The sequence below is a fragment of the Myotis yumanensis genome, unplaced genomic scaffold (assembly GCF_028538775.1).
Source record: "Myotis yumanensis isolate MYYU_CA2020_CCGP unplaced genomic scaffold, mMyoYum1.0.hap1 SCAF_13, whole genome shotgun sequence".
In the NCBI taxonomy this organism is placed as follows: domain Eukaryota; kingdom Metazoa; phylum Chordata; class Mammalia; order Chiroptera; family Vespertilionidae; genus Myotis; species Myotis yumanensis.
Genome location: NW_027223764.1, coordinates 42,999,417 through 43,240,253, shown reverse-complemented (window position 1 = coordinate 43,240,253; position 240,837 = coordinate 42,999,417). Strand labels below are relative to the sequence as shown.

At 48.2% G+C, this 240,837-nt stretch overlaps 5 protein-coding genes, 1 long non-coding RNA gene and 2 pseudogenes across 17 annotated transcripts; 5 read left to right on the top strand and 3 right to left on the bottom strand.

The window, feature by feature from the left end:
- The first annotated feature begins 578 nt into the window (after positions 1–578).
- DNAJB12 (DnaJ heat shock protein family (Hsp40) member B12) lies at positions 579–17,575 on the top strand. Of its 3 annotated transcripts, none has more exons than XM_070432944.1 (9): positions 579–795; positions 7,907–8,090; positions 9,545–9,690; positions 10,924–11,109; positions 11,226–11,305; positions 12,298–12,407; positions 13,790–13,962; positions 14,482–14,579; positions 15,769–17,575. In XM_070432944.1, exons 1-9 carry the CDS (start codon positions 663–665, stop codon positions 15,796–15,798), a joined length of 1,140 nt encoding a protein of 379 aa, XP_070289045.1. In that variant the 5' UTR covers positions 579–662; the 3' UTR covers positions 15,799–17,575. The 3 variants fall into 3 exon arrangements, with proteins under 3 accessions (XP_070289045.1, XP_070289046.1, XP_070289044.1); XM_070432945.1 differs by having other exon boundaries at positions 580–795; positions 14,482–14,633; XM_070432943.1 differs by having other exon boundaries at positions 582–795; positions 14,482–14,627.
- Positions 17,576–54,713: 37,138 nt separating this feature from the next.
- Positions 54,714–60,570, bottom strand: LOC139022199 (large ribosomal subunit protein uL13 pseudogene; annotated as a pseudogene).
- Positions 60,571–60,709: 139 nt separating this feature from the next.
- DDIT4 (DNA damage inducible transcript 4) lies at positions 60,710–62,856 on the bottom strand. The gene is made up of 3 exons (XM_070432942.1): positions 62,697–62,856; positions 62,311–62,572; positions 60,710–62,059 (listed from the first exon to the last, which is right to left on the bottom strand). Exons 2-3 carry the CDS (start codon positions 62,510–62,512, stop codon positions 61,566–61,568), a joined length of 696 nt encoding a protein of 231 aa, XP_070289043.1. The 5' UTR covers positions 62,513–62,572; positions 62,697–62,856; the 3' UTR covers positions 60,710–61,565.
- A 4,936-nt stretch (positions 62,857–67,792) lies between these two features.
- On the top strand, positions 67,793–67,887 carry LOC139022286 (U6 spliceosomal RNA; annotated as a pseudogene).
- A 3,449-nt stretch (positions 67,888–71,336) lies between these two features.
- On the top strand, positions 71,337–100,075 carry LOC139022004 (uncharacterized). 4 transcript variants are annotated; one of them, XR_011473590.1, is made up of 6 exons: positions 71,337–71,393; positions 71,547–71,600; positions 80,309–80,397; positions 83,758–83,850; positions 88,378–88,504; positions 98,695–100,075. It is a non-coding gene; the product is annotated as an uncharacterized lncRNA (long non-coding RNA). The 4 variants fall into 4 exon arrangements; XR_011473592.1 differs by lacking the exon at positions 83,758–83,850; XR_011473591.1 differs by lacking the exon at positions 88,378–88,504.
- ANAPC16 (anaphase promoting complex subunit 16) lies at positions 91,148–103,573 on the bottom strand. Its single transcript, XM_070432940.1, has 4 exons — positions 103,490–103,573; positions 98,735–98,903; positions 92,694–92,768; positions 91,148–91,975 (listed from the first exon to the last, which is right to left on the bottom strand). Exons 2-4 carry the CDS (start codon positions 98,874–98,876, stop codon positions 91,860–91,862), a joined length of 333 nt encoding a protein of 110 aa, XP_070289041.1. The 5' UTR covers positions 98,877–98,903; positions 103,490–103,573; the 3' UTR covers positions 91,148–91,859.
- On the top strand, positions 103,351–206,585 carry ASCC1 (activating signal cointegrator 1 complex subunit 1). 7 transcript variants are annotated; one of them, XM_070432937.1, is made up of 11 exons: positions 103,351–103,421; positions 105,522–105,665; positions 107,139–107,238; positions 114,588–114,685; positions 117,098–117,276; positions 130,949–131,085; positions 141,554–141,673; positions 157,428–157,552; positions 160,348–160,433; positions 197,232–197,349; positions 206,181–206,268. In XM_070432937.1, exons 2-10 carry the CDS (start codon positions 105,554–105,556, stop codon positions 197,346–197,348), a joined length of 1,074 nt encoding a protein of 357 aa, XP_070289038.1. In that variant the 5' UTR covers positions 103,351–103,421; positions 105,522–105,553; the 3' UTR covers position 197,349; positions 206,181–206,268. The 7 variants fall into 7 exon arrangements, with proteins under 7 accessions (XP_070289038.1, XP_070289040.1, XP_070289034.1 ...); XM_070432939.1 differs by having other exon boundaries at positions 206,186–206,255; XM_070432933.1 differs by lacking the exon at positions 197,232–197,349 and having other exon boundaries at positions 206,181–206,585.
- Positions 206,586–212,323: 5,738 nt separating this feature from the next.
- On the top strand, positions 212,324–238,528 carry SPOCK2 (SPARC (osteonectin), cwcv and kazal like domains proteoglycan 2). Its single transcript, XM_070432932.1, has 11 exons — positions 212,324–212,801; positions 225,497–225,505; positions 225,901–225,946; positions 226,166–226,280; positions 228,122–228,236; positions 230,184–230,298; positions 230,661–230,780; positions 231,690–231,908; positions 233,242–233,304; positions 234,656–234,793; positions 234,937–238,528. Exons 1-11 carry the CDS (start codon positions 212,613–212,615, stop codon positions 235,086–235,088), a joined length of 1,281 nt encoding a protein of 426 aa, XP_070289033.1. The 5' UTR covers positions 212,324–212,612; the 3' UTR covers positions 235,089–238,528.
- The last annotated feature ends 2,309 nt before the right edge of the window (positions 238,529–240,837 follow it).

The window sequence follows — 240,837 nt, the reverse complement described above, 5'->3', positions numbered from 1 at the left end:
TGGGGCAGCCATTAGCCTCAAGGTGACGTGAGTGGCACCCCCAGAGATAACGTTATGCCACCAGGAAGTGTAAGCTGCCACCAAATAGATAAATAATAAATAAATAAATAAATCAAAGCTTCTGGGAGAAACAATGTCTCTTATCAGGCCATTTAAAATAGCACCTTCTACTCTCTATCCCTTTATTTTCCTTCACAGCGTTCGTCTCTACCTGAATGTATGTATTTACGGGACGGCTCCCCGCCCCTACACACACTGGAACGTACGCTCCCTGAGGGCAGGGCCTTGGTTTTGTTCACCACGGCACGCCCGCCATGGCCAGCAGCGGGTTCTCAATGAACACCTGCCGAATGAGTAACTAAATCACCTTCGTCTCAAACGCACAGCTACTACCGAGAACGCACCAGCACACTCAGCAGTGAGACCCTGGCTCTCACCCTCCGGCCCCGGAAACGCGGGCGTGCACCCGGAACCCGCTCCTCAAGGCCGCCCTCTCCGAGCGCGCACCGCCGCGCTTCCGCCCTCGCTCGCCTCTCGGAAAAGGAGGGGCGGCGGGCCTATGTCATCACCCTGCGCCCGCCTGTCCAGCGACGCGCCGGCGGCTGGCGCAGCCCTTCGCTCGCCCGGCCTCCCCCTCCCCGGTTCCGCGCTCTGGTTCCGCCATGGAATCCAACAAGGATGAAGCCGAGCGCTGTATTAGCATCGCCCTCAAGGCCATCCAGAGCAACCAGCCCGACCGGGCGCTCCGCTTCCTGGAGAAGGCACAGCGGCTGTACCCGACGCCGCGCGTTCGCGGTGAGTGTGGTGCCGGCGAGACGGAGGGGACATTAGAACTAATGGGGGGAATACGGGAACGGACCGACGGGAGCAGTTGGAGGAGGGGGAGGGGTGGCGAGGCGCGGCTACGCCTGCGCACTGGGGCGCGCGGTGGCTGCTGGGAGGTGTAGTCTTTGACCCCACGTCTCTCCGGGATGCTGCACACCTGCTGACGGGGGCGACCTGCGACCTGAGCTTTCCGGGTGCTCGCCGCACCCTCTGAAATGTAGAGTTCCCAAGAATGAGAGGCGCTGACAGACGGGGCGAAGGGGACTTGCCTGAGGTCGAAATGGAACTACTTTTCCCAAGGGGCCATTCGGTGGCCCAGGGCCAGGTGCCGGCCTGGGAAACATTATAGTTTAATAAACATAACTACTCCGACAGAGAGACAGGGTTCTAGAGAGGGAAAGAGGACTTCCGACCTTCGTGTGCCCGTGAAGGCGTCTTCATATCCTCGCTCTCTCGCACGTTTCCGGTGGGATGTCGGGGACCACCTTCCCAGAACTAGAGCCTCCCCCTCCGCCCCTGCCCCTCCGCCCAGCCCGGGCGCCTGGACGGTCTGTCCCGAGACCGGCTTCTCACTCGCTCCGGGAGCCTCTTCGCTCGCTTGTGACATCCGGGGCGGACTGTCTGGTCGCAGACGCTGGCCCCTGCCACCCCCACCCTCACACCCTCGCCCCCTCGCCTCCAAGAGTCCATCGGTGGCTGGCCGCACGGGCGGCCGGGCGGCAGCAGGCTGTCCTGCTGTAGAGCCCTGGACTGAATGACGCCTTCCAAACCAGGGCGGGAAGGAATTGTCTCAACTACTCAGCATGTCGCGGTGCCCGGGAACCCTCTGTTTTCTCTGACCTACGTCTTCTAAGCAGTTTTTCCTAATGCAAGGTGGAAGAGAGAAAGGGGTGGTCTGTTAGAGATCAGCGCCTGCAGTTACCACTTAGCCAACCGTCTGGCATGTAACAGGTGCTCGGTCTCATCCTGACGGCGACCATGTGGTTTTTCTGAGCTTGGGTTTACTTAACCTTGAAAAATAAAGGGTGGGCACAGATAATAAGAATAACAGTAATACCCGTGGAGCTTTTCCGTTGAGAAAGCTCTTTGGAATGCATTTTCTCACTTGAGCTTGACCTGTCGGGGAGGCAGAGCAAAGATGATCTTCGTTCTATAGAGGAAGGCATATCAGAAGTAAGGGGCTTCTCCAGTATTACACAGCTAGGAATTGGGGAGTTCTGGGACCCTATAAATATTTGCTAAAGAAATAAAATGAACCTGGCGAGCAGCAGCCAGCCTCCTAATCGTCTTGCCCACGTTATGAAATTGAGAAGGGAGCACTAGCAGAGAGGCGGCCTGGGATGCCTGCATTTTCCTGCCTCCTGACTCTGCATGTTGATCTTTTGCCCTCTTTGCCAGGACTCCTGAGATAACCCGCTGGAGGAGCCCCAGGAAGTAAATCACACTGCGTGAGAGGAGAGCAGGGTGGGGTAGGGCCCCCCAGCTCTCAGAACTCTGTCTGACTCGGATGCCTCTGGGGGCTCAGGAGCAGGCAGCCAAGAATGGAGGGTAACATAGCTTGTGGAGAGCTTCCTGCCAGCAGGCCTCCTGGGCTAGTTCGGGGCTTTGATGGCTGTCCTTCCTGGGGCTCTGGCACTGGAATTTGCTCAGGCAGAAGAGTCACCAGCTGCATATTTGTAATATTTCTGACATTCCGGAAAGAGTGTATGCCTCGTGCTTCTCTGTAAACATCATCTTGTGCCCTCTCTGGCCCTGCACACTGAGCTGACAAGAACCTGAGGTTAATTTTGGCCCGGGATGGGGAAATCTTGGTTAGAAAAATACAATAGGTAGTATTGTCCGTACTCGCTATGTGAGGTTTGAACTTATTCCAGATGCTCATTCAGTGCAGCTGACATTTTTGTTTTGTTTGCAAAGTCCTCTGCTTGGTACTAAGTGCTCTAGCAGGGTTGGTAAGAAATGATCCTTTGCCTCAAGGAGCTTACGATCTATCTAGTGAGGGAGACAGGTTACAGAAAAGATAATATGGTGAGCCATAAAACAATAATTGTGACTAAACAAAAATTCAGTGGTGTCAGATGCTGAGGGCTTAAGTGTTTGAACTGTACTTTGGAGGAGGGGAGGAGACTTGGAGAAGGGCATACTGGGAGACTGGGCTGGAAGTTGTGAGGGTTGGAGGGACAGATTGAGTGTAGCAAGATTTGGAGGCTGTGGGGGTAGTAATTTGATTAGAGAGAGAATTAAGTTTGGAACATAGAATGGGACCAGATTGTGTAGATCCTGTCCTGCGCTGCCTGGGATATTCACTCCGTAGTTAGTGAAAAAACCATTGACGTTTAGATGGCAGGAAGACGATAAAGGTATTTTTCTTAAGAGAGAACAGGGTGAAGTGTCAGTAAGAGGAAGGAGAGACTCCAGGAGAGACTCCAGGTTGGGAGAGAATTGTACTGAGTAGGTGAGGAGCTCAGAGGGCCTGAGATAAATGCAGTCTGGAGGAGGAGGAGGTCACTGGGGGAAGCCACCAAGCCTGGTGTGAGAAAGGGTTGCTAAGGAGAAACGGGCGCTCAGAATCCAAGCCTGTGTGCCTGGACAGACAGTACGGCCAAGGAACACGGTGGGAAGAGATGGGCAGAGTCTGAGGTGCCGGTGGATTGTTGCTGGTGGGCTGTTCAAAGGAGCTTATAGCTTGGAGCTCAGGAGAGAGAGCCTGAGGTTCTAGCTGAAAGTCTGGTCTCAGTGTGACCGAGCTTATGGGAGTTGTGCTGGCTGAAGTCACTGTGGGAAAGTGTGGAACATGTAGAGGAGGTTGCTGCTGGCACACCTGTAGCCATAGAGTGAGATGGAGCAACCACAGGAAGAGGCGGTCCCAGGAGAGAGCCGCTGCCAGGTAGCCATGGAGCAGTGTGCCGAGGAGGCGGTGAGCCGCCCTGTCAGTTGCTGCACAGGCCACATGGGAAAAGGACAAGTTGAAAAATGAAAGGGAAGGATCGAGAGCATGGAAGGGAAGTGGAAGGACAGAAAAAGGAAAGGGTTGGGGTGAGGAGGCTCAGAGCAACCTGGAAGGGTCAAAGAACCTCACAGTGAAAAGACATGAGGGGCCCTGGCCGGCGTGGCTCAGTTAGTTGGAGCATTGCCCCATGCATCGAAGGTTTGATTCCCGGTCAGGGCATGGACCCAGGTTGTAGGTTTGATTCTCAGTTGGGGCATATGCAGAATGCAACCCATTGATGTTTCTCTCTCTCCCTCTCCCTTCCTTACTCTCTAAAATCAGTAAAAACATATCCTCAGGTAATGATTTAGAAGAAAAAAAGAAAAGATATGAGGGGACTTGGAACCCGTGCTGCAGGAAGTGGGATGGTGAGGCACCAAGGGCTGGACACGTACTGAGGAGCAGTAGCCAGGCCCTAAGCTGGGATGCCACAGGGCAGGGCTAGTGGAGCTCGTCAGTCCCTTTCTGGGACTCTCTGTTCGGTGCCTGGCACCCTCGCAGACATTGGCTTTGCCTGAGGCTTAGGAATCATGGTAGAAGGTCCCAGGGAGCTGATGAGAACATCTGTAGGCCTCAGTTTCCCCAGCATACAAAGAAAGCATTGGCCTGAATGATCTTGCAGCTCAGGCCGCGTGAACTCGTATGAGATGGCTGGCTCTGGGTCCGGGCTACGTCAGGAGGGCCAAGGTGGGAAGGCCACGCAGGGACAGGGGAGGGCTTGTTGTCGAGAGATACTGGCCCTCAGGGTCTAGGACAGAGATGTGCTAATACTGGTGAGGTCCAGGGTGGGGCTGTCCATTCAAGTCGGTCAGCCATCATGAACCTCACTGTGTGCTCAGCGCTTCCACTCACCTGATTTCACTGAGTCTTTTTACCCCTCAGAGCAGCCCTGTGAAGGTGGAGATCCTATCTTCACTGCGGAGTTAGATAACCTGACAAGGCTACATGGTAATTAGCAAAAGAACCTGCCTGCCTAGCTCCACTCCCAGGCTCTCCCTACGCTGGCCTCCCTTTCCCAGCGCAGTCTGAGCACTGCAGGTCCATAGAGCCTGGAAAGAAAAGGAACAGGTAACACTTACTATTTGCTGGAAATTGGGTAAAGTTCTTTAAATGCGTTTACTCATTTACTCTATTAACTCGAGGGAGATGCAGCTTTACGCGGGGAAGCTGAGTTAACTTGTCCAAGACGACCTTGCTAGCCAGTGGCAGAGCCGGGTTTGAACCCAGGCAGCCTGACTCTCCAGCCTGGGGTTGAGGTGGGGCCACTGCTGGTGGCTTTGGCTGTAGAAATGCTTTCACCTCTACCTCAGCTGCCCCCTCTCCCCCCAGCTTTGTTTCTCCTCCCAACTCCCTTCTTCTTAAATGTCTGCTGGCTTCACTGGGAAGGGGCAGAATCGGGATTTGAACCCAGCCATGTCGGTCTAACTCTAGATTCACATCCAGCTGTTCTAGCTCTGCTCTTCTGTGACCTTCTCCTGTCAGCACTGTGCCAGTGAGGGGTGTAGCAGTGAGTCAGGAGGAGCCAGTCACGTCCCACGGGCCTGAGAGGGGGTGTCCGGGCCACCAGAGAGGCCTGCTTGTCAGCCACCAGGAATCTTCCATTCCCAACTCAAGCAGGAACCTTCTGTCTGACCCAGAGCACATCTACTTCCCTATGGGCTCTCTTTCTGCAGCATAGAGAATAGAGTGGCTGACTCCATGTAACTGCCCCGAAAAGCTTCCAGAATCTTCCCTGCGAAGTACTAGAGAGAGTCCCATCTCCTAGCTCACTGGTCGGCAAACTGCGGCTCGCGAGCCACATGCGGCTCTTTGGCCCCTTGAGTGTGGCTTTTCCACAAAATACCGACTTCTGCGCATGGGCCATGAAGTTTCAATCGTACTGTATGTGTGTGCCCACACGTTGTATTTTGTGGTATTTGGTGGAAGAGCCACACTCAAGGGGCCAAAGAGCCGCATGTGGCTCATGAGCCGCAGTTTGCCGACCACGGTCCTAGCTGATGAGCCTGGACCACGGGGGCTTCCAGAGAAATTGAAATAAGCAACTTCTTTAAAAGCTCTAAAAAAAATCCCTAGCAAACCAAGCTCCCTCCCTCCGTCCATCATTTTTTTAAAAATATATTTTATTGATTTTTTACAGAGAGGACGGGAGAGGGATAGAGAGTTAGAAACATCGATGAGAGAGAAACATCAACCAGATGCCTCCTGCACACCCCCCACTGGGGATGTGCCCGCAACCAAGGTACATGCTCTTGGCCGGAATCGAACCTGGGACCCTTCAGTCCGCAGGCTGACGCTCCATCCACTGAGCCAAACCGGTCAGGGCCCTCCGTCTGTCTTGATCAGCATCCCTTCATCTGTCGGTTCTCTGCGCTGCCATCCCCCGGTGCCTGGCGTGGACCTGGCAACTGGGACAACCTGAAACGTCAAGGTCACGTCTGGTCCAAAGCCTGCTGAGTGCTGAGGCTGCCTTCCTACGCCTTGGGGCCCCCAGTCCCCACCACCGCGGGCCCCCTCATCTTCCTGGCCAACTAGCTCATCAGCCCAGGTCATAATATTAGTGGCTACTCATTTTGAACTTTACTCCGTCTCCCTGCTGCATGCTTGCACACGTGATCTCATTTCATCTCATACCCCATTGTGAGGAAACAGAAAGGTCTCGCAGATGGACCAGGGTCACACTGTTAGGATTTAGCTGAGCTGAGGTTTGAAACCTGGGTCTTTCTTTTTTTTTTTTTTTTTTAATTTATTGATTTGAGAGAGAGAGAGAGAGAGAGATTTGTTATTCCACTTATTTGCATTCATAGGTTGATTCTTGTGTGTGCCCTGACTGGGGATTGAACCCACAATGTTGGCATATGGGGACGATACTCTAACCAACTGAGCTACCAGCCAGGGCAGAACCTGGATTTCACTTCTCTTCTGCAGATTTGTGGTCTGGGATAGCAGCATGGTGAAGAGCAAGGTCCCATGAGCCTGACATCCTGGGGTTCAGGTGCTGCCTACCAGCTTGTGCAGCCAGGGGCAAGCTGATCAGATACAGCCCCTCCTTATAGCGGGGGTGGTGGTAATAAGACCTCCCTTTAAGGCCGTTGTGAAGACTAAATGAGCTAATACATGCAGAGCACTGTGACCGGTCCTGCCTGACATAGCACCCATCACCGTTGCTCCTCTCAGAGTGCGCGCCCAGGGTTTGCTACGGGAACCCCTGCACCTCCCTCCTGTGGGCAAGCTCGGTTGTCAGCTCCTGTGTATGGATTTCACAGCTGCTGACTCGGTGAGCTCGTGAATTTGCTGCAACTAAGACAGCGGTGTCTCACTTGAGTCCTGGTGTCCTGCTCAGGCCCCTGGGTGAGACCCAGGTGCTGATACCCAGCACAGTGCCCTGAGCCCAGCAAGGTCTGGGGAGCAGCGGGCTGTGCTGCTGTCCCTCGTCAGCACAGAGGTGCCCTGGGTCCCTGCGGTGGTCGATGCCTGGTTTCCCAGGACACTGTACCCTGGGCCTGACAGGGGGTTCAGAACTGGTTTTGTGCCTGAAATAAGTGGGCGCAGGGGACTTCCGACTTGCGTGTGAATAACCTTGACCCTGTCTGAGGGAGACAGTTGTGCCCTCTATAGGCTCTGACATGGCCACCCATTTGAAAAACGTAAAAACGGCAGATGTTTATCCTGGCCCCTGGGCATGCTCACTGCCCCCACTCCTGCTCAGGGCCAAGCGCAGGCCTCCAGGAGGGTCCCCATTGCAAAGCACTTCGCCATCTCGGCTCTAAACAGAAGATGGCTGTTTACTACTTTGGGATTTAAAAAATCTGAAGTATTAATAGTTTATTTTTGGGAACATTAAAAATAAAAAAGTTCGTTTTTATGCTGAATTTAAAGTGACCTATATATACCCTGCTGGCTCCTGAGGACTGGATCCTAAGAGAGCAGTGGCCCCCACAGGGTGAAGTCAGGCAAGAAGCCAGTGGCTCTGCTGGGAGAATAAGCAGGCGGGTGTGTGGGGCCCTGGCCTCCCCTGGGGTCAGGTGGCCCCGCAGCTGTGACCTGCGGCCTTGCCGGAGCAGGAGCCCTGATTGGTGGCCTTGCCTTGCACAGCCCTGATCGAGTCCCTCAACCAGAAACCACAGTCTGCCGGTGACCAGCCCCAACCCACAGACACGACCCACGCGACCCACAGGAAAGCGAGTGGGTCCGACGCCCCGGCGGCCAACGGTGAAGCTGGAGGAGGCGGCGAGCCCACCAAAGGCTACACTGCGGACCAAGTGGCAGCTGTGAAGAGGTAGAAGGCTGGCCTGGCGGGCAGGGCGGGCTGGAGGGGGTGGGAAGTTTCAGATCTAGAGCAGGCCTCGCGCCCTGTGCGTCCTCCACCTCGCCTCTGCCTGTGGCCTGGGTGGGCCCTGGGACGGGCTTGAGGGTGGAGCGGGTCCGAGCGGCCAGGCTCACCGGCCCACTCCCTATCCCACAAGGCCCCGGAGGACAGTGTGGGAACCCGAGCTCCACTGTCCCCTCCCCCCAGACGGCCCACAGCAGGGGCTGAAATGCTGACACCGCGGGCTTCCTCTGCTGCTGGCCAGGCTGGCCTGGCCTCCTCACACAGCTCTGTTTGTCAGACAGAGATGGGGCATGGTCTCCCCCCAGGATTCTCCCCCAACCCACAGCCCCACCCCCAACAAAGACCCTTTCAGACCAGAGCCTGTGTGGGGTGGACTGGAGACAGGAGGCAGTGGTCCCTCCAAGGCTTGGGCAGGCCCTCGGAGCAGCTCACGTCCAGGCCGAGCGGCCCAGCCAAGCTCTCTTTTCTCCGGCCTCCCCTCTCGCTGGCCTTGGGACCTCCGAGGCCGTTCCCACGGTCCTGGCTGCTAGTGAAGACATCAGCAAGCTTCAGCGCTGGGTTCAGCCTGCGGTGCCGTAGCATGATTGTAGTTTGCCGTAAAAACACGCCAAATTTACATTATTCTGACCAAATAGGGTTTTGACCGGACAAGCCTATCGGTTGGAGCAATAGAAACTGACTGTGGGGAGTTAGGAGTGCCTGGAAAAGTTCAAGAATCAGGGTCTCTTCAGGGCCCTGAGATGGGGTGAGCAGACCTGCCATGGCCTTTATTTTTATTTTTATTTTTTTAAATATATTTATTGATTTTTTACAGAGAGGAAGGGAGAGGGATAGAGAGTTAGAAACATCAATGAGAGAGAAGCATCGATCAGCTGCCTCCTGCACACCCCTTACTGGGGATGAGCCTGCAACCAAGGCACATGCCCTTGACCGGAATCGAACCTGAGACCTTCAGTCCCCAGGCCGACACGCTATACAGTGAGCCAAACCAGCTAGGGCTGCCATGACCTTTATGTTGCTCATTCAAGACTCAAATTGCGAGAAGAAGAGATAGCTGGCCACGCTTGGGGCACACTTGCCCTGGGGCGGAGGCCGACGATTGGCAGTCCTTAAGAGGTCGCCTGCAGGGAGGGTGCTCTTAGCAAAGGGAAGTGGTTCCTGGTCTGGCAGACACAGCAGCGGCCCCTCTTAAGCCCTAAATGTATTCTTGGTGTTTCTCTGGGCCCCGCCCAGATCCCCATCCCAGTCGGAGCTTCCTGGGGCTCCCTAACCCCACAGCCTGACAGCGTGTGCCCCGAGCCTGCTCAGAGCTGTGTGCTCGGGGTGCTGCTCTGCGCCCACCTCCCCTCATGGCCCCAGGCCCGTGGGGAGCCCCCACCACACCCGTGTCCCTCCCCCAGGGTCAAGCAGTGTAAAGACTACTATGAGATCCTGGGCGTGAGCAGAGGGGCCTCGGAGGAGGACCTGAAGAAGGCCTACCGCAAACTGGCCCTCAAGTTCCACCCAGACAAGAACCACGCGCCCGGCGCCACCGAAGCTTTCAAAGGTAAGCCAGCCTGGCGTCCTGGCACTTCGGTGTTTGTGTCTCGCCCTCGGAAGAGATAAGGGACTTTCCCAGGAGGCCGCCTTGGGCCCAAGTCCTACGGCTCAGGGGCTGCCTCCTGGGAGAAGGTCCTCGTAGCCACCTCCAGCCACAGGGCCTGTCGGAGCTCCGATCGCACCCTCCTGCCTCCCCTGCCTCCTCATTCCCTGGGGTTAGAGGAGGGGGCGGAGGTGAAAGAGGGCCAGTGGCTCCTTGGGGCCAGTCCTGCATGGAACAGTCTGCAGGCGTCACCCCCTGCTGCCTGTCCGTCAACCCAGAGGAGGAAGGCGAATGGGAGTAGGGAAGCAAGGCGGCTGTGGTTCGTTTCTCCAGCCTGACCTCTGCCTGCAGCCTACCCCGACCCGGCCTTGGGAGGAGGCGGGCGTTCTCCTTATTCCCAGGGGTTCAGCTGAAGCAGGTGCAGCTCTGGCCCACTCCTGGGAGAGAGTGGCCGCTTGAGAGGGAGCAAGAGACTCAGGAGGCCCGAACTGGGGTTCTCTGGAGCCCAGGCTCCCCACCTGGGGAGCTCTGCTGGGAGGCCCCAGTGCCAGGCAGAGGAACGGCAGCTGGGACCTGGGCCCCAGGGAAGAGAGAGCTCCTTGCCCGGCCACACCGCCCGCAGTGGAGGAGCCTCGCCTGGAGCCTCTCCCTGCCGTCCCCCTGGCTTCCTGTTTGCAAGTGGGCATCATGTATCTGCTTGGCCCTGAGGTCGCACTGTGACCTCCACAAAGAAAGGCCCCACCCGTCCACGGGCACCTCAGGAGAGGAATGGGGAAGGGGACAGAGGGGGTGGTTTCCATAAAAGCAGAGAGCGGACTTGAAGCGAGACCCCTGGGCTTGCTTCCTGCTCTGCGACATCAGAGCCTGTGGCTGACGCTCAGCCTTTCTGGCCTGTTTTGCCGCTGGTGAAATGGAGATGGGTTGCCGTTAGGAGCAGCTAGGATAATGCCCACAAAGGGCCTGCCGTGTAGAAAAGGCTGGACTCTCATCATGCGGTGGAGAGCGAGGAGCTGAGTGAGTCCCCAGGCTGCCCAGACGCACTGCGAGGTGTTCCTGCCGCCACCCCCCACGCTGGCCCAGGACGCCTGCCTCCTCAGCAGCCTCGAAGGCCTGCAGGAAGTGAGCTGTAGGCTGCGTGGGAGCCGTGTCACCCACACCCCCAGCATCCCCAGGCCTGACCCTCTGCCTCCTTTCCAGCCATTGGCACAGCATATGCAGTCCTTAGCAACCCAGAGAAAAGGAAGCAGTATGACCAGTTTGGTGATGACAGGAGCCAGGCGGCCCGGCATGGCCACGGGCACGGGGACTTCCACCGTGGCTTCGAGGCCGACATCTCCCCGGAAGACCTCTTCAACATGTTCTTTGGCGGTGGCTTCCCATCTAGTAAGTCCCCCACCTCCCTCCCCACAGCCCGGCCTCACCAGGTGGTGGTGGGAGACTGGCTGCCAGCCTCTGCCTTTCCCGGCAGCCCCCTCCTGACTCGGCCCCTCTGACCGCAGGTAACGTCCATGTCTACAGCAACGGCCGGATGCGCTATAACTACCAGCAGAGGCAGGACCGCAGGGAGAACCAGGGTGACGTGAGTGAGGAAGGGGCTGGGAGCGGAGGGGAGGGGGGCCTGGAGGGGCAGTGACAGGCTCAGCTGTCTATTCTGGATGGCAGCGGTCCCACAGCCTCAGCGGAGGAGCCATCTTGGGCCTCCGTTGCCATTCCGCTGAGCGACACCAGAGGGAGCCACACTCCACGTTGCCCAGAGGAGTGGGGCTTGGATGGCCTCATTTGGAGAATGTAATGCAGAATGTTTTCCACCTACAGGCAGTTCGGGTGTGAACAGCCTTTGTGCAGTTCATTTGTTCATAAGGCCAACATTTTCCAAGCAATGGAAAATTAAGCTTCATGGAAGAATTGTCAAGGATAACAATATTGGTGCTGACTCTTGTCTTTTCAGCACTGAAAAAAATGTATGTAAAAGCTATAGCAAGACAATGCTTCCAGCACACTTTGAATGCCACAGAACAGCCAGCCAACTGAAATTAAAGCTGTGGACAGCTGCGGAGCATTTAAGATTATGACAGTGTGGCCTTATGTTTTTGTGTATTTATCTTTAAACTTTAATTTTGTGTATATTTAACATACAGAAGAGTTTTTAAATTACAAATTGTCACACAGTGAACTTTACTTTTCCTTATAGTTTTTTAACTGGCAGTTTGTAAATTGGTAATAGATCCGTATGGTTTAACATTCAGAAAGGTCTGTGTCGTGAAAGCCTCCCTCCAGCTCTGGCCCCCATTTCTGGAGGCAGCCACTTTGCTCATGTTTTGGCGTTCTTTCCCCAATGTCTTTAATGCCAGTGGCTGTTTTGTTTTTATCTGGGGAAGGTGGCAGGTGGAGGGGCCTCTGTATTGGGGGGGTTTGTGGGGGGGGAGGGAGAGAGTGGTGTCATGGCCTGTTTGGTAGTAACTGCCTCCCGCCACCTGGGCTCCCCTGAGCTGGGGGAGCTGGTGGTGGTTGTGCCGGATGCCGGACCCCCACCCCGGGCTGGCTTGGGTGACCATTGGCTCTTCCCTCCAGGGCGGACTGGGGGTATTTGTCCAGCTGATGCCCATCCTCATCCTGATCCTCGTGTCAGCTCTCAGCCAGCTCATGGTCTCCAGTCCACCCTACAGTCTGAGCCCAAGGCCGTGAGTACCTGTGGCTGCGGGGGAGGCCCGGGTGGGGGGCGGATGGGGACTTTGTGGAGTTTCAGCCGCCATTGGGCCTTCCTTCCCATCCTGCAGGCTCTTGATCATAAAGCAGAAAGCTGGCTTAGATCAGGAAAATACATTTTCCCTGTTGAGCAGAAGTTCTTGATGTTTTTAGGATCAGGGTCCCCTAAGAAAATGCAGTGAAAACTGCAGATCTTACCCCTAGAGCCTTGCACAGACACAGTTCTGCATATCATTCCACAGGCTTCATGACTCCCCACTCCCTCCTCCCCCGCCCCCATCTTATCTGCTGACCTTGAGATCAGAATCTCTGTTCTGAGGTTCAGGGTGGGGGCTTTAGAGTCAGACAGAGCAAGGGTGGCTTTGAATTCCAGCTCCTCTACTAAGCAGTTGTGTGACCCTGGACAAGTTAAGTAACTTCTCTCAGCCTTATCTGTAAAATGGGAACAACATCTGCCCGCTTGTGAAAATAAAATGTGTAATACACATAAAATGCCAGGGCTCGTTGGAAATGCTCAACAGTATTTGTTGAATAAACTTATGGTCCCAACTGCCAGTAGTGAACTTAGGCAACTTATTTGACCATTTAAGGTGTCAGCACCCCTCGCTTATTTCTGGCACTTGACAGTATCTGATGCAGAGCGGGTACTTAGCTTCTATTCGTGGAAGCCCTCTGCTCCCACCTAGCGGCGTGGCCCTGGCTGGGAACCTGGCAGCATCCTCTCGGCCAGCAGGGGGCAGAGTCGGGCCACTGGGTCCACACCAGCCTGCACTGTCCTCTGGCCGATGGCAGGCTTTCCTCTGCGGCTGGAGCGATGGCAGGCGCAGTGGGCAGGCAGGGGCGTCCTCCCGGAGCACCGACTCCTGTCTGTATTGAGGCTCTCCCCACAGCCTGTGAGCCTGCAGTTGGACCAGGAAAGATACAGCTCTTTGGAATCCTTCCTGTCATTTTGTTTCCAAGCCTCTAGCCTGGGAGCTCCTGGCTAGGCAGGCAGGCAGGCCCTCAGCGAGGACTGGAGGCACAGGTTGCTCAAGTCACACAGCTCGTCAGAGAGGGAGCCCAGACTCACTCCAGGTTCCTGCTTCCCTGACTGGGGCCTCTCAGAAAGGGGCTCCTCCCCAGTGTCCCCCAAGTCCACGGGGGTAGTAAACAGGGAGCCTGGGGAGGGCTGGCCGTGGGCTGGGCCATTCGTGCCGGAGAGACACCCCACTTCGAGTGTGTGCAAGTTCCTGTGCTAGTGTGGGAGGGAGGTAACTACTCCTGTGGCCTGGGTGCCCCCATCAGGGGCCTCGCCATCCCCAGAGCTGCCCTGGGCCTGGGGCCCGTGCCCACTCTGTGCCCGGTGTACTCCTGGCAGGTCGGTGGGCCACATTCACAGGCGCGTCACTGACCACCTGAACGTCGTCTACTACGTGACGGACACCTTCTCTGAGGAGTACACAGGTTCCAGCCTGAAGACGGTTGAGCGGAACGTGGAGGATGATTACATCGCCAACCTCCGGAACAACTGCTGGAAGGAGAAGCAGCAAAGTGAGTGTGCGTGTGTCGGGGACAGGGAGCTTGAGAACAGGAGAAAGCCCGACTCGCCTAGTGATTTGTGGGCCCAGCACCTGGCACTGCCCTGTGCCTGCCGCCTCCCAGCCCAAAGCCAGGCTCCACCCCGTTCCCCTGGAGACTCCCTCCCGGTCCTGTAAGGCGCTGCAGACCGCCTGTCGTTCGGCTGCCAGAGGCACCTGTGTCGACAGAGATTGGAGCAGATCTGCGGGGCACCCGCTGATTGGACATCGGCTCTATCTGTGGACCTTGGAGAGGCCGGACCAGGAGGACAGGCTCTGACCTTGGCCGGCCTCACCCCCACTCTCTAGAAAGGGGCCGCTGTCCCTGCCCCAAGTTGGGACCAGTCTTTGCTCCTTCAGGATCCTCCCTAAAGGTCCTCTGTCCCAGCTCCTGGGCCTATAACAGCCTTCCCTCTGTCCCCAGACCAGACAGGGGCCCTAGCGGCTGCAGGAGGTCCTGGGTGTGCCCTTACCCTGCCCCATTGCTTTGCAGAGGAAGGCTTGTTGTACCGGGCCCGCTACTTCGGCGACACCGATATGTACCACAAAGCACAGAGGATGAGCACCCCAAGCTGTAACCGACTGTCAGAGGTGCAGGCCTCCCTGCATGGATAGTCCTGGGCCAGCCACACGACCGAGGTCCAAGTATGAGCCAGGGTCTCCTCTGCCCTGCAACTTCCAGCAGCTCTGGCCCTGGTCATGAGGCCGAGGAGGGTGGGGGGGAGAGGGGGAGCCTCTGTGATGGCACAGGCTCCTTGTCCCCAGCCTGACCTCCAGCTGCAGAGTTGGGGCAGCTCGGGGGTGTGCTTGGAGACTGAGGTCTGCTTCCGGCCTGAATCTTCACCCCCGTCCCCCTACTCCCTGGCTCTGGGGCTGGAGCTGTGGGGTCCCCAAGCAGAAGGGGAGCCCGAGGCTGCTGCTGAGCGCCACTTGTGCCTCCTTGGTCTGCTCCAGCCATCTGGTCGCCACGGCCCTTCCCCCAGTGCAGCAGACTATTGTCCGCACCCTGGTGTTTAAGCCACCAAGTACCCCTGGGCCCACGGGAGCCCCCCAGGGAGAGCCAGGTGGGAACGGGCGGGCAGTGGGACATGGAACAAAGGGCAGGAGGAGCCATCAGGCTGGGGCAGGAGAGGCCTGTGCACCTGACCGCTCCCTCTGGCAGGAGCAGAGGCTGGCTCTCTGTCTGTGTCGCTCTCGTCTGTCAGTCTCTCACTGTCTTTCTCTTGTCTGTCTGTCACTGTCTCTCATGCTACTGCGCCTGCCGCCTGGAAGCCACAGGGATCCGGCCGCCCAGGCTTCTCACCTGTGGCCTGAAAAAGGGAACAGGAGGCCATGAGTTCAGGGTCGAATGCTGAGCCCTCAGCACAGGGTGGGGGAATGAGAGGTGCTGGTTCAGACCACCTGCCTCCTGTGCCCGTGTGTGTGTGTGTGTGTGTGTGTGTGCCCGTGTGTGTGGGTAGCGGGCTCTGCTTCCAGCATTGCCAGAGGGGACAACTTGGACCAAGCCCCGAGGAGTGTGGGCGGGGCCGGGAAAGTTCTTTTTCGTGTTGGTGCCTTGTCCATCCCTTTGCCTGTGTCCCTCAGCAGAGATCCAGGTACAGACTCTCTGCTTTGAGGCTGTTTGCTTGTGCCTCTAGGAGAGTGGAACAGACGGCAGGAGGGCAATCGGGTGCAGCTCAGGTGGGAGAGACAGTGGCAAGGAGGGCTGCCTGTTCGTGTGGGCGAAGCTAGAGCCCCTGGACACGTGACTGCCAGCTAACTGTCCCGCTCTCCTCCCCAGACCATGAAATCCCTGGAGAATTTTTGGTGACATGCACTGAGCCAAGGTGATGAACTGTATATTTAAGGAAAGACATTAAAAAGGAAAAAAAAACATTAAAATGGATTGGAGGCCGGACGCCACACACTGTCCTCTCTCACCGTCACTGCAGAAAGCTCTAGGACAGCCAGGAAACCTGCACGGGCTGCTTCCCTTCCTCCCAGGCCGCCGAGCGCGGGCTCCACATCGCTCTCTCCTAGGATACAGAAACCATGGCAACAGAAGCAGAATGTAAAACTTAGCAAATGTCTCTGGGAAGGGCTGGGGGAGGGGACCCCGCTGCCTCTCTCCCCCTCCCAGGAGCCACCACCAGTCACCTCAGTGGAATCCAGTCAGAGGCGTAGGCCAAGGATAGAGAGGAGGAGGAGGAAAGAGAACTTTCCAGAAATGTAATTTATAGATGCACGTATATGTATATATATCTATTTATATGTAAATAGCATATATAAAGATATATATAGATATATAGTCTACTTTTTAAACTGCAGGGATTTGGTGAACTATTTAGCTGATTTCTTCCCTGAGTTAGAAAATGGACTGTTTGGGGGAGGCAGCCTGGTCCTCCACAGGCTAGACATTAGCCGTAGCTGACGGCGGAAGGAACGTCGGTCAGAGCTTCTAACATTCCCCTCAACCCCGGCCTGGCTTTGATGGCAGCAGCAATCATGGTCGTCTGAATCTTAGGACACTGTTGAAGATTGCCAGGTTTACGGTTCAGCTGGAGGGGAGAAAGTGCCCTTAGGGCCAGGGGCCAGGCCAGTGGTGGTCGTGGGAGAGGCCCCAGAGGGCCCTCTGGGGTGAGACCACCCACCTCAAGCTCTGGCCAGCTCGATGGGCTCTATCCTGGTGCCCAGGCCCCCCCCTGACCCCCTGCCACCCAGAAGAGCAAGGCGGGAAGAGGGACCAGGTTCCGCCTAGCCACCCCACCCCCCCACCCCATCCCTGAGTGAGTCTTGCCTTATAGGTGCCACAGGGCACAGCTCCGTGTTGCCACTGGTTTTTCCTGAGTCGTGCACCTAGGACTCCAGAAGGCTCTTCCTCCAAGAGCCAGCCAGCTGGTCCAGGCCCCCCAGGCAGCAGCTGACTCCTGAAAGCCAGCGCCTGTGGCCCCTCTGTCTCTGCCTCCGTGGACATGAAGCCACCCAGCCTTCTCCTGCACTTGAGACAAAGGACACATCTGAACAGAAGGGTTTCCTCATCCTCACTTTCAAGTGAGGATTTTTTTTTTTTCTCCAAACAGCAGTTGCTGCCAGGGAGCGGGGAGGGAGATTGTATTTATTCCCGCAGTGTCGACTGGGTCTTTTGGACTTGCCATTGTCCTCCCGAATTGTCCTCTGGCGCTGGGTGTACCATCCATCGAGCCTGCCACCTTCCAAAGCCTTACTCCCCCACACGGCCAGCGAGGAGGGGCTCACCCCCTCCCCGAGTTCCCCCTGGCTCTTTTTTTAAAGCCCCCACCAGACAGGATTCTTTCTGGGAAAGGACGCTTGGTGAAGGAACGCCAGGTCTGGTTTCTGAACAAGATTTTGCCCTGTGATGACGCGGCCGCCCAGCCCGGAGAGATGTTCAGAGCAGGACGTGGGCAAGGGTGCCCGCCACGCAGCCCTGGTGCTCTGCCCCTCCACCCGACGGCTGGTCTTGGTAGCTGTCCCTAGATGGGCTGAGCCATGTGCAATAAGAACAGAGATCCTAAAGGATCCCCCGAGAAGCTGTACTTCTTGAATTAGAATTCTGAAATTGTACATCTATAAATATGTTTATTATGTGATTGGCTGTGGTGGGTCTTCATTGAGCAAGGGGGCTAATGTTGGGGGGGGTCCACGAGCACCTGTTGCTACTGACATCCTACAAGGAGGTTTTGGGGACACGCCTGAATGTCCCCCTCACCCCTTGCCCCAGCTGACAGCCACTCGGGTCACCAGTGTGCCAGGGCTGACTCCATCCAGGCAAAGGGTAAGGGGCTCAAGCCAGGACCCTGGGGTCTCCCACGCCCCTGGGCGGGCAACTGGGACATGACCACAACCTCTGCTTCTCCCAGTTCTTGCTTCCTCCCGCCCTTCGAATCCTGCTGTGAGCAAACCGGTTCCGAATCTCCCTTCTCCTCAGCCCCGAGCTCTAGCTGCCCCCGTGCAGGGCCAGGGAACAGCTCTCCCAGTCTCTCTCCACCTCTGGCTGCAGTCCCCCAGCCATCCTTCCCACACCACCCCCACAGCCTGCCCTCCTCCCCCAGAAGGTTGGAAAAGTTAAAAATGAGGCAGCTCCAGCGGGGCTTCCCGCGAATGGAACCGAACGGCAGATCTGCCCGGGCCTCCCAGAAACAGGGCCCTGCAGCCCTGACTGGCGGCCTGAGGCCCCTCCCGCTGCTGCTGCAGCCAAAGACAGGCCGGCGGCCGGTGGTGCCACTGCAGCCGGGGAGCTCATTGGCTGTCCCGCCCGGGTCACTGCAGCCTGCCCTGCCGGGTCTGCGAGCTGCCACTTGTTAACTGCAGTTGGCAGGGGCGGTCCCCGCCCCCATTTACCCCACCCATCCCCCCCGCCCTCTGCGTGCAGCTCCGCCAGCCAGAGGGCGGGACAGACTCCAACTGTTCGCTGCAAAAAAGAGCCTTTGACAAGTGTCCCCACCCACTGTCAGGTGGCAAAGCCTCCAGTCCACCCAAGCTCCTGGGATCTGCCAGCTCATCTCGTCCCAGATGCCCCCAGGTCTCCAGGAGCACGCGTCCCGGCCCAACTGTCACCTCATTCCCACCCAGGTGCCTGGGCAAAGTCACCTGGCTGTCCAGGGGCGACAGGCACACAGCAGTCCAAGACTCACGCAAATAGACTGGGACACAGTGTCAGTTCTGGAGCAGCTCCGAATGCTGACGAGAGGTCACACCATGCGACCTGGGCGAGGCTGCTCCACAGCAGGAAACAGGTGTGGGGTGAGGGGGAGGCCATGACCGCGGCTCTCCATGAAGCTGTGCTGCTTGTCTTTGGGGGTGTGTTTAGCCAAGCAATCATTCTGCAAACATTCGCTGAACAACCCACTGTTCTCAAGCAGCTCAGCCCCATTTGTGCCAAGTAGAGTGGTGGGTGGGAGACCAGAGTTCAAAAGGGGCGAAAGGGCCAACTAAGGACAATGGGGCTTCACCGAGGCGCTTGGGCTGGGGGTGAGCTGCCCGTAGATGCAGGTGCACTCTCTCCTGGCGATGGCAAAGGTGCCCACCCAGGTGTGCAGGACAACTTCCCTGCGGTGGCATAACTTCCAACAGGCAGCCTAGGAGGTCCGCTGGGTGTCCTTGTGGGATCCACAGCCTCCCTGCCTGGGCGGGATCCCTGACTGGCTGGCCTTGGGCCTGTCACTTAACCTCCCTCTGCCTCAGTGTCCCCATCTTCAAAATGGGAGGAATAAAACACCTGTCTTGCCGAACCGGTTTGGCTCAGTGGATAGAGTGTCGGCCTGCGGACTCAGGGGTCCCGGGTTCGATTCCGGTCAAGGGCATGTACCTTGGTTGTGGGCACATCCCCACTGGGGGGCGTGCAGGAGGCAGCTGATCTATCTCTCTCATCGATGTTTCTGGCTCTCTATCCCTCTCCCTTCTTCTCTGTAGAAAATCAATAAAATATATTTATTAAAAAAAAAAAAACCTGCCTTACTGGGCTGTGAGGACAAGAAGGGTTACCACATAGATAGCACTCGGTGTCTGGTACATGGGAAGCTCTCCTGTCTTGAGTCAACCAAGGTGAACTGACCCACCAGCTAAGTGTCGAGTCCCATTCCGGCACTGAAACCACAAAGGTGACTGAGGCACGGCCTGGCCTGGGGGAGTTACGGGGAGGGGAAGAAGCCAGAGCTCAACAGACCCCAGAGCACAGAGGACTGACATGAACAAGCCGGTGCCAGCAGCTCTGGCTGGGGACTCTTTTTTTTTTTTTTTTTTTAATGTTTTTATTGATTTTAGAGAGGAAGAGAGAGAGAGCAACATTGATTGGCTGCCTCCTGCATGCCCCCTGCTGGGGATCTAGTCCGCAACCACATGGGTCTACTCTCAACCACTGAGCCACACGGGCCGGCTGGCTGGGGACTCTGGCCAGAGGGTACAGTGTGAGCGAGTCCTGGAGCTGGGAAAGTGGGGAAGTGCCCGCGTCGAGGGAACAATACATAGGCCAGGTCCCCAATCTATAGCTGTCACCTTGCCAGTCTCACCCAGTGGCCATGAGCAGAGAAAGAACTTCCTGGGACAAGAAACCCTGTGCTCAGAGAGGCTGACAGGACAAGCAATCCTGTGAGGCTAGGCCTGGGGACCTGGGGGTGGAGCGGAGGGGACCGGCAAAGCGGGGCCCCGGGTGCAGATTCACAGTCACCTCCCCCAGGTTCTCAGGGAGGGATGCTGCCCCAGGAACAGGGCCCAGGCCCCCTGTTGCTTCCATGACCCCACAGCCATCTGAGTAGGAAGTAAAGGTCCAGAGCCAGACGAGACAAGGGGTACGGGAGACGCGTTCTCTAGGACCCCCGTGGCCAAGCCGCCCTCCCAGAGCCCGAGGGTCAGAGTCGGGGGTTTGCTTGGGAGGAGAGTGTGAGGTCTGACTGCCACACCTTGTCCCCTTCCTCCCCTTCCCTTGGACAGTATGGTCTAACGGAGCCCCGGGGAGGTCAGGGCTGCCTTTACAGCTCTGTCTCGCTGCCCCCGCGGAGGGCAGGGTGCAGGTCCCTGTGGAGCTGGTGCTGGTCAGGCACGTGGTCAGGCTCAGGGCCTCTGCCCAGCAGCCCCACTTCCTTAACTGATTGTTGCCACCACCCCCCACCCGCTCCCACCCCACCACCACCACCACCACCACCCTCCCCCCACCCCCCCCACCCCCCACCCCCCGCCACCCCCCCACCCCCCGCCACCATGGACACAGTGAGGGGCCCAGGAGACAGAGTCCGAGCAGCACAGAAGATGCTGGCGACCTCTTTACCGACAGGGAACGCAGGGGCCAGAGGACACGGCAGGTCCTTTTCCTGGTTCCCAGTGGCTGGCAGGGCCTCCTGCTCTGACCCCGCTGCCTGCGGGAGCCTCCTCCACCCACCCTTTCCTGACAGTTGCCCCAGTACCTTCAGCCGGCAGCCTCCCTGCTGCTCCTCCACCCCCCACCTCCTCTGGGGAGCCTGCCCGGGTTCCCACAGCCTGGCCCCGCCCTCGAACAGTGTCATGCTGGAGATGTCCCCGCAGTTCTTAGAGGAAGGCTTCACGCCCTGGAGAGCAAGGCCTGTCGGGCGGCCTGTCTTTGTTCAGTGCTGCAGCCCAGGGCCCGGACACGGGAGACCGGGGGGGGGGGGGGGGGGGGGGGGGGGGGGGGGGGCGGGGGGGGAGCCTCCATGAGCACCGCTGAAGGAAGAAGGTGCCCACCCACTTGTGATGGCCCCTTGTGGCTGTCCCTCCGCGGCTTCCTCCACCTCACCCCCCCATCCCCCGCCCCCACCCAAGGTAGCCCTGGAGAGGGTTTTGCAGCCATAAACTCACACACAGGGCCAGGGACACTTCTCCCAGACCTGAGAGGGCTCCCGTGAGGTGTGCCCAACAGGGGCATCCGGCTGGACAGTGGGAGGAGGTACAGTCCTTGTGGGATAAGTGAGCACTGAGTGGGGCCTTGTCCCTGCCTCGCGGGGGAGGCAGAGTCCTGCTGAAAATGCCCGTCTCCTCTCCCTGCATGGGAATCATACACAGTGATCATCCGCCAGACGACCTCTGATCCCGGTCCCCGAAGCCCTCGCCGCCCTGATGAGTAGAGAGGATACTCTCTCCAGCACACAGGCCTCTGCCAGGTGGCACCGCCCACTCCTGGACGCAGCCAGCTCTGTCCCTTGGCTGCCCCACGCTGCCCTGTCCTCGGGCCTCAGGGTCACTGCTACCTCAGGGCGTTGCTAACTGTGGCCCTGGAAGCCGAGGATGGCATGCTGGGCCCCGGAGGTCGGACAGCCTCCCACGACCACCACTAGCCTGACAGCAGGGGCCACACGGCTGAGCCCCGGCTGGGAGAGGTCACAGGCAGTGCTCAGGGCCACTCTCCGGGCGGCTCGGGGCCTCACCTCCCTGTCCCTCCAGCACTGAAGCCCTGGGCACAAAGCCCTGAGATCAGGCTGCAAGCCTCAGCTGCAAAGGACATTATTTCACTTTTTTGTTATGATTTTAAAATCATACATAAAGAAGCAATTTTCATTTGTATCATTTAAAGTTTTTTTTTTATTATAATTGCCATCATCCTACTGAACTCAATTTAGTCTTTAATGTCACCCCTGTCAACCGTGGAGTCTATGGGCTCTTAGCCTGACTGGGGTGGGCTTCCAACAAACAGGTCCCTCCTGGACCCAGCCTCACCCCAGAACCCCAGCCCCGGATGGAGCCCACCCCGCTGCCGGCCTGGGTCACGGGGTCAGGCAGGATTCAGGCCAGGGGATGGAGTTGCGTGACCCACATCTGTTCGTATTATTAGCTCCGGAGCTGGCAGGCACGGCTGTAACACAATTCGAGGAACTGTTGACGCTGCTCAGCTTGTTTCCAGGCCAGTGACTGGGAGGGACACAGAGAGCGGGGAGCCCAGGCTCTGGCCCCTCCCCACCCCCTCGCCTGTTGTGGTGAGAGCCTGGGAAGCCTGTGTGAAGACAGCACGTCCCTGCAGGGCACTGATGATGTCAATGCTGACCCGGGTCAGCTGCCTGGCTGTGGCACCCTCCCCTACCTGTTCCTGGGGTCCCAGCTACTGATGGCCTGCCCTCCCTGCCCATCTCTGCCCCTCTCTGCCCCTCTCTACCCCTCCCTGGCCCTCTCTAACTGAAGCCAGGAAAGCGAGGGGATGGGGCGGTTAGCTGGGAAGAATTCTCTCTGGTTAGCTGGGAAGAATACAGCCCTAGAGCCCCAGGGTAAGGAAGGAAGTTTTCCCTCTGCCCTGCCTTCCTCCGAGACTCCCACCTCTTCTTTCTGTCGTTGGCGCCTGCAGGTGACAGCGCCCAGAGATAAGCTAGGGAAAACCTGGACTGTGGCCAGGGTTCCGGGCAAGGTGCCCAGCTCTGCACCCACAGGTGGGGGGATCTTGAGCCGGACGCCTAGGATCCCTTTTCCTCATCTGCGAACTGGGATTCTCAGACCTGCCCAGCAGGCTGTGGGGCGGCCGGGGCGGGTGGGGCACGAGGTGAGGTATGTGGAGTCCTTGCCAAGCCCAGAAGTGCCCCACAAGGTTAGCTGGGGCCCAGAATGTTCTGGTCCTGGAACTTCCCTGAGGAGGGACAAGAGTCTGTGGCCCCACTGAACTCTGTGACAAGGGCTGAGGCCGACATCAGGAGGTAAAGAATTGGAAGATTCCTATACCTGGTAGAAGGTGTTGGGCTTGGGGTCTAATTACTGGGCTTCCTGGGAAAGGCAACAAGGACATCCTTGCCCTTGAGCCACAAATAATAGCGTTAGAGATGGCAGGCACCCTGAAGAGGGGTTCTCAAACTGTGTCCCCTCCAGCCCTTGGGTACCCAGGGGTGTGAGTTCTCTCTTTTATGTGGTGTAATTAGAACTTTGACTGTAAAAGAGGTGCCATTACTGAAATAAACATTTTAAAACCAGAGACCTAATCTCACCCCACAATTTTACCAGTGAGGACACTGAGGCCCAGAAAAGACAATGGCTTGCCTAAGCCACCCCACTCAGTTGTGTCAGAGCTGCTTCCTGGCCACTAACCCCTGGTCCTTGGGAAAAGAGCCAACGCCCGAAGGATGAGTAGGACAATGGAAAAGAAAGGGGTGCCTCCATGGAGGTCTGGGCCTCAGCCACAGCTCCCCTCACAGGACCCCAGAGGTGAAGCCTGAGGGCCAGGAGCTATATTGTCCCAAGGAGGGCAGCCTCAGATGGTGATCCGGGCTGGATAGGAAGGCAAAGCCTCCCCTCCCACTGCCCTGACCAGCCAAGAGCACAGCCCCAGCACGGCCTCCCCGGCTAACCAACGCCCCCAGCCCCAGCGGGCCATGTGCCACCCACTGGCCCAGGCCTTCTCGCAGAGCTCTCACTGCAAGTATCTGAGCGGGCAGGCAGGTGCCTTCTTCCCACTTCACAGCCGGAGACACTGGCAGTAAGTGGGCCTGGAACCACGCTTCCCTGGTGCAAACCCGGTGCTCTCAGCATCATTTCCTGCGATTCCGGTGTTTGTCCCCCGCTCCCACCAAGGTGGGTGGCTGCCCTCTCTCCCCAGCATCAGCTCTGCCCTTGCACCCAACACTATGCTGACTGGGCCATCCTTCCCCTCACTGGCTTTAGCAAAGAGAGCTGCCCAGCCAAGGTGTTTCTCTGGTCTTTCAAGCAGCCCAGAGCTCTGGGCCTTTTGCACAGCCTGTGGAGGTGAACAGAACTGTCCCCTGACCACAGAGGCAGGACTAGGCCACACCTGCCCTTGCCCTAGGACACAGCCCACAACTCAACGCCAGGGTGACCAGCTGTTGTCGTTTGCCCAGGACCCTCTTGGTTAGCACTGGACGTCCCAGGTCCCAAGAAATTCCTCAGGCCTGGGCAAACTGAGACAAACGGTCACTCCACTCAGCACACATATACCCGGGGTCATCACCCCTTCCCTTCCCCCACCGAACAGGGTCATTCTCTCTATAACCCTGGTCTCCACTAATGAGGAGGACCACAGTCAGTCCTCTTGACCTGTCTGGCCCCTCAGACTGGATTGGGGCCCACCACAGGCCCATAGTAGTCGGAGGCCTGAGTCAGCTCGTAGGTGAGCAGAGGGCCTACGGCCCGTTGGAGGTCTGGTTGTACCCTAGGCACTGTGGTTGTACCCTGGGCACTGTGGTTGTACCCCGGGCACTGTGGTTGTACCCTAGGCACCGTGGTCGTACCCTAGGCACTGTGGTTGTACCCTGGGCACTGTGGTTGTACCCTAGGCACCGTGGTTGTACCCTGGGCACTGTGGTTGTACCCCAGGCACCGTGGTTGTACCCTAGGCACCGTGGTTGTACCCTGGGCACTGTGGTTGTACCCCGGGCACTGTGGTTGTACCCCAGGCACCGTGGTTGTACCCTAGGCACCGTGGTTGTACCCTGGGCACTGTGGTTGTACCCTAGGCACCGTGGTTGTACCCCGGGCACTGTGGTTGTACCCCAGGCACCGTGGTTGTACCCCAGGCACCGTGGTTGTACCCTAGGCACTGTGGTTGTACCCCAGGCACCGTGGTTGTACCCCAGGCACCGTGGTTGTACCCTAGGCACTGTGGTTGTACCCTGGGCACTGTGGTTGTACCCAGGCACCGTGGTTGTACCCCAGGCACTGTGGTTGTACCCCAGGCACCGTGGTTGTACCCTAGGCACCGTGGTTGTACCCCAGGCACCGTGGTTGTACCCTAGGCACCGTGGTTGTACCCCAGGCACCGTGGTTGTACCCCAGGCACTGTGGTTGTACCCTAGGCACCGTGGTTGTACCCCAGGCACTGTGGTTGTACCCAGGCACTGTGGTTGTACCCTAGGCCTGTGAGATAAATAGCAGATAAGAGAGAGTCCAAGAGAGAGGCCTAATGAGATCCTGGGCCTTGCTCCCAACCCAACTTGTTCCCCCCTCTTTGGAGTGACCCCAGGTGGAGTGACCCTCAGGCTGGAGCCAGGCAGGACCTGCCTGGGGCTCACTGAGGCTGCCTCTACCTGTCTGGGTTTGAGGTGAGTCATTTCCTTCCTCTGCTGGTATGAAGCTGGGAGGGGAAGGGAGGGGGGTGACATCTAAAAATAGCAGGGCCCAGACTTAGTGATACCCAAAGAGCTTCTCCTTGGGCGAGGGAGGAGCCAGCTTCTCAGCCAAGCTGACACCAGCTCTAGCCCCCAGACACACGCCCGCCCAGCCCAGGAGGAGCATGACCTGAGACCCCGAAAGTCAGACTCATGCCTCATGCCTGGGCCCCTCCCCGTCCCGGGCTCCGCATCGGGCACTGAGATGTGGAGGAAACACCTTGAAGGCTGAGACACAGGAGCGGTGTTGGGGTGGGTGGGGTGGAGTTTGAAGAGAAGAGAGGCCTCTAGCAGACAGGGCCTGGGAGGGGCAGGAGGGTATACAATTTTGTTTTGTTGTTGTTTGTTTGATTTTTTACAATTTGAAGGCTTGACCCTCACTGAGGTTAGCAGAGGGACAGGGGCTAGACCCCTCCCACATAATCTTCACAGAACCACGTTGACTCCCCACCCCACCCCCACACAGACACACTTGGGGACACACAGACACAGCCCTCACACTCAGCCTGCCTGTGTGAATCACTTCCTCCTAATAGGACTCATCTCCCTCCTCAGTGGGACTCAATTTCCCTACTCAGCAACATAGACTGAGGGCCTACTGTGTGCTGGAGCCACACCTTGGAAACCAAGGAAGCAATGCTCATGACTGCCCCTGGCCTGGGGGGACACCTTCGGAGGCCCATTCCGGAAAGGACAAGACCACACCCAGAAACTCTAGCAGCAGGAAGGCCTGTTGGGGGGGGGGGGGGGGGGGTGGAATCAGGCAGACCTGGGTTTAAATACCGGCACTGCCATTTCTGGCCACGTGACCTGAGACAAGTTATTTGGCCTCTCCCTGCCTCAGTTTCCACACATGTCAAAGACAATAATCTCCCACAGCAAACAGAGCTCTTTTACCTGAATGCTCATGGTATGAGGCTATCAACTTTTTAAAAAATATTTTTAATGTGTTTTTTATTGATTTCTGAGAGGGAGAGAGAGACAGAAACATCAGTGATGAGAGAGAATCATTGAAGGGCTGCCTCCTGCATGGCCCTCTACTGGGGATCAAGCCCACAACCCGGATCTGTGCCCTGACTGGGAATCGAGCTGTGACCTGGTTCATAGGCTGATGCTCAACCGCTGAGCCACACGGCCAGGCGAGGCCATCAGCTTTTAACAAACAAAAGGACCCTGAAGATTTCAGTACACATTCCTTTTTTCTTTCAGTACATTTCTGACCCCAAAGACCCAAGACAATAATATTCTCCTTGGTCCCCACCTGTGATAGGTAAAGGTGAGGGGCAGAGGGGACAGGAGCTGCATTTGACAACAGCAATGACCACTGTTATGAACATATTTACCTCGTTGTCTCTCATCTTCACAACGGCCTTACACAGAGGCATCACCCTCCCCCTTTCACACGTGGAAAAATGGAGGCCAACGACAATAAGGAACCTGCTCAACATCATATGGCGAGCATACGGTAGAGACCGCTCTGGGCCCAAGTCTGAGGGAAACGCGGTGCATTATGGGGTGTAGGCGGTGGTCCGTATGTCTGACGTTGGATGAGGGTACCCTGAGCTCTGACTCTTTCAGGAGGGGCCTCTGGAGACTCGTCTGGGTGACGAGAAGATGCCAAGACTTCAATTGAGGCTGCCTTCCTCTGCCTCCTCTCTCACCCTGAGCCCCTACCAGCCGTCACGGCCCCTCTGACTTGGAGTGGGGTGGGGGTACTTTACAACAGCCCAGCGAGGGAAATGGCATGACCCCCACTTGACAGGAAAGGCAGACAGATCCAGGGGATGGCAAACCTGCTGGTGGTCCCAACGCTGGGGGAGGCAGACCCTGGACCAGCCCCGGCCTCTTAGGCTCCTGGCTGAGGCTGTGTCCCGACACCCCAGCTGTCTGGTGTGTCCGTGGAGGGGAGGCGGTGGGGACAGGCAGTGCTCTCCCTGCTAAGCACATTCCCTACGCCATCCTGCTCCCACGGGCTGGATTACACGAAACAACCCAAACCTTGCATCAGCCAGGCAGGCCCTGGCTCCAGTAAGAGCCTCCTTCTGCTTCTCCGGGCTTTCCCCACCGTTATCTGACTCATGCCTCTGCCAGTCCCAGGAGATGAGAGGAGGCCTCTGATCCCCATACACAGATGGAGAGACTGAGGCAGGAAGTGACGTCCTCCAATGAGTCGGCGGCCAGAGCTGGCAGGGGCCCAGGCTGGCAGGGTGCAGGTAGAGCTGGCACCACCTGGGCAATGTCCCTGGGGTGCCCCATACTCAGCGAGAGTTTTTAATGCCACACAGTAGCCACTAAAATCAAGATTCGTGTTGAATGAATGCATGTTGCAGGCTCTGAGTGAAGAGAGAAGGGATGATAGTGCAGAAAAGAGGAATATGATATAGGGAAGGGAAAAAATACCAGAAGCCCAATCTTGCCCGAATCAGACTCTCCGAGCCCAGCTGGGGTGGGTAGCTCACTGTTCCCCCCACGGCTGTCATTCATTGGGTCAGTCCTAGGACCACTGGGGCTTCACACTTTATAGCCGCTATCTGGTGTCAACCAGTGAGGGACTATGTATTATCAGCATCCCCGTTGGACAGATGACCGACTGATCTGAGGCTCAGAGTTGAAGCAACTTCCTGCAAGGACACACAGCTCAGCCCTTGTTCCAACAGACACGGGACAACAAACCGCGGGGGCCTGCTGAGCCCAGCGCTGCAAACCCAGCGGGGCAGGTGGGCCGGGCCGCGTGCGGCACCACGTGGGCTGCCCAGGTGCGGCTGCGGGTTGGCACCGGGAGCTCCCGTGTCTGTCAGCGCCGCGCGGGGGTGGGGCCGGCGGAACAGAACACCGATCGCCCGGGGCAGTTGAACCCGGGAGCCCAGGTCGTCCGAGGTGTACGGGCAAGGGGAGCTCCTGGTATTCTGTGTGCACAGCCGCGGGCCGGCCTGTGCAAGCACGAGGGGCCGGGAGAGCGGGGGAGGGGCTCCCCACCCCGACCCCCACCCGCACCCCCACCCGCCCAGCGCCCGCAGACGGCCCCGCCCGCAGCACGTCGCCCACGATTGCCTCATCCAGCCGCAGCCGCTCGCGCTGTCCCGCACGTTGCACACACCGCACTCGGCGGGCGGGGCCCCCCTCCGCCTTGGCCCCCAGCCCGGCCCTCTCTCCCTCCCCGGGTCAGGCTGAGTCCCCCACGGCCCATTCACCCGGCGCTGGCCGGAGCCTCGTCCCAGACACCTTTGATGGTTGCCCTTTGCTCCCTCGGCTCAGAGCAGACAAATGAGGGAAATTGAGTAAGCCAGCTTAGCAAGAAGGCAGGAAACTCCTGGCCACCTCGTTACGATTTTTTCAGCAACTTGTGTGTTGGGGGCGGAGGGTGGGGGACAGGGGGGAGGACAGGGGGGAGGACAGGGGGGCTAAGGGGACTTGGGGAGGGGACTCCTGGGGGCGGGGTTTCTGGAGGTAAGGAGACTGGAGACTCATTCAGTCCTGGAGCTCTTACTGGCCCGCTGTTCCCCTTGAGCTAAGCCCCTGACTCTGGGCTGCATTTCTGTAGGGAATCAGTCATGAGGGACTCGGCTTTGGGGGCAGCCCTAAGCTCAGGACAGGCCTTGAACTTCTCGCAAGCAGAAGAAAACACCTTCCATTTCTTTCCTCCCGAACATTAATTTTCTCCTGCATCTTCCCAGGCCGGAGCCACCATGTCCCTTGTGGAGACGGAGTGTAATGAGTGGTTCTCTGTTGCCTATAGAATCACGCCCAAATCCCTTGGCTTGGCCGTCGAGGCTTTCTAGCATTGATTCTACCCTCCCTCTTTGGCCTCACCCCCAAACACACCCTCACACTGTGGCCTTAGGAGGAGCCTTCCCCAGAACACACGGCACAAAATTCACACTCCGTGTGCTTGCTCATGCCGTTCCCTCTTCCCAGAATGCTTTTCCCTACACCCCGAGAATGATAGGCTCCTTCTCATCCAGCTCTCCACTTACATGTAAGTGAAGAGGTCTTTTCAGGGCACCCCGTCAGGAGCCCTATTAGCCCTTGTTCCTTGCCTCTTCAGCTCTTCCTGCATCTTGGGAGAAGTTTGTCTCTCCCAGGATTGGAAGGCCTGAGGGAGAGACCATGTGCATTTCCTTCATCTCCATATACCCAGCTCAGGAAAAAGTGTTCTTTCTCAACAATAAAATAATAATAAAGTTCTTAGATCAAGTTCCTTTTAGGCCTTGCTAAAAAAAAAAAAAAAAAAGTGTTCCTGATGCCTTGAGAAGTGAAGGAAGAAAGTTGGCCCCTTTCTAATTAAACAAGCAGGGAAGTGGGCAGGGCATGTATGTAGATAAAGGCATAGATATGTGTGTCAACATAGGCAAAGCTCGAGAGGGTACACAGCAACCTGAATACCCCTGAGGAGGAGGATGCAGACGGTGTCTTGTTTATTACATAACTACACCTGGATTAGGCAGCATCTCCTCCGGAAGTCTTCTCGGACCCGCCCCTGTGTTGGAGGCGCTGCCTCTGAGCACGCCGCCGGGCGCCCTCCAGAGTCCAGTCCAAAGGCTGAGTGCGGGAGCTGAGGGCAGCCTGGACGAGGACAGCAGCTCTTCTGGGTGTGTGTCTGTCCACTCGGGCCGGTGAAAACAGCTGGCGAGGACACTGATGAACCATGATGAGTGTGGCACTGACACCAGGCAGCCCGGCTCCCCCTCCCAGGTGACATTACTGCAGGTGGCCCTGGGCTGTCAGCAGAGCCAAAATGTGACAGGAAGCCTGGCCTTGGTGCAAAGCTGGGCCCAGCTGGCTCACCTCCAGATTTGGGACACGCAGCCTCCGCCCGCTATGGGAGGCACACAAGGCAGCTTCTATGCCCTCGGGATGCCTTGGAGTTGAGAAGGGGCAGAGGCAGCTTGGAGTAAGCAAAAGGCCTCCTGCCCGCCTGCCCACTTGCTGTCTGTCCCACAGCTCCCACGAGACCCGGAACAACACAATTCCGACCAACTCGGCCAGGGGAGAGGAAGGAAGAGCGGCAGCGGGCTCAGGGTCAGATGTCTGAGCCTCCATTCCCACGGGTGCCTCTCATTATGCTCGTCGGGAAGGGGACAGAATGCAAACCTTCACCCTCGCTTTAGTCCCACCCCGGCTCCTCTTCCCCTGTGTCTCAGCACAGGTTCCCTGTCTGGAAAATCATGGGGAGGTGCCGGGGTGGACCTCCTTTCTGGAGTCACCCGGTTTCCAGTGGTTTCAGGTCCACACCTACCGGCCGTGCCCCTGGCCCTGGCCACTGCCTTTGTCCCCCTGTGCCTCAGTTTCCCTAGTAAGTTAGTTCATGCATGGCAAGTGTTTAGAAGCAGGCCTGACGCGTACGTACGTGTATTTGTTAGCTGTCTGTGTTAGCTATTATCTAGTTCATGGCCAGGAGAGGTAATAACAGTTCCTACCTCATTGAGCTGTTGTGAGGGTTAAATTAGATAATGCATGTCAAGTGCTTGGCTGTGTTGATTGTTTACTTGTCTGAGTAAAGATAATAGTATGGGAGCACAGATCTCGGTCCCTGAGCTGTGGGGAGATTAGCATGGTGGCTGCTGGTGGCTCCCTAGAAATGGAGCGCAGGGCCTTTCATGGCCATGAAGATGTTACTGTGCTGAATGTTACTGAGCTGTCTGGTTAGTCAACTGCCTGCTCCCTCAAACCCATTTAAACTAGCTCTGTCTGGCCTGGCTTTCTCAACACACCCTGGCAGCTGCCACAGGCCCAAAGCACTGGGCAAAGTGTCAGGACTGCTGCAAAATACATTGGAACTTTATCTGACCCCTGGCTCCCGTCCCAACCAGAAATACATTGGCTGGGACTTGCAGCCAAGCTCGAACAAGCCTGGGGGATGGAGGAGGAAGGCAGCCTTGCATCACAGCCCAGATAGTCTCCCCACACCCTCCATCCTTCTGGCCTCCTTTCTATTTGTACAATTCTACCAATTAATGCTGCTTCTAGTTATGAAGTGGTTTTTAAAATCTTGAGCTTAATCTTGAGCCTTGGATTTGCAGAGGAGGAAGAGAAAGAGGACTATGCCCCCAAAACTCAGTCAAGTTTACTGCATAGCTTTTCTTTTCTTTTTTTTTTTTCATCAGTGTTGATCTGTGGCCTTTTTAAAGGCCAAGACAATCCTCTGTGTGGTGGCGCCGTCTGGAACTCCCCAGAAAATGCCCATGACAATGGCAGCAGGCAGCCACGCCAGATTGGGATCTGGCCAGCTTGGGAGGGGGCATTGCTCCGTCTGGGCGTCTCTGCCCCCATCCAGGTGAGTCTCCCTCCCCGCCTTGCTCCCTTTGGTGACTCCCACAGGGAGGTCCTGGACCTAGCAGGTCCCAGGCCAAACAGGTCCCCCTCAAAAGGCCATTGTTTAGAATCAGAGGCATTCCAGGAGCACCCCACCCCAAGCACTCATGTGAGCATTCAGAAGAGCTGGTGAGAGGAAACAAGGAAACAGTTTCCTGTGGTGGCCCAGAGAGCTTTGTCATCGGGTCACATGTTTAAGAACTCCAGAATGTCCCTTTGCACAGGCAAGACTGTTGAGACCCTAAGCCTCACAGATTTGGAATTCCTTAGATTAAGAAGTTTTGAAAAGTCAGCCTAGTCAACTTTGAGTGTGGACTGGAATGAAATAATACTGTGGAACTATTGTTAGCTTTCTCAGATGTGAGAATCACAATGTGATTATGTAGCAGAACAGCCTGTTCCTAGGAAATTCACGTTGAAGTATTTGGGGATGAAACATCATAATGCCAACAACTTCTTGCAACTTTTCGGTATGTTTGAAGACTTTCTCAGTAAAACAGTAAAGGGGAAACATTTAAATAAAAATAAGCTGTTCACATGCAAAACAAGTCAGTGCAGAATGCAGCTTGCTCTAGCTCAAGCTCCCTCTTCTCTGAGGATAGAATAATGGAAACGAGATGGCCTCAGGGCTGCTGAGTTCAGCCAACCAAAGAACCAGTTTTATAGAGTTTATTAAATACATGTCTGGAAACAATACTAATCATTAATCTTTCTAGTTCATGGCCAGGGGAGGACTCATTGTGGAAACTGGGAGGCTCAAGCCCTTTTAGCTGCTTGGAACTAGATTTAACACAAGTCAAGAAACACATTTTTCAGACCTACTATGAGCAATGCCCTGAGACTTCACAGAAGGTGTTTTCCCCCTGCCTATAATCTGATACTGAGTACAAGGTAGCCACAATTTATTTTTACTGTGGTTGCTTTATGTTGAATTGTAACCCCCCTCCCCTCCCCCACACACACCAACTCATATGTTTAAGTCCTAACGCCCAGTACCTCAGACTGTGACCTTACTGGGGAATAGGGGCGTTGCAAATGTAATTAGTTAAGATGAGGTCAGTAGGGTGGACTGTAATTCAATCTGACTATTGTACTTCTAAAAAGGGGAAATTCGGGCACACAGAGAAACACGCACTTTGGACGAACACCAGGTGAAGATAAAGGCAGAGATTGAAAGATGCTCCTACAAGCAGAAATGCCAAAGATTGCCAGCAGACCAGCAAGCGGGGAGAGAGGCCAAACTAGATTCTCCCTCACAGCGCTCAGAAGGAACCGACCCTGCTGACACCTCGATTCTGGACTTCTAACCTCCAGAACTGAGACAATACATTTCTGTTGTTATGGCAGCCCTCAGCCAATAAACACAGCAGTAAAATATGCATACCATATGTGCACTGTTTCAATCATTTTTAAAGTGTATAGTTCATGGGTGTTCAGTGCATTCACATTGTGCCACTATTTTTTCTCTTTGGCTAGTGCCAAACCCAGGAAGACCATGGGCAGGTTGAAAGACCTGGCTCCATGTCTGCTCTGCTCAGCTGAGTGACCTGTGTCGTCATGTGTGCCGTGAAGAGACGGGGCACACAACTTCCTGCTCGGATGCTATCATCGCCCATGTGTGGAGAAATTATAATAGCATAATAGCTCACCATTTACTGAGCAATTATTATGTTCCAGGACCATGCAAAGAGCTTTACAAGGGTTATCTCTTTTAATAAGTAACTTTATCAGGGAGGTATCATTAGTCCCATTTGACAGATGTGGAAATGGAGCCTCAAAGAGATTAATGATATGGTGCAGTCTTGGCAGCCTCAGAAGATGCAGGGGTGGAGGTCTTCACCCCTGTGCAATACTCGCCTTCCATATCTTTTGGGCACACCTGCCTGGGAGAAAGTAAAAAACATAAGATACTGATCAGATTGAAAGGTGTTTTTGCCAAATCAGCCAACTGCCCTAGAGACCCCACTGCACACATAATCATACCACCAGAAGAGTTCAAAAATTCTAAATGCAAACTTGGCTTTCCAGGTCATTTCGAAGGTATATTTATGGAAGTAGGAAAATAACACATCTTATTTGACAGCATATTAGCTTGATTTATACATTTTGAATATTCAAGCATGTGGTGTATGGGTTTCCTTTGTGCGCCTGCCCAGTGCCCCAAAGGTTAGAGGCAGGCCATGCCCGGTTTCCCTGAGCCAACAGATTCCCAGTGGCCTCCCAGTGCGGCAAGAGCTGACAGCCTGGGAGTGAAAGGGGGCAGCCTCCATCTGTCAGCAGGGCCCAGGCCAGCTCTGCCCTCCAGCACTTTCACATGGTGCCATCAAAGCACAGGAAGTACGTTGTGACAGTGGGGGGAGAAGTCCCCTCCCCCAGGTGGTCTGACTCGAAGGTCCACCAGCTGCAGAACCTGCTCCTCTGTAACCCTAACCCACCGCTCAGCCCAGCTTGTCCTCAATCCTCCAATTACAGTTGTTTTCTTTCTCTTTCGCATACACCTGTCTCTCAGCATAGAACAGGCTACAGCAGGTTGGCTGCCCAAGGAGACGGGAAGACAGGGTTGAAGAGATAAGACAGAACGGGGACTGCTGGGCAGGGTCCTGGTGAAGAGGCCCCGTGGAGGGGAGCACGGGAGAGGGGTAGGGACTCAGCCTCTGGAGGGAGGAGTGGGAGCAGGAGCCTCTGTGGAAGCCAGAGGGCTGGGCACCGGCAGGGTGGTCCTGTAGGGAGAGTGGCTGTGTCTGATGGAAGGGGCGGTTGGCTGGGCGAGCCCCCCTTCCCTCCCCCGCCCCCATGCAGCTGAGAAGGGCAGTGCAGCCTCTTGGAGGAACTGCAGCCCCACCACAGGGCCCAACCAGAAACACTGACAACGGCTGAAGATCGACTGAGGAGATGAGGGAAGGTGGAAAGCGACTAAATGTGCCCAGGTGTCCATTGTTCCGTAAGGCCCTGCGGTTGGGGCCCAGACGGGGGTGGGGTGAGGGGTAGGGGGGAATTCCCTCTTACCCTTCTAGTTTCTTCTGGCTGCTAAGAATTAAATTGACATGAAACAGAAAATCAAATTTAATTCCACATTCATATGGGGAGAGAGCAGAGAGAGGGAGAGAGAATGGTGGCCTGGAACTCCTGGGTTTAAGAGGGGTTTTCTGCCCCAGCCGGTTTGGCTCAGTGAATAGAGCCTCGGCCTGCGAACTGAAGGGTCCCGGGTTCGATTCCGGTCAAGGGCACGTATGTACCTCGGTTGCAGGCTCCTGGCCCTCGTCCAGGGCATGCGGGAGGCAACCAGTGATGTGTCTCTCTCACATTGGTGTTTCTCTATCTCTCCCCCTCCCACTCTCTCTAAAAACCAACGGAAAAAAATCCTTGGGTGAGGATTAAAAGAGGGATTTTCTGAGTGGAGACTTTCATTTGCTTTCAGGGATGATTGACAGAAACTATATTTCTTCTGGGCATGCCCTTACCCATAATGCATACAGAAAAACCCATGGGGGCGGGGTCAAAACCAAAATGCAAATGTTATTATAATTAGTCCAGGACTCTGTAAGGTAGCATTGCGATCAGGTTGTTTTCCTCTGAGTTTGCACCGAGAACCCGCTGGCTCCGAACCTGCCCGTTGGAGGTCTGCTAGCTGCTGGGCCGCCTAGAGAGAGCCAGTAGGTTGGAAGATAATGTTGGTCTGACCCCTGTTCAGGACACCAGGGGAGGCCCCACCCCAGCCACTCCGGTCTAAGGTCCTACCCAACAGCTCCTTTCCTGCAAATGTAGATCCTTAAAGGGGAGATAGAGACCTTTTCCTGAATCTGCTGGGTTTGGGTTGCTTTTAGCTCACAATAACCTTCATGCTAAAGCAGCACATTCCAGGAGAACTTGTTCTGAACCCCTTCAATAGGCCTCCAAAGCACCATGGCCAGCTCTCCCCTTGGCCTTCACAGCAGGCCTGTGGGCTCAGTCACCAGTGAGGACAGGAGAAGCGAACAGGTGACTGCCTTGCTCAAGGTCACACAGCCAGGAAGGTGTGAATGTGAGGTTCGGACAACACCAGGCCTTGGGAAAGGAAAACCAAAGGCCAGGCTCTAGAGAGGATACGACAACACTCCTCATGACTACCACCAGAGTCCCTACTGGTGGAGCACTTCCTGGATGTTTGTTTGCTCTCTTGCCTAACCCCCTGAGCCTATGGGAGAGGCCCTCGGAGGTCATTATCATTCCCATTCTATAGATAAGGCATCTAATGACCAAAGGGGTCAATTGCCCAAGGTCACACAATTGCAAGATAGGAGATTGACAGCCCAGGTCCGAGAACAGAGCCTGTGCTGGCCTGGTCCCCAAATGTGAGCCTCTGCCACGAGTACACACGTACACGTAGGAAAACCTATAGAGAACACGTGGGAGAAGGAGGGCCGACTCCAAGCAGCGGGAACAGCTGTGTTGGCAGGAGCCAGGGAGTGTGATTGAGCACAGCTTTGACAGTGGCAAACAGCACGTGGGAGTGTGTTGACGGCAGGGTGTGGGGTGGCAGCGCCATCGCCATGTGTGTTTCTGCTGGCGGCAGAACGTTCTGGTCTGTGTTGGTAAACAACAGTTTGGGCAGGCGCGGGGCTGGAGCAGGGACAGAGGCGAAGCACTGGGTGCGGTGGGGGGGGGGGGGGGGCAGGCAGGAAGGAGGGGCATGCCCAGGGCTGATGGTGGCCACAGCCTGCAGCTCCCACCACGAGGGGCAGCAGGTGGCAACTGTTGTTTTCCTCGGCTGACCTCACTGGGTGCGCATGTCTGGGTGTGGATCGCTCTACAAACCACCTGATGCCTATAAACATGAAAAACAGGAGCTGGGACACACTGTGAGGAAGAGAGTGTTCTTCCTGGGGTGCTAGCTGCACGGATGGAGGTTTAATCAACAGCTGAAGCCAGTGCAAACAATCGTGATTCCCACGGCCAGGCGGATTCCTCAAAAGCCAGCTTCTTGGAAGAGCTGCACCCCTGAGACCTGCCCGGCTCATGACTGTAATCAGAGCCCTTGCATCTCACCCTCGCCTCTTGGCAGACACAGGTGCGAGCCTGCAAGGGCATCTCAACCTGGGAGTCACCCTGTGAGAGACTTCCTGGGGCTCAGTCCCCACCCCATGGCTCCCCCAGCAGGTCTGCCCACCAGAATGCCTCCTCCACCCACTCCCTCTCATTAGCTGAACTACACGCTAACTCCAAGACCCTATGTGTTTCTCGCCACCCCCCGGGAGCCTTCCAACCAGCCTGGGAGGGCCTTCGAACGGCTCCCTTCAGAACTTCAGCTCCTCTTGTTGCCAGAGCCCCTCACACAGTCCTCGCCATGAGCATTTGCTCTGTGCAGGGCAGTAAATGAAGCAAAATGGGGAGCTATAGAGACCCCTGAAGACTAGTAGCCGCCCTCAAGGATCTTATGTTGGGGTGCACTGAAGGCAAACACATGCATGAGTGGTGATGAAGGCTGAGAGGGGATTCATAATAAACTGGTGGGACATCGGTGAGGAGAGTGGTCAGTTGGGTTTAGAAAGGAGGGGACAGTTAACACAAGAGCAAGGGGGTGACCCTGCTCAGTCAGTTTCAGCTCCTCAAGTTCAGCGATCTTTTGAAGCCACACAGGGTGTCCGAAAATTTCCAACCACCCTCTGAAATCCTTGGTTGACATCTGGCAGCTCCCCCTTCCCTCCTGCCCTCCCTGGGGTTCGAGGAGAGCAGCACTGGCCTGGCTGGGCTGGTGGAGGGGCTGGCGCGGCTCCTCCCTGTGCTGCTGCTGTCGCCTTCCTGCCAGGAGCCTGGGGGTCCCCAGGGAGGGTGACCCCTTTCCCAACTTGCTTCTGTGTCCTCACCAGGGTTCTCAGCTCCTGCTCACCCCAAAGGCCAGGGCCGGAGAGGAAGAGCTCGGACTGAGACTCCCACTGGGATAAGCACAGACGCCTTCCCCAGGGAGGGCCGGCCTGCCGCCTTCCTGGGCTGAGACGTTCCGCACAGGATGCCTTCCCCATGCTTCCCCTCACGGGGCCCTGTCAGGGGACAGACCCTGCCCTTCGCGCACCCAAACGGAGTTATTCTTAGTTTAATATTTTAGCAGGACCAACCTGACACAGAGCTAGCTGGCTGCTCTGTTTCTATTTGAACATCACCTTCCCCACTGGCCCATTGGCATGTCTGTACTCGCACGTTAGCCCTGTCTTCAGGAGGCCTTAAAAATAGAATGCATGTGCATTTAAAGATGATTAAACAATACATTTTAGGTTGTGTGTATTTTACCATGAAAAAAAAATTGGGGGAGGACATGTTCCAAGATTTCAATAGCACTGTTTTCCTAGATATAAAAATTTGGGTAATTTTACTTTCTTTTTTTAAAATTTTTTTAAAAGATATATTTTATTGATTTTTTACAGAGAGGAAGGGAGAGAGATAGAGAGTTAGAAACATCGATGAGAGAGAAACATCGATCAGCTGCCTCCTGCACATCTCCTACTGGGGATGTGCCCGCAACCCAGGTACATGCCCTCGACCGGAATCGAACCCGGGACCTTTCAGTCCGCAGGCCGACGCGCTATCCACTGAGCCACACCGGCTTCGGCTTTAATTTTTATTGTTGAGAATTTTACAGATGTCCTATTTTTCTCCCATTGCCCGCCTCCACCCGGTTCCCACCCCACCCCAGGCCTTCACCACACTATTGTCTGTGTCCGTGGGTTATGCGTACTGGTATAGGCATATAAGTTCTGTCCTTAACCTCTGCCTGTGTGCCCTCCCCCCCCCCATTTTACTTTCATTCTTATACTTCTCTATATTATTTGATTTTTTAGAAAAGCACAACTGGACATGTATTATTTACATAATCAGAAAGGAAGGTGATGCTCTTTCTGCTTCGAGAAATAAACACTTTGACTTTTCAAAAGAAAAAATACAACTCATCCCCTGGAGAGGCAACACCTCAAGTCGGTACAAGTCTCACTTCTTAGCTCAGGGAGTTTTGAGAAGAATCCCCTGGAGAGGACTGCAGGCCCGCAGGGGCCCCAGCCCGGAGGCTGAGCAGCCCAGTGTCCCTGGGGGCAGCCAGGCCTTGGCATTCCAGCCTCGGAGAGCTGGGGTGGAGCTGCCAGGGCGGTGGGACGGGAGCGGGGTAAGGAGAGCTGCTGTCCCTGAGTGCTGCCTCCCAGGGGCAGGGGCCGAGACAAGGCTTTCCCAGTTCCTACGAAGTGGAGCCTTCACATGCCGTCCTGTGTCTGATAGATGCTTTGGGGGGTAATGGCGAGGAGGGCCCCCTTGATGGCAGGGTGCACCCAATCTTCAGGGCTGGACAGGACCGGGAGAGGTCACTCGGTCCACGCCTCCAGGCAGCACTGGAATTATCCCAGCCGGGCGGGCAAGCCTTTATCTTGTTTTGAGGACTAGGGGAGCCGGGCACTCCACACCCTTCCTTGGCCAGTCATTCTCCTGCCTAAACATTTCTAGCCAGGAAGTCCTTCCTTCTGTCTAATTCGGTTCTCTGTGCTGTGGCTCCTGTGGGTCTGGCTGGAGACAGACATGCCTCCTTCTTCCCTGCCTCCATCCTAAGTCAGAAGCCACCCAAGACTTAAATCAGGACCAAAGTCCCAACTTGCCGTCAGACCCTAGACGAATTGCTACTACTCTCTGAGCTTCCCTTGTCTTCAGCTTCATCCGTGAAATGAGGCCAGTGACATCCGCCGTGCAGGAACTGAGAATATCAAATGAGACTGTGACTGTGAATGTGCGGAGGAGACATAAAACTCACTGCTAACACGAGGCTGTCACTATTTTTAATAAGTAATAACCACCCATCCTGGCGGAACCATTGTATAAGATGGTTTCCGATGAGGCGGGACACAGGATAATTTTAGGTAATACAGGAATAAATATTCTAAATTAAAATTTAATGTGTGCCAGAAAAAATAAAACTGGCACAACAAATCCAGGGTTTCACAAGTATTATTGCTTAGAACAAAGGCATGTTAAAACAACAACAGAAACTTAGCATTGCTTGAAGGAAAAAATATTGAGTAAATGATGTTGTGGGTAGCACAGGCCAGGGTAGAAACCATAACGGTGGTTTAGAAGTGCTGGCTGAGTGGAGATGGCAAAGAACAAAAGGAGGAGGATTCTTACGAGAGGGCAAGGGTGGCAGAGTCAGGACGGATGAGAACTGAAGTCCCAAAGGACGGGAGGAGACAGCTGTTGAGCAGCTGTTGCCTGTCCTGCCCACAGATGCCCTCTGGGTAGTGGAACAGTCTGTCTCCTCCAGAGCTGAGCTATTAGCAGCTCCAGCAAGACCGGTGGGCAGACAGGACTGGGATTTCCTGTCCGTATTCATGGTCCCCAGGGCTCAGAGCCCCCTCTGCATCCAGCTCTCCCCTACCAGGGGGAACTGGACAACTCTAACCCCACCTTGAACCCCTCCTGCGATGTTGCCCATTTGTGGTTTGTGAACTTGTGCAGTGGAACTCAGTGAGGGGGAGCTTACAACTGCCCAAGCAGCCCCCTCCTCTACTCCCAACATGGGACTGGGCAAAGAGGCCCTGGCATAACGGTCCTCTGAGACCCTCTGTGTGCCAGACCCAGAGACACAGAGTGAGTGAGCAACCTCTGGCCTCCAGGAGCTCACAGCTGAGCCAGGGAGACCCCCTCTCAGCTATGACAGAGCTGGGCCTAAGCCTCCCCGGACCACGCATTCTACTGGAAGAGGCTCCAGGCCCCTCACTGACCTCCATGCCGAGCATTGTAATGCTTCCTCTTGGGTCAGGGTTCCCCAAACCCTGGGTCTGTACAGGGGTTCTCTGGAGCCTGAGAGATCTCAACAAGACGTTAAAATGTTTGTGTTGTCATTTTGGAATAATCTGAAAATATCAACATAAACATATTCTACATCATCTGGATGCTTGGCTTACAGCCTGTTACGTGATCCCCAAATTTTAGTGTCTATCTTTGCACTGATGTTATGAAAAGCAGCTAACTTGGCCGAGGCTGGTGTGGCTGGTGTGACTCAGTTGGTTGGAGCAACAGCCCATGCATGGAAGGATCTCAGGGTCAATTCCTGGTCAGGGCACATACCCAGGTTTCAGGTTTGATCTGTGTTGGGGCAAGGGCAGGAGGCAACCCATCGATCTCTCTCTCTCTCTTTCTCTCTCCTCCTTCCTCTCTCTCAAATAATAAAAACATATCCTTGGGTAAGGATTTTTTTAAAAAGGCAGTTAACTTGTTTTAATTTACTAAAGTAGAAGCTACATACAGAAAAATACACAAACCTTACATATACAGAATGATCAATTTGTGAAACACATCTGTGAAACCAACGTGCAGATCAAGAAACAAATATTATTAATGTCCCCCCCACCCCAGAGACCCTCCTCAAGATCTTCCATATCCCACAGGTAACCACTATCCTGACTTCCCACCATAGATGGGTTTTGCCTGTTTTTGAACTTGATATAACTGGGTCATATAGAATGACTCTTTAGTCCCTGTCCCCTTTATCTCAACATTATGCCCATGAGATTTATCCATGTTGTTGGCGTGTGGCTGAAGTTGATCCTCAGATATGGTTCTTGGGGCTCCATGAATCTGCTGGTTGGAGAAAAGTGCATGGGGGCGCCTGCCGGCTCAGAAGGGGGGTGAAAGCAGCCAGCTGCAGGGCACATAGTGCTGTCCTGGTGTCCACTCCACAGCGTAGCCCTGCCACAGTCCACTCCAGACTTGCAGTTTCCCCGGTGAGCCAGGCCTCTAGGTCTTTGCAGATGTTCCTTCCCTGGGTGCCCTGCCCTTGCTCATCTGCCTAGCAAAGGCCTATGTGTCTTGTGTTCTCTCAAAGGCTGCCTCCTCCGTGAAGTCTCCCCTGGTTTCCCGGGGTGGACTCAGGCACCTCTTCTCTTGTGCTCCCACTTATCACACTGTGTGGTCACTGTAGGTCTGTCTCCCCATTAGACTGTGGGCTTTTGTGGGAGGGTGAGGGGATACTGGACTCATTCTCAGAGCGACTGAGGAGGGAGTCTTGCTGCACCCCCACCCAGGGCCAGCAGAGGAAGGGGCAGGGTTCTCTGTCCTGGCTCACTTACCTGGTTAAACATGGGGTTCAGTTGGCCCAGCACCCTTGCACAATCAGCAGGTGTGGACAGCATCAGAACCGCGGCACAGTGCTTTTTCAGACAAGCCACCACACCAGGGAATTAAAAGAGAGCCCTGCTGAGCCAGGCCCCAGGGCCCATGGGTGGGATACTTTACCAGGCAGGCATCAGTTTCCTATTCTGTGAAATGGGGACAATGAACTTGGTCACCTTCCTCTTTCCTGACAAGAGTTCAAGGTTAATGAGTGTCCAAGACAGGATATAACTATACCTAACACTGCGTGCAAGCTGCCTTGAGGCAAGGGAATGGCCTTGGTTACCCCTGGCTGTCTCTTCCTGCAGGACTGAAGGACAATGTGAGGCCCACAATTCAGCTGCGGCTGCTCATCTGGGTCCCCCACCCTGCTCTGGGTGGACCTTGTCTTGGAAGCCCTAATCTGCTTACTAGGCACCCTAAGCACTTACCCTACTCATTCCTACCTAAATTTGCCCAGCCCTGTGCCTTGCCCTGCAAGTGCTATGTCCACTCCATTGTAGTAAGTTGGGTTTCTTGTCTCTATTCAGAATGTCCCCCCTCTAGGCAGCCTTTTCTAAACCTTGGGCTAGCCGGGCCTCATCCACATTGTTGACATTTGTGAAGGGTTTGGGTCCTGGTGGTCGCCCAACTTCCGATCCCCACTCTATCCAGAGGAAGAACTGAGGCAATGGAGTGTGATCCTCAGAAGAGCGGGCTCCGCCCAGCGGGGAAAGCGTGCTGCAGCGCCCTGTTGCCATGGTAACCAATAACTTCTTCATTGGCCACTGGGTTCGAGATCCCGCCTCCGCCATCAGAAGAGACCAATGATAGGCCAACTGGCTGAGAGCCGGTTGGGGGATCCGTGCGGTTGTTGCGTCTCGATTCCCGTCCTGCAGGGAGGCCCACGGGCACGTGATCCCATCTCAAGGCCGCGGTGGAGCTGTGTCCAGGCGTCCGCGGGTGCTGGGGGCTGGGGGCTGGGGGCTAGGTGGCGGGGAGATCATCACAGGACGGTTCCTCAGCGAAGCTGGTTGGATGGTGCGGGGAGGAAGCCGTTTAGGCCGCGAGGGCTGGTTGGGGGGGGCGGGGGGGCTTCGGCGGTTCCCGAGGGCCGCCAGGCGGAGGCGGACTTGGAGGCTCTGCTGGGCCGAGGAGGAAGCCGAGGAGTAAAAGTATTAGGAAGAGGGAGAGAAGGATCCCGCTGGCAAAAGAACGGAGCTCCTGGAGGTGGGGGTCGTGTGGTCTCAGTAAAGTAAGACCCCAGTTGGAACCCACGCTCTGCCCGCAGCAGCGGCGGCCCGGGCACACGTGGGCCTTCCTCTCTCTGTTGGTGGAAGGGGTCCAGCACCGTTACTTCGCGTCCGTCCCTGTGCTGAACACCTAGGGCAGCGGTTCTCAACCTGTGGGACGCGACCCCTTTGGGGGTCGAATGACCCTTTCACGGGGTCGCCTAAGGCCATCGGAAAACACATTGAATATATAATTACATATTGTTTTTGTGATTAATCACCATGCTTTAATTATGTTCAATTTGTAACAATGAAAATACATCCTGCATATCAGATATTTACATTACGATTCAAAACAGTAGCAAAATTACAGTTATGAAGTAGCAACGAAAATAATTTTATGGTTGGGGGTCACCACAACATGAGGAACTGTACTAAAAGGTCGCAGCATTAGGAAGGTTGAGAACCACTGACCTAGGGAGTCATTCTTGCTGTAATGCCCTCAGAACGACCCTGAGATGTGTGGGAGCCACTTTATTAGTATTATTTTTTTTAATTCTCACCAGAGGATATAGTTTTCATTGATTCGAAAGAGAGAGGGGGGTGGGGGGGAAGAAACATTGGTTTGTGAGAGAAACATCAATGGGTTGCCTCCCCAACCGGGGATCAAACCTGCAGCCTTGTTATGTGCCCTGACCGGGAATGGAACCCGTGACCCTTCGGTGCAGGGGACACGCTCTAACCCACTGAGACACGGGCCGGGGCTCTGGGAGCCACTTTACAGATGAGAAAACCGAGGCTCAAGGAGGCTACAGAGAAAAGCCCAAGGTGAGCTCAGTTCCTAGACGTGAGAACCGTCTGGCCGGGTTGGTGGTTCTCTGAAGGGAAGTGGGCGGTGCCGTTCCCACCCCACCCCCACCCCCAGGGGACCCTGTGCCCTGTGCGGAAGGAAGGGTCGTGCCAACCGTGAGACTTGCGTGGTTTCCTTAGCAGAACTGCGTCAGGCTCTCTGGGGGGTAAACCGCTGCTCACTGGTGACTGCGCCTGGACTACAGGAGGTCAGAACGGGGAACCGACTTCTCCGGAAGGAGGGAGGGTTTGTGACATCATCTTGCCCTTTCATTATTCATGGAAGCCCGCATTTTACAGTAACAGACCAATTTGACTTAGCCTGGCTGGGATTGAGACCTGGCAAGGAGTGGGGCACGGGAGGGGCTGAGCCAGCAGAGTGGGCGCTGGAGGTAGCCTTACCCTGGATCTCCTGTCTGGGTCCCACTTTCCTCATCTGTGAAATGGGCTTGATTAGACTGTGAGGATGAGGAAACATAATCATGACACCCACCAGAGTATTTCTTGGTGCCACCTGTCATCGGATGGGTCAGGCAGGCCTCACCCCCACCCCACACACATACCAGCGTTTCCTGGGACCCCCCCAGGTGGCCCTTGCAGTTCACCTCCAGGGGCCAGAGTCATTAGCCAACACTTCTGGAACACCTAAAAGCTGATGTTTTTTGAGGGTCTAACATGTGTCAGGCTCTGTGTTAAGCGTTGGACCCTGACCGATCCTTTTAATCATCCCAGAGCAACCCTTCCTTTCTCCTGAGAAATACCCCTTATTTTGCAGATGAGGAAGCTGAAGCTTACAGAGAGGTTAAGAAAGTTCACCACGTGAATCGCAGACTCTTTCTGATACAAATGACAAAAATCTGACTCAAGCTGGGTTATGCTAAGGAGGGAGTTTACTGGCTTTGGAAACAGAAATCCAGGCATGACTTGATCTGGAGATTCAAAAACGTCATAAAGATTGAATCTCTCTACTCTGCCTTCACCAACTTGGGCTCATATTTGAGCTCTGTGAGGGGTTCATATCATTCCAAGTTCTGGTTCAGTAGAAAAGGGAGTCTCTTCTTGGTAATTGGGGCACAAGTTCCAGGATTCACTCTAATTGTACAGTTGGGGGGGGGACGGGTCAAATGACCACTCAGATGACCACCTCGATAAAATCTGCCCAGGAAGATTCAGTGCTGATTGTCAGGTCTGGTGGTCTGGTCACAGGGCCCCACAGCTGCGGCCTCACCAATGGGCTGATAGGGAAGGAGGAAGGAATGTCTTTTCAAAGGAGAAACAGAAGAGATGGGGAGTGGGTGCCAGTTGCTAACTCTTCCTTGTTATCACAGGTCACACAATTGAGAAGAGATGAGGCCTGGATGGAGCCCTGGTCGCCTGACTCCAGAACCCACGTTCTGAAATCCTCTGCACTTTCTGCTGCAGGTGCAGCCTGGTAAGCACTTAGCAGAGAAAACCTAGATGTAGAAGGTGAGGCCCTGCTGTGGGAGAGCACCCTCCCCCTCCTCCCTGGCCTCAGGTCAGTCCTCATCACCTCTGGTGCCCATCCCACCTCCTGCCGAGGCTGCTGCTCCTGGAGGGTCCTGGAGCCTTCCTGGCCGCTGTGTCCGGGCTGTTGCCTGCCATGCTGCGGAAGGCCCTCCCCATGTAGCTGAGGTATGCTACTGTCCTGGGGCCTGGTAGCTTCCCGTTTCTCCAAGCAGAAGAGAGGCTCATTAGACACTGGGACTATGTTCTCCCTTTCCCTGTGGGTGGTCCCTCTCTGGACCAGGCAGGATTTGTGCATTAGGCAACAACTGTGGGTGTGGTTTTTTTAAGTATATTTTTATTGATTTCAGAGAGGAAGAAAGAGGGGAAGAGATAACAACATCAATGATGAGAGAGAATCATTGATCGGCTGCCTCCTGCAAGCCCCACACTGGGGATCGAGCCCACAACCTGGGCATTTGTTCTTGACCAGAATCAAACCTGGAATCTTTCAGTTCGAAGGCCGACGCTCTAACCCAGCGGTTCTCAACCTGTGGGTCGCGACCCCTTTGGCGGTCGAACGACCCTTTCACAGGGGTCGCCTAAGACCATCCTGCATATCAGATATTTACATGACGATTCATAACAGTAGCAACATTACAGTTATGAAGTAGCAACGAAAATAATTTTATGGTTGGGTCACAACATGAGGAACTATATTTAAAGTGCCAGAAGGTTGAGAACCACTGCTCTAACCACTGAGCAACTGGCCAGGGCACCAACTGTGGCTTTTTTTAAAAATATATTTTATTGATTTTTTACAGAGAGGAAGGGAGAGGGATAGAGAGAAACATCCATGAGAGAGAAACATTGATCAGCTGCCTCCTATCCGCTCCCTACTGGGGATGTGCCCCCAACCAAGGTACATGCCCTCGACCGGGATCGAACCTGGGACTCTTCAGTCCACAGGCCGACGCTCTAGCCCAGTGATGGTGAACCTATGACATGCGTGTCAGAGGTGACACACGAACTCATTTTTTTGGTTGATTTTTCTTTGTTAAATGGCATTTAAATATATAAAATAAATATCAAAAATATACGTTTTGTTTTACTATGGTTGCAAATATCAAAAAATTTCTATATGTGACACGGCACCAGAGTTAAGTTAGGGTTTTTCAAAATGCTGACACGCCGAGCTCAAAAGGTTTGCCATCACTGCTCTAGCCACTGAGCCAAACTGGCCAGGGCACAACTGTGGTTTTGAGGGCCCTAGGGAGCCCTTCTCTACTCCCTTTATACCTTCTTTTAAAATTCCGTCATCCGATAGGATTTCACTCATTTAACTTGCATTAATATTTAAACTCCCCTGAGAGAGGGAACATCTAGGTCTTATCACTCATTCACACTTTAGTGAGAAGTAGTTCACAGAATCCTTCCTGAGGATTATTATGGCCACCTTTTATTGAATGCTCTCCACTGATTCAAAAGCTTTTCATGCATTATCTCATTTAATCCTCACAACTCTGTCAGGTGGGAACTATTATCACCCCTGATTTACAGATGGGAAAACTGAGGCTCAGGGTCTGTAAGCAGTGGGTTTTGACGGCATGAAGGCTGTTTCCAGAGCCTACACTGCCTGTCACTCCACCGAAATGACCTCTCATACTCTTCAGTTTACAAATGTACTCAGTGTATTTATATACATCTTCCGGACCTCCCTACAACTCAGCAAGGTCGTTGGGATGATGACCCACATTTTATAGAGGAGATCGTTGAGGCTAAGTTTAGTCAACTGGTACGTGGCTCCAGGATTTAGTCTCCTTACTCCCATCTGAGATCAGTGCTCCTGGACCCCACGCAGCATGCAGTGAGAAGCCTTGAGTCAGCTCACCCTGGTGTCTTGGGGACAGAGGGATGAAGCTGGGAGCTCCCAGAACAAATCTCCTTTCTCTTCCTTCTTCCTCCCTTCTTCCCTTCCTCCTCTTCTTTCTCTCCTTCCTCCAATTGTTCTCTTAACCACCTGAGCACCTACTAAGAATGGTGCCTGTGGGTAAGCAGTGGCCAAACCAAGTGTCCCTTGTGTCCTCACAGGGCTGATAGTCTAACAAAATAACTAATAACAAAAATTCCTTACGTGCTTATGGTGAGCTGGGCGCTGTGCTGAGTGCTGAACGTGCACCATCCTCATAGCCTCTCTTTCAGGTGGGGACTGGGCCTCAGGAAGGGCTGCGTGCATCAGCTCCTTTAATATGATTCCAGTCTGACTCGAGTCCAAGCGTCTCACCACAAGGCTGGACTGCCTCCCTCTTGGGGTGTAGTGGGGAACCAGTGGATGCTTATGGAGTAAAGAATACCCCCTACACAGACACACACACACACACACACACTCACACTCACACACACACACACACACTCACACACACACACACACACACTCACACACACACACTCTCACACACACACACACACACTCACACTCACACTCACACACACACACACACACACACACACTCACACACACACACAGTGTTGGCTCACCCAGCACCAGAGGCAGCCATCACAGTGTCTCCAAGACCCTCCCTACCACCAGGAGCCAGGCCCCAACCCCAAAAGGAAGCTGAGTGGGGAAAGGCTATCTTCCAAGGCAGGAACAGGCTGGCACACTTCAAGACCTCTGGATGGAACTCCCAGCGACACTGAATTAGAGTGACCCAGGCAGAGGTCCTGTTCTGTCTCCCCAGGGGGTCTGTCAGCATGACTTCCTTGTGCCGCGGTTACCTCTTCTCTAGGTTCATCTGCGCATCAGCTGCGTCTGAAACATTATCCATCAGACACTTTGTAGAGCCAGCTGGGTGCTTCCTCCTCCCCGCTTTCTGACCTGGTCCTTTTCCAGGATCTTCATAGAGATTATGTTTCCCTCTTTGTAGATGTGGAAACAAGGCTCAGCAGGCTGACCCACATAATGATTGTGAGAAATGCAATGAGAACCCACTGAGGTCTTGAGTCTACTGTCTCAACAAGTACCTACTAAACATTCAATTATATGTCAGAGTCTGCGCCGTGCCCAGGAGATGTAACAGTGAGCAAGAGAGAGTCCTCCTACCTTAGGAGCACTAATTCCAGGAGGGGCGGACAGACAAGACAGGAAATGTTGGAAATGTGGGCAGAATGAGGTGACAAGAGCTAATTTGGCAGGGCAGAGGACAAAGGTCTGCTCTGGGCTGTCTCAGCCCTGGCACTTTGGGGGACCCAGCAGAGCAAAGGTTTGGGGGCCGGGGAGTTGAAGTTGGGAAGATTGAGGGAAGGCTAATTGGGGTGCTAACCGGGAGAGGGAGTTGCCCTACCCTCAAAAATACCCGGACCAGGCTGACTTTGGCCTTTGCCTGCTGCCTCTCAGTCTGAGCTCTGCCTGCCTGGATTTTCCACGCCGACAGTTTCCTTGTCTTGGGTGCTTTCCAGCCCCACCTGCTTTCCTGGAGCCCAGTTCGTCCCTCATTCCTGCCAGTCATATGCCAGTGTCACTCTGAGTAACTCTAGGGACCCAGGGTGACCTCACCTGCTCCTGATTCAGTTTGACTCACTCTCCACATTTCTAGAAGGCGTCTCTTGGCTATTTTAATATCATGTTCAGGCACCCAGGGCCTTTGGCACATCCCCCTCCAGACTCCTGATGGTTAACCAGGTCTGTGTCATGCAGGGAATGGTGGGGGGCGGGAGCCGGGTGGGGCTGAGGCAGGAGCCGTCAGCCACCTCTACAGCTCACGTTGGAAATCTTTCCAGTGATCATGAACAGTCTACAGTCTACATTTTTTGTTTGTTGGTTGGTTTGTTTTTCAGTCTACATTTTTGTCCTTAACAGAAAAGGATATTATCTAGGAAGAATAGCTTGTGTTAATTGATTGTTTACTACGAACTGGGCACTCTACAGACGTTATCAGAGTCTCACAACCTTTCGTTACTGGTTTTCATTTTCAAGATGAGGAAACTGAAGCTCAGAGAAGGACTTGACTTGTCTAAGATCTAAAATCACACAGCAAGGAATTGGCGGAGCTGGGATCAGAACCCAGGCACCCTTGACTCCAGAGTTGTTTAACCAGAACCACACACCTGACCCCGCCAGCTGCCCACAGGTAGGGAAGGGAAGAGGGAGAGCATTCCACCCCCCAAGCCTGAGCCTGCTCAGAGCCAGCCCCATGCACCCGCAGGATCCCTTGTGGTGTTGTGAGAGGAGTCACCCAGGGACCTGAGGGCCACCACCACTTCCTTGGTGAAAGGAAGCCCAGACCTACAGAACACCCATGGGGGGCACCCACTTGTGCGTGGGCCCAGCCTGTGCCGGCTGGTGGGAGTCATGGCTGGTCATCCCACCTCATTTTTATGTGGGCCCAGTCCTACCACCTCAGTTTTCCCCGCTTTCCCCTCCCTCACCTGGTCTCCAGTCTGCTCTGGATCCCTCCTGCTGGACCTCTCCCACCCATCCTGCCTTCTCAGCAGATGAACCTGTGCAGCCTGGAGCTGTGCTGTCCAATACAGTGGCCACTGACCACATGTGGCTGTTGAGCACTTGAAATGTAATGAATGCAGCGGAGGAACTAAATTTTAAATCTTATTTCACTTTAATCGATTTACATTTAAGTTTTAAAATTGACAGTGTTGTTATTGGAAAACATTTAAATATGTGTGGAACAACTTGGGTATGTAAATCATTTTTTCAACTGCAAATTTTATGAAATCTAAATACAGGTAATTCGCTAATGAAAACTTAGCAAGTGCTGTAAGTGTAAAAACTAGGCACCAGATTTTGAACACTTGGTAAAATAAAATGGAAAATTATCTTAATATTTTTATATTGATTTCATGTTGAAATGATCATATTTTTGATATATCAGTTTAAACAAACTATATTATTAAAATTAATTTCACCTGCTTTTTTAAAATAAATGTTTATTGATTTTGAAGAGGAAGGGAGAGGGAGAGATAGAAACATCAATGATGAGCCCTAGCTGGTTTGGCTCAGTGGATAGAGCGTCGACCTGTGGACTGAAGTGTCCCAGGTTCGATTCTGGTCAAGGGCACATGCCCAGGTGCGGGCTCTGTCCCCAATGGGGAGCAGGCAGGAGGCAGCCAGTTGGTGATTCTCTCTCATCAATAGGGTTTCTATCTCTCTCTCCCTCTTCCTTCCTCTCTGAAATTAATAAAAAATACATTTTTTAAAGAAAAGAAACATCATTGATGAGAGAGAATCATTGATTGGCTGCCTCTTGCACGTTCCACAGTGGGGATCGAGCCTGCAACCCAGGCATGTGCCTTTGACTGGAATCGAACCCGGGACCCTTCAGTCCTCAGGCCGACGCTCTATCCCCTGAGCTAAACTGGCTAGGGTCCATCTGCTTTTTTAAGAGAAAGTTTATTTAGCAAGTTACAGAGGTAGCCCTGGCTGGTGTTACACAGTGGTTAAAGCATCAGCCCACGCACTGACAAGTCACGGGTTTGATTCCTGGTCAAGGGCACGTTCCTGGGTTGCAGGTTCAATTCCCGGCCCCAGTCAGGGCTCCTTCAAGGGGCAACCAATCAATGTATCTTTTTCATCTCTCTCTCTCTTTCTCCCCCCCTTCCTCCCTTCTACTCTCTCTAAAAAATAAAAAATAAATAAATAAAAAATCAACAGAAAAAATATCCTTGGGTGAGGATTAACAACAAAAGAAAGAAAATTACAGAGGTAGTAGAAGTGAGCCAGCAGGGCTGCGTAGGCTCGGGGAAACAAGTTACAGAAGCAAAAGAAGGGCCCTTGGAGCTTCAGAGAGGGAAAGACAAAGGTAACACACCTGGGGGAAGAAGAGGGGAGGCAGGCCTGCTCTGGAGAGGAAGCGTGCACCTCACCTGGTTTGCTTTTAAGGTAGCTGCTAGAAAAATCTTCAGTTGCTTATGTGGTTCATATTATATTTCTATCAGACAGTGGTAGCCTAGAGGTTAAAAGTGTGAGTTCAAATCCTGGTTCTGTGTGTCCTTGAGCAACTTAACCAATCCCTCCGGACCTCTGTTTTCCCGCCTATTAGGGATAATAATTGCATCTCCCCCATAGGGGAATAAATGAGATAATGTTTGTAAAGCACTTACCACAGTACCTGGCATATAATAGTGCTCAGCGAAAAAACATCATCATCATGGGCTTTCTTTCATCATACACTCCAAGTGCAGTTCAATTAAACTCAGTATTTATTGAGGGCCTGCTGTGTGCTGGGCTCTGGGGATCGGATGGAGACAAGCCGTTCTGCTGTCATGGAACTCCTATCGCTAGGAGGGAGGCAGCCACTAAAAGAAACAGGATAAGTGCAGGTGGTGGCAAGTGTTGGGGAGGAAACGAACATGGATAATTGCTAGAGAGCGGCTCAAGGCTGCTTTAGCAGGAGCGGCCAGGGAAGGCTCCCCTGTGGAGCAGGGGACTTTTGAGCTACACCCGACCAACCAGGTGAGGCTGCGAGGGAGGCTGTTCCCAGCAGAGGGAACAGCTAGTGCAGAGGCCGGAGCGCAAGCCCCTGCCTTGGCTGTCTGTATTGCTTCACCAAATTTTCCACTTCTTGCATCCAGCTCTCTCCTGGCCACTACACTGTCCCGTGCTCATGGGAACCTTTGTAAAGCTGGTCCACATTATCTCCCTTCTCATCGGTTCTGCCTGCCCCTGTCCACCTTTGCAGGCCTCCTTCTCCACTGCCCCTCCAGCTCCCCTCTCCTGTTCTAGGAAGTTTCCCCTGATGGGCTCTCTCTCGGGTTCTTCTAGGCTGAATACTTTGTTCCTTTGTTCGATACCATCCTGGTCCCCCACTCCCCCCACCCCCACCCCCTGGCCCTTCATCTTCCTGGGGCAGTTGTGCCTTCCCAACACACTTGCCCCCTTTCCTAGGGCAGGAACCAGAACCAAAACCAGAACCAGGTCTTACGCTCACCCCAGCACAGAGCTGAGCCGTTCAATAACTCCTATGGATTGCCAGATCCCTTCTCTGAGAGACATGTCTGCCCAGACAGAATGGAAAATCCCTGGCTGAAGGAAGGGCCGTGGAAATTTCTTCTTAACGTTCCCTTTCCAGACTTGGACTCACCCCAGAAAGCAGTCAAGCATTTGCCCAGTGACCTGCGAGGCAGCGCTGTTCTTCCTCCTCCACCCCCACCCCAGGCGGGAGGGAACCCAGGGAGCAGTGATGAGTGGGCGCGGCTGGGGAAAAGCCATAGTGGCAGCGGATGACTGCTCTGCTCTGCCTCGGAGAACCACTCTTAATGTCCTTTAGTCCCACACCTTCAGTTTAAAGATGAAGAAACACGGCTCAGTGGCAAAATCAGACTAGACTGAAGGTGTTTCCACTCCCACTCCAACCCCCTTACATTGCTCCATGTACTGTGTCCTCATTGTAAAACGGGAATAATAGTAATAGTACCTACTTCATTGAATTGGTGGTATGTCAGATGAGTTAAAGATGTAGAGTATTTTGTAGATATGAGCTCTATATGCTCTCGAGTCCTGAGCTTGCCCTTCCTTGTAGCCCCATGGTGGAGCGTGCTGTTAGCATTCTGCTGATCTCTTGGGGGGAGGGGAGGGGGCTTGAATGAGGGCTTGGTCATCACCAGAGGCAGGCAAGTTCCAATGAGGCCTGTCTTGTCTGGAGATTGAATCCACAGCATGTCTGGCCCATATTAGTCCCACTGCTTTTTAAAATGTATGCAGATGCAATTACAGTGAATAAAATACAAATTCACTTACCATTGCTACTGGAGTCACAGGTTTGTCATATATTAAGTCAATCAATGATAGCTAATGGAGGTTCAGAATGGGTTGGGGGCCACTGGGACCGGTGCCTCAATCCTTAGCCCTTCTCCCCTGGGAGGCCCGGGCTCCTCTCCTGTCCTCCAACGTGTGCGGCTCAAATCAGCTCTACTACTCTCCCCAGCCTCGGCCTTCCTGCAGAGCAGCCGTGGGCAAACTATGGCCCGCGGGCCGGATCCGGCCGTTTGAAATGAATAAAACTAAAAAAAAAAAAAAGACTGTACCCTTTTATGTAATGATGTTTACTTTGAATTTATATTAGTTCACACAAACACTCCATCCATGCTTTTGTTCTGGCCCTCAGGTCCAGTTTAAGAACCCATTGTGGCCCTCGAGTCAAAAAGTTTGCCCACCCCTGCCCCAGAGGGTCTCTGACAGGGGATCAGAATGCCTTGGGGGAGGTCCATGTGAGAGAATGAGGAGAGCTGCCCTCACATCTTTGGGGCTGAAGTTTCATTCTTCCTCCTCTTGGAACCTGTCCTCACTCTGCCACCCTCTCTCCTCCAACTTCCTAGAGCATGTGGAGCACTGCAGATCCACAGGCCTCATCCAGCCCTTCACCCCGTACTTCTAGGGATGGGTGCAGTGGGACTTGATTGCTGGGCAAATTTGAACTTGGATGGGATGTGGAGCGGCACAAAAGTGCTTGGAATTTGTGCGTTGGTGGCGGGAATGTAAAATGGTGCAGCTGCTGTGGAAAACAGTTTGGTAGTTCCCCAAAAAATTAAAAGTAGGATTATTATATGATCCAGCAATTCACCTTCTGGGAATATACCCAAAAGAAGTAAAAGCAAGTCTCGAAGAGGTATTTGTACGCCCATATTTATAACAGAATTGTTCACAATAGCCCAAAGAAGGAAGCAGCTCACGTATCTATTGATGGATGAATGGGTGGTATATACATGCAACGGACTATTACTTGGCCTTGAAAAGAAAGGAAATTCTGACAGTTGCTACAACACGGATGAACCTTGAACACATTGTGCTAAGTCAAGTAAGCCAGGCACAATAAGGCAGATGCTATATGATTCCCTTTCCGTCAGGTACCTTGAGCAGTGAAATCCATAGAGGCACGAAGGGAGATGGCGGTTGCCAGGGGCTGAGGGGAGGGGAACGGGGAATTGTTTAATGAGTACAAAGTGTCAGTTTTACAAGATGAAAATTTTTCGAAAAAGGTTGCACAACAATGAGAATATATTCAACACTAGTGACTATCCTCTTGAAATGGTTAGTACGGTGGGTTTTTTGTTATATACTTTACCATAGTTTTTTAAAAAGTGTTTGGAAGTGGCCCCAATGGCGATGGAAGATTTGAGATGTCATGGTCCTTTAATCCCTCCTTTCTTCTGCACATGTTCATTAGCTTGTGGTTTTGTTGTTGTTGTTGTTTTAGGAATTTACAGTTTTGCTGGGCTCAGACCAGAAGAAGACCATTAAGTCTTGAGGACCTCGTGTATCTGTCAGTTTTCTTCGCCACCTTCTTTTTGGCCTGTTTCTGCAGCTTCGTGAGCTGCCATTTCTTCGGGTAATGGATTTTGGCTCTCCCCTTCCTCTTCCCCTCCAGCGTGGCTGTGACTGCCTGGAACTTCCGGCCAACCTCCTGAGCCAGGCGTCCAGGTAGGCCAACCTCCGTGTAGGCTTCCAACGCGCAACCTTGGGGGCTGCAGGAACCACTGCTCTTTCATGTCATAGGCCATCGGGATCCCATCAGACACCTTGAGATGGTCCCAGGGGTCCGGCCTGCTTGGCCTCACACTGTCCGCAAAAGATGCAGTTGGGGGGGGGGGGGGGGGTGGCTAGGAAGTGGTAAGAGCCGAGGGAGGGGTTGGTGTTCATCCACTTGCAGAGGAAGGCCAGGGACTTCATTTTGTTTCTGTAGAAATTGCCAGAAATGTTGATACCCTCACAGTGCACGTCCCCCGCCTTCCGGCCCAGCAGCACCTGCTTGGCCACAATGGTCTCCAGGCGGCCCAGGAGATGCCTTCGCCATTCAGTACCAGGACCTGGCCCTCCGCCGCCTGCAGCAACTGCCTGGGCTCATTAGTAGTTTCAATAGGCCGGGCTCTGTTCTAGACACAAAAAATGCGGGCTGACATTCTGTTGGCAGAGACAGACAATACATAAATTTGATCCAAAATACTCATGGCTTTTCTTTTGTTTTCCTTTTCTTAGTGAAAAATCTTCCATTTTTATTTACATGTGGTTTACAAATTACCATATTTAATTGTGGAGCTGTAATTTTTTTTTTTAAACTTCTGGAGCTCCCCCGGCCAGCGTGGCTCAGTGATTGAACGTAGACCTATGGACTAGTAGGTCTCAGTAGGTCCCAGCTGGATCCCCAGTAGGGAGAGTGCAGGAGGCCGCAGACCAATGATTCTCTCTCATCATTGATGTTTCTATCTCTCTTTCCCTCTCCCTTCATCTCTGAAGTCAATTTAAAAATATTTCTTTTAAGAGAGAGAGAGAAAAAAACTTCTGGAGCTCATTTTGTATATTTTGTGTATTAAAACATTTTAAATTTATTTACTTTTTTATGGAATTTATTTGAATGGCACTGGTTAATAAAATTATATAGGTTTCAGGTGCACCATTTTACAGCACATCATCTGTACACTGTTATATGTTCACCACCCCAAGTTAAATCTCCATTCATCACCTTTATCCCTCCTGTACCCTCCTCCACCTCCCTCCAACCCCTCCCCCCTGCAATCACCACACTGTTGTCCATGTCAATGAATTTTTCTTCTCTCTCTCTCTTTTTATATTATGAATAATGCTGCTATGAACATTCATATATAAGGTTTTATGTGGATATATGTTTTCATTTATCTCAGGTATATACCTAGAAGTGAAATTTCTGGGTCAGATGGTAACTCTATGTTTAACATTATGAGGAATTGTAAAATAGCTGCACCATTTTACAATTCTTCCAACAATGTATGAGGATTCCAGTTTCTCCATATCCTTGTCAATACTTGACATTATCTGTCTCCTTGATTATAGCCATTCTGGTGGTATGAAATGGTATCTCCTTGAAAATTGATTTACATTTTCCTAATGACGAATAATATTAAACATCTTTTCATGAATGGCTTATAGGTCATTTGTACATCTTTGGAGAAATGCCTATTCAGATTCTTTGCTCATTTTTTAATTGCTATAAGAGTTCTTTATACATTCTAGATGTAAATCACTTATCATTATATGATTTGCAACATATCTTCTCCAAGTCTGTGGGTTGTTTTTTTTTTTTTTTTTACTCTCTTGATTGTGTCCTTTGAAATACAAATGTTTTTAAATTTTATAAAGTCCAACTTGTTGATCATCTGTTTTATCACTTGTACTTTGGGTGTCATATCTAAGAAATCATCACCTAATCCAAGATCATGAAGATTTATTCCTATATTTTCTTCTAAGAGTTTTATAGTTTAGCTTTTCCATTTAGGTCTGTGACCCACTTTGAGTTAATTTTTGTGTACATATGCCTTTTGCAACAATTCATGGAAGCCCTGGCCAATGAGGCTCAGTTGGTTAGGCGTCATCCCCGTGCACCAAAGGGTTGCTGGTAGGACTCCAGGTCAGGATACAGGTCAGGGCACATCCCCAGGTTTGGGCTCTAAACCAGTAGTGGGTGTGTAGAAAGCAGCCAATCGATGTATTGCTCTCACATCAATATTTCTCTCTCTCTCACTCTCTTCCTCTCTAAAAATCAGTAAAAATTTCATATATTGAAGTGTAATTTACATTCAATAAAATTGATTAATTTTAGGTATACAGTTAAATTAGTTTTATCTTACATACTTTTAGTCATTCTATATTGTTGGATTTTTTTCCCTGAGAAGTTAGTGTGTGTGTGTAGCGGGGGAGAGGTAGAAAGAGAAAGAGAGAATCAGCTTCTTAGGGGTTCCCACTTACTTTGGCTTTCTCTTGCAGCCCCAGGGATCCATTTAATTATATATGGGTTGAATGAATGAATCAAGTGACAGTCCATCAGTGTCTGCTTTCAGAGCCACTAGTACCACATGACCACAGTTATTGCCACAGTTGGAATGGGGATGAAGACTCCTCACTGGGCTCCTGCGTGGGTATGTCTGGGTTTAATGGGCTGTTTTCTAATTTGTGATTCTTTCATAACGAGTCCCCTTTCAGGATAATGAGAGTCCTGTCGTACCCTATTAATGGGGCCTGGTTTCTGTGCCTCAGGTTCCCTCAGTCTTATGTTGGGCTGCCTCACCAGCACTTGGTCACCTCTACCAGCAACAGTAGGATGTGGCTGACCCAGACACCCTGAGCTGGGGAACCAGGAGGGCTCAGGGAGTTGAATGGAAGGACCAGGAAGTAGGAAGCCACACTTCCCATCTTAGGCCTGCAGCCCTGCTCACTGAGCCATGCTTGGCCTTTGCATTTTCTTCTGAACCATGAGGTAAAACTATAGGAACCCCCACCCCTCGTGCCCTGACCAGGGATCAAGCAACCTTGGCGTATTGGGACAACACTCCAACCAACTGAGTTACCTGGCCAGGGCTTATGAAAGGAATCTTTTACAGGGTGTAGCCAGGCTTAGAAGAATACAGCTTAGAAGAACAGCTGTCTGAGCACATTACTCCAAAATGATGTTTTCCCAAGAATGTATTAAGGTTATATGTTGACATGACTGTTGTTAAAATGATGGCTTTTGAAAAGATGTTAGAGAAAAGCAGGACCAGAGGGGAAGGAAGTCAGAGGTGGTCCCTATTGTGCAGGGTGCTTGCTTACAGCCAGCTCGGGCCTCTCATTTCTTGCCCAGCCACTAGCTTCCTCAGTATTACCCCCGTTTTACAGAGGAAACAGAAAGTGACTTGCTCAAGGTCATCAGCTTAGAAATGTCTGAGCCAGGATTCAAACCCACATTTCACTATATGTACTGCATGGTGGTCTTAGCCACAAGGACACTCCCTCTCTTCCAGGATCTCGGCCTTTAATATTCCTCTACAGTAGGCAACAGGCGTAATAAAACAACCAAGTGTTCTACCCTGCCCTCCTTTTTCCTTGGCCTGAGAGTCTGAGGCTGGTGGGGGAATCTTGTGTTGTCTGAGCCAAGGGAGAGGGGGTTGATCAAAAAAGAGGGTGTCCTACAGAACTGGACGGATACTAAATAAGTACCTACAATGAGGCCAGAAAACTGCTAAACTGCAGTCATGAAGGGCAAGGCAAGGGGATGCAGAGGGGACTCATAAAAGGACTAGAACTTGCTCTGGGCCTTAAAGGACAGGCTGTGCAGGCAAGACAGAGCCCACATCCCTGGTGGAGGGCACTGGAATGAGCAGAGCCTGGGGCCAGAGAAGGGGGCAGACCACACTGACCTGTCCCAAAAGAAGCAGAGTAGTAGGGAGTACCCCGGATAGACTGAAAAGGGCCCAATACCGAAGGTCTTGAGAGGCAGACAGTAGAATCTGATAATAGGGAGCTATTACAGGTTCTAGAGTAGTATCCCAATGAGATGGGAAATAGAAATAAGGGAGGGAATTAGAAACAAAGGGAATCAGTACAAAATTTGTAGGCCTAGTAGAACGATTTTTGAAAGCATTTTCCAAAGTTGGGACTTAGCCACAAGGACGCTACCTCTCTTCCAGGATCTCAGCCTTTAATATTCCTCTGCACGAGGCAACAGGCGTAATAAAACCACCAAGACATAGCCCCATCTTCCCTTCAAAAGCCCAGTGTCCGGGGCAAAGCTTCCTGCTGCATCTTAGGAGGCCCAAGAGCTCCCACCTAGGAGCCCTTCTGTCTTGCTTGTGGGATTTGCAAGCCTGTGAAGATGAAAAAAGCCCGTCTAGCTTCAGGAGAGGGTGTCTCAGCTGAGCTGTCTTGGGAACCGAAGCTTTCCTCTGGCCTGAGTCGAACCATTTAAGAAAAGCCAAGTGTGCTTGCTGCCTCCTAGTCCTGGAAAAGGGTTAATGCTCACTGTGCATCCAGCCTCCATACACCAAGGCTCTGCTCTGGAGCTGGACACAGTTGTTTTCCTCGCTCCTCTTTTGGGGCCAGGGAAGCACAGCCGTGAACATTGGCACGGATCTGACCTCATGGGAAAGTGACACCACACAGATGGTGAGCCTGCTTCACTCCCAGTTCCTACTCTGAGGGGCTCAGTGGACAGGTCAGCCATGGTCAAAAGAAGATGGCCTTTCAAGGGCTTGGGCCTCTGATTACTCATCTGTAAAACATTACAACCCCCCACCAGACCCACACCTCACAGGGTGGCTAGTAGGAGGCTGTGCTCAGAAAATAAATGAGAGGGCTCTCCTAAAACTGCTCTGGGCATCGTCTCATTTGCTAACACCATTTTCAAATCTAGTTCTAACACAGATTCATCCACTTTTGGGAATAAGTCACTCAGTTCTGCCAGAGATGCAAGTTTTCAAAACCATCCCAAAGTTCAGGACCCTGTGTCAGAATCCCTGATGAAAATTCCTGGGGCTCTGGGCCAGCATCTCCACCGGTGCCCAGGGATGTGTGTGTTAACTGGGGGTCCAAGGGATTTGACTACACACTCGAGTGGAAGAACTACCGTTTTACAGTTGGGCAAACAAGGCGTATCTGGGACCAGGAAGAGAAACAAGGGAGATAAGTCTCCAAAGGCCAGTGTGGGAGGACTGCCTGCCGGTCCCAGGGAGTGAGAAGTGGGAAAGGCCTTGGCCTTCATCTGGCCCAACCTCAATTTCACTGATAAGGAAATTGGGGCCCAGAGAGTACAAGGAGTCCAGGTCATCCAGGGCATTCTTGAAAACAGGTCGGCAATCCCCTTGCTCTCTAAGCCCTCACTTGTCCTTCCGTCACCCTCATGTGCATGGGTGTCTGTTTGTGTTCTACACCTGCCCGGGCCACACCTCCCATGAGGTCATGTCTCTTTCTGAGCCCTGCTTTCCTTGTCTAGTAAGAGCCTTGAAGGAAATAGTCTTTTTCAAAATCCATGTATTGATATCCCTGCCCTATAGCCTTTTTATATCCAAAGATAAAATTTGTAGTTTTCATGATTGCAGCACAAATAGAGCTTTTTAAACAGAAACAGTTTCTTGCAGTCCTTTTATTACCTGTAAGGAACTTGGGCTTAGGGGGCCCTTGTACCTGGGCCTCCTAACCCAGGGGGCGGCCAGGTGAGCTCTGCCTACTGACTGGCTCTGTGGGAGGTCTGACTCACTCACCTTCCAGTGATTTCCCCTGGTAGCCTCAGTCAGCAGAGCCAGGGACCCAGGGTTCTTGGCACAGATGGCACACAACCCACATACCTCCATTACCAGGCTGGCAGGCAGCCCCGGAAAGGGACAGAGAAATGCACAGGTGGACCTGAATTTGATTGAACCCACCTTTTAACAGTACCCATCCCATCCCACTCCCTTTCATTTCTTAGCACTAATAAGAGACTCAACCAACTTTTAACAAACACTTTTTTTTATTAGAAAAGTACAAAATATTGCATAGGTCTTAATACTTGAACATCAAGTGTATTCATGAACAGGGAGTATCTTCATGTAAACAGTTCTAGATGGAAGACCCAGATGGCACTCCTCTGGGGCAGGGGTGCCAGCCCCCACCCCAGGCAGCCCCACCACTCACAGATAAACTCTTCAGTACACTTCGGGGGATGGGACAAGCGCAGCTCCCAGGTGTATTTTTTTTCTCAAGTGTCAAAGATCCCCCAAGTGATCCCAACACCCACCCTTCTCTACTCTTACATTCATGCGTCTGTAAGATAGCTGCCTAGAACAGGTCAGTAGTGAAGCTCTGGTCAAAAAAACAAAAGATGCAAAAACAAAGAACACACACATTTGGCCGTTTCAGACCATGAGATACACAAAACACCTCCATGACCTCCCCCTCCCCCCGGGCCAGCTACCTTGAGCACACACGGATTGCAATTGCAGAGGCCAGTGCAGCCCAGCTGCTCTCCTGGCTGTCACACCACTGTCGTCTTAACTGTCAGTAACAATAAAAATAAGGTACATGCTACATACACATCCAGCCAGAAGCCTGGTTGGCCCCTAAACCTTTGTTTCATGCTACAGTACTGAGGGCAAGCCTGTGCCCACAACGAGAAGCCACCTCTACACACCTCCGTGAGCTTCCCAGAAAACACTTTCTCCCCCACCTCTCCTTCCACCCCTCAAGTGGCTGTTGTCAGTTCTCTAACTAACAGGCAGCAAGCAGCTCCTCAGCTCCTGCCTGCCAATGTCCACCCCAAAAGTTCAGTTGTCTGCTGTGGGGTCGGCGTCGGCCCCCGGCCCCAAGTTCAACATTCCTCGATGAGCAGCTGCTCGGAGCTGTACAGCTTCTTCTTGATAACTCGGAAGCCGGTGCTCAGCGTCAGGGACTGGCTGAAGCCAGGGACGAAGGGGCTGTTGGTGGAGCTGAACAGCCCCTGGATCTTGGGCCAGAGGCGTGAGTCCAGGCGCAGCACCAGGGTCAGCTGGAAGGTGGGCACCAGGCTGGGGTCGAGGGCCAGCTGGCCGATGCTGTGGCAGCTCTTGCCCTGTTCGACGCAGACGTCCAGCAGCGCCCCCCGCAGGCCGCAGGGCTCGCTGTAGGCCAGACGCAGCAGTTCCTTGCCCACCTGGCTCACCAGCTGGCCGGGCATCAGCAGGCGCGCGGGGCGCCGCGAGCCCAGTCGCGCCTGGGCCAGGCTCTCCTGCAACAGCTGCATCAGGTTGGCACACAGGTGCTCGTCCTCGGGGTCGCTGAGCAGCTCAAAGTCGGGCAGGGACACCCCGTCCAGGTATGCCGAGTCTGCAAGGGAGAGCACACAGGGGACGGTGTCAGAGCAACTCGCTCGCGGGGGGATGATGCTTCCCGAAGAAACCGGCACTCCGTGCCTCAGTTTCCACCCCACACTCGTGCCCTACACGCCAATCCCCTCCTCCACTCCTCCATCCCTCCGCCATCTGGGTGCTGGTGGGTTTGACTCCTTCCAGCGCGGCGCTCCTCTCACCGCCCCGGCCCCGGAGTCGCGGCCGCCCCCGCCTCCGCCCGTGGCTCACCTTCCTCCGGCCCGAAGCCGCTGTTGCTGCTGTCCAGGGACTCGCAGTCCGAGCTCTCCAGGCTCGCGCAGCGGCCGAGCCCCTCCTCTCGGGCCGCCGACCCCCAGGCCGAGCGCGGCGGCTGATCGGGGGTGGGCGTTCGGGACAAGGACGCAGACGAAGAGGGGGAGGACGACGAGAAGCGATCCCAAAGGCTAGGCATGGTGCGGACCGACTCCACCACGTTGGCAGATGAGCTCAGGGTACGGGAGCGCCGAAGACGCTGCAAGACAAGAGGGGCACGGACCTGGCGTCAGTGTGGGGGCTGGACCAGACGGGGAAGGCAGGGACCCGCACGGCGGAGGCCTCCCCGCGCAGGGGTCGGCACCTCGAGAAGGGACACTCACCAGCTAAGCGCGGTCAGCGAGAACTGCTGGGACGAGAGCCGCTTGAATGAGTGCGCGAACCGGTGCCAGTCCCCGAGCGCTGCCCAGACTTGTCCGCTCCAACCACTCTCACCACCCTTCGGCCAGCCGCGGTCCCCAGCACCAGCGCGGAGAGGCCTATAAGGACTGGCTCGGAGAAGCCACGCCCCGTGGCAGCAGCAGCCCAATCCAGACGCGGGAGTGTGGCCGGCCTCCGCCAATGGGCGCCGGGCGCACGTTCGCAACGTTCTCTCCTGCCCGGTGACAGCGGCCTGGCCCCGCCCCTGCTGAGCCCCAGCACTTTCGGCAGCCGAACCCCGAGCGGTGGCCACGCCCCCTTTCGAGAAAGGCTCCTCGGCCGCTGCAGCTGCCAAGGTCCCCGAGGGCGCTCGCGGCAGGGGTGGATCAAGGAAAGACTTGTTTATTATGGGGTCGTGTTGCGGGGGGATGGGGGAGCCGGCCCCGCGCGGGGGGAGAGGCAGGAGAGCTGGAAGGGGCGGTGGGCCGGGAAAACGGTTGCCCGAGTCTGGGAACTTGGAGCCAAGCGTACCGCTGGGCGCACGGATGGATGCCCGCGGGACGGCAGCGCGGGGAGCTGACTTGAACGTGGCCGGCCCTCCCTCACGTACCCCACGTTAACCCTGCCCTGCGAGTGATCCAGATATGGGGATGGGGTCCCCAAACTGGGCAGCTCGGGGCTCCGAGCTCCCCCTTCCCCGCAGCCCACCTGCCCACCCGCCAGTTACTCCACAGTCCCAGGGGATGGGTTAATGGGGGGATCGGTGTCCCCCCTCCCACTATGCGCCTAGACCCCAAACCGTGTCCGCCACCATCTCCCAACTGCTCCCAAGGAAAGGGTTGGGGGAGGGGGTTAAAGGAGAGTTGATGGGCTGGGGCTCCCAGCGCCTGGTCCTGGGGCTGAGAACTGGGACCCAAATCACATGGATGCACTGAGCCACCCTGGTCCCTACTGACGTCCGCGGTGCAAAAGTGACTCTCGGGCCCGCTGCGGCCGAGGGCCCCCCGGCGTCCGTCGGGTCCTAGCGCCCCTGCGTCCAAGGAGCTTTGTGTAAAAGACACCAAGAGTTGCATCAGGACCAAGGATGTGTATCTCGGAAAGCCCGGGAGCGCAATGGCCATCCCCTGTTTCATCATTCAGGTGGGGCCACAGGAAATCTGGCCTGGCCAGGCAGCGGTGCTGGGAGACAGAGTGATTGCTGAGGGTGGGGATAGATTGAGACTTCCTGGACCTTAATTTCTTTAAAGCTTTATCGGTCTGAAACAAGAGGATCCTGATTAAAGAGGGAACCAAACTTACATCAGATGCTTCCGCCCCCCGGGGCAGACTGGAGCCTAACCGGACAGGTGGGCCTTGCCTCCAGGCGGGGTTGTTCTGACTGCTGTCTCCCGCTGGAGAGGTAAGGCCACTGCCATTCCCACCCCCACCCCCACCCCCATTAACAAATAATAATAAAAAGGCTGATCCGTGGTCCATCCGCACACATCAAGACTGAGAACTGGAAAGGACCAGAATTCAATCCCTGTACCCTCACTCCCATTTTCCAGGTGGGAAGCCACCCTTGGAAGCAAATTTATGGATAAAAAATAAATAAAGGAGGGTACTCAGATGAGGAGATACCTTCAAGACCAGCAGAACAGAGTACTCCCTTAGCCTCTGGGGCTTGCAAGGCCTGAACTCTGCCCTTGGTCTCCTATCCTCCCAACTGCTGTCACTTGCTGGGAACATTAAAGATATCAGGTCAGGGTAGTTATGTGAAGTGCTTGGAGGGCTGAGGGTAGATGACATCCTCTTGAAGTGAGAAGAAGAGAGTTGGGGGGTTACCCGTATGGTTGTGTCTTTCTGTTGCCCAGGAGAGAAGGTCAGGAAATTAATTCATCAGAGGACCATTCCCTCCTCTCACCAGACTGAGAGCAGGAGATAGACTTAGGGTATTTTTCTTCTCTCTCTCTCTCAGGAAATAAGTGGGGGGTTGGGGGGCGGGGAGGGTGTATTTCAGAAAACTGGAACACTAAGAAAAATGGGAATGTTTAAAAAGTGGGTCTTCATAAGCGAACTGACCATCCAGAGCCAGTTTGGTAAGGTCAGTTTACTAGGAATCATTCATTCACGCAACAAATACCATCATGGAAGCAGTGGGCTAAGCACCTTTTTTCATTCACTGTCTCATTCTGTTAATGAAACACCCTTTCTCAAGTGGGAAGGACTATGTTAATGGACACTAAGTAATTTTGTTTCTTTTCCAAAGAAATACATTTGTTGCTGTCTCATTGTGTTTCCACAAAGTGATGAGAAAAGGACAGGCAGTCCTTTACCCCTGGAGCATTCCCCAGAGTATAAGCAACTAGGGTACAGAGTGAAAAACCACCTGGAAGGAGGCCTGGCTGAGGCCTGGAAGGAGGGAGGGGAAAGGACTCTGCATGGCTTCCCCTCTGATACCCTTCACTCTTGTGAAGGAGGGGGCCTTGTCTGCCAGGAGAGCCATTGGAGCTGGAAGGGGAATGTCCTGTTAGGCCCTCTGAGAAGCCAGGGTGAAGGGTCTTGGTTCATCCCTGTGAAATGAAGGGTAGGATCCCTTCCACCTGCCTGGAGATGAAAAAACTCTTACTCCCTTGTACACCTTTCCCTGCATCAAAGCAGATGGGATGGGGGGGAAACCCAAAAATGTGTCACTCCTGGGAGGAGGCATCTCCATCCTCTGGCCTTTTGGTTAGGTCTCTTCAGAGCCCTCAAAGATCCTATAAAGCCTGCATTTGGTGTGCTTCTCTCCACCCCACCCCCACCCCCATTCCCCTGGGGCCTAGGCTGGCTGCAGGTCAAGGTTGCCTTGGAGACCGAGTTCTGGGATCCTTTCCTCCAGGAAGTCTTCCCCAGTGCCCCCACTGCAAACCTCCATCCCTTAGGTCCCCCCACCCCCCTTAGGTCATCCTTACACATCCGGCTTATCTCTGTTAATAATTGTTTCCACTTTCATCTTCCCACTGGACTATGAGCTTGTTGAGGGTGGTAGTCTACTTACCTTCCAGAGGCTAGCACTTGAAGAGGCTCAGTGAATGTTCCTTGGGTGAAAAAAATGAATGAGTGAATGAATAAACGGATGGCTAGATTAAGCAAGGTGGTGGATTTCCCCAGAATTGCAGACCATCTGGATTCCCAGCATCAAGGTGGGCCCTTCAGCAGTCTTTGATGCTACTACCTTTCTTTTATTTTTTCTTTTAATATATTTTTACTGATTTCAGAGAGGAAGGGAGAGGGAGAGAGATGTAGAAACATCAATGATGAGAGAGAATCATTGATTGGCTGCCTCCTGCACGCCCCCTACTGGGGATCGAGCCCACAACCCAGGCACATGGACCAGAATCAAACCTGGAACCCTTTAGCCCATCGTCACCAACCGGTGGTCCGTGAGGTCCGAAAGGTTGGCGACTGCTGGCTTAAGGGAACCTTTGGAACAGCGGTCGCCAACCAGATGCTCTATCCACTGAGCCAAACCGGCTAGGGTGCTACTACCTTTCTGTCCCCTTTCTGGCAAGTGCTGCCCAGAGTCTTGGATGTATCTGAACATTTCCTTCCTCTTCAGCTCAGGTCTGGAAGTGGGGCTTTTAGGGTAACCCAGTTCTTCCCGTTGGAATATTGTCAGCAACCCCTGGCAGCTGGGGAGAGAGGTGACATTGTACAGATGGCTGCCTTGTTGTGGAGAATCTTTAAAAGCAGTTAGTACTTTACCTTCAAGCGCCTCAAAATACTTTTAAAAATTGAGATGAAATTTACATATAGTAAAACTAACTATTTAAAAGTGAACAATTCAATGGCATTTAGTGTATTCACAATGTTGGGCAACCACACCTCTATTTAATTATAAAACATCTTTATCATTTCAAAGGAGACCAAACCCATCAAGCAGTTATTCTCCTCAAGATACTTTTGAAGTCTATATTCCCTTGTTGTCGGTGTAAGGCTTCCATTTGCATAACTCCCAGAGGGCACCATTCCCATTAGTCTCTGCATTTACATATGTCTTCTTGGGAGTTGTGCTCCAGGGAGCATTGGTCACATAGACACCATGGGCAGTGAGAATCTGCATCAAGACAACCCGGATGGGGAGACTGGCCCGGGCTAGTGTAACGTCCCCAGTGACTCAGGCCCACGGAGTTAACCAGGCCCCATGTCCCAGTCTCTGTGGCCAGAGCCCTGACCATACAGACATTGTCTCTTCCTGAACTCTGCTCCATTCCCGTGGGACCCGCTGCAGCCTGCAATTTAAAGTCAATGAGCACTCAAGCCTGGCCACCTGCCCCTCCCTGTTCAGGCGGTTTCTGTCCTCCGCATGGTTCCCAGGGCCTCAGTCTGGCAAGTTGCCCCAATCGGGTTTGGGGAGTTAAACCAGATCTTGGGGTGGGAGTGTGATCCTGGGAACCCCAGAATTCAGGATGGGAACCCCTGAAGGGCAGCCAGCTTGCCTGTACCTCTCTGGCCTACAACCCTTTGGAAACTTCTTAGTAAGGGAGTAGGTGGTAGGAGGAGCCAGTGGGTCAGGGGTCAGTGGGTGGGGGGAGGGTAGTATGGCGGTAGGAGGTGGGACAGTGAAGCCAGCAAAAGTGTTCCCAGGACTTCTGTAATTTTTTTTCTTGAAAAACAACAAACAAGTAAGTCAAAATAGCAGGATTATAAGTGCACCTGGTTTACTTGGAGGGCTGTTAAGCTGTTGACAGCCCAGGGCTTCATGGTTGGATTTTCACAGTGCTATTGGAGGGAGAATTAAAAACTTAGTGGGGAGTCCTTTTGCAAACAGAGCCGCTTTTTGAAATGGAAATACTAACAATGCATTGATTGTGCAGCCCTTCAGAGAAGCTTTTAAAATGTATTATATTGCCCTACCTGGTTTGGCTCAGTGGATAGAGCATCACCCTGTGGACTGAAGGGTCCCAGGTTTGATTCCGACTCAACTCCTAGTAGGAGGTGTGCAGGAGGCAGCCATCAATGATTCTCTCTCATCATTGATGTTTTTGTCTCACTCCCTCTCCCTTCCTCTCTGAAATCAATAAAAATATATTTTTAAAAATGCATTATGGTGCTCGCTTCAGGATGATGCAGAGATTAGCTTGGCCCCTGCGCACGGATGACACGCAAATTCGTGAAGCGTTCCATATTTTTTTAAAAAATGTATTATGTATTTACACCCTGAGGAATGAATACAGTGCCATTCTACAGATGAGGAAACTGAGGCCCCGAGTGATCCTTCATTAACCAGTGCCTTTCAAGCCTGATTGGTACAATCAGAAACATCTGAGGAGCTGGGAAACCATAGATTTCCATCTCCCTAACCCCATTCTCATTTGTACAAAAGCTCTCCAGGCCGTCCTGATGCTCTACTTCAGTGGGGTTGTCTGCTGACCTCCCAGAGAGATGGGTCCTGGGAGGAACACTGGGTTGGCTCCCCAGTCTATCAAAGGGCCTCTCTGTGGGTTGGGGATGGGTTAGGGCAGTGGTTCTCAACCTTGGCTGCACATTAGAATCACCTGGGAATCTTTTAAAATCCTGATTTCTGGGCCTCATCCTCCGGAAATTCTGTTTCTTTGTTACTAATGTTGTGGCCCCACCCCATAACAAAGAAATCGACTTTCCGGAGGACGAGGCCCAGAAATCAGGATTTTAAAAAGATTCCCGGGTGATTCTAATATGCAGCCAAGGTTGAGAACCATTGGGTTAGGGCTAGTGTGATGGCATGCACCTGTCGGGACTAGGCCCACAGGTGACAATGATGAGCTCACAGCCAGACAATTCTGCTGGGCTCCTAGGTTTCACAATGAGACAGGATAGTAAGAAGTTAGGAAAATTCCCTGGGAAGTGGACAGAGGGAAACTGAGACAAGATAGGTAAACAAGGCTGAGCAATTAACAGCCTGCTAGTAAATCACAAGATCTTACCTTCCCCAACGAAGGACACTTAGGAGAGGATGGTGTATACCTCTCCTTCCCAACCAGGGAGTAAGCAGCTTAAATCACCCTGGTCTGGGAGAGAGACAACAGAGACCCAGTTGGTGCCAGTTAGTGCCAGCCAAACTCCAGAGAATGAAGTCAGGGGAATAAATAACAAAAAAGCCCAAGGAGAGCCAGACAAATCCAAGGTACAAAGAAAGCAGTAAAACTAACTAGGGAATGATCCCAAACTCCCCTATAGGCTCATTTTGAGGTATCAGCATATTAAAGAACACACCTGGAAAACTGTTGAATATTCTGTTGAGACCCTCCCCTGAGACCTCCCCTAAAACTCCCACCTTTAGAAAACAGATAAAGACCCTCAAGACGGGTGGTGTGGCGTGCCCCTCTGCACGTCTGGACAGAGGTCCGAGGTCTGGTATGGAGAGCCCATCATCCCTGAAAGGGGGCTGGCCCCTTGCCTGTCATGCAATGCACGTTTGTGGGGAACCTGATGCTAAATCATTGTTTAACTAACTTTCAAAGTTTTTTTTATTTTATTTACAAACCCTTGTGTTGAAGGCTGACTTTTTTAATTTATTTTTTTTATTTTTTTACAGAGAGGAAGGGAGAGGGATAGAGAATCAGAAACATCGATGAGAGAGAAACATCGATCAGCTGCCTCCAGCACACTCCCTACTGGGGATGTGCCCACAACCAAGGTACATGCCCTTGACCAGAATCGAACCTGGGACCCTTGAGTCCGCAGGCTGACGCTCTATCCACTGAGCCAAACCCGTTAGGGCCACACTCTCTCTCTTGAGCACTCTTGTGTGCCCCCTCCCCCTCACTTTTCCTCAGGAGTGCACTTTGCTTTCTTTCTCCTAAACTCTAAAGGTCCCCACGAGACTCTCAACCAGGGGAGCGGCAGCAGAAGCAGCTTGTCCTGGGCTAACCCGCTGAACTTGTCTTTAAGGACTCCTTCGCCTCTGTAACTTCCTGTTCTGCATCCACACAGCCCGGCATGGCTCAATTCTGTTCCTGTGACTTCCTTCCCTGAATCTGAGCCCGGTCTCGGCTCACTCCTGTTGCTGTGATCTTGCCCCTTCTATCTTAAGCTCCTCCTTTGTTTCACTGTCCCCAGCTTTAATAAACGTACTCTTAAAAAATCACCTGGACTTGTGTCGTGAAATTTTTCCTACACAAAGTCAAGAACCCACACATTCCAGATTGTGCTGGGACAGACCTAACTTGGTCCTGGTCCCTCTGTGGTGACAAGAAATTATTTCCTCTGGGGACAATGCAAGGGCAGTGGGAACCCCACAAAGGGTTGGCTTGATCAGCCACCATGAAAAGGGATGGGGATTTTGAGAACTAGGAGGGTAGTCTTAGGACACTGACAGAACACCATTAACACTAGGCACGGAGGTGAAAGGCACACAGGGCTACCAGCCGTCCCCTGCTTTCCACCTTGTCTCCCACACACCCAGAGTGGTCAAGTGAGCTGTCAAAGGGACTCAGCCACACTCCAGGGCACCATCTCTTTTCTCACTAATGTACCCCTCGGCCTCGCAGAAAGGAATCCCATCTGCTCCAGGGCCAGCTTTCAGCCAGGATCCCCCTGTCTTCCTTGGCTTCTGAACCCTTTTGAGAAAAGAAAGCGGAAGTAGAGGGCGTCTGAGGCAACATCCCTCTTCAGTTTGTACCAGAAGCCTGAGCACAATGGCTGAGTTGCCTGTGAGGGCCAGGAGTCAGCTGATCTGAGGTCAGGCTATTTGGCCACTAAGGATGATTAGGGTTCTAAGCTGTGACCTGAAACAGCCTGTAGGAAATATAATACGTCTTTGAAGTTCTGTACTTTTATTACAAATAATGCAACTTTGCATTCTAGTTTTACATCCTGTCTGTGTTAAATTTTAGTGGCAACTTTTAAAATTATTTACTAGTTAAATTACTTAGTTTCACTTAGTAAAAGTTAAGTTTTACTTAACTTTAAACATTTTTTACTTAAAATTTTTTAGCCCTGCCCAGCTGGCGTGGCTCAGTGGTTGAGTGTTGACCTATGAACTAGGAGGTCACAGTTCAATTCCCACTCAGGGCACATGCCTGGGTTGCAGGCTCAATCCCCAGTGTGGAGTGTGCGGGAGGCAGCTGATCAATGATTTTCTCTTATCATTGATGTTTCTATCTCTCTCTACCTCTCCCTTCCTCTCTGAAATCAATAAAAATATATTAAAAAAAAAACTTTTTTAGCCCTGCCAGCTCAGTGGATTGTCAACCTGTACACCAAAAAAAGGTTGTGGGTTCGATCCCCAGTCAGGATGTGTAGGAGAGGCAGCCAATTGATGTTTCTCTTGCACATTGATGTTTCTCTCTCTCTCTCTCTCTCTCTCTCAAAAAATCACTAAAAATATATATCCTCAGGTGAAGATTTAAAAAAATTTTTAATAGAAAGAAAATATACTGCAATTATCCTGTGTTGGGATTTTCATACTCCAGTTTTGAAAACCCAGACCTAAATAATCTCAAAGGCCTCTTCAACTTCCATAGGGATCATACTGCAGGAAAGGAAAATCATGAGTTTCATGGAGCTACTTTGCTAAAAATCCCAGGCCAGGCCCGAAAGGGTGTGGACCATCCGGAGGAGGCCTGCCAGAGAAGGTAGCAGCAGACATTCCAGTTCCAGCCTTTCAGTGGTCTTGCCCTTTGAGGGTTTCCAATTGCCACGTATCAAAGGGGAAGGTGGGGTCGGGTGGCTTTGCTCCTCACGCTGGGGGCAGTGGGAGAGGGGGAGACAAGATGATCAGGAGCTGCTACAGTGGGGACAGCCTGAATCCAGGCTCACTGCCCGCCTGGACAGCAAAATGAGGTCTATTTTTTTGTTTGTTCTTCCAGAGCAGAAAGACCAGAAGGGCTTTGTCCAGCCTCTGGATACCCCCAGGAGCCGAGGTGAGTGAGGCCGGATTAGAGTGTTAGCAGAGAGGAATCAGCCCTCTCACTTGTCAGAATTCTTCATTCGGTGTAATAAACCTTACAATCTTTGAATGTTAGAGCCTGTGGGTCCTGGGAGAGCGCCCCCCCCCCCTCCGCCCCCTCCCCCGCCCCTACTTTATGGACAGGAAACTTGCTGGAGGGCCAGGAGCCTTTGGAGGTGAGGTGCCAGTGATCTCTCACTCTCCTGGCAGTTAGGTCTCACTCAATCCCCAGGAACTTTCTTTTCCCAGACGTACAACTGTTTGTTTCCTTGCCCCTCTGCCAAGTCTCTAGCCTCACTCAGAAGAGTGTTGTTGTTTTTTAAATCTTCAGTGCCCGTAGTAGCCAAAGGCTTGGGAAACTCAGGTTTATGCAAAAAGCAGCCACCCAGGGTCTGCAAGCTAGGCCTTCTGCTGGAATTCCTTGCTGCAGGTGATGGAAGCTGCCAGTCCCACCTGGCAACTGTGCAGCCTCTCACAAAGATCTTTCATCTTCCTGGAGCTCTTTATGGTTTTAAAAACACTTCCATATCCTTTAGTATTTTCGTACTAACGTTTGTGTAGTGTAGACCGGTCAGGCCCCATCAGTGTCATTTTGCAAGTAAGGAAACCGAGGCGCAGCCCTGGCTGGGTGGCTCAGTTGGTTGGAGTGTCATCGGCTACACCAAAAGGTTTCAGGCTGGATCTTGGGTGGGGCAAGTACCAGCGGCAACCAATCGATGCCTCTCTCTCTCTCTCTCTCACCCCACATATCCTGGGATGAGGATTAAAAAAGAAAAGAAAACTGAGGCTCAGATAGGAGCAGGGGCTCGCCGGTCAGCAGGCTGGAGCCATGACTCTGGCTATAGGCTCATTTCCTTGATCCCAAGTTACTAACACTCCCAGTTGTGAGCCTGTGTGGGGGATGGAGGGGCCAGTACATGGCGGGGAGTGGTGGGTAGAAGAGGTAGAGTGAACATCTGGAGCTGTTGACAAAAAACTTTCTCTTCTGGGTTGGCCCCTGTTTTATCTGATCAGGTTCTTCAACTCCCTGCCGAATTAAGCAGCCCCCTTCTCTCTCTCTCTCTCTCTCTCTCTCTCTCTCTCTCTCTCTCTCTCCCCCACCCTCCCAAGGGGTTTGCCTTTAGCTAGACACCCACGGGCCCAAAGTGACAGTGGTTCTGCCACCACATCCCTGCAGGCACCTCCCTGAGCTCTCCCCTGTAGGAAGGCGAACTTGGGGAGCTCCAGAGGGACTCTCCTCGTCCCCGTGTCCACAAGGCAGACTCGGCGTAGGAATCTAGGAGCCACTGCTGGAGTTTTGTACAGACTTAAAAACAAACGCAGGGAGAAACAAAAATTCTAAGTTCCTGGAGTCTGCTTCGGGGAGAGGTGCACACAAGAGCTTCCCCGACTTCCCCGAGGTCTGCAGTCGGGCCAGCCGGGTGGGGGGAGGGGAGGCCCCCCGCCCGCTCCCCCTGCCGCTCCCCCCCCCCCCCCCCCCCCCCCCGCTGTGAGCTGCGCCCGTGGGGAGCCGGCCTCGGAGGTGACAGATGCTGAGCAGCTGACTTGGGGGTGGGTCTCCGCGGACCCCCTACGGGGGGTGGGCGGGAGTGGGGAGCTGGGACGTGACTTGGAGAACGTACCTCTGGGGGGATGGGAGGATGGAGGGACCGTGGAACTGGGGAGCAGGGCGGGGCTTCTCCGGCCCCGCCCCCACGGGAGGACGGAGACTCCGCCCACTGTCCGGGAGGGCGGCGCCGGCGCCGCGGTGCTGAGCTCAGCGCTTTGGACCCGGGGCCGCGGGGTGGGGGCAGGGCGGAGGGGCCCGCGCCTTTCGGGTGAGCTCGGAGGAAGGGGGAGAGGTGGAGGGAGGGAGAGGCTGGGGAGCTCCCCCAGCCCTGAGGCTCTAACTGCCCTGGACCTGGTCTCTGGCCTCCTAACAAAGCGGCCCCTGTCGGGGTGGGGGAGGCCTCTTGGGTGCGCGGAAAACCTGATAGGGGTGGGCTGGGGAGTGCCCATGAGTCACCACCCTAAAGCCCCGATTTAGCCCCAAGACCTCACGTCAGAGAGGCCAAGCCGTTGTGCCCTCTGACCCCAGGGTTGGTTTGGTGGAGGGAGTGCAGGGAGTACTGCCCAGCCCTGCCTGGCCGCCTGCCAGAACTGCCCCGGCCACCTCCAGCGAGGGCAGGCAGGGCCTTCTCTCTGAGGCAACCTTAAAAAGATGCAGGGAAGATCAGCTTAGAGGAGACGGAAGAAAACCCTCTGTACCCACCTGGCACAAATGGTTACTCAGGACGAATGGGTGGTGGCTATTTTTGAGTTGGCCTACATACCTATTTGCCTCTTTATCTTTTTAATATCACACATGGTTATTATGGGAGCTTTTCTGTAGCACTTGGTGCAGCTGCTGCATTTGCTGAGGGCTGCACAATGAGGCGTGTTGCCTCACTCTCCCAGGAAGTTTTAAGAGTCTCTGGCCCTGGAAAGCAGGACATCAATAGGCCAGAGGAAGCTTCACCAAGCTCTTTTCCCAAAGAACAGGATCCTAGCCCTGATGCACCAGCTCCAGAGCTGGCCAGCCCTGGGGGCAAGGACTGCCATCCAGACCTGATAACACTGTCACTGGGTTTTGCTGGCCCGGACCTGAAGCCCCCAGGGCCTCTGGGCCTCCTTGCTTGGTCCTGCAGCCCCACACTGGCAGGCTTTCTTTCACAGATGGGGAAAGTGAGGCAGAGATGAGTTATGGACAGAACTGGTTTGGGATTTACTGCTCTGATTAAGTAGAAACAAGGAGAGTCTGGAACTTTCTATGTATTGTACCTAGTGTAGCCTCTCTAGGACTTCTGTGAACCTTTGCATAGCTCCCTATTGTCTTTAATACAGATCTGGCTCCTTATTTTGGCCCACCAAGCCTCCAGGACAGACCCTTGCCTGTCTCTAGAGTCATTTCCCTTCCACAGCACAGGAGGGGGAAAATCACATATGGTTCTAATTACCTCTGAAACGCTCTTAAATTTTCCATAAAGTACAGTGTACATAGCTTTGTGTATACAACTTTGCAGAGTAATATGCATGTAGATGTGCAAAATATATACAGCCATGTACAGTGGATCATAAAGAGGACATCAACAAAGTATAAGCATATAATTTACAGTATTTTTGAGCACATAAAAGAGAAACAGACACATAGACCCAGAAGTGAGACTGTAGAGGTAACAGCAGATTTCTGTCTTCTCCCATCTGGTGCCCTCTCCGGGGCATGGAATTCTTGGCCCAGGGGAAGAGAATGGGGGACGCTTGTGCTGCTTAAACTGCTCTTTTTTGCTTGGATGTTTTTTCAACACTGGTATGACTGACTTTACCCAGGTCCCCGTGACCTGTGGGATGCCTTTCCTCTATAGTCTTAAGAACCTTCTCTTTCCACTTGCTCCCATCTTCACAGCGATTACTTTCCTCAGGTGCCCTTCTAGCTCTGACTCATACTGCATGCTTGTCTGAAGCTCAGAGCCCTCCAGGAGCCCTCTTTCAACACACTTGGGAAGCTCCATGTTCCCCTGCCAGGTAGTCCAGGGCAGGGAGTCCAGCCCAGACCTGCTTGGCTTTGAAGCGAGTGCTCAGTTCACATAACCATGATGAGTTGCTCTCTTCCCACTGGACATTGTGTATTGAAATGATCCTATTCTGGGTCTGATGCCTCCTCAGACTGTAAACTCCTTCAGGAATCACATGTTTTAAATCGTTTAAGTACCTACCACTACCACCACCCCAACTCCCCCCAATACCCACACATACGCTCACACACACCTTCTATATGTTCATACATATGGTGTGTGCTCAACAAATATTTGGCCCAGAATTGAATGGAATTAGAGCCCACGTGTGAATCAGGTGTGAATCAAGGTTAGTGTAAAATCAGCAAGAAGTCTCCCTGACCTTCCCAGGCAATGGGGAACTCTGCTTCCCTTGAACTCTAGTAGCATTTATTATTGTCACAGAAAGTTAAAACTGGGAAGGAGATTTCCCTTCTTGTCAGATGAGAAGACTACAGGGCAAGTGTCCAGAGTGGACTGGAATGGGAACCAGATCCCCTGGTCTGCTGGCTTGCACTGGCCTTCTCCATTGCACCTCCTCACCTCCTCATAGAGGCCTTCCCTGGTGGGCCCAGCCCTCCTCTATCGTTTCCTTTCAAAGCACGTATCCCATATGTAATTATACTTGTGCTTCTCGGTGTGGGTGTCCAATGTCTGCCTTTCCCACTGACTGTAAGATCCAGGAGGCCAAGGTCTGTATCTGTTTCATCCTGGAGCTCCAGTACCCTGCACAAAGTCAGGATCACAGAGTTCCCAATAAATGTATGTGAAAACCAAGAATGAGTATTCATGTGGCCCGAGAACCTCCTTACGTTTCCCTAGGGCGGCACTGAGGTTGGCTCACAAGTTGCAGAGTTGACAGGACTAGAGTGCTCCTTGCCAGTAGCTCCTAGGCAAACACCCTGTCTCGAGGAGCTTAAGATGTAGGAGGGGAGATAAAACACCTAGTGAATAATCCTAACACAAGGAAGGTGGCTGAGCTGGGTGCTAGCATTGAGCAGTGGTGTGGAGGGCAGACTGGAGGTTTGAGACCTGAGGCTGAGAACCAAGTAAATAGTGATTGCAAAAACTGAAAACCACCTAGGTGTCTATGCCAGGAGAATAGTGAAATAAACTCCAAATCCTGGAATATTATGTGGGCGTTAAAAAGAGTGAGGTAGATTTTGGAAAGCTGTCCAAGATACATTGTCAGGTGAAAACAACAAGTTGCAGAATAATGTGTATGCTATAATCTCATCCTGAAGAAAAAGCAGAGGACACGCCCCTGCAGACACATACTTCAGTGTGCAAAGAAAACATCTCGGATACTGGAAACTGTTTACAGAGGTTATCTCTGAGGGAGGGAGGGGAGCTTTTACTTTTCATTTTCACCTTCTGCACTGTTGGGTTTTCACCGTGAGCTCATACTGCTTTCACAAGAGTTTGTGTTTTTGTTATTGCAGGATTGGGGGATGGGTAAAGAGGTGGGTGGGGCCGGAGAGGTGGAGACCCAATGAGAAATGCTGCAGGATGAGGGGCACTGACAGGGCCTGGAAAGATGGAAGGAGGGTCTTAGAAGGCCCTGTGGTTCCAAATGTGGAAAAGTAGAGACTGTTGTGGAGACAGGGGCATCGAGTGGAGATGGGATGTGGGCGCATAGTGCAGTGTAGGACGACTCATTCAAGGTGACTGGCCACAGTGCTGGTGACCCTGGGCAAGAGACTAGAAACCCAAGACCAGGGACCCTGGCTCATAGGAACAAGGGCAAAGAAAGGAATAAGGTGGATGTTTAGGACCCTACGGATGCCTTGGCCGGTTCACCATCCTTTGAGTACAGACCGTTCTGGCTGCAGCTTGGAAACAAACGAAGCAAGGAGGGGCCAAAGCCTAAGCCAACAGAGGAGGTCTGCCTTCCCCTGGCTGGGGTGTGCCTGCCTGGGCCTCTGGGCTCCTCCTGCTTGCTCTTCTGGGCTCTCAGCCAGGCCTGGGGTGAAAGACCAGGGCTTTTGGCCCCTTCTGGAGGCGAAGCCCCTTCCCAGGACCAGGAGCAAAAGAAGTCAGAACAATGCTGTTCATGGAGAGATTGGGGGAGAGAGAGGGAGCTGAGTAGGGGCAGGAGAAGTTTCTTGGCTCAGATAAGCCAGTAAAAGACTGGAGAAGGTCAAAGATGAGGAATGTTCTGTGATTTCTAGACAGCAGCTCATTTATCTCATAAACACTTGCTCTGAGCCCGAGTCCAGTGGTAATACTGCCCCCATGCAAGCTGGATAAAGAACCCACTTTGAGGGGACTGTGCTTGAAGTCTTGTCTCCAAGTGTCTTCACAAAAGCCCCGCTGAAAGGAAGGAGGAGAGCATCTGCCATGTGCTAGGGCACCTTCACAGGTGTCTGTTTAGTCTGCACTACAACCTTCTCAAAGGAGGGATTCTTTTACAAGGCAGGAAGCTGAGGCTGGGGAGGATGGTGCCTTGCCCACGACCACATGGTTAGGAAGTGTTAAAGCTGGGATTCGAACCTGGGTGTGCCCGTGTCCCACTTATAATTTGGTTGCTTGGAGCTCAGAACACATTTTCCCATCAAAATAATGCTGTAAGTGGTGGTTTGGTTGCCATAATGGCCTCGCTCACCCAGGGTATAGCCAGAATTAATTCCATGTTTCAGTGTGGCTGTGGATGAATCAGGCTTTTGCGGGCTAGCCTAGAAACCCACAGGAGAGGGAAAATGCGTTTGAGGGTGTGTCCACGCTGGGAACTGTGGCCCTTACTATAGTACCTGATTCAGGGCAAGCAGGGAATATGGTGGCTCAGGGAGCATTTGTCCTTTCCCAGCCCTGGAGAGGCCTAGTTGTTCACAGGAGCGAGGAAGAGCACCAGCAGGTTTGGGGTTTATAAGGCAGGGAGTGCTGCATGCGAATGTGCACTAATTTCCAGACTCTGCACATGTTAGTCCTTTCTTTTTCTTCCTTACACGGCTCCTCAGCTCTTCTACTTCTCCCTCTAGGATGGAGCACTCCAGGCAAGATCTAGGTTCATTTTCCCCACTAACTGATGTCTGTGTATGAAGTGGCTGGTGATATCACTGCATAGGAATAGGAGTGACTATAGGAGCTCAAAGCAAAGATCTGGAAAGCTTTTAGAGTGACTTCAGGGAGAGCATTCATTCGTTCATTCCCTCATTTATTCACCAGACACTTGTGGGTGTGCTGGGCACTATGCTCCTTCCTTATTCTTTTGCCAGAAGAATCCTGGGCAGGACTGACTGTGGGTCTTAGACCCAGAATCTTAGCATTGGAAGGAACAGATGGGAACTGCTGTCATTCACCAGTTCAGGAAGGGCTGAGTGTCAGGCTAAACACTGAGAATATATAAGTATGAAGCATGAAGTCTAGAGAGAGGAGGAAAGTGCTTTGCACAGTTTGTTAGTCCAGGGTCCCCGTGACTGGACCAGTACCGGCTCTTTCTGGCCGTACCGGTGGCCTTCCTCCTTCCTGCCTCAACATGGGTCCCAGTTATCTTTTAGGATTGAGTCTGGGGCTGGGGGGAGGCCACAGAGTAGTAGGATTCCTTTCTCACTGATAGTAACAATGGCTGGGCTCTCCCCTGGAGTGAGAACTGGATTTCCTGTAGGTGGGGTTCAGGAAGACTTAGAAGACTTTTCTCATTCTTTCAATGAGCCACCTGCTTGCTAAATTCCAGGTCTTCATGAGCACCATTCACTCTGCATGTACCTCTGTTTCCCAACCTCCTAATTCCCATTGGGCCACGGCTTAAAGGGCTCTTCCTCAATAACTTTGCTCACCTGTAGCACTCCATGCTCATTCATAGCACCTTGGACTTCCCATAGGATGACCATGGACCTTGGGATTGCTCTTGCTTATTTTTTTTGAAATAAATTTTTATTGATTTCAGAGAGGGAAGGAGAGGGAGAGAGAGATAGAAACATCAGTGATGAATCATTGATCAGCTGCCTCCTGCACGCCCCCTACTGGGGATCGAGCCCGCAACCCAGGCATGTGCCCTTGGCCAGAATCGAACCTGGGACCTTTCAGTCCGCAGGCTGATGCTCTATCCACTGAGCCAAACTGGCTAGGGTGCTCTTGCTTATTGAATGCCTTTCTACTGGACCATGATCTCTAAGAGGGGCAATCACTAAGACTGTCTTTCCTTCGTGTACTTGTTTTTAGCAATTGTGTGCCCATTATCTCAGGCAATACTTAGTATACAGAAGATGTTCAATGTGCAGTTGTTGAATAACCTGTGATCTATAGCTAAAGGCAAGGCCTTTAATTGAGTGACTTTGATTCAGGTCATCCAACAACTGTGTATCAAGGACCAGCACACACACAGGATATAAAGATAACTTGGAAAAAGAGGTTTACAATCTAGTAGAGGAAACTTAAAAACTTTAAAAACTGCAAAAATCTCTTCTAATCAGAGAGCCTCCATTACCTACTAGTCCTCTCTCCCTCACTGGTAGCTCATTGATTCTTGGCTACTTGAGCTGGGGCCTAGCATATACTTCTGAGTCCCGGGACCCTCTACAGCAGTGGTTCTCAACCTTCTGTTCTTTTAAATACAGTTCCTCATGTTGTGATGACCCCCAACCATAAAATTATTTTCGTTGCTACTTCATAACTGTAATGTTGCTACTGTTATGAATCATAATGTAAATATCTGATATGCAGGATGGTCTTAGGCGACCCCTGTGAAAGGGTCGTTCGACTGCCAAAGGGGTCTCGACCCACAGGTTGAGAACCGCTGCTCTACAGGCACAGAACAACCTGGGGCCTGGTGTGCTGCACGAAGGCTCCTGGGGGCAGTTCCAGGGAGCTTATGCACAGGACAGACATGATTGCTAGGACTTGCCAGATTCTAGACAGGGCCGAGTTCGGGCTTCTCTGGATAGTTCTGTACCACATGCCTGAGCTTTGAGCTGTTTTGGAGAAGTCATTAAGAATTCTCAAATTCATCTGCAGAGAAACTTTGAAGGCAAAGGCTTACATTCATTTCAGGGACTTGAAATGATATCTCAAAATCAGTTATCCCTAGAGTGTCAGGAGACCTGGGTCCCAAAACCTTGATACTGACCTTGGTTGTTCCTCCCAATAACCAGAGCTTCTGCTTTGTCATCTGCAGGATGTTTTGTCAGGGGGGGACATGAGATGCTACTGTGTGACAGTGCCAAGCACAATGAGGATGCTTCAGAAAGGAGGATGAATCAGAAGGTAAGTGCTCATAGTCTGGTCACTGGGGACCTCACTCAGTAGGGAGGACACAATGGAAATGGCCTCCCGGGGCCCTACAGTGCACTTCATGCAGGTGCAGGCAGCTAAGGCTGAGGGTGTGAGAGAGGCAGCACTAGGACCCAGAGGCAGTGTCTGGAGCCGGCTCAGCTGGGTAAGTTCCCAGCCAGAACACAATGTTCTCAGTGTACCCACAGGAAACCCTAAAGAGGAGAACTGCACATGGCCCTCTGTTGGGTGTGTTCTGGCCCCAGCCTTTTATTCTTCTTCCTAACCTCAGTCCCCACTTTCACATCCTGTAACCTGCAGAGCTGCCCGTCCCACCCCGCTGGGCTGGTCCCAGGCCCTGGGAGAGCAATCAATGCAGGAAGCCCAAGGCCTCACTGACCTTAACCATTTTCAAATAAGACCATTTGCCTCTAACCTTGGCTTCCTGAATCGACCCTTTGTGATGGAAAGTTTTCACAGTACAGAAGGCAGACTCAGGGGACAAAGCTGAGTTGCTGGCTGAGGCCAGGGTCTTGGCTCAGAGAAGGGAAACAGCTGATGCCGCTGAACCATCTCCTCCCTTCCTCTCTGAAGGCCAGACCCCACCTGGGACCGGGCGAGGGCCTGCACTGCTGCTGCATAAATCAGGAGGAACTGGGAGCTGCCTGGGGAACCAGGGCCAAGTTTGGAGCAGAACATCCTATGATGTGGTTCCGAGTTTTTATTTCCACGAATGCTAGAATACGTTGTCCCACCAAGCTATTTTTATTGAATGAAAAAAATTTTTTTTTAAAAAAAGCAAACCTCTGCAAAACCAACAGCCCTCTATTACAGGGAAGGACAAGGTGAACTTTTCACTTCCTTCCCCCCCAGCCTATCAATTCATCTGTGGTTTGGTGTCACCCACACTTCTGTGCTATATTCAATCTCAATTTTTGCCTCCTTGTTTTTGAAGCAGCAAGAACCAGGCTCTTAAACCCGTGTTGCTCTACAAGTTGCATGAGGCTTTCAAAACAACCTTTAGTGAGTTCTCAAAACAGATTGCAAAATGGAGACCCACCAGCCTTCTGGGCAGGTATGGAGGCCAGATGCCAGCCTCTATGCAGAGGCGGGCGGACGAGAGTGAGCCATGGGAGAGAGCATGCGAGAAGCCAGCACCACCCAGCCATAGTCTGGCTAACTGCTCTCTGTTGGAGGGCTGCAAGGAAGGAGCCAAGTTCTGGGTGACACGCTACGTATCTGCCTCCTCAATGAGCAGCCTGACCATGGAAAAGAAACCTCAGTGCTTCTATTAAGCTCCATTAATAGGGCTCCTTCCACTCTGACATTTTAGAGTTTTTCCAGATACTGTTTTGTAAGAGTTTTATGGTGTCCTCACCCAGGCCAGTGAAAAGATTCTATGGGTGCCTCCCAGCCTTGTCCAGGCTCAGGGATTCCCTTCTTGGAGAAGGGCCTATAAGAGCAGGCAATGCTGCTACTCCTGGGGAAGTCTGCTCAAGGCTCGGGGTCCCAAAGGACCTGGATTCTAATCTTAGTTTTTTCAACTTGCTGCATGACCATGTGCAAGCCACTTTCTCACTCGAGGCTCTGATATCCTCATTAATCAAAGGAGAAAGTTTGGTAGACATCACTGTTGTAAGTGGAGTTGTGTCTCTTCCCAAAGTTCATATGTTGAAGTACCAACTAAACCCGCTACCTTAGAATGTGACCTTATTTGGAGATAGATCTTGACAGAGGTAATCACATTATAATGAGCTCAGTAGAGTGAGCACTAATCAAATATGATGGTGTCCTTATTGAAAGGGGAAATTTGGACACAGAGACATATATAGAGAAGAAATGATGTCAAGAGACATTGGGAGAAGATGGTCGTCTACAGGCCAGGGAGAGAGGCCTGGAATGGATCCCTTTCCTTGGCTTCCAGAAGGAACCAACCATGTCAACAACTTGATCTTGAACTTCCAGCTTCTAGAACTGTGAGACAATTACGTTTCTGTTGTTAAGCCACTTAGGCTGTGGTACTTTGTTATGGCGGCTCCAGTAGGCTGTTACAGCAGCCTGAGCCCAAACTGGTACAGTTGCTAAGGCCCCTCAGCTCTTGGGCTACAGGATTCTTTCCTGCCATCTTGGTGGCTTCCTCTGTCCCACATGCTCTTTCCCTCACCCTCTCCCATTGAGTAAATGACATCATGTGTGAAAAGTGCTTAGCTCAATGCCCCATATATGGCAACTCTTCACTATCCATTAACCATTACAAACATTATTAGGGCTCTCAGTGTCTAGAGCCAACCTCGACCTACCCTGAGGCTCTCTGTGCCAAATTGAGAGGTGTGGGTTCTAAGCCCAGGCCCTTTCGATCTGTCAGGCCTTCATTATTGAAGCCTTACTTCCCCCCACTCCACCTCCCAGCTTTTAAATCTAAGAGTATTAACTTGGCACCTTCCAGGAGCATTAACTCTTTTTAATGGAAAGCTTAATGGCCACAGAGCCAGTAGCACTCAAAGGCTGCAAAGGCTCAGAATGGGAGATTATTTCTCTGTCCTTGGACTCCATGATCCCCAGGGTCATGCAGAGCTGCAGAACTCTAAGGCTAAGTCTCTCCTTTCCTGTTTGCCTAATGAGGACACCCTTGGCTGGCAGCATACTGGATAAGGCTTTAACTACAGGTGGGGTCAGGGTTTGTGCTTCTGGACAGCGAAATGCTGCCTTCCTCCTAGGTCCTCCATTCCCCTTCTGCTTCTTTTGAATGAATACTCCTCTGTACTGAGAGATGGCATGGGGACCATGTCCTGCTTTCTTCCTGACTCCCTGAGTCCATAGGTCTCTGAAGGTCAGAGCGCCTGGTACTCCAGCTGCAGTCTCGGGCTGGTCAGGAGAGTCTGTTTCCTTGGCATTATCAGGAGTGCTTTCAAAAACACTCTGGCCTTGAGTTTGTTGAAGCGGGATCACAGAATGAACCTTGAGTCTTCTCTGGGCGATGACACTGGTCCAGGACAGCAAAGTGCTAGGTTGTCCTCCAGGCAGGGCGTGTTTGTTTGAGAGCTGCATTGCCCTGACTTCACAGGATACACCAGATTGACTATATTTTGGAGACTCTGCAGAAGGGTAAGTGGGTAGAGTCTGACTTGAACAGCCTCAAAACATGACCTTTGGGTTTGCTAAACAAATGAAGTGCCCGTGCTTGTGTGGTTTATCCTGAAATATATGCCTGAAGATTTCTGAGAATAAGGAGGGGAGAGAGGGCGTGGGAGTCTCCTTCAGGCTTTCAGGGCCAGGGAAAGGGGGAGGAGAAACCGTGTAGGGGGGAAAACATCTTCCCACCATGTCCATATACTTTACATTTGATCATTCTAGGCTTCCTCTTATTCTGGTTTTTGGCTCAGAGCCCAGAAGGGAGGCTCCTTCAATAATCCTGTCTGAACTTAGGACATCTGCCTTTCCCTCAAAGTAAGTAAATACATATGAATCTGTAAACACTTAGTTTCTAGTCAGAGCAAAAATACTGTTCACCACCTAGTGGCCTGCAAAGATCACATCTGCTGCATTACACCAGCCTGTGGGTCTAACCCTTCCAGGCCTGAGGAGCCTGCTTTCGAAGTTATTTACTGTGAAAGTCAGGATTCTTGGCCTCTCTCTTAGGTGCCCCTTGGCTGTGCCAGACAAATGCTCTTTTGATGGAAAGTGGAGCACGGTGAATGAGGCTCAGAACAATCTGGTTCTTGCTTCCTTCTCCTGAGAGAGATCACCACTCCCCTGTTTACACACTTTGCTGCAGCCACACCAAATGACTTGGAGTTCCACAAATGCCGCCCTGCCTTTGCACATGCTGTTCCCTGTACTTGGAGTGCTTATTTGGCTTCTTCCCCTCTGCTCAGCTAACTGATTCACCAGTCACACTCAGGCACAGGCTTCCCTTGTCTAGGAAAATTTCCTTGTCATCCCCTCTATATTCCTACCTCCAAGCCCTCTTGGCTTCCACAGCACCTTGTACAGACCAGAATCATGGGGTTGTGGCACTGTATATATCCCTCATGTCTGTTTACTTGTCTCCTTTTTCCTTATGTGCCCCCCAACCTGAGACCCATTGAACCCTAGGAATGAGGCCCGGGAGCCTGTATTTTTATTAAGCTTGATTCTGAGGCACAGCCAGGTTTGGGAAGCATTGCCCTAGCTTTGTTCTTCTGTTTCCCTACAGATTACTAGACATATACTAGACCCTGAGTAAATGTCTGGCCCTTCTAGTTTCTCTCCTAGGCTCTTCTTGTTTCACTTCTGTCCCTTGCTAGCCCTAGACCAATAATTTGCTTATCCTCTTGCCCTTGCAAAACTGTCACCACCAACTGCTCATTTTTTTCCATTCCTACTGCCATGCTGCTAGGAGCTGTTGGTATACTTCCCCAGAGATTGGTGCCCTTGCAAGTTCAGGGACTCTGACCTCAACTGGCCCCTGAATGTGGTTGGCAATCGTCTGACCCTGGTCAGCTCTATCCCATTCTTCTCAGAGACTATTCCCAACCTCAGTGTTCACCTCCTCTGGCCCCACAGACAATACACCAACTTGCTTTCTCCTTCACAGAGAAAATAGAAGCCACCAATGGGAACTCCTTCAACTTCCTGCCACCTCACCTCCACATTTACCCACACCGGCACTATCCTTTTCGCTCTCCCTCCCTCTAAGACAGTGGTTCTCAACCTCCTGGCCCTTTATTTTTATTTTTTTAAAATTATTTATTGCTTAAAGTATTACAAAGAGTATTACATATGTCTCCTTTTTCCCCCCGACCTTGACAATCCCCTGGCCTCCCCTACCCCCCAGTGTCTTATGTCCATTGGTTATGCTTATATGCATGCATACAAGTCCTTCGGTTGATCTCTTACCCCTCCCCTCCCTGTCCTGCCCCCCAACCCTCCCGATAGTAGTTTGACGGTCTGTTCGAGGCAGCTCTGCCTCTGTATCTATTTTTGTTCATAAGTTTATAATGGTCTTTATTATCCATAAATGAGTGAGATCATGTGGTATTTTTCCTTCATTGACTGGCTTATTTCACTTAGCATAATGATCTCCAGTTCCATCCATGCTGTTGCAAATGGTAAGAATTCCTTCTTTTTTACAGCAGCATAGTATTCCATCGTGTAGATGTACCACAGTTTTCTAATCCATTCATCTACTGATGGATTCTGGCCCTTTAAATATAGTTCCTCATGTTGTGACCCAACCATAAAATTATTTTCGTTGCTACTTCATAACTGCAGTGTTGCTACTTCATAACTGCAGTGTTGCTACTGTTATGAATCGTAATGTAAATATCTGATATGCAGGATGGTCTTAGGCGACCCCTGTGAAAGGGTCGTTCGACCGCCAAAGGGATCGCGACTCCACAGTTGAGAACCGCTGCTCTAAGAGTAATCAGTCCTACTGGGCTCTGGATCCCATTCCCTCCCACTTCTTTAGGGCCCTTATATCCTCAGTTGTCCTCTTTTTCTCTTTGACCTTTCCCATCATAAAGAAAAACAAATGTCTTGACTGGGTGTCCTCCTTTAACTGCCATCCTCTCTCATAATTCCCTCTCCTTCCCATTGAACTTTGTTAAAATGTTGCCTAGATTTGGTCTCACATTTCACCTTCCACTGAGCTTCCCACCCTCGGCAGTCTGGCTTTGCCGCCACCACACCTCCTACAATGGCTACTCTTGAGACAAGGTCACTGACAATTTCCTTGGTAAAATCCAAAGACCTTCTCCATCCCTTATCTCATTTACTTGCTTGGCTACCCCAGGTACTGCTGTTTGCAGCCTCCTTCTCATTATCTCTTTCTTCTTGGTTTCCCTGATGCCAAACTCCTCCTCCTTTTCCAGCTCTTTCCTGCCAGTTGCTTTCCTAGGCTCCTCCTCCTCTGCCTGTCTCTTGCATGTTAGGATTCCTCAGGGATTCGATCCTGCTTGGTCCAGTTATCTTCTCACTCTATGGGCTCTCTCCCTGGACAATCCCATTCATGCTACCTTTGATTCAACAAACATCTCTAGGCTGGTGAGTCCCAAACTTAACTGTAGCTCAGCTCACTCTCCTGGGCTATAGACATAGTCACTTGCTTACTGGACATCTCCTTGAGTCCACTCCTCTTCCTGTACCTCCGTCTCAGTGAACAGTACCTGGTTTCCTCCCTGAGTTCTCCAAATGTGACCAGTCATCAGGTCCTGTATATGATACTTCTTGAGTAACTTTCAAATCCAATCCATCCTCTGCCACCACATCTTTGATGCGGGCTGCAGTTATCTTTCACCTGGACTTCCACAACAGCTTCCTAAGGATCTGGATCTTACTGCCACTCATTCGTCATCATCGCCGCCGCGTCCCCCCCCCCCCCCGCCACTAAAATTTCTGAAGTGAAACTGGATGTTGTCATTCCCTTACTTCACAACCATGTAATGGTTTCCCACTGTTCTCTGGTTGAAGTTCAAATTCCTTAGCAAATCCATGAGGTCTGATCCTGTCTCATCTTTGCCCTTATAGTCTATGAACTAGCCAGGACGAAGCTCCTGCAGCTCCCCGAAAGCACGATGCCCTTTCTCACCCTTGGACCTTTGCATATTTTTTTCCTTCCACCTAGGAAGTCCTTCCTTCTCACCTCACTTGTTCTTCGGGTCTCGGCCTAAACATCATCCAGCTAAGGAAGCCTCTTTTGGCTCAGCGGAATTAACGGTCTCTGACTTTGTAGGATCTCATGCTTTCTCCTATTGGACAGTTTTTACACATAAAATTATCCTTTTTCTCCCTTACTATCTTTATAAACTCGAGGTTGGTGACTGTGTCTTGTTTGATAGTGTATCCTCAGTATCTAGCAGATGCTAGACGCATAGTAAGTGCTCAATAGTTGTCGGTTGAATGAATAAAAGACATTTGGAAAGGATCATCCTATATGTTGTTTCATTACCTGCCCTAAAGAGCTTATATTATAAAAATGAAATAAGCTGCCAGGAAAACTTGACTGAATGGAGTAATGAATGGATCTTGAAAGGTGGAAAAGAGCTTGTGGAAGCAGACACGTGGCGTTACTACCGGGCATGTGCGCAGGACCAGGAGGAGGGCAGGAACCCACCAACTCAACTGGCCTTGGATCCTCATGAGGATGGGATCGTGTGAGACATGGCTGCTTTGGCACAGTTTTCATTTATTCCACAGCTTCCACCTGTCAGTGTAGCACTATAGAGAGGTCTGGGTTATAGTTTTGGCCCTGCCCACTACTTATCTCAATGACCTTAGGCATTACTCCACTATGGATGTTGCTCTGCAGATAACACGGCTTCTAAAACAGGGAAAACACACATCAAATTCATTCACTCAGTAAATACCTATAACACACTTACTATGTGCCAGGTAATGTTCAGGGTGCTGAGTGTATGAAGGTGAATGAGACAAATTCTTGACATTGTATTTGTAAACCGGGGGTGAACTATATATGATCTCTAAGGTCTCTTCCTGCTCTAAAATTCTGTCTCCCAGTTTGACCAGTTGCAAATAAACAAGGCAGACTAGTGGCAAAGCACCGTGCTCCATCCTCCTTTACGTCCTCCTCTCTTGGTGCCATCTCCACTCCAAACTCAGCTCTGGGAAGCAAGAAAAGGTCGGGTATCTTTGTACTCTGCCTGCAACTTGAGATTTAACTCTCCAAAGGATCTGCTAGTTAAGCTTTTCCCTTTTTGTGGAAAGACTTTGTCTTGGTTGGACCAAGGAGACCTGGCAAGATGTGTTAGGTAAAGTTAGGTGCTTTGGCAAAAGTACAGGGAGAGGCAGAGCGGCCTTACCCTCCAAGCGCAGTATCTTTTAAGTTTGCCTGAAAGGGCACCAGGTTATTGGACAGGTTCCCCCCTTTTCTCTGGATGTTCGGCACCCCCTGGTCCTGTCTCCTTTATTCCACCTCTGCCTTGGCCTTAGGTCCACAGTTTCTACCACTTCAATATCTGGTGTTTCAATCAGGAAGAAGGGATTCAAGGACTCTCGACCATGTGGGGGAAGGAAAGCCATCGGCTGCAAGTAACTGGACAAAGCAGAGAGGTCCTTGGGTCAGGAACATGACTTAGAGTTCAGACCACAGTCATTCCAGGTGAGTTGTCAGGCATGGGATGGCACTATTAAGTAACACACTTATGTGTATCAGTGAAAAAGAAGGACTTTAATACTGATCCTGGATAACTAATTATGAAGTCAAAAAGTAAAATTTTTGTCTATGTAAAAAGTCTACTATTTGTCTCATTGCTATGAGATAAATTACATGTCATTGTATATCAGATTGACATGACTAATTCTTTTTTTTATATATATATTTTATTAATTTTTTACAGAGAGGAAGGGAGAGAGATAGAGAGTTAGAAACATCGATGAGAGAGAAACATCGATCAGCCGCCTCCTGCACATCTCCTACTGGGAATGTGCCCGCAACCCAGGTACATGCCCTTGACCGGAATCGAACCTGGGACCTTTCAGTCCGCAGGCCGACGCTCTATCCACTGAGCCAAACCGGTTTCGGCACTAATTCTTTATTAACAGCAAATATTGCCTTCAAATTTCCTAGTATGTGATGAACTAGAAGGTATGGAGAAAAAGATTTGAAAGACCCCCCTTGCTTAACTATAATCTTGGTGCCTTACCGTCTCTGTGCCTGTTTCCTCAACTGTAAAATGATGACTGTCGCTTCTCTCACAGGGTTGATGTGAATCCACACTACATATGTGAAAATGCTTTGGGAACTGCAACGTGCCTTATGCACAAAGGTACCCTGTTACCATCTGCGTTCTTAGGACGCTGTCTGTGCAGTCCTGGCCATAGCTGCCATCTGTCCTCTTGCCTTCCCCCTTGCTCACTTGCTGGTAGGTGTCCCTCAAGGACATAACTACATTTTCACCCACTAAATCTTAGAAGGTTATGCAGGCACAAACATAAGCTAATTCCTATCAGTTTTTAAGGAAGAGGCTGTTCCTTCATTGTGCTTGAGACCCCTTATCACCAAGTACTGGGACAAAGGCTTCTTTCCTCCTGGTAGCTAGTTCATTTGGCCATAAAAAAAGTATCAGGCTTTTTCTTTGTATAAGGCAGTGGGATGGGCTCAGTGGGATGCAGCACCGTGCACCAAAAATAATCTCAGCTTCGGAGTCTGGCAGACTCTGAGTTCAAATCCGGCCTTGGCCATTTACTTAGCTATGCAGCCTTGGCAACTAATGCTCCCTCTGAGCTTCAAGTTCCTCTTCTGTATCAGGGGATATTTCATATCTTGCAGTGTCACTGAAAGGATTATAATTAATGCCTGTGAGTGACTGGCACATAATGAGTGCAGAGATGACAGATGAGCAGCAAGGTCTGTCTCTAGGGCCAAAGCATGGTAATTGGAGTTGTGGATGATGAAACATAATAACCAGCTGAAAGGTGCAGAGAGGGAGGGGCCACTTAAAAACAGCGAGGGTCTCTTTCCTGGCAGCACTCAAGTAGAAGCTGAATGATCACCGTGAAAGGTGCTTCAGAAAGCATCTCTCTCTGTTCAACCCTAGAATCTCTTTAATTTCCAAGGTCAGAAAAAGAAATGTCCCAGTTTTTTTTTTAATCCTCACCATAGGATATTTTTCTCACTGAGTTTTAGAGAGTGGAAGGGAGAGGGAGAGAAAGAGAGAGAAACATTGATGTGAAAGAGAAACCAAACACTCCATGACTGGGGCCAGGGTACAAGGTACATGCCCTTGACTGGAATTGAACCCAGGACCTTTCAGTCTGCAGGGCAACACTCTATCCACTGAGCCAACACGGCCAGGGTGGAAATGTTCAATTTAAAGAGAAAAATTTTGTAAGTTCAAATACCAAAGGGTAAAGATGAGCTAATAAATTATCTGTGTTGTACAATTATACAAATGAAACCAATGAGAGAAAATTAATGATTGCTTCTAAACTGTCACTGAAACCATGATTTAAAGGTTTACTGTAGTCTATGTATTTTTATTTTTTTCCTTTGGTAATAATTCACATGATTGATGCTAAAAAGTACATTAGGAAACTCAGTGGTTTTCCAATATGGAGTTTGTTTGGGTTGAGAAATTAATATGGAAACAGATGAGCTTTCGAGGCTAGTAATTTTTGTGCTCTGATGTGCTTTAGAGACAAGAATAGTGGGCTGAATTATCAATCAACTGGAATCTATTCCAGTTCCAAGATTTTCTTCTGCCTGGGCTCTGGATCACGAGCAGGTCTTTACCTTCTCTGTGCTCAGATTCCTTCGTGACTCAATGAGGTCACCACCTCCCTGTCAGGTAGTACATGTTAAACATTTTGAGATTAGGGCCAATTGCTACTGGGATTATATTTATTCATAATTAAGCCACTCTAAGCAGGTCAGGTACAAGTTATTAATGAGGAGAAAGGCAAATGTTTCTGAGGCAAAATTTGCATAAAGTCTAATAAAACTATTCTCTCTTTTTTCTTTTAATGGTGGTGGTGGTGGTGAAAACTATTCTCTTAATTGTGCAGTGTCGACCTAGGCTCTGTGAGGGAGAACAAAGGGTACCGTTTAGCTTTCCAGGTTTTTCCCTATCATAATATAAAAACCTACTTAGATACTGATAAGATAAATTCACATATTTTTGTAAAGACAAATATTCCCATTTGCTTAGGATAAATGGTTTTCAGATTCCTGTCTTATGAAAAATAATCTGACCTCTGCCCCCTGCCCCCAATCTCTGAGACTTTGAAAGGATAAAGAAACCAATTTGGAGCTCGTTCAAAGGATTTATTTGCCACAGAACTGCTTGAGCCCATCAACAAGAGGAACTCAGGATTTCTGTGTTTAAAGGATATTGCTCACTGCTTTATTCTTACAAGTGCTTCAACATTCAAAAAACAATTCTTTTGCCAGCATTTGGCATGTCTAAAAGAGGTGAGAAAAAGTTAGAATCTATAGAATTAGATGTCTAAAAATAGAAAAAACCCTAACATTTAAATATGCCTCATTTAGACAGGTCCTGAGTAGAAATCATATTCATCAGCAAAACAGAACGTTTTACGTCAGAAGTGCTGAATTTTATAACTCCAGATCCTGACCTGGACTTGACTGGTGAGGATTCCACCCACTGCACAAGTGTCAGGAGAGAAGCCATTCTGTTGGCTAATTCTGGCCTGTGACCTACCCGGCTTGCCAAGTTTTATAACTCTCTTAAACCCAAACCTCCTGGTTCTCTGATGCCGACTGTCTTAACCTAATTCTCAAAACTTTTAAAAACAAATAAACACAAATTTTCCCTGCAAGATCACACATTTAAATACTGTTGCTTGTGGATAGATACAGAGAAACTAAGTACTGATGAGAATGAACAAATCAGCAATGGAGCTGTGAACCTCTGGCTGGCTATGTAAGGTGTAGGAAAAGTCCCCCGCTGGCTCTGCACTTGCTGTGCACACCAGGGGTGCCCATCCAGGCAAGGTCAACACGAAGAGGGTGTGAACCCCAGCAGCTGCTCGATGGGTTTAAACCGCCACTCATCTGCCTCCAGCTCTTCTACCAAACCAGCTAGTTTTTCCATCCGAGCAACTTGCTGATCTGTAAAGAGTTAAGGAGGTTATATATAATACAATGTATTTCCCATTAGAGTCACCAATCACCAACATGATGACTGGTTTAAAAGTAATTTCTACAAGGAGTTTCCCCCTTAATATTCTAGTAATGGGGTCTTATTCTATGTTGGTCAGAAGACTTAATCTTAAAAAAAACTAATAAACACCTTATCCTGCATGCCATAGTGACGTGTACTAAAAGCCTAGGGTTACAGGCAATTGCAGCTTTCCCCCAACATTATGCCTTCAATGGTGCAATGGTCTGGTCGGGGAACATAGTTCCCTGATGCATAAATGAAGGCCTGGTGAGGCACGATGGGACAGAAAAGGTGCTACCAGGATCTTAGAGTCCAGGTAGACCATGAGGTATTACATAAATACTTGAAAATGAAGATGATGGTAAACCAGGGGAGGATTACAGTAAACAAAGTTTTCAGAAAGGGGAGGAAAAAGCAACATAAAAGTAGGAAGCATTAACTCCCCTAGAAAACTAACCCTTTTGACTTCAACTTTAAGCTTTAATGAGGACATTATGTCTGGATGAAGGCTGCAGAATATTTTTGTTGCAGGTAATTTAGAAAGTCCACTCAAACAGCCTTGCTGAATTTCAAGAGTTTGTCACAAAGTACACCAACCTTTATGAATCTCACCCTCACCCTGGAAATTTATTCTCATAGTTAAGTACACAACACTCATGTGCTTACCATGTTTTACCTGCTTCAGTGTAGAAGCCACCTGATAGCTGAAAACAGATTCACAGAGAAATCTCTCAGAGCCATCTACAAACGAGAGAAAAAGTTTTAATCTGCTTGAAGGGTTTTACGGCTCCTGTAAACCAAGTAAACATGTCCCTTTTCCCTGCTTTTACATTCAGGGTCTACTTTTCAGTGTTCACAAAGAGGGTTTCTGTTTCATTTAGAACTAACATTGCTCAGTTATAAAAGCTATTTCTATACCTAGAATATTAAAATAGTTCCTCTACTTGTTTAAGAATTTAAAAATAGTGTTTATAAAAACAAAAAACAAGAAACCTTAGTCTGACGTCCTGGTCAGCATTTCTCCCCTCCCAACCCAATAGTTTCCTAATGTTCTCCTGTTCTGTATGTCAGGCAAACACTGACAGCTGACACATTTGGCCATGTGACCACTGTGCTATCAAAATACAAAGGTACACCAAAACGTGAACTAATTTTCATTCTAAAAAGTCAAGCTGAGGGAAAAATAGCTGTTGTTGTTTTTCAGTATATCAAATTACATCACTATGACCATGACAAAACACTGCTGGGAAATTTCATTCTGTCAACGCAAATTGTAACCTTGATTTTCCCAATGAACCAAAACATTGCAATTTGGATGGCGATAAGAGTACAGTGCAATTTTAGAGCCTAGTGCTGTACTGGTGCCAAGCACTGGCAACAAGAAGGTAGCTAACTCAGTCACCACAGCATTTGGAAGATGATTGTGAAATACAACTTAGTTCATGTTATTCCTTGTCAGGCAGGGGCTGATAGAGCAAAACATACCCCAAAGGACACAGAGCTCATGTAGGAAAATGTGACATTACAAGGGTAGCTCAAAACATTTGGGGAAGGTGATTTATTGCAAAAATCCTAAAACAAATGGAGGCAGAGGACACAGTTGTCTTTTTTTAGGTGGTAGTTCATGTCAGCACTCCTTGGTGTCAAGCACTCAGCCATCAATCACGGGTTGGTGCGTCAGCCAGGTATTAAGTGATAAGGAGTTAGGACTAACACATTCTGGCTTCATGCTGACTTTTACACAAGGCAGACCTTATTTCAGAAGTCATGGTAAACAATAAAGAAACACCACGGATATTGTGTCCAGATAGCTTGAATATACAACCAAGAGGGCTTCTTTTGTCCAATATTCAAAATTGATGCAAAGAAGGAAAATATAATTATTTTCATAAAGTGATGTGCAGTTTAGGGAGAGTGCTACATTCTTTAAATTCGATCTCTTTTCTACATATTGTGCTATATGATCTGATCTTCTCCTCCCACTCCTATGTCATCTATGAGCAGATCATCTACACTGAGTAAAAAAAAATTTTTTTCCAATTAATTGAATATTACACTGACTGTCCAGTTTAAAGATCTAGGTAAGCTAAAGGTATCACTGAGTTTTTCAGATAATCGGGCAGCGAGTAGCTATAAATTCCACTATGGGAAGAGGGACTGTGTGAACATTTGACAACAATGATGCAATTTATTATGCTCTTCTGTGTAAATATACCAGTGTTCATTATCTTATTCATACCCCTGCTTAAAGAGTCAAATTATAACTGAAGTTTCATTTTAGAATGAGCAAAGCATAGAGAATTAGAGCTCAATTCTCAGGTGGTTTGACCCTGAACTATATATTGAGCTTTAAGATCTCAAACAAGGCATTGGGGATTATGGGCTATAAGGATCAGGCCAAGATGTATTTGGAATGGAAACTCTTGGAAGTGGTACCTTCTACTTACATTTAATCACTGGTGCTAGCTATTAGGATAAAATGCTGCCCAGCGGGTGTGGCTCAGTGGTTGATCGTTGACCCAGGAACCAAGAGGTCATGGTTTGATTCCAGGTCAGGACACATGCCCAGGTTGTGGGCTCGATCCTCAGTAAGGGGTGTGCAAGAGACAGCAGATCGATGATGTTTTTCTCTCACTGATGTTTCTATCTCTCTCTCTCTCTCTAAAAATCAATAAAATGTTTAAATTATAACATTTGCATATTTCCCTTGGTAATCAACTTCAAAGCAAAAGGATGTAAGCTAACCTTTCAGAGAGGCACTCTGTAGGCTTTTGCCGCGATCACTTTGCCACTCTATGCCTACAGAATACACTTTTGCTGATGTGCAGCTCTGTATTAACCACAAAGTCCACTGTTCCTCAGCCACATCCTATTAAGTGTGATATCTGTACTAATCTAAAGCCTGGAATTTCTCCAGAGAGGAGTCAGCCTGGGGCAATCTGTCTTCCATTTAGAAATTGTAATCAAACCCTTTGTAACACACCAAGTAACAATACATTAGCTTTCCTCTTAAGAGACAAGCAAAGGTTATAAGTAATGAAAAGTTCAGTAAATTGCCCAAATCTAACACCACAGCAACTCCAACAAATAGGATGCTAACAAATTCATTTAAAAGAGTATTACCTCACAACAGGAAATTAGACAATGTCAGATAACATACCGCAGTGGCCTACAATGTCACTAAAATTCAGCCACTTCTGAGCAGGAGGGCTTACTAATAATTGGGTGAGGACAATTTGGTCAAGGGCAGGAGAATGCTGAAAACTGTATACAGCTTATGTGATACTGCTTATCAGGGGGCAAGTAGGCACACAAAAAAGTTAATTCACAAGGTTAACTACAGGTTAATTGGGTTTATTAACCTAGATGTAGGAGGATACACGATCAAACTGAACCTGTTAAGATTATAAACAGCATCCAACCTTTGTTTGAACAGGCAATTCTTTTTACTCTATTTTCATATTCAACTCTTCTTACTCTATTTTCATATTTAATTAAACTACTGTAAGAAAAATGGTTGGATACATGGTAATATTAATTGCATAACAGTACCACTGTAAGAATGGTAGAAGATGGCTTTCAAATCTAACGTCTTTATTAACTCACATTTAGGAGTATTCTTTTCAATTTAACATTCTTTTTTAAAAAAATATTTTTATTGATTTTAGAGAGAGAGGAAGAGGGAAAAATATAAAAAACAATGAGAGAGAAACATTGATTATCTGCCTCCTGCATGCCCCCTACTGGGGATCAAGCTGGCAGCCCTGGCATGTGCCCTGACAGAGAATCCAACCTGTCAGGCTCAATTTAACATTCTTGATTTGACCAGGACAGTTCAGGGATTGCCATCTCCAATTTTTCATATTCTGTCCTTAAGTGTAAGCAGCTTTAAAATATGGATGAAACTTTAAACTTAATAAAAACTGTGCACTGTGAATTTAAACTTAATTCCTCCTACAATAGAAAGCCAACACATTCCTCCATAAAGCACACTGAGATGAATACAAATGGATAGAGCTGTAACTTGTTAGAACATCAACATTCAGACTAATCTCAGAAGCCTTTCTTCTTTTAATGTTTCCAAGTAATCTGGTGTATACTAGCAAAGAATGCTTATAGCTTTGAGACTAAGGAGGGATCTCCAGTATTAAATTCCTCCCACAGCCAGAATTGAAATGACTTCAATCTTTTTTTTTTTTTTTTAAATATATTTTATTGATTTTTTACAGAGAGGAAGGGAGAGAGATAGAGAGCTAGAAACATCGATGAGAGAGAAACATCGACCAGCTGCCTCCTGCACATCTCCCACTGGGGATGTGCCCGCAACCCAGGCACATGCCCCTAACCGGAATCGAACCCGGGACCCCCGAGTCCGCAGGCAGACGCTCTATCCACTGAGCCAAACCGGTCTTGGCAAATGACTTCAATCTTTAATCTGTTGTTAAACATTGATTCCTCATCTATTGCTATAAAACTCATTAAGCAATTTAGTTTTTTGTTGTTGTTCATTAAGCAATTTAAATGCTTTCAACTTTTGATTTGTTTCATGGGAAAGTTGCTTAATACCAGGTCTATGCTATGTATAATCAAAGTCATAATATACTTCCAGTGTCAAATATGGTAAGGTCCCAATTACTACCTCCAGACTCTGTGACACTAACTTGAATATTTTGTTAACAAAACTGAAGAAAATGAAAAGGCAAAGACACAAGTACAAACACTTCAGATGTATCACTATGTTACCCTACCATCTACTTCAATAATCATGATTTGAATGAATTCTAGAAAGCCTTATGGTCCCAGTCTTTCCATATTTTCCTGCCAAAATGATTCTTCTATTTGCCCTGGCTTAATCCAAAACTTTTTATGATACCTGATATAAATGAATAAAGATCACCCCTGGAAGCCAACTACTATCTACAGTTTGTAACTTTCTCAGAGACATTTTCAGATTAAATATATTTACTGAAATTTGCAGTATTTAAAACAAAAAGATCAATACATAATTAAGCACAAAAGTGCTAGAATCAAGTCGATTTTGAATTCTTGATAGGTTCTTTGTTGACTTTTTTCCAAATTATGATAAATAGTATAATAGTTAAGGATCATTTTCATGAGACTCCCCTGGGTGTTAGTCAAAATAAAGATTCCTGTGCTGCACCCTAGACTAATTCAGAATCGCTAAGGGTGGGCCAGAAATGGGGTCTTAAATAAGCTCTTCAGGTCATTTTTATGCTCTCCTTTAAGAATTTATTGGTGTAGCCGAACCGGTTTGGCTCAGTGGATAGAGCGTCGGCCTGCGGACTCAAGGGTCCCGGGTTCGATTCCAGTCAAGGGCATGTACCCCGGTTGCGGGCACATCCCCAGTGGGGGGCGTGCAGGAGGCAGCTGATCGATCTCTCTCATCAATGTTTCTAACTCTCTATCCCTCTCCCTTCTTCTCTGTAAAAAATCAATAAAATATATTAAAAAAAAAAAAAAAGAAAGAAAAGAATTTATTGGTGTAAAAAAAAAAAAAGAATTTATTGGTGTAGCTCCTAAAGCGACATGAATCTGATGAATTCCAGGTACCAATGCCATTTCATGCTTCCAGCCTGTGCCCTGATCTTGCCCAGCCAGTTTGCAAATGTGTGCAGAATAAGATGGCGGACAGTATGATGTAAAAATCCAGCTCCAGTGCTAGAAAAACCACACAGCCCTGTCCTGCAGTGGGCCAGCACAGTAACCTTCACCTATAACAGTAGTATATTACTTTTGATTTCCTCTCAGAACCTCTTTAATGGGGTTCATCTAACTTCAGATTAACGACATAAGACAAAATTTGTCAAGCCTACTAATCATAGGGAGACAAGCTAGTGCTAGGATAAAGCAAACTGGAGCAGGAGATCAAGAGAATTTCTGACCCTAACTGGTTTGGCTCAGTGGATAGAGCGTCAGCCTGCGAACTGCAGGGTCCCAGGTTCAATTCCGGTCAAGGGCATGTACCTTGGTTGCAAGCACATCCCCAGTAGGGAGTGTGCAGGAGGCAGCTGATCAATCTCATCGATGTTTCTAACTCTCTCTCCCTCTCCCTTCCTCTCTGTAAAAAATCAACAGAATATATTCTTTTTTTTTTTTTAAAAATATATTTTATTGATTTTTTACAGAGAGGAAGGGAGAGAGAGAGATAGAGTTAGAAACATCGATGAGAGAGAAACATCGACCAGCCGCCTCCTGCACATCTCCTACTGGGGATGTGCCCGCAACCCAGGTACATGCCCTTGACCGGAATCGAACCTGGGACCTTTCAGTCCGCAGGCCGACGCTCTATCCACTGAGCCAAACCGGTTTCAGCAGAGAATATATTCTTAAAAAAAGAGAATTTCTGGTTCCAATGCTTACTTTGTCTTTAACATGGTCAAATCACTTGAACTTTCCTGGGTCTAAATAACTCTAGATCAGTGGTCGCCAACCAGTGGTCCATGAAGTCCGAAAGATTGGCAACGGCTGCTCTAGATGACTTCTTTGAGTTCCAAAGTCTTTTTTAGCTCCAAAGTTCTGATTTTGGAGATTTGTGTTTTAAAGATATTATTTTGAAATGGGGACAAAAGATGAAATGTGGAGCTGAAATCAGGGCAAATTCTTCTAATCCACTGAATAGCATCTTTACAATGAACATTTATTGCAGGTCTGAATTCAATTATCAGCAAAAAGCAGCCTGAGCTCACCTTCTAACATCTCCCCAGCGCCTTTGGGGTAGGTGAAAAGGGCCTTCCGTGGTGGGGCAAGATCTGAGACACTGAAACCAGATCCACTGACAGAACTTCCACTGACCCCACCGGCTGAGGAGGACGAAGAAGAGGCAGCCATTTCCTTCCTAGCAGAAGTCTCACTTCACTGCGGAGAAAGAAAACAGCAGTTGGCACATTTATGGGAGTGAGAGCGACATTTCATTCTAGCTGCCATAAAAGCCAGCACAAGTTTAGTAGAAAACTGGCTCCCCCTTTTTCTACCCTCTACTCCTACGATGTTTTATTGAGCCTCAGGCCAAAATGTCACTCAGGATTTTAAGTGAAGATATGTTTATTCTTAGTTTTTCTACTTAAAACACTATTTCCTACCATTAGTAAACTGTTTATGTCACTTGGGATTGACTGTGGGTGATTTATGGGTTAAAAAGGGTGGCAGGGCCAGGCCAAGGTAGTAATTTGACTGAAGAAATACATCATATGTGGATAAAACAACCATGCCTCATTGGACAGTTTGTCTTGGATACATCCTGACCAAGCCACAGCAAATATTCACTTACAAAATTTTCCAAATAAAATTCCAGAATAACACTGTGTTCTGGTCCCAAGGAAGGGGAATTGGTTAGGAAGTACATATTGGCCCTTTTATTAAGAAGTAAAAAAAACCCCTTTTCATCCTAGTGTAATATGCAAGTTGATCACTTGGTGGCGTCCCAAGACTAGAAAAAAATAGTTCAGGAAATGATTTCAGAATTCATGGCTTATTTAATAGGCCCTATTAGGAATAGAGCAGCTATTGAGTGTTTCATCTCTTGCCATATCAATAAAATAAAAAAGTCCAAATGTAAATGAGAAAATCTATACTGAATACACCTTACAAAATAAAACAAAAATACTTTTACCATAGAAACTTACACCATACATTTACAAAAGATTCTAAAAAGTGTGTTTTCTTAAAAAAAAAAGTCTAGTATTGTGCTAACAGAACTTCTGCATCTATTAATGTTCTAATGTGCTACTTCTGCCTGTCCAACATGGCAGCGACTACCCTCATAGTGGTTATTAAACTAGTTGATTGAAAAACTGTATTTTAAATGTTATTTAATGCTAATTGAAATTTAAATAGCCACAGGGGGCTGGTGTTTACTGTACTGGAAAGTACAGCTCTAGTATTTAGACTAAAAAATGACTTTAAACTGAACTGTATACTTGAAAATGGCTAATGGTTAATTTATGTACCGTGAATTTTGGTTCACATAACATAAAAAAAGATAAAAATGACTTTACATGGATTTAAAAAATAAATTCCCCGTTTTAATGGCCAGAGAGAATTTTTGCTAAACTTTTATTTTGCTAGTTGCAAAAGGAATACATTTGTTATAAAAAGTTGAAATGTATTTTTTTTAATGAATTTATTGAGGTGACATTGGTTAATAGAACCATATAGGTTTCAAGTGTACAACTCAATAACACATCACCTGCATGCTGCATGGTGTGCCCACCACTCAAAGTCAAGTCTTTTCCCACCACCATGTACGCCCCCTTTGCCCAGTTCTACCTCTGAGACTTATTTTTGAAAAAAAAAAAATTTTTTTTTTAATGAGGAAAAGCTATACAGATATAAACCCTATATATGCATAATCCAGTTTCCTAGCAAGGGAAATAATATACTGTGCATTTCTGAAAATCTGGCTGTTCTGTTTCCTTAATTTTGTGATTATGATTTAAGGTTGTGAGGGAAGCAGGCCTTAGTTTCTGATTTCATTACATGTCTATAAGTAATACTGATTAATACTGCAGTGGGATATGGGAACAGTAAGGCAACTGCTATAATAGAATGTTAGCCCATTTAAAAATGCACTGACTAAGGACATTTTCAACCTTGTATTAGTCACTTTTCCTTTTTTCCTCTGAGCTCTATAACTTTCCAAATTGTATTCATATTCATAGAGACAACACCTTTTGAAGTTAGATTCATATCCAATCCCTTGGACCATACTAGCTCAAAACATAGCGTGACATGTTTAAAAATTCTCTTTAGATTTCTGTTGGATCTAAATAAAGTATACAGACAACTTAGCTATCTTTTGGAGAGTAGCTCAGTCTTATTTCCCATGAGTTCAGAACAGAACCCACTGTAAACTGTTTATGTATCTTACCTGAGACTTAAACTCCAATCTTTTCCCTATACCTTGACATAAGCTTTAACCAGTTGCAAATGTAAGGGATACTTTGTATTTTAAAACCCAGTTGGTCAGTAGAGCACTCAAGCTAACTGCCAGAATGCCGACAACTTCAAAAGCAAGACAGAGCGTGACTTCTAAACTGCATATGATCAAAGAAATCCCCTTCATCTATTTTCTCTCAAATTCAGAACAACTAGCATTCAATACACACAACAACCAGGGTTAAAAACTGGAGTGCAGAATTAGCACAAAGCTAACTTTAACATAAACAAGCAGTTTTCTGCTGAGGTGGAAAGATACACCTGAGTAAGTTCAAACTTTAACGATTTAGGTTAAATTTTGAATGGTATCAGGAGGTGGTAACAGAGTTAAAGTGAAACTAACAATAAACCCGAGTTTGAATGGCTCTGTTAAGGCAGGCATTATGATCACCAGAACCAAACATAATGCCTGGTCTATACTAAGTAGCTGTTGGTTTAAATTAATGTTTACTACATGAACTAAACATTTTACAGGAATCATAAAGATTCCTTAAAGGTCATCTAATCCAACTCCCTCATTTTATTAATGATAAAACAAAACTGAGGTATAGAGACTTTAGCTTATTTGCTGTGACATTTTTTAAGCAATGGCTTTGTTGGCATGTCATGTGTCATGTGAGAGGTGAAATAGCATAGTGGTTAAGAACTCAGATCCTGGTCCTGGCGAGAGTGGCTCAGCTGGTTGGAGCTTTGTCCATACACCCAAGGGTTTTGGGTTCCATTCCCCATCAGGGTACATACCCCGGTTTTGGGTTCAAGCCCAAGTGCGGGAGGAAACCCACTGATCTTTCTCTTTTAGAGCTCAGATTCTGAAGTTTCTAGGCCTACGTTCATGTCCTGGTTTTTGCTACTTATTGTATAACTCTGCACGAATCACTTAACCTCTGTTCCTCAGTTGCCTCATCTCTAAAATGGGAATAGTACCTACCTTAGAAGTGTCATGAAGGTTAATATTAACTAAAGCAATTGGGACATTTACGGCACAGTAAACAATACTATTAGCTCTCCCAAATCACTAATTATTATTTACTCTTGAATCTTTTTTTTTCTTCTATGCAGATCTGCTTTTCATACATACTGTGTCCCAATACACTCACAGGAAAAGTTCTAATTCTCTCCATTTGACATTGAGTCAGCAAGCTCCTAGAGGGAAAGGATCCGCTCAGGAAAAGGAAAAATGCCCTCCATTAATGCACTTCACACTTTCATTTTAAGGTTCATGAACTTAGAAAGAATCCTGTGATCTAGAAAAGGAGGAAGGAGTTGTCTTTCTACCTTCAAGTCCTAGCACAAAGTTCTGGTCAAAATGGCCAAGTAGAAAATAATAATGAAAGTCGATTGTAATTGAAAAAAAACAACACAAACAAAAACCTAGCACAGAACCTGGATCACGTTTCCTGCAGGAATGATGAATAAATGACAGAACACAGTGCTAGCAGCTCAGCAAAGGTTATGAAGGGGATAGAGGATTGGTTCATTACTGTTTTCTTTTCTTCCTCATTCTGCAGATCTATCTGCCACTAGGCTGCCACGCCCAAAGTAGGTGGCTCAGTAAGATTCTGTTGAATAAATATTGATGAAGTAACCTGGAGTTTGGCCCTATCAGTGAAGCTGGGACTACTGGCAATAAAGATCCTCATAGAAGAGCAATGCTATTTGGGGGGGACACACAATGTCTGTGTCCACACTAAGATGATTCAATATTTTTATATATATATATTTTATTGATTTTTTTTTTGCAGAGAGGAAGGGAGAGTGTTAGAAACATTGATGAGAGAGAAACATCGATCAGCTGCTTCCTGCACGCCCCCTACTGGGGATGTGCCCGCAACCAAGGTACATGCCCTTGACTGGAATCGAACCCGGGACCCTTCAGTCCGCAGGCCGACGCTCTGTCCACTGAACCAAACCGGCCAGGGCAAGATGATTCAATATTTACTTCACATACGACAGGGATGACCTTGTATTCATAAACTATTTTCCTTCCTAGCAGATTTATGCCTATTTTGTTAAAAAAAAAAAAAAAAGATTCCTTCCTTTTGAAAAAGTCTTATTCAAAAGATAGACTCTTAAAGAAGGTATCGTGGTACAATGACAAATTATTATAAGCAATCAAATTCCATCAACAAATCGTTCCACTGTATCCATCCCACTTAAATAGCTGCGTTACCATTCAAATAGATGCTGCAGGGAAAACCAGGTGGGGTGGAGAGAAAGGGCTGAAGAGGGGAGGAGTCAGAACGCCAGAGGTTCCCAAACTCATTCCAGGCCACACTCCCCCCCCAACCCCCGTTCGGCCCCGAGGGGCCAACGCGCATGCGCCACCGGCAGGCGCGCATGCGTTCTCGGTCCGTCGCGGCCTGCGGGGATTTCCTTTTCCACGCCCTCTACGGCAAGCTCCCGTTTCTCCCAGCTTCTCCTTTTCGCTAGTCCCTGCAGGTAGGATCCCGAGGATAAACTCCCTTTCTGCAAAGCTCCTGAGCGTCCCTGAGCCCTTGGCCACTTACCTCAGCGGTCTTGGCACTTTCCCCTTCAGCCCCGCCCCCAGGCCTCCGCCGGAGCCGCCGCGCAGAGAACGACCCGGCACGGCGAGCTCGCGCCTGCGTAATGTGGGCGTGGCCTGGGCGGGCCGGCGCGGAGGACGCGCTTCCGGAGAGGACTTCCGGGTCCGTGGTCTCTGCCGCCTACCGCGGCTTACCTGCTGCAGCGGAGGCCTCCGCAGTTACCTTGACGTACTCGCCTTTTTTTGCTCGCGTTTGTGATGCAGGGCTTCGGCTTCGATGTCGCAGGCCTTCTGCCTTCCTTTCCCTCTGCAAGCCACCCTGAAGCCGGGCCAAACTGGGTATCCCCCTTCCCGAGCGGTTTCGGGGCGCGGGGAGGCAGATGACTGTGCTGTCGTAACCCCGACTCCCTTCTTCCAGAGCTCCTGGTCTGAGGCCCACCTGGGCAGGAAAGCCTTTGTGGAGAGCCTTTTTTTATTTTTAACAGAGGTCCTGGAGACATCAGGGTATTGCTAGTTATGCTCCCTCTTCTCCACTCAAGTCTCCTTTTCTTCGTTGTCATTTCTCACAACACGAAATGTCTCCTTGGTTCTGTAAGCAAACTGTCAATTACAGTGACTTGCTGAGGGGGACTGAGTATTAGTGTCATTATTAATCCTTAATAATCTGTTTTCTTGGGAACTTTATTTTGGGCTTCAAGACTAACCAAACACCTTAGACTTACCAACTAAAAGCCTCTGTGGGAGGAACACTGGTTGGATTTAAACACAGCCAGCCCATCAGCAACCCTTTGTTTCCTGAATTATTGGTTCACTGAGTTGTGACTAGAACGTCGGCTTCTCAGTGAGTGCTGTGGTTTGCTGGGCAGTGGTCTGTGGGAATTGGATTCCTCCTCTCAGCAATGTGTTTCCCCCCCTTTTTATTGGATTTATTGAGGTGACACTGGTTAAAATTATACAGGTTTTAGGTGCACAGTTCCACAAAACATCGCCTGTACACTGTATTGTGTGTTCACCACCCAAGTCAAGGGACAGTGTGTTGGTTTGAAGAATCATGTTGGTTAAGTCATATTTTAACTTTTCATAGGCAACTGGGTCTGTTGGTTGGGTGTGTATTTCAAGCACCTCTGAAAGTAGTCGGGGCCTTTACCCCCCTCTGAGGGATAGGTGTGTTAAATATCCCTGATTCTTTTTAAAATATATATATTTTATTGATTTTTTACAGAGAGGAAGGAAGAGGGATAGATGAGAGAGAAACATCGATCAGCTGCCTCCTGCACACCTCCCACTGGGATGTACCTGCAACCAGCGTACATGCCCTTGACCGGAATCGAACCCGGGACCCCTCAGTCCGCAGGCCGGCACTCCATCCACTGAGCCAAACGGGTTAGGGCAGCGGTTCTCAACCTGTGGGTCGCGACCCCTTTGGCGGTCGAACGACCCTTTCACAGGGGTCGCCTAAGACCATCCTGCATATCAGATATTTACATTACAATTCATAACAGTAGCAACATTACAGTTATGAAGTAGCAACGAAAATAATTTTATGGTTGGGTCACAACATGAGGAACTGTGTTTAAAGGGCCAGAAGGTTGAGAACCACTGGGTTAGGGCTCCCTGATTCTTTTAATTATCGTGCTTCATAGAAAGGGTGAAACACTTTGCAAATGGTTAAACACAGAAGGTTGCATTTTACTCCTTTTAGGTTAAAGTAATAAACAAACCTCTATTGTTTTTCTTTCAAATCCGTGGACAGGCTGTATATACTGGGTTTAATATCTTTTAATTACCTTTTTTGGAGTGCTGAATAGTTTACAAATTACTGTCTCCAGTGAGCCAGGAATGATAGAATGTAGTGGAAAATGAAGCGACTGACTCACAACATTCACAAATAGGGAGGTCTAACGGAAACAGGGCTGCTGTGCTCAGGAGGTGCTGTGAACGGATGTCCAGTTTTGTCCTTTCAGGGCTGAGTAATGACCCATATATAGGGTTCTTCTTTCTGATCGAAAGGTAAGGTGATCATTTGTTTTTTCCAGGACTTCACTGGAATATTGTTTGGGAACGTAGCATGGAAGTTCTGCGCCCACAGCTTATAAGAATTGGTGGGCGGATTTATAGGAAGAATCCCATTCAAGAGCAGACTTACCAACATGAAGAAGAGGAGGAGGACTTCTATCAAGGTAACCCCAGTTGCTCTTTGGTCAGATTAGAAGTAAACTGTTCTCTGTATTGTAGAAGCAGTTCTTTGTTTTGTTTCAGTGTGCTGCTTTCTTGTACTGAAATTTGAGATGATTGGCTTCTCAGCGCTCCATTTGTGTGGGTGTGTAAGGGGACTGATGTGTTTGAGTGTAATGAGGATTCTCAGTGGCAGTTCAAAATCTAGTTACATTTCATCTTTGTACAGAGGCTTAAAGGTAAGAGGGGGCAATTTTAGTTAACTGTTAAGATTAGCCATTAGTATTCTGTAACAAAAGTAACTTCCTTTATCTATAAAGTTGTGAAGTAATATATATATATATATATATATATATAAATTATTTAAATAAACGAATATATGTAAAGTATTTTATCCAGTGCCCAATAATGTTAGTTGTTATTATTGTTGTTATTTTTCTCTTCCTTGCAGACATATACAAGCAGTTCCAAATACACAACTTTATTATGATATAGGGATAATTTAAGAAATAAATTAAACAGTCAAGATGGATTATAAATATTTTCAGTCTAATTAACTTGGGCTTGGGTTAAATGCACCAATTGGCAGGGCCTTTGAGGTCCTCTGCTTTATTTTCCTTTTGCTTTATAAGCTTTTTCATTGGGCCCTCAGTCTTGGAGGTTAGTCTCTTCCCTGATGCTCCCCATGATTTCCCTTCAGCCTTGGAGCCTTTGGGCTCCTTTATTTCACGTTGTCTCTGCTGTATGGAGTAAGTTCTCACAGTATCCCTCCAACTTTATTCATTAGAAGAATTTTATGTCTTAAAACTAAAAACAACTGAGTCGTACATTTTTAAGAGGATGAATTTATGTTATGTGAATTACATCTCCATAAAAAATAGTAAAACTTAAAAAAAAAATATATATATATTTTTATTTCAGAGAGGAAGGGATGCTCAACAGTGGTTGAGCCACGTCGGTGGGGCAGTAAAACTTTTTAAAAAAATATATTTTTATTGATTTCAAAGAGGAAGGGAGGGAGAGAGAGATAGAAACATCAATGATGAGAGAGAATCATTGATTGACTGCCTCCTGCACGTCCCCCACTGGGGGGCCTGCAACCCGAGCATGTGCCCTTGACCAGAATCGAACCTGGGGCCTTCCAGTCCACAGTCCAACGCTCTATCCATTGAGCCAAACCAGCTAGGGCAAAACATTTTTATTAGGTCTTTGCGTTCTGGGAGAAACAGTGGTATGTACTTACTAATTTTCCAAGGTTCCAAAATTGGAAGATTTGAAATAGGTGTTTTTTATTTTATTTTTCTTCTAAGAGCTGGTCACAAGGGCTGTCAGAGCAGTGCTTTGCAATGTAAAGTGTTTGGCTGTTGTGTGTGTGTGTGTGTTACTTTTTTTAAACCTTGAGAGTGGTTGTCAGCTCGGGGAGAAGACTGTTGTCCACAGAGCAGCACTCTGTGCAAGATTTTATGGTTTCTGTGCAGGCTTCATGGAGTGTGCAGAAGAGCCCTGTGACGGCTACGAGGTGGTACAGACCCAGCAAGGTTTCCAGTGTACCGTGAAGGCCCCCAGCCTGCTCTACAAGTGAGTGAGGTCCTGGTAGCTTCATGAGGAGGCTTTTCCAGGAAACTTCTGACTCTTCTCTCTTCCACACTTAATTGCAATGCTTGATTACTAATGACAAAGTAGTTTAGGGTCTTATGTCCTAGAATTTCTTTTTTACAATAATTTTTTATTTTTCAATTACAGTCGACATATAATATTATATTAGTTTTAGTTGTACACCCCAGTGATTAGACATTATACAACTTACTAAGTGATCATCCCAATAAATCTCATACCCATCTGATACCATACCTATTTATTAGAATACTAGTGGCCTGGTGCATGGATTCATGCAAATTGAAAGGAAATTAATTAGAAGAAAGATTCGTGTGGTAATTACGTCACTGCAAAAAAATTACATGTCAAAATAGTATATATAATATCTATACTAATAAAAGGGTAATATGCTAATTAGACTGGGAGACCTTCTGGGAGACCTTTCGGACGTCCTTCTGGACAAAGCCATGGTGGCGGGGCTGAGGCAGAGGCAGTTAGGGGTGATCAGGCCAGGAGGGGAGGGGAGTTGGGGGCGAGCAGGCTGGCAGGGGGGGCAGTTGGGGGCGATCAGGCGGGGGGGGGGAAGTTGGGGGCGAGCAGGCTGGTGGGGGGGGGCAGTTGGGGGTGATCAGGCCGGTGAGGGGGGGCAGTTAGGGGCGAGAAGGCCAGTGGGGGGGCAGTTGGGAGCAATCATGCCAGAAGGGGGGGGAGTTGGGGGCTATCAGGCTGGCAGGGGGAGCAGTTGGGGGCGAGCAAGCTGGTGGGAGGAAGTTGGGGACGATCAGGCCAGTGGGGGTGGTAGTTGGGGGCGATCAGGCCGGTGAGGGGGGGCAGTTGGGGGCAAGTGGGCCGGCAGGCAGAGTGGTTAGGGGTGATCCGGCAGGCAGGCAAGTGAGCGGTTAGGAGCCAGTGGTCCCGGATTGCAAGAGGGATGTCCTACTGCTGGTTTAGGCCTCATCCCAGGGATTGAGGCCTAAATCAGCAGTCGGACATACCCCAAGGGGTCCCATATTGGAGAGGATGCAGGCTGGGCTGAGAGACACTCCCCCCCCTGCACGAATTCCATGCACCGGGCCACTAGTCTATATGTAAAAGCCTAAGCGGCTGTCCGATCATTCGACTGTCCGACCAGTAGCTATTATGTGCAATGACCACCAGGGGGCAGACGCTCAATGCAGGAGCTGCTGAGCTGCAGTGACTGGGCAGCTGTGGTTCTCAGTTTTCTGTGTTGTACCAGATGAATTAGTTCTGTCCAATCTCCTTTATGAGAGGAGACCTACAAATATGGAATCATATACCGTATTTGTAGCTCCAAGAGGCAGTAGTTTCCTTTTCATCAACCTTGAGAGTTTTCTGAAATACCTCTTAAGGATGAAATTCTTCTGGAATGTGGCCAAACGGGAAATCAAATGTTAACCCTGGACAGCTCACTTTCCTCTTGGGTCCCAGTGACATTTTCTTCTTTTTTGATTTTGAGAGTATGTTTATTAAAGCTAGGGACTGAAACAAGGAAGGGTTGAGGATAGAAGAAGCCACAGGAGAGAGCCTAGGCAGGGCTGCTTTGGCACTAGAAACAGAAAAGAAATGAGCCTGTGGGGGCTGCATTGGCTCACTGAGAAGTCAGAGAAAAGGGGGGCCTTAGAGACAGGTCTAGGGAGTTAACCTGGCATGAGCAGCCGCTGCCCATTGCTCCTGTCTTGTGGGGTCCCTTAGAGTTTAGGAGATGCACGCCTGTGGGGGAAGGAAAGAGGGGAGGGAAAAGCATGGGCATGCTCCCAGCAAGGAGAGTGCACTGGTATTTTCTTCTAAGAAACATGACTTGAAAAAGTCGTGGCTCAGTTCCTGATAAAATCAATGTAATGTGTTATATTTAATGTGCATATCTGCTACTGCTAAGATGTGTAAAAATTCCTTAGATTTATGATTCCAACATCATCTTTGAATTCTATGTATTTTAAGAACTCCTGTACCAGGTGACTTGTGTGTTAGATTAGATATTGATTCTGTTAAATTCAAATTAATAGACAGTATTTACTAGGAAGATTCCTTTTTATGAATCATTTCTGTAGGCTTGTTGGGATCAAGGAAAAATTACCTGGCCAAACTAATTTATAACCAAAGCATAATGGTGGATTAGATCGGTACTGTGGTTCTCACCCTCAGGTGCACATTAGCATCACCTGGGGAGCTTTTAAAACTCTTGATATCTGGCTGCACCTCAGACCAATTAATTCAGAATCTGTGGAGCTGGACGCAGGTATCATTAGTTTTTTTTTAAGAACTCCAGGTGATTTCACTGTGCAGCCAAGATTGAGAACCACTCAATCTGGTAGAATTTCCACTTTTACATTTAATAAAGCGGTCATCCTTTTACTGCCTATCTGTAATATTGTAGTGAATGTCTTAGAGTTTCCATGTAAATTTCTTTTGAGTCTGTCTCTATTTTAATTGGGAGTCTGCCATTATGGGCTTAATGAGGATAGCATGGACTGTCCTGAGCCATGTGCCAGTCACTGGGAAGCCCTTTTTATATATGATCCCATTTAATCTTTACAACAACTTTACGATACTTAGGTGTTATTCACTCCATTTTTTATAAGTGAAGAAATAGGCTTAGAGTGGTTAAGTGACTTGCCCAAGGTTTGTTTGAGTCCAAAGCATCTTTAACCTTCAAATACTTCCCTTTCTAAGGTGCATAGACAACACTTTGAACCAGCATTTTTTATGATGGGCTTGTTCACTAACAACATGCTATCAAATAGGGGTCTGGTTGAAAGCACCCCTTACTGATAAGGCCTGTAAAGACAAACCCCTGACAGAGTTGATGTGATAGGATCTCTAGCCCAGCACAGAGAAAAACCACATGTAAATTGGGGAGTTCTAATCCTCTTCTAAACATCTCGTAATTTTAGAACTGGCTTGCTACCATAGATCTTAATGGGAATAATTGGGTTTGGTTAACCCATGTAAAAACAATGTACACTCACACCTGTCAGAATGGCTATCATCAATATATCAATAAACAGCAAGTTTGGTGATTATGTGGAGAAAAGGGAACCCTTGTACACTGTTAGTGGGAATGCAAAATGGTGCAGCCACTGTGGGAAACAGTATGTAGGTTTCTCAAAAAATTAAAAATGGAATTGCCCTGTGACTAAGCAGTTCCACTTCTGGGCATATGTCTGAAGAAACCCAAATGCTAATATGCATCCCTGTGTTCATTGCAGTTTTATTTACAACTACTGGCCTGGTGCACAAATTCGTGCACATTGAAAGGAAATTAATTAGGAGTATTTTAATATCGCTATTCAGCCTTTCTCTATAGTAGAAGTGTCAACCAAATTCACAATCGACAATGACAGATCGAAACACTCATGCGATTGGCGCCAGTGACAGCTTTATATGTATCACACATGCATGAGTCAGCTTAGCCTTTTATATATTCCCTCTGTCCCATAATAATAATAGCAGGTGATGAATGTAATTTGTCCCATAATAATAGTAGCAAAAGAAAATAAATATAAGACGCAACATTTATTATCAAAAAACTAGATTAAATTAAACAATAAATTAAAAATAGTACTCCTAATTTGTATTTTGAGTGTTCAGATAGTTTCTGGTTTTTCAATAATTTCGTTACTGCATTTTAAACTTGTAGGTAGGATCCCTTGGCTGCGAAGCTTTGCTTTCCCTATATGCGTGAGCTTAAAATTATTGGAGCCATCGTTCTTCATTGCTTCCAGCATAACTTGTTGAAGTGACAGAAACGTATTATCCAGTATTTCGGGAGAAATATTATCAAAGGCTAATATAGTGCCTTTTCTGCTAAGAGGAATATGTCTAAGTTTTTCAAGTTTTTCTCCATAATCTTTGCATTTACGTCCACAGTTTTGTTTTTTCAAAGAATCAACATTAGCATAAGATTCTCCTTGACAATTATTTTCAGAAGCACGTTTCCAAATTATTGATATGATCATTCTGTTGCACTTAAATTGTTTTGCAGCTAACGTAATTGCACCTTTCTACAACTTTTCCTTTTTCTTCTGATGCATCAAGAACTGGACAATTGCAACTCGATCTTTGCTTGAAAACTCTTTTTTTTAATCTTACTTTTACAATGGGTTGATATTCAACTGAAATAAAACAATTGATTTTGATCAGCAGATGAAATTAGAAAAATAGTTGTAATTTGTAATAATTAGATTAACCTAAAAATTGAAAGATGTGTCAAAACAAATGACAGATGTCATGAAACATTGATTTTGATTGAAGGCTTCGCAATTTTGCGCTACAACATAACTTACAGCTGCATTTGCCAATAATTCCCGTTTAAATATTCACTTGCTACTATTATTATGGGACAGAGGGAGTATATAGAATAAACTTGTTTAATTAGACCTGCTTTCTGATTTAGCTAAACTTTTTCCAACTTCTCTTTCAGGTAATTGTCAGCAACACAGCAGTAAATATCAGAAGCAGATTATTATTGTAGATCACGCAGGGAGAACAAAGGGTAAAATATTTAACTGCAGCAGTGTTTGACTATATTCTGCGTAGTGAGAAAACCTGAAGTCATTTTCAAGGTCCACCATTTTTTCTTTTCAGTTGGGTCAAGTTTCTAAGCTTTCTAAATCTGTTTTCCGGTTAATGAAAGGAAAATAGGATTCCATCGAGTCTCCTGTCTACGTACTCCAGGACTTCTGTGAGGATCAAATGAGATGAGGCCTGGGGAAATGCTTCACAGACATTTGGTTAAAATGTAAAATGTTTGCAACTGGCTATAAAGCAAGTTGTGTTCCTGGGCTGAAGAAACTCCAAGGAGGCTAGTTGCTAGGGAGAGGAAGCCAGGTTTTGCTACATGACATCATTACTTGGGGCCCACAGCCACCGTTTCCGGTCTGGGCTGGGGGCTGCATTTTGTGCCATGGGGTCTCGTCAGTGTCAGTTGCAATTTGGTGGGCTGTTGCTCTGGGGTGGTGGTATGGCTTGTGTCCCACTTGGGGGAAGCCAGGTATTGCTTTGTGGGTGCCAGGTCCGTGCTGCCGTTTCTCTGTAAATGGCCAGTGCACATCACGGCAGCTCCTGCGTTGAGTGTCTGCCCCCTGATGGTCAGTGTGGATGGTTGGATACTTAGCATGTTAGTTTTTTATATATATAGAAGATAGCCAAGATATGGAAGCAACCCAAGTGCCCATCAATAGATGAGTGGATAAAAAAGCTGTGGTACAGCCCTAGCCAGTTTGGCTCAGTGGATAGAGCGTCGGCTTGTGGACTGAAGGGTCCCAGGTTCGATTCCGGCCAAGGGCACTTGCCCAGGTTGTGGGCTCGATCCCCAGTAAGGGGTGTGCAGGAGGCTGCTGATGAATGATTCTCTCTCATCATTGATGTTTCTATCTCTCCCTCTCCCTCTCCCTCTCCCTTCCTCTCTGAAATCAATAAAGAAATATATATTTTTTTAAAAAGCTGTGGTACATATATACAATGGAATATTACTCAGCTATAAAAAAGACTTAAATCTTACCTTTTTCAACAGCAGGGGTATTATGCTAAGTGAACTAAGTCAGAGAAAGAAAAATACCATATGATTTCACTTATATGTGGAATCTAATGCAGCGGTCGCCAACCTTTCGGACCTCATGGACCACCAGTGGTCTGTGGACCACTGGTTGGCGACCGTTGCTTCAAAGGTTTCCTTAAACCAGGGGTCGCCAACCTTTTGGATCTCACAGATCACCAGTGGTTCACGGACCACTGGTTGGCGGCCGCTGATCTGAAGAACAAAATAAAGGAAAAAATAAAGAAATAGACTTATAGATACTGATGGTTGCCAGAGGGGAAGAGAGTTGGGGGGTTGGATGAAAAGGTGAAGGGATTAAGAAGTACAAATTGGTAGTTATGAAATAGTAATGGGGATGTAAAGTACAACGTAGGAAATATAGTCAATAATATTGTATTAACTATGTGTGGTGCCAGGTGGGTTCTTGAAATATTAGGGGATCACTGTGTAAAGTATATGATCGTCTAGCCACTATGCTGCACACCTGAAACGAATATAAAATAATATTGAAAAAAATTAAAGCAAATGGACAGTTTTAGACATAGTCACCCATGCTACTGGGTACTGTATTAAAGTCATAGAAGCCAAAATACTGTTGATGATGGGGAGTTTTTCTCTTAACTTTATAGTCCAGTGATGGTCTCTTAATGCTTTATAGATACTGAAACTTCTCTCCTGGGATCCAGTAGTCTCATTCACTGTAACAAATCTAATTATTATGGGTTCCAGAAGATAACTTTGGAATGTCCGAATTATTTATACTAGGAGTGCTAGGCAAGTAGTGTAAATGAATCTATAGATAATCAGGTGGAGTAGGTGAAAGATAGTAGGGAGTGATGGGATTCACGATGAGCTCATGTTCCATTTTTAGGGATGAGAATAGGCTTCAGTCTGTTGTTGTCATATCTTCTAACTTATCTATAGAACCTGAAAATCTAAATTTAGGTGAAATTCCCAAATTTTTAGGTAAACTCTCCCAAATAAAACATGTCTATGTGAATTCAGCCTCCTGAGGTTTACCTGTTTATCCTCTGTGCTTTTGAATCCATTCTGAACGGTGGATGCTACTCTTTGGTAAGCTCTTTATCCTTATTTAATTAATTAAGGACAGTTCCCTTAGGATGAATTCATAATATAGTTAACTTGTACTCCAAAAGGACAAGGCTCTCCTCCCTCAAACTGTAGTCCCATTGGTTGCTGGAATTGCCTTTGAGACTATGTCAGCTTTCCTTTCAGTCAAGTGCAGATTCAGATTTTAATGTAATTTTAAGAAGCAAACAGGTGTTAGGCATAGTTATTATTCCTTTACATTGAATTTGGCTGTAGGACATCCTTTTGTCAATGAGTGTAATGCTGTATGTTCTGTAAAGCTATATGACTTGTTCCCTCAGTGGTTGAGCATCAACCCATGAACTAAGATGTCACCAGTTCGATTCCTGTCAGGGCACAGGCCTGGGCTATGGGCTTGATCCCTAGTAGGGGGTATGCAGGAGGCAGCCAATCAATGTTTCTCTCTCACTGATGTTTTTCTCTCTCTCTTCCTCTCCCCTTATCTCTCTCTAAAATTAAAACAAAACAAAACAATACAAAAAAACACCCACAAAACCAAAACAAAACTAGATGACTTGTAAGTTCCTCTACATTTATTGAGCTTTCACTGAAGCACTTTTCTGTAATGGAGTATCTCTGGCGATTTAAACATGATGGAATTCTTTATTTTGGCACATTTTTGCCCAGTCTCCTTCCAGTAATTAATTTTTTCTTTATATTATAGGCATATAGTTGGAAAGAGAGGGGACACTAAGAAGAAACTAGAGGTGGAGACCAAAACTTCTATTAGTATTCCTAAGCCTGGACAAGAAGGAGAAATTGGTGAGACCCAGTGTATACGTTATATTTGCAACCATTTTTGTATGTGTATGGAATAATGTAACCCAACTGAGGTGTTTAGTGACTATATTCGTTATGAGGTTCTGTAGCTATTGGCCTTTTTGTGATTTATCAGTATCAATCTACCAAATGGGGAAAGATGTAATTATACAACCTTATCTTGATTGAATACCTGGGCCTTCATTTTATACTTTACCTGGCACTGATGGGACAAAGCTCCCGGATTTCATTGTGATTTGATTTATTTTATGCTTTAGTAGCTTGAATGGAGTGTGTGAATTGTTTCAAGTTAGAATTAGAGAAAATCAATGAGACCTGCAAATTTGAAATAAAGTCCAGCTCTTTCCATAAGTGTTTGCTTGTTTTTACCTTGCTTGTAGACTCTGAGTAGTGATTAAAATGCCAGCGTGATTCAAATAACTGCTCAGGTGAGGAAAAATAGTTTGGTAATATAAAACAAGTCAGAAAATGTCTGTACCAAACATCAGTGTGAACCAAGGGCAACAGCTTTGAGTGAGGGTCAGTGTGGGGACAAATTTTTTAAAAATTCATCCTAAAACTATAGGACTTCTAAAAAATCAACTAAGTTCAGCAACCTTCAATAATCTATTTTCCATAAACACCCACAGATTGTATTGTTTTAGGAGAAAAAAAATTCAAGTACTCTTCTTATTTTGTGCTATGTAAGAATAATCACTGTGACAGATAAGTAACAGTTGGCTTTAGAGCAGTGCTGTCCAAAAGAACTTCCTGTGATGATGGTATGTTCTATATCTGCCCTGTCCAGCACAGGAGCCACTGGCACATGTGACTATGAGTACTTGAAATGTGGCTAGTGTGACTGAGGAACTGAATTTGTAGTTTTATTTAATTCTAATTCATTTAACCTCTAGTTTAACTAGCTGCATGTGGACTCCTGTATTGGACAGCACAGTACTAGAGTTTTCCCCAGCATCTTGTAACTTCAGTAAACTCCAGCCTAAGAACTTCAACGACATTTATAAAGGACTTTTAAAAAATAAACATTCAGTTCATTAGAATTACAAATAAAGCCATGGCTGGTTTGGCTTAGTGGTTAGGGCATTGGCCCACACTCTGAAGGGTTGAGGGTTTGATTCCCAGTCAAGGGCTTGTACCTGGGTTGCAGGTTCAATTCCTGGCCCTGGTCAGGGCTTGTGTGTGGGGCAGCCAATCCATGTGTTTCTCTCACATCGAAGTTTCTTTCTCTCTCCTCGGCCCTCCTTCCCTTCCTCTCTCTTTAAAAATCAATGGAAAAAATATCATTGGATGAGGGTTAACAACAACAAAAAAAAGACTTACAAATAAAAAACTTAGGTCTTAAGCTTTAAAGTTCAATTAGAAATATTGAAATATTTTATAATTGCATTTAAGCTTATTTATCTATTCTCCCCCCCCCCCCCCCCTTAATTTTATAATTACTGTATGCTTTAAACATGGAAACTTGCCGAAATTATATACTGGTGTAAAGGGAAATCTTTTATAATAGGAAACCCAGACCTAATCACCATTGACAGTTGAATATGTTCCCCATTTTTGCTATCCTATAGTAATATATAAATAATTTTTATTTTATTTTTAAAAAATATATTTGTATTGATTTCAGAGAGGAAGGAAGAGGGAGAGAGAGATAGAAACATCAATGATGAGAGAGAATCATTGATTGGCTGCCTCCTGCGTGCCTCCTACTGGGGATTGAGCCTGCAACCCAGGCATGTGCCCTTGACTGGAATTGAACCAGGGACCCTTTGGTCTATAGTTCGAGCTCTATCCACTGAGCAAAACTGGCTAGGCTGGGTTTCTATCTAGGTGTGGGAATTGCTGAGTCATATGGTAATTCCTTTTTAACTTTAAAAATATATATTTTTTTATTGATTTGAGAGAGAAAGAGAGATAGAAATATCAAGGATGAGAGAGAATCATTCATTGGCTGCCTCCTGGATGCCCCCTACTGGGGATCAAGCCCCCAAACCAGGCTTGGGAATTGAAGCATGGCCACCTGGTTCATAGGTCGAAGCTCAACTGCTGAGCCTACACTGCCAGGCCCTTTTTAACTTTTTAAGGAACTGCCAAACTTTTTCATAGCAGCTGCACCATTTTACATTTCCACCAACAAAGTATGAGGGTTTGCTTTGTAGCTTTTGCTTTGTAGCTCATTTTTCTAGTTCATCAGCTAGTCTTTAAGGATTTTTTGTTTTAAGACTTCACCTGCTTAGATTGAGTTCATTTTAAGTTTCTTACTCTTGAATCTCTCCGCTGTTTAGAATTATGTACACATTCAGCAGCTCCCCACATATGACAGTATCAGGAGGTCGCCTCTCTTACAAGCATTTGATGGTCCTTGAGTAGGTTAATCGTATATTTTTTTGTTTGCAGTAATCACTGGCCAGCATCGAAGTGGTGTGATTTCAGCCCGAACTCGGATTGATGTTCTTTTGCTCACTTTTAGAAGAAAGCAGCCCTTCACTCACTTTCTTTCCTTTTTCCTCAATGAAGCTGAGGTTCAGGAACGATTCCTGAAGTTCCAGGAGGAAGTACTAGAGAAATGCTCCATGGTAAGTAGCAAACTAAACAAATCAGAAAGTTTAAAAGAAAAATGAAGAGTACAGAAATGGTTCATAATTGAAACAGTAGATAAAAATTTCTTCTACCAAAAAGGTGTGGACGAAAGGGGCCACACGCTGACCTGACAAGCTCAGGGAAGGCCTACGTGGCAGCCTAGCAGACTCAGAGACCTAAAATAACCACAAAGGATGGTCTGAAATTAAACTTTAACTAAAAGCAGTTATGGTGGGCAGTTATGTCCTAGGCCAGTATCTTCACTGACAAGATCAACTTTGATCCTTACTGAGCCCATTTGCCTTTTTGCCTCTAAGATAACATACCCTTGAAATGTCTGGGTAACTTGTAACTTCCCTTTTTCTGGAGCCCCTGGGGCACAACCAAATGTTCTGGGCGCCAGGACTGATCCTACAAATTCCTTCATTATCATGTTAATTGATCCTGCACCCACCTAAGTATGTGTCCATCATTTTACCTTTTATCCTATCACAGAGGTTTCCGGGCTTTGCTTAATCCCACCTCCTTAAATCTGTCACCAGTGAATTTCATGTATAAATACGGATGTAACCCTGCCATTCTCCGGAGCACTATCTCAATTCATTGAGGTTCTGCTTCCCGGCATATGTCGACAGTTTGGCTCAAATAAACTCACAAAAATTCTTTACAGGTTTCAATGTTTTTTTACGTTAACAAAGGTAACCATTTTTGGTGGTTTCTTTTAATTCTAAGCTCAAAACAAAACAAAACAAAACTGTAGACATATTAGTACATAAGTGTCTATATATTATTGAAATATTCTTTAAAAATTCTAAGACACAAAAGGATCATCTTAATATACATACTATCCTGCACCTTATCGATGGCAATGTTAATGAGATGTCATTGTCTGTAGATCTTCCACCTCTGGACAGTCATGGCTTATTTGGGGTTAGTAACAAAAAACAATTTTGCATGTGGAAAAACAATTTGCATTTGGTAGCATTCTTGTTCTTGACCTCACCCTTGATGCTCCAAAGTAATGTAAATTTACCTTTTAGGACAGCATTTCCTGAAATCACCTTCCTTTGTGCTGATCAATTATTTAAGAAATGTTGTTTGACTGCAGACATTATCACCATCATCCCTGGCTTCCCCTCCCTAAGCTTGAGCATTTAATGTAGAGTTTAGCTGCTCAGAGGCATCAGCAAGGTATTTCTCATCTATGTGATCTGCAGATAAACTGCACCTTATTTTTTCACTGTCCTCTCTTTCATTAAGATTCAAAGATGTCTCACTGTCTGCAAGTTCAAGAAGTATATTAAAACCTTGTCTATCTCTCCATCATTCTATAGCTAGTAATGCTGCTATAATTCCATTTTATCTCACAGCAGGGTTCAGTAGAAAGTGCATCAGTAATGAAAAACAGTAATTCAAAGCTGTGTTTGGTGGAGCATTCTGAAGGCTTCTAGATTTGTCTGAAGCTACAGGGGATTTCTCAGGCTGTCTGGAGAATCCAAATAGGTTATAGCTTCAGAAACTACATAGTTCTGCTCATATTGTATGTGAAGGCTAACACTGCACAGAAATGGCTAATGGATCTGGGGTTTCCCCTCAGTTAGGATTAGTTTTTTCTTCACTTAGTATTATTCACTGAAGAAAATTTATCTGTAAAAGCTTTAGTGTATAATTTAGGATTCTTCATGTGTAAGGGGAGTTCTGGGATTTATAATTATCTTATGAATTACTTTAGAGTGAAGATGGGATAGTTGTCTTTGGTTGTAAGAAAAGTTGTAAATTGAATTCTGATGTTGGGTAGGATAGTAGGAAATGACCAGACATATATTGCACCATTTGGATGCAGAGAGTTGTGAACAAGTGTTTATCTTTTATTCATTCATTCACTGTTTATTAAATGTATATCATTTGCCAGACTATGTATTATGCACTAACAATGGACTCTACCCTTATGGATCCCATGCTCTGGGAAGAAGTAGCGTTCTTACAGAAATAGTTATGGTCTATATGCTATTAGAGGGGCGAACAGTGGGTACCCAGAGGAGAGGGTCTGCAGGGGTCGGAAAAGGCTCCATAAAGAAGGTGACACTTGCCCTAGCCGGTTTGGCTCAGTGGATAGAGCATCAGCCTGCGGACTCAAGGGTCCCACGTTCGATTCTGGTCAAGGGCATGTACCTTGGTTGCTGGCACATCCCCAGTAGGGAGTGTGCAGGAGGCAGCTGATCGATGTTTCTCTCTCATCGATGTTTCTAACTCTCTATCCCTCTCCCTTCCTCTCTGTAAAAAATCAATAAAATATATTTTAAAAAAAAGAAAAAAAAAAGGTGACACTTGAAGAGAGTCTTGGAAGAAAGAGTTGTCAGGCTGGCAAGGAGCAGACGAGGATTTTGGGCAGAGGAAATGGCACTTGCCAGGAATGCAAGTGTTCTAGTCCACTATGTTCAGGGGAGAGTGAGGAGTTTGCAAGACTAAAGCCTAGAAAGTGGGTAGGGTATGGTAGGGAAGAGGTAGGAGTTAAGAGCAGAAAGGCAAATGGTATCCATCTGGTTGTCAATGGTCTTGTGTGAGTTTTGGGTTTTGAATGTACTTTATAGGTAGTCAGGAATTATGAAAGAGTTTATGTAGAGACTAATGTGATTAATTTAGCATTATAGAAAAATCCTGAAGGCAGTGTGGAGGATGGATTGAGAGTTAAGGAGTGAGGTATGAGAGGCAGCTACCAGTTAGACTATTAATACAGTCTGTTGGAAAAAAGGCTAGGGTCTGTGGCATATTTAGGAGGGGATATATTCCAGAGATGTTTGAGAGGTTTTCTCTAATGTGGGGATAATAATAGTACCTACCTTTAATGTTGATACAAAGAGTAAATGAATTAATATGTAAGATGTTTACAGCATAACATGGCACATAGCTAGTACTGTATGTGTTAGGTGTTGTAATACCACCGATTACCATATGGGACATGGGGGAAAGTGGCGTCAAGAAGAGGCGGAGGGTCTGGTTGGAACAGAGCTGTACCATTAACCTATCACTAATGTTTGAGTGATTAGTGCCTATCTTTGGAAATAAGTATAGATTGGTAGATGGATTGCTAACTAGTGCTTACAAGTAACTTATGGAGGAATAGTTGAGCTTTTAGAAGTAGGCTTAATTATTCATTGTGCTCATCAAAGGTAAGAGGGATGCATCTTTTACTGAAGGGGAGATGCTCTTCGCTCATTTTTAATGGTAAGGATTTGTAGACAATGAATTCTTTTTTCTGGTCAGTATAAAAATACTTTTTTTCTTGTTCGTTTTAAAACCTGCTGTTTGAATATTTGTCCTTTGTTTTTAAGAGCCTTTCCACTTTCACGTAATTATGTCTGGATAGAATTGATAAGCCAGAACAATCAAAACCCTGTTTTCTGAAGTTTATTTAACACAATAAAGTATTTTATTAATAACACTAATACAAGCTCAAATCAAAGTCAGCTTTTGTGAACATTCTTAAAGAATAATAGAAGTGACTCATCAGAGCCTAATTTCACACTCCAGTGATTTTGATGGAAGAGCAAAGATGGTTTAGAGTGTTGCATAGTCATATAAAAAGCTAGAAGAGGGAAAAGCCTGTATTTATCCCATTTTACTGTGTTCCAGACGCTATATATATATATATACCCTTACCCCCCCCATGTCCTTGTCCATAGGTGTATGATTTTTGTTCAGTCTTTTCCCACACCCCACACCCCCTTCCCCCGAGAATTGTCAGTCCACTCCCTTTCTATGCCCCTGATTCTATTCTATTCACCAGTTTATTCTGTTCGTCAGATTTTTTATTCACTTGATTTTTAGATTCACTTGTTGATAGGTATGTATTTGTTGTCACTTTGTTGTTCATAATTTTTATCTTTACCTTTTTCTTCTTATTCCTCTTCTTAAAGAATACCCTTCAGCATTTCATATAATAGTGGTTTGGCGGTGATGAACTCCTTTAGCTTTTTCTTATCTGTGAAGCTTTTTATCTGACCTTCAATTCTAAATGATAGCTTTGCTGGGTAGAGTAATCTTGGTTGTAGGTTCTTGGTATTCATCACTTTGAATATTTCTTGCCACTCCCTTCTGGCCCGCATAGTTTCTGTTGAGAAATCAGCTGACAGTCTGAGTACTCCCTTGTAGGTAACTGTGTTTTTTTTTTAAATTTTTTTATTTTATTGATTTTTTACAGAGAGGAAGGGAGAGGGATAGAAAGTTAGAAACATCGATGGGAGAGAAACATCGATCAGCTGTCTCCTGCACACCTCTTACTGGGGATGTGCCCGCAACCAAGGTACATGCCCTTGACCAGAATCGAACCTGAGACCTTTCAGTCCGCAGTCCGACACTCTATCCACTGAGCCAAAACAGTTAGGGCTAACTGTTTTTCTCTTGCTGCTTTTAAGATTCTCTCTTTGTCTTTTGCCCTTGGCATTTTAATTATGATATGTCTTGGTGTGGTCCTCTTTGGATTCCTTTTGTTTGTGGTTCTCTGCGCTTCCTGGACTTGTAAGTCTATTTCTTTCACCAGGTAGGGGAAGTTTTCTGTCATTATTACTTCAAATAGGTTTTCAATATTTTGCTCTCTCTCTTCTTCTGGCACCCCTATAATTCGGATGTTGGTATGCTTGAAGTTGTCCCAGAGGCTCCTTGCACTATCTTCATATTTTTGGATTCTTTTTTCCTTTTGCTTTTCCGGTTGGGTGTTTTTTGCTTCTTAGTATTTCAAATCTTTGACTTGATTCGTGGGGTCCTCTAGTCTGTTGTTGGATCTCTGTATATTATTCTTGATTTCAGTCAATGTATGCTTAATTTCTAATTGGTCCTTTTTCATATCCTTGAGGGGTCTCACTATATTTCTCGGAGGTTTCTAGAAGATTATTGAGTAGTGTTATAACCATGGTTTTGAACTCTATATCCAGTAGTTTGCTTTTCTCCATTTCTTTCATTTGTGATCTCTTTCTTTGTCTCCACATTTTGGCTGTGTTGATAGAGTGGCTTTGTGTGTTAGGTGTCCTACAGGGCCCAGTGGCTCAGCCTCCCCAATCACCTGAGGTGGACGCTCTTGGTGCACCCCTTTGTGGGCTGTGTGCACAGTCTTGTTGTAGTTAAGCCTTGATTGCTGTTGGTATCTCTGGGAGGAATTGACCTCCAGGCCAATTGGCTGTGAGAATCAGCTGTGTCTACAGTGGGAGAACTTCTGTGCTGGAAACACCCTTCTGGGGCAAGACTTGCTTCAGTGGGGCTTTGGTGCTCACTGAGTCTGCCCAGGTTTTTAGGCGGAGAAAGGCCAGGCCATTCATATGCAAAAACCTCTGCGCACAGCTTGGGTGGGGTTGTAAATTGGGTGGGGTGAGGTCTCAGGGAATCACCAGGGTGGAGCAAACCACAATGGCTGCCAGTCTGCTCAGCCTCGGAGAGGTCCCGGCGTCTGCGTCCCGGGGCCCTGTGCAGGAATAATGACCGCTGCAAGCACCTCTGCGAGAAAGCCGCCCTCACGTTCCAGCCGATGCCAGACAGTCCAGTTTCTCTCCGTATGAATCTGGGTCCCCAAATTCTCACCCGGAACTGGAGTTCAAAGCAGTCAGGAACTTGTATCTTCCTCCCGATTGAAAAAGACAACAGCATATCCTGCTGCTAGCCCCTTTCACTCGCACTACCTCTGCACTTCTACACCTCTGCACCTCCTATCATCGGACTCAATGCGCTTTTCTCTTTCCTTCTAGTTGTAGAATTTCCACTCAGCCAGCCTTCCCGTGGTTCTGGATGATATTCGTTTTGTCTTTTAGTTGTAGTTTTAATGTGGTTGTGCACAGCAGCAAATTCAGGTGTTTACCTATGCCGCCATCTTGGTTGTCTCCCGGCTTCACATATATTTTATTTAATCCTCAGAACAACCCTGAGAAGGAAATGTTGTGTGTTTTATAGATGATGAAATTGAATTCCAGAGAGATTAACTCACTTTGGCTCACACTGCTGATAGGTGGCAGACTTAGAATTTGCAAAGTCAATGCTTTTTTCACCAGTCTGCCTTATTTGAATAACTTTCCTATGTGATGAGGTTTATATCACCTGCCCAGCAATGATTTTATGGGATTTGGCCATAAAAAAGAAATAAAATATAATGAGCATAGGGGAAGTCTTCCATGCTTATTTCCTCTTTTTCTTTGCATCGAATATCAGGAGTTGAATTGCTGGATCCTACATACATACCTATACTTATTGAGAGGCATTGTGGGAGCATTTAAAAATTTATAGGACCTTTGACCTAGAGGTGAACTAGGCCATCTCCCTTATCTTACGGAGAAAGAAACCGAGGGTCAAGAGAAGTGAAATGGCTTGCCTAATTACAGCTGGTTTGTAACAGACTTGGAATTAGAACTCTAGACTCTATTCCAATTAAAGGCCTTTTACACCCGAATTACAAACTTTTCTTATGCCTCGAGTTCCTAAAAGATGATATATGTGAATATAATTTGAGGATAAACAAATTTTTTTTTTTGTCTCTGGCTCTCAGCATGTACTGTCAAGGCAGAGTGCTATACATTATTTACATTCTGGGTGGTACACATTTCTTTTTAGTGTTCTTTTAATAGTGTTCTTTTCTTTTTTAATTTCTTTTTTATTTTTTTGTTAATCCTCACCCAAGGTTATATTTTTTACATTGATTTTTAGACAGAGTGGAAAGGAAGGGGAGAGACAGAAAGAGAGAAACATCGATGTGCGATACATCAATTGGTTGTCTCCTGCAGTACTCCAATGGAGGTGGGGATTGAGCCTGCAACCAAGGTATGTGCTCTTGACCAGAATTGAACCTGGGACCTTTCAGTCTTAGGGCCAATGCTCCAACCACTGAGCAAAAACAGCCAGGGCCTTAGTATTCCTTTCTTAACTCGTTTAATGGATCATGATCTTTGGGGTCTGAGTCTGAAGAGAGGCTTCCCTTTTGTTCGCTGACAGCTCTGGCAGATGCACCTGCATTTTATTCCATTTGTGTGGAAAGGATGGCTGAATTTTAACCCATGCATTAAAGAAGCAGAGAGAATGTTCCATGGTGGGCTAATCTATACTTCTCTCTTACTGGCCTTTTTCCAAACTTCACATTTTTAGATTTCAAAGTACCTTGTTAATTGTTCATGCTGATAGCATTGCCAGCAGTTCTGCCCCATGGGAGCCTGAGTGCTGGATTAGAAGTGAAATCAATGAAGGGCCAGCGATAATGTGGTGATTGCTAGTGGTAAATCACAAAGCTGCAGTTTTGTGTTTTTCCCCCCAAAATTTATTTATTATTATTTTCATGAACTGCAGTTGAATGAGAGAGTTAAAGTTTTGCACCTGGGACTGCTGAGTTAGGACAGGATTTTGAACTCTGAACTGTGGCATAGGCCTGCACATATGCTTTCTATGGAGGTAGCTTTTGCATGCATTTTTTTCTTTGATGAAACCTTATTTAACAAATAAAGAAACTGAGGCTTACTGATTTGACATAACCATAAAGAAACACCCCCCGCCCCCCTAGATAAAACTGCCCCAGGGAATTCCTGTTACTTTACTCTTTGCTTCTCCTTGCCTTGTGGAAGGTAACCACTATTAGAATTTTCAGGCGCCAGCCCTAACCAGTTAGGCTTAGTGGATAGAGCATTGGCCTGTGGACTGAAGGGTCCCAGGTTTGATTGTGGTCAAGGGCATGTACCTTGGTTGCAGGCTCGATCCCCAGTAGGGGGCATGCTGGAGGCAGCTGGTCGATGTTTCTAACTCTCTATCCCTCTTCCTTCCTCTCTGTAAAATCAATAAATAAATAAAAATTAAAAAAAGAATTTTCAGGCGCCAGCCTGGTTGGCTAACCTAATGGAGTAAAATAGTTCCAGCTCCAAGTAATGGTGAACTTGGAGGAGGGCCCAGTATAACCAAGTCCCTGGAGTAAAAATTTGATGTTGGTCTTTATTCATTTCAAAGAAGAATGTGGGTGGAAATATGATATATTCCGAGCAAAAAAATAAATAAATAAAAATAGTGGCCCTAGGGATTTATGCCATTGCCTTGAAGATTGTTTGGTTCTGCATTAATTTTAGATAATTCAGTAAGAGAAAAGTTTTCCTTAGTAGACGGCATTTTTAGCCAGAAATGTATAACTTGAGTCTACTCATGAGGACACATCAGACAGACCCAAAAAGCACATTCTATTTTTTTAAATTTATTATTATTAAAGAAGTAGTCTATGTTTTAAAAACAAAGTCAATGTCAAGAAAGACAAAAGCTGTGGAAATGTTCCAGATCCAAGGAGACTGCAGAGACTTAACAGCTAAATACAAAGCCTGATCCTAGACTGGATCCCGTATTAGAAGGGAAAAAGTCCTGTGATTGACAAAATTATGATGTGGATGGCAAATCATAGCTAAAAGTGTCAATGTTAAATCTATTGAAGATTAAAATTATATGGCTGTTATGTTTTTAAAAACTATGGTTTTGTAGGAAATATATATTGAAGTATTTAGAGGTAAAGGGCCATAACATCACAATGCAATTTAAAGCAGTCTAGAAAAAAAGGGAAAAAGAGAACGAAAATGATAAAAAAAATAGTGTAAAATTTTGACAATAGGCAAATATGAATAAAGGATACTATTTGTAGTCTTACATCTTTTTTTGTGAGTTTAAAATTATAAGTATATTATTGCTATTATAACACATGACCACAAACTTAGTGGTTTAAAACTACACAGATTTATTATCTTACTACCTAGAAAAAGGAAGCTCTAGAACTTTTCTTTCCTTACCCTTTGGGAGCCTCCCACTTTAGTCAACTTGAGTTCACTTGCAATACTGCACAACAAAACAACAGAAAAGAGCAGGGAAAGGAATAGATGGGATATCTAAAAGCCACATAATCTTTAGTCTTTTGGGGAATCCGAGTCTTAAGAATTCAAACAGTCTTTGTATTGGAGATTATATAATTTTTTTTTTAATTTTTATTTTTTGCTAAAAGTATTACAAAGGGTATTACATATGTGTCCTTCCCCCCCCCCCCCCCCCCCCCCGCCCTTGACAATCCCCTGCCCTCCATTACCCCCCAGTGTCTTATGTCCATTGGTTATGCTTATATGCATGCATACAAGTCCTTCGGTTGATCTCTTACCCCCCTCCCTGAGATTATATAATTTATATGTAACCCTTTTCTGTGGACAGAGCTAGAAAATGTATGTATGTATATATACACATATATACACACTTACATGTTTGTGCATACACAGTTGTCCCTCTGTATCCGCAGGACCCCCTGCAGATACCAAAATCCTAGTCCCTTACATAAATTGGCATAGAACCTGTATGCATACAGGCTACAGCAGGGTATGCCTACACATAACTTCATTTGCATGGAGTCAGCCTAGTCCTTGGCATGTGACAAATTCAAGTTTTGATTTTTGGAACTTTCTGAAAAATTTCCCCCCAAATAATTTTGACCTGCAGTTGATTGAATCTGCAGTTGTGACACTGTGGATACAGAGAACCAACAGTATCTATTTTAGAAATCAAGAGTTCACAAAGATATCATCGATTGCCCTCCATCCCTACAGGGTTCTTTCTTTCCCTCTGCATTCCATATTTTTATGTCCGTCTTTACACATTTGCTTAATCCTAGAATACATCTAAAATAGTTCTGATTTGCTTTGCCCATACATCTGTAAGAAATAAACCTACTAAACAGAATTCAGGATTTGTTTACTCCCCCCCATAAAAACAACAACAACACAACAACAACCCTCAACTGAGATATTTAGTAAAATTTTGTGTTTAAAAGTTACTCAGATTAGTTTTTCTTTTTTAAACCCCCTCTAGTGTGGGTTTGGTATTCATTTGAAATGCAGGTGGGTTCATTTTTAGTTTACTTTTAACATTTAATTCCCCCCCTCGCATCCTAGTTTAATTTTATTTTGAATATGTAGAGTATCAACATGCTTCCAAAAGTCAAAACTATACAAAAGGGCATATTCTGAAGAAGTGTAGCACATTCCTGAGTCCCTTCCACCCTGCTCTCATCATTTATAGGTAACCAATTTCATTGCTTTTTGGTTTATTTGTCCTGTGTTTCTTTTTGTAAAGATAGTAGGTTGTGTATGTTTTCTTATTTCCCTTCTTTTATACAGATGTTAACAAACTATATGCTCTTCTGCACTGTGAATTTTTTTCATTTATTGTGTCCTGGAAAAATCACTTCATACCAGTTTATACATGTGTTTATACATGGTTTTCAACCAATCTTATATACTTGAGGACATTTATTTTCCAATAATGCTCCATTCATTAACCTTGTGCACATGTATTTTACATTATTGAAAATATATCTTCAGGATAAATCCCCAGCAGTAGGATTGCTCGGTGTATTAGACAACTTGGGCTGCTATAACAGAATACCATAGACAGAGTGGCTTAACATTTCAATTTATGTTTACCTTACAAAACAACAGATTTATTTTCTCACAATTCTGGAGGTTAGAAGTCAAGGTCAAGGTACTGTCTGTGTTGGTTTTTGGTGAGACCTTTTAAAATTTATTTTTTAAGAGAGAATATATTTTTTTTTTTTTTTTTTTTTTTAATTAAATCTTTATTGTTCAGATTATTACATTTGTTCCTCTTTTTTCCCCCCATAACTCCCCTCCTTCCAGCTCCCACCCCACCCTCCACCCTCACTCCCCACCCACTGTGTTCATCCATAGGTGCATGATTTTTGTCCAGTCACTTCCCGCATCTCCCACACCCCTTTTTCCCCCAAGAATAGTCAGTCCATTCCCTTTCTATGTCCCTGATTCTATTATAATCACCAGTTCATTCTGTACATCAGGTTATTTATTCACTTGATTCTTAGATTCATTTGTTGATAGATGCATGTTTGTTGTTCATAATTTGTATCTTTACCTTTTTCTTCTTCTTCCTCTTCTTAAAGGATACCTTTCAGCATTTCATATAATACTGGTTTGGCGGTGATGAACTCCTTTAGCTTTTCCTTATCTGTGAAGCTCTTTATCTGACCTTCAATTCTGAATGATAGCTTTGCTGGATAAAGTAATCTTGGTTGTAGGTTCTTGGTATTCAGCACTTTGAAAATTTCTTGCCATTCCCTTCTGGCCTGCAAAGTTTCTGTTGAGAAATCAGCTGACAGTCGTATGGGTATTCCCTTGTAGGTAATTGAGCCTCTTTCTCTTGCTGCTTTTAAGATTTTCTCTTTGTCTTTTGCTCTTGGCATTTTAATGATGATGTGTCTTGGTGTGGTCCTCTTTGGATTCCTTTTGTTTGGGGTTCTCTGCGCTTCTTGGACCTGTAAGTCCATTTCTTTCACCAGGTGGGGGAAGTTTTCTGCCATTATTTCTTGAAATAGGTTTTCAATATCTTGCTGTCTCTCATCTTCTGGCACTCCAATGACTCTGATATTAGACCGCTTAAAGCTGTCCCAGAGGCTCCTTACACTATCTTCACACTTTCGGATTCTTTTTTCATTTTGCTTTTCCAATTGGGTGTTTTTTGTCGAATCTTTGGTTTGATTATTGTACTCCTCTGGTCTGCTATTGGGTATAATATTCTTTATTTCAGTCCGTGTATGCTTACTTTCTAATTTCTTTATCGTAGCATCGAGGGTCTCATTAGTTTTCGTGAGGTTCTGCACAAATTTATGGCAAGCCCTCAAAATTGCGATTCTTAGCTCCATATCCTCCATTTCTGTCATGTTTTTTTGTCTCCGCATCTTTTATGCTTTCTTGGTGCACCCCCTTGTGGTCTCTGTGCGCAGTCTTGTTCTAGCCAAGCCTTAATTGTTGTAGTTAACACTAGGGGGATTTGACCCTCAGGCCTGCTGGCTATAGGAATCAGCTGTGCGGAAAACTCTGTCTTCTGGGGAGGCGCTAATCCAGCCTTTGCCTGAGGCGATCAGCAAATGGCTGTGCGCAGGCTTTGGGCGGGGCGGGCTCAACAGGGCGGGCGGAGGGAGCAGTTATGGCCACGCTCAGTCCCGTTCCCAGAGGCTCTGCTTCTCAGAACCCCGGCAGCCGCTGCAAACCTCGGAGAGAAAGCTGCCCTCAGGTTCCAACTGATGCCGGGTAATCCCGCTTCTCCCGTTTGAGTCTGGGTCCCTAGAGACTCGCCCGGATCTGGAGCCCAGAGTCTGAGACTCAGTCCCGACAGAAAACGACAACCGCGCCCTCAGCCACCAGCCCGCTTTCGCGCGCACCTCGGTACCTTTGTATTTTCCACACTGCGCCGCCTCTGAGCCTCGATTTGCTGTTCTCTTTCCTTCTAGTTGTAGAGTCTCTCTTCAGCCAGCCTTCCTGTGGTTCTGGGTGATGTCCGTTCAGTCTTTTAGTTGTATTTTTGAAATGGTTGTTTGCGGCAGCGGTCTCCGGTGTTTACCTACGCCGCCATCTTGGTCGACTCGAGAGAATATATTTTTAAAAACATATTTTTATTGATTTCAGAGAGGAAGAGAGTGGGAGAGAGAAACATCAATGATGAGAATCATTTATTGGCTGCCTCTGCACGCCCCCTACTGGGGAATGAGCCCGCAACTTGGGCATGTGCCCTTGACCGGAATCGAACCCAGGACCTTTCAGTCCACAGGCCGACGCTCTATCCACGGAACCAAACCAGTTAGCACTTTGAAAAAAGTTTTATTTTTTCTTTTCTTTCTTTTTTTTTTTTTTTTTAATATATTCCATTGATTATTTTTTTTTAGAGAGAGGAAGGGAAAGGGATAGAGAGTTAGAAACATGGATGAGAGAGAAACATCGATCAGGAGCCTCCTGCACACCCCTCACTGGGGATGTGTCCTCAACCAAGGTACATGCCCTTGACCAGAATTGAACCTGGGACCCTTCAGTCTGCAGGCCGACGCTCTATCCACTGAGCCAAACCGGTTAGGGCAAAAGTTTTATTTTTCAATTACTGTTTACATTCCATATTATTTTATATTAGTTTCAGGTGTACAGCATAGTGGTTAAACAAGCATATATTAGTAATTTACAAAGTAAGTCCCTGATATTTCAAGTACTCACCTGGCACCTTACATAATTATTATACTATTATTTACTATATTCCCTATGCTGTATTTAACACCCCCATGACTCTTCTGTAACTACCAATTTGTACTTCTTAATCCATTCACCTTTTTCACCCATTCCCTAACCCCACACCCCTCTGGCAACCATCAGTCTGTTCTCTGTATCTATAAGTCTGTTTCTGTTTTGTTTGTTTATTTATGTTGCTCCTTAGATTCCACATGTAAGTGAAATCATATGGTATTTGAAGAGATGACCACTCTTAAACTATTCCATGAATAGCTCTTAGCAGGTTGAGTTATAGGTAACAACTTGCTTCAGGATTGCTTGGATGCTCTTAAAAAGAAAAGGATGCACACACATATTTATGTTTAACAGCTTTGTTGTGGTATAGTTTACATACCACAAAAATACACCCATCTTAAGTGTACAATTCAGTCATTGTCCCAGCATCATTTGTTGAAGAGACTCTCCTTTCTCCATTAAATTGTCTTGGCATCTTGGTTAAAATTAGTTAATTACATATAAATGTGTGGGTTTATGTCTGGACTCTAAATTTTATTCCTACCACTTGCTTTTGTATGGGCTGAGTTTCTTGTTTTTCTCCCTTTTATAACAGGATCATGGAGTTGATAGCACCATTTTCCAGAATCCCAAAAAACTTCACCTAACTATTGGGATGTTGGTACTTTTAAGTGAGCAAGAGATCCAGCAGACATGTGAGATGCTAAAGCAGTGTAAAGAGGAATTCATTGAGTGAGTAATCCACAGGAGTGGGGAAGGGTGGTCACCTGTACTGGGTTTTTTGGGCTATCAAAGACTTGGTTTTGGACTAGAGAGCTGGGTTACATGGGAATGAGGTTTGTTAACTCACCCATTTGTAACACTTCACATTGAACCGTTGTCTGAAAGGTTTAAAATGTACTTAAAGCATATATTTACAAATTTTTATGGAAAACCTTTACCTTAAATTATACTCGTTCAGTAGGCAAATTTTGTTTTTTTAATAGGACATGCCATTATTTTCTCCAAAAGGAAATTCTCTTCATTATCCATCAAAGAGTATAGACTACCATGTTAGTTTTCTGTATTACTATAAGGTTGGTGGTTTAAAACAATATAATGTACTATAGAGTTCTGTGGGGAGAAGTCTGATATGGGCTTTACTGGGCTAAAATCAAGGTGTGCAGATTGTGTTTCTTTCTGGAGGCTCTAGGGAAGAATCTGTTTCCTTGCCTTTCAAGTCCAGCTTCTAGCGGCCACACACATTCCTTGGCTAGTAGTCCCTTCCTCCGTATTCAACACTAGCAGCATTGACCCTTCTTCTGTTGTCACACCTCTCTCTCTGGCCACAGCAGGGAAAGGTTTCTGCTTCTAAGGACTCTCATGATTTGATTGAGTCCATCCAGATAATCCAGGATAATCTCTCCATCTCAAATTCCAGAACCTAAATCACATCTGTCAAAGTCTCTGCCATATAAGACAGCGAATTTACAGATTCCAGATAGTAGGATGTGGGCATCTTTGGAGAGCCATTATTCTGCTTCTCATGGTAATTCAACACTATAACTCAGTGATGGCGAACCTATGACACGTGTGTCAGAGGTGACACGCGAACTCATTTTTTGGTTGATTTTTCTTTGTTAAATGGCATTTAAATATATAAAATAAATATCAAAAATATAAGTCTTTGTTTTACTATGGTTGCAGATATCAAAAAATTTCTATATGTGACATGGCACCAGAGTTAAGTTAGGGTTTTTCAAAATGCTGACATGCCGAGCTCAAAAGGTTCGCCATCACTGCTATAACTTGATTCTCTAGGAAAGTCTTTATTGTATTTCAGAAATGCAGACTTTAATTTTCTTTTTTTAATACAGGTAATTTTGTGTAAATCAGTGTGAGGATACTAAAAGACCATCCAAGCAAATTTTTTGCTCAGAGAAAACATTGCAGAGTTGTTATTCTTTTTACTGTAAAATTTTAATTTACACATACATCAACCCAAGGAACACAACCCTGCCACACCTTGATTTTAACCCAGTAAACCCATATTAGCTTTATTTCAAAGAAGCATCTCTTCCCACCTCTCACTTTACCCCTTTTACTTAGGATTGATGAAGAACAAGAGAAATTTGAAAACTGACTCACTTGAGCCTGGCCAGAATGGCTCAGTTGGTTGTGCATTGAGGAAGGCAACCGATCCATGTCTCTCTCTCTCTCTCTCTCTCTCTCACTCCCCCCACACCCCCCTTGGGTGAGGATTAAAAAAAAAGAAAGGAACAAAACTGGCTCATTTGAATAGTTTTTAAAAATTTGTGACAATATTCAGGTCCCATACTATTGTATCATTGCCTTGTAGAAATGGGTTATCTGGTTCATGGGGTGAAACAGGTAAAAAAATTAAAAATTTTCCTGTAGTTGTGTTGTATATAAAACTGTTTAATACAATGACTTAATTTGTGAGCCTCTTCTCCTTTTCCATTGTTTTGAAGACAAAATACTGTTTTTGAGCAAAATCATAAGCTGATTGGGTTTACAGTCTGTTTATTCTTTCTGAATCTCAAATAGCAAATAATACTTTTGTCTTGTTTGTTCAGTAAGGAACATAACTGTCTTTTCTCAATCTTACCTGAAACTCAGAATAATTTGGTGTTTGTATTTAGGTATTTATAACTTTCCTTGCAAAAAAAGAAAACTTTATGCTTTACCTTACAAAGCAGAGCAATTTTACCTGGTTTAAGAATGAGTTCTGATACCTTAACTTATACCCTGGTTACTTTTTGCTGAACAAAACTGAAAGCAGCTGCATTTTCTTGGCTACCATTGGAAGAATCCTGTAAAAAATTTTTAAGGTGGATAAAATGTTTGTTTAGAGAAGTATTTTTTTAACCTTATGAAAAATCACTTCACCATGTGTGAGAGTGTAGCCATCTGCAATCCAGAGAATTCTCACCAAATCGGCAGAACCTTTATCTTGACTTCCCAGCCTCCATATCTGGGAGAATAAATGTCTGTTGTTTCAGCCACCAAGTGTCTGGTATTTTGATGACAGACTGAGCAGATTAAGATATTGCAGCAGCTGTGTTTTCCTCACTGAACCAATTTTTTACTTTTTGCCTATTGTTCCTGATTATATGGCACTGAATCTGATTGTCTCAGAATCCTGGAGTTTCCACAAGACACCAAACACTCATTAAATAAACTTTCTTCTTAAATGAAAAAAAATGGGGTCACAGGTTTTTAATCACTGGGGTTTTATCCTGAGCTATGTGAAGATTTAGCTGAGTTCCTCTTTTTATGTCTCTTGCTGCCTTTTGTGACTGAAGGCCAAATCTAAGCCCTTTAAGCATGTTGGGGTTGACGTGCATAGGCAATGAAGATCAGCCTTAATAGTTCCTAAGAATTTTTGACATGACAGGATGAAAACAGTAATTGTAGTTTTTCAAATTCAGCAACGCTTTTGAAATAGGACAAAGTTACTCTGCCAAAAATCTGCAATGCAGGCAAAAAATTTTGAACATGCTCTTTTCAAGAAGCTGGAAAGATTTGAAATCAGCAAGTAAAACAAGCCTCTCCGACCCTCTTCTCCCCCACGGTTCCCTCTGCCACACACACTTGTTTAGAAAATATACAATGCAAAATTAATTTATTTCTGAGAGGGAGGACGAGGATCAGAATTGGTTGTTTGGATTGGTTAGAAGTGCTTTGTTCTCATAAAAGGAAGAAATATCTCTTTTAAAAAAAGCTTATATTACAGGTCTAGTAAATAAAATGTATCATCTAACCTTTTTTTTCTTTATTTTTGCTCTTTGATGTTAGCCTTTATACTTCAGTAAACAATGACATTTCTTTTTTTTTTTTTTTTTTTTTTTTAATATATTTTATTGATTTTTTACAGAGAGGAAGGGAGAGAGAGACAGAAAGCTAGAAACATCGATGAGAGAGAAACATCGACCAGCTGCCTCCTGCACATCCCCCACTGGGGATGTGCCCGCAACCCAGGTACATGCCCTTGACCGGAATCGAACCTGGGACCTTTCAGTCCGCAGGCCGACGCTCTATCCACTGAGCCAAACCGGTTTCGGCAACAATGACATTTCTAAGCTGAACTTTTTATGATGTAGAGATCTCAAATTAAAATATAAAAAAATAAAAACATTGAAAATGAATACATCAGTGTATAATTTGCTGTAGTTTAATTTGATGGCTTTTAAAATTAAAGTATTAAATATATATGGTTATATTGTAATTTAATTAAAACTGTGGTACTGTATAGGTATTTTAAAGAAATGGATGGTTGAATATTTGTTTTAAATTTGGTGGTAGTTTGAGTTTAAGGATGCTACCTGATGAGAAACAACTTTGATTTTAATTGTTAGGCTAAAGATTCGTGTAGCTATTTAGAATTATTCACAGTGAATTATTTACAGTGTCCAGGAAACACTGAAGCTCTGAATGTGTCCCTTGTGACTTTTCTTTGTGAGATATAGAGCGCAAACAGTGCAATGGCTCTGAGTATATAGTCCAACAAATAGGCAGCATTCTGTAGCTCCAGCGTCACTCTACTTGTTCCTAAGTGTTCCCAGTAGGCCTGAGGTTAAACCAAATAAGTTAAAAAGGGAGAAGAATGAGGAGAGAAGAGGAGGAAAAATACCCATGGGCAAATGTTAGTTCCTAATTATTGCCTCAGATGTCACTGAATTGAAAAATGTGCTCATTGGTATTCCAGGTGGAATAGTTTGGTCACCAAGACCAAGAGCATTTATCAGGCAAACCATTGGATTTCTCTCCTGTTCTTTAATCTCCCTCTTGATAAATCCTAGGGATAGGTTGAAAGAGTTTCAATTTCTACTCATAAGGCAGGCTGTACATCCTGTTTCATTTTTTTTGTTTTTGTTCTTGGTATCTCTTCTCATTCCAAGGATTTGAGATCCTTTATAGTGAGGACATATATACAAAAGAAATGTTAAAGTCAGAGAGCTCAGAAACCATAGAGGTGGAATGGGGAGAAAATTCTACCTGAAAACCAAGGTAAGATAACTGTACTTGAGCATTAAAATTTAATGCTGTTTTTGAGCACCAGTATACTTGAACTAAATTCTAGAAAGAAACACAGCAGTTATTATAGTTCTTTTTTTTTTTTTTTAATCCTCACACGAGGATATTTTTCCATTGATTTTTATAGAGTGGAAGAGAGGAGGAAAGACAGAGAGAGAAATATTGATGTGAGAGAAACACATCTATCAGTTGCCTCCTGCACATGCCCTGACCAGGGCCCAGGCCTGAGAGAAGTCTGTAACCAACTGCACATGCCCTTGACTGCAATCTAATCCAGGAACCCTCAGTCTGCAGGCCAGTGCTCTATCCACTGAGCCAAACCTGCTAGGGCTATAGTTCTTATCTGATAAAAAGGAGCATAGCAACATTTTAGGAGAGAATTTTTTTCTGGTTCTAAAGTCAAGAGAAAAACTAGTTGCATAAATCTTAACATAAATAACCCAGAATGATGATAAGCATTATTTTTAACAGTTTTCTAGAAGATATAAGAACATTGTTCACATTGCTTTTTCTTGTATTGACCTTTAGAAGTTGAGGACATAATCTTATATAAAAGGCTAATATGAAAAGTGTCCCCTTGGGAGTTCGACCGGGAGTTCAATCGCTTGCTATGACATGCGCTGACCACCTGGGGGTGGCGTGGAACGAAGGAAGGCCCCGGCTGGCAGCCTGCAGCCAGGCAAGGAAGGCCCTGGCCAGCAGCCAGCAGCTGGAAGGAAGGCCCCTAATTGCTGGCCAGGCCTAGGGACCCTACCCATGCATGAATTTCATGCACCAGGCCTCTAGTCTATACTAATAATAGAGGAATATGCAAATTGTCCGGGACGCTGTCATAGTAACAGTAACGACTGAACAGCAGGCTGCATGGTGCGACCATGCCTGCAGGGGCATTAGTGAGGGACGACCAAACGACTGAACAAGCAGGCTGCGTGGGGCGACCAGGTCAGCAGGGGGGGTTAGTGAGGGACGACCAAACTACTGAACAAGCAGGCTGTGTGGGGCGACCAGGCCAGCAGGGGGGGCAGTTGGGGGCAACCAGGCCGGCGGGGGTGCATTTGGGGGCGACCAGTATGGCAGGGGGGCACTTGGGGGTGAACAGGCTGACGGGGGCAGGGGAGTGAGGGGCAACAAGGCTGGCAGGGGGGCAGTGAGGGACGACGAAATGATTGAACAGCAGGCTGTGTGGCGACCAGGCCAGTAGGAGGGGCAGTTGGGGGCGAACAGCCGGTAGGGGGGGCAGTTGGGGGTGTCCAAGACAGCAGGGGGAAGTTGGGGGCCACCAGGCTGGCAGGGGGGCAGTGAAGGGCAACCAGTCTAGCAGGAGGGGGAAGTTGGGGGCGACCAGGCCAGTGGGGGGGGGACAGTTGAGGGCGGCCAGGCCAGCAGGGGGGCAGTTGGGGGCGACCAGGCCAGCAGAGGGGGGCAGTTGGGGATGACCAAGACAGCAGGGGAAAGTTGGGGGTGACCAGGCTGGCAGGGGGGCAGTGAAGGGCAACCAGTCTAGCAGGAGGGGGAAGTTGGGGGCAACCAGGCTAGCGGGGGGGGGGGGGGCAGTTTGGGGTGACCAGGCCAGGAGAGGGGGACAGTTGGGGGCGGCCAGGTCGGCAAGGGAGGGGGCAGTAAGGAGCGACCAGGCCGGCAGGGGTTGGCAGTTAGGGGCGACCACGCCGGCGGAGGGGAGCAGTAAGCGGTGACCAGGCCAGCGCCGGGGGGGGGGGGGGGCAGTTGGGGGTGACCAGGCCGGCAGGAGGGGCAGTTAGGGGTGATCAGGCCGACAGGCAAAGGTGGTTAGGGTTGATCAGGCTGGTGGGGGGGCACTTAGGGGTGATCAGGCAGGCAGGCAGGTGAGCAGTTAGGAGCCAGCAGTCCCGGATTGTGAGTTGGACATCCCCTGAGGGGTCCCAGATTGGAGAGGGTGCAGGCTGGGCTGAGGGGACCCCTCACCCGTGCGTGAATTTCATGCACCAGGCCTGTAGTATTAAATATTAATAACCTAGTGAGGACATTTTAGTGGGAAACTAAACTAAAGATATGGTGCTTTCTGGTGATCTGACTGTGCAGGGTTAAAGCTGAAAAATGTAGAGGAATGTATGGTTAGTATTAAACTGTTTTAAGAAAAAGAAGTTTTGTTGACTGTAGTTTGATAGGATTAAATGGCAGTCTTTCATTTGAATTCTTTGACTACTACTTGGAATGGAGATACACTGGATTATTGATTGAAACTACAAGCCTCAGATAATAGTTCAGAGATTGGCTTGTATTTCTGAAATATCCCACTTATTAGAGGTACTAATAGGATACTTATGATCAAGGCTGTCATTTTTCTCTTTCAAATATCTGTCTAGAATAGTTCAATTATTTAGTTTCTTATTGAGATAAATTCTGGTCTTATATAATAATATGGCCTTGAAATTTTAAATGAATCTTTACCATTGGGATTCCTAGACTACAAATAGTGTTTTATGGCTTTAATTCAATATCATCAAGAGAACTTTTTTGTTTTGCCTTTTGGAATTGTCTTTTGGTGCATCCTAGCAGCCTTTTGTCTTTGAGTCAGTACCACATTTTATTCAATAATAATATCACATGTGTCCACATTCTTCTCAAAATTGTCTAGAACAGCTTTTCTCTTTATAGTAGAACATCCAGTCAGTGTTTATCAGAGATTTATGGAGTACCTCTTTTATGTAAGGCACTGTGCCAGGTGCTGGAGGTATAGGAGTGGGCGAGATGGATGGAGTCCCTGGCCTCCTGGGCTTGGAGAAGGCTGTGTGTGGTGAGCTGATTTTTAGTTGGGTTTTAGTCTGGCACAGGAAGGCCTTCTCTTGTTGAAGTATAAGTCTACTTAAGGGTCTGGGAAAAAAGCAGGGTGGTGGGCTACAAATAGTGTTTTATGGCTTTAATTCAATTCCTAGACTACAAATAGTGTTTTATGGCAACTAATGAGTTAAGACAAATGTAACCACACCCAAATCAAGATGTAGAACATTGCCATCACAGTTGGGGGCGGCCAGGCTGGCAAGGGAGGGGGCAGTAAGGAGCGAAGTTCCTTCGTGCTTCATCCTTTTCCAGTACATTCACTTATTTGAGGAGTAACTACCGTTCTGATTTCTATTACCATAGGTTAATCTGGCTTGTCCTTTAATGTCATATATATTGAATCATCCTATCTAATAAAAGGGTAATATGCAAATTAACCATCACTCTGTCACAAAGATGGCAGCACCCATAGCCACAAGAGGGCAGCACCCAGTCCCCTCAGCCCCGCCAGAGTACCCCAGTCCTCGGGGCGGGGGGGGGGGGGGGCGACCGCTAAGAGCGGGAAGCGTGGGCAGCTTGGTGGAATGCTTGCTTTGTCACTGTGGCGATGAGGCAAGCGTTCCACCCCTGCTGCGGAGGGCCGCTGGGCCACGGAGAGCCTCTGGGCAGCCGGTGCAGAGTGGCCAGGCCCCGCAGAGAGCAGAGAACCATGGGGAGTGGGCCTAAGCCGTCAGGACTCCCAGGGCTCTCCTGAGGGATCCCGGATTGGAGAGTGTGCAGGTCGGGCTGAGGGACACACCCTCTGTGCATGAATTTCATGCACCTGGCCTCTAGTTTGGTATATAAACTTTTTGTGTTTGACTTCTTTTTTTTTTTTTTTTTTTTTTTTTTTTTTTTTTTTAATATATTTTATTGATTTTTTACAGAGAGGAAGGGAGAGAGATAGAGAGTTAGAAACATCGATGAGAGAGAAACATCGATCAGCTGCCTCCTGCACATCTCCCACTGGGGATGTGCCCACAACCCAGGTACATGCCCTTGACCGGAATCGAACCTGGGACCTTTCAGTTCGCAGGCCGACGCTCTATCCACTGAGCCAAACCGGTTTCGGCGTGTTTGACTTCTTATGCATCTGTTGGGGTCCAACCCCAGCAGGTCCAGGGGTCCCCAAGGTGTGGACGGAGTCGGCAAAGAATGAATGACATGGAGACAGCCTTCAGTTGATCAGCAGCCTAGCCAGGACCTCTAGCCAGGAACTGTTGCTAGATTCTCCAGCCAAGTTCTCCAGGTTTGGTCACCAGGTTCTGTAGCAAGGTTCTCCTGCCAGGTTCTATCCAGTTTCTCCCGCCATGTTCTGTCTAGGTTCTCCAGCCAAGTTCTGTAACAAGGTTCTGTCCAGGATCTTTTGCCATGTTCTCTCGCTAGGTTCTGTCTCTAGGTTCTGTGTCTACGTTCTGTCTCCTGTTGTCTTGTTACATCTGTATTTATACCAGTTGATTTTAATCCTGTCAATTTCTATTCCAAAGGTTAGGGCGTTTCTTATTCCAGGGAGTAAAGATTATGTAGTTTAAGCGTGATTGTTCTTAGTTAAAGTGATTAACTACTCGCCTGGCACTTAGTTAAGGGGTTTTATTCCCTCCCTAACTTCAGGGAAAAATTCCTACCTGGGGAAGCCTTTCTCGGAGAGGTGACCTTGGTTAAAACACATAGCGCCAAGAAGGGGAGCAAACATATTAAGAACAGTATGCCATATACGCCAGGTCCCTTGAAACATATGCTGTGCAGATGTTTCTTCTCTGCAGCGACTGTGTCAAGCAGCAAGGATGGACCGGCTCCCAGCAAATAGAGAGTACATTTACATGGTTCAAAAATTTAAAGGTACAAAGGATAAGCATTGAAGAGTTTTCTGCCCACTTCTTCCCATTGCTATCCCATCAAGCACCCTGCTATACTCTCTAAAGGCAACAGATGTTAGCAATGTCTTGGTTTATTTCCAGAGATTTTACGTATGTACAAGAAATATATATGTGTGTATATATATACTAGAGGCCTGGTGCACAAAATTTGTGCATGGGGGGGGCGTCCCTCAGCCCGACCTGCACCCTCTCCAGTCCAGGACCCCTTGGGGGATGTCCGACTTCCGGTTTAGCTGTCTGGTCTAATTAGCATATTATGCTTTTATTAGTATAGGGTTTCTTATCCCCATCTTTTTCATAAATAGTAGTATATACATTGATGTGTACTTTAAAAAAATATATATTTTTTATTGATTTCAGAGAGGAAGGGAGAGGGGAGAGAGAGAGATAGAAGCATCAATGATGAGATAGAATCATTGATTGGCTGCCTCCTGCACACCCCCTACTGGGGATCGAGCCTATAACCCAGGCATGTGCCCTTGACTGGAATCAAACCTGGGACCCTTCAGTCTGCAGGCTGATGCTCTATCCACTGAACCAAACCAGCTAGGGCCTTTTTAAAAATTTAAAACATAATCATTATCTATCAGTACCTGAAAAGCTTCCTTAGCTTTGAATGGCTTATTTATTGCTCATAGTATTTTGATTTATGTAACCAGTCCTATGTTATTGGACATTTAGCCAGTTGCCAGTCTTTTGCTACTCCAAACAATGCGTCAGCCAAAACCCTATTGCATCATATCAGGAGGCACATATTGTTTGGTCTTTTCTTTTTTGTGTGTATGATAAGCTTGATCAGTCAATTTGAGAGTGATCAGCCTGATCCATTGTTTAGAGGGGTCTCTTTATATTTTCTCCAGCCTTTTGTCTAAGTTTTAGCATCCATTGGTGAGCTTGCATAGATCCATTGTTTTATCTGAAGTTGCAAAATGGTGATACTCTAATTCCGTCATTACTTCTGCATTTATCAGTTGGAATTCTGTAAAGAACTGTTCTTTATCAGCTATCATTGCATTTGTAGCTGAATTCATAATTATTTCATTAGGGTTAGTTCCTATAAATTGAGTTGACTGGGCAAAGGGTTTCTTTTATTGAAGATTTTTTATAAATATTGTCAAATTGCACTTAAAGATGTGCTGTTAGCTTTTACACCTCCATCATTGTTATATGAGTGAAATACTGTGCAACTTATAGAAACAATGATGTAAAACCTCAGAGATGGTCAACACATCAGTTGTCTTTGTCAATCAGAACTATCATTGCTTGCCTTTTTCTTAGAATGCTTTTTAGTGTGACTTTGGAAATACTAGTGTTTCTAGTCTGTGTGCATTAAGTATGTATTAATTTTGAAATTAGAAGGATGGTTAAATAATGTTAGTAAAAAAAACCCAACAACTTAATTTTTGTAGTTTGACTATGTATATTAACCATGTTTTAAAATATATAAATAAATAATTATAAAAATCTAATGGTTTTTTCCTTTGCAGCGACATTGCTGGGGGCAAACCCCTAGAAGTAGAGATGGAAGGGATAGAATACATGAACGATGATCCTGGCATGGTAGATGTTCTTTATGCCAAAGTTCATATGAAAGATGGCTCCAACAGGTATGTTTCTGGAACACTTCTTTGTTTCAGTCAAGAGCTGCCTAAAAGCATCCCTGGAAGTTCAACTACTTTTGATTCCTTTTCTTTAAGATCTTATTATTGCAAAGAGTGTGTTAATTCTTCTTTTTTTAACAGAGAGCTGGTAAGTTGAAAGAGGAATTTGTTGTAGGAAAAAGTATTTTAGTCTGATAATTATGAAATTACTTGGATGGTAGATATTGACAGTAGCAATCTAGTTTTTATGGAACTCAGTGCTTCCTTCATGCATTCCAGGATAATAGGAGGCAGGAAGGGTGGCATTTTAGGTTGTTAGTTACAGAAGTGAAATAATGCAGATGTAGTGAATAACCAGGCAAAATGGGGATAATAACTATATAAATTTCATAAGATTATTAGGATTGAATTAATCTATATAAAATGCTTTAAGATAGTGGTTGGCATATATACTCACTCATCAAAACATCCATCAACAAATGTTTAACCTTGGCTGTTGTGGCTCAGTTTGTTGGAGTGTAGTCTGGTACACCGAAAGGTGGTGGGTTCAATCCCTAGTCAAGGCATGATTGGGAAGGCAACTGATAAATATTTCTCTCTCATATCGATGTTTCTCTCTCTTTTTCCTTCTCTCTAAAATAAATAAGCATGTCCTTGGGTGAGGATTAAAAAGAAGTTTATGCCCTAGCGGGTTTGGCTCAGTGGATAGAGCATGGCCTGTGGACTGAAGGGTCCCGGGTTCAATTCTGGTCAGTGGCACATGCTCAGGTTGTAGACTTGATCTCCAGTAGGGGATGTGTAGGAGGCAGCCAATCAATGATTCTCTCTCATCATTGATGTTTCTATCTCTCCCTCTCCCTGCCTCTCTGAAATCTATAAAAAAATATTTTTTAAAAAGTACTATTTTTTATTTCTGTTTATTACCACACCTGCAATCCAAGCTATTTCTCAGGCTATACTAGGCATCCAGAGCCATTGCAGGTCTTTGGTGAGCAGAGGAACCCAACTTGAATTAGTTTTTTTGTGTGTGTGATCTTTTCATTAAGGTAACTTAGAACAGAGCTCACACTGAACCTGAAACCGTCTAGAGCAGTGATGGCGAACCTTTTGAGCTCGGTGTGTCAGCATTTTGAAAAACCCTAACTTAACTCTGGTGCCGTGTCACATATAGAAATTTTTTGATATTTGCAAACCATAGTAAAACAAAGATGTATATTTTTGATATTTATTTTATATATTTAAATGCCATTTAACAAAGAAAAATCAACCAAAAAATGAGTTCGCGTGTCACCTCTGACACGCGTGTCATAGGTTCGCCATCACTGGGCTAGAGATGTGGCTTCTTTCATTCTGCATAATGTCTTCAAGATTAATTCATGTTGTAGCAAATATCAATACTTCATTTCCTTTTTTTAATATATAGTTTTTAAAAAATTTATTTCAGAGAGGAAGGGAGAGGGAGAGACAGATAGTAAACATCAATGATGAGAGAGAATCATTGATCTGTTGCCTCCTGCATGCTCCCCCTTGGGAATTGAGCTTGCAACCCAGGCAAGTGCCCACACAGGGAATCGAACCTTGACCTCCTGTTTCAACCCCTGAGCTAAGCTGGCCAGGCAATAGTTCATTTCTTTTTATGGCTGAGTAATATTTCATTGTGTGGAAATACTTTTGTTCATTACTTGATAGACATTTGGGTTGTTTCTACCTTTTGGCTATTTAAATAGAACTGTTTTCAATTCTTTTGGGCTGACTCACTTTTTAAATGATTAAAGTCATGGTTTTAATTCCCTTGATTAACCTTGTAATTTTATAGGGCATCATAGTCACTCAGCCTGACTGCTGTTAATTTGTTTTGTTATCCTCTGTTATGGGATTTACTTAATTTTTGTCAGTACTAGTATAAACTTTATTGTTGTAAGACTAATATCTGTGATAGTCTTATAGACATGCAGTTAACAGGAAGCTATATGAAAAATATACATGGAATTACAGTGTTTCATTAAATAAACTAGTGAATATTTCCTAATGTAGGCCTTCAAGTCTGTTTTTTATTTTTATTTTCCCCCTCTTCTTCCCTCCATCTCCCACCCATTCCCCTTCCCCACCCTCTCCCTTCCCAGCCCCCTCCTTTCCCTGCCTCCTCCCCATCTTCCCTCCCTCTCCTCTCCTCTCCCCTGCTCAACCACTCTGCTTCACCCTTTATTTGGCCCCCACTTTGCAGGCCACCCTACTCTCCTGTACCGAACCCTGGAACAGAATGTTCCCGTGTCTCTGGGCCTCCTCTCTGCCTAGCTTGGTTAAGGACCTAAGTTGAGACTCCCCCGTAAGGATTCTGGCTTGTCTCTGAAAACAGAGCCCTGGACGGTCCTCACTTGTCCTTTCCCTGAACACTTCTGAGGCGGCAGCTCAGAGGGGCGGCTTTTCCTGGCTGCTCTTCAGGTCTGTTTAGCATACATGTCATAGACTCTATAGTTTAACCCTATTCTTGTTGGCCCCCAGAGGGAAAAAGAGTGGTCACTGAAAAAGGATGATAAAATCATTGCCTTGAGTGTTCCCAATGGATGTTTACCTTTTGCTTTTAATAGTTAGACCCTTAGCTCTATGGAAGGTCTTCAAGTGTAGAGAATTAATAGGTTCTTGAGATTTGTTAACCTAAAAATCAAAGTGAGGTTCAATAAGCATTTTTTTGAGATCCAAAAGAAGAGCTATTTGGGAAGCACTGATTCAGGCAGAAACCCAAATAGTGTTCCAGATAAGGAAGGCAAGGGAAAGGATAACAATTACAGCAATTATGTCAGTAGAAGGAAGACATTCTGTAGGTGCAGATAAGCTAACATAGTGATACTAATTCTAAAGAATGTTTAATTTTCAGTCCAGTGGTTATAATATATGCTTTCTTGTTATCTTTGCAAATAGTTGTTGAGGGTGTAATGTTGCTTTAGGCTCACTCCAAAGGTTATTTTGCAGTTTTAACATTCCAGAGGTTTGAGGAGTAAGATGTGCAAGGCAATTCCTCTGGATGGTGGTAGCTCTGACTCCGTTTTAAAGTGGCTCCATTTATATTATACTAGAGGCCTGGTGCACAAAAATTTGTGCACTTAGGGCAGGGGGTTGTCCCTTAACCTAGCCTGCGCCCTCTCACAGTCCAGGACCCCTCAGGGGATGTCCACCTGCTGGCTTAGCCCCACTCCCTGGGGAATAGGGCCTAAATTTGCAGTCAGACATCCCTCTGGCAGCCTGGGAGCCCTCGGGGAATGTTTGACTGCAGCTTAGGCCCACTCCCCACCAGTCGGACATCCTTAGCGCTGCTGAGGAGGCAGGAGAGGCTCCCGCCACTGCCAATGTGCTTGTAGCTGTCAGTCCAGCTTGTGGCTGAGCGGAGCTCCCCACATGGGAGCGCACTGACCACCAGGAGGCAGCTCCTACATTGAGCGTCTGCCCCATGGTGGTCAGTGCATGTCATAGCGACTGGTTGTTCCCAGTCATTCTGCTGTTAGGGTCAATTTGCATTCCCTTTTATTATATAGGACTTTTTTACAGATTGGAAGGAAAATAAGTGCTATAAAAGTTAAATGTCTTTTGAAGACAGTGCTCAGACATAATTTGTACCCACATTAATGGAAGGCTAAGGGCTCAGAAGGTTGAAAACACCCTTTATTTTTTCTACAGATCCAGCCCTTACAAATTTTGCACACTTCCTGTTGTCAAGGCCTTGTAAGTTAAAAGGTTTTGTGAAATGTTTGTTCAGTGAATTGTTATCAATGAACATTTTGGAGTAATTCCCATCTCTCTTTCCCATTTTCTCTTTTCTATTGCTCATCCCTCCTTCATAGGAGTCACGTTTATGTTACTTAAAAAAGATTTATAGCCCTAACCGGTTTGGCTCAGTGGATAGAGCGTCGGCCTGCAGACTGAAGGGTCCCAGGTTCGATTCTGGTCAAGGGCATGTACCTTGGTTGCGGGCACATCCCCAGTAGAGGGCGTGCAAGAGGCAGCTGATCAATGTTTCTCTCTCATCGATGTTTCTAACTCTATCCCTCTCCCCTCCTCTCTTTAAAAAATCAATAAAATATATTTTTAAAAAAAGATTTATAAATTCCCCTCCCCAAATCTATAGTGTCTGAGGGACTTGTACACCTCTTATTTAATTCAGTATTAAAACTATTCAAATGCCTTCTTTGTGCGAAGTATTTTGCAAGGCCATATAAATTGATACAGAATTGAGTAAGACATGACCCCGTTTTTAAGAAATGTTTCAGTCTTTTGCATTTCTTTATGTGAAGAGACACAGCAAAATATAAGAGGCATGAGGGAGAGACCATGTTGTAATAAAAATACAAACACTCAACTTTCTTTGAGTGCTTTCATATATTTTAAGTAAAAAATTCCCTTAAAATGATTTACTGTGAAGTGCCTGATCAGATTTTTCCTTTGGAAACAGCTGGGACAGTGTAGCTACACTTATTGATGCATCCTTGGGTTTGGTAAAGCATGACTGGATAAGGCGTTTGTGTTCAACCTTTTACTCATTACTTAGTAGTCTGCTATTGCTAAGACTTAATTGTTGAACAAAGTGGCTGTTCTGTTCTGTTACTCTCTCAAGACTCCACTCTTGCCCCTCAGAAGAATGGCTTTCTCACACTTTACTGAGCACATGAAGCTAGTTCACCAAGCTCCTTACTTTTTCCTTCACAACCTACCTATTTTCATCATACCCACCCCGACTCAATTTCACCTTCTTTCTGAAGAATGGCACACATTATTTCTGACGAGGCTAATCCCTTTACTTAGTCTCCTTCCTAATAAGAAGGAATGACCCCATCCCTTCTTATCTCCTCAGGGACCTAGCATCATCCGTTATTTTACCCTAAAGGACATTTCCAGCCCCCTTTTCCCGTAGGTACTTTTCTAATGCCCTGTATGTGAGGTGCAAGACAGAGTAGGGCTCTGTCTTGAGGAGGAGGCAGATGCAAGTAATTAGGGTACACTGGGGTAAAGGCTATAATTGAGGTTCTAGGGGTGCATAGGTAGGCAGCAAAACTCTTGTACGTGGGCAAATTTTGTAAAGGAAGGCTTCAGAAGAGCTTTCTTGGCTGAATAAGGAATTTGCAAGCTGAGGGAGTAACATTTAGGAAAAGGGAATAAATAGCAAGTGCAGCTCTACAAGCACTGTTACATGCCATGTAAAGGAAGTTGGGTTTTCATTTGATCATTTGTTTGTTTAACAAAAAATTATTGAACGCCCGCTTTGTGCCAGGCACTGTGCTAGGCTTTGAATATAGAATGGAATAAAGCCAGACATAGCCATTGTCCCCATGTAGTTTACAGATTAGTGGAGAAAGCAGATGTTAACACATAGCAAATAGGTAACTGCAAAGTGTGATAAAGACGAAGCAGGGAGAAATGGTGCTCTACTAAAGAGAGAAAATATTATGACGGGGTAGGCAGGGTCAAGAAAAGCCTCTATAAGGAATTGATATTGAATTGGGATCTAAAGGAGTTTACAGGCCAAGGAGGTGGGAAGGCTCTCCTCACCTTTTGTTTCAGGCAAAAGAAAATGCAGAGCAAAAGCCCTGAGGTAAGAAAAGCCTAGCAGATTCCAGGTATGGATGAGGCATAGTGAGATGAGATGGCCGTGTGAAGAGATTAAAGGGGCTTGGATTCAGGCCATAGCAATAGATATGAAAAAAAGATTAAATACAAGTAGAAGAAATAAAAAGAAGTTCATATCAGTATAAATCATAATGGAATTTCAGAACACTAAAGACAAAGGAAAAAGTCCTAAGTCACCTACAAAGGATTGGCAATTATAAGAACAGTGGACTTTTCAGGATCAACAACAGAAGCCAAAACAACAGAATATTTTCTAGAGAAAATAATGGTCAACCTGGAATTGTGTATTCAGGAAAAAAAATTTTTTTAAAACAAAGGTGAAATAAAGACTTTTATAGATGAACAAAAACTCAGAGGTATCTGCAGTAAAGGAATGTCTAAAGGATATATTTCAGGAAAAAGAAAATGAATCAGAAAGTTTGGGGTGCAAGAAGGATAGTATGAGATGCAAAAAGGAATGTTGAGTACATACAATGGAAAACATTGTTTATATAATTGGAGAGTTTTTTTTTTTTTTTTTATTGCTTAAAGCATTACAAAGGGTATTACATATGTGTCCTTTTTTTTCCCCGCCCTTGACAATACCCCGGCTTCCCCTACCCCCCAGTGTCTTATGTCCATTGGTTATGCTCATATGCATGCATACAAGTCCTTCGGTTGATCTCTTACCCACCTCCCTCCTGCCCCCCAACCCTCCCCGGCCTTCCCGCTGCAGTTTGACAATCTGTGTGAGGCAGCTCTGCCTCTGTATAATTGGAGAGTTTTTAAAAAAGTGATAGAATTAACATTGTTCACCTAACATAAATGTCAGCTAATAGCATGCAAGTCAGAACTAAGGGGAATTCTGGAGCTCAAGTATTTTAGAAATTTTTTATTATTAGGGAAAGGTTTGTTAAGGTATTATTTTAACTTTGTTAAGCTAAATGTGCATAATAGAATTTCAAAAGTAAGTCTGAAAATAGTGGGAGTAAATTCCAAAGAAATAGAAAAAGGAACAAATACAAATTCAACCCAAATAAGGGTAAGTAGTATAGAAAAGAAATGGAATGAGTGGAAATTAAAAAGTAAGGTGGTAGGAAGAAGTCCACACATATAATACTTACATGTTAATGAAATAAACTCACCATTCTAGAAAGGTATTATAAGATTAGATATAAATAAAATCCAGTTAAATGCTCTTTACTAGAGATACATCCACAGCATAAAGTTGTGAATTTCTAAACAGGCCTCCCCAAAATGTGCTGCTTTTCGAGCTGAAGTCAATTGAGACCCTGCAGGCTCATGAGAAACTGTTACCTCTTTCTAAAAGAATTTAGGTTAGGGGCCTTGCCCATAGTAAGAGTTATCATCAGAAGTAACTTCTTTTTTTGTTTTTTTCTTAAATATATTTTATTGATTTTTTACAGAGAGGAAGGGAGAGGGATAGAGAGTTAGAAACATCGATGAGAGAGAAACATCGATCAGCTGCCTCCTGCACACTCCCCACTGGGAATGTGACCGAAACCAAGGTACATGCCCTTGACTGGAATCGAACCTGGGACCCTTCAGTCCGAAGGCCGACGCTCTATCCACTGAGCCAAACCGGTTACGGCAAGAAGTAACTTCTTATGATCTATCTATATGACAGGGAAAGCTTCTAATTACCGAACATCTGCTCTTATTGTCCTGCAAACGACCTTCCTCTCCTCTGAAGTCCCAAGGTGCCTTACCTCATGCTTAGTTCAGAATGTCATATAATACCTTATTTTTCCTTTCTGTCTTTGAACCTCTCAAAGGGAGGTTTCTGACACTCATGTATGTGGGGTTCCCATACATACTTATGTAATTAAATTTGATTATTTTCTCTAATTAATAAGTGTCGTGTAGATTTAGTTGTAAGACCAGCAGAAAAGAACCTTGAAGGTTAGAGGAAAGTTTTTTTCCCCTCCCTAACAGTTGAAATAATAGAAAGGAAAAAGATACACTAGGCAAATACCAAAAGAAAGTAACAGAATGAAAAGCATGATAGGCTTATTATTAGCAATAGAGAGGACTGTTACATAATGATAAAAGGTTCAATTTACCAGGAAGATGTAATAATTCTAAACTTGTATGAGCAAACAGAACAGCCTCAAAATAGATTAAGCCAACTTTGTATAATTAATATCTTATTGGGAAGAAACTGAGAAACCCAGCATTATAAGAGGAGATTGCAACTATTGGAAGGTCAAGCCGCTATAAAATCAGTGAAGATGCAGAAGATTTTAACAGTTAAAAAGTTTAATGTAATAGTCATCTCTGGAATTATATACTCAGCATTAAAGAATTCATGTTCTTTTCAGGCTCATGAAACAGTTGAAGCAAATTGATTACATAAAAGATCATAAAGTAAGACTTAATAAATTTCAATGAGTTGGTATCTTACAAATCACATTTTCTTACCAGAAATAAAACAAAGTTATCTACAATTATCAAGTTATTAGTAAAATGTAGCAGTGATTGGTTATAAAATTAGTATAATAAAATCAATTGCTTTTCTATACACCAGTAACAAACACAAAACACCATTTTAAAAAGACACCATCCATTTACAGTAGCAACAAAGACCATAAGGCACTTAGGAGTAAATATAACAAAGCTTGTTCAAGACCTTTTTGCAGAAAATTATAAATAAATTGAGAGACACCCATGTTCATTGATAGACTTAGTTTCATAAAGATGTCAATTTTCCCCAAATGGTTCTATATACTTTTAATGCAATTTATATACTATGTATGTAATTGAAAAGAAGACCCAGGAATAGGATGGGGAAATATTTAAAAACTATTACAGTAATTCAGGTGAGAAGCAAAGACCTGAAATAGAATAGTAACAATTAGAATTTATAGATCAATGTAAAAATAGTAAAATCTGCTTCATTTGGCAATTTTCTGAGTCAAATGAGTATGATGCACTATGACCAGGCTGGTGTATCTCAAAAATGCAAGATAAATTAAGACCAGGACATATATTAATATCTTACTTACAAGTAATGATAAAACTTAAAAATAATATCTAAATACATGCCTAGAAAGCTTTTGATGAAATTCAACTTATTTTTTTCATTAAAATCTTTCAGAAAATAGAAATAGAAAGATATTACCTAATATGATATATATCTATTTTAAAGCAAAAATCAACAATCACCTTGAATGGTAATTTTTACTAAGTTTATTTCCATTATAATCAGAAATAAAACATAGTTGCCTATAATAACCATTAATCTTAAATACATTGTTCTGAAACTTGAGGCTAATTATACTTAAGCTATAAAACAAAGACAATTAAGAAGACAAAAATTGTCATTTGCAGATCATATAACAGTCTACTAAGAGAAGCTCTAAAATTTACAAGAGATCAGTAAAATGACTAACAAGTAATTAGACAAAAGATAAATATCCCAAAATAAACAGCTTAGTACTAACAAAGTAGTAGGCACTCTAATTTTAGACAAAATGAGGGATATAAATGGGTAAAATGACCCTTACCTTAAGAACCTTAAATCTATTTAAGAACTAAGCTATTAAAAGAAAACACAAATTTTAAAAGTAGAAGAGAATTAAATAGGTGTTTGATAAGTGACATGAGAAGGTCTCTGCTGGTAAGAGTATAAGTTAGTACAAACTTTCCAGGAAGCAAGTTGGCACTTTATTTCAAGAGTTTTACTTAATACTTCTTGGACTTGCTAATTCACCTTACAGAAATTTTTCCAATGGAATTAATCAGATACGTGGACAGATATCTATATGTGGAGAAATTGCCTTAGCTGGTTTGGCTTAGTGGAAGAGCGTTGGCCTGTGGACTGAAGGGTCCCGGGTTTGATTCCAGTCAAGGGCACATGCCCAGGTTGCAGGCTCGATCCCCAGTAGGGGGCGTGCAGGAGACAACCGATCAATGATTCTCTCTCATCATTGATGTTTCTATCTCTCTCTCCCTCTCATTTCCTCTCCAAAATCAATTAAAAAATATATATTTGGAGATATTTATTACAGTATTGTGTATAACAGTAAATACCAGAAACAATCTAAATATTCATCAAAATCATATTGGGGGAGGAAAATGTTCATTATAAAGTATTTATGTGATAAAAACAGATTACAAAACAATTTGTAAATATACATTAATTTTTCCCCCCTTAAAAAGTGGGGAGAGAAATAAATCAGTTAATCTGAATATATAAAAATTTTATCAGTGGTTATTTCTGAATATTAATTTTTTCTTTTCACCTTCTGATATATAAAAAACATTTTTGTTGCCCTGGCCAGTGTGGCTCAGTTGGTTAGAGTGTCATCCAGTGCACTGAAGGGTCGTGGGTTCGATTTCAGTCAGGACACATACCCAGGTTATGGGTTCCATCCCCAATTGGGGCATGTGCAGGAGGCAACAGATCAATGTTTCTCACATCGATGTTTCTCTCTCTCCCTTTCCCTTCCTCTCTGTCTAGAATCAATGAATTCTAGATTTAAAAAATAAAAGTAGCCCAGTTTGCTGTTTTTCAGTGGTTAGAGCATCGACCCATGCATGGAAGGATCCCAGGTTTGATTCCCTGTCCAGAGCACATACCTGGGTTGTGGGTTTCGATCCCCTGCCCCAATCGTGGTACATGCAGGAGGCAACCAATTGATGTGTGTCTCTCACATCGATGTCTCTCTCTCTCTCTCAACCCACCCACCCCAACCCCTCTTCTCTTTCACGCCCTCTAAAAATCAATGGAAAAAATGTCCTTGGGTGAGGAATTTTTTAAAAAGTAAACCATTTGCATTAAAAGTAAATTTAACATAAAAAATATTGTTGCCCTGACTGGTTTGGCTCAGTGGATAGAGCGTCGGCCTTCGGACTGAAGGGTCCCAGGTTCGATTCCAGTCAAGGGCATGTACCTTGGTTGCGGTCACATTCCCAGTGGGGAGTGTGCAGGAGGCAGCTGATCGATGTTTCTCTCTCATCGATGTTTCTAACTCTCTATCCCTCTCCCTTCCTCTCTGTAAAAAATCAATAAAATATATTTTAAAAAATGTTGTTATAACAGGCATGTTATACTTGTTTAGGTATGCTCGGTATACTTGGTCAGGTCAAGATCAGTAGTAATTAGTATGTGTTTGTAAGTGGTAGAATTATGGTTTGACCTAGCTTTGTTTCACTGTAAAGCCTGTACTTATAATGGGGCAGACAAAGGCGATTAAAAATAATTGGAGACAGACTACTTTTTGTTGAAAAGAAGTTTGGTGAAAAGAAGATGAGAGAGGTGTATGTATGTAATTCGAGTTAAATCCCACAGCTGTGCAGCCCAGCATCACTGTACTGCCTTCCAGTTTGTACCATCTTCCTTTCCCAACCAGACTTCTTTTAGCATTCTTTCTCTTCTAAAAATAAAGCCTTGCAACACTGGCTGGGTAGCTCAGTTGGTTAGAGCATTGTCCTCATATACCAAGGTTGTGGGTTTGATCCCTCGTCAGGGTATAAACAAGTATCAACCAATGAATGCATAAATAAGTGGAACAACAAATCCATGTTTCTCTCTCTCAAAAAAAAAAGTCAATGAAAAAAAAAAACTTTACAGGTGGGTAAAGTGAAAATTAAATGGCTCTCTTTCCCCTACCCTGACTCTCTCAAATTTCTTCCCCAATAGGTTATAAGCAGAGCAGATACTGCTGAGAGTCCTTGTCTATGCACATTATTTTACACAAATGGGATCACATTATGCTTATTGTTCTACAGTTCATTCGTATGAAATATTACGTAGACATTACTTTTTTGTCAGTGTGTATAGATCCTATGAAATACTGCTACATAAGTCCTCCTAAGCTATAGCCTATATACCATAGGACTTACTTGCTTAAAAATCTCCCATCATTTCACATCATCTTTTGAAATCATTCATATTCCCCAGTCTAGTATTCAAGACCTTCTGGTATGAAACCACCTTAATAGTCCAACTTGATCTTCTACTATCTTATACTTGCTCCAGGCCCCAGCCAGCTGCACTGCTTATTGATGATCGTATGTGTCTTTGTTAGTATTTTTTCTTGTGTCTAAAGTTTCTCTCATGTTACTTATCTTTTTGTGTCCAAATGCTATTTTCCTTCTTGCTGTCTTTCCTGCTTCTTTTTCCCAAATAGATTTTTGGGGGCAGAGAATATGTCTTTTCAGCATTGCATATTCAGTGCCTTTTATAATTCATGCTCTGAAGAAGCACTAGTATAATCTAGTAGGAGAACAAGACAGACAAACTTGAAACATTAAGGGACCATTTCTGAGAATCCTAAGTAGAGCACACCTTATAAGCGGGGGCAGCATTTCAGAGGAGGATAGAGTCACTGCTCATGGATACCTGGGCATAGGGATGTTAGGGTGGTTATGAAGGCTTCATGGGAAAGTAGGATTTGAATTGGGACCTGGAAGGAGGGTATGGTTTGCATAGGTGGAGGGAGGGAAGGGTGGCTGTTGTGGCCCAGGGAACAGAAGGCCCAGAGGTGGCAGTTGTCAAGTTGCTGAGTGGAGAAAGCCAGATGAGAAAATGCGCATATTGAAGAGTGCTGGGTCCTGAGGCTGCGCCAGGAGATGCGGGGCAGGCAGCAGGAGTCGCTGGGTCCTCCAGCACAGGGAGCACCCTGAGGAACTGGTGTACTGTGAGGTTCTATCCATGCCAAGCTGTGCTGGAGTCTGAGGCAAAGGAACTCAGTAATACTGACCCCATCTTCATTCACAATTTTGATATTCTGTTCATTGTAGATTTTTTTGCATTAATTTTGATTGTTAAGTATATTGCATTAAAACATGATTAATCTTGGTTACTGCATTTTTAGACACCCTCTTAAATTTTGTGCCTCATTCCTAGTCCTGTCTATTTCTGAAGTTTGGTGGAGGGGACATGGGTATTTATTTTATTATTAATCCTGGCTTACTCATGTTATAAATATTCTTTGGTTAGCAGACAGTAGTTCATAAAAACAATTAAGATAAAGAAATTAGAATTTTAAGATTAATTTGGAACTTTGGGACCTGAAAATCAAAAGGGGAAAAGAATCGTTTGGGCTCCTAAGTCAATATCTAGGGGAGAATGACTCCCTCTTGCTGCAGCATATGCAGGGCAAGCAGAAGAGAGTGGTTTTGCTCACATCTAAGTGAGTGAACGATGGCTGGATGGGGGTACCAGAGGCTATTGTCCACTTGGAGATAGGCCTTCAGCAATTCAGCTGCTGCAGCCAGAACAACTGCTGGAGGCAAGCTTCCACAAATGGGCCACACAGAGTGAACCTGACCCACATCTCACATAAAACAAACCCATCCAGCCATGCTTAAGGAGAAGCAGCTCACTGCTTACCACAGGGCCATGGCCCAGGAAGCAGCGGAAGATTCATGAACTCTATACATGTCTCAAGGCTACTTGAGTCCAATAAAAGAGGTGATGTTTGATACTAGTACATCAAAAAATGTAAAATCTAAAAAATATGAAATCTATTGTTCATTAGCACATTAGTGACTAATAAAGGATTATTTTGAGTCAGGAAAGTCAATGAGTATGCAGCACAAATCTCAAATAAGGCCAGGGAAAGGTTGAAAGGTGCAGGCTCCTCCCCTCACTCTGTGTCCAGGTGCACTGCTCAATCTTGTTTTTTTTTTTAAATATATTTTTATTGATTTCAGAGAGGAAGGAAGAGGGAGAGAGAGACAGAAACATCAATGATTAGAGAGAACCACCGACCCACTGCCTCCTGCTTGCCCCCCACTGGGGACCGAGCCTGCAACCTGGGTATGTGCCTTGACCGGAATCAAACCTGGGACCCTTCAGTCTGTGGCCAATACTCTGTCCACTGAGCCAAACCGGCTAGGGCATGCTCTTTCTTTTGATGTGACCTCCCAGTCAGGGCCAGCGTTCAGTGAGAGTTTATTTGGGCTCCGGGTGGCTGTTTTGGCATGACATGTAAAAGCCACAGGCTACATTTTATCAGGTGAGTGGGGTGGTCACAGATGATGGCTGATTCTGAGGCCTAGGACCAAGATCCTCTCCACCACATACTTGCTGGGATAATGACCCCTCTTGTTGGAACTACTGGCAAAGTTGTTCTTCAGAGTTGAAGGAGAGATAAAGAGTTTTCCAGACAAAAAAGCTGAAGAAATTCATCATCACTAGACTGGCCTTGCAAGAAGTGTTAAAGGGCATTTTCCAAGCTGTTGAGCAAAATACCTGAACAGAATGAAGACTTCTTATGCAGAAATTGCTTCTGGTGGAGGTACTAGAATGAGTGGCCATCGTTAAGGTAGAGCTCATCCATTGCAGAACCACCTGATGTGAGTCCATAAGGGCAATCAGTCATGCAATTGCAGCTGTGGATATTCTTTTATGTAGTTACTAGAGGCCCAGTACACAAATTTGTGCACAGGTGGGGTGCCTCGGGGTGGCCTGCGGAGATGGGGCCCCAGCTTGCGCCCCCAGCCTCACAGCCCGGCAGCCCTGCCTGGCATCCCACCTTGACCTGGCGCCGCCCGCTTACCTGCTCCACCATCCTGCCACGGTACTGCTCTTGTTGGGGCCCATTGGGGCCAGCAATGCCTCCACTGCCATCCGCTGCCAGCGCTGCGTCGCCAACACCCACCATGTTCCGCGCCACCCCCTGGTGGTCAGCACACATCAGAGCGAGCGGTCGAACTCCTAGTTGAACTCCTGGTCAAACTCCGGTCGAATGACCACCTGAGGGGACAATTTGCATGTTAGGCTTCTATTATATAGGACTAGGGGCCACTGGTGGGGTCCCTTGGCCTGGCCTGCGGGATCAGGCCAAAACCAGCTCTCCAACATCCCCCGAGGGGTCACGGATTGCAAGAGGGTGCCAGCCAGGCTGAGGGACCCCACCAGTACATGATTGGGGCCGGGGTGGCGGGGAGGGGAGCGGCACAGATGCGGGAGGTTGGCCAGCAGAGGAGGGACTGTAGGAGGGCGCCAAGGTGTGTCCGGCCATCTCTTCAGTCCCGATCAGCTGGACCCCAGCAGCAAGCTAACCTACCGGTCGGAGCGTCTGCCCTCTGGTGGTCAGTGTACGTCATAGCGAGTGGTTGAGCGGCCTTAGTATATCATTAGCATATTACACTTTGATTGGTTGAACAGCCAACCGGACAACCAGACACTTAGTGTGCCGGCCAGCACGGCCATGGGTAAACCTGAGAGGGGGCGGTGAAGGATTAGAAAAGACAGACAAGAGAATAAAGCTGGGGCTAGGTGGGACACTACCCTCTGATTAGAGAGAGAGTGCCACGGCCTGTAAGCCGAGTCTTTACTTTATAGCCAGATTCCACGAGGCAAAGTAAGGGTTTGGTCAAGATGTTTACAATGTTCTTGCAGATTTCAAATCTTACTCAATTGCATGCACCTAACTCTATCAAGCCCACATCACTCAACCTCCTGGGACTACAGGTTTGGACCATAAGGTCAAGCTTACAACGATAGCCTTGGGCTATAATTGTGCTCGGACTTGCACGTGGCTTTGCCACGAGAGGATCGTGCCCTCTTATTAGTCCGAGGCTTGAACCTGTCCAAATGCTGTAGCTGCTCTCCACACTTAGCATATTAGGCTTTTATTATATAGGGTCTTTATTGGTTCTGTACTTCCACCTCATTGAAACAGTGGTATAGTATCCAGTGCTACTGGGATAATCACATGCATACTCCTTCCCAGTGAGCAAATACCTTAGAGTTGTACCAGACCTCACTTGATCCTGGCAGAAACACATCAGCCACACTAGTTTTTGGTTCTGTGAATGGATGAATCAATAAAGCCCTTTCTTTTAGGCAATTCTGTTGAGCCTGGCTTCTTGAGATCTATTCTCAAAATAATAAACTTCCATGTTTCTTCAAGACCATGTTTAAACCTCCTGTGAATACCTCGTCCTCTCCATGTACAGTTGATCTCTCCCTGAATACTCACCATCATGTTTTGTAGTTATTTGTTTCTGCCTTCTTTATAAGGCTGTGAGCTTCATGATGGTAGGGACTGTGGCCTTTTATTCCCCTTCTTGTGCAGGGCCTTGTACAGTGATTGGCCCAGAGCAGGTGCTTCCTAAATGTTGAATTAGTAATCAGGGGCTCACGGGTTTACTAAGATTTTTGTACTTCTCTCTTCCATTTCACCAGGCTGCAGGAATTAGTTGATCGAGTCCTAGAACGTTTTCAGTCATCTGGACTAATAATGAAAGAGTGGACTAGTGTGAAACTCCATGCTACCGTCATGAATACTCTGTTAAGGAAAGATCCCAATGGTAAGTCCACAGAACTGTAGCATAGGTTGTCATTAGTGAGGCCAAATGATAAAATCTCTAGAGTTTAAGTAGAATGGGCCTATCAAATAATTTCTGATATATCTCTTTTTTTGATCTGTTAGCTTGTTTAAATGAGCACAGTGGAAGTGTGCAGGGACATGTCTAGCATGAGATTGTGGCATCCCTACTCTTTTATTTCTGTCATACACAGGGTTGTCAGATTTAGCAAATAGAAATACAGGATGCCCAGGTAAGTTTTAGGTAAACAATGACTAATTACTTTAGTATAAGTATGTCCCATGCAATACTTGTTAGCTTATTTTGAAAGAAGAAAGGAACATTAGCTGGTAAAAGTAAATGTTAGACCAGTGGTTCTCAACTAGCGGCAATTTTATCCCCTAGAGCAGTGGTCACCAACCGGTGGTCCGCGGACCACTGGTGGTCCATGAGGTCCGAAAGGTTGGTGACTGTTGGTTTAAGGACACCTTTGGAGCAGTGGTCACCAACTGGTGGTCCGTGAGGTCCGAAAGGTTGGTGACTGTTGGTTTAAGGAAACCTTTGGAGCAGTGGTCACCAACTGGTGGTCCGTGAGGTCCGAAAGGTTGGCGACCGCTGCCCTAGAGGATATATGGGGTTGTCTGGAGACATTGTTGGTTGCCACAGTTAGGGGACCAGGGGTGGGTTTCTGCTGACATCTAGTGGCTAGAAGTCAGGGATCCTGTGTAACCCTCTGCAACACACAGTATAGACCCCACAACAAAGAATTATTCAGTCCAAAATGTCGACAGCACCAAGGTTGAGGAACCTTTTGTTAGAGTAATAATTTTTTTCCCCCTCGTAGAATCTGAGGCTTCTTATAAAAATGCCTTGTTTTAACCCTACATTTCAAAAAGGATCTTCTTTTCTTTCCACTTCCCCTCCCCAACTGAAAGCTTCTTTAACACGTTCAGCATCTGTCTGATCAGCCACAAATTCAAGTTCTATGCAGCTTCTTTTTCAAAGACCTGTTGTGTAAAAGATACCAGCACAGAATCCCATGTTTAGTGTTGTTGTTTTTTAACTCAATAATTCTTTTATTTTGATTTTAATTTAACCACTTGTGGACTACTTCAGGAGTGTTAAGAAATGACTTGCAGATATACTTAAAAATACTGAATTGACAGCTAATTTGAATGATATGTTTCTAGGCAGTTCTCATTTTGTCACTTACTCCATTTAAACTCAAGGTCCTTATTTATACCTCATCTCTTTCCTGAGCTGTAGAAACTCTACCTGGGAATCGAGAGAGGAATACCAGGTAATCTCCATTTCCACTTCTCTGTGAGCTTGGGTTTGGAGAAATGAACCTCAGAAAGTAGAAAGTAAGATACTAAACAGGATTGAATCAACGTAAAGGGACCCCAAAGTAGAGGGATGGAACCAACTTTTTAGGTTATAAAATGCTCCCAAGAATCTATTTCTAATCAGAATTGGCATCTGATTTCTCTACATCTTTATTATGTCTTTTTTATTATTGCCATTCTGTGGGTGTGAAGTAGTATCTCATTGTGATTTTTATTATCATTTCCCTAAAGGCTAATGCTACGTATAGATTTTGAAACTATCATTAAACGTTTCAACCTTCAGATATGATTACTGTTTTTTATAGATAATTATTTAATATGATTTACTTTAAAATTCCACATCTTCTCTTAACAGGGGACTTATTTTTAAGTTGCAAAATATCAATGGAATTGGGAGCTTTGATTAAGAGAATATTTCTAATTAGAGAAATGGTTCCATAGTTATCCATATATAATTCCAATGGGCTAGCTAAAATATATTTTGTTCATGGAGTTAGCACTTAAATCTTAGTCCTTAAATCTGGTTTTTATTTTATTTTATTAAGGGCTAAGATTTAAAGACTTATATATATTTTATCAACATATAAAAATATATATTTTATCAATACTGACTTGGTAGTCCCCATACCTATATACAGTAAAAGACCATACTCACAAATGGAAATGCAGATATTTTTCAGGACAGGAAAGGGTTGATATTTTTGGAAAATATCTTCAGAGTTAAATAATTCTTGAGGATGCTTTGATTTTTCTATACCCTGTATTCTTCTTTGTGTTGAATTTTTACTTGAAAGGGACGTAGAATAAGGTTTTATGTTTTCTTTCCTGTTATCCCTTTCTTTTGATATTCCTTTTCATGCTATACTTTAAGGACATCTTTTGGGATAAGCAAGCTAAATTAAATCAAGGAGTTAGAGTGCAGCTTTGATGAGGCTAAGCAGAGATTTGCTACATTTCTGTGTAGAATGTCTATTAGGATACCTTTGATTGCAACTAAAGGGGTCTTCCTCATTTAGGGGGTGTCCCAAAATCAACCCAAAGCATGGTTGTCAGCATTTTTGACTAGTTAATGTGTGAACTTTTGTCTATTTTTATGTATTAAAAATACATGCAGCTTTTATAAAATCCTGGGTTTTTAGTCTGCGAGGAGCCTTTGAAGATCACCCAGTCTTAACCAGTAACTTTGACTAAGAATATAGCTAGTTACATAGTTAACGTACAATGACTGCTTGAACAATGTTGAATGAATAAATGTATACTGAATGTGTTGATAACAGAGCTAAGACTAGAGACTGGGTCTCTTGACTAATACTGTGGTGTTTTCCCTCCATATTATGCCACTTTCCAGATAGTACATGGAGATTTTGCTAGTTGTACTTATAGAAACCCAAGAGAAAACAAACATAAATAGTCCAGGCTTCTCTTCTGACATTTTCTTTGTTATATTTACAGCTGAAGGCAGGTACAATATCCACACAGCAGATGGCAAATACATCTTCAAAGAAAGAGAATCATTTGATGGCAGAAACATCTTAAAGGTCAGTAAGAAAGAGAGTGAATTAGAAATCCATTGACCTGTGTCCTAAATAAGCAAGGAAAACAAGTCGTTCTCTTTTTCACAGTAAAGTATATTTTTCTTATTCTTCCCATGAGGCTCATTGACTGAAAGGGTTACTTAAAAACACTTTTTTTAATGTCCTAAAAGAAAAGAGAAATTTTTTGACTCTGTTAAGGCTGTGGTATCTCTAGAGTATTTGAAATTGATGATTTAAGCAACAAGAATCCAACTACTTGGATCCATAGGAATAAGTTGGTTTTTAACCTGGTGAGTTTTACACTGTTATTTTTATCTTTGGAGGTCTGAGTTGGCATTTTTTAAGTGAAAATAGAATTGTTTGTCTTGTTCTAGAAGTTTTCTTTTCTCCCACAAAGTGACTCTCCAAAGTTGTTTCATAATCTATTTTTACTCAGGAACAGCTCATGTCCTAAAAAGTAGGTAGTTTAGTTCTGACTGTTGAGGCTTTGCTTTCTCCATGTTAAATTAATCCATGAAATTTAAATAAAAGGGGCTCTTCGGGATTGCATTTATCTTTCTTCCACAGACCACATTCTGTAATGTCCACAATTTATGTCCTCTCTATCAGGTTAACATGCCATTGCGTTTCCGGGCAAAGAGAAACATAAGTTGATGCCAATGGAGAGGTTTTTGATTCTGCATTTCACTTGTTCTATAATGGTTTAGGTCATACATTTGCAAGGCCATGGATGTTTTTTTTGGAGCTGGGAGAGAGAAAATGCATATAATCAGCTTTAGCTTTGGAAATACTTTTCTTTTTTCTTCCATACCCCATCCTTGTCCTTCATTCCCTTATCTCATTTTGTCCCTTGACAGTTTTCTTGTCAGTTGCCTCTACTTACTGACATCACTCTTCAGCAGCTGCAGAGCCCAACAGGGCAATGACAGCATTCAGTTAGGCCAGTGGTTCTCAACCTTGGCTGCACATTAGAATCACCTGGGAATCTTTTTAAAATCCTAATTTCTGGGCCTCATCCTCCGGAAATTCTGTTTCTTTGTTACTAATGTTGTGGCCCCAACATTGACTTAGGCCAACATTCCAGCTCCCACATTGCAGAGCTACATTGATTCCTTCTTTTCCTTATACTGTATCTTTCCTCTTTTTAAATATTTTTCTTGTTTTCAAAGTATTTTTGGTAGGTTTGGGTTTGAGTGACAGGCTGCTAATGAATTTAGTTGCAATTAACTACTGATTTTCTCAGGCCATAGCTTCAGTGTGATATGAATCTTTCTCTTCCTCTATCTCATTTCCTTGGAGACTTTCCAGTAGTATAGTTAATTATTTTGCTTTTCTGTTGTTAATTTGATTAAGAAAGAAAATAGACTGAGTGGGAAAAGAAATCTGTAGGAATGATTCAAATCAACTTGGTTCTTTTGGAATTAGAATAAAAACACAGATGATGTGTTGATGTGAAGTGCTTTGATGTCTGTAAGAGGGAGGTGCCAGCAGAGAGCCTGTGTGTGTGTGTGTGTGTGGGGGGGGGGGGTGGGAGGAGGGTGGTGGTGGCTGTATGAACATTATGGATTTCTCACTTGATATTTAATTTCTGTCACTTTGTTAAGTCAAGTTTTCCATTTAAAGATGCTTTGTCTTAAAATCTCCCTAACCAGCTCAGTGATGACATGAGTGTAGCTCCCTCTAGTGTTGGCAAGGCCTTGCTATATCTTGTATCTCCATAGCAGTAGTACCTGTATTGGTTCATGCTGAATCAGAGTTTTAGAACTGGGTAATTGGAGATCATTTCTTTAATCCCGTTCCACACTAATGACACAAGATCCAACCAGGTTATAATGATTTGCAAAAGATTATTGCTAGCTAGTAATATAGTTTGAATCAGAACAAAAATTCAAAACTCACAAATTAAAATTGTTTCTGCTGCCTCCCATAAAGATATTCAGTGTTTATTTTTATTTAATATATTTTTTATTGATTTCAGAGAGGAAGGGAGAGGGAGAGAGAGAGATAGAAACATCAGTGATGAGAGAGATTCATCGATTGGCTGCCTCCTGCTCGCCCTCGACTGGGGATGGAGCCCGCAACCCAGGCATGTGCCCCTGACCAGAATTGAACCCGGGACCCTTCAGTCCGCAGGCCAATGCTCTATCCACTGAGCCAAACCAGCTAGGGTGATACTCAGTGTTTAGTTAGAGATCATTAGATATTTAAAAGTAGGCATATCTATTTGAACTGTGATAATGTCTGATTAAAACTTGTTCCATAGCCCTGGCTGGTTTTCTCAGTGGTTAGAGTGTCGACCTGGGGACTGAAGAGTCCCAGGTTCAAGTCAGTCAAGGGCACATATCTTGGTCACAGGCTTGATCCCTGGCCTGGGCGGGGTGCATGTGGGAGGCAACCCGTCCATATGTCTCTCTCACATAGATGTTTCTCTTTGTCTCTCCCATCCCTCCCACTCTTTCTAAAAATCAATGGAAAAATATATCTTCAAGTGAGGATTAACTAAATAAATAAATAAAAATAAGACACAAGCCCTTATGCATTTGGGGCTAATAAAAGACACACACACACACACACATGCACACACACACACACACACACACAGACTTGTTCCATAAACATTGGGGCAATGGGTGTGCCAGTTTGTCTAACACTGTGTGGCTAATTAAGAATTGGACTTTTGAGCTGATTTTAGTACTGTCACACTTTTTGTGTACCATCTGCCAGACCATGTGCCCTGCAGATAAAACAGCCATCCTATATAATAAAGATGTAATATGCAAATGGTCATTACACTGTGAAGTATAATGACTGCGTAACGACTGGATCACGGATCAGCAGGAGGGTGGGGCAGAGAGCTACAAGTGGGTAGCAGAGAGCTACAGGAGGGGCCAGGGCAGCAGACTATGAGGGGTGGCGGGGGAGGGGTGGGGGAGCTACAGGAGGGCAGGGTAGCAGGTGGAGAGCTACTAGAGGGCGGCAGCGAGCTACTGGCGCACAGATTCGTGCACAGGGCTACTAGTTATGATATAATCCCTGCCTTCTAGGAGCTTCCTGCCTTTGAAGGGGTACAGATGATTGACTGGCAATTTACAATACAAAAGGGTCGGGGCAAGTTATGAGTATGGAGGAGTACCTTTGAATACAGCTAGTTACAACAAAACATCCTTTGGTGTGGTTTCCAATATTTTACTCCAGAAAATATCATCTTTCACCTGTGTTTAATCAAAGGGATTAACTTTTTGAGAATAAAGGTGACATATGGCCTCCCCAAATACATAAGAGGTAATAACTGTATTTGTAAAGTAGTTATAGCAGCCCACCTTTTGGAATTACCACAAATAGACATGTCTTTCTCCAATAGAAATGAGAACCCGTGGCTCCTGAAACTCTTGGGGGGAAAAATAAAAAACCAATGGATTATACATATAGTTTTTGTACCAGATAAAATTATTATGTTTAGAAAGGAGGAAAAATTGATTTCGCTAACAAGATAGGAACTGACTTGGAGTAAACGGAAAGGTTAACTGCATAGTTTGTTAAGGTTGAATTCAGTTGCAGTTAACTACTGCAGTTAATATGTGTGCAGCATATTAGCAGCTACATAGATCAAGTGTCAGGAATGTGGTGATTGTAAAGCAGCCTTGGAAAAGAATCAACTTAACCTACTATTTAGAGAGAAACAAAACGAGAATGCAAGTCATTGCTCATTGCTGTAAGAATTTAATGAGTAACAGCCAATTGCTATTCTCCCTGAAGAGAACTGGTCATTTTGGCTCGATGTAATAGTTCTGGGTACCTTAAAAAGAAAAAGGAAAAAAAGCTCTAATGACTTTTGGAAGAAGAAGCCACGTTTTTCTTTTGTACATCTCTTTTGAGAGTTGTTGCAGGTATCTGCTTATTTCTGGTTGAAATAAGACTTTTCTTACCCCAAGAAGGACTTAGAAAGAACTGAAAATTAAAGAATAATTCTCCTGTGTGTTTTTCAAACTAGAAGAGGAACAAACATATTTAGTTATGGTGGGTTTTTTAATAGAACACTGACAGATAACTTTGAAAGGAGGATGTTTGAGTGAAAAAGACCTAAGCCAAATTAATAGGATAGTATACCCTCAGAGCATTCCATTTCTAATCTAATCAATACAAACTAAAATACTATTTGTTTATCCATAGGCAATGCTAAAATTATGCGGACCTAAAGACACACTGCCAGGAAGTAACTGCTCCCTTCCTAGCTAGCAGTAGAATGGTCATTAACTGCCAGCTCTGGAGAGAGAAATGGTCCTAATGGCAGTCTGTTTGGGGGACTTATGAAATGGCCTTAAGCAATGGAATCAGTATTCCAGGCGTGTGCTCTCGGCAGATTGAGCAGGGGTGCAGTATTAACTGTTCAGAGGCTTAGCTGTAACTTCAGAATGAAGAGGAGACATCAGAGCTTTCGTTGTACCCACCAGAGGAGGTGGTTTGGTACAAATAAAGGCTTAGTAATATATTTGGGAAGGAATAGAAAGAAAGTACTGTAGGTCCAAGATAAAGGACGCCATGCAAGTGCCATTTCTTTAGACATTTTAAAGTCCTGGGAAATTCAAGCCAAATAAAAAGGAAATGAATTTGTGCCTTTCCCACTTTATATATAATCTTTAAATTTAGAAAAAGAGGGAGTTTGCAGTATTAAACTATATTAATTGTAATGCTTTACTTGAAAGCACGTTTTAAGTCTGTCCACATTGAGACTTTTCTTGAAAGATGTAAATAAGAGTAAAGCAAGTATTTATTTATTTTTGCTTTTGTTCCATCTCTTCCCCTTAAACTCTTTTAAAAGGACAGTTAGAATGAATACATTTAAATTAGATCTTTATTTAGTTTGCTTTACTTAGAGAAGTTTCTGTAAAGGAAGCTGTTTAAAAGTACGTATGATTTTTTGGTGAAATATATATTACTGTTAAACAAATAATCACACAGTGAACAGTGTAACTACTACCAAGGTCAAAAAGTAGGGCATGCCTCCCATGTCCTTCCCTGACCAACTCTTTAGTCTGTTTGTCCTGAGGTAACAAAGGCACAATTTCGTTCTCAAACAATCTCAGTGAAGAGGCCTAATTTGAATGATTCCTTTGTTTTGAAGTTTAGAAGAGTATTGAAAAGAGTTTTTATTTTTCCTAGGGAAGAGAGATGAGACTGAGAACTATGTAGTGATTTTTAAAGAAAAGATATTAATGTCTACAAAGGGAGACTAGTGTTTCAGAAAGTGTATTATTTCTAAGGAAGAAAACATTGTGTTTTTTTATTATCCAGTTCAGTAGTCATATTATACTAGCATACTGTTCCTGAAAATTACTTCTTAGTCACATGGTTCTTCAGAAATTTTTTTTCAAAACTCACCTTTTTCAGAAAGCCTTTCCTTGAGAGCCTATCACCAAATGTTCTATTGCACTATTATATTTGCAGCAAATTGAATGTAGAATAAAGCTACTACTTCTCATTATCACCATAGCTGTGGTGTCATATTTACTACCAGATATTTCTGTAACTTGAAATTTAATCTTAATTAAGTAAAATCACTATGCATGTTGACACTTATTAAATTCAGTTCACTTGGACAGTTCAGTTCACTAATATATTTTTTAAAATATATTTTATTGATTTTTTTACAGAGAGGAAGGGAGAGGGATAGAGAGTTAGAAACATCGATGAGGGAGAAACATTGATCAGCTGCCTCCTGCACACCTCCTACTGGGGATGTGCCTGCAACCAAGGTACATGCCCTGACTGGAATTGAACCTGGGACCTTTCAGTCCATAGGCCAACACTCCATCCACTGAGCCAAACCGGTTAGGGCAGTTCACTGATATTTTGTAATAGCATTTATCTATAGCGTTGAAAAGAGTCATATTATTCTTGATAACCACATGAAGTATGCAACTTGTTAGAGGAGCAGATGTACAATTTTCTGAAGAATTTCACTTGGAAAATAAAATTAAGATGTGAAAAAAATAAATTAGAGAATAAAAGGGCCCATGGAAATTACATATATGTACTAACAAATACATATATTCAATTAAGGAAGATAAAGTTAAGGAAATCTCTGGAAAAGGTGAAGAGATAGAAAATATGAGGGAAAATATGACAAAGATGATCCTCAGGCATTGCAGAAGTTAGCTGTTAGGATTCTAAAAGTAGAAAATAGACCTGGAATGAAGCAATCTCTGGACTGGTAGTAGCAGGTATTGGGCAGTAGCAAAGAAAAATCCTCTGGATTGTTGCCTAGAAATATTCCTTTACCTAGATATTTTCCTCCAAGGAACTCCTCCTCCCTAAATGGCCAGTACACAGCCAACGGTAGTTAGGCTTATGTGGAAACCACTCCACATAAGCAGAGAAACATTCAAAACTCATAAAGACCCTAGAGTTATCGGGCTTAGGCTAAAAACAACTATAGTTTTTGTTCCAGAAGGCTGTTTGAAAACTGAGTCATTTTTTTCCCATTAGAAATAATAAACACTTTAAAAGCAAAAAGGACATGAAATGTAAATGAAAATTTAACAAAAGAAAGGAAATGTACAGTAAATAAAAATTTTACAATAATTTTAAGCAGTAAAAACACAAAAAAACAACCACACAAAAATATTCACAGTACAATATCCTGAGATTTTAACAGTGGTAAACTGACTCATATTAGCACATTCTCTTTTTTGTCACCTGAGAGATGCATTACTCATCATACAGATATCCACATGAAAGGGTTGTCAGGTTGAGAAATGAATTGTTCGAGATGGGAGACGTTTGAGAGGTTCCACTGTATGCTTACTATATTCAAAGAAATAAATCCAAGCTTAATATTTTTAACAGGTAATTGGGAACTCTTGCAAAAGAAAAGTAATATAGCAGTGTTGAGGAAAAACTAAATAGAAATGCTAGAACTGTAAAATGCAGTAACTGAAATTAAGAGCAAATTTTGACATAGTTGAAGAGGGAAATAGTGAACTGGAAGTTGGGTCAGAAGAAATTACTCAGAATGTGGCATGTACAGAGGGAATGAAAATTACAGATGAGAGAATAAGAGACATATAGCATACAATGAGAAGATCTAAAGTACATTCAATTGGAGTCCCAGAAGAAGAGAAGAAAGAGAATGGGGCAGAGCTGATGAAAGACATCAATCTGCAGATTAAAGAAGCCAAATGAATTACAAACAGGAGTTCTGTTAAGTGATATTACATTATACTTTTTAAAATATTTTTTAAAAAATTGATTTTTAAAGAGAAGAAGTGGGAGAGAGAGAGAGAGAGAGGGGGGGGGGGAAATATCATTGTGATAGGAAAACATTGATTGGCTGCCTCCTGCACACCCCTTACCTGGGATTGAGCCCACAACCCAGACATTTGCCCTGACCTGGAATCCAACTGGCAACTTTTCAGTGCACAGGATGCCCAAACAACTGAGCCACACCAGCCAGGGCTATACTTTTCTTTCCTATAACGTGTGATGAATTATGGGCAACATTGACTAAACTGCTTCTTGGCAGTATACATATTATAAAGAATAAAACCAAGGAAATTAAGCTAAAGAATGCTTTCCTTAAATTAGTTTATTAAAAAAAAGAAAGGATAAAAGGTATCCAGGAATTCTTTTTACTATTCCTGTCACTTTTCTGTAAGTTTGAAACTATGTCAAAATAAAAAAATTTAAAAAGAAAGAAGACAGACAGACATGTACTTAGGAGGGAATAGGACACCAACCATTTGTTGTATGTGTGTATTTTTTTTTTAAACAATCACTTTCCAGAGAAGTTTGTTGAAGTCTTAGCTGTGTTTTATTCCATTGTTTAGGATAGATACAAGTTTTATTAGCTGCTGATCTTACCACAAAAATTGGGCCATTTGATTTCAAAGGGTAAAAATATTTAACAACTTCCTAATAAGAATGTCTCATATTAGAGCAAGCTACTAAGAAGGTAGATGCAGCTTTCATTAGAGTGGGTTTTTTTTTTTGTTAAGAAATTAGAGTCCATTTCTCTGTAAAGCTATTCTTCTACCATCATCCCTTTCAAACGATTCCCTATTAAATTCCCTGAAACCTGTCTCTTACCTGTCTCATTGTACTGGCGCAGCACTGTAAAAAGTCACTGGTAGCCCCTATTTGTTCAGTACTTTGACCTACTTTTACTTTCTCCTAGTAACCACATTGAGAGTTAATATTAAGCCCTTTTCTCCTTCAAATGCTTTCTTGGCTTTAGTGGCAGTTCTGCCTCTGGTTTTACTTTCAAAAAATTCACTGTCTTTTGTGGCTACTCCCTAAGGTTTTATTTTTATCTCTGTGTTTTTCTTTATTGTGATCTTGTTCTTTCCAAATGCTACGAATTCTTTAAAGTCCAATACAGATATTACCACCCCATAATGGTAAGGAACACCCCAGTCAGTGGTGCTCCTCTACCTCTCAACTCCTTCCCTCTTCTCTTTACTTTGATTTTGCAGAGACCTGTTACATGCTCTTAGTGCTTAGCAATGTGTCTTGCGTGGACAAGCACTGAGGAAGTTTTTTTGATGACTAACTAAAACTGTTTTTCATAGAAATCAGATTTTGGGAGAAGAGAAGAAAAAGATTTTTTTGCCCTGTACTTGAGCTTATAAACTCTTAGAGCATGGGCCAGCAAACTACGGTTTGAGGGCCAAATATGGCCTGCCACCTGTTGTGTATGGTCTTCAAACTATCAATGGGAGGTGTGTGTGTGTATGTGTGTGTGTGTATATATATATTTAATATTTTTATTGCCTTTTTGAGAGAGAGGGAGAGAAACATTGATGAAAGAATGGAATATCGATCAGGTACTTCCGTACAACCGCCACCGTGGGATTGAGCCCGCACCACGGGCATGTGCCCTGACCGGGAATCGAATCGGTAACATTTTGGTGCTTGGGATGATGCTCAACCAACTGAACCACACTGGCCAGGGCAGTTTATATATTTTTTAGAGTTTGAAAAAATTTTAAAGGTGAGTAATATTTTATGACATGTAAAAATTATATGAAATTTAAATTCAGAGTCCATAAATACAATTTTATTGGAACACAGCTATTATTTGTTTGCACACTGTCTGCTTTTGCACTACAGTGCCAGAGTTGAGTAGTTGTGACAGAGGTCATATGGCCACCTCGCCCTTTATGGAAAAAGTTTCCTGACCCCTGCTGTAAAGGGGATTCATATTTAATAGGTCCTCAAGATATACTAATTATGTCATCAATATTTAGTTAGCAGTCAGTTCTACTGAATTTCTGTTTACTTGAATCTTTTCTAGCAAATGTTTATGTCTTTTTAAAATGAATTTACTAAATCCAGGTAATCTCTAAATATATATATAGCTTATATTCATAATCTTCTACTAATAAGTGAGGTTGATTTTTCAGTTAAATTTGATTTCAACTTTATTACTCTACATAGCAAATTCAGCTGATATAGGTAATAATGAACTTTAAAAAAAATATTATTGATTTCAGAGAGTGGAAGGGAGAGGGAGAGAGAGATTGAAACATCAATGATAAGAGAGAATCATTGATTGGCTGCCTCCTGCACACCCCCTACTGGGGATTGAGCCTGCAACCCAGGCATGTGCCCTTGCCCGGAATTGAACCTGGGACCCTTCAGTCTACAGGCCAACACTCTATCCATTGAGCCAAACCGGCTAGGGCTGATCTTGAATTTAAGTTTAACTTCCTTTATTTTAAAATGCATCCAAAACTAATTTGTGCTTCTCTGTGGTGTGCACTAATTAACTTGAAACATGAACAATGATTTCTTTTGCAGTTTTATTTATGCCTTATTATGGAATGTATTAATAAAAATTATTGAATGAAAAATAAAGAATACTGAACTTGTAAGTAAATTGTGCTAATTTCATAATTAGCATTGATATCAGAAAAAAGTGGAGTTTAGGAAGGAACCTGTGACAAGACATCTTGCCAAAATATGGCCGGTGTTACTTTGCTGTATTATTGATAAAATATGGCTCCACCTCTATTCTTGATAAAAAAACAAAACTCATAAAAATTACTATTAGGAAATTATTAGGGGCTTTTCATATTTTGCTAATAATAGAAATAACATATATATATTAAGAGATCTGAAAGACTTCTGACAAGTTTCTTAGTACATCAGATATATATTTTTTAAAAGTACAGTTTGAAATGCTTCAGTTGGTTTTGTACATTCTTATTTTAGGCCATTAAGTTAGGGTTGGGGTGGGAGGAAGATTCAAATCCAAGAAGTATTTCACCAAAACTTTTTCTCAGAATTTGTTTTATGTGTTGCTTTGCCTAGAAAGTGAAGTCTTAAAACACTAATGAAGGCAACCAAAGATATAGCTATCAGTGAGGTGAAACCATCGTTAAAATGAAACTGGAAAAAGCAATTTGTTGATTTTTGACAAAGTCAACATCCGTTCTAAAAGATACACCTTTTCTGGTCTGTTGCTGTCTGTTTGTACACTATGTTTTTTCCCTCCCTTCGCTCTCTTTTGAATTTATGTTTATTGGTTGCTAATCTTTGCAGTGGTCCTGGAATACTTCCAAGCAAGTGTTGTGTTGGCTCAGGCAGGGAAGGATGGATTTGAAGGTTATAATCTATACAGTGACAAGAAATAGGCCATGGTTTGGCAAAAACAATGAGAGCAGGAAAAAAAATTAAGAGATTAAAATTACTTTTCTTAAAATTATTTCTGGTTCTTATCAGAATGAAAAATAAACATTTTATTGAATAGCTACTAAATATAAAACACCAAGCTAGAGTCTTGGTGTATTTGGCAGAGGGAGAATAAATAGTTAGTTGTCTTTGGTCCCTTTTATGCCATTCCTATGAACTCTTTGAACAAGGTATCTGTTCTTATTGTGGGAAATATTAATCTCTTTTAGGTATTCGTTTCTTGGGGTCCAATCATATCTTTTTTTTCCCCAAGATTTTTATTTATTGATTAGAAAGAGAGGAAAAAGAAAAAGAGAGAGAGAGAAAAAAGAAATATCCATTTTTTGTTTCATTTATTTATACATTCATTGGTTGAGTCTTGTATGTACTCTGACTGGGGATCGAACCTGCAACCTTGACATACCGGGATGATGCTCTAACCAACTAGGGCCAGTCATATCATTTTGAGTGTATTTCACAAATGAAGTGAGTTGGGTTATGGTTCACTTTGGGTTCATTGTGAGTTTTTTAGTTGTAAAATATAAATAAGATTTATCATTTTAACTGTTTTTAACTGTACAATTTAGTGGTATTAAGTACATTTACATTGTAGTGCAGCCATTACCACTAGCCATCTCCAGAACTTTTTCATCTTCTCAAATTGAAATTAAATAATAATTAGCAACCATTAAACAATAATTCATCATTTTCTCCCCTTTTCAGTCCTTGACAACCACCATTCTACTTTCTGTGTCTATGAATTTGACTATTCTAGGTACCTCATGTAAGTGGGATCATACAGGATATGTCCTTTTGTTTCTTGCTTATTTCAGTTACATGTTTGCAAGGTTCATCTATGGAATAACATGTAGCATGTATCAGGATTTCATTCCTTTTAAAGGCTGAATAATATTCCATTGTATGTTTTTTGGTGTAATGTAAACAAACCAGGAACAGAATATAAATCTGTATCCAGAGATGATGACGGGGGTACTGTCATCTTTGAAGCAGCTTGTTGTTTCAAGACAAGACCAAATGAAATCATGTTAGATTGGGTGGCTAAGTGTTATTCTAAATGTTAGAGGACATTGGTGGAAAGAGATAAAAGAAACAGGAGTGTAGCCCACTATGCCACAGAACTGTGATGACTTCTTAAGAAATGATGTCCTCTTTTCCATATCCCAATAATAAAACAGTTTTAGAATTAATGCTCAAATGTCAATGTTAGTATTGCAGATGAAAAGTGGAAAAAACAACCACCACAGGGTATAAGTCAACAAGGACTGAAATTCAAAGTTTACTCTCTCAGTTGTAGGCTAAAACATTGATTCCAGTTTCTTAAATTGTAGGGATCTCCTTAGGTATGAGTGGGGATGATTCTCTCTCTTCCAAAACCTTTTGCTTATTTGACTGTAGCCCACATCTTTGCAAAGGGAAGAAGGCCACCTGAACTAAATTAAAGCCAAGTGAGTGTTATAATATAAAATGCTCCAACGGTGCTGCTGAAGGCAGGTTCCCTATGGTCCTGACAGAGGATAAAGTATTTGCTGTCTTGTTTGATAAGATGACAGTTGAAAATCCAAGATAACACGTGGCAGCCTCTCCATCTTCCGAGGAGCCATCACACATCCAGTGTTGTTTGGTGCAGCTGTTATGTAAATGTGTATATATGCTTGCTGTTGCCTGACATTGCTGAGGGGCATCTGATTTGCTCTTTACTGTCTAGATGCTGTTCTCCTGTTGGAGAAGTTGGAGTAGAGGTGGGCTGAGCCTGATGACCTTGTTTTCTCCTCTCTCACTTTGTTCTTTTTCTGAATTTGTTGCGTGGTGTAATAGCTTTCTGCCCAGTCTCCCTAAAGCCATTTGCCTAGGGACTCCCTAGGCCAAAAAGAAATCATCTCTGTGGCTATCCTGGGTGTCCCCCTTCAGGGATTCCTTTCTGCTGACTTGCACTTTTTAATATATAATCCACAAATCCAACCCTCATCTCCTGTTTCAGTTGTTTGAGGAACAATTATGAATAATACCTGAGGGAAGATGACCAAACCAAGAATAGGACTGGTAACATACTGGAATGAACATTCAGAGGCATTCATCTGAGGGAAAGAATTGATCCACAGAAACGTTACCTGGATTAGTTCCAAAAGGGCGTCTGCCTTTAGGGCTGGTGGTCACCTGCTTAGGGCATTGAAGAGGCTTCGCTAGCTTGCAGCCACCAGGAGCAACTTTGTCCTGGTAAAGCAGTGATATTCCTACTCCGAGGCAAAGCTTTCTCTGGAAGAAATTTTGTAGCAAACTGAACCCCCAGTGGCCCATCTCTGATGCTGATTCTACTTGCTGCTGTGCTGCTGTAGAAACAGGCCGAGCGCGCCTGTGTGCCCCCAGATCAGGTCTGGGTTCTTCAGCTGTGTCAGCACAGCCTCTTCTCTCTTCCTGCCTCCACCCACATTTTTTCTTGCTACTTTTTAAAATTGAAAGGCTCTGCAGGGAGGGGAACTCCCTTGGTATTTTGAGTATTGAGGTGCTCAGCAGAACTGCCTGGCATCCTGTTTGTATATAGCGGTTTTAATTCACTCTCTAATAGGTCATTTGGCCTCACCAGCAGTCTTAAACTTGATAATCCTTACATCAGCAGTGCGGCCCAGGCCAAATATCCAAAAGTGCAACCCTGAGTGATTATCTGAAGGAAGTTTTAAAGCTTCTTCATTCCCTGACTCTGTTTGTCATGTCAGGTTGTTAACTCTCCTCGTGCTCACTGCAGCCAAGACAGGTGGTTTGGGAGCAGAATGAATGAGGGAAGTTCATGTTCATGTTCCCATTCTGTGCAGGGAGCCTGGTAACCTTCATATGCCCTTTCAGTCAGTGGAGACGGGACTGTGCTCTGGTGGCATGGGAGCTTTTTGGTCCTCTTTGAATGGGGATGTGCACAGCAGGAGTGACATGTGATGGGTTGAAAAATCACAGCTGTTCTGCGCGTTTTATAGCCGCCTTGCTGTTTTCCTTATGGAGGCAACTGATGATGTTAAGAACTCCCACATACTGGCCTTAACCTTGCTCCTTGGATCTGAGGTGTCCCAGGCCTTCTGGAAGTACATTATCTCCTCATTTTTTATTGGCTATTATTAGCTATTATTATTGGCTCTGTCAGCACTGATTACTGCAGTTTGAGGTTTCAGGTTAAAAGTGGCATCCTGGGAAGAGTTGGTGCTGTATTTGGAGATGACTCTAGAATATTAAGTACCTGCCAACCACATTGTTTTTTATTCTGAAGTAAATTTTTTATTCCAGTCTTCATATGTTCTGAAGTAGATGTTTCTGCTCCAGTCTTTATTTATCCTGAAGTACATGTTCCTGTTCCATTCTTTAAAAACATTAAAGCTCTGTGAAACCAGATCATGACTACAGAGACTATAAGTATGTTTTTTATTCTGAAGTAGATGTTTTATTTTGTTTTTAAAATATGTTTTTATTGATTTCAGAGAGAGGAAGGGAGAGGGAGAGAGAGAGATAGACACATCAATGATGAGAGAGAATCAGTGATTGGCTGCCTCCTGCATAGCCCCTACTGGGGATCAAGCCTGCAACCCCGGCATGTGTCCTGACCAGGAATGGAACCTTGACCTCTTGGTTCATGGGTCGATGTTCAATCACTGAGCCACATCAGCTGGGCTACATTTTTAAAATATATTGGGGTGACATTGGTTAATAGAATCATATAGGTTTCAAGTGAACATTTGCATGATACATGATCTGTATATTGCATTGTGTGCTCACCACCCAAAGTCAAACCATTCTGTCACCATATATTTGGCTCCCCTCCCGCCCCCGTACTCTCCCACCCCTCTGATAACCACCCTACTGTTGTTGTCTGTGTCTATGAGTTTCAGTTTTATATCTCACAAATGAGGCAAATCATTTCGTTCTTAGCTTTTTCTGACTTATTTTGCTTAGCACAATATTCTCAATGTCCATCCATGTTGTCACAAATGGCAATATTTCATCTTTTCTTATGGCTGAGTAGAATTCCATTGTATATATGTAGCACATCTTTTTTTTCCAAATATATTTTAAAATATATTTTTTTATTGATGTCAAAGAGGAAGGGAGAGGGAGAGAGATTGAAACATTAACCCTTCGCACTCCGAACCATTCTGGACATTGGCTACCAGCTACTCGACGCTACTTTGCGGCGGAAACGTGCATTTACAGACCCTCGTATTATTTAGTATAATTTTGGAACCAAGTAACGTATTATAATGATATTGGACTTATATGAATTGGGTGACATCGAGGAATGTATATTTGCAAAAAAACCAATATTTTATTGTTTATAATTTTGTACAGTATGATAAGTTTTGTAACACTCCCCAATATGCATTGCAGGCTGATTAGTGCATGTTTGACAGTAATAAGTGGTTTGACGCCTGCCAGCAGGTGTTTTCCTATTAGAACACAAAATGCAGTCCCGTTTTCTTTGTCCCACATCGGGAATATGTAGTTTATTGTTTAATCCGACACAAAACCCGCTGACATTTCTTGTATATATCTTAGTAATTTTACGATATTTTGATTTAATTTCTTGTGCCATTTCAAGATAAAACTTCAGGGAAACATGCATGTCTCAAAAAGTTGCGTTGAAATAACTCAATTCCCCGTAATCACTAATAAACTGCAATGTCCCCTGAGAGGGGACATCCGAGTGATATGCTAGAATTCCGATGTCCCCTGAGAGGGGACAGCGGAGTGCAAAGGGTTAATGATGAGAGAGAATCATTGATCGGCTGCCTCCTGCATGTCCCCTACTGGGAATCGAGCCCACAACCCAGGCATGTGCCCTGACTGAGAATGGAACCGTGACCTCCTGGTTCATAGGTCTATGCTCAACCACTGAGCCACACTAGCCAGGACCCTTCCCCTCTCCCTTCTGTCAGTCTCTTCTCTGTATCTATGAGTCTGTTTCTATTTTGTTAGTTTATTTTATTCATTAGATTCTACATATAAGTGAAATTTTATGGTATTTGTCTTTCCCTGACTGGCTTATTTCACTTAGCATAGTGCTTTCTGGGATCATCCATGCTGTCACAAGGGGTAAGATTTCCTTCTTCTTTTTTAAAAAGGTATTTTTCTTGACTTTTAGAGAAAGGGAGGGAGAGGGAGAGAGTTAAACATCAACATTGATAGGCTACCTTCTGCACACCGCCCCTGAGGATCAACCTGGGCATGTGCCCTGATTGGGAATCGAACTGATGACCTCTTGGTACATGAGTCGATGCTCAACTACTGAGCAACACTGGCTGGGCTGTAGCACATCTTCTTTATTCAGTCCTCTATCAAAGGACACTTTGGTTGTTTCCATGTCTTGACCACCATGAATAATGCTGTAATGAACATAGGGGTGCATATATCTTTGCGAATACATGTTTTGGAGTTTTTTGGGTAGATACCCAAGAGGTGGATTGATGGGTCATATGGTAACTCTATTCTTAATTTTTTAAGAACCCGCCATACAGTTTTCCATATTGGCTATACCAAGTTATATTCCCATCAGCAGTGAATGAGGGTTTCTTTAAAGAAAAAGTTTTTATTGATTTTAGGGAGAGAGGAAGGGAGGGAGGGAGGGAGGGAGGGAGGAAGGGAGAGAGAGAGAGAGAGAGAGGAGAGAGAGAGAGAGAAAGAAAAAGAGAGAGAGAAAAAGAAACATGGATAAATAGATGGGCTGCCTCCTGCACACCCTTCACTTCAGATCGAGACCACAACCCAGGCACATGCCCCAACCGAAAATTGAACCAGAGACCTCTGGGTGCATGGGACGACACTCAACCAACTGAGCCACACTGGCCAGGGCAGAGGGTTCCTTTTTTCTTCACAGTGTCTCCAACACTTGTTATTACCTGCCTTGTTGATAATAGCCATTCTAACAAGTGTGAGGTGGTATCTCATTGTAGTTTTGATTTGCATTTCCCTAATAGTTAGTGAAATTGAACATCTTTTCATATATCTGTTGGCCATTTGTATGTTGAAGTAGATGTTTTTATTCCAGTCTTCATATGTTCTGAAGTCAATGTTCCTGTTCCATTCTTTAAGAACATTACAGCTCTGTGAAACCAGATCATGACTCCAGAGTCCATAAGCTGTTTTTTATTCTGCAGTAGATGTTTTTATTCCAGTCTTCATATGTTCTGAAGTAGATGTTCCAGTCTTTATTGATCCAGAAGTACATGTTCCTATTCCATTCTTTAAAGCATTACAGCTCCATGAAACCACGTCATGACTACAGACACCATAAGCCAGTGATGGCGAACCTTTTGAGCTCGGCGTGTCAGCATTTTGAAAAACCCTAACTTAACTCTGGTGCTGTGTCACATACAGAATTTTTTTGATATTTGCAACCACAGTAAAACAAAGACTTATATTTTTGATATTTATTTTATATATTTAAATGCCATTTAACAAAGAAAAATCAACCAAAAAAATGAGTTTGCATGTCATCTCTGACACGCGTGTCATAGGTTCGCCATCACTGTCATAAGCTGTCAGAGTTCCTGCTAAACCTTTTTTCTTTTAAGGAAACTCTACTTTTTGGTTCTTGTAATGATGCGTTGTTGGTTATAGTTAGTGAGTAACAATAATAATCAGAACTCAAAATTTCATCTTATAATGTATTACTTTAACTACAAGAGTAGCCTTCCTTACCCCGGCTGCCGGCAGGAGCTTCCCTCTGGCACCCAGATCTGGGCTTCCCTTGCAGCCTCAGCTTCGTCCAGAAGGTTGTCAGGTCTAATTAGCATATTACTCTTTTATTATTATTATTATTATTTTTAAATATTTTTATTGATTTTTTACAGAGAGGAAGGGAGAGAGATAGAGAGTCAGAAACATCGATGAGAGAGAAACATCGATCAGCTGCCTCCTGCACACCTCCTACTGGGGATGTGCCCGCAACCCAGGCACATGCCCTTGACCGGAATCGAACCTGGGACCCTTCAGTCCGCAGGCCGACGCTCTATCCACTGAGCCAAACCGGTTCTGGCTCTTTTATTATTATAGATGGGGATAATAATGCTCAGCTCTGGTTTACATCACAGCAGTTTTTTGAAGGATTAATGAGCTGGGCTTTCTAGGATATGTTTAGATCCTTAGATGAAAGGTGTCATTTAATCACGGGAAGGCTTCGTGCTGGGAGTGCCTTCCCAAAGAGCCCAAACTGCTCGTCAGACTATCTCCCATTTATCCTTATTCCATCCCTGGCAGGGCAGTAGGTGGGTGAGCATTATTATTAAGTACAGAATAGTGTTACTACTGTTACTTTTATCTGTAAGCAGGGAAATAGGAGTTGATAAAACATTATGGGAGAAAAACACTTGAAGTTCAAAGTAGCGTGCATTTGCTATTCCTGTTTACTTTGGATTTCTTTTTTTAAATATATTTTTTATTAATTTCAGAGAGGAAGGAAGAGGGAAAGAGAGATAGAAACATCAATGATGAGAGAGAATCATTGATTGGCTGCCTCCTGCACGCTCCACACTGGGGATCGAGCCCACAACCCAGGCATGTGCCCTTGACTGGAATCGAACCTGGGACCCTTTAGTCCACAAGTCAGCTTTCTAGCCACTGAGCCAAACCGGCTAGGGCTTACTTACTTACTTACTTACTTACTTTGGATTTCAGAAGTCTAATTGCCATGCATGAAAACAATAGAAAGCATCTTTTCTTGGGGAGAAATGGGGTCCAATACATCCTTCTATGCACTTGCACTAATTGAGCACCAGTACTTACTTTCAGTTGCACTATATTTATGTTCTCAAGGTTAGTTTAACTCATGTACACCAGGATGACTATAAATTTCTCAGAACTTACATATTTTGAGTCTTCATTTTTTACTTCAAAAATGCATTTCCTATATTGAAGTCATATTGGACGGCAGATAGTTCACTGAGGCCACCCTGCACAAGAAGTAGATTTCCTTAATGGAGAGATCTTCGAAAAGAATGACCTCTCCTCTGTCTAGGATTGAAGAAAGAGAATGAGTCTCATTTGGGAAGCCAGATGGGCAGGGATCCCCAACAGGTTTGTCATTATTGTTGAAGATTGGCCATTCATTCACTTTTGTGGCTTGAGGTCATAAATATGAGAAGTTCTTCTTCACCTTTGTCTGAGATTTTCATTTTTGCAGCCTAGTCACATGTGGAGTTATTTCTTGTCTTTGATGGTTGTCATTGGGCCCAGGAGGAAGGAGTAGAAGGTCTGAAATGAATATAAGGAAAAATGACCACAGTTAGACTTTAAATCTAGTTGTTTGTTTTCCTTCAGTGTATAGCACTACATTACTAGAAATCAATAATTCCCTCTGTGTTCTCCCTAGGAAGCAATCATGTACAAACTAAAAATGGTGGCTTCACAGATCATGTGAGCAAGGAACTACAGGGTGATTGGATTTTATCCTGCAGTTTTCTGCCAGGGAAGCCTTGGTTTTGACCCAGAATCTTTTATTTTGATGGTCCACATTTCTCTCTGGTTTGTTTAATTTTATAAACAGTCTTCAATAAAGGATAGCAGCTGTGGTCCAGTGGTAGTGGTTTAGTTGGTTGAACATCAGCCTGTGCACGAAGGGTTGCCAGTTCGATTCCTGGTCAGGGCACAAACCTAGATTGTGGGTTTGATCCCCAGCAAGGATATGTATGGAAGGCAACTGATTGATGTTTCTCTCTCTCTCTCTCTCTCTCTCTCTCTCTCTCTCCCTTTCTTTCTCTCTCTCTCTCTCTCTCTCTCTCAGCATGTCCGTGGGTGAGAATAAAATAAAAAAAGGATAGCAGCTGTGTACATAACAGTTTTTGTCAGAGCACAGCTCCTCCTCTGCTAGGGACTGTACCCCTGTGATGCCAGGTATTGGAAGACAATATGAGCAGTAGTAGGCATATAGGAGAGACTTTATTGCAGACTAAGTATCCATTGCTAACAAGGAGCCATCAGACAAAATAGTTCTTCAAAGTAGCCCGATAAAGCAGCCGCGCAACAACACATCTTTATACCAACTTAGACAAAAGAGGCTTCTTGCCAAATAGTGATATCAATATTTGGGTTATAGAAAGGTACGCTTGCTCATTGCATACAGTAAAACTGCTGTGTCATTGCCTTTGCACATGCATATGGCAAATTGGCCTTGAACATCCAGTGTACTCTGACTAGGGTTCCCACAGTTTTCAAATATCATACTTCCTTAGGTTTTAAATTTTCTTCTTCAATTGTCCAAATTAGTACTTATTACTGTTAAAGGACAAAAACTTAGTCTAGTAAATTTGAAGATCTAATTGGCTTTACTGAGCCATTCATGAAGCAGGCAGCATTCCATATAGCAAGTAGAGAGGGGCTGGGAGAAACTGTACTACTTGGAAGGTTTTTATAGGCAGGAGGAGGGTGAGGCAAGGAAGTTATTAGCAAAGAAAATAGAGATTGTTTCAGACCAGGACATCTTTTGGGGCTGAAGAGAAGGAGAGGAAAGGTAAGGGTCTTATCTTACAGATTACCTCACTAGTGCTAATCAGGAAATTTCAGATTAACTGTCTAACAGTAACATTTCTGGGAGAGGTTGACACTGTAATAAAAATCTTAGTATACTGGCCCCAGCTGGGTAGCTCAGTTGGTTAGAGCGTCGTCCCCATACCCCAAGGTTGTGGGTTTGGTCCCAGTCAGGGCACATACAAGAATCAACCAATGAATGCACAAATAAGTGGGACAACAAATTAATATCTTTCTCTCTCTCTCCCTCTCTCTCTGAAGTCAAAAGACTAAAAAAGCCTTAGTTTACTGTTGTGGGGGCAAATGACTTCGTTTTAGGCCTGTTGTTTCTTTTTTAACATTACTTACAAGAGACATCACAAATATTGGCAGTCTTAAATTCTATTTTTGCTTTCTTATCAAATATTTGTAGTTTTATGTAGCTATTCAATGTTCTGTTCCTTTACAGCAGACTTTAAAAAATTCTGGCTTCCAACACTACAGGGCTCTATGTGTATGTGTCAAAGAGAAATGTTTCAGAAAGAAAATGGTTTAGGTTTCAGAATCCCCAAGGGAATTGTTATAAAACAAAAGTGAGGAGAAAAGACTCAACTCGATTTTAAAACCTTGACGTGATTCTTTTATAATTTAAATTTTTTCTGTTAGGGCTCTTATTTTCAAAACAATAGATCACTTAGCTCTTCATGAACTACTTTAGCCTAGAAAGAACAACCAAGTTTCTTTTTTTAAACTTGCAGTTGAAGCTTTTTCTTCTTTCCCCATTCAAGTACCTAATTAAATGGAGCCATTTAGTTGATTTGTGTTTATTTTCATCCAGAATTCAATTAAATTTCTTCCAGCTGAACAAGAGTCGTTTGACTCTTAAACCAAGTCCAGGTGACAGTGAAAGTAGGAATAACAAGTGAAAAGAATATGTTTATTTTAGTCTTTGGGAGATGTGTGGGTCAAGCTTCCTGACTGTGACTTAAACAGGGCCCTGTTTAAGGGACATCACCCACCGGCAGAGGCTGGAGAGTTGCAGGGGTTAAAGTTAGGCTGTCTGGGTTTGAATCGCAAATTTTATTTTATTTTTTTTCTTTTCCAGCGTTACGAATTTCAATTTTTCATCATTTATTTGCTGTGTACCCGTGGGCACATTATTTAAACCTTTTAAACCTCAGGTTCAACTATAAAATGGGGGTTAGTAATAGAATCTGCTTCCTGGGGTTGTGGGGTGCAGTGGGATAACCACATGGAGCCCACACATCATGCCTGGCACACATGCTTGCTTCATAAAGATTGTCAATAGTTTGTATGTATTGTTTACCTTGATCCCTTAATCTATAACAATATTGGCATCAGGTAACTGATTTAAAAATCTCCTTTTATTGTGGTAGGCAGTTAGACAGACATGAGGAGAGCAAGGAGCATGAGCCGGGTACAGAAGGTCACCAAGGTGGAAAACCCAGGGTACCGAGCAACTGCAAAACTGGGAAAACAAGGACCTGGCGCCCAGGATAACCTTTCTTCCCGCAGCATATCTCTGGTCCTGGGGTTTCAACCCCCTGACCTTTCATATCGCTGGTCATGGGGTTCAGACCCTCCCCTGACCTTTCCTCCCCAGGCATGTTGTGTGGGTTAGATCTCCTTAGAGGGGGAACGAACAAGGGGGCTGGAGAATAGCCCTTAAGCATGAAGCCCTCAAGACAGTGAGGTTCTGACCAGCATCATATACATCAAGGCCTCAGTTGTGTTTCAGCTCCAGGCTCTGAAAAGCAGCAAAACCAGACAAGCAGCCATGGCTGGCTTCGGGACCAGCTGCATTGACTAATGACCCCCTGCCCTGGTACGGACCAATCAGTAGAGACCACAACCCTAGAGGGACACACCTGGAAAGCTGATGAATATTCTAATGGATTCTCCCCTGAGGCCTCCAGATAAACTCCCTCATGACTGAGGACCAGTGTGGCTCTCTCTAGGGAGCACACCAGCGCCTTTCCCCACCCCTTTCCCTCAGTCTATTTTCTTTGCTTTTCTCTTTCTCCTAAGCTCCAAGGGCCCTTCTTTTGCTTCTGTAACTTGTTTCCTGAGCCCATTTCTTCTCCCACTCATTTCTTCTACTTCTGTGACTTTCTAAATAAACTTTCTCTTATACTGGTAAAGTTTCTTTCTTAGCCAGAACTCAAGCACTGAGGTTGCTGAACCAAGGTCCAGACTCCACTGGTCTAACATCTGGTATTGTTTTGATGTCAACATTATTGTATATTTGAGTCAATAAAATTTTAAGTTGACATGGTAAAAATCACCATAAGCAAAATCAAAAGATAAATGACTTACTGGGGGAAAATATATTTCCAATTTATAACACAGACTAAGGGTTCATTTTCTTAATATATAAAGAACTACTTACTAAAAGAAACAGGGCAGCTGTAAAGCTTTTTATGGTGATGCTAGAGGCCTGATGCACGAAATTCGTGCAAAGGGCTTGGCCCTCGCGGCCCCGGCTTCATCTGGAAGGTCGTCCGGAAGGTCGTTTGGCTGTCTGGACTAATTAGCATATTACGCTTTTATTATTATAGACTAGAGGCCCGGTGCACAAAAATTTGTGCACTCGGGGGGGAAGGGGCGGTCCCTCAGCCTGGCCTGTGCCCTCTCGCAGTCTGGGACCCCTCGGGAGATAACGACCTGCTGGCTTAGGCCTGCTCCAGGGTGACAGAGGGCAGGCCCAATCCCTAGTGCAGCCCCTGGTCGGGCTCAGAGCAGGGCTGATTGGGGAGTTGGGGCGCCGCCCCCTGTCATGCACAGAGCAGGGCGGATTGGGAGGTTGCAATGCCACCCTCAGTCATGCTCAGGGTAGGGCCGATTGGGGGGTTGGGGCACCGCCCCCTGTCACACTCAAGGCAGGGTCGATGGGGAGGTTGCGGCACCACCCCCTGTCACGCACAGAGCAGGGCCAATCGGGGTTGGGGCGCTGCCCCCTGTCACGCACAGAGCAGGGCCCATCAGGGGGGTTGGGGCTCCGTACCCTGTCACTCACAGAGCAGGGCCAATCAGGGGGTTGAGGAGCTCCCCCCTGTCACTCACAGAGCAGGGCCGATAGGGGAGTTAGGGCACCGCCCCCTGTCACACACAGAGCAGGGCCGATCAGGGGGTTGGGGGTGCCGCCACTGTCACACTCAGGGCAGGGCCAATGGGGAGGTTATGGCTCTACCCCATCACACACAGAGCAGGGCCCGGCGGGGGGGGGGGGGGGGGCGGGGGGGTGGGTGTTGGGGCGCTGCCCTCTATCACCCACAGAGCAGGGCTGATCAGGGGGTTGGGACGCCACACCCTGTCACACACAGAGTCACAGGGCGATCCGGGGGTTTGGGCGCTGCCCCCTGTCACGCTGATCCGGTGCCAGGAGGCCTCGCGGCTCCGCTGATCCCGGTGCTGGGAGGCATATTACCCTTTTACTATATAGGATAGAGGCCTGGGGGCCAGCTGGTTTGCCCTTAAGGGTGTCCTGGATCAGGGTGGGGGTCCCCACTGGGGTGCCTGGCCAGTCTGAGTGAGGGGCTGAGGGCTGCCTTCAGGCTGGCGATTGACTGAAGCTCCCAACTGCTCCTTTTTTTCTTTTTTCTTTTAAATTCTGGGCCAGCCTTAGCTCTGGCTCTAGCTCTGAGGCCTCGGCTGCTGAAAGCTGGTATCTGGTTTGTTTGCGTTCTATAATCAAAACAATGTATAACTCCAGCTCTGAGATCCCGGCAGCTGAAAGCTGGTTTCTGGGGTTTTGTTTAGCTTCTATATTTGTTACAAAGTTTCAATCTGCCAGCTCAGAGGCCGGCAAGGCAGGTGGGGAACGTTGGAGTCCTCCTTCACTGAAGCAAGCAAGCCTCATGTTCGCTTCCAGCTGCCTGGCTGCCAGCCGCCATCTTGGCTGAGGGTTAATTTGCATATACTCACTGATTAGCCAATGAAAAGGATAGCGGTTGTATGCTAATTACCATGTTTCTCTTTTATTAGTGTAGACTAGAGGCCCGGCCTGTGCCCTCTCGCAGTCTGGGACCCCTCGGGAGATAACGACCTGCTGGCTTAGGCCTGCTCCCGGGTGGCAGAGGGCAGGCCCAATCCCTAGGTGCAGCTCCTGGTCAGGCTCAGAGCAGGGCCGATTGGGGAGTTGGGGCGCCACCCCCTGTCATGCACAGAGCAGGGCGGATCGGGAGGTTGCGATGCCACCCCCTGTCATGCACAGAGCAGGGCCAATCAGGGGGTTGGGGCGCTGCCCCCTGTCACTCACAGAGCAGGGCCCATCAGGGGGGTTGGGGCTCCGTACCCTGTCACACATAGAGCAGGGTCGATCAGGGGGTTGGGGAGCTCCCCTCTGTCACGCACAGAGCAGGGCCGATCAAGGGGTTGAGGAGCTCCCCCCTGTCACTCACAGAGTAGGGCCGATAGGGGAGCTGGGGCACCGCCCCCTGTCACACACATAGCAGGGCGGATCAGGGGGTTGGGGCGCTGTACCCTGTCACACTCAGGGCAGGGCCAATGGGGAGGTTATGGCTCTACCCTGTCACACACAGAGCAAGGCCCGTGGAGGGGGGTTGGGGCGCCAACCTCTATCACCCACAGAGAGGGGCCGATCAGGGGGTTGGTGCGCCGCACCCTGTCAAACACAGAGCCGCAGGGCAATCAGGGGATTGGGGAGCTCCCCCCTATCAGGCACAGAGCAGGGCTGATCAGGGGGTTGGGGCGCCTTCCCCTGTCACGAACAGAGCAGGGCAGATAGAGAGGTTGTGGCCCCACCCCCTGTCACACACAGAGCCGCAGGGCGATCAGGGGATTGGGGAGCTCCCCCCTATCAGGCACAGAGCAGGGCTGATCAGGGGGTTTGGGCGCTGTCCCCTGTCACGCTGATCCCAGTATCGGGAGCCTCGCTGCTCCCCTGATCCCGGTGCTGGGAGGCATATTACCCTTTTACTATATAGGATAGAGGCCTGGTGCATGGGTAGGGGCTGGCTGGTTTGCTCTGAAGGGTGTCCTGGATCAGGGTGGGTGTCCCCACTGGGGTGCCTGGCCAGTCTGGCTGAGGGGCTGAGTCAGGCTGTTTTCCGGAAGCGGGTGACTGAAGCTCCCAACCGCTCCTTTTTTTCTTTATTCTGGGCCAGCTTTAGCTCTGAGGCCTCGCTGCTGAAAACATCGATACAATGTTGTGGTCCGGCTGGCTGAAGCCCGACTGAATGAAAGCCGGTTTCTGGGGTTTTGTTTAGCTTCTTATTTGCAACATAGTACATAGTTGCTTAGAGTTGCAGCTGAGAGGCCGGCAGCGGCAGGCGGGGAACGTTGGAGTTCGCCGTCACTGGAGCCAGCAAGCTTCAGTGCATGGCTGCCAGCCGCCATCTTGGCTGACAGTTAATTTGCATAAGGATATGCTGATTAGCCAATGGGAAGGGTAGCGGTCGTACGCTAATTACCATGTTTCTCTTTTATTAGTGTAGATACTGCCACTTAACTGTGCTATAGATTTTTTTTGATGACCAAAAGGCTTTTTAATATCCCCTGAATTAAAATTAGCTCCCCCAAAACTCCAACCTCCCCCTTGCATAGGTTTAGCAACTTTAACCATGTCTGATTAGAGAAGATTTGTGGTATAGATTTTGATGTCTACTATATATTCTCAGCATACCAGAAACACCCTAGGTTGGAGAAGGGCTTGGTACACAAAGATACAGCCAGGAGTGTATAAATACACCTGAATTTGTTTCATCTTCCCCCATAAAATAGGTTCCTCTTAGAAAGATTCTGTTGCTATTAATGATAACTTTATATACCCCATTTACAATGTTGTTGATAAAAAAGGGGCCACATCCTAAACCTGACCAGCTCAAGGGAGGTCTGCATGGTATGCCTTACCAACTCAGAGACCTAAAGTAACCACATAGGACGATCTGAAATTAAAACTTCCTAATGAAAAGCATGGTGGGCAGTCATGTCCTAGGACAGTATTTTTCTTGACAAAGGTCAATCTTTACCTTAACTGAGCCTGTCTATTGTCTTTTTGCATCTATGCTAACACAGTTTTGGAATGTCAGGGTAATTTCCTTATTCCAGACCCGTCAGGGCACAATCTCCCATCAGAACAGGAGACCACACAACCCCTTATTGTTATTGTTATCATGTTAATTGTTAACTATCCTATGCCCACCAATAGAAGAGCAGTATGTATCTATTTGTTTTACTTTTTATCCAATCCCAGAGATTTCCCTGCTTTGCCTTTTCTCTTCTCCCTAATATATCACCAATAGATTTCATGTAACCCCCTTACATCTTCTCCTTTGATTATAATCCTATCTAATAAAAGAGTAATATGCAAATTAGCCATCACTCCACAACAAAGATGGCGGCACCCATAGCGGATGGGGCAGGACGCTGACGGCGTCACCCCGGCAACATGAGCCCAGCAGGCATTGCTGTGGCAACCCATAAGCAGGCAATGTGGCCCGCAGGCAGCACCCAGCAGGGCCTGCTTGCCCCTCGCCATGTTGTGAAGTAGGTAGGCCCTGCAGAGAGCAGAGAACCACGGGGAGTGGGCCCAAGCTGTCAGTAGGACATCCCCTGAGGGCTCCCGGATAGGAGAGGGTGCAGGTAGGGCTGAGGGACCACGCCCCCCTTTGCATGAATTTTGTGCACCGGGCCTCTAGTCTCTTATATAAAAGGCCTATGGCTGTCACGCCATAATGCTGTCACAACCAAATGAGCAGTGGCTCTCACAGCAGGCAGGGCGGGGGTGTGAGCTACTAGCAGCGGGAGAGCTACTAGAGGTGATGGGTGGGGCAGCCAGCTGAGGCAAGTGGAAGTGATGCTGGGCCTGTCGTGTATAAAATAAGATACAAGACTGCCAGTCTCTGGAGCATTTTCTCAATCTGTTGAGATTTTGCATCCTGGTAATTGTTGTCAGTTTGGCTCAAATAAACTCATAAAAATTCTTTTTTTAAATTTTTTTAATTTTTTTATTATTATTATTAAATCTTTATTGTTCAGATTATTACATTGGTTCCTCTTTTTTCCCACCATACCTCCCCTCCACCCAGTTCCCACCCCACCCTCTGCCCTCACTCCCCACCCACTGTCCTCATCCATAGGTGCATGATTATTGTCCAATCTCTTCCCGCATCCCCCACACCCTTTCCCCTCCCAAGAATAGTCAGTCCATTCCCTTTCTATGTCCCTGATTCTATTATAATCACCAGTTCATTCTGTACATCAGATTATTTATTCACTTGATTCTTAGATTCACTTGTTGATAGATGCATATTTGTTGTTCATAATTTGTATCTTTACCTTTTTCTTCTTCTTCCTCTTCTTAAAGGATACCTTTCAGCATTTCCTATAATACTGGTTTGGTGGTGATGAACTCCTTTAGCTTTTCCTTATCTGTGAAGCTCTTTATCTGACCTTCACTTCTGAATGATAGCTTTGCTGGATAAAGTAATCTTGGTTGTAGGTTCTTGCTATTCATCATTTTGAATATTTCTTGCCACTCCCTTCTGGCCTGCATAGTTTCTGTTGAGAAATCAGCTGACAGTCGTATGGGTATTCCCTTGTATGTAATTGAGTCTCTTTCTCTTGCTGCTTTTAAGATTCTCTCTTTGTCTTTTGCTCTTGGCATTTTAATGATGATGTGTCTTGGTGTGGTCCTCTTTGGATTCCTTTTGTTTGGGGTTCTCTGCGCTTCCTGGACTTGTAAGTCTATTTCTTTCACCAGGTAGGGGAAGTTTTCTGTCATTATTTCTTCAAATAGGTTTTCAATATCTTGCACTCTCTCTTCTTCTGGCACCCCTATAATTCTGATGTTTGGTACGCTTGAAGTGGTCCCAGAGGCTCCTTACACTATCTTGATATTTTTGGATTCTTTTTTCTTTTTGCTTTTCCGGTTGGGTATTTTTTGTTTCTTCATATTTCAAATCTTTGACTTGATTCTTGGGATCCTCTTGTCTGCTGTTGGGTCTCTGTGTATTATTCTTTATTTCAGTCAGTGTATGCTTAATTTATAGTTGGTCTTTTTTCATATCCTCCAGGGTCTCACTAAATTTATTGGCGGTTTCCATAAAATTCTTGAAAAACCTTATAAATGTGGTTTTGAACTCTATATCCAGTCGTTTGCTTCCCTCCATTTCTGCCATTTGTGACCTGTTTCTTTGTCTCCGCATTTTTTATGCTTCCCTGTGTTGGTAGAGTGGCTTTGTGTGCTAGGTGTCCTATAGGGCCCAGTGGCTCAGTCTCCCCAATTACCTGAGGTGGACACTCTTGGCGCACCCCTTTGTGGGCTGTGTGCATAGTCTTGTTTTAGTTAAGCCTTGATTGTTGTAGTTATCACTGGGAGGAATTGACCTCCAGGCCAATTGGCTGTGAGGATCAGCTGTGTCTGCAGTGGGAGAACTTCTGTGCTGAAGACACCCTTCTGGGGCAAGACTTGCTTTAGTAGGGCTTTGGTGCTCACTGAGTCTGCCCCCTGAGTGTGTTCCTTATGGATCTGAGGAGTTGTAATCTGGATGGTCCCACTTTGACCACTGGGTACACTGGCTCTTGGTTCTAAGGAGGTGCTAGTTTAGCCTCTGCCTAAGGCTACCCAGCAGGAGCTACGAAGAGATCTGCAGATTCCCCTTCCTTTTTTGGGGGTTTGGAGGTGCCCAGATGAGACCCAGCTGTGAAGCAATGCGAGCTGCTGTGGGGCCTTGGGTCTTCTCTTGGAAGTTCTGAGTCTGTCTGGCCCAGCTGCAGTTTGTTAGGTACTTTTCAGATTGCAAAGGGCCAGGGTATTCATATGCAAAAGCTTCTGCCGCAGCCTGGGTCGGGTAGGGTCTTGGAAGCAACAGGGCGGAGCAAGCAGCTATGGCTGCTCCTCAGCCCTGCCCTAAGGGGCCGCGCTTCTCAGTGTCCCTGTAATTGCTACAAGCACCTCTGAGGGAAAGCTGCCCTTGAGTTCCGAGTTCTGCCTACTGCCAGACAGTCCGGTTTCTCCCCGTATGAGTCCTGGGTCCCCAGAGACCTCCTGGAACTGGATTTCAGAGCAGTCGGGAGCTTGTGACTCCCTCCCGATTCAAAAAGACAGCCGAGTCCTCAGGTGCCCTGCCCGACCCTTTCCTCGAGTGCACTCGAGCCTCCGTACCTCTGCACTTTACTTCCGCAGCTCCTCTGGGTCTCAGTGTGCTTTTCTCTTTCCTTCTAGTTGTAGAATTTCCACTCAGCCAGCCTTCCTGTGGTTCTGGATGATGTCCGTTTTGTCTTTTCGTTGTATTTTTGAAGTTGTTGTCGGAGGCAGCAATTTCCGGCGTTTACCTATGCCGCCATCTTGGTTTTTCCTCCATAAAAATTCTTAAAGGTTATGTCAGTAGTCATTTATGATTTTTCTCATCTCCTTTTCTTACCTTCTTCCCCTCATCTAGAAAGTCACTGAATCTTTTCTGTGTTTCATTCATAGTGTTTGACATCTGCTCCAATCTTTCCAGGCCCACTACTAGTACTGTAGTCAATTGACACTCAATATCTCTCATGAGTACACTGCTACTCTGGTCTCCTTTTCTTTTTTTCTCTTGTTTCCTTTTCCAGTCAGCACCATACCCAGATTACTTTTCCTAAAATAGAATTTCCATCTTAGGCTACCAACCTACTCAGAAGCTTTCATTAGTTCCCCCATGTCTAGAATGAAGTCTAACTTCTGAACTTGACCCTCAGTTCCCCTTAATCTGATTTACTCTCCTTATGCCTCTAAGCTTTAGTCTTCCTCACTGCTTCTTTTAAGGACCCCTCTAAACATCTAACCTGGCTTACTTGGCATGACCCATTGTGCCCATTTCTGCCTTCATGCTGCCCTCCCTCCTCCTCTTTGCTAAGCCTGTTATATTGTAAATCAGAAGATGCCTTAATCAATAAGTCAAATTTATTTGGAGTCCTGTTCATTTTCGCTAGCGCTAGCGGGCCCAGAGGAACTCTTGCTTCTCAAATTCTGGGGCCCAATATGGTGGAAGTCTTTTCAATTTATATGTTTTTCAGCTGTTTTCCAAATTTGGAATGAGACTTCCGGACCTTCTGAGAAAAGTCCTGTTTGCTGGGACAGGGCCATGAGACCATATCTCAAGGCCTGGCCTGGCGCCAGCACTGACAACTCTGTCTGGGGCATAGTTTATGGCCTCTCTGGAGTGGGGAGTAGTCTTATTTTCCCAATTATTTAAGGAAGCAAATGTTTACATAGTAGCAGGGTTAAAATGTTAAACAGCAGTTTTTACCCAAGATGGAGGTCACTATACTTAAAGCCTTGTACTGTACTTGCAAGGTGAAGTCAGCAGAGGTAGGTCACTTTCCAGCTCTAGCTGTGGTATATCCATTGCTCGGAAACATAGGTTGCTAATCTTTAAAAAGTAATATGTTGAAAGTATTAGGAGTTCTCTTTTTTAAAAAAAGAATTTTTAAAATTTTATTTATTCATTTGAGAGAGAGGAACATCAATTTTTGTTGTTCCACTTATTCCTTGGTTGATTCTTGTTTGTGCCATGACCAGGGGTCAAACACACAACCTTGGCATATCAGGATGACGCTCTAACCCAGTGGTCGGCAAACCGCAGCTCGCGAGCCACACGCGTCTCTTTGGCCCCTTGAGTGTGGCTCTTCCACAAAATACCACGTGCGGGCACGTACGTACAGGGAACTTTGTGGAATGAAAGAAGATGTAGTGTCGAGGATTGAGAAAGGTATGTTGAGATGATTTGGACATATAGAGAGGATGAATGAAAGGAGATAGACGAAACAAGTATACAAGACGAGTGTGATGGGAGAGTTGGAAGGGGTCTACCTCAGCGAACCTACCTCAATCAGATTGAGGATGTTTTTAGCAAAGGCCAGCTTAGGAGTACCCTAATTAAGTTAATAACAATGTACCTACCTCTCTAGTTTAAGTTTAAAAAAATTTGGCTCTCAAAAGAAATTTCAATCATCGTACTGTTGATATTTGGCTCTGTTGACTAATGAGTTTGCCGACCACTGCTCTAACCAATTGAGCCACCCAGTCAGGGCCATTAGGAGTTTTCTTTTAGTTTTGTTTTGTCTCATCTTTTATTGCTTCTATGGTCATGTCTGCTTTGTACCTATAAGGCTTTGGTTGGCAAAATTGTAAATCTCTCAGTCCCACTGATGAGGCTTTCACTTCAAATTAACTTTCAACAAAAGGATTAGTAGATAACCTTTTCAGGCTGCATTTCTTTACACAAAAGGGTGGATATGGTTTGAACTGGCTACCAAAACCAGGAAGAGGAGTTAATTGTGTAAATCAATACAGGCTAGAGCTGATCACCTTTCTGAAGGACCAGACAATGCAGCACACAACCTTTAAATAGATCTTTGGGGTCAAGTTGATGTCATGTTGGAGAATCAATATTTACGGGGCTTTTATACAGTTAGCCTTTAATGAACCCCAGGCATTTTGCTAGGCCATTAATTGCAGGAAGAGGAAAGGTGACAGAGGCTGAATTCAGGGCTGTGGAGATGATATAAAACTAAGAGGAGAGACAGTCACTTGCTAATGTGCAGAGGTCCTCCCTTTAGGTTCTACTTAAACATTGTTGGGAATGTGTATTGAAAGGCTTTCTTAGGATCTTGTTGACATTTTGAGAAAGAACAACTCTTGCCTCCAAACAGAAGGTAAGCCCTTTCTTTGACACTCCGTATCTAAGCAGTGCAGCTTAATTTTCCTGGAATGAATTCTGATGTCATTTTGGATTCTTGATCATCACAAGAGCAGGTCTCTCTAAGAGTTTGGCTTATCCTTCTCTCTGACACACTTGAAAGTTGTTACTTTCTTTTTTTTTTTTTTTTTAAATATATTTTATTGATTTTTTACAGAGAGGAAGGGAGAGAGATAGATAGTTAGAAACATCGATGGGAGAGAAACATCGATCAGCTGCCTCCTGCACATCTCCCACTGGGGATGTGCCCACAACCCAGGTACATGCCCTTGACCGGAATCAAACCCGGAACCTTTCAGTCCGCAGGCCGACGCTCTATCCACTGAGCCAAACCGGTTTCGGCAAAAGTTGTTACTTTCTTTTTTAAAAAAATCTTTATTGTTGAAAGTATTACATATGTCCCCTTTTTTCTCCCATTGACCCCTTATAGCCCACCCCTGCCCCAGGCCTTCACCACCCTATTGTCTGTGTCCATGGGTTATGCATATATGCATACAAGTTCATTGATTGATCTCTTCCCCCACCCCCCGCCTTCCCTCTGAGATACAACAGTTTGTTCCATGATATCTCTGTACCTATTTTATTCAACAGTTTATTTTGTTCATTAAATTCCACATATGAGTGAGATCATGTGATACCTCTCTTTCTCTGACTGGCTTATTTCGCTTAGCATAATATTCTCCAGGTCCCTCCATCCTGTCTCAAAAGGTAAGAGATCCTTCTTTTTTTTTTACTGCTGCTTAGTATTACATGGTATAAATATACCACAGCTTTTTTATCCACTTATCTACTGATGGCACTTGAACTGTTTTTAGATCTTAGAATTGCGCTGCTTTGAACATAGGGGTGCATATATTCCTTCTGATTGGTGTTTCAGGTTTCTTAGGATATATTCCTAGAAGTGGAAATCACTGGGTCAAATGGCAGTTCCATATTTGATTTTTTGAGGAAACTCCATACTGTTTTCCATAATGGCTGCACCAGTCTGCATTCCCACCAGCAGTGTACTAGTGGTTCCCTCTTCTCCACATCCTCACCAGCACTTGTCATTTGTTAATTTGTTGATGATAGCCATTCTGACAGGTGTAAGGTGATACCTTATTGATTGTATATTCTGCAGCTTCAGAGTGAAATGTTCTATAAATGTCAATTAAATCCATCTGATCCGGTGTGTCATTAGAGGCATTGTGTCCTTGTTAATTTTTTGACTGTAAGATCTATCCAGTGAAGTCAGTGGGGTGTTAAAGTCCTCTACTATGACTGTATTATTGTCAATATCTCCCTTAAAGTCCTTCAGAAGTTGTTTTTATATTTTTAGGTGCATATATGTTTTACCAGGATTATATCCTCTTGTTGGATCATTCCCTTTAGTATTATGTAGTAACCTTTATTGTCTCTTGTGATGGCCTTCATTTTGAAGTCTATCTTGTAAGATACGAGTTATGCCACCCCAGCTTCTTTTTCTATTTGCATGGAATTTTTTTTTTCCATCCCTTCACTCTCATCCTGTGTGAGTCTTTTATTCTGAAGTGGGTCTCTTGTAGACAGCATATATTTTGGTCATATTTGTGTATCCATTTTAGCTACCCTTTGTGTTTTGTTTGGAGCATTTAAACCATTCACATTTAAGGTTATTATTGACTAGTAGTCCTGCGCACGAATCATGTGTCAGTAGCTCGCCCGTAGCTTGCTGCCACCCTCCAGTAGCTCTCCGCCCACTGCCCTGCCCTCCTGTAACTCCCTCCGCGCCCCCCCCCATTCCTTTCCCCCTCATAGCTTGCTGCCCTGTCCCCTCCTATAGTTCTCCACCGCCCACTTGTAGCTCGCTGTCCCCCCCTCCTGCTGATCTGTGATCCGGTTGTTACATGGTTGTTCGTTACGCTTCACGGCGTAATGACCATTTGCATATTACATCTTTATTATATAGGATAGGTATTTATTTATTGCCATTTTAATTCTTTATGCCTATGTTTCTCTCTCTCTCTATTTCTTCTCATTACAGCAGACCTGTTAGCATTTCTTGCAGTGCTGGTTTGGTAGCCTTTTTTGGTCTAGCTCTTCTTTATTTCACCATCGATTTTTGAGTGATAGCCTTGCTGGATATAGTAATCTTGGTTTCAGATCCTTGCTTTTCATTACCTTGAATACTTCATGCCAATCCTTTTTGGCCTGTAGAGTTTCTGATGGAAGATCAGTTGACAGCCTTATGGGAGCTTATTTGTAGGTAACAGTTTGCTTTTCCCTTGCTGCCTTTAAGATTCTCTCTCTGTCTTTAATTTTTGGCATTTTAATTATGATGTGTCTGGTGTGGGCCTGTTTGGGTTCTTCTTGCTTGAGACTCTCTGTGCCTCCTGAACTTGTGTGTCTTTTTCCTTCACCAGGTCAGGAAAGTTTTCTGCCATTATTTCTTAAAACATGTTCTCTATCTCTTAATCACTTTCTTCCCCTTCTGGCCCTGCTATTTTACAAATATTGTTAAGTTTCATGTTATCCCATAGTTCCCTTAAGCTGTCCTCCTGTTTTTAAATATTTTTTTCTGCCAAAGCCGGTTTGGCTCAGTGGGGTGGAGCGTCGGCCTGCGGACTGAAGGGTCCCGGGTTCGATTCCAGTCAAGGGCATGTACCTGGGTTGCGGGCGCATCCCCAGTGGGAGATGTGCAGGAGGCAGCTGATCGATGTTTCTCTCTCATCGATGTTTCTAACTATCTCTCTCCCTTCCTCTCTGTTAAAAATCAATAAAATATATTTTTAAAAAATATATATATATTTTTTTTCTTTTTGGTTCTCTGATTGAGTGATTTTTTTCTATCCTGTTGTCTAATTCACTGATCTGATTCTCGGCTTCCCCTAATCTGCTATGATTCCTTCCACTGTGTTCTTTGTTAATGCTATGTCATTCATTGTTGTTGTATCTTTTCTCATGCTATATCATCTGATATAAGTGGTGGTCTGGCTGTGTTGAGTATCATTATTCTGATCTCTATGTCTGATAAGTTTCTTATCTCCATTTCATTTAGCTCTTCTTTTGAAGCATTCTCTTATTCTTTCGTTTGGGGCTTATTTTTTTGTCTCCCCATTTTGGCTGCCTGTTTGGGTTTGTGACTATGTATTAGGTAGATTGGCTATGCCTCCCAATCTCTAGTGCAGGACAGTGTCAGCCGCTGCTTTTGACTGGTCCTGAGTACGCTGTTTGGAGCTATCAGCAATCCACAGCTTGTGGCTCCCTCTGTTAGAGCTAGGTGCCTTTGGAAAGGACCAAGATGTGCACCAAGTTCTGCATTTTCTAGCCCTGGGCCCTCAATTAGATCAGGCAAGGACTGAAAGCCTCCAGAGACCCACCTCTGCCTGCAGTCTGATTGTATTCAGTCTTGATTAGCATCAGGCTATGGACCACAGGGTGGGGTGAGAGTTTTTCCAACAGGGTGGGGCAGTTGCTTATGCCTGCAGGCCGATTGTTATTCTCAGTCTCTTAATGGGCCTTAGAAACTCCACAGGTTGGGGCAAGGGTTTTTTTAATAGGCGGGGCTACCCCCCCCCCCCCCCCCCCCCCCCCCCCCCCCCGCACAAAACCTACTTGGATAGCAAAGGTCCACCAGAAAAATATGTCCTCACAGCATGAGGGGATGACTCAGCACAGGAGACCAAGGTGTCTGCCTTCCTAGGTCTAACCCCAGAGCCCCCCAACCCTGGCTTCTGCTCACAAGACTCCATTCCACTCTGCCCTCCCTCTGCTAGACCCCATGGTGAATAGCTGCACGTGAAATTTTGTGCATTGGCCTTTTAAGAGATTGCCTGCATTTTCAGTCATCTTCCCCAGCAGACAGCAACTTTGATGTTTTTTCTACGCCAGATGTTATGTTAGTACCTTTATCAGTTCTGGTGCTCTGGGTTGGAGAGCCTGGCTTGGGCTTTAGACTCCAGAGTTCTCAGTGGGGACCCCCCTCCCCCACTGCTGAGATATCCCTCTGAAACCTCAGCTGCTGTCTGTGGGAGCCCAGCTAGCCCTTTTGTGCCTCCGCACTTCCTAGCAGTCTCCACTTTCTGTCCTTGGTTATCAGGGTTCGCTCCAGCTAGTCTTCATTTGATTATTCAGGGTGGTTTTTCTGTACTTTAGTTGTAATTCCAGTTTGGTCCTGGGAGTGTGTCAGTGTAGCATCCACTTATTCTGCTGCCATTTTGGAATCTCTGAAAGTTGTTATTTTATTTAATTGAATTTATTGGAGTGACATTGATTAATAAAGTTATACAGGTCACACTTGACAGTTTTTAAAGTGAAGAATTGTAATAAAGAATGTCTACTTTAGAATGCTGGCTTGAATCCACATCTGATGAAAGATTTTTGATAAATATAATAATTTATACTTGCTGTATCATCTGATAGAAGTGGTGGTCTGGCTGTGTTGTGTATTTAAGTGTTCTGTATTCTTCACTGGGTCATTAGAATCTTTCATGGGTTGGGAATCTTCTATGTATTTTAGTCAGTGCTTCCACTAAATGCTGTTGAATAGATAGAGGAATGTATTATATCCAAATTTATCCTGTCTGTAACAAAACTAGGATCCCACATAACTGGAAGTTATAGTAGCTGCTTTGTTAGGCCCTGTGGATTAGGGTATTTTGTTACAAGTTCTTGTTCATATCTGCTCAATAGATATCTTGGAACTAACATTTCAGACCTCTTTCTCTAGTGCATTTGTTGGAGGAGGCTTTAAGATTAATCAGAAGAGCCGCTGTTCTTTTCTCACTCCCACTCCCACTTCTCTTCTCCAGGAGCATTTTTGACAATAAATACGGAAAATCAAAGCATGAGGAGTTTGTTGAGATTGTTCTGGTGTTTTTATAAGAGAAGCTGATGCTTAATATTTCCATCTGTAATTGTCTTTAGATACTCATTCTGGGTTTTTATTCTTTCTTTTCAGCTGTTTGAGAACTACTACTTTGGTACCTTAAAGCTTAATTCAATCCACATCTCTCAGCGGTTCTCAGTAGACAGCTTCGGAAACTACGCTTCCTGTGGACAAATTGACTTCTCCTGAGGTGAATCTTGAGAAACCCTAGAAATTGAACATCTTCACAAGGTGCTGAGGGAAAGTGTCTTCATTTTAATTGCCAAGGAGGGATGTGACCTTTTGGATGGTGACTTTCCTGGGTGGTTTCCCATGGGCTCTGTAGTATCTCTGATGGTGGTCCACAGTCATCAGACTGTTAGCCAAGATGATTTCGGGCACCTGGAGAACTGTGCATGTAACCCTAGGCTTTTTGCAGGGTCTTTTCTTTCCAAAGCTCTTCTGTGGAAGTGAACCTCTGAAGCCCATTGGAGCTCAGATTTGCATTACTTCTTATATACTGATTTTGCCCCAGCCATTAAAGTTGTTTCTATTAGTACTTTAAAAGAGAATTAAAGACATGTGGTTTCATTAATCTCTCCATCTAGATAAAATACTTGTAATTTTTAGAAGGTTGATTTTTTTCTCCCTTTCCCTTGTACCCTAAATTCTGTGTGTGTAATAAAAACAAGCATTTACTGAACACCTACTATGGGCCAGGCATTATGCTAAGTATATACATATTATTATCCTTAATATTATTATTAAATTATTATTACACTTAGTAATAATATTAATATTTTTATCACTGACAGCACTATGAGGGAGGTACTAATACAGTCCCCTGTTTTACGTATGAGGAAATTGAGGTCAGGTACCTAACTGAAGGTCACATAACCAGGCAGTGGATAGTGTCAGGATCTGAACCCAGCCAGCCTGGGCTCTTTAACACTGTGCTAAGCTGCGTGGCCCTTAGCAGGACTAGAGAGAGAACAAGGAAGATGCCTGGCAGACCAGGTATGGAGAGAGGGAGCCACAACGGTTATGGCTGTTTCAATATCCTAGGACCAAGCAGGAGGACCACTTTGGATGCAGGACTCACAGGATGTTTTGCAAAACTAGATTCATTAGGAGTGCTCGCTTGTGCCCTAATTTTTTAAATTAAATTTTTAAAAAATTTTAATTGATTTTTAGAGAGGGAGGAAGGAAAAGAGGATAAAACACACATCAATTGGTTGCCTCCCATATGCACCTCGACTGAGGATCAAACCTGCAAACCTAGGTATGTGCCCTGATGGGAATCAATCCCTAGACATCCTGGTACACCAGACGACTCTCCAACCAACTGAACCACACCAGCCAGGGCTGTACCCTAATTTTAATCACTACCCAGAATTTCTTTTTTATTGTGGTAGAAAACACGTAACATAAAACTTACCATCTTAACCTTTTTTTTTTTTTTTTTTTTTTTTTTTTTAATAATTTTTTATTTCTTAAAGTATTACAAAGAGTATTACATATGTCTCCTTTTTCCCCCCCATGACATTCCCCCGGCCCCTACCCCCCCGCCCCCCCCCCCCGCCCCGTGCCTTGTGTCCATTGGTTAATCTTATATGCATGCATATAAGTCCTTCAGTTGGTCTCTTAATCCCCCCCCCAACCCTCCCCAGGCTCCCCATTGTAGTTTAACATTCTGTTCAATGTTGCTCTGCTTCTGTATCTACACCTGTTCATCAGTCCATACTGGTCCCCTTTATTTGTCCCAACCTCACTGGAGTAGTCTCAACCTCACCAGGGCCGTCTGAGCCTCACCAGGGCCGTTTCAAACCTCACCGGGGTCGTCCCTACCTCACGGGGGCCGTTTCAACCTCACCGGGGTCGTCCCTACCAAACCAGGGCTGTTTCAACCTGACTGGGGTTGTCGCTACCACAACCGGGGCTGTTTCAACCTGACCGGGGTTGTCCCTACCACACCGGGGCCGTTTCGACCTGACTGGGGTCGTCCCTACCTCACGGGGGCCGTTTCAACCTGACCGGGGTTGTCCCTACCACGCCGGGGCCGTTTCGACCTGACTGGGGGTCGTCCCTACCTCACGGGGGCTGTTTCAACCTCACCGGGGTCGTCCCTACCTCACGGGGGCCGTTTCAAACCTGACCGGGGTTGTCCCTACCACGCCGGGGCCGTTTCGACCTGACTGGGGTCGTCCCTACCTCACGGGGGCCGTTTCAACCTCACCGGGGTTGTCCCTACCACACCGGGGCCGTTTCAACCTGACCGGGGTTGTCCCTACCACACCGGGGGCCGTTTCGACCTGACTGGGGTCGTCCCTACCTCACGGGGGCCGTTTCAACCTGACCGGGGTTGTCCCTACCACGCCGGGGCCGTTTCGACCTGACTGGGGTCGTCCCTACCTCACGGGGGCTGTTTCAACCTCACCCGGGGTCGTCCCTACCTCACGGGGGCCGTTTCAACCTGACCGGGGTTGTCCCTACCACGCCGGGGCCGTTTCGACCTGACTGGGGTCGTCCCTACCTCACGGGGGCCGTTTCAACCTCACCGGGGTTGTCCCTACCACACCGGGGCTGTTTCAACCTGACCCGGAGTTGTCCCTACCACACCGGGGCCGTTTCGACCTGACTGGGGTCGTCCCTACCTCACGGGGGCCGTTTCAACCTGACCGGGGTTGTCCCTACCACGCCGGGGCCGTTTCGACCTGACTGGGGTCGTCCCTACCTCACGGGGGCTGTTTCAACCTCACCGGGGTCGTCCCTACCTCACGGGGGCCGTTTCAACCTGACCGGGGTTGTCCCTACCACGCCGACCTGACTGGGGTCGTCCCTACCTCACGGGGGCCGTTTCAACCTCACCGGGGTTGTCCCTACCACACCGGGGCTGTTTCAACCTGACCGGAGTTGTCCCTACCACACCGGGGGCCTTTTCGACCTGACTGGGGTCGTCCCTACCTCACGGGGGCCGTTTCAACCTGACCGGGGTTGTCCCTACCACGCCGGGGCCGTTTCGACCTGACTGGGGTCGTCCCTACCTCACGGGGGCTGTTTCAACCTCACCGGGGTCGTCCCTACCTCACGGGGGCCGTTTCAACCTGACCGGGGTTGTCCCTACCACGCCGGGGCCGTTTCGACCTGACTGGGGTCGTCCCTACCTCACGGGGGCCGTTTCAACCTCACCGGGGTTGTCCCTACCACACCGGGGCTGTTTCAACCTGACCGGAGTTGTCCCTACCACACCGGGGCCTTTTCGACCTGACTGGGGTCGTCCCTACCTCACGGGGGCCGTTTCAACCTGACCGGGGTTGTCCCTACCACGCCGGGGCCGTTTCGACCTGACTGGGGTCGTCCCTACCTCACGGGGGCTGTTTCAACCTCACCGGGGTCGTCCCTACCTCACGGGGGCTGTTTCAACCTCACCGGGGTCGTCCCTACCACACCGGGGCCGTTTCGACCTGACTGGGGTTGTCCCTACCTCACGGGGGCCGTTTCAACCTGACCGGGGTTGTCCCTACCACACCGGGGCCGTTTCAACCTGACCGGGGTTGTCCCTACCACACCGAGGCCGTTTCAACCTGACCGGGGTTGTCCCTACCACGCCGGGGCCGTTTCGACCTGACTGGGGTCGTCCCTACCTCACGGGGGCTGTTTCAACCTCACCGGGGTAGTCCCTACCTCACGGGGGCCGTTTCAACCTGACCGGGGTTGTCCCTACCACGCCGGGGCCGTTTCGACCTGACTGGGGTCGTCCCTACCTCACGGGGGCTGTTTCAACCTCACCGGGGTCGTCCCTACCACACCGGGGCCGTTTCGACCTGACTGGGGTTGTCCCTACCTCACGGGGGCCGTTTCAACCTGACCGGGGTTGTCCCTACCACACCGGGGCCGTTTCAACCTGACCGGGGTTGTCCCTACCACACCGGGGCCGTTTCAACCTGACCGGGGTTGTCCCTACCACGCTGGGGCCGTTTCGACCTGACTGGGGTCGTCCCTACCTCACGGGGGCTGTTTCAACCTCACCGGGGTCGTCCCTACCTCACGGGGGCCGTTTCGACCTGACTGGGGTTGTCCCTACCACACCGGGGCCGTTTCAACCTGACCGGGGTTGACCCTACCACGCCGGGGCCGTTTCGACCTGACTGGGGTCGTCCCTACCTCACGGGGGCTGTTTCAACCTCACCGGGGTCGTCCCTACCTCACGGGGGCCGTTTCAACCTGACTGGGGTTGTCCCTACCACACCGGGGCCGTTTCAACCTGACCGGGGTTGTCCCTACCACGCCGGGGCCGTTTCGACCTGACTGGGGTTGTCCCTACCTCACGGGGGCCGTTTCAACCTGACCGGGGTTGTCCCTACCACACCGGGGCCGTTTCAACCTGACCGGGGTTGTCCCTACCACACCGGGGCCGTTTCAACCTGACCGGGGTTGTCCCTACCACGCCGGGGCCGTTTCGACCTGACTGGGGTCGTCCCTACCTCACGGGGGCCGTTTCAACCTAACCGGGGTTGTCCCTACCACGCCGGGGCCGTTTCGACCTGACTGGGGTCGTCCCTACCTCACGGGGGCTGTTTCAACCTCACCGGGGTCGTCCCTACCTCACGGGGGCCGTTTCAACCTGACCGGGGTTGTCCCTACCACGCCGGGGCCGTTTCGACCTGACTGGGGTCGTCCCCTACCTCACGGGGGCCGTTTCAACCTCACCGGGGTTGTCCCTACCACACCGGGGGCCGTTTCAACCTGACCGGGGTTGTCCCTACCACACCGGGGCCGTTTCGACCTGACTGGGGTCGTCCCTACCTCACGGGGGCCGTTTCAACCTGACCGGGGTTGTCCCTACCACGCCGGGGCCGTTTCGACCTGACTGGGGTCGTCCCTACCTCACGGGGGCTGTTTCAACCTCACCGGGGTCGTCCCTACCTCACGGGGGCCGTTTCAACCTGACCGGGGTTGTCCCTACCACGCCGGGGCCGTTTCGACCTGACTGGGGTCGTCCCTACCTCACGGGGGCCGTTTCAACCTCACCGGGGTTGTCCCTACCACACCGGGGCTGTTTCAACCTGACCGGAGTTGTCCCTACCACACCGGGGCCTTTTCGACCTGACTGGGGTCGTCCCTACCTCACGGGGGCCGTTTCAACCTGACCGGGGTTGTCCCTACCACGCCGGGGCCGTTTCGACCTGACTGGGGTCGTCCCTACCTCACGGGGGCTGTTTCAACCTCACCGGGGTCGTCCCTACCTCACGGGGGCCGTTTCAACCTGACCGCGGTTGTCCCTACCACGCCGGGGCCGTTTCGACCTGACTGGGGTCGTCCCTACCTCACGGGGGCTGTTTCAACCTCACCGGGGTCGTCCCTACCACACCGGGGCCGTTTCGACCTGACTGGGGTTGTCCCTACCTCACGGGGGCCGTTTCAACCTGACCGGGGTTGTCCCTACCACACCGGGGCCGTTTCAACCTGACCGGGGTTGTCCCTACCACACCGAGGCCGTTTCAACCTGACCGGGGTTGTCCCTACCACGCCGGGGCCGTTTCGACCTGACTGGGGTCGTCCCTACCTCACGGGGGCTGTTTCAACCTCACCGGGGTCGTCCCTACCTCACGGGGGCCGTTTCAACCTGACTGGGGTTGTCCCTACCACACCGGGGCCGTTTCAACCTGACCGGGGTTGACCCTACCACGCCGGGGCCGTTTCGACCTGACTGGGGTCGTCCCTACCTCACGGGGGCTGTTTCAACCTCACCGGGGTCGTCCCTACCTCACGGGGGCCGTTTCAACCTGACTGGGGTTGTCCCTACCACACCGGGGCCGTTTCAACCTGACCGGGGTTGTCCCTACCACGCCGGGGCCGTTTCGACCTGACTGGGGTTGTCCCTACCTCACGGGGGCCGTTTCAACCTGACCGGGGTTGTCCCTACCACACCGGGGCCGTTTCAACCTGACCGGGGTTGTCCCTACCACACCGGGGCCGTTTCAACCTGACCGGGGTTGTCCCTACCACGCCGGGGCCGTTTCGACCTGACTGGGGTCGTCCCTACCTCACGGGGGCTGTTTCAACCTCACCGGGGTCGTCCCTACCTCACGGGGGCCGTTTCAACCTGACTGGGGTTGTCCCTACCACACCGGGGCCGTTTCAACCTCACCGGGGTCGTCCCTACCACGCCGGGGCCGTTTCGACCTGACTGGGGTTGTCCCTACCTCACGGGGGCCGTTTCAACCTGACCGGGGTTGTCCCTACCACACCGGGGCCGTTTCAACCTGACCGGGGTTGTCCCTACCACACCGGGGCCGTTTCAACCTGACCGGGGTTGTCCCTACCACGCCGGGGCCGTTTCAACCTGACTGGGGTCGTCCCTACCTCACGGGGGCTGTTTCAACCTCACCGGGGTCGTCCCTACCTCACGGGGGCCGTTTCAACCTGACTGGGGTTGTCCCTACCACACCGGGGCCGTTTCAACCTCACCGGGGTCGTCCCTACCACACCGGGGCCGTTTCGACCTGACTGGGGTCGTCCCTACCTCACGGGGGCTGTTTCAACCTCGCCGGGGTCGTCCCTACCACACCGGGGCCGTTTCGACCTGACTGGGGTCGTCCCTACCACACCGGGACCGTTTCAACCTCACCGGGGCCATCCCAGCCTTACCGGGGAAACAGGAAGTTTGGCCCTCTGTCCCCTGCCGGCGGCTCCCCACTAGACAAAATCTCCAGGCATTCCTGGTGGTTGCACATCCAGCGCTCCTGCCCTCCAGCAAGTGCACAGGCTGCCTGTCTGCTGTCCCGCAGCGCCCCACCAGAGACTGGGACCAGTGGGCATGTTTGTGCGCTTGCTGGTACAGCAGTTCCACAGTGCCGGCCGAGTCAGGCCCAGCCCTGGCCGGCCCCGGACCCGACTCTGCCCCCCGATTGCGTCCCTCCCAGATGCAAGGAGCTGAAATCTGCAGCCTGCTGGGATGGGCTCTGTACTTGGTGCTTCAGCACATCCTACTCAGTCTCTATGCGCTTCTTTCTATGCGAGGAGTTGAAATCTGCAGTTTGTTGGGTTGGGCTCTGTACTTGGTGTCACATCCTACTCAGTCTCAATGTTCTTTCTCTCCTTCCAGTTGTAGAGCTTCCACTGGGCCAAGTTTCCCATGGTTCTGTATGATAGGTGTTTGTCTGATTTTTGGTAGTTTCGATGTTGTTGTGCGAGGTAGCACGCACAGGTCTCTTCCTTATGCCGCCATCCTGGTTCTCCTGGGTCTGCTTCTTGAGTGTGTCTCTCATGGCTGCGAGCAGTTGAAGTCTGCAATTTGTTGGGATAGGCTGCAAAAGCGCAGGTGGGTCTTTTTGTGCACCTGGCACAGCTTGGATGGGGATGTAAATTGATTAAGGCTGAGACTCAGGGAGTCGCCATGGCGGAGCAAATAGCATTGGCTGAGTCTCCGCGGCCCCTTGACTCTCTGCCAGGGCTTTGTGTCCCCCAGTGCCGGCGAGCAGCTGTGCAACAGAGTCTCCCTCGCTTTCTGATGGCTGCAAGGCCGTGCTGCCTCTCCCCGTAGGGTCTGGTGCTTCATGATCCCGCCTGAACCAGCTCAGTGGATTTGAAAGTTTGCAGAAGAAAAGGCGCTTCTACTTGTGGGTCTGGCACAGCCCAGATGGGAATGTAAATTGCGTAGGGCGGGATCACAGGGAGTCACCGGGGCGGAGACTCAGTGGCCCCTTGCCTATCCAGGACACCAGGACTTTGCGTCCCCCAGTGCCGGCGAGCAGCCGAGCGCCAGAGCCTCCCTCGCTTCCTGACCGCTGGAAGGCCGTGCCGTCTCTCGCCTTGGGGCCTGGGGCCTCAGAGACCCGCCCGAACCAGCTCAGTGGATTTGAGAGTTTGTAAAAGCACAGTCATTCCCTCTTGTGCCTCTGGCACAGCCCTGAGGGTAGGGCGGGGTCACAGGGAGTCACCAGCATGGGAGAAATAGCGATGGCGGCGTCTCCGCGCCCCTTGCCTCCCCGGGACACCAGGACTTCTTGTCCCTCGGTGCCGGCGAGCAGCCGCGTATCAGAGCTTCCCTCGCTCTCCGACCACTGCAAGGCCGTGGCCGCCTCTCCCTGTGGGATCTGGGGCCTCAGAGACCCGCCCCGAGCAAGCCCAGAGGATTCGAGGGTTCGTAAAAAACCGAGAATCCATTTGCAGCCCGCGTGGCGTGTGACTGCGTACCTCTGGTTTTGGTGCCTCCGTAGCTCCCACTCAGTCTCACTGCGCTTCTTTCTTTTCCTCCAGTTGTAGATCTCCCACTGGGCCAACTTCCCCATGGTTCTGAGTGGCGGTTGTTTACTTCATAGTTGATAGTTTCAATGATGCTGTGAGAGAGCAGCACACACAGGTCCGCTCCCTACGCCGCCATCTTGGTTCTCCTTAACCTTTTTTAAGTGTACATTTTGGTAGTATTAAGTATATTCATGTTGTTGTGAAACATCTCCAGAACTTTCTCATCTTGCAAATCTGAAACTCTGTATTTATTAAACAACTCAATTTCTCTCTCCCCAGACCCTTCAACCACCCCTTTATTTCCTGTTTCTATGAATTTGACTGCAATAGATACTTCATAGAAGTGGAATCATACAGTCTTTGTCTTTTGTGACTGGCTTATCCCATGTTGGTTCATCCATGTTGTAGCATGTGACAGGATTTCCTTTCTTTTTAAGGCCAAATAATATTCCATTGTATATACTTACCACATTTTGTTTATCCATTTATCCATCAATGGACACTTGTGTTCCTTGACCTCTTGGCATTTGGAATAGTACTCTGTGAACATGAGTGTACAAGTATGTCTTTGAGACCCTGCTTTCAATTCCTTGCTACTAAGAATTTTATCTTTAGCAAAATAACTGTTACAACTCTCACCTTTTACTTTGATCTCTCCTTTTTCTTCTGAAGTTGGTACCTTTTTATATTTGTTAGATTCCTGTCCCTTCCCCCTACCCTGCCTCTCACCTTCCCATGCTGCTGACGCTGACGCAGTTGCAGCATTGTAGCCCTTTTATGTTTACTTCTCAGGGCAGCAGCCAGAGGAACAATGATGCTATCAGCAGGACTGTGCAGAGTTTCCTGGGAAAATGTCAGCTGCAGCAGGTACCAGCAGTCCTTGCCTGCAGACCAGCAGAGGGAGGGAGCTCAGCACAGCTTTGCCCCACCCATCAGTCCTCCACTGCTCTGGTGCCAGGGAGCTCCAGCCTGGCTCTCACCTTCCACCACTTCCTCCTTCTCCCCCTCCTCACATCCTTTCTCCCACCATGTCCTCTCTTTGCTTCATTCCTCATTCTTCCCTTGCTTCTTACTTTCTGTTTAAGAAGTTTGATTCTGGGCCCTGTGTGTCAAGGCCACTACATAGTGATAGTTCTGTATAACAGATTTGTTTATCACTGTGACTGCACAGGTCATTTCTGAATAAATGAATTTCCAAAGTAACTGCGCTTTTTGATATTTTCATATAATTTTGTAGTTTGACCCCCTTAGTGTATGTTTGGAATACAGTGTTGCCATCACTTATTCACTGGCAAAGCTGTGTCATTAATCCAGAACTTACATACTGGTGCCTGTAGGATTGATTTCCCCCCAAGAATTTTGTACTAGTAATACTCGTTTTTATTTGAGATTTTTACCTTGCTTGCCCCAGGGTGTTAGATGGCAAGTGGGAATGGGTACTCCCAGGAATAGTATTGAATGGGGAAGTTGACTGTGGGGTTCAGTGCCCTCATCTCCTCTGGGTGCTACTTCTCTCTTACTGGTTTCTTTCTGACAGCTGCCACTGGGCAACCTTGCAGGAGGTAAAGATGTCTTCTTTTGGATGTCAGAGATTTATAACTTATGTTTTTAATACATTTTAAAAATACATCTTTATTGTTGAAAGTAGTACCGATGTCCCCTTTTCCCCTCCATTTTTAAAAAATAGGTTTTTATTGATTTTTAGAGAGAGAGGAAGAGAGAGGGAGAGAGACAAACATCCATGTGAGAGCAGAACACTGATCAGCTGCCAGGGATTGAGCCCACAACCTGGTCACGTTCCTTGACCAGGAATCGAACCAGCAACATGGAACAACCCACTGAACAACACCAGCCAGGACTGCAGCCGGTTTCTGAGACACTGACTTCACCCAATTCCTGGAAGAGGAAGAGGGAAAATGAATTTCTCACCCCAATTATTACATAACTAGGGGCCCAATGCACGAAATACATGCAAGAGTAGGCCTTCTTTCCCCCAGCTGCTGGCACTCGGGACCCGGGCGTTCCTCGCAGCCCCGGCTTCATCTGGAAGGTGGTCCGGTCTAATTAGCATATTATGCTTTTATTATTATAGATAGCTGTGTTGTTATGAACTGTTATGAAGAATTATTCTGATTTTTTTAAAGGGGGCATAATGAGTTACCCTCAGATGAAGTCCATATCCATGGTAGAGACATTTATTTTTGGGTGAGCTCCAGAGTTGGACATCAATGAGAATTCAGCTTCATGCTGACACAAAGCTTGTTCAGGTTCGCTCTTTCCTGGAGCGAAAGGGCACCTGACGGCGCCGAGGCACACTGAGTTGAGGAACCCCCCTCATAGTCAACCGTGATGCTGTTAGAAATAAGGCGAGCCCCAAACCCGGGGTCCAGAGCGTCCTCGGAGCCGGAGAGCATGCTGTGTCTTCACTCCTGCAGGAGGGTGCGCACGCACAGAGCGGGTGGTCCGCTCGGTTTTATGTTGAGGCAGGTCATCCGTCCCTCACTCCTGATTGGTCAGAGCTTAGGCTCGCAGTCTTGCGTGATTGGCTAATTTAAAGGAAAAAGGGAGGGGCTGACCTTTGCTGTTTAAAAATGGCGGCCCCCAGGGGAGCTGCAAGTCACGCGGCCAAAATGGCGGCTGCCTGAACGCCCTTCTTTGGCAGAAAAGACTGTTTTTCTCACAATGCCTTGGGATGCGGATGGTAGAGAAGGGCTGCTGGTAGCTTTTTCTGTTGTTTTTAATCAAATGTTCTTTTAAACAAATATAAAATAAGTTAACTTTGTGAAAAATCATCAAGCTATACCTGCTTTCTACTTTTTAAAATGTATGTTATAGTTTAAATATTTGTTAATAAATAAATTTCATCATTCAGAGGTTACTACTCCCCGTACATTTAAGCACATATCATATTGTTAAGCCATTTTTCAGACTATGAGCGGGACGCTCTCACTTGTCATTTGTGTATTAACTCAGTCCTCACGGTGGCCACTTCCGTTGGCAGTGCCATCCTCATCCACAAACGGAGGCTCACGAAGGTAAGGAACTCGCCAGAGGTCATACAGCTGTGCCGGCGGCTCTTGAAGTGTGGTCTGTGGGTTCCTGGGCGCCCCAGTCCCTGTATTGGGGCTGGGGTGAGGTCCGCCCTGTTTTCACAAACTAGAAGGGCGTGGTTTGCCCGTCCCCCGCGTCCTCCCGGGAGTGTGCGTGGCCTGAGGCTGCGCCCCGGCAGCGTCACGGGGGTCACGGTGTGCGCATGCGCCGCTGTCTCCAGGGAGGCGCGGGCATAGTTTTTAGAGTTGGACGCGGTTTGCTCTGACCTGCCGCTGCGGTTCAGCTGCGACTTCTGCGCTGGAGAAGTCGCATGCCGAGCCCCACCCCCTCGGCCTCACATGTGTTGAGTGGTTAAAGGGGGCCGAGCTGCAGGGTGGCCCCACCCGCCTGATGGCGTCCTTTCAAGAAGAGGCCCTTTGGACACCCGAACCTCAGGTCTGTGCACAGAAGAAGGCCTTTGCGCCCCAGCGCGAAGGTGGCCGTCGCAGACCAGAAGGAGGCGCCTCGGTAACACCAGCCCTACCAACCCCTGAATCTGGGGCTTGTCGCCCTCGTACTGACAAAACAAACCTGCTGTGTAAGCCGCCCTGTCTGGCATTTTGTGTCGGCCCCGGCCCTGATACACTTGCTATAATGCAGAAGCCAACCTACCTGTCTTTTTTCGAGCAGGACATGAAAGAGATTTGCAAAAATGTAAGACAATGACACTCTTCTCACAGATTTTTTTAGGGGAAGATACAGTTTTTCATCAAATATATTGTCTAATATGCAATGTGTTCCTTATTATTTTAAATAAATTTAAAAATTTTTTTGTTTGAAAAAACAGATTTAATACTTTTAGAGCAGTTTTACGTTCACAGAGGAAGGCTTAGTTTTATTTTAAAGTCCAGCCAATTAGAGCCACATCTGTATCTCACAGAAACAAGAGTTCTTTGGGGGCCTCATGAGCTCTGAGTGCACAGGACCCCGGAGGCCATACAGTCTGAGAACTGCTGCGCTGCACTGTCCTTGCCTCTGAGGGATGATATTACACATGATCTGTAATGAGCTTTCCTCACCCCGAGGTAGGCGGTGGGTCACATCCACTGTCATTAGATACACGTCCGTATCATTTATCTGTAATGGCTGCACAGCAGCCCATTGTGTACATGTTAACACGGAGCTCGTCGGTCTCTGTGTGATGGTCAGTGAGCTGGTGTCTGGGTTTGGCTATTGAAACAATTCTGGATGGGACAGATTGTGCATTTGTCTCTTATGCTTGTGAGGTCATCTAGGAATGGGATTAAATGGTTTTGAAGATGTGGTTAATTTAAGTTTTTTTTATTTGGAATGTAAGGTTTCTCCATTTTGTTTTACTCAATATGAAATACAAACAGAACAATGCATAAAACATATGCACCCTTTGACAAACACACCCAGCAGCTTTTGGGCCCATTGGTTTGAAAGGCTGACCTGCTAGTAGTTGTCTCAGAAATTAGGAAAACTGTTTCTTCATTATAAGCTACTAGAGGCCTGGTGCATGAAACTCGTACACTGGGGGCGGGGTGTGTGTGTGTGTGTGTGTGTGTGTGTGTGTGTGTCCCCTCTCACTAGCCATGAGCCTGGCTTCTGGCTGAGCGGCACTCCCCCTGTGGGATTGGGCCGAAACCAGCTCTCCAACATCCCCTGAGGGGTGCCGGATTGTGAGAGGGCGCAGGCCAGGTTGAGGGACCCCACATGTGCACAGTGGGGCTGGGGAGAGACACAGGAGGTTGGCCAAATGGAGGGGGGGGGCGGGGGGGGGGGAGGGCTCTAGGGCGTGTCCAGCCCCTCTCCCGCAGGACCCCAGCAGGAAGCTAACCTACTGGTCGGAGTGTCTGCCCCCTGGTGGTCAGTGCACATCATAGCAAGTGGTAAGCAGCATTACCATATCATTAGCATATTACACTTTGATTGGTTGAATGGCCGACTGGTCAACTGGACACAGCATATTAGGCTTTTATTATAGAGGATAATTATTGCCCATTTTCTACAACCTTTTTACCTCTGGAAATCGACAACAGAAATGGCTTGGCTGTTGGTTTAACTAACAGTCTTCGACTGTTGGTGATTTGCTTTCAGCACAGGGCTGATATTGACCCAGCTTTCAGATGCTGCCAAAGGCAAGTCCCATTGGAGGAGCTGCCCAGGAGTGTGGGAAACATTTTGACCTTCAAAGTTCTGGAAACAGCTATTGTCTTATTGATGGGCACCTTGTCAATGCCTTTCCACTCTCATTTTGGGAAACTTTGGTAATTGCCGACCAGGGACTTCATAAGATAGTGTTGGAATGGGAGTGATGTGATCTCTAGGACCTACCTCCTCATTACCTGGGAGACGTGACGAGTTTTGCTACAAGACTAGGATTGAGGTGTGGGAGAGGATGGCAACTTTTAGCACATCTTCAGAACGATGGGACATCATAGCTTTCTCTTCCCACCTCGAGGGAAGAACACATTTTTTGAATGCCCACTGTGCCCAGGCATAGTGTGTAATTTTGCACAAGTTTCACAGCAATCTTCTGAGATAGATGGTATTATCATTAATTTATAAACAGAAAATAGGTTAGGTAATTTGTCTAGAACCCAGATTCCAACCCCCAGTCTACATGACAATAAACCGTGTACTTCCTCTCCACACTGCTGCTATACAAACCAGCAAAGCTGCTTTATTTACTGGGATAAGAAGACATCGGTGGCCATGTCCTCATGGCAGCACCACCTCTAAGTCCAACTGCAAAAGACAAAGAAAACACGGAAAGGGAGCTATTGTTTAGTTTTCCCAAGGAAACCCCAGCCCAAGCCATCGATGAATTCAGACTCAGTGACTGTGAACCTTATAAACTGTGTTTTTTCCTACTGATTAAGATCATGTTTTTCATTGCCTTTGATTTTTTTTTTTAAGATCATACCAGCCAAGTTTTGTGTGTGTGTGTGTGTGTGTGTGTGTGTGTGTGTGTGTGTGTGTTTTAATAAAAACACAATCCAGGGCTTGGGTACCAAATTTTCAATGTTTTGTCCTGTCAGATTATCTGTTTCCTCTTCAATTTATTTATAATATAAACCTCACCTCATTTATGCTCTGATACTGGGACTGTGCCCAGCCTTCCCAGCTGCTATGTCAACACATTTCTACAGGCAACGATAAGGGCCACAATTTTAACACGAACCTAAACACTTCAAACAAAACTAGCCCCCCCTCCCTTGCTCCCCTTCCCCAGTGGCTTATTAAAATCAACTTGAAGTCAAAACCATGAACAAATGTGCCTCCTCCAAATTTGCAGCCTCGAGGCAGATGAATGGTCGGACATTTGCCTTTTGGGGTTGCCCTAGGAAGAGCTAACAAAAGGGGTGACAGCCTCAGACAGCTGCTTGGGGAGGAGGACATCTGCCTCCGCTTTGCCAGCCATTCAGGGCTCGGTCTGGCCTTGAAAAGAGCATGTGGGGCTGCGGAGCAGTAGTTTGGAGGAGGCAGCCAGTTGTTATGCGGCTTTTGTCTCCAGGAAGCCACCCATTCCTGTAGGGCCCTAACGCGCAGGAAGCCAGCTGTCAGGGCTGTGGCTCAGCCCCCTGGGTGGGAGGCAAGGGAGAGAAAGTGTCTGTGGCCAAATTTCCGTTTAGACACCTGAGCCCGCCGGCTTTGTCGCCGGAGAGTTTGTCTTCTCCCACTTCCACATTCCCCAGGGGCCCCTCTTGCTCGCCACCCTTGGGAAGGCAGCAGGGGCGCCTGTTTGGATCCTGGGTTTGCAGCTCCAAGCGCGGGGCTGGGCTGGGCTGGGCTCTGCGGCGGCTGCCTGTGTTGGGGCGCTCTGATCCAGCGCTCCCCTTGGAAATCTACCCCCTCCATTTTTTTTTTTTTTGAACCAGGTATGATGATGTCAAACGTGATGCTGATGCCACAGTTACAGACACGGCCCCTGTTGGCGCAGCCTCTCTGACTCGCCTCCTCTCCGCGCCCAGCGCTGGCTTCTTCAGACAAGTGCATCTCCCAACCAGGTCACATTTCAGCCGCGGCCCGCTGTCCGTCTGTCTGTCTCCGATCAGGCCCGGCGGGAGGAGCGCGGAGGAAGGCGGCAGCGTCTGCGTCGCCAGCCGTGTGGTGGGTGGAAGGACACTGAACACCGCAGAAGTCAGACCCCGTCGGACCCAGGCCACGATGCGCGCCCCGGGCTGCGGGCGGCTGGCGCTGCCGCTGCTGCTCCTCGCGGCGGCCGCCTGGGCCGAAAGCGACGCCAAAGGGCTCAAGGAGGGCGAGACCCCCGGCAATTTCATGGAGGACGAGCAATGGCTGTCGTCCATCTCGCAGTACAGCGGCAAGATCAAGGACTGGAACCGCTTCCGAGACGTAAGCCTGCCGGGCCGCGGGGGCGAGGGCCGGGCGAGGGGCGCGGGTTGGCGGAGGGAGCTGGGGGCTCGAGACCTCCGCGCGGGGAGCGGCGGCTGCAAGTCGCAGCCAGAGGCTCCCGCAGCCCCGCCGGCTCGTGGCTCCGCGAGTAAACACGGGGCGCCCGCCGGGCTCGGCCAGTCGCCGCCCGCACAGCCCGGAGCCCCTTTCTGGGTCCTCCTGGCCCGACCGGGTCTCCCCCGCCGCCGGGATGCAGGGTGGTGGTCGTGGGTTGCAGGGCGGGAGGGGCAGAGGCCCCGCTACCCCCGTCCTTTCATTTATTTTTATTTATTCGTGAGTCGCCCCAGGCCCGCACCCAGCGGGTGATGCTGCAGGCTCCGCTACCGGGCGCTGCGGAACGGGCAGGTCTGGGTGGGGCTGGAGGGGAAGATGGCACGTGTGCCCTGTTCTCTTCTCGGGCTTTGGGGGAGGGGGCACAGAGAGGAAAGGGTTGGGGCCTTGAGTTTGGGGGCCGGAGGGTCCTAGCGATCCTCAGGCGAGGCGGTGAAAGGCGTGTCTGAGATGGGGGAGGGGGCGGGCGATGGCAGTGAAGACACCCGCGGCCACCCCGCCCCGGTGGCCTCCAGAGCCCGTGCAGAGTGAGCGCACATGAAATCTGCTTTCCTGGACCAGCCTTGCACGGGGGAGCCCGACCCCGAGCTGGGGAGCGGTTCCGATCCGGAGAAAAGACTCCCATCGCCCCCTGAGCTGGGAAAGCGGAGGGGAAAGCCCTGCGCAAGGACTGGGGCCTCGGCGACCGCCGCCGGAGCTCGGCCTCACCTTGGGAAGAACTTTGCGGGGCGGGGGTGGGGAGGTGGCTGCGGACGAGCCAGCGTCGCTGCAGCACTTTGTTTACAGGCACCTGTAGATCCGAGGGGAAACCGGAGGCGGTGGCGTTCCCAGAGGGGAAGTGAGAGGGGAGCGGGGCGCAGAGGGCGTGGCTGGCCCCGGGGAGGGGCGGGGGTGGGAGTGTGAAGGGGAGGAGGGGCCGGGGTGCGCCGAGGAGGCGCTGCTGGTCCCAGCGACCTCGGGCTCTCTGATGCCAGTTCCCAGAAACCTTTTCTGCGACCTCAGTTCTTGCTCCTCGTTCCCCAAATGCCCTCATCACACCCCCCTAGTGCAACACCAGCCACCCCGTGACCTTCCTCATCTTCTCCTAAGCTGCCTGCACCCAGCAGTTCTTTACAAATGCGCTGGAAGCACACAGGCTTCCTATGAATTGCAGCCAAGTGATGGGAAGAGGCTGAGAGATAAGGATCTTTTTGTTACTGCGAGAGAAGGGACTGTTTCTCTCCGAAGTCATGGCGGGCTGAAATTCATCAGAAGGAGTCGCCTGCTGCCGGTCCTCTGCAGAGTGGCCTGGGCCCCAGAGTGGGGGTTTGCCCCACCCTCGGCAGGTCCAGCCAAGGCACGGTGGAGCTCCAGCCAGGCCTTTTCCTCGGCCCCTGCAGGCCAGGCACAAATGAGCTGCAGTCTCCTGTCGCTGCCTGGGAAGCAGGCCCGTCACAGCCGCAAGGGAGGGGGTGGGTGGTGGGGGTGGGGGGAGCGCAGGCTGGTCCATCCCATCCGGAATCCATGTGTCACTGGTCCAGGCCTCCCTCAGACTTACTGGCTGTTTGATCTTCCAAAACGGTACTGGTGAAGGTCAGAAGGAAAAGAAGTGCTTAATCAGAACAGTAAAGGTTTAAAAATAAAAGATGCCTCCCCACTCCCTTCCTCCACCTGCTTCCATAGCCCACTCTGTGGGTGAGGATAAATGATTGGCTGCTTGACCCCTGGCACAGGGCTGCCCACCTGTCTCCCTGTCTTGGTGCCAGCCGCTTCCCCCTTCCTCCCGTGCTCATCAGCAGAAAGGCACCAGATTTGGAATTCTGCAGGACCTGCCCCATGGGATTCATGGAAAGCCGGAGGGCATGGATTGTTTCAGGTGGCCTGAGGCTTTTTAGGGCACATTTTCTGTAAAACCCCAATAAGGAGGAGCTCTGGCTGCAGGAGGACAGGGTCAGGGAAGGCTGTGTGGAAGGGTCCGGCTCCGGGGATCTGTTGGCAGCTTTTGCAGAAAGGCAGGACGCTGCTAGCTCAGAGTCACTGCATTGCATAACTTTAGGGGTGCCCCATGTGCATGGCGCCCCTGGAATTGTGCAGTGCACAGACTGCACAGGGGGCTCTGCCAGCACCACAGACACCTCTCCTCCCTCCTCCTTTAGCAGAGGTCCCGCTTCCTACCTGAGGGCTGAAAGCCCTCTGGGTGGGCACAGGAGCATCAGGCTTTGTATACATTTCAGCGGCTGAAAATATATCCCTTGGCTCCTCAAAGGCGAGAGAGGCATTTCTTCTTTCGAACCTTTAAGGTGTCGTCAAGTTGAGCCAGAACCTTGTTCATAATCAATCACAGGATAGCACGGGCTCCCCAGTTGCCTTGGTGGAAGGGGGGCAAGCAGGAGAACGGTATATTCTTAGGAAATAGGATGGGGGAGTCCATAGTATGGGTGGGGGACACGTCTCATTGAATGGCACTGACTGAAGTGAGGGGGAAGATTGAGGGAACTGTGTCTAAGGGGTCAGGGGAACGAAGGAAAGGAGGAAAGCTTGGGAGTGGTTCCCACGTGGGATTGGTCTGAGCTGGTAGGGGGAGTCCAGCTTAGCCTTTTTCTCTGAGCACTAGGGTGGTAATGGAGGCAGGGTTTACCAGTGGAGCAGCCCTCCCCGACAGTGGGCACAGGGCTTTCATATCCTGGCCCCGGGCAGACCTCTGCCAATGCCCAGGAGGAGGGAATGTCATGTCGGAGGAGGGAATGTCATGTCAGAGGAGAAGGGGATGCTGTGATCTAGCTGTGCCTGATCCTGGGCAGGCCTGGGCTTCCCAGAGCCCTGCTTCCAGTGCTACCATCCGGATTCACCGAACAGGGAGGGACTGTACTGCAGGTCTTTGGAACAAAGCGTCCAGGGCCTCAGAGATAGAGATGGACAGTTGAGAGGAGACAGGCCCATTACACAGCATTCTTCCGGCAGCTCCAGGAGCCTGGGGAGGCAGCACTGACTGTTCTTTTTCTTCCTGGCTCTTCCCTACTTTGCACTCTATTTCCATTAAAAGTTAATGGTACTGATGAGTGTCTAGCACTGTGCTTGGCACCCAGGAGGCACCCGGTTAATGTGTTGAACCACTGATTGCAATGAGTGCTCACATCTGCCATTCCCTGCAGGAAGCACTCGGCGTGCAGCACCTCTGTGCCCCTCGGCAATCTGTGAGGTAGCTATGATGACTGTATGGCCCACCCATTTTGTGGTTGAAGAAATGAAGGCACAGAGAAGTTAAGTAATTACCCAAGGGTCAAAGAGCTAGTAGGTGGCACAGCTGGCATTTGAACCCAGTTGTCTAATTCAGCTTTGCTTTTCAGGGAATTCTAGGCTTAACCTTTAGTGAAAACGGGAAGGAAGAATCTACCCTGAGGAACAAAGTCTAGCCTGGCTTGTGCTCTGTGAATCTCAAGGAAGCCCTGGGCAGGAGCAGCCCTGCCTAAGGAGCGGGCCAGAGGCCCTGCCTGCTTCCAGCCTCTAGGCTAGTGAAGTCCAGCGGCAGCTGAACACCCAGGAGAGGCGGGAATGTGGGTCTGGAGGCCTGGGTTCAGGTTCTGGCTCTGCCACTGGCTGGGCACGTGATGCCAGGTACATCCCATAACCTCTCTGAGATTCAGTTTTAGGCAGGGAAACGGAAATGGATGCATAAACACGAAGGCATCCATTTCGGGCAATATTCTGCAGCCCCACCGAACAACCACCAGCTGGCTCAGCATTTCCGGGGTGGCCCAGGCCATGCCTCAGTCTCCATGAAAAGATGTTGACGTGTGTTCACTAACTCACCCATTCACTGCAGACCTAAGCCCCTCCCAGGTGCCAGGGCTTCGCCGTGATCCTGGGCTCCGGCCCAGGGAAGTGTCGCCTGCTGGCCACACAGGATTCCCACGTCCTTATGCTCACCAAGCGGGTCAGTAGCAAGTTTTAGCCACACAGGTGCCTCCTACCCTGCACACCTTCACCAATGCTGTGTGGGGATGAACTGCACAGATGCTTGTGGATCAGCGTGGGATGTGAGAAGAACCCAAAACTGGGTCAGAATGGGGTTTCATAATTGGGGTTCTCCCCTAGCCTCTTCCTCCGCCCTGGCTTTGAATCCTCTCTCACATAAGAGGTGTCACCATGGCGAGGGACTCGTGAGCACCCAGCAGGGCTCCGAGCCCTGGGAAGAGGGAGAGCAGAGCCCGCTGCCTGGAGAGGCTGTCATGTGCTCCTCTCATCTCACAGCTGCTCTAAGAGGATAGCCAGCCGCCGCCACCCACCCGTCTAGGTCTCTGGCGTCTCCATCTCCGGGCAGTCAGGGCTCTGTCTGCAGGAGGGGAAGAGCTCTATCCTACCCCAGCCCCAAGGGCCCCGGGAGAGCGCTCAGCTTGTCTTCCTGGTGAGAGGACAGACTAATTGTGTGGCCGTGGGGGAGCCACTTCACATTTTTGGCCCTTGATTTTCCCCTTGGTTTAATGAGCAGGCTAAACAGAGAATCCACCAAGCCCGCCTCACTCTGCGACGCCAGGAAGACGGCACTAGGACCCGTGAACAGCCCCTCACCCGCAGACATACCCACCACCCACCCACCCCATCCTGGCAGCAAGGCCTGAGGTTTAGGGGAGGGATTTTCCTTTTGCTCTTGAGGAAATATCTGTGGCCAGACCAGGGTAGGGGATGTCTTAGCCAGAAACGGAGAAACCTAAGAAATGGGGTGTGATGGCATCTTGGGGGGAACCTCAGGCTGGGGGCAGGCATGCCGCTTCTGTGCATGTTGATTGCAGGCATAACATGAGTCTTCTTAGGATTGTAAACAGGAGAAGGTTTCCAGGCAAAGGCCCGGGTACACCTGTGTCTACCCTGGTGGGCTGTAGAGTGATGCAGTTCTTGACATGGGACAGTCGGACCCTCGAGGCCCAGCCGCATCCAGGTGGAGCTGTGCTCCTTCCCCGGGGGCCTGCGGGATTCGTTGGCCATCGGCTCTGGCACATGTTGGTGCTGCCTTGTGGTCTCACACTGTGGGCCTATATCTCCAGAGTCCTCCTGCAGGTATTTTTAATGTGTGTTTGTCTTGTATCTCCCAGGGAAAGCCCCTGAGGGCAGGGTCTGGGAATAGACAGCTCGGTGTACCTCAGCAGCCCGTCCTCAGAGCACTGCACTGCGAGTTTGTGTACACAGTAGGTGCTCAGTGTAATTGTATGCGCTGTGGAATGTGAGAGCCCGAAAGGATCTTGGCTAACCCTCATCTGACCCCCTCCCTGTCCCCTTCAGGCAGCAGAGGGCCCAGGGCAGCGGGGGCTCCGGGCTGAGCCATGCTGGTTACTTAGAGAGATCTCTTCCTCTTTTTGGACCCCAAGAGGTGGGACAGTCACACTAGAACCCAGCACCCTGACTCGCCAAAGATTCACTTGTGGTTTAAGGGAGCGAGTGACACCACGAAGGAAGGTTGTCCCAGGCCTCCCTGTCCCTCAGCCTTTGTGCCTGTGGGTCCGGGCCTGACTGCAGCCAGCCCCCCACTTCTCCTGGGGAGTGGGGCTCAGCCCCCTCCACTCCAACTTCAGGGCGCCCACAGAGCAGGCCGCCACCTGTCGGCCCTGTGCTCCCTCGGGGAGAGCAGGTCCCCGGAGGCAGGGCACCCAGATGCCCGAGGAGAGGTCAGGGCTGCGCTCAGCAGGAAGCCTGAGCCAGCTGGCTGCTGTCCTACCTCTGCCGCAGGCGCCCGCTGGCTCCTGCCCTGCTCCCTTGCACAGGTGAGGAATGTAGCTCAGACTCCCTTCCCTCTCCTGAAAGGTGTCATTTTGGAAGAGCCGGGGAGCAGAGCCATGGAGCCTGCAACATGAAGCATTAAGCACGAAGCCCCGCATTCTATAGGTGGAGAGAGACCCAGACAGGGGCAGAGACCTGAGGACCCATCTCCCCTCTGCCCCACCGAGAGCCAGAAGGAAGACGGGTCTGCGGCAGCTCCCTGTCCTCAGCCCCGGCCTCTGCCTGGCACGGCAGGACGGGGGATGGCCCCGGATGCCCCTGGATTAGGGAGAGGGCAGGCTCCGGGAGGCAGCGGAGGGCGTTGGTGGGGCAGACCGGAGGCTGGTAGAGCTCCTGGCATGCAGGGAGTGACATGCACAGTTATGCCTCCAAGGAAATTCCTCCGAGGGGAGAGGAGAGGGGAGGCCGGGCGGCTGCCAGATACCTGTCTCCTTCTGTTTGTCCAGGCCTCACGGCCTCTGCCGCTCCCTCTGAGGGACGGACAAATATGTCATGACTGCCTGTTCCGCCCTCCTCCACACGGAGGGCCCTGCCTCCTCAAGATGCCTTCTGCCAGCTCGGGATGGGGGTCAGTCCTCCACTGAGAGGGAGCCCCACTGGGCCCCCTCCTTCCTTCCTGGGTCCCTCACTCTGTGCTCCCCTGGCTGTTTGCAGGGAGAAGCAGGAGGAGGCCCGGCCACAAGCCTCCCACTCCTGGGCCTCCTCGGGGACTGGGCTCCCTCGGAGGCTCCCTCGCCTGCGGAATGAGGCGCAGTAATGCCAGGCCCTGGGCCTCCAGAGGTTGGGAGAGGCCTGGCCTCGTTCCAGTGTGAGAGGTTCTCCATCTGTTACAAAATGAAGAAATGCCATCACAGGGTTACGAGTTGTGGTTTAGTTAAGTCTCAGGATGAGCATCTCTTGGTCTCACCCGTGTGCCTCTGGCTGCGGATCCTCATTGAGAGACAAAGGCCAAAGTCTGTACTTAAGGGTGTGGGGGGAGGGTAAACGGTGACGGAAGGAGACTCGACTCTGGTGGTGAACACACAGTACAGTATACAGATGATGTATTGCAAGATCGTACACCTGAACCCTACATAATTTTATTAACCAATGCCGCCCCAATGCAATCAATAAAAAATGTAAACGTCGACATTTGAGGCCCCTTGTGACCATGAGACCCGAAAGCGCATCTTGTCCACTCCCTCCCCCAAGCTCCCACCTTTCGTGCCAAAGAACTGAGCGTGAGCGATCTTTCGAAAGCACAGAGCTTCCCAGTTGACGAGGTGCTCTCTCAGACAGATTGCACGGGGTCCCCCGAGCTCAGGGGGAAAGGCAAGGGCATCATCTCACAGCCACGGAGGTGGGTCGGGGGAGGGCAGGGCTCTGTAGCCTGCAGCCTCGCCGGCAGGCAGAGGCCAGGCCCCCAGCACACTGCAGCACAGAGGCAGGCGGAGATGGGTTCCGGGGGCTTTAGCCCAGTAAGTCGGGGCCTTGGGAGGACTGCTCTTCCTTTGCTCCACTTACTGCCGAGTCTCCTCCCACCAGATGGAGAGGCTGGGAGCGATTGGGTTAATTCAAGCTGTGAAGTGAGCGGGTAATTTGGGTGCTAATTAAAATGACAGGAAGTAAACACCGCTAGGAAACACCCAGCATGTGCCCCTAAGGCCCTGCTTGGCCTGCACACTCACCACCATCTCTCCCCCAGCTTGGCACGGTGGGCTCCGTCTCCATGGCAACTGCACTGAGCCTCAGAGATCAAAGCAGGAGATGGGTTAGCTCCAAACTAGTGGAACCAGGAGCATGTCAAGGGGTTTCTGGAAAGTGCCTGGAGAAGGGGGGGCCCAGTGTCTTCTCCTGCCACTGCTGTCCCACCTCTCTGCTGCAGGACCCCTGCCTGGGGGTTGAAACAGAGCTGGTGGAATGGGAGAAACCTCCCCGGCTGGGATGGGGCCTCCTGGGTCCAGCCCTGGGCCTGGGACTGTATGGAGCAGTACCGAGTCCTGGTTGGGGGGTACAGGTTCTGGAATCACAGTCCCGGGGCCCCCAGTACTCTTCTGCTGTGCAATTGATGTGTGATCCTGAATAAGTGCCCGAACCTCTCCAAGCCTTGATTTTGTTACCTGAGAAGTGGGGTAACAATAGTCATTTTCTGTTAAGGTCATTGTGGAGAGTAAATGAGCCAATGAACGTAAACCGCTTAGTGCAGTGCCTCCTCGCGGAATTGCTGGAAAGATGTGAGCTGTTATTCTCGTGCTGGTGCTGGTGCTGGGCATGGACAGAGGAGCTGTATATGGTCTCTGTCCTCAGTGAAGGGTTCTTACGGGGGGAGAGACAGAGACGTGCTCAGAACTGTGTTGTAGAGAGATCCCTGTGCCTGCAGCAGCGTGAGGGGGAGGACTCGGAGAGACCCCCCTGGGGAACGCTGCTGGGATTGCGGCCACGGCTGGCAGGGAAGGAGGGGGGCTGTGATGAAGGGAGGCGAGCCAGAGAGAGGAGGAGGGGAGTGGACAGGAGGCTGTGATGAGGGGAGGGGAGCCAGAGAGAGGAGGAGGGAAGTGGACAGGAGGGGGACAAGGGCAGGGCAGCTTCTTTGGCTCCATGTTGATGTCGCAAGATTGGAGAGGGCGGGATGCTGTGCAGCCAGAGGAAAAGGCCTGGAAGTCAGGAGCCGGTTCCGGTTCTGTGAGCGGCGTGTCCTCAGGCAGAGAGAGCATCTGCTGGGTGTGAGGCTCCCTCCCGGGGAGAGGATAGCTGCTCCTTCACCTCAGGCTCCGCTGGGAATGAAGACAAGACAGGACCCCTTGGGCACTGGATGGTTTAAGGAGCTCTGTGGGGGGTTCTCACGTGCAGCCCCAGCTGAGAGGTACCCTGGCACAGAGGGGGACTCAGCCCCAAGAGGGGGAGTGACTTGCTGAGGCCCCACAATGAGCCACGTTTAGAGCAGGCTCTGGTCCAAAGCCCTCTCCACCTCCCTGCCCCCCTCAACAAGAGACCCACCTACCTGCAAGGGGGGCTGCAGGGTCCCCTCGGGTCCCGTCTGGAGTCCCGGCTCACGCTCTCATCTGTTGCTCTGCCTCTGTGAGCCTCAGCTTCCTCGTTTTTTAATGGGGTTGATCCGAGCGGTCCTGCCTGCTTCACAGGGTTGAGAGGGAAAAGGAAGACAGACACGAAAACCTATTAAAGAGGACCCGCTTTTAACGCACCAGGCGTTTCCCTGAGCTGCCGTGTGCAGGGGTCACGGCTGGCTGAGCCGACCCACTGAGAGCACCAGGTGACAGACATGCTCGTCCTTCGCTCAGAACTTTGGATCTCAGCCTGGGACCCATCCTCCTCCTTCCGACCGGCCCAGCTCTAGAGCGGAACCCCTTTTCTCAGGGGTAACGAGACCCCCCACCCAGCCGCCCATCCGTAGCAAAAGCAGATGGAAGGCACCGTCTTCCCCAGGAGACCCTGCCGCCTGGAGCCCTTTGTCAGGCCATTCACACAACTGCCAGCGGCCCACTGGGCACCATGACACACGCTGCGCACGGAGAGGCACAGTCACACTCGCCAGCCAGCTCCTCTTTTCCACTTATAGACGGGCCGGCCCCATCGGCCTCGGGGGCCCATGTGTCCCGGCGCTGCCTCTACCCCTTCCCTGGACAGCCCTGGGGAGACCTTCACTTCGCTCTGGTCTCTGCTGCCCGTGGTGGCCTCTCTCTTCTCTCCAGGTCTCGCTCTACCTGTTTTCTGACCCCCCACCATTTCCTCTGCCCAAAGTCCATGGCCTCTTCTTCTGCTACGATGGCTTTTATTTGTTGAGTGTTTTTTGGACACCAAGCACCTCCCAGGCGCCATCTCCTTTCATTCCTGGAGTCCCAGGAGATCGGGGCCGCGCTCCCACAGGCCAGCTGCTTGCCCAGCGGCGCTGCAAGGGAGGTGGGATCCTGTGCGACTCCAGGCCCTCTCCTCACCCCTCGGCCCGCTGTTCCCACTCCTGGGAGTGAGGCTCCTGGGCCCCGAGCACTCGGCCTCCCTCCACCCACCACGTGGGCACAGCGCAGCTGGAATGGAGGACAGCACTGTATACAGCAGGGGCTCAATCCCTGCAGGCTGACCAGGGGAGGGGTGGGAGGAGTGGAGATAGCTCCCCGCCAGGGCTCTCACGAAGGAGCTGGATGGTGAAATCTCCTTTCTCAAGGCTCCCTCTTCCCCGCCCACTCTCCCCTAGATTTCTAATAAAAAGTTCTCGGTCTTGACCTTCGAGACCCACTTTGTACTGAGCTCCAAAGGCTCACAGCATGGCTGGGGGTTAGGCAGTGGGGTGGGTGGGAGTGTGGGTGAGCCGGCCTGGAGGCCCTTGGCTGACACACACACGCCACCCCCCCATTCCAGTTCAGGTGCAGGTGGGTCTGAGGCACACAGCCCCCCCATTCCAGTTCAGGTGCAGGTGGGTCTGGGGCACACAGTCCCCCCATTCCAGTTCAGGTGCAGGTGGGTGTGGGCACACAGCCCTTGTTGGCTGGGGACAGCCACTTCCTGTCCTCTTCACAGCCTATGTCCACTCCCCTCCCGGGGATGATGGAGCAGCGGGAAGATCCAAATTTGATGGAGGCCAGGCCCTGCTTGTGCCCCGACCTTGTAACCCTGACTGCAGCCCTTGGCCACTCTCAGCCTCCACTTTCATCAGGTGGAGCGGGCACCGGAGAGGACGCTCTGTCTGAGGATTCCTGGAGAGGAAGGGCCGGGTCTGGGCTGGCCTCCCTGGGCCCTAGCACGTGCGGGAAACTGGGCTCAGCTCCTAGCCCTGCGGTCTCCTTAGGAGCTTGCCTGGGGCTCAGGAGGTCAGGCCGTGCCCTGAGGAACTGGGTGGGGCCTGAGCCTGGCACTGGGCTGGACTGTCCAGTGCCCGGGGCGGCCCCGGCCAGGTTCTCCGGGAGCCCCTTCGGAGGCTTTCCTCCTGCTGCTCCTGGGCTCACGGACAGCGGGACACGTGTCTGCTTGGACATGCGGTCGGGACAGATGTGGGCAGAGTAAGGGGGAGAGAGAAAGAGGAGAGAGACACCGAGGGATGTGAGCAAAGAGATGCACGGGAAAGCAGGACAGAAAGAGCAGGGCTGGTGCAAGCCACCGCCTCCTCCCAGGGAGCCGTCTGCTGGTTTCTTGCCTGCCTCTCTCCCTCCCCTCCCCTCCCCGCCTCACCCCCTCTCAGTGGAAGAGTCTGGAAGATCAAGTGGGAGGGAGGGCCTTCGTGCTCAAGTGAGAACTGGAGGCTGCTGGGAGAAGTGGCTTTGTTACTTTGTTCCTAGATAAAAACCATCTGGCATTGGGTGAGCTGCCTGGAAGTGTCCCTGTTCCCTACTGTTGCTTACACGTGTGTGCTTATATGCCACACTCATAGACGAGGCTCTGCACGCCTGCAGGCACCGTGTGCAGAAGCACAGTACACACCTGCAGGCACCGTGTGCAGAAGCACAGTACACACCTGCAGGCACCGTGTGCAGAAGCACAGTACACACCTGACCGCGTGCACTCTACCGGGGTGCCGACCCAGCGCCTGCTCGGTCCTGGCCACTGTCCGGCCTTTCAGCCGTGGTGCCTGCCCTCCTTTGTGCCCCTGGCTGCCCCCATGTGGCTGCCCGGTGATCAGGAGCCCTGTGCCCTCCCCGCCCAGGCCTGATAGGCATCTGGCCCCTTCCCACCTCACCCCTGCACACCTCTGACCCTTGCGGGGACGGGACTCTGGATGAGTGGGCAGTTGTGTGTGGCTCCTCATGCCCCTCTACCTCCATCCAGAGGAGGCCAGCAGCTGGCTCCTTGGCACCGAAGCCTCCAGTCCCCAGAAGCCCTCCTGCCTGCCTGGCAGAGCTTCCACCGGTTGCGCCCTGTTCGCCAGTTCTCAGCAATGCCACCCCTCCTACCCCCCCACTGGGGACAGGAGGGGAACCAGGCATGTTGGGAGTGTCCTGCCAGCGAGCTAGGCTGCATGGAGCTGCTCTGCCTCAGCCACTCCTCGGCCCACGGCCCTGAGGCCAGAGCAGGTGGGGCGTGACCAGCCAGGTGCCTCCTGTCTTGGAGTCTGTATGTTGTAGCCAGAAGAGAGGCGTGTGCTGGTGTCAGGAGACCTGGGTTCTGTGATGGTGCGACCTGGGTCAGGCCATTTCCTGTCTCTGGGGTTCCGGCGTCTCCTGTACACCGAGGGGCTGGGCAGGATGACCTCAGAGGGCCTTTCAGGACCCTCGGAATCTGAGGGTTTGTGGCTGGACCGTGGTACCTGAGAACGCTGGCCCCCTCGCTCTCTGCACCGTCTGAGCTCTGCAGGAGAGTCAGGCCTTGAGGGAAAGCAGTCCCCGTGCCACCCTAGGGAGGGCCTCCTTCCGCCTCAGTCACGGTGGGCACGGCCAGGGGAGGGGACTGGCAAGGGACGCACCCTCCCTTTGCGAGGGTGGTGTTTCTGCGGCACCCAGGGCACAGGTGTGAGAATCACTTTTCCCAGGTGCTATGGGCCCCTCAGACCTCATCCTGATGGTGGAGACAGGGCTGAGCCATTGGGAACAGCCTCAGGGTCAGGAGGAGTGGGATGGGCCTCACCCCTCAATGCCATGGGCCTCACCCCGACTGCTCCTGGGCTGACCCTAAGTGGGCCAGGTCTTAAGCTGTCTGTGGTAAAGACATAGGGATACTGGCCTCCAATGAGAGGCTCTAGAGGTCAGAGGACCATAGCAATGAAAGGCCAGTGCCCAGTGCCCCACAGCCACGTGATGAGGCGGGGAGCCCTGGGATCACCGGTCTGAGGGTGGGCCTCACTGAAATCCCCGTCTCTCCCTCTCTCCTGCTTCGTTCCCCACGGCCTGCTGCTGCTTCCCGATTCCCAGGAGGTGGAGGTGAGTACTGCCTGGGGCCCTATTGCATATGATCACTCTGCAGCCTTATGCTCCACTCCCCGCTCCTCTCTTTGCACCCTCACCCTGACTTCCCTGTAGCATTCAGTGTGGGATTGTCCGGGGGGAGGCTGGGGCGGGGGAGAGATGGGGAGAGGATGGGGGTGGAAAAGGAGCTTATGGGAGAAGCTGGAAGGGATTCTGGACATGGGTTTAGGGGCTTGGGGGAGGCCGCTGGCAGGGCCTGGGTGGACAGGGGTCAATGAGCAGCCACCAAGATGGTGAAAAATTTACATGTGCAAGCAGCGGCCCACCCTTGTCCTCCCTGGGCCTGGAGTTGAACCTCTGAGATGTGAGTCTTAGCCCTTCCCTTCTCCTCCCCCTCTGTCCTTTCCTAGGATGATTACATCAAGAGCTGGGAGGACAGTCAGCAAGGAGATGAAGGTAACATGCCCCTGCCAGCCCGGGGAAGGTGACTGACACCCAGGAAGCCTTGAGGCCAGAGGGCAAGTCCTGACCCTGGGCAGCCAAGGAGCTGAGGGGCTCTGGTTATCAAGAGCTGCTGGAGGCAGGGACTTGAGGGCTCAGAAGCGAGGCTGGGGGCTCCCGGGATCTCTGGCACTGACTCCCAGCTGACCTGAGTTCTGACTGTGTTTCCTGCAGCCCTGGACACCACCAAGGACCCCTGCCAGAAGGTGAAGTGCAGCCGCCACAAGGTGTGCATCGCCCAGGGTTTCCAGCGGGCCATGTGCATCAGCCGCAAGAAGCTGGAGCACAGGTGAGCGGTTTGGGGAGGCGGGAGCCCTGGAGCGAGTTTGCTTCAAGAGCGAGGGCTTGACTCACCCTCTCCTGTGTATTAGTTACCTATTGCCGGGAAACAAACGACCTCAAAACGTAGTGTCTTAAAATAACAAATATGTGTTATCTCACATTTTATGAGGGTCAGGAATCCGGTTCTGTCAGATGGTTCTGGCTCAGGGTCTCTCACGAGGTTACAGCCAAGATGCTGGCAGGGCTGTATCATCCGAAGGCTGGACTGGGGCTGGAGGATTCACCCCCAAGCTCCCGGCACAGCTGTTGGCCAGAGGCCTTTGTTCCCAGTCACGTGGGCCTGTCCGTAGGGATTCTTGAATGTCCTCACACCATGGCATCTGGCTTCCCCTAAGGCAGTGGTTGGCAAACTCATTAGTCAACAGAGCCAAATATCAACAGTACAACGATTGAAATTTCTTTTGAGAGCCAAATTTTTTAAATTTAAACTATATAGGTAGGTACATTGTTATTAACTTAATTAGGGTGCTCTTAAGCTGGCCTTTGCTAAAAACGTCCTCAATCTGAGGGGTCGACCTCAGCGAACGTACCCCCACTTCTAACACCACTTCTTCAAAATAGACTCGCCCAGGCTGAAAACCGCACGTGGTATTTTGTGGAAGAGCCACACTCAAGGGGCCAAAGAGCCGCCTGTGGCTCGCGAGCTGCGGTTTGCCGACCATTGCCCTAAGGTGAGCCACCTGGGGAGAGAGTGAGCAAGGGGGAAGCCACATCGTTTATGACCCCGTCTCGGAAATCCCGAGTTACTTCTGCCACTTCCATGTGTTAGGAGCGAGTCAGAAGTACTGCCACTCTCCAGAGGCGGAGAATTCAGCTCCATCTTTTGAAGGGAGGAGTGTTAGAGAATCTGTGGACAGATTGAAGGCCACCACACCGAGCGATCGGTCACCAGACCTGTGGGCCCTGGGAAAGTCCTGGCCCCTCTCTGGGGCTGGGCGTCCGTATCTGTGAGACACAGAGGTTGGCCCGGATCACTTGAGGTTCCTTCCAGCTCTGACCTGCAATGACTTCATGAGAAGGTTAAGGTTGCAGCTTCTGAGGCTCTCAGAGGGGGGAGGGGCATTAGAGGCCTTAACTGTAGCCCAAGGACAAGACCCTTCCTGGTGCCAAGACGCCTAGTGAAGGTCCCAGTTCCCTCCCCTCTTTCTTCATCATAGACTCAGAGACCAGAGGCTTGGGGTTAGCTTTAGCTGCCCGCAGGGGCCGGCAGGCAGTGTAACCTGTGAAGAGAGCCCAGTGACGGGCCACTCCCGCGAGCCCAGGCCCTGTGGCAGGGGCGTGGCTGACTAGGGCTGTGCGGGAACTTTGGACCAGGACTGTCACACTTTGCAGAATGCCCAGTGGTGAAAGGCCAGGAATGCAGCCTTTTATGTGAACTCTTCTATTTTGTATATAATTCAATTAAAAACACAAACTCTGATGGCCAAATAAAATGAGTCTGCAAGGCAGATATGGCGTATGGGCCATCAGTGTGCAACCTCTGATTTGGTCTGACCCCTTAAGCGAAGTGTGACCCCCTTTTAAGTCTTACGGCAGGGCCTGGAATTGCTGCCCCAAGGCCCTGCTGACTCAGTAACCCCACAAAGGGGAGGGGAGCCTATGCCATGTGAGCGGGAGGGTCTGGCTGGAGGTGATGGGGTGGGTGGCGCGGGCAGGGGCACGGCTGCATCTACTCTGGATTGCCGGGACCAGTTCTTGTTGGGACCCGTCTCCTGAGCCCTCTCTCTCCCTGGCCCTCTCTCATTTTCACCTCTATCCCTTGCCTTCCCCACCCCTCTCCTCCTGTAGGATCAAGCAGCCTGCCCTGAAACTCCACGCAAACAAAGATACCGCCTGCAAGCCCTGCCACATGGCCCAGCTGGCCTCCGTCTGTGGCTCTGACGGCCACACTTACAGCTCTGTGGTGAGGAACCCTCGCCCCACGGGGATGGGAGTAGGATGCACTTGAGGCCACAGGGAACAGAGGACTGAACAGCCATCGGGGCCTCCAGAGGGACTCCCAGGGCTGATGGGGGTCCCGCATTCAATGTAGCCAATCAGAGCAGGAGCACCTGAGCCCTGGGCTGGGGCGACCGAGGGTCTGCACCAGACCCTGCCCCAGGTCTCAGGCAGGTGCAGGCAGGGGGCGGGGCTTGGAAGAGGCAGGTGGGCAGGTGACAGGAGTTAGAGCAGTGGTTCTCAACCTTCCTAATGCCACGACCCTTTAATACAGTTCCTCATGTTGTGGTGACCCCCAACCATAAAATTATTTTCGTTGCTACTTCATAACTGTAATTTTGCTCCTGTTATGAATCATAATGTAAATATCTGATATGCAGGATGTATTTTCATTGTTACAAATGGAACATAATTAAAGCATAGTGATTAATCACAAAAACAATATGTAATTATATATGTGTTTTCCGATGGTCTTAGGCGACCCCTGTGAAAGGGTCGTTCGATCCCCAAAGGGGTCTCGACCCACAGGTTGAGAACCGCTGAGTTAGAGTAAAGGAGGGAAGGGCCTCTTGACAGTCCCAAGGGCTGTGGGAGGAAGGAGCTCTGTGGTCCAGTGACTGAGGGAGAAGGACGAGCTCTCCACCAGCAGGTTCCACATGGAGGGGATGGGGCTCCCCAGCGAGCCTGGGCATCCTGGGGCAGAGGAATTACCCTTCCAGGAGGTGACGATGTGGGAAGGAATTCCCACCTTATGGGGTTTTGTGAGGATTAAATGATACAATGTCTGTGAAAGCATTTTATAAACGTTAAAAGGCCATGGAAGTACGGTGCTAACTGTGAGTGCTTCTAGCAGCCACGAGGAGTTGGGGGTTTGGAGGACGCTGACTGTTGGCTTGGGCTGGGATCTAGGGCTTAAGACCCCTTTGGGGGAAATGTGCAGATTTAAGAACCGGTCCGCCCTCCCTGTGGATGATGAGTGAAGTAGGGTGGGGATGAAGTCACCCTTTAAGGGAGGGAGAGGAGAGAATAAAGCTGGAGGCTGAGGCCAGGAGCTGCACTGACAAGGCAGGGGGAGACCAAGGAGACAGGGGCTGACAGAAGGCGCGGGAGTCGGAGAGGGCTATGGTCTGAGGGTCAGGGTTCTGCCCTGTGGGAGGTAGAGGCACCAGGAGGTCTGGCTTCCATCCCAGGCCCTGAGCCTCTCTGAGCTCCCATGTTCTCTGCTGAGCACGAGAAACACAGTTCTCTCCCAGAGCTGAAGGGACCACGCGAGATAATGCTGGAGACAGCACTCCGCCCGCCTCGCCTTACGCAGACACCACCAGGGGAAAGCTTTAAGGGCAAGGAGTGGGGGGGGGGGGGGGTCCCTCAGCAGCTGGCGTTGGCTAACAGCTGCAGCCCAGTGGTTTCAGTGAAAGCTCAAGAATTAGCAGATGTTCGATAGCCGCAGCTGTTTGTTGTCAAGAGAGCTGAGCAAAGCCCATGGAGGTGGCCGTGGGAAGGCCATTGAGGAAGGGGGCCAGCAGCCAGTGACCCGGGAACCAAGGGACTAGGGTGAGTGGGAGGAGAGGCCGTGAGAGCAAGGAGAGGGTGAGCAATAGCTAAACAGGGCAGGTGGGTGGCAGGGGGTGAGAGGATGAGGACATGGGTGTCCTGGGAAAGAGAAAGGTGCAGAGAGGGCAGTCTGGTGCAGGGTGGGGCTCTTGGGCGCCTTCCATTGCTAACCCCTTCCTGGGCCTGCTGCCCCTGCACTGTGCGCCCATGGCCACCAGAGGGACCAGGTGGGCTGTTCATGGGCTCTGTCCTCCTGTCAGCCATGGGGAAGGCAGATGTGGCTGCCAAGTAGATGCCCCCAGCTGCAGGGCACCCTGGGGTGAGGCCCCATCGCCCACTGACCTTTCGCCTTGTGCAGTGTAAGCTGGAGCAGCAGGCCTGCCTGAGCAGCAAGCAGCTGGCCGTGCGATGTGAGGGCCCCTGCCCCTGCCCCACGGAGCAGGCCACCGGCTCCACCACGGATGGCAAAGCAGGTAATGCGGAGTGCCGGGCCACAGCCAGGATGGGCGGGCCGGGTCTCCCCGCCAGGGCTCCGGGGTGGTTTGCAGAGCAGCAGGGAGAAGTGGCACAAGCAAGGACAGGCCTGGGGGTGGGCTGGCTGGTTAACAGAGCAGGAGGGCTTGGGCCTCAGCCACAGGAAGCCTGTGCTGTGTGTTTAGTGCTGGGGAGTGAGGGGCAGGAAGAAGGTGGGAGAGGGCGGGGAGGGAGCCTCCAATTTCTAGCTCCCTTTCTACAGCATCCCTGACAGCTGCCCGCCTCCTGGCCTGTAGGGCAGCATCTCAAGCTAAGATCATGCTTCACTCACCTTCCCTCTCGCCCCCACTCTGTCCTGCAGAGACCTGCACGGGTCAGGACCTGGCCGACCTGGGGGATCGACTGCGGGACTGGTTCCAGCTCCTCCATGAGAACTCCAAGCAGAATGGCTCAGCCAGCAGCGGAGGCGGCCCGGCCAGTGGTACAGGAGCCCGTTGCTCTGCCTGGGAGGAGGGGGGAGGTGGGGAGACAGGTGTGCCTGGGGCCAGCCCGCCTTGTGCTCCCTCCTGCTAGACTCTGAGCCCCTAAAAGAGCCTAAACCTCAGAACAGGGGCAGCAGATTCAGGTTAGCTAATAGGAAGAACGTCTTTTTTTTAAAAAAAGTTTTTTTATTGATTTCAGAGAGGAAGGGAGAGGGAGAAAGAGATAGAAACGTCAATGATGAGAGAGAATCATTGATCGGCTGCCTCCTGCACACCCCCCACTGGGGATCGATCCGACAACCCAGGCTTGTGCCCTGACCAGGAATTGAACCGTGACCTCCTGGTTCATAGGTCAATGCTCAACTACGTAGCAACACTGGCTGGGCAGAAAGAACTTCTTCAAATGGGTAGGGAGAGCTCTGGCTGGTGTTGCTAAGTGGTTAGAGCACTGGCCTGGGCACCGAAGGGTTGTGGGTTTGATTCCTGGTTAAGGGCATGTACCTGGATTGCAGGTTAGGTCCCCGGCCCGGATGGGGTGTGTGCAGGAGGCATCCACTCAATGTGTCCCTCTCACAGCGATGTCCCCCCTCTCCCTCTTCCCTTCCACTCTCTCTAAAAATCAGTGGAAAAAATATCCTTGGGTGAGGATTAACAACGACCGCAAAAATCGGTAGGGAGAGCTGAAATGTAGCCAAGAGCAGGCAAGGAGTTATTTTCTCTGAAGGGCTTTCAAACAGGGTTTTGATGGTTTCGGTGCAGTTCTAGGTGGAGGCAGAGGGATGGATCTGGCCTGAACAGAGGGCTGGGGCTGGGAGCAGTGGAGGGATGGAGGGATGGACGGATGATGGATGGACGGATGGGCGGGGCTCTTTACCTTGAGCATGTCGGAACCTTGGTCTTCTCCCCAGGCCTGGACAAGGTCCTGGGGGCCAGCTGCAAGGACTCCATCGGCTGGATGTTCTCCAAGCTGGACACCAGCGCCGACCTCTTCCTGGACCAGACGGAGCTGGCCGCCATCAACCTGGACAAGTACGAGGTCTGCATCCGCCCTTTCTTCAACTCCTGCGACACCTACAAGGACGGCCGCGTCTCCACCGCCGAGTGGTGCCTCTGCTTCTGGAGGGAAAGTGAGTGTGGCCCTGGCTGGGCCCGGCCCCCCGCCCCCGGCTCAGCCCCCGCCCCAGGCTCCCTGTGGGGTCGGAGGGGCTCTGTCCTGGTCAGCCCACCCGCCCCTGGACTCTCTCAGTGAGGCCAGCATGTAAACTCCCTCCTTGGCAGGCTGCCAGGTGAGTCCTGACGCTTATGCAGTTCGGCCTTCCTAAAGGAAGAGCATTACTAACTATCCATGTACCATTTCCGGGGACCCGTGGAGGGTGTTGGAAGGGGTGGGAGGGCCTGAAGCTAAAGCAACTTGGGACTTGGGCTTCTCCATGATTCCACTGTGTGATCCTTAGCCTCAGAGATGTTGCATCAGTTGCTGAACCACAAACACCTGCTAGAGATGATCTAGGCCAAGTGGCAGCTGCCATGGATGAGGAAGCTGAGGTCCCCCGGGGCCAGCTGCCCCCCCTTCCCCAGCCCCTGGGGAGGCGCTGGTGCCCTGCTGGCTCCCTGGTGCTCGTGGGGTCACAGCAGCACAGCGTCCGGGGCCGAGGCTCAGGCTCCGCCCGGCTCCTGCATGTGCTGACGGGGAACCTGGGCAGGTGACGAACCTTCTGAATCGGGAGGGGAAAGACCCACCTCAGAGACCCCTGTGAGGCTGAGCTGAGACCATCTGGGCGCAGAGCACTGTGTGACGGACAAACCCCTCGGCCGAGCGGGGGCTTTGGATCATTTGATTGCCCCTAACTGCCCAGCCTCCCGCTGTCTGCATTGCTGCCCCCTCCAGGCCTCTGCTCCCCAGGCCTCCGACGCTCATTCTGTCGATTCTGTGCACCAGCCTTGGGCAGGAGCCTGGGAACAGGTCTCATTTCACCCTCAGCCGGGCCTCCCGCTGGAAGGGCTCGGGGTCTTCCCAAGGTCACAGACAAGTTAGATTTGGCTGCCAGTGATTTTCAGGCTTCCCACTCACATCCCCTCTTGTCTTATGTTCCCCTGGGGCCCATACTTGTGGGGAATGTGTGCGTTCACTCCTCTTTGGAATCCTATTAACTCACCCCATGGGTCACCCACACCCTCAGAGAGCCCTTGGCCTCTTGGGGGCCTCAACCTACCCCACAGCCCTGGAATGGCCTCCCCCCGCTGGAGCCTGGGTATTTGCCTCGTGGTGCCCCTGTGTCAAATTCGGGATGTTAAAGGGATCAGTGCACCCCCCAATCCCCATGGGGTGGCTCCGGGTCCGACTTGGCTATTTTCACCCTGCAGAGCCCCCTGCCTGGGTTTCTAAGCCTTGGGGAGGGGGCACAGCGCATCCTCTCAGCCCCAGGGGGCAGCCCCTCAGCAGCTGTTCTGTCCCTGCAGAGCCCCCCTGCCTGGCGGAGCTGGAGCGCATCCAGATCCAGGAGGCCGCCAAGAAGAAGCCAGGTGAGGCGCTGGGCTGGGCGCAGAGCAGGAGGCAGGGAGGGTGCCCAGTCCCCCTGAGACTGGAGGCTCCAGCCCGGGCATTAGGGGGAGGCCTGGCCTAGGGAGACAGGAGAGGGACTTCCCGTTTTCATCCTTGTGTGGGGCGGGGTCTCCCAGCCAGCCCCCAGTGAGTGTGTTTTCAGCACTAATTTTTGCCTCCTGCTAATGGAGCAGGAGGTTGGGATACAAAAGGTTCCTAGAGCCCCGCACCCCCCCATTTTATTCAGTTCAGCAAAGTGAGTTCAGAACTTGAGTGAGCCCGATCCCCCCCACCCCCTGCTAGTAGACACTGCTCAGCGAGCACTAGGGAGCCAGCCCAGGTCAGAACTGATGGGCAGCACAGACTCGGTCCCTGGCCCATAAGGCACACAGGCTCCCCGGGCACAGCCCATGCCAACACGGCACCACCCCCGGCTGCGGCTGGCGTGAGGCCTCTCTGGGCCACTGGCTTCAAGGGGAGCCCTGAGGGATGGGAATGAGCCAGCCAAGTGCAGAGCTGAGGGCAGGAAGATGCTCAAGGTTTGATGGACAGAAAGAAAGGTCCCCTGGAGTGTGGTGGCCGAGGGGACAGAGGTCTGAGGGGCAGGACCCGTGGGGCTTCCTAGCTCCTTGAGGGCAGCTTGGCATTGGACTGGGCTGAAGAGACCACACGTGACAATACTGGACCACACAGCGACCCACACTGGCCGAGAGCCTGGCCTTCAGGGGTGGGCTTTAGTGCTGCTTCTACCAGGAAGCCACCGAGCCTGCCTGCTGGGCCTCCGGGCAACCCTCCCGTGTGCCTGGTATTATCTCTGTGTGTCTCGCCCCCAATGGGCAGAGTCCATCTCTGGGTCCCCAGCGTGGTGGTCTCAGATGTCTGTTGAGTGGACAGAGGAGGAGCAGTTCCGTAGCCTGAGGGAATGCGGGGGGGGGGGGAGGGGGGTGTCTGTAGGCAGGTCAGGTCAGAGGGGCTGAGAGGAGAAGCATGGGCATTGCCAGCAGGGGGCACTCAGGATGGAGGGGCAGCCAGGATGGAGGGACCGCCGGGTAGAGGGGCAGCCGGGTGGAGGGGCCTCCGGGGTGGAGGTCAGGCTGGCCATCCTGCGAGACTTGGGCCACAAGTCAGGGAAGTGGCGAGGTGGACAGCGCCATCCGCGGGGTCTGAGCAGGTCATCTAGGGAGGTGGCCTTTCTCGGCTCCAGTCGAGGAGCTGGAAGAAACACGGGCATCCGGGCTTGTTGGGTGGTCGGTGCCTGGGCTGGTGGGGTCTGGACCGCGGCCCGGGTCCGAGCTCCAGGGCCCTGCTCTGACCCTCTGCCCGGCCCTCCAGGAGTCTTCATCCCGAGCTGTGACGAGGACGGCTACTACCGCAAGATGCAGTGCGACCGGAGCGGGGGCGACTGCTGGTGTGTGGACCAGCTGGGCCTGGAGCTGACCGGCACCCGCACGCACGGCAGCCCCGACTGTGGTGAGGCCGCAGCCCCGGGCTCAGACGCCAGAGGCCTGCGGGGGGAGGCGGCGGGGGGAGGCAGGGGGGGAGGCAGGGGGGGAGGCACGGGGGGAGGTGGGGGGGGAGGCGGGGGCCTGACCCGATCTGCTTGTTCACCACAGATGACATCGTGGGCTTCTCAGGGGACTTTGGGAGCGGTGTCGGCTGGGAGGACGAGGAGGAGAAGGAGACGGAGGAAGCGGGTGAGGAGGCCGAGGCTGAGGAGGAGGAGGGCGAGGCGGGCGAGGCCGACGACGGAGGCTACATCTGGTAGACGGCCCGCGGGCCGCGGCGGGGACAGGCAGAGACGGGACAGCAGCAGGCGGCCTACGAGCGGACCCGGGAAGTACAGTTGGGAGGACCCTGGCTCCAGCTGGAGGACTGCAAGTGTGAGTGTGCGTGACACGCGTGTGGCCCAGACGTAAGAATGCCTGTGCGTGTGTCTGTGTGTGCATGTGTGTGTGTGTGTAGCATGTGCTGACAAACGTGTCCTTGGTCAAACTGCTCCTGGGGACCAAACACCCCTTTGGCCTCCTGGTAGTTATTTTCATTCCATTTGTTGTTGGTTTTAAAATGTATCCGTTCACACACATACCCACTGAAAGGTCAACATTGATGAGATGAGATGCCCCCCTAGCCACGCCCCCTGGCCGCATCCGGGCCTGCCTGGCACCCTGGTCCTGATTGGCTCCCCTCGGCGGCAGCCCTGACTCCTCCTGCTCCTGCCTGCCCTTCTTCCTCCCCTTGGGGTCAAGCCCTAGCTGCTGGCATGTCCCCGTCAGAGGGGAGGGCGGGCAAGGAGCTGTCTGCTGGCTGGGGGTCTTCCCAAAGCTCGGCCAGTTTGGCCGTGACAGCCCCGCCGGCCTCAGGGCAGATGGGCCGGGACCCCCAGCACAGCAGGCCCCCTCCCTGTGTGGGGCGGTCGGGGCGTGGAGCGGAGGGAGAGCAGCTGCTGCAAATCCAGGCAGAGCTCTTAGGGGCACAGACACCCCAGCCTCTTTCTGTGGCTCCGGGGTGAGGGCCATTCCCTTAGAGCCGTGGGTGGTGACATAGTGAACTCTGCCTGGCCACGTGGGGTGCACCTGCTCCCGTCCCCCTGGCTGGGGCCCCCTGTCCACTCTGGGAGCCTGAGGATCAGGCAGCAGTGAGGAGCCTGGGGTGTCCGCTGCACCCAGCTCCTCCCTGACCCCTCAGTAATGCTCCCCTCCCACACAGACCAGTAGGAAGGCTGACCCCGAGCCCCTGCGAGGGGAGCAGTGAAACGGCAACCTTCCTGCCTGAGACCACGGCCTATTCCCATCTCCCTCAGGGGGCGGCGCTCCTGTGCCTGGGCCATTTCCTGCCCCTCCCCTTGCAGCCCCTGCGGCTTCCTGTGTCCCCTCTGGTGCCCCCACAGCTGCTCGGGGTGGGGGGCTTCTCCATGCTCTGAAATCCAGGGGGGGAGGGACGGACCAGCTAGGCACTGAGGCCACGCCTTGTGTTCCCCCAAATCTCTCCACCAGGAGGGAGCCAGGGCGGAGGAGACGGTGCTGTGCTCCCCGTCAACCTGCCCAGTTCTCCCTGCTGAAGCGAACCCCTAACACCATTGGCGAAGCATTTCTTACCCAGACCGGGCCTCTGATGCTGTTCGGTGTGTGGTGAGGGCAGTGTGAGCGTGTATGTGTGTGTGCGCATGTGTGTATGTGTGCGTGTGTATGTGTGTGTGCTATGTGTGTGACTGGGCTATGTATGCATGTGCATGTGTGTGCATGTGTGTATGTATGTGTGCTATGTGTGTGTATGCACGTGTGTGTGTGCGCACGTGTGTGTGTGTATGTGTGTGCGCACGTGCAGGCACTTTGTGTGAGATGAGGGGCCACCCCTTGGGGCCCGGGCTGTGAGGAGGGGCACCTTGGGTGCTGGGTGGGTGGCAGGCCGGGGGGTTGCTCCGCGGCTCCTGCATCCGCTGTGCCCGCTGGACTTGCTGGAAGAACCTCAGCCCGCCTGCCCCTTGCTCCACCCTGGACCCCGCACCTTCCAGTCTTCTCTTGGGAAATAGTGAGACTCCAGTGAGCCCCACCCACCGCCTCTCACGCTGCAGCACAGTCCTGTCAGGGTGTCGTGTCGTGTGGTCCCACACCCCACGTCCCGCCTCCCACCGCCCCTCCCTGCCCGCCACCTCCTCCCCTGGCCCCCAGCTCAGCTCAGTGCAGGGAAATGTCTTTCCCGCAGCCCTCTGCTCTCTGAGCAGCCGCTTCTCACTCGGAGCTACTTGAACTTGTGCTCGCGCTAGGATCGAGGTCTGTCTGTCTCTTCCCTCTGAAGTGTCCCCCAGGGTGGCTGTGGAGGATTTGGGGGTTCTGGGGTGGGAGGCAGGGAGGAAGGGGTGCCCTTCCCCTCTGTGACCCTCCTCTCTCTCTGGTGGGGGGCCTATGCTCTCTGTGTCTCTGGGTCTTCCGGTTGTGCACGTTTTTATGACCTTGTAAATATGTTGTAGAAAGAAAGCAAAAGGCCTTGCCCTGTCTCTGCAGCCCCCACACTGCTTCTTCACCCCACTCTCTGAGACCCAGCCCCCCAAAGTTGACAAAGCAGCTTGTTCCCAGGGGCTGCAGGCCTCAGGAGACGTCTCATTGGGCAAGCTGCGGTGTCCTGTGAGCAGGCTGCAGGGGCCTCCTCAGCTCCTTGGATTCATGCCCGGGCCCACGCGGCCACCTCCTGGCCCCTCCCGCGCCCCCTCCATCCTCCCCGCTCCCCGGGCTGACGCAGGCAGTGGAATCAGGACTGTGTTGACAAGATCTCAACCAAAATTTAAAAAGAAGACTTTCTTGGGCCCTGGAGCTGCCCAAGACCTCCCATGCCATGGGTCCTGGGGGGAGGGGCAAGGCTGAGAGGGGTAGGTTGGGGTTGGAGAGAACAAATGTGCCTTGAGGGGCCACTCAGGGCCCACGGGTGACCGGAGGCGGCGTGGCGTGGAGCTCAGGAGGGAGAGGGAGGAAGGGGGGTGAGGTCGATGAGAGTGTGATGGGTATCATGAGCGCCCCCTACTGTCCCCTGCGGCTGTGGCCATATGGGGTCAGTGGTCACCCCCTTTCCTCATGCCAGCCTGTCCAGTGTAGAGGGCAGGCCACCCACTCGGCCTTTCACGAGCTCCATCTGCTTCCAGTTCACCTCTGAGTGGGTGGGTCCATGGGATCAACATTCACCAAAGCCTCCCCCTCAGCCCTTGGGGAGAGTGAATGGCATCATCGTGAGGCTGGGGGCCGGCAGGGGTCACAGGGAAGAGCCACTAGGGGTGCGAAAGGGGACTCAGACACCCCGAGGAAGTCCCAAGCGGAGCAAACTGCTTTATAGCCTGAAGCTACTTCAACTGTGTCATGTGCAATAACTGAGCTTAGAGTTAAGAATTGTGTTCAAGTGCTTGGATTTCCGTCTGTATATTTAAGTGCTGAAATCGTATCTCTCAGTAATTTTAGATGTCTTTAAAAAAATCGACAAACAAAGTGTTAGACCGTGTGTGTGCATTAATGGGCACTCAGCGACCCATGGGTCACCCCACCCCTCCTTCCCCTGTGGCCCCACCTCGCACACCGAGCCCCGCCTCCCGTGGGGACCCCGCCTCCTGTTGTCTTATCTGCCTATTACTCAGCCTAAGGAAACCAGTACACCCCACATGCATAAAGGAAATCAAATGTTATTTTTAAGAAAATGGAAAATAAAAACTTTATAAACACCGCCTTCTGGCAGTACTGTGATTCTTCCCCTCGGCGTCATTTTTCACTAAAATGGCGTTCACAGACGGGCCCCAGAACAGACTGCTGGTCAGCACGGGCCTCTTCTATTCACCTGCCTGTGGGGCCTGGGGAGGGCGGGGCTGAGGGGCGGGGACTGACCTCCTGAGGGAGGGCCAGGAGCAACTTAGAGATTTTTTTGATATCATTGCAAATATAGGTATCCCCCCCGCCCCTCCAATGTATATAGACTTTGAATCATTATTAATTCCAGTGGGTTAAATCTGAAAAGAACCGTTGGAATGAATAATGATTCAAAGTATGTATATAGTTTTTGGGATATATATACACATATATATGTGTGTGTGTGTGTATAATCTATATTTGTCTATTTGCCAATAAATACATCTCTATCACAAAGTAGAGTTCTAACTCTATGGCCTGCCTTTTCCATTAAACCATTATGAACCTTTTGCTATTAGAGTTATTTGAAGACATGACTTGAATATTTGCATAGTGTTCCACAATATGATGGACTCTAAGGAATTTAACCATTTCTCTGTTTTTGGGCCTTTCTGTTGTTTCCAATTTCTTGACAGTCTCAACTGTAGCCCTAGAACTTACTAACTGTGACCTTGGGCAGGTCACCTGGCCGAGGGGAGGAAAGCCCGCCTCCCACGGACCATGTGCCTGTAGGAGTGCTTTCGGAACAGCGGGAGCTCTACACAGGTGCCTACCTATGCCCCTGCCAGCCCCTAGCTAGGGCAGGCTCTGTCCAGCTGCTAGAATGGGTCCTACAGAGGGAGCTCCTCTTGTGGGCAGGGAAGGGCCCTGCAGGATGGTTTTCTGCCCTTTGGCTTTCTCACGCCCCTGCAAGGTCACACTTGGAGGCTCGGGAGTGTTCCTGGAAGGAAGTGTGAGGAGTGATATGTCTTGACAAGGAGCTGCTCCCAGCACACAGGATGGAGGAGAAAGTGGGTGGACACAGGGTTGGAGATCCCTGGGAGCTGGCTTACTCTGGGCTTGTGGGAGCCTGTGGTCTTGGAAGTGGAGGAACGTGTGGTAGGTATGGGTCAGTGGAAGCATCTTATGCCAGCCTGTGAGGCAGGTATTATTAATGTTCATTTTGCAGATGAGGAAACTGAGTCTTAGAGAGGTTTGGTAACGTGACCTGGGATATACAGCGAGTGAGGAGCAGAGCCTGGAGTCTGCTTCCTGTCTACCATCTAACACAAAGCAGGCTGCCCTCAGTGCCCAGGGCCTGCTCCTCATATGGCCCCCAGGAGCTCAGAGGAGGAGGGTCACCTGTGTGGGGTAAGTCTAGGAAGGCTTCCTGGAGGAATAGGACTTCAGCTGGGTCCCCTAGGAGGCTAGGAATGATCTAGTGGCCCAATGCTGGCTGTACATTAGGATCATTTGGGGAGTCTGGGCTCCCCAGGCCCCACCTCCAGAGATTCTGATTTCATTGTTTGGGCTGGGGCCCGGGCAGCAGTGTCTTTGCTCCCAGGTAATGCTAATGTGCAGCCATATGTGTGCCATCAGACTGAGCAGACAGAAGCAGGGTGTGTCCCTTGTGCCAGGACAGGGCGTGCCAGAGGCCAGGGCAGGAACAAGCCTGTGAGGAGCCAGGACCGGGCCTTCATCTTTGGGTGGGGACAGTGTGAGGCAATTTCCTGGCAGGAGAGCTTCTGTTTTATTGCTTCAGCCAACATCTTGTCAGTCACCATCCAGGCCTCAGTACCAGTCATAGAGGAGCCTGCAGCCCAGAACCCTCTGAGCGAGCATCCTCAACCTGCAGGGAAACGTTGGTGTTTGCACTGGATCAACATTTGTTCAGGCGGCTGGGAGGTAGAGGCCCCGGCTTCTGGAACAATACACCAGTGGTCCCCATACCTGGCAACCTGGGTCCCCAGTGGCAAAGAGAGCATTGCTGGGACAGGCCATGGCTGCCAGCTGTCCAGGAAGCACGCACTGCCCACCTCTTGGACATGGCCCTCGGCGGGTCTCCCACTGCTCCCTGCACTGTGGGCGCCCCCTTGCTCTGGTGCACAGCTCTTGCTCAGGCTTTGGCCTCCTGGGGACAGGGGCTGTTCATTTACTGCTCTTAGGACAGTGGTTCTCAACCTTCTGGCCCTTTAAATACAGTTCCTCATGGTGTGACCCAACCATAAAATTATTTTCGTTGCTACTTCATAACTGTAATGTTGCTCCTGTTATGAATCGTCATGTAAATATCTGATATGCAGGATGGTCTTAGGCGACCCCTGTGAAAGGGTCGTTCGACCGCCAAAGGGGTCGCGACCCACAGGTTGAGAA

Bases quoted from the DNA above. Each gene is read 5' to 3' on its own strand.
- SPOCK2 (XM_070432932.1), top strand. From the start codon at position 212,613: ATGCGCGCCCCGGGCTGCGGGCGGCTGGCGCTGCCGCTGCTGCTCCTC. The intron at 230,781-231,689 runs GTACAGGAGCCC...TCTTCTCCCCAG, and splicing joins CGGAGGCGGCCCGGCCAGTG to GCCTGGACAAGGTCCTGGGG. The intron at 231,909-233,241 runs GTGAGTGTGGCC...CTGTCCCTGCAG, and splicing joins CCTCTGCTTCTGGAGGGAAA to AGCCCCCCTGCCTGGCGGAG.
- DDIT4 (XM_070432942.1), bottom strand. From the start codon at position 62,512: ATGCCTAGCCTTTGGGATCGCTTCTCGTCGTCCTCCCCCTCTTCGTCT. The intron at 62,060-62,310 runs GTGAGCCACGGG...TCTCCCTTGCAG, and splicing joins CGGCTTCGGGCCGGAGGAAG to ACTCGGCATACCTGGACGGG.
- ASCC1 (XM_070432933.1), top strand. From the start codon at position 105,554: ATGGAAGTTCTGCGCCCACAGCTTATAAGAATTGGTGGGCGGATTTAT. The intron at 105,666-107,138 runs GTAACCCCAGTT...GTTTCTGTGCAG, and splicing joins GGAGGAGGACTTCTATCAAG to GCTTCATGGAGTGTGCAGAA. The intron at 117,277-130,948 runs GTAAGTAGCAAA...CTTTTATAACAG, and splicing joins TACTAGAGAAATGCTCCATG to GATCATGGAGTTGATAGCAC.
- DNAJB12 (XM_070432944.1), top strand. From the start codon at position 663: ATGGAATCCAACAAGGATGAAGCCGAGCGCTGTATTAGCATCGCCCTC. The intron at 11,306-12,297 runs GTGAGTGAGGAA...TCTTCCCTCCAG, and splicing joins GCAGGGAGAACCAGGGTGAC to GGCGGACTGGGGGTATTTGT. The intron at 12,408-13,789 runs GTGAGTACCTGT...TACTCCTGGCAG, and splicing joins TACAGTCTGAGCCCAAGGCC to GTCGGTGGGCCACATTCACA.
- ANAPC16 (XM_070432940.1), bottom strand. From the start codon at position 98,876: ATGGCTGCCTCTTCTTCGTCCTCCTCAGCCGGTGGGGTCAGTGGAAGT. The intron at 92,769-98,734 runs GTGAGCTCAGGC...TCTCGTTTGTAG, and splicing joins CGCTGGGGAGATGTTAGAAG to ATGGCTCTGAGAGATTTCTC. The intron at 91,976-92,693 runs GTAAGCACATGA...AACTCTTTACAG, and splicing joins ACTGAAGCAGGTAAAACATG to ATCAGCAAGTTGCTCGGATG.